At 46.5% G+C, this 243,571-nt stretch overlaps 1 protein-coding gene across 1 annotated transcript; it reads left to right on the top strand.

Moving 5' to 3' along the window:
- Positions 1-59,330: 59,330 nt before the first annotated feature.
- On the top strand, positions 59,331-234,831 carry SUMF2 (sulfatase modifying factor 2). Its single transcript, XM_086954575.1, has 9 exons — positions 59,331-59,420; positions 125,776-125,932; positions 143,753-143,867; positions 149,893-149,937; positions 177,888-178,038; positions 178,938-178,993; positions 180,370-180,454; positions 217,901-218,057; positions 234,263-234,831. The coding sequence occupies exons 1-9, from the start codon at positions 59,345-59,347 to the stop codon at positions 234,357-234,359; spliced, it is 939 nt and encodes a 312-aa protein (XP_086810701.1). The 5' UTR covers positions 59,331-59,344; the 3' UTR covers positions 234,360-234,831.
- Positions 234,832-243,571: the final 8,740 nt, after the last annotated feature.

The following is a 243,571-nucleotide window of genomic DNA, read 5'->3' as shown; positions in this document are numbered from 1 at the left end:
AAGGCAAACCTGTGTTTTTGCCCCCATCCTGTTATCATTGTACATCAATGGGGTGGTTGACTACCTAAATAGGGATGGGTGCAATGCCCCTAAAGTGGTGAGTCGGAGAGTACCAGCTTGTCTCTTTGATGATGACACTCTATTACTTACCAAGTCTCCTGTGGGATTACAACAGCTGTTGAATAATTTTAATGAATTATGTGTTGAGAGGGGACAAGAGCTAAATAGTTACAAGACCAAATGTACGCTGTTCCACTCCGCGTTCCCAAAGAAAACAGAGGAGTAGGATGTATGTGGGGTAAAACTATATCGTTCAGTTGTCATTCTTTGAATACTTCGGCATAAGATTTACGCCAAATCTAATTTGGGTTCCTCAAATTAAAAAACCCCATACATTATTAAACAACTACACAGCAAATATAGCCAAGTTGCACAGACGGGCAATCTCCAAGAGGGTGGGACCAGCTCTTGAGATATATAATGTAAAGGCCCTACTGACTGTGTTGTATGGTTTAGAAATCTGGGGTTATGCGATTGTTAAGACCTTGTCTTGCTGAAGATAAGTTTGTTAGATCCCTTTCCAGACTTCCAGCAAGCACGCTAATGATCCGAGTGTGTTTGGATTTGACTCCGGGAGGTAGTTTCCATTAAATAGAGTGTAGACATCTGAGCTTCTTGTTCCCCTCTGGACATCACCAGCCTTTGAATTGTACTGGGGAGGTCTTAGAGACTTAGGGCCTGATTTAGATATCTGCATAAAGGTTACTCCATTACAACGGTGACAGATATTCCGTCAACCAAAATATAAATCCTATTATATCCTATGGGATTTATGTTTCGGTAGACCGGATATCCTTCACCGCTGTGATAGAGTAACCCGTCCGTGTAGAGATCAAAATCAGGCTCTTTATGTTTCTGGCATGTGCAAGGAAGATCCAGTGGCCGATTTGTGTGAAAATATTGCTGGGGAAACTGGGTCTGGAGAAATGTTGGTCTTCCCCCACATATCTAAATCAGGTCTAAAAGGAATGTATTGGGAATATGTAGCTGTCCAAATGGTGACCCAGTGCAGAGGCACTCTTCCATTCGAATTCGTAGATGTAAAACCATGTCTGTACTGCGAGTCCACAATCGACGAAATTACTCCCGGTCTTGCACGCAAATTGTACATCCAGTTTAGATACAAGACTCTCCCAACTAAACAGTTTTGTAGTAAATGGTCATCCGATTCCTTTGGGGGGAAACTTTGCCCTGTTTGTGCAGAGATGCCCGAATCTGTTACACGCATCCTACACCTTTGGTGTATCGTACCCAAAGAGGAAAATTTATATTTTTGTTGTACAGGAACTTGGGTACCAGACGGCACATGAAGGCCCTTAGGATCCTCAATGTTGGCAACTCTAGAGTGGTGGTTTTCTCCATTGCCAAATTTCTGTATGGATAAGACGTTGCAAGTGTATACAAATCAGTGAGCAGTTGCCGCTTCCATGGCCTTAGCAAAGTGGGCTTAGGGTCTATTGATTGTTTAAAAAAAAAATGCATCCAGTGAACGCAGTGAACGCAATGTTAAGAGTTCATTGCTGAGTCGAGCTGTGGTCTCTTCATTTTTGTTTTAGCTTATGCGGCATCAATTAAACTTTTGTTGGCTTCTCTACTCTTCTTGTAACTGGTTTACAATTGTGCTGCACTTTATATTGCTCTTGCACTTTGGCACTCATTGCACGTTGGCACTTTTAAAGAAGGGAGAGAAGCTCGACTGACCCGCAAATTGCTACCCAGGCTGCTTCTGCAACATTGAGCCAACCTTTCATTGAAGGGGAGGTGGTAATGGAGGGGGAGCAACAAATACCCCTATCTGGGGTGGAGAACCATAACACAACATGCCCTAACACCAATCATCCAGCTCCAAGAACCAACTAAACTAATGAGATTTAAACAATATCTCTTTTTTGCTGCCTTTACTATTGATTGCATCGTAAATTACCACATGGGGTGGTTTGGTTTTGAGGCCCTAGATGGTTATTATTGTTACTGTTACCTTAAGAAACAGATTTATATCTAACAGCAGCATATTGTATCCTCACTTGTAATACTGAAATGTAATAGTCATTGGTGTAGCGATGTGAACTCGTCTTTGTATAAATGGATTACAAAACGAAAAATGCAATAAACAGAAAAAAGGAGATAAGTTGTTAAAACCCTATTGCTCCTAGAGCCAATGTATTACCTCGGATATTTTTAATACACCAAGATTTACATAGTGGGGTTCTTCTTGTCGTAACATTGGCTGTTTTAAATAACGCTTGTATTTTATTGACTGTTGCACTATCCAATCCAAGATTGTAGGCACACGGCGCAAATAAGTATTCGAGGCATGTGGGCTGCTGAATTCATATCTGTGCATAGATCGCCGCCTAGTGTTGGGTCCGGATGATTGCACATTGTTGTCCTGGAAGAGTCTTCAAAGTATCACGAGATAGGTGGCTCCTCCCCTGGACTACAGTGCGCATGGGCATCCTCAGATTGTTTTTTTCCGCCATTGGGTTTGGATGTTACTATCTTAGCTCAAGTTAGGAAAGCTTTCTACAAAGCCAAACGGCTTTCAACAGCGTCGGTATCGTTTCGTTCGGTATCGGTGCCTTTGTTTCGAGAGGACATCAAGGACTCAACAAGTTTTTCTTTCCACACTCGTACCGATCTTCGATCAAATGGAAAGAAGTCCATTCAAAAGGTGTCCCCTTTGCAATGCAAAATACCCGCACATCGATGTCCTTCCGGTGTGCAACAAGTGCCTGTCCCCAGACCACAACAAAGCCAACTGTATGGCCTGTGCCCAGTTCAGGTCGAAGAAAACTCTTCGGATTCGACGCGCGGCTCGATTGGAGTCAAAGAAGTCAGCACCTGTTCCCGTGAACATCTTTGGGACCGAAGACGAAGAAGTCGTTGATCTGGAGGATCAGGAATACCGCTCCGATCCGGCTTCGGGCCATGACTCAGAGTATGACGCCGAAGACGTAGAGGTGCAAGAGAAGTAGAAGATAGCTCAGGCGAAGAGCTAGGCCCAACCGGTTATATGGGGGCCGACGATGACGCACTCAATAAGGCCCAGGTCGAGGGATCGCCACTAGGCCTTACCCAAGATCTACAATCTCGTTCTACAGCCCGCATAAAGGCCCGGCTTCGAACATTACTAAGGAGCCTTCGGTTTCGAAATCGCCATTGGTCGATACAAAGAAATCGAAACCGACAGCATTATTTCAAAAACCGAAACAAAGTGCAAGTGACTCTGGTCGGCTCCAAGGCCTCAAACCCCTCGGATCCGAAGAAAAAAAAAATGGCCGTCGATGCCGGAAAGCTCAAAAAGGTCATCGAGCCGATGGTTGGGGCACCGAAGAACAAGGTCAATGCCGTCGAACCACCAAGGCCGACGCCGAAAGGAGTCGATTCTCACATAAGGCTCGAACCGAAGGACGGGATCGATCCTCGGTCGAAGCCTACAGACAAGTCGAAGACTGGCTCCAAGGACCCTGTCGAGGCGACGCGCCCCAGTCCATTCATGGACATGGAAGTGTCAGAGTCACTCCGACGCATCAAGGATAAGGCTACACTGGTCGGTCCAAAGAGGGCCCCAACGCCAAGGCTGGTCGGACAAGTTCAGACCGTGTCGACACCTATCAAATTCGGGTTGCCACCCTCGGTGCGTCCGAAGATGTTCGAGCCGAAGCAAGCTGTCGGCGTCACTAAACAAGTGTCGGCAGAAATAGAGGCTACAGAAGAGCCTGAAGACCAGGAGCCGAGGCCATTCATCGACTCAGAAACTGGTAGACTGTCCATATACAAAAGGAAAATATTACCAGAAACATCCATGGAATCATATAAGATTCCTTTGAAGAAAAAGAGAGTTTCAACAACATTTCCGGGCTCTTGTGGAACCCCTCCATCACTATGGACAGGAACCTCAAAAATTTTCCCCAACATACTCAGATGTGGATGCAGGGGATGATGAACATGAAGATGACCTCTATCATGTGGACACTGATCCCGATGATCAAGCCCAGCCATGGGCAGACCCAGCTGACTCAAGGGATCCGCAAACTGTCCCTGACACTCATGTGTACAGTGTGAAGACATCTCCTACTGAGGACACAACTGCCTTTAACGCCCTTATTGAAAGGGCAGCCAGTAATCATGACGTTGAGCTACATGCTGACCCTGTGGATGAAGACTTTCTGGTCGACACCTTTTCCACTGCAGAAAGGGCAGTCAAGACCCTGCCCATGCTCAAAAGGGTCCTGAAGCATGCTGGTGACATTTTTAAAGCCACCACTAGAGCCAGGGTGTTAAACCCAAGGATTGAGAAGAAATATAGACCGGCCCCTGCGGACCCCACTTATATACGGGGACAGTTGCCATTGGACTCATTGGTCGTTTCTAATGCACGTAAGAGAGCAAACTCCCAGACTACAGGTGATGCTCCTCCTCCTGACAAAGAGTCAAAAGTTATGGAAACTTCAGGAAAAAGAGTGGCTGCGCAGGCGGCTAACATCTGGCGCATTGCCAACACTCAGGCACTCTTAGCCAGATACGACAGGTCCCATTATGATACCCTTAAGACACTGTTGCAACACCTACCAGATCAGTACAAGGAGGGGGCAGAACTACTCATCCAGGAGGGGAAACTGATAACCAATGCTTCCATCAAGTGCGCGCTAGACGCAGCCAGGGCCATCAACACTAGCGTTATGTTAAGGAGACACGCCTGGTTGAGAATCTCAGGATTCAAACCTGAAATACAAACTTCTATCCTCAATTAGCCAGTTAACCCAGACTTCTTTTTCAGACCTGAGGTTGACACCACCCTTGAAAAAATTAAAAAAGACACAGAGACTGCAAAGTCTATGGGGGCTTTGCAGTCACAGCAGTTTCGGGGTGGCTCCTTTCGTCGCTCCAATACTAGGGGCCCATCAAGAGGCCAGTCAACACAACAGACACAATACAATAAGGTGCATAATCAACGGAATATCAATAAGGGAGGTACACAATCCACCTACAATAAGAACAACCTAGGTGGATATCGTGGAAACAACATCAAGGGCAGAGGCAGAGAAAACAACAGTTCCAGATCCTCTGCCAATACCAAACAGTGATGCCCTGTCACTGCCCCGACCATATAACACCTGTCGGGGGGAGACTACAACAGTTCCTGCCAGTCTGGAAGTCCATCACCACAGACAGGTGGGTGAGAGACATTGTACAGTAAGGGTATTGTCTGGAATTAACGTCCACTCCACCCAACATCCCACCAAGACACCGTCCTATGTCCGCAGAGCACTTACACTTATTGCAGCAAGAGGTCGTCAGCATGCTGCAAAAAGGGGCCATAGAGCTTGTGCCTGTAGAAGACCAAGGCTCAGGGGTGTACTCTCTGTACTTTTTAATACCCAAAAAGGACGGGTTTCTCAGACCTATAGTGGACCTCAGGCCTCTGAACAGTTACATTCTGTCAGAGCATTTTCATATGCTCACCTTACAGCAAGTTCTGCCGTTACTCAGTCAGGGAAACTTCCTCGCAACACTGGATCTAAAAGATGCGTATTTCCATATACCCATACACCCATCACACAGACAGTATGTTATGTTATGTTATGTTAAAATGGGACTTCTATAGCGCAACGGCTACTCCAAAGGAGTGTCCCGGCGCTTTGAGCTCCAGACCATGGAGAAGAGCAAGAAACATAACAATAACAGAAAGGGGCACAAAGGAGGGGAAAAATTATCCAGCAAACAACCAGGTTTTCAAGTCTTTCCTGAAGACAAGCAGATTTGAGGTGTTTCGCAGGGACAACGGTAACGAGTTCCATAGCTGAGGAGCGAGGAAGCTAAAAGACCGGCCGCCTAGCCGAGCCTTTTTAATGCGTGGTACCCGAGCCAAAGCCAAGGCTTCTGACCTGAGGGATCGTGCAGGTCGATAGAAGTCCAGCCTCCTCTGAAGATACTTGGCACCATTGCCATGTAAGGCCTTATGGGCAAGAGTCATGGCCTTAAACAGTATCCTCTTCCGCACCGGAAGCCAGTGGAGGGATACAAGAAGATTAGAGGCGCTAGTGCGACGATGAAGGCCAAAAATGGCACGCGCAGCAGCGTTCTGGGTGATCTGCAGACGTTGGAGGAGATATTCAGGCAAGCCCAGATATAGAACATTGGCATAGTCCAATCTGGACCCTATAAGGGCCTGAACAGTGATCCTCCGATGTTGCTCCGAAAGAAGGGGAAAAAACTTGCGCAGCATTCTGAGTATCCCAAAACAAGTTCCCGTAAGAGTAGAAACCTGGGATTTGAGCGAGAGCTCGTTGTCGATTTTAACTCCCAGGTTCTTGGCCCACTTAGAGGACTGTGTGGGAGGGAACATGTCGGCAGGCCACCATCCTCGCCAATCTGGTTCTGATGGGCATCCGAAGAATAGTATTTCGGACTTGTCCGAGTTGCACTTGAGGCTGTTTTGTGAAAACCAGCTGAAAACAGCCCCAAGGCACTCGCGGATCCCTTCACCATCGAACTCTTCACCCTTGCGACAGGTGAAGAGGAGCTGAGTGTCGTCAGCATAAGAGACGATCCGGGCCCCATAGGACTCCGCCAATGTCGCCAGAGGGGTCATCAGGATGTTAAAAAGAGTGGGGCTCAAAATAGAGCCCTGAGGCACTCCGACTCCCAATGGCGGCATCTCGGCGGATCCGGGTGGGACCCAGACCGTCTGGCGGCGGTTGGCCAGAAAGGAAGAAAACCAGTTGAGCACCGTCCCCCCTAGCCCGATGTCACGGAGCCTGGTGAGGAGATCCTCATGGGGGACGGTGTCAAACGCCGCCGACAGGTCTAGCATAACTAACAACACCCTGCCTCCCATGTCCAGCACCTCTTTTACGATCTCCGAGACTTCCAAGAGCGCCGTCTCGGTGCTTAAGTTGGAGCGGAATCCCGATTGGGATTCATGAAGTAAATCATTAGACTCCAGAAAGTTGGAAAGCACGCTGTGCACGTGTTTCTCCAAGATCTTGGTCAGTGCTGGAAGGAGCGAGATTGGCCTGTAGTTGGAGGGTGCCTCTGGGTCAAGATTGGGCTTCTTAATCAGAGGGATGACCATGGCTTGCTTCCAGGTCTGGGGCAGAAAGCCCTCGCTCAGGGATAGATTAAGAATGGGATTGGCTATAGGGTTTATGGCATCTGCCATTTTTGCCAGAAATTTTGCCGGGCAAGGATCTAATGGTGAGCCCGACTTGAGGTTCCTCATCAAGGCTAAAGATGTAGCAACCGAGAGAGGAGGAAAATCAAGCAGAGCTGGGCCTGAGGGAGACAGAGACGCTGCCTCAATCGGCATCGCAGACACATCATCTGGGTCTCTCTGCGGGAAGGAAACCTGGATTTGCCTAATTTTGGTGGTAAAAAAATTGGCAATAGTGTTAGCCCAGGTCTCTGCTGGAGCACCCTGAGTAGAGATGGACCGGGGGCTAGTGAATTCGCGCACGATTGAGAAGATCTCCTTACAGGAATTAGCAGCATCGTCAATCCTTTTGGCAAGATACCGTTTCTTGCTCTGAAGGACAAGTTCATGGTATGACTTCATCGTGGTTTTATACCGTTGTTTAGCCTCGGGCTCATACTGGACTCTCCAAGCCCGCTCCACCACTTTACATTGCCTACGGGCATGGGCTAGTTCCTCCGTGAACCAGGGGGCAGAAACCCGCCGAGCAGCGGACCTGGGTGACTGTAAGGGAGCGAACTCATTTAATCTGGCAAGAAGCCAGGATTGCAAGCTCTCCAGATCTTTCTCCAGGTCCCCAGTACAGGCCACAGGGTGATCAGTCAGAGCATGTGTGAGCATATCTGAGGTCACCCGATGAAGTGCCCTATAACTGCTACCCTGCTGTCTCGTGGCGCTAGCGGGGGAAGCCAAGGTAGAAGGTATTTCAAAATGGGCCAGGAAATGGTCAGACCAAACGATTGGTTCACTATCCAACATCAACACTATCAGTTCAAAGTCCTCCCTTTCGGAGTAACGACAGCACCCAAAGTGTTCACAAAGTGCTTGGCGACAGTAGCAAAAAACACAGTTGATGGACAGAAGGTAGAACAATGTCATACATTCACCCCAGTACAAGGATCTGGGCCTAAATCCATCGTTTTTTGCACTCCACACCACCCTGGGTTAGACACTGGCTATATGCAAATCAGCTCTGACCCTGTGCCTCATGGGAACAGTCCAGTCCGAACTACCAAGCCATGTCTTTCCCAGACCGGAATCAAGCATCCAAGGACCAGTTTCTGGCTATCAGCCTTCATCAGCCTGGATAGCTTGACTCCAGTGGTGTGGAGAGCCTGGGACTCACGTCTGAGTATACCCAGCACACTCGGGGTTAAAATTGCAAAAAACACAGTTGATGGACAGAATGTAGAACAATGTCATACATTCACCCCAGTACAAGGATCTAGGCCTAAATCCATCGTTTTTTTGCACTCCACACCACCCTGGGTTAGACACTGGCTATAAGCAAATCAGCTCTAACCCTGTGCCTCATGGGAACAGTCCAGTCCGAACTACCAAGCCATGTCTTTCCCAGACCGGAATCAAGCATCCAAGGACCGGTTTCTGGCTATCAGCCTTCATCAGCCTGGATAGCTTGACTCCAGTGGTGTGGAGAGCCTGGGACTCACGTCTGAGTATACCCAGCACACTCGGGGTGAAAATTGCAAAAAACACAGTTGATGGACAGAATGTAGAACAATGTCATACATTCACCCCAGTACAAGGATCTGGGCCTAAATCCATCGTTTTTTTGCACTCCACACCACCCTGGGTTAGACACTGGCTATATGCAAATCAGCTCTGACCCTGTGCCTCATGGGAACAGTCCAGTCCGAACTACCAAGCCATGTCTTTCCCAGACCGGAATCGACAGTAGCAGCGAGAATAAACAGCATGCAATTGCTGATACAAAAATTCAGACCTCAACACTCGCTTCCAACAAAAGTGTTCATGCAGTTGATAGGCATGATGGCCTCCTGCATCTTCATAGTCCCGCACGCGAGACTACACATGCGTCCGCTTCAGGAGTGCTTGGCACGTCAGTGGAATCAGGCTCAAGGACAGCTAAAAGACCTAGTGTTGGTGAGCGGTGGTGGAACCCACGAAACCTTTGCAAGGGCCGACCGTTCCAAGAGCCTGTGCCACAGATTGTACTGACGGCGGACGCGTCTCTCCAGGGATGGGGAGCTCATGTACTCCACTACACAGTGCAGGGACTATGGACAGCACAGCAAAAGAAGATGCACATCAACCTTCTGGAACTGATGGCAATCTTCATGGCAATGAAAGCTTTCAAGGTACACTTGTGCAACAAAGTCGTGTTGATCCGGACGGACAACATGACTGCCATGTACTACATACAAAAGCAGGGAGGAACACACTCTCCACAGTTGTCTCATCTGGCTCAGAGCATGTGGAAGTGGGCCATTCAGAGGAACATCTTCCTCATGGCGGAACACCTCCCAGGCAAGGACAACCAGATGGCGGATCTGCTCAGCAGACGCAGCTATCAGATGCACGAGTGGGAGATACATCCATCAGTACTCCAACCGTATTTCCAGCAGTGGGGGTCATCCACAGATATGTCGAAATTCGGCGGATGGCCGGGTTAGCGCTTAGCTTTGCTACACGTTATTTTCCCTTAACTTGGCCTTATTCGAAAACGCCATTTTGTATGGTATGGCGGCCATTTAAGGGAATGAGCGACCTCGTGGTCAGCATGCCCTATAGTCCTTTGTCCGTACCACTGACCACTCGAGTTTGCCCAGCAACAGGCTATTTTTAGTAACGGTCAAGCTGGTACATGCGCAGTTTCGGCTGACCAGTCACCCCTTAGGAATGTCCCGCCGAACTGACCAGTGGAGTTGTAACCCCTCCCATGAGTTGGCTGTGTTCCAAAAATGACCATATATGTACCTAAATTCTGTAATCATGTACCGCCTACCTTTTTATTACTGTAAATGTGTATAAAAGAAGGACTCGCACCGATGTTTGGTGTGATACTTCTTGCATTGCCGAAGGGTGCTGTAGGAATGTACCACCACCCCATGGAGTCTTAATAAACTTGTCTTTTGTACTTTTCAGTTTCCGTGCCAACAGTTCTTTTGGTGTAAGTGGGTATTCAGCGGAGCATGTAGGCCTTGGGAACCCATTACCACAAATTGGCGACCACGAAGGGACTCATCGGCGACTCGGATGCCCGAAGGAGAGGTCGTGACGAAGGATTGGAAACTCGCCATGGACGCGTACGCTGCCACTGAGTGACCCGAGTCTTGGCACCCCCGGTGTTTTCTTCCCTTCCTTCTGATCTGACCTTCCAGGTGGCGCCGGTCTCCGACTGAGATCCTGATCGTCTGCGTTGCTGTACATTGCCCGTTTGGCTGATTCTATTAAAGACCTTGGCAGTTGGAATCTGGATATTTGAGATTGGGTAAGATTTGCGATCGGTAAGGTAGTCTACGCTTACTGAAGTTCTATGAATTGTGACTATGATTTGAGTTAGCTAACATTTTGACTTTGTGAACTTTGATTATATGTGTAGTGCACTTCACATAGGCAGGCATGTAGAGATGTTTCTCTAACCTTGTTTGTACTCTGAGCGGCACATTTGTGTGAAGTACTGTAAGTGCCATTTTTTTTGGTATCACATATTCGTGGTACTTTTTGAACATGCCTGTTTTAAGCACACTCCGAGGGATGTGCTGTCTTGGAAATGGTACCACATATAGGTTAGCGGAATCTCAGCCGGCTCCCCAGAGGGAACACCAAATCGTGAGATGTATGTGAAATTCGGCCTTCCCCCTATACTGTACAGTAAATTATGGCATAAATACACTAGAACCGATCCCGAGTTGCAATGGCCACTACATGGGTCGTTTGATTTGCGAAAGGTTCAGTTTGTGGAGCAATGTTTGTTTCAGCGCAGGTCTAGACAGGACATGTTTGATTGTGTGCGAATGTGGGAGAAAGCAGTGCGTGAACGTATGAAGCGTGAGGTTGCCTTGGCGGACAAAGAGCAGCGTAAGGCTGCTCGAGATAAAGCTTTACAGCTTGAGGAGAAGGAGGCGCAGGAGAAGAAAGAGAGGGAGGCACGGGAACGTAATTTGCAAACGACCGGTCAATTTCCTATTCGTCGTCCGCTTTATATGTCCTTAATAATGAAGTTGATGATTTTTCGTTATTAGATCGATCTCCGCCTCCGTATGTTCAGCCTACGGCTCCGACTGAAGACTCTGGTGATGAAGAGCGGGATAAGTCGGATAAGACGGATAAGTCGAGTGTCAGGTTATCTGCGGGGAGAGCCGCGGATTTGTGTAGTTTTGCTAGAAAGCTAAATTTGAATCATATAACTGTGTCAGAAGTTGTAGCTGAAAAGAATAAGTGGACAGAACGAGAATTGATATGTTTTTTGAATACTTTTGCAGACGAAGTTATTACTCGATTTCGTAAACATTCCGAGACCCTAGAACCTAAGGCTATGTCAGTCCATCGTGAGAATTTGGATAAAGGTGTATTTGTTCTTGCAGATGCCGATGACCTTTTCACCCGATTGCTCCAACTACGGGATGAGGCGTCCAGATTGCGGGAAGAAGGGAAAAAAGCTAAGGAGTCCGTGCCGGGGTCGACGGAGCAGTCCAAAGAATGTTCTCTCCGGGGTTCAGATAAGAATTCTAAAGTGCATGTTATGCCTATGCGTGAAGCTGCACCTTTGTATGTTCCCCCTAAAGGGGACGGTACGATGAAGATAAAACATCGGCAAATGCAAAAGGGTATTTTATATATAATTGGGTGTATACGCCTTGGAATAGAGCAGATGTTATGGCATTGAAAAACGCTTTACCTGATCTTCGTAAGAATCCGGCCGCATTCTATGAAGGGGTGGAGGGGGCCATTTCCTCTTGTGTTATGACTCTTGTCGATATTGATCTTTTCTTTGGGTTAATTCTTCCGCCTGATATGTGGAGGTCGATTCGTAAGACTAATGATCAAGCGATGTTTGGGGCAACTTGGAAAGAGATAAGCTAGGCTGACTTAGACAGGGAACCTGCATGCAAACCATGCGAGTTAATTTTAGAACTCCCAGCGGCTATTTTGAACAAATTAAAAACGCTTGCTCCTCCTAAAAAGATCGATTGGACTATGCTAGCTTCATGCAAACAAAAGCCAGACGAATCGGTATCTGACTTCTTTACACGTTTCGAAGAAGCGTTTCATGATTACAGTGGTCAATCATTAACAGATGATACGGGTAGGCATTTGTTTGTTGATAAGTATGTGGCTAATCTCCTACCGGAGATTGCAAAGCGGTTAAAAACAAGTGAAAGTTCCTGGACCACGGCGACCCCTGCGTCTTTGCTAACAATGGCTCAGTATTACTAGCGGCAGGAATTGGAGGCTAAAGAAAGTGTAGATAAGAAAACGAAGGAATTGAAAACGAAGGTGATGTTGGCGCAGGTTCGTGGTGCGCAATCTAGAGGAAATGATAGAGGCAGGCGAGGAGGGGGTAATGCGTCGTACGGTCGTACTGACATTGCTGAGGACCAATGTGCATATTGTAAAGAGTTTGGGCATTGGGCTGAAGATTGTCCGGTACTTCGTGAGCAACGTAGCCAGCGTGGTCGAGGAGGTGGAAGGTCGAGGAATAGTTATTCAGGAGCGAGAAGTGGCGGAAGTGATCGTGGTAGGTTTGAAGCGAGGGGTCGTGGTCAGGATGAACGAAATACTTTTGATAGACGGAATCAATATCAGATATCGGAGGGTGAGAATGTGGAGTATCAGGATTATGTGCATGCATAGGACTGCGTAGGATGGGGTACGGAATCAGTTGAAGTGCCAGTAGATCAAAGAGGTCCATATGTATCAGCGGGCATTTTGGGTTCTACTGATCAGTTTTTAGTTGACACAGGAGCTACTCGTAGTGCTTTGTCTAAAAACTTGGTTCCAAGGGGTCCCCTGTCTGGCGAAACGATAACATGTATAGGGTTTGATGGCACACCCTCTCCTAGCCCATTATCACAACCTCTTGCACTTTGCATTGATAAATTTTTCAGTTTTTGTCCATTTTTGTTGTCACCTCATACTCCAGATAACATTTTAGGCATTGATTTGCTCAAATACTTTCGAGCAACGATACGCTGCGCTCCTGAAGGAGTGCAGGTTATTTTGAATGACAATTACCCACATTTAGGCTGATTTTGTACAATGCAGGAAATTGAAGCATTAGCCTCTCTCCCGCACACGTTATGGGCGACATCGGACACGGATGTGGGACAGATGCTTATTCCACCTATTCGAATTACTGTCAAGGAGGGAGCACTTTTGCCACGTGTACCACAGTACAAGATCTCTAGGGAAGGTGAAATTGCCCTGACACACATTGTTCAGGATTTGATTATTGCAGGAGTAGTGGAGGAAGTTCCTTACAATGTCTGTAACAGCCCTATTCTTCCGATCCTTAAGAAAGACACTGACGACAAAGTCTATCGATTTATTATTGATTTGAGCGAAATTAACAAAATTGTTATCCCTCAATACCCGGTGGTGTCTGATATCACGACATTGCTTACTTTGGTCCCTCCAACAGCGACGACCTTTTCTGTCATTGATCTTAAAAATGCATTCTTTTCCATTCCCATTCATCCCGACAGCAGATACTTATTTGGCTTTACGTTAAATAATAAATCATATAGATTTTGTCGTATTCCTCAAGGTTACACAGAGAGTCCTAGTATCTATAGTCAGGCTTTAAAAAGACAGCTCGATTCTTTTGAACTGCAATCCGGAGTAGCCCTTATACAGTATGTTGATGACCTCCTGTTGGCTGCAGACACTTATGCTCAATGTGAGGCGAGTACCCTTGCGTTGCTTTCCTTTTTGGCTCAGAACAACCATAAAGTTTCTAAGAAAAAGTTACAATACTGTAGACCCAAGGTGACCTACCTCGGTCATCTTTTGTCTAAGGAGGGGCGTGCATTAACATCAGATCGAATTCAGGCAATTTTAGATACACCAGTTCCCCGCACTCAGAGAGATGTACGCGCCTTCATAGGATTAACGTCTTTTTGTAGACAGTGGATCATGGGGTTTTCATACATTATCAAACCTTTGTTAGCGTTACTGTCCAAAACTACACCCATGCCCCTTGAATGGACAGATGAATGTCAGAATGCTTTTGAACAATTGAGACAGGCCCTTTGCTCTGCACCCGTGTTAGGTACACCAGACTACACAAAGATTTTCAAGTTGTACGTGCACGAGAAAGATGGGTGCGCGTTATCAGTGTTAGTGCAGGCACATGGGGATAAGCAGAGGCCATGTGCGTATTTCTCAGCCATCCTTGATCCCGTAGCGCGAGGGTTACCTGGATGTTTCCGAGAAGTTGCAGCAACAGCAGTAGCTATACGGCAAAGTGAGGGAATAGTTTTGTCGCACAAATTGTTGGTGCTAGTCCCACATGCAGTAGATGCCCTGTTGAATCAAACGAAGACGCAGTATCTCACGAGCGCACGTTTAACAGGATATGAGCTCACACTTCTGGCGCCACATATCACACTGAAAAGATGTGCTACCCTGAACCCTGCCACTTTATTGCCATATCCGTTTGAAGAGGGTCAGGAGGAAAAACATCATGATTGTGTTTTCCTGACTGAGGAACAAACAAAGGGTCGTGTCGACTTACAGGATATGCCACTTCCAGATGTGGATGGAGAACTGTGGGTTGATGGATCGTGTTTGAGGCTGCCAGATGGCACGACTTCTGCAGCATATGCGATCACGACACTTAAGACAGTGGTAGAAACAGCACGAATACCCCAGAAATCAGCCCAAGCAGCGGAGCTGATAGCTTTTACAAGAGCCTGCGAATTAAGTGCTGGCTTATGTGTGAATATCTACACAGACAGCTGGTACGCCTTTGGAGTAGCGCATGACTTTGGCCTACTCTGGAAAGAGCGTGGGTTTTTGACCTCGCATGGAGTACACATTATGCACGGAGAATTAGTGCGGGATCTCCTGAACGCGTTACTTTGTCCAAAGAAAGTGGCGATAATCAAATGCAGTGCACATAAAAAGGTCACTGACAAAGTGGGACAAGGTAATGCTTTTGCAGACAGTATAGCAAGACAAACAGCTATGTCACGAAATGACTCCCCCATGTATGTAACGAAGTCGCAGGCCGAGCGATGGCATGATGCTAGAGCAGAGATACTAGACATTCAAAAATCAGCGACTGAAGTAGAACTTGTAACATGGGCAGCAGAAGGGGTACTGGATGACGAGGGTTGTTGGAGGAGTAAGGACATGGAGAGATGGAAATTGCCTGCAGCTTACTTGCAGGCGATGGTCCAGATGACACATGGGTTGGCACATGTGGGAGCTCTTGCAATTACTCGATTGTTAACACGAGTTTGGGAGCATCCTGAGATTGCCAATACTGCTAAGAGAGTAGTGCAGACTTGTTTGATATGTTTACAGCACAATCCTGCAAAAGGGACGCATACTCCGAAAGGAGGGTTCGTTCCACCTTCTGCACCATTCGAGGTACTTCAAATGGATTACATCCAGCTTGAGCGTTGCAATAACCTTAAGTATGTCTTAGTGGTGGTGTGTGCTTTTAGCAAATGGGTCGAGGCCTTCCCCACGAAAGATAATACAGCTTTGACAACAGCTAAGGTTTTGCTCAAAGAGTACTTCCCTCGATTTGGAATTTGCAAATTTTTGTGGAGTGATAATGGTCCTCATTTTGTTGGGAAGATTGTGGAGTATGTGCTAAAGGGACTGGGGATCCAGCAGAAGTTTCATGCTGTGTTCCACCCTCAGTCAGCAGGTCTTGTTGAGCGTAACAATGCCACATTGAAATTGAAACTGGCTAAGATTGTGGCGTCCACGTCATTGAAGTGGCCGGATGCCTTGCCGCTAGCATTACTCTCTCTTAGATCAGTGCCCCGCTCTCGAACTGGCCTCACACCGTATGAAGTGGTGTTTGGAAGGCCTATGAACATATGGGGAGTTCCTAAGCCGCGATTGTTACATGATGTGCCTTGTATAATGATGAACGATTATTTGGCACGATTAACAACTGATTTGCTTTCTATTCATCAACAGGTTTGAGAAGCGCTCCCTGACAATTCCATTGGGGAGGCCCATAATCTCCGTCCTGGAGATTATGTCATGGTGAAGTCGTTTGAGAGAGCGAACAGCTTGGAACCGAGGTGGCGTGGCCCCGAGCAAGTCCTCTTGGCGACTCGAACGGCTGTGCGAGTGATCAATAGAAAGCGGTGGGTGCATTCAACTCACTGCCGTCGTGTTTCTCCGGATCTGGTGAATCCTACTGTGTTGCCCGACTACAAAGAGATCTTGGATAAAGAAAAGAGCCCAGCTGTGACGTCGGCCGAATCTGAGGGAGCCTTCCCGGACCACACTGTTTCTGGACGACAGCGCTACTATCTGCGGCCAAGATAGGAAGAAGATTTTTTTTTTTGTGCGAGACTGGTTGGTTACCGCTCTGGGGTTTGTGAAACGGAAGCCGGGAATCTCAAGGGGGGGGATCAGTTCTGCCAAGAGTAGCGACACCCGTCTTGACCCCGGAGAAGAAAACAACGGCTGCCTCGGAGCTCAGCACCAACGTTTTTTTTGTAGTTGTGTATTTAAGACATTGTGAACTTTTGAACTATGGCGTCCTCTGCATCACGAGACAAGAGAATTCTTGGTGCCATCTTGTTTGTACTGACAATTGTGGTGATAGCAGTGATAGCTTGGGTAGTCGAACTTGTGGTGCCTGTACGAGAACATTTGTTGTCGACTACCCCGGCTCCATCTGAGCATTTTCACTTCACCTTACCTTATCATGAAGAACGGCAGCGACAGACTTACTTGAACAACAGCTTCATTCAAATTTTGCATCATACTCACAATATGACGAACACTTCTAACTGTTGAGTGTGTGGGATGTTGCCTGGGCATCAGAAGAAAGGGGGCACCCCGCTCATCCCACTCCCGTTTTCTCATAATGGTTCCTGCAATGCCTGGTATACTCTTCTGTTCACTCTACGATGGCCAACGAAAGGGGGTGTGCTTTTCCGTTTAAATAAGATATGCTATCATGATCGGGACGGATATCCACAAGCTGAGGGTACTCGATTTGAATGGGAAGAGTACCGTCCTGACAACGTGTCTGCACCCCGAATCTACAGTAATCAACGGAATATCAATATGTCCAGCTCTCATGTTATAAATGTTATAGAAACAAAGGCTGATCTTTGCATACGAAATAAAGGTATAATCCCTGTTGGAAAAAGTGAATGCAACACCACACTTACATTTGACAGTCCGAATGGCATATCATTTGTGGCATCTCGAAATACATACTTCATCTGTGGCAATAAAGGTTATCATCGTCTCCCGTTAGGATGGTTAGGTACATGTTATATCTCTTTTGTATTGCCCCCTGTATTCATTGCCCCACCAATGCACCATAATGACTACATTCTGTACCATGACTTTGTGTTAAATAGAGTCAAACGTGCTGTAGTCTTGGAAGACATCGATCAGACCGATACTGCACTACAACAATATGTAGATTTCAATGTGGGATTGTTTTCCTTTGTGGGGGCTGCTCTGAATAGTCAGAAAATACGACGACTGACCCGTGTTGTTGAGGCTGTAGCTAATGATACCGCTTTTGCATTGGGAAATATAACAGAAGAGCTTCAAATATCCAGAATTGTTACGCTCCAGAACCGAATGGTTCTTGATGTGGTTCTAGCTGATCGAGGGGGGGCATGTAGAATTATCGGAAGTAGCTGCTGCGTTTACGTGCCTGATAACTCACCATCTGTATATGATGCCATATTGAAACTTCACAAAATCGCTGCTGAAATACACCCGGACAACGGTACATGGACCCTTTCGGGGTGGTTCTGGTCAATGCTTAGTACTTGGGGCTGGAAGCTACTGACGATTCTATGTATCATAGTTGGGATATTATTCTTATTGTGTATATGTATACAATGTGGCCCTACATTATGTTCTATGTGTTTATCAGTTTGTATTCCATCCAGACGAGCTCTTGCCCAAAATGAATTGATGCTTCATAAAGAAGTGGCTCAAATTATGTCAATTGATGTCGAAGATGAGTATCCCGACTATGTCCACTATGAGGTAGCTTCAGCTAAACGCTAAAAGGGTCGTCTGTCGTAATTCGGCGGATGGCCGGGTTAGCGCTTATCTTTGCTACACGTTATTTTCCCTTAACTTGGCCTTATTGGAAAACGCCATTTTGTATGGTATGGCTGCCATTTTAGGGAATGAGCGACCTCGTGGTCAGCATGCCCTATAGTCCTTTGTCCGTACCACTGACCACTCGAGTTTGCCCAGCAACAGGCTATTTTTAGTAACGGTCAAGCTGGTACATGCGCAGTTTCGGCTGACCAGTCACCCCTTAGGAATGTCCCGCCGAACTGACCAGTGGAGTTGTAACCCCTCCCATGAGTTGGCTGTGTCCAAAAATGACCATATATGTACCTAAATTCTGTAATCATGTACCGCCTACCTTTTTATTACTGTAAATGTGTATAAAAGAAGGACTCGCACCGATGTTTGGTGTGATACTTCTTGCATTGCCGAAGGGTGCTGTAGGAATGTACCACCACCCCATGGGGTCTTAATAAACTTGTCTTTTGTACTTTTCAGTTTCCGTGCCAACAGTTCTTTTGGTGTAAGTGGGTATTCAGCGGAGCATGTAGGCCTTGGGAACCCATTACCACAGATAGACCTGTTCGCCACAAGGGAAAACGCAAAATGCCAAAGCTTCGCAAGCAGGTTCCTGCATCCACAGTCGCAGGGCAATGTGATATGGATGAACTGGTCAGGCAAATTTGCGTACGCTTTTCCCCCAGCACCTTTAATACCGCTGGTGGCACGTAAACTACGACAACACTCGCTGACCCTCATCCTGGTTTCTCCAATGTGGGCACGCCAACCATGGTACACCACGTTTCTCGAACTATCCGTGGTACCGCATCAAAGGCTACACCTCACACCCAGGCTTTTGACGCAGAGCCATGGCGACATTCAGCATCCAGATCCGCAACAGCTCACCCTGGCGATCTGGCTCCTGAAGTCCTAGAATTTGGCTACCTCAACTTGCTGCCAGAATGTATGGATATCATCAAGGAGGCAAGATGGCCCACAACCAGAGCATGCTATGCGGCTAAATGGAAAAGGTTTGTCATATATTGTAGCAACAATGACATTAACCCACTGGATGCATCTATTCAAACCATTATCTGTTATTTGTTGCATTTATACAGATGTAATCTAGCGTACATTTCCATTCGTATACATGTATCCGCCATAGCAGCCTATCTTCAGAACAGGCAGCACCTCTCATTATTCAGAGTGCCTGCCATTAAGGCTTTTCTGGAAGGACTTAAAAGAGTGATCCCTCCCAGACACCCACCGTCACCAGTCTGGAACCTAAATGTGGTCCTCACCAGATTGATGGGTCCACCTTTTGAACCTCTACACTCTTGTGAGATTCAATTTCTGACCTGGAAAGTTGCTTTCCTAGTAGCCATTACCTCACTGAGGAGAGTTAGTGAACTCCAGGCACTAACCATTCAAGAGCCATTCATACAGGTCCACGCAAATAGAGTTGTATTACGCACCAACCCTACTTTTATGCCTAAGGTGATTTCGCAGTTCCACGTGAACCAGACCATAGAACTGCCAGTTTTCTTTCCTAATCCTGAAAATGTCGCGGAGAGATCCCTACACACATTGGATGTTAAAAGGGCTCTAATGTACTATATAGACAGAACAAAGGATTTCAGGAAAACAAAACAGCTTTTTGTTGCTGTAAAATAGAAATCCACAAGTTGAAGGTAATAAGTTCTGGTTTTATTCAGAAGAAAGATCCCATCCACAGGTGAACATCCAGCCAGCATCAAAGTAGGGTTATAACTGCCTGCTGAACAAAGCATAACATTCTAGGAGATGTGCAGGGGATTCCAGTGCTTCATGACATCAGCGCAGCTATGTCATGAAGCACAGATGCACACAGAACCACGATGCCACACATCTCCCTTCTAACAACAAGAACAAAATTATGAAGATAAACGAGTAATCATTAAAACATAAATCACACAGTCACGTAGTCTTACGAGTAATCATTAAAACATAAATCACACAGTCACGTAGTCTTTTAAATACTCAGGAGAATGAGAAACTCTAGCAGACTTGCGAGGAAGTGAGGAAGGTTCATCTCTAGTAGTTTGACAATCACGACTAGAAGAAGCCTCCACAAGATCATCTCTGACCACCACCACCACCCTGTTCAAATTCCAAACTCGATGGTCTGCAGTTTTGATGGCGTTCTTAAAAACTTTGATGACATGAATAGGCTTCTTAAAGGTAGCAGAAAGGGCCTTATTGTTTTTGCAGGGATTCTTAATAAGCACCCAATCGCCCACTTTGACAGGTGTGATTTTTACAGAATTCCTTGCATCAAAAATTATTTTTCTATTCTCAATTCCAGAAGATTCACGCAACATCCAATCATCACTCACATCAGGAGAACTTGGTTGCAGATCATTAACCCATGCAGGCACCACAAGGGTATTCGGAGTACGCGATCTAAAAAGTTCAAAGGGGGTCCTCCCAGTAACAGCATGGGGAGATATCCTATAAACTTTAACCTTCTTAAAAACATCTGTCCTCCAGTCTGTGCCAGCAGACTTAGCCATCCTGATAGTTTCTTTAAGGACACAGTTGAATCTCTCCACTATACCGTTGGTTTCTGGGTGGTACAAAGAAGATTTTTTGTGTTTAACACCTTGTTCTAACAGAAATTGTTCCATCTCTTTAGACACTAACTGAGGACCATTATCCGTGAGAATGGTGTTAGGAATGCCCTCCCTTGCAAAAAGTTTGGCCAAGAATGCCACCACATGCCTAGTCTCGATACCACGAGTAATGGCAATTTCTGGCCACCTGGAAAAGAAATCAACAAGGACAAGAACATACCATTCACAACCAGCTGACACAATAGGCCCCAAAATATCTAAACCAACCTCTTTCCAAGGTGCATTCGGTCTGTCCCTAACTACCATAGGCTGGACTTTAGGTTTTGCCACCCTCTCACTAAGAGCACAATCTATGCAATCCCTAACCTTACGCTCCACTTCCAAATCCATATTTGGCCACCAATATGACCTCCTCAAAATCTCCTTGGTTTTCGAGACTCCTAAATGTCCAATATGCGCTAAAGACATAAGCTCATCCCGAAGAGCTAGAGGTGGAACTAATCTAGTGCCCCTAAAAAGTAAACCATCTTGCTCTGAAAGTTGATCCTTAACATGCCAAAATTTCTCAAGCCCTTCGTTTGATTTAGGTTTAACCTTCCATCCTGTCATCAAGAGCTTAAGTACCTCCACAAGAATCAAATCTTCTTGTACCATCCTCAACCACCTCTCTTTATCAATGACAGCCTCCTCTACAACACAAACCATTTCATCATCTTCATCAAAATCTTCCTCACCACTAGTCTCAGAAACAGGAACAAGGCGAGATAAGGCATCTGCCACCTTGTTTTCCACTCCAGGTAGGTATTTTAAATCAAAATCGTAATCTTGCAACCCAACAACCCATTTCGTGATCCTACCAGACACTGCATCAATACCCTTTTTCTTCAAAATTTCACAAAGCGGCTTGTGATCCGTCCTAACCTCAAAGGTAGTTCCCCATAATAAGTTTTTAAGCTTCTTGACTGACCAGTAAACAGCAAGTGCTTCACGCTCAATCACCGAGTAGCGAGTTTCAGCTCCCTTTAAACTGCTTGACAAAAAAAGAATGACCTTCTCGGTGCCTTCAAATTTCTGTACAAGTACCGCACCCAAACCTTTCAAGCTTGCATCAGTAATCAAGATAGATTTTTCAGAAGGATCAAAACTGCTCAACTTCGGGGCAGAGGCTAGTTTCTCCTTGATGACTTCAAATTCGTGCTGACATTTTTCTCCCCAAATGAATTCCACTCCTTTCTTCAACAAATATCTCATGTTGGCACACAAAGAGGCAAAATCCCTCACAAACTTGCTATAATATTCAGCAAGGCCCAAAAAACTCATCAATTCTTCCTTGTTCTCTGGGGGAGACATCTTAGAAATGGTAGAGATCAAATTCTCTTTAGGTAAAATTGTTATTGTTATTGTTATTGCATTTCTTATATAGCGCCAGAATCGACCCCCGAAGGGGTATCTCCGCGCTTGCCTTGGGAACCCGTCCTGGTTTTTCCCTGTGAGATAGCCCCTACAGGGCATCCCCAAGGTGAAAGCCAGGCATCCCGCCGCGGGGGGCCGTTGTGGAGATTAAGCAAGCTTAATGCCCAGAGTTGCATAGTGTGAACCCATGATTAGGTCAGGCACCGAAGCGAGAATTATCGAGTCCGAGGACATTTGAGCTCAACACCCTGCCGCGTCGGGAATCGAACCCTGGTCCCGGGTCTGACCTCTGCTTCAGGGTCTGCCTGCTCTAACCAGTGAGCCACACTTCTCCACATCCAAATTCCTCCTTCAGTGATTGTGTGGCCTAAATAGTCTATGGAAGTCTTCCTAAACTTGCATTTCTCAATCTTGACAGTTAAACCTGCACCACATAGTCTTTCTAACACAGCAAAGAGCCTAAAATCATGCTGCGAATTATCCATGCCAAACACAAGAATATCGTCTTGATAGACTCTAACACCTTGTAAACCTTTTAAAACCTTTTCTACCGCCCTCTGAAAAACCGATGCGGCTGATACCAAGCCAAATGGTAGTCTCACGAACCTAAAAGTGCCATAAGGTGTCACAAAAGACGTCAAATCCTTCGAATCCTCCTCCAACCTAATCTGATGGTATGCGGACCTTAGATCAATGGTGCTGAAAATTTTAGCACCTTTAAGTAACATAAGCATGTCCGCAATCTTGGGTAAAGGATAATGATCTGTAACCACACACTTGTTGAGCTCTCTTAAATCAATACAGAGACGAAGAGAGTTGTCCGATTTTTTAGCTGCAACAATCGGAGCAACCCATTCCGTTCCCTCTACTGTTTCTATAATGCCCCCCTTGACAAGTTTGTCAAGTTCAGCTTTAACCTGTTCCCTGACAGCCACAGGTACATTTCGTACCTTGCAGCAAACAGGTACAGCATCCTTTTTTAAAATGATACGATGACAATAATCATTTAGACACCCCAAGTCTTCAGAAAAAACTTTAGGAAATTTCATTTTCAGCTCACTAGTGAAATCCTGAGAGACCAGTGAAACAGTTTGAGAAGTGCAGGGAAAAGGCTCTTTTAAAACAATAGGTGGTGTCGAGTTCGGATCAAGTATTACACCCAAATCCTTGAGAGCAAACCAGCTTATTATGCTATCTCCTTTTTGAGAAACATAAATCTTTGCTTTGGTCAATCTATTCTTATAATTGATTATCCCTTCAAAACCCCCAAGTAATTTAATGGGTTGTCCAGCATAACCAAAAGGCCTTATATCAGGGCGAGACAGTTCAAGCTTTTGTCCCAACTTATTCAAGAAAAATTATTTTGCTACAATGGTGATTTTTGCCCCAGAATCAAACAAAACTTTTGTGGGAAAACCTTTTACAAGAATTTCATCAGAAGGAGAATTCTTTGATTCTTCAGCACTTACAGTCTGTATACAGATTTGACCACAATCTACGTGCTCATCTGAATTATTTTAATTTCCAAAATCATAAAATATCTCATTCACTCTACCTTTGTAGTTTCCCCCTCTACAGCATGTCGTAAAGTGTCCTTTTCTTTTACATTTACCACAATACGCCTTCCAACCTGGACATTGTCTATCCGTAGCAAAATGCCCCATTTTACCACACCTGTAACATTTTACTTGGGAGAAATCAAAACTGTTTTCTTTTTTTTTATAGGGTATTTTGCTTGAAACATTTTCACTTTTAGACTCGTTCTGGTGATTGTCACCTACTCTAGGAGTAGATTTTACAACATTCACTATTTCTTTAGCAGTTTTGTTCTCACCATTCTTCTTTATGACTTCCACACACTTGATAGAATGTTCTATTCTCTTTGCAATAGTAAGCACTTCCTCTAAAGAGGGCTCGTCCTTTTGCCACAATTCCTCCCTTACTTTTTCAATATAACATCCAAGCATGAACTGATCCCTTATATGTTCATCAAGACTTGCACCAAATTTATATGAGGAAGCAAGCTTTCTTAAAGCTGTTATATAATTCTCAATTGTCTCTTCTTCCATTTGTGTTCTCTGACCAAAATGATACCTTTCTAAAATTGTGCTGACTCTAGGAAGAGAATGTTCATCCAGCTTGGCAATACATATCTCATACTCATTTAAACTACCATCATCAAGATCAGGCAAATGATCGAATACTTCTTGTCCTTCTGCCCCAAGACAATGTAAAAGTAAAGCTGTCTTTCTTTCGGCACTCAAGCTAGATCCACATACCCTTGCATACCTTTCAAACACTTTTCGCCATTTTTTCCATCTGATAGGTGGATCTCCAGGTGAGGACAAGAAGAAAGGGGGGCAGTTACATTTTGCATGTTGCTAATAAAACAGATGAACAAAACAACCAAAACACACAAAAAAAAAAACTTAAGTCAAGTGTGTGTGCGTCACAGTAAGTGCACACACAAGAACAGCTTCCAGTAAGAGTGCAGTGAGAGTTTAGTGTGTGTGTGTCACAGTAGCAGGACACACAAAAGCAGCTTCGAGTGAGTGTGTCACAGAAGATAAACAAATGGTTGAAATCTTGGAGAAGAAAACGAAAGTCAAAAAAGTACCTTTACATGTTTGTAGAATACGTGGCAATCATTGAATAGACAAAAGACTTCAGCGTAATTTCCAAAATGTTATCGATAGTCAGAGTCACGAAGCGCAATTAAAGCGTAAGACGTGTACTCCGAAGTAGAAAGCAGCAGAGTGACCAACACAAGATGGCGCCCACGTCAGCGTGACTCCCAAGGTACTTTGCGGCACGCTTACGTCCTTCCCAGCAAGCCTTGCACACAGACGTAGAGACGAAGGAAGCTGGTTTGTTTGTTTCCGAAGCTTCGAAATTCTCTGAAGGCTGCTTGGACGATATGGCGTTCTCTTTCAAGAAGGCAGCTCGCGAGGACGTTGGGCAGGTAGGACTTTTTTAAAAGATGCAGATCGAAGGCGCTGTGTTCAATCAACGCGAAAATGTAAAATTAGATGGTCGCGAAGGTCTCAAAAAAAAATGCTCACGCTGCTAAATATAGCCAAAAGTGAGAGTCAAAAATAAAGAAAAATATTAGACTCTGTTTTCTCTTACCATAAGAGAAAGACGAAATTGAAGTCTTCTTTTAAAGTTGGATGCCACTGAAATATTTGTCTTCTTCTTAAGTTGAATGCCACCGGAGTACCTCAAATTTTTCCAAGTAAAGTTTGTGGAAACGTTTTTTAAAAAAAAAAAATATTAGAGGTAGGTGTTGAGATCTTTTCTTCTTTCTTGTTCCAATAGATCCCATCCTGCATCGCCAAATGTAAAATAAAAATCCACAAGTTGAAGGTAATAAGTTCTGGTTTTATTCAGAAGAAAGATCCCATCCACAGGTGAACATCCAGCCAGCATCAAAGTAGGGTTATAACTGTCTGCTGAACAAAGCATAACATTCTAGGAGATGTGCAGGGGATTCCAGTGCTTCATGACATCAGCGCAGCTATGTCATAAAGCACAGATGCACACAGAACCACGATGCCACAGTTGCCTTCTCTCCACAACACAAAGGCAACCCCATTTCCAAAGCAGGGATAGCCCAGTGGATCGTTAAGTGTATACAGATTTGCTATGCTAAGGCTAAACGCACACTAACCATTCCACCACGAGCACACTCCACACGTAAGTTAGGAGCGTCCATGGCTTTCCTGGGGAATATTCCTTTAGAAGAGATATGTAAGACAGCCACTTGGTCCACCACACATACATTTACGAAACTCTACTGCGTAGATGTGCATTCTAAACAGCAGGCAGCTGTAGGACAGGCTGTTCTCAAAACTCTTTTTCAGACTGCTGCAGCTGGCACAGGCAGCCGCCGCTAACAGGAGGGACTGCTATGTAATCTATGCACAGATATGAATTCAGCAGCCCACATGCCTCGAACCGAATATGCTACTTACCAGTATGCATCTGTTCTTGGCATGTAGGGCTGCTGACATTCATATCGCCCACCCTCCTCCCCGGCGACTGTAGCAGCTGTAGCATTCAGAATTACTATGTAGCCTGGACATCACTCACTGTATTACACTCCATCTCTGCCACAATGGCGAAAAACAATCTGAGGATGGAGAGGATGCCCATGCGCACTGTAGTCCAGGGGAGGAGCCACCTATCTCGTGATACTTCGAAGACTCTTCCAGGACAACAATGTGCAATCATCCGGACCCAACACTAGGCGGCGATCTATGCAAAGATATGAATGTCAGTAGCCCTACATGCCAAGAACAGATGCATACTGGTAAGTAGCATATTCGATGTTTGCTCCTGCTTGGATTGACCACATGGCCCAACATTAAGAGATTCTACATAGAGTTAATGTCTTACCATGGCTGTTTTAAAAACGATTCTGTTTTTGCACTTTTTGTCACCTCTAAAAAAGGGAGTGGGCTTCCGATGAACCACTGTTTTGTTATTTACAAGGTAGCCTGCTCTTGTTAGTGCAGACCAAAGGCCTATTAATAGAAGCCTGGATACTAACTCGTGGGTCTACTTTGATTTAGGCCCTTGCCGTTCTCTGTTGTGTTGTGTTTTGTGTCTACCCAAAGCACATGCCTATAAAGAAAGTATAACTATCTGTAACTCCTATTCAACTAATCAATGTCAATTCTTTTTAAATATTTTTTAATTTTCTTAACTATGAGCTCATCCTTGGATTTCTTGCCCTGCATCAGGGTTTTTGTAACCGCTCTAGTGTACCAAGAAGCCTCTTTGCAGGGGGCTCTCTGGATCAAGACTTATACTGTTGTTTAGGATTTTTCTTCCATGCTGCATTGTAACCCATTATGCTGAATTTATGTATATTCAATTTTTAAGATATTGATGATCGAAATAAAGTTATTATGATGATACATATCCGCTTACTGGTGAATTGCGGGCAAATAAAGGAATACGGTGAACTGATAATGAGATGATCCCGGGGGTTAACAAAAGTGTAAATTTGCACTAACACTGTGACATGAAAACTGGTTATTTTACCATATTGAGGCATTAGAGACAGTGGATTTGTATCCTGCAATACACCATTATGGAAACTGGTGAAATAGGTATATTGGACATTTTATCCCTTTTATAAATTGTATCAGACCACAAACATTCTACGACTAACCAAATAAAAGGCCATTCCACACAATCAAATGCTATTTTGGCATCTAAGAGGACCAGAGTCAATCTATCTATAATATGGGAGAGCGAATATTTTTATTAACACTTTCAAGACCGAGCATATTAATATAGAAAGAGGGCAGTGCCCCCGTTGGCAACTGTTATATGCTTTATATATGTAACCAGTTAATTTTTAAAACTCTGTTTATTGACAGTTAAGTAAAACACAGGTACATAGCATATTGGTGCACTGACGTTGTAATAAAATATATAGGCGTCCCACTATACAGTGTTTCTCACAGGGCACCCTTACCCTCCGCCATATTAACCTACATTTGTGAAGCACCCTAGTGGACCGGATTGCTGTCCCAACAACCCAGGAGAAATGAAATCAGCACAAGCATTGCCCATGTAGGCGTTCCATGGCCCCCAGAGTTTGGTCCATATTCGGGGTAATATGAATCCATACGGTAACCCAAGATTCATAATTGCTTATGCAGAAGAAGTATTTGTCGCCACCTGCAAGCCAACAGGTGCAATAAGGGCCATATTAGAAGCAGCAACCAAGTTTAATATGGTATTGCAGTAAAGAGCAGCATGTGGGCTGACGCGGCTTGGCAGTCATCCACCGCCGTACATCTGACACATTTCCAGTGACAGAATCAATCATCAATCAATCAATCAATCATTGCATTTATATAGCGCGCTACTCACCCGGAGGGTCTCAAGGCGCTTCGGGAGGGGGGGGGGGGTCCGCTACTGCTCGAACAGCCAGGTCTTGAGCTGCTTCCTGAAGGCGAGGTGGTCTTGGGTCAGGCGGAGTTGAGTCGGGAGGGAGTTCCAAGTCTTGGCGGCCAGGTGGGAGAAGGATCTTCCTCCCGTGGTGGCTCTTCTGATGCGGGGGACGGCGGCGAGGGCTTGGCTGGTCGAACGGAGGTGGCGTGTGGGAGTGTAGAAGTTGAGGCGGCTGTTGAGGTAACTCGGGCCTTGGTCGTGTAGGGCTTTGTGTGCGTGGGTGAGGAGGCGGAAGGTGATTCTCTTGTTGACAGGGAGCCAGTGCAGGTCTCTCAGATGTCCGGAGATGTGGCTGCGTCGGGGGATGTCGAGGATGAGTCTGGCTGAGGCGTTCTGGATTCGCTGGAGTCTCTTCTGGAGCTTGGCGGTGGTTCCGGCGTAGAGGGCGTTGCCGTAGTCCAGGCGGCTGGTGACGAGGGCCTGGGTGACCGTCTTCCTGGTCTCGGTGGGGATCCACCGGAAGATCTTGCGTAGCATGCGCAGGATATTGAAGCAAGACGAGGAGACTGCGTTGACTTGTCTGGTCATGGAGAGGGAGGAGTCCAGGATGAAGCCCAGGTTGCGTGCGTGGTCTGTCGGTTTGGGTGCGGTGCCCAGGGCGGGGGGCCACCAGGAGTCGTCCCAGGTGGAGGGTGAGGGGCCCAGGATGAGGACTTCCGTCTTGTCTGCGTTCAGTTTCAGGCGGCTGGTCGTCATCCACTCGGCTACTTCTTTCATCCCTTCGTGCAGGTTGGTTCTGGCGGAGGCGGGGTCGTTGGTCAGGGAGAGGATCAGCTGTGTGTCGTCGGCGTAGGAGATGATGTTGAGGTTGTGTTGGCGTGCGATGGCCGCGAGGGGGCTCATGTAGACATTGAAGAGGGTGGGGCTGAGCGACGAGCCCTGAGGGACGCCGCAGATGACTTCGGAGGCTTCTGATCTGAACGGTGGTAGGCGGACTCTCTGTGTCCTTTCGGCGAGGAAGGAGACGATCCACTCCAGTGCCTTCTCCTGGATTCCGATGTTGCTGAGTCGCTGCACTAGGGTGCGGTGGCAGACGGTGTCGAATACCGCGGAGAGGTCCAGGAGGATGAGGGCCGCTGTTTCTCCGTTGTCGAGCAGGGCACGGATGTCATCGGTGGCAGCGATGAGGGCGGTCTCGGTGCTGTGGTTGGCCCTGAAGCCCGACTGTGATGGGTCGAGGGATCCGTTCGTCTCGAGGAAGGTGGCCAGCTGCTTGTTGACTGTCTTCTCGATGACTTTGGCTGGAAACGGGAGGAGCGAGATGGGGCGGTAGTTCTTGAGTTCGGGGCGGTCCGCTGTTGGTTTCTTTAGTAGGGCGCTGAGTTCGGCATGCTTCCAGCTCTCGGGGAAGGTGGCGAAGGAGGTGTTGATGATGTCTGTCAGGTGTGGTGCGATGACAGCGTCGGCCTTGTTGAAGACGTGGTGAGGGCAGGGGTCGGTGGGAGATCCGGAGTGGACGGAGTTCATCGTGCGGATGGTGTCTTCGGTGCTGATTGGGGTCCAGGCGCTGGTGGTGGGGGGCGTTGGTTCGGTCGTGGGGCGCGTTGGTTGTGTGCTGAAGCTGTTGTGTATGTCAGCGATCTTGTTGTGGAAGTAGGAGGCGAGGGAGTTGCAGAGGTCTTGCGATGGTGTGACGTCGTTGTTTGCGGCGTTGGGGTTGGAGAGCTCTTTCACGATGTTGAAGAGTTCCTTGCTGTTGTGTGCGTTGTTGTCCAGTCGTTCCTTGAATGCTGTTTTCTTGGTGGTGCGAATCAGTTGATGGTGCTTTCGGGTGGCGTACTTGAGGGTGGTCCTGTTGTCTGGTGTTGGGTCTCTTCTCCAGGCTTTCTCAAGATCTTCTTGGAGCTCTTGAGTTCGTCGGTAAACCATGGGGCCTTCTTGCTGCCGGGTCTGCTGGGCTGGGTCCTTAGAGGGACGAGGTAGTCTGCGCAGTTGCTGATCCACTTTGTGAGGTTGTCGGCAGCTTGGCTGGGGTTCGCAGAGCTGGCGGGAGGGTGCTGGTTCAGGGATGTGGTGAGCTGGTCGGCTGTGATCTTGTTCCAGCTTCTTTGTGCAACCTGTTGCTGGTGGTGGTGGATCGTGGTCCTACTGGAGCTGAAGTGAACGCAGCTGTGGTCCGTCCAGTGGAGTCCGGTGGCGTGGCTGAAGGCGATGTCTTTGCTGGATGAGAAGACGGCATCGAGTGTGTGTCCGGCGAGGTGGGTGGGGGTGGTCACCAGTTGCTTGAGTCCGAGAAAGGCGAGGTTGTCAAGCAGGGTGGTGGTGTTGCGGTCGTTGTTGTTCTCCAGGTGGAAGTTGAGGTCCCCGAGGAGGATGTAGTCGGCGGAGGGGAGGGCGTGCGGGCTGATGAAGTCGGCGATGTCTTCTCTGAATTGAGTGCGTGGTCCCGGGGGTCGGTAGATCAGGGTGCCTCTGAGGGTGGTCTTGGGGTCGGTGTGGATCTGGAAGTGCAGGTGTTCGGCGGTTGTCAGGGTGTCGTCGGTGTTGGTCGGTGTTGGTCGGTGTTGGTCGTGATGCGGATGGTGTTCCTGTGGATGATGGCGATGCCTCCTCCCGTCTGGTTGGCGCGGTCTCTCCGGGTGATCTTGTAGCCCTCTGGGATGGCGATGGAGATGTCGGGCGCTGAGGAGGCGTTCATCCAGGTTTCCGTGAGGAAGGCGACGTCTGGGGATGTGATGTCGAGGAGGTTCCAGAGTTGAACGGCGTGTCTGTGGACGGAGCGGGTGTTGAGCAGGATGCACTTCAGGTGGTTGCTGCTGGTGTTCGGCTAGGTGGATGCTGGTGCAGTGCAGGTCCGGATGCAGGTGAACTTGCAGGAGCGGCAGCTGAAGGGTCCGTGGGTGCGTCTCGGGGTGGCTCGGTAGCAGCCCGGGATTTGGCCGGTGTTGAGTGCGATGAGGGTGGCGGCGTCGTACGTCCGGCGGGTGGGCTGGGGTCCTCGGGGACAGGGGTTCGGGCGCTGGGCGCGGGCCAGGCGCGGACGGGCGCAGACGGGCTTACCTTTGACGCACCTTTGGCGCGCTTGGGGCGCGCCCGCTGCGCGTCAACGCTGCCATATGTGGAGAGTGGGGGGGGCGGAGCGAGGGAGGGTCAGCTGGGAGGCGGGAGCGGGGTGGCGAATGGGGAGGGCAAGGGAAGGGGGCGGGTCCACAGGGGGGCAGCGGCGGGGAGGTGGCGGGAAACGCGGTAGGGGCTGGGCATCCAATGAGGGGGAACAGCAACCGAGGGAAACACAGGGGGCTAGAGAAAAAACGTCGAAAAAGCGCTGCACACAACAGGGGAGAGCAAGCAGGTACAAGGAGGTAAAGCAGGTTACAGGAGCCAAAAAGCGGCGAAAGCAGGGGAGAGCAAGCTGGTAACAGGAGGCACAGGAGAACCGCAATCCAAGAGGTTCCGGCGGTCGGGGGCACAGCTGAGAGCAGAGGCGGCACTTGGGAACGGGCTCACTCACGGGGAGTGTGCATGGTGGGGTGACCTGCCCAGCGGGACAAAGGGACAGAATGCTCTTCCCTTCATGGTATATAAATTCTATAGGTTTAAAAGATCCCATTTAGGCAGGGAAATGTTTTTTTTCTTTGGCCAGCCCTAATTATTCCTTCTAATTTTGTTAAATGCATTAATGTCTTTCGACTCTCAGCTCATTGGAGGAAACAAAGATGCACTGGCACAAGCATTGGCAAAGCCAATAAATCAAGAATATGGAAGATCTATTTGCTTTGTCAATGATTTTAACCTTGTTGTACAGCAGCATGGCTGAAACTAAAAGAAAAAATCAGTATGACACATAAACTGCTGGCCGTGCCGTTGTTTTTGTTTTCTTTTACTTTGAACGATGCTGCTGTACAATATGGCAACAGAAACTGCCAAAGACTAGTATTTGGCTTTGTCTGTATTTGTATGCCATGTTGAACAGTAGCACAGCTCTTGTGCAGCATGGTTGGAAAAAAAAATATGGTGTGGCCAGCACTAAGTACGTCATAGGGCCTCTTTTACTTTCAGCCATGCTGCACAGCATGCTCAAAAAGTATTGACAAAGCCAAAAGCGCTATCATAGACAGACCTCTTGGCTTTGCCAATGATTGTTATCCACTCCTCGCGTGTACAGCTCCCTCCCTTACTCATTAAACACTGTCCTCTTCTCCGAACACTGTGCAGCGTCAGAAAAAACGAGGGCTCAATTGTCCCAGGTACCAAATTTTTCTCCCCACTATCCCTTTAGCAGTTAAGGTCTTGTGAGTGTTATTGTCACCAGTGGCGGCTCTTCCGCTAAAACAGAGGATTGTTGCCCCACTGCTCTGCAGGAGCAAAAGAAAGGAAAAACTAAAATGATAATAACGTAATGTTATTATTTTATTTTGTCTCCCTGCTGCGGCAGCTTTGTGTGAGGGGCGGGCCGGGGCTGCAGAGCGGGGGAGGAATGGTAGAACCCTCCTAAGTGTGCAATCTCTGTTTGGCCAGCCCTCTCGAGCCATCCAGAACAATCATGCGCACTTTCCCTGTTTTCCATGCAGGCTGCATTACAGCCTGCGTGGAGAACATATCCACCCCTCCAGCTCCTCACAGAGCGCCATGTGACGGCACTCAGACCAATGCAGCGTTGTGATTGGTCAGGGGAGCCTGGCATGTGCTTCCTGTTCCTCGATTCGGACAAAGGAGAGCAGAAGCAGAGACTTGGGACCCGGCAGCAAGGTAAGTGTTTATTTATTTATTTATTTTACATTTCATCCTGCACCCTCCCCTGCAATCGTGCACTACCCAGAAGCCACAAATTAATCAGTAAAGTCTTGAGGAGTGATCGTGCAAAATTTATTTTGTAACATCATTTGAAACCAAAAAACATTCACGACTGATAGAAATTAGACAGATTTAGAGCTGCTTTTCAGAGCTGGGCGTTGCTACTTCCGAAGGTATTTTGTCCCTCGCAAACCCACCCACCTCAACAGACCACCCCTGGAACCATGACATCATTCTAGACTCCTCCCTCACCATGACTCGCCAGATCACGCCGTCGCCTCCACCTGCTTCTACTCCCTCTGTATCCTCAACAAGACCTTCAAGTGGATCCCCCCGAAGCCAGAAAGACCATCGCCCACGCACTCATCACCAGCAGGCTGAACTACAGCAACGCCCTCTAGGCTGGAATCAAAAAGTTCCTGCTACACAAATTCCAGACCATCCAAACACTGCAGCCAAACTCATCCTCTGTACCCCACGACAATGAGCACATGCTCTTCGGCTGACCCAGAGCTGCACCCCCTATCTTCCCAGCACCTTGAGACCCTCACGGGTGAGGAGCGCGCTTCATAAGCCCCCTGATTGAGTGATTAGTGGCAGGCCTGCACTGGAGGTGCGTTTCATCTCTCTCCTTTAGCTCTTGGAACTCAGAATTACAGCCCCAGGTGGCTATATGAGCCCCAGGGAGGATTGAAAAGGCACCCAAGCCAGCAATGCCAGGATAAAGAAACACGTCCATGAAGTCAATGGGCTGTTAACCCAAGTAGATAAAAGTTAGGGGGAAGTAGGCGTGGGCGGAAAATCCGTTCCGCTCGCGGATTTTGCGGATTTTCGGGAAATCCGCAATCCGCGAGATTTGCGGATTTCCCGCAAAATCCGCAAATCCGCGAGCAGCGGATTTTGCTCGCACTGCTCGCACTGATCGCGTGAGTTCGCGCCCCGCGAATAAGTGCCAAATTGCAGAAATACGATCTTAGCAAAACTGAAAGTAACTACTTACCAGGTTCAAAAGTTCAGGCTCATCATTAGTAGCCATTTCCTGGAGTGCTTCCTGAGGGGCCCCTCCAGAGTTCAGTTGCCAGTTGAAACTATTATGTGACCCTGCTCTGAACCTCAGAATAGTTACACATATGCCACAAAGGTCCTGAATTACAGCTAAGGGAGACAAGCAGGAGCCAGGCTGGAAGTTAAAATCCATTAATCAGCCCCTAATTCATTATTGTCAGTTGGGGCAGGGCAGGTGTTGTAACTAATTTTGCAACAATGAAAGCGCTTAGCAAGTGCAAAAGATCACTAATCAGGGCGCACTAAGGAAGCAGGTGCCAGCTAAAAAAATATTCTGTGACACATGAATCAGCCCCAAATTAATTCAGGTCACTTGAGGCAGGGAAGGTGTGCTTTGCTTTGCCGAAAATAATGTACACTGGACAACCAGAGGGTGTGGTGATGAAACAGAGGGTGGCATGGGTGGGCCAGAGGGTGGCATGAGTAGTCAGAGAGTGGCAGTGGTGACAGAGAGTGGCAGTGATGAAGAAGAGTGTCCCAAACAGGCTGGACACGTAGAAACAACAAGTTCGCGAAACTTGCGACCCGACAGGTAAGTTCGCAATTTGCGAAAGTGTACAAAACCCTCGCGAACTGGCAGAAACACGGGCGAACACAAAAAAAAAACAAATCCGCAAATTCGCGGGAATTCGCGGATTTTGCGGATTGCGAATCCGCAAATCCGCAAAATTCGCGAATGCGAGATCCGCAAAATTCGCTCATGCTTACGCACTATGACACGGTCAGTTAGATGCGTCATAGGTCTTTCTGTTGTTTATTATGGAGGGAGAGGAGCAACTCTGGCAATGGAGGATGAGAGGGAGGACCTAGAGGCAAAGTTTGGGGTAAACACCCGCAAGGGTATGCATGGAGGGAGGGAATGGGGGTTAACTACATGGGAGCGGGAGGGGCACGGACGGGGGAAAGAAGTGAATGAGGGGACCTTCTGAAAAAGCTGCACTCAGGTAGAGTATTAAGTCTCTAAGTAAAAAGTAGTGCCTTCAAAATGGACCTTGGAAGGACACAAGTAATGTGGCAATGTTCCACGGGAGGTACAAACACACCAAGAGGAAGGGAGACTATGCCAGCTGACCTATAGGTAGCAGGTAAATGAGACTGAAAATAAAGACAACCAATAGTAAGTAGTGGGTGGTCTCCAGCCCATGGATAGAAAACAAAATGTCTCCAAGGGAAAGGACATTCGCTGTCTAGGTGAGACCTAAAAAAGAGAGATACCGGCTGGGTTGGTTTTGTGTGCGTGAAATACAAGTCTATTTGTCTAAATAGATCATTAATAAAACGTACGTTGCACAAAGCAAACAGTTGTTTTAGGCACTTTGGCCTTAATTACCATCCATAACAATAATATTTGTCTTATCACAATTAGGAGAAAAGAATATCCCCTTAAAGCCTGCAAGGTTTCAAACTAACTGCAGCTGTTTGCAGTGGGTGCCTACCCCATGAGCTATGCCATCAGGATTGGCACTTGAAAGTTACTCAGACAGCTCTGCAAGAAGCACCCTAAGCCACTGAGCTGTCTGGCTGGGTTACTGACCTGTTCCCCGAAAGTGGAGGAGGGTGTACAGTTGCCCCCTATACTATTACTAGAGAGAGGACTCTGTTCCTCTTAGCCGAATGAGGCTGAGAGGTATCCCCTTGAGTCCCAGCACTGCAGCAGGTGCTTGAGTTTGCAAACTCTAAGGGACTTATTTACAAGGCCCTTGCGCCACTTTTGCGTCATTTTTAACATGGGAAAAGTGACGCAAAAGTGGCGCAAGGGCCTTGTAAATCTGCCCCTGAATGTGTGGCCTGGCCTTGGTGTTTTAGACACTTCTTCTCGCTGGTAGCATCCACTTTGAGAGAGAGGCCCGGGAGGGGGTTGTCTTTGAACATCTTAAATTAGAAGCAACCTAGAACTTTACAACATTAGACCTTCTATTGCCTAAAGAACTGCAAATAACCAGTAATTTGGTGCTTTGAAGCTGGGCAGAAGAAACCCAACAGGGATAAAACATGCACGAACAGCAAGTTTGACTGTTTAACATATAGATCAAGCACGTTTTGTTTACTCTCTAAATGCAGAGTCAACGCACAAGCCCACGCTACACTTTCTTCGCCTCTGTGGGCGCCGATGGTGCAGTCCTGATTCAGACTTTGATGCTCCCCGAAGGACCCTCTCTCTTGATGGAAAAAATGTAGAAATGCCTTGTCATGCAAATACAATGGATTTCAAAGAGAGCAGAAACCGAGATCTCAGGTTTTAACAGGTACTTCAAAAATATTCACAGTACAAGGCACACTTACATATCAATCAAAAGGATATAAAGTGCAAGAGATAAACCCACAGAGTCCTAAACTCAGAGAAGTTCAGAACCAAAACATCTAAGAGTGAGAAATGGCTTTCTCTCAAAATCACTTTCTTAGATAGTATTTTAGACAAAAGGCTCATTCGTTCACAGCATTAGTACGCTGTTCTCATGCACACGAGCACGCCATATCAAGTAAAGAGAAACATTTGCAACTGAATGAATTTGAGGGTTTTCTCACTATTACACTACATGGGATTCTGCGTTCACATCAGCTAGGACATGAGGACACAATGGTTACACAGTATGTTATTCAGCCTGAGACATAGAAATTCAACCTAGGGAAATTACAATTTGTTCAGAACATTCAGTAACGTCTTTAGCTTGCTCTGTGGAGCTAAGTAAACACTTATTCTAGCAGAGAATGAACGGCGAGTGAATCACGTAGTGTAGTGCAAAGTCACACTAAAGATGGTCGACAGATGCTAAGTTAGCATGATTCCCATACAGCAACATTTCTACAGTTTTTGACATAGATTTAACATTTCGACTTAATCATATGTCAAAATGTAATCTCAAATTCCACACGTTTGTTTAAAAACATTGGGGCATATTTTTAAGGGGGTTTATCTCCACTTTTTTGGCTTTAAAAGCCAAGAAAGCGGAGATAAAAATTATCTCCCTATTACCTAGCTGTCGCTAACACCAGTTAGCGACAGCTAGTAGGAGATAGCGACCATCCTGGGCCCCACTTTGCATGTCAGTGATATTTATCACTAATGATATGCAAAGTGGGCGTGCCAAGATGTTAGCGACTGAAAACAGTCGCTAACATCGCTATCTCCTATTACCAACTTTTTGAGATATTCGCGCTAAGCGCGAATATCACCAAAAGCTAACACCTGCCCTGAACAGTTCTTATCCATGTTATCCAATGGGAGGTGGATAACATGGATAAGAGCATTAGCTCGGTAATGCATGAATATCGCTGACTTTTCAGCGATATTCATGCATTGCGGCGATTTTTATTGCATCTCCGATAAACCTTGATAATACCAAGGTTTATTTTCGGTAAAAATCGCCGCAGCTCAGCGGTAAATTTTTGTCTCTAACCAAGCAATAGCGATAATTATCGCTATTGCTTGGTAATATGCCCCAGTGTCCCTTTAAGCTTTATCTGAGCTCAATTCAATACTGAAATGTGGAAAATATACATCTCATTTATAAAAAGTAAAAAAAATATTGTTTTCACATTTTTGCATGAACTACATCAGCTTGATGTGTTGACATGCATGGGAATGTTACATGGGCATGATATTACTTACTGTGACTTGTGTAGAATCGTGGGCCCTAGGCCCACATAAGTGAGGAATAACGATATGGACACTTGATGTAGAGTTGCTAAACTGGCCCAGGGCACGTGTGTTTGGCCCCTTTTATTGGCAGGGTCACCTGAGTGGTGACGACTGTGAGGCATGGGTGTGGGGTGGGTGTTATGGCAGTCTCTGGGGAGTGGCGCTGCATGACGTGTCTTTCAGGAAACTACATTCCTCCCAAAATCCAAAATAAAAAATAACAAGTCCAACCTGTGGACACAAAACAACAATAAACTGGATACCACTTGGTCAATCAGTCTAGAGCCAATCAGAAGGACAGCAGTGGACATATGGGCTGATGACACGAGCTGCAACAGGACATCTCTGCTCACATTCATAATTTAACCTGCGTGGTTCAGGACACGAATGCTGGACGTCGGGATCCTTCTGGCTGCATGCAGCTATAAGTGTGTTCACTGGTATGGATTTGACCTGCTCTGCTGATGCTCCAGATGATTTGTGGTTAGCGTCAACAGTTCAAAAACAGGGTGTGACAGGAACGTTGTCGGAGTCCACCACGAAGCATCCATCATGCAGCATGCTTTGGTGATGTTGCTTGGCTTGTTGAACACGTCTACAACCTACCTGCTGAGGTCCCCTCTACAAGGCCATATCACCTCCTGGTATTCGATGGTGGGGCAGTCTCAAGTCCATCTCTCATACTTGTGGAGGCCCCTTGGGTGGGTTGCCATGGGACTGTGTGTGGTCTGCACAGGGCTGTGTATGTGCCACGTCTGGGGCACTGCAAGATCGCAGAGGAGCCACGGGCATCCTCAGAAGAAAATGGGTCTTGTTCAAGACTCGCTCTTGCCACTAGGATCAGGGTACGGGCAGGGTGAGCAAGTAGACTCTGATTGACTGACTCTTTCTTCCAAGTGTTACTGGTGCTTCTTGTCTGTAGTTCTGATAGCAGTGGTGGTCTCCACTCGAGGGGTTCGATGCTCCCGTGAAGAGAATGATGACGCACAAGATGGGCTAGCATGATGCGGTTTTCAGTCATGCGATGAACCTGTATGACAGGTGGCAGGTATTCCTTATTGGGTCATCGTCAACTTGAAGTGGTGGTGACCAGTAGCTTACATTTTTCCCCTGTGGAGGCACCTGTATCCTTCAGCCTGGATAATCTGTGTTGCTGAGCTGCCGGTTACAATGGCTGGACGGTTATGCGGAGAAGCGTGGAGCAGACTCAGTTAGCTCATGCTTGCGGCTTACTCTCTGGTCTCCCGCTGGGCTTGGGGCAAATACTTTGTTTGTACATGCTTGTGGCTTACTCCTGGTTCTCCCACTGTGCTGTCGGCAGGCCGTCCTTGTTACACCTCGGTGGCTTCTTCGTGTGGATAGATGCCTTCCATTTGTGGCTTGAGTCCTCTCATACGCGCCTTACAGGCCTGGCTACTCTTGATCTACCCTCCTTCTATGCTTGGTCGGTCATCAGGTTACCTTATTGTGAACCTCTTTCTGGTCGCCTACTTGGTGGCCCCAGTAACAGGGCCTATTGCCTACACAGGTGAAAAAGGTCATTAATCTAGGAATGGCCTTTGACAATAATCTGATCTTCGAAGTTTAGGTCAATGCCCTGGTCTCCTCTGTATTTTTTATTCTGAGGACTATCAGGAAGATTTGGCCTTTTATTCCACCTGAGTTTCAGAAAATTGTAGTTACTGCATTAGCCTTAACCAACTGGAATATGGTAATGCTCTTTTTCTGAATATTCAGAAAAGCTTTCTCCATAGATTGCAGATGCTTCAAAATCCGGCTGCCCGGCTTGTGTTGAGAATGCCAGAATACCTATCTGTCTCTCGGGATCTGGTTAAGTTGCGCTGGCTCCCGGTGAAACAGCATTGGCAGAGCCAATAGGTCTCTCTTTTGGGACCTTGCAAGTAAGTATAAGACTTCACGTTTACATTTACTTTGTATTTAGGATGCAGTAAATGTAAACGTGAAGACTTACACTTCAGTTTTTTCTTTTTACTTACAAGGTCCCAAAGGCGAGACCTTTTGGCTATGCCAATGCTTGTTTCATTAGTTTGGAGAGGTAGGAGGGAAGGGACTAATTATTAGGGGCGTTTGCTAGTGCTTTATACCTGGGCTGTGAGGAGCTTCTTGCGAACAGGAATTCAAAATATATTTGTAGTCTGTTGGAAGTTTTTATATAGCGCCCTTGGGGGAAGCTGTAAAGAATGAAAGTAGTCGTGTTACGTGGCCAGCATGAACCCACGTCATTTATTTTTTTGTTTGTTTAATTTTATGATTGAACTTTTTGCAAACTCAATGTAAAATGATCTACAAACATTTGGTCCGGCAGAAGCTCGGTACACGCAAGTAAAATTATTGGGTAAGAGGAAATGAGGAGACTGTCTGAATGAACGTGATGAGAGAACGGCCTAAAAGAAAAAAGTTAAGATCGAGGTGACATGGTTCGCGCACCCAGTTTGCCAGAAGGCGGTGACACCACTCACTCGAGCAGATGGGAGATTCCCACACTTACCAGGACTACTGGATACCTCGTGGAAAGCCATCTGCAACAGTGCTGATGAGCTGGGAAGACGCCATTTTGGAAACAAAACCTTTGCATTGTAATTGAGGGTGTGAAAAGAGCTGCGTTACACTCCGCCTACCTCCTCACATATGAATGAGCCAACGCTGCCTCTGCTCCTTGTGGCTAGACCGGAAAAAAGCGAGCCACGCAGAAAGAAATATCCATTCTCGCCATTGTAAATGTGTGCATGGCATGCTGAGAATAAAAATAAGCGCAGCATCCCCGGGGCTGTATATAACATACGCGGCCACCAATGCTGAAGCGCAGATGCTGGCTGCGTAAAAAAAATGATATTAAAAATCCAAAGGGGATGGTGGACGCCAAGCTAAAGCGCTGCTTTAAAGAGGCATGCCTTGTCAGGCTGGATATAAAAGCGGCCATAATTGCTATGCACTCAGACAGCATGCGCGAAAGTGAAAGGGAACACCCGTGACGGAGAAAAGACAGATGGCGGCTGCCTGCATGCACGCGCGCTGGTGGCTGGCAAAAGCCTGTGGGTAGCACTTTGAAAACCCAGTTACTAAATGTCTCACCAGAGCAGTGCATGCGCTGGCTCAGACGAGACCTAAAAAAAGAATAGATTCCAAAGCACTATGTATAGCCTTTGAGGCTTTACATAACAATGGGCCAGCCTATTTGCTGAACAGTTTCATTTGGTACTTCCCCCGAGAAAATTCAGATCATCCACTGCTAAACTTTTGGTGATACCCAAAATCAGACGGGACTGCTAAGCTTTTGGTGATACCCAAAATCAGAGGAGCCTCCTGAGGAGGAAGAAGTTTTGTCTTGGGAACTGCTAAGCAATGGAACTCTTTACCCATGAGTCTAAATGAAAGTCCAAATCTTTTGTTCTTTAAAACATGGCTTTTCAGCAATTAGTTTTGCTTTTACTTCCTAATTTCAGAAGCAGCACCAAGAAAACTTTGGGCATTGGAGTGATCTACAAAACGAAAAAATAAAAACCGGCAAGCCACACTTCCTTCTCTTTCTCCTGGGTGCCTTGCATGCACCTTCTTTCTTGGAGTTGAGACTTTTAGTTGCAAGTCTCTTCTCCTTTTTCTCAGTGCAGTGGAGTGCACCTATTTTGGAACTGGCCAACATGGTCTCACCTGTGGTCGACTATCTCTATAGTCCAGCCACTGGCCTCAAGACTTGAGCCTTGAAGAGTTGCTGTCATCAGGCTTGGTCGGTGGGGTGCGGAGCAGTGTGCCTTGAGGTTGCAGGACAATGTGGTCCCAGTGTCTGGATAACAGTTGCAGTATCCGGTGCTTCCATCCACCTTCTGGTCTGGATTCGCTTTCCTTGGGCTTCCTTCTGTCTGGTGTCATAACTATTTGCTTGGATTGAACAACCAATTTGTTGTCCCTGGAGTTTTCAGTCTCTTTAGTGGTTGGCACTCGATGGGTTGGACCTTGTGATCTGGCTTCCTTCATGGGATGCTTCCACTACTCTGTCACTCGGAAATAGAGTTGGAGCGCTTTCCTCCCTTACGCTGCTCCGGTCCACCAATCCCATCCTCAGCTTAGGGGCAATGGGCTTCTTACTGATTTGTGGCTGGGACGGTGGGGGCGTCTGGTGCTGTGGGGCCTCGATGGCATGCCATCCATGGCATTTAGACAGCCAATGGCTGTGCGCACCATGGCAGTGCTCTGTTTGTGGTGCAGTGCAGGGCCTCTCTTTCTGGAGCATCTGACCCTATTCTCCTTCTGGGGTGGCATACCCTATCTGGTAGTCTCTGGAGCCAGCCACTACTGCTCGTCCCTCGCTAGCTGGTGTCGCTGCTGCTTCACTGTGAGCTTCCTTTTGGTAAGGCGCTTCCTGGCCATTTAGTCATTTCTTGTCTCTTTTAGATCTCTGGTCAGAGGTGATATTCACTGGACTTCAGGTACTTCTCAGCTCAGCTGGGCTTGTTAGCAGGGCCCCTTGGTGCTCAGAAGGCACAGACTTTTTTCCCATTTATTTTTGTATTACCATTCCCATCTGGTGCCTACAAGTCTTTATTGCTGCTGTGTGTTTAGCATCCTTCTTGAGGTGGCAGCAGCTGACCACCAAGGGGTGTACAGTGCTCCTCTGCACCAGTCTCGAGTTCTCCTTCCCATTTGGATCCAGTACCATCACTGCTCGGAGAAGATGACCTGCCACTCTCCTTTCATCCTGCAAATCGCACCAGGTAGACGTTTCCTTCCTCCAGGGGAGCAGTGGCATTCTTATCCCCCCCTGGCATTAGCAGCAGCAACACAGGGCACCTCGCCAGGGAGTCGGGCTCCTTGATGTTTGTATAGTCTCTTCAAAGGAACCCTCTGCTGACGTGCAGCCATGTTGACGCAGGAAGCAAACTGCGAGAAAGCAGAAGGCCCCGGGGCCTACCAAACCAGCCATTCGCACTCCATGTAGGCTGCATGTATAGAGAAAATGGCCTCCCCATAGACACCTATGGGGTCGGTGTTCCAGCCAATCACAACGCTGCCATTGCAGCGTTGTGATTGGCTTAGGAGAGGAGAGGGAGGCTGCCTTCGTCCTGTCAGGACCAGAGGGAGAAGGAGACGTGATGTGGGACTGAAGGCGAAGGTACGTATTTAATTTTTTAAATTTATTTCTATTAAAACTCCCCGCCAGACCGTCACCACCCCATCCACCAGACCCCCACCACCCCATCCACCAGACCCCCACCACCCCATCCGCGAGTCATGCCGGCCACAACTGATCAGTCTTCTTTCCTCCCCGCGGCGGTGATGCCGGATGGCCACTAGGAGGCATACAGAGCTGCTTAACTCCGTGAAGGAGTTTGCTGATTCGGATCCTGGATCACTGTAGGAAGCTGGCTCAGTATATACTATGCCAAAGTAAGGTATAGTGTGCACAGAGTCAAGTGGATTCCCAAAGGTAGGTAGAGGCTAAAGTAGATAATACCTTACTCTCGATTTGTGGTAGTGTGGGAAAGCAGTAAGGCTTTATCAGAGGGTAGTGTTAAGCATTTATTTTACACACTCAGGCAAGAAATGATTTCACACACTCAAAGACTGAACTCTGACCAATTAGTATTTTATTTCTAGAACCAAGTTAGGCCTGGTGCAGGTAAGTGAAATAGTACTTTTGCAGGAATATGCAGTTGAATGCAGTTGCATATAATTGATTTGGATACAGATAGGTCAATTGTTTACTTTTCAGTTACTTTCCAGTTACTGTATGATTACTTATTAGGTTTCACAAGGTTAAGGGAGCAAAGCTCCTGGACTTAAACTCAGGGCAAAGGGGTGTTCAAGTTACCACACAAATTGTACCCAAAGCGGCACAGGGGCAGCCGGGTCCATGGTGCTTTTTTTGGCATCTGGTGCCCTTTGTTTTTAATGAGGATTCTCAGGTTGCAACAAACACTGCAGGCTCGGGAACAAAGATCTTCTGGAAGTGAACACATAAGTTGGGATGTTGAGGGATGTCAGGACACTTTTGGTTGGGCTACCCAATGCTGTGGGGCGTTGGGTGCACTGGGGGTGTATTTTGGTGTTGGGTTTTTCTTACCATCTCCGGTTGCGGTCAGGGTGATCCTTCAGAAAGGGGCTGTAGGCGTTGTCGCGAGACTAGAGACAGGTCAGGGATAACCAGATCCCAGGTCAGGATCGCCAGGGAGACCTCTTCGTGGTGTTGGGCCACTCGAACTCTAACTCGGACCGCGGACATCGTGTGCAGAGTAGTGCAGACTCACGGATTTGGCCAGAGTCTGTTGGTGAGCGAATCCGGTGCTCGCAGGAGACAAAGTCTGGTTGGAGAAGGCATGGCAGGTTCTCCGGGTTATGGGGGGCTGCTGGCTGCAGGACACACGGGGATTCTGCTGTTGCAGGTCGAGGCCCGGACAAGCCTGTAGGGCTGGGGCCAAGTCAGTTGGTGTCCTCCTCTTCTTCCTTCAGCACGGCTCTTTGTTCCTTCTTCTTCTTGTTTCTTCCTGTCTGAGGAGGCAAGGTTTGTGGTTGCCCCTAAATACTAGATTTAGAGGTGTTTCATGTAGGTACAGGTTTGAACCAATGGGTGCCTTCATTTGGGTGGGTATACCCTCTATTATGCCACCCTACAGGGGGGGCATAAGCCTCACTCTGCTTGACTGGATCCCCCCATCTTTAAGATGGAGGGGGACTTAGAGTTGTGCTTCACCTCGCCTCCCCTACTTGAGGGATGGGGTTGGCAAAGGTGGGAACACCTCTCCTGCTATCTTGGTTTTGCAGCTGATTCTCCAGTCCAAAGTGGGGTGCAGAACCGGTGTGGGCCAGTTGCTGGGAGCAGCAAATGGCTGTGGCACCTCACAAAGGCGGCAAGCCTTTGAATCTTCGCCTTCGTAGACACCACCCATCCTGGGCGAGGAGGCTCAGCACCTCTGTCCAGAATGTGCTTTGTTTGGGGGAAGCTCTCAAGCCAGGGGTCCAGAAACAAGCCAGTCAGCCAAGACACTAGAGTCAGGTCGTTTTTCAGGGGGCATTTACAAGATGCCCTCTGAGTGCATTTTTCATGAAATCCCACACGTGCATCAGGGTTCGTTTAATGTGTTGAAAAGTTTGATATCAAACTTCCCAGTTTTCAGTAAAGCCACTATGGCACTTTGGGGTTCGTAATGATAAACTCCCAGACCATATACTCTTTATAACTTTACTGCACTTACAATGTCTACAAATGGACTCAGACACTGTAGGGGTACAGGGCCCATGCACCTGTACCCTCACCAGTGGCATAGTGCACCCAGCTAGAGGGGTGGCTGACCTATGCAATAGGCAGTGGGTTGTAGGCAAACATGCAGCCTGGAATGGCAGTGTGTGTATGTGCGCCAGAGTACATGGCCTCTAAGGGTTCTACAATATGTGCTGCAGCCCTTTGAGGCCTTCTCTGGTCACAGTGCCCTTGGTACCCATGATACCTTTGACAAGGGACTTACATGTGGCCAGAGAGTTGCCAATTTGGGTGTACAACAGTATAGATTTAGGGGAGGAACATAGGCCCCGGGTACCTGGTTGGCAGGAACCCAGGTCACGTCCTGACTCGTGCAGATCCGGTTGCTCCCCTCTGTCCTCCTGGGTATCGTAGCGCCTCTCCTATGCTGCTTGTGATCTTGGCATTATTCCTGCAGTATTACCATAGCGCCGCATTGTGTATTAAACGTGCTCTGTCCTCAGCGCTGCTTTGCTGCTTTATTGATTGCACTGTGCTCAATTGCATAGCGCCGCTTGTTACTTTTAATGTGCTGTGTTCATAGCGCTACTTTGTCTCAGCCATTTCATTAGTAAAATATATGTTTTTGTAATAGCGCTCCACTGCTCACCCCAACCTCTCCCTGCGTTAAGTTTTTGTTATTGTTGCAGCCATTTGCTTCTTGTGACGTCCAAGCCCGTCCCTCCAATCACGCCCCCGCCTCCCAGCTGAGCCTGCCTCGCCCCTCCCCTTCCACTATCCACTTATGACAGTAGCATTTGCGCGCAGCGGACACTCGCAGCGGTCGCGCCCCAGTTGCGCCGAAGGTGCGCCAAAGGTAAGCCCGTCTACGCCCGTCCGCGCCTGGACCGCGCCCAGCGCCAGACCCCCTGGTTCCCGTAATGCCCTGGCTACTCGCATCACTTACGATGCCACCTCCCTACTAGCCCTTAACCCCGGCCGTTCCCCCAACTGCATCCAAGCCGCTCCTGGACACACCCATGGACCCTTCTCTTGCAACTCCTGCAAGTTCGACAGCACCAAAACCAACTCCTCATCCACCATCACCCATCAGAGACCTGACACCAACCACCTAAAATGCATCCTGCTCAACACCCGCTCGGTCCACAGACATGCCATCGACCTCTGGAATCTACTAGACACCATCTCACCGGACGTCGCCTTCCTAACAGAAACATGGATGAATGCCTCTTCAGCCCCAGACATCACCATTGCCATCCCGGAAGGATACAAGATCATCCGTAAGGACCGCATCAAGCAAACAGGAGGAGGCATCGCTATCGTCCATAAGAACTCCATCCGCATCTCAACCAGTTCAGACGTCAACCTTGCCAGCGCCGAACACCTTCACTTCCAGATCCACACCGACCCCAAGACCACACTCAGAGGCACCCTCCTCTACCGGCCTCCAGGACCCCGTGCACAATTCAGTGACGACATCACTGACTTTATCACCCCACACGCCCTCCCCTCCGAGGACTACATTCTATTGGGAGACCTCAATTTTCACCTGGAAAAAAGCAACGACAGCAGCGCCACCACCCTTCTGGACAATCTTACCAACCTCGGACTCAAACAACTTGTCACCACCCCCACCCACATTGCAGGTCACACACTCGACCCCATCTTCACCTCCAGCAAACATGTCTCATTCAGTCACACCACAGCTCTTCATTGGACGGACCACAGCTGCGTCCACTTTACCTACAATAAGACCACAATCCACAACCATCCTCAACCCACCCTGCGAAGAAGCTGGAACAAAATCACCATCGACCAGATCTCCTCATCGCTTCATCTAAACCCCCCTGCCCACTCATCGAACGCCAACCAAGCAGCCATTAACCTCACCCAATGTCTATCCAACAGCGCCGACATCCTAGCACCGTTGAAAAAACGTCAAAGCAAACTAGGCAGCAAAAACGCCTCCTGGTTCAACGATGATCTTAAGAAATCGAAGAAACTTTGTCGTTCATTCGAGAAGGCCTGGAAAAAAGACCCAAACTCCAGCACCAGGGACGCCTTCAAAAACGCCACCCGCATACACCACCAACTAATCCGATCTACCAAGAAAGCCGCATTCAAGGATCGACTAGATAACAACGCCCACAATAGCAAGGAATTATTCAACATCGTCAAAGAATTTACCAACCCATCAGCCAACTCCAACGACATCACCCCCTCCCAAGCCCTCTGCGACTCCCTAGCTTCCTTCTTCCACAACAAAATCGCAGACATCCACAACAGCTTCGACAACCGACCCGGAGACCAACCCACCCAACCTTCTGCAGGATCTCCACCCCCCTTGAACATCCTTAATGACTGGAACCCAATCTCCTCTGAGGACACCATCCGCCTGATGAACTCCATCCACTCAGGATCCCCAACTGACCCATGCCCTCACCACATCTTCAACAAAGCAGACTCCATCATAGCACCACACCTCCGAGACGTCATCAACTGCTCCCTCAAATCCGGCACCTTCCCAGAAAGCTGGAAACACGCCGAACTCAGCGCCCTTCTGAAAAAACCCACAGCGGACCCCACCAAACTCAAAAACTACCGCCCCATCTCGCTTCTTCCATTCCCGGCCAAAGTTATTGAGAAAGCTATCAACAACCAGCTCGCCACCTTCCTCGAAACCAACAAATCCCTCGACCCCTCACAGTCTGGCTTCCGAGCCAAACACAGCACTGAGACCGCACTTATCGCAGCAACAGACGACATTCGAACTCTACTGGACAATGGAGACACAGTCGCCCTCATCCTCCTCGCCCTCTCCGCTGCCTTCGACACAGTCTGTCATAGCACCCTTCTACAGCGCCTTAAAAACGTCGGAATCCAAGGAAAAGCACTGGAATGGATCACCTCGTTCCTCACCGGAACAACCCAGAGAGTCCGCCTCCCACCATTCAAGTCAGAGGCCTCTGAAGTCATTTGCGACGTGCCACAAGGATCGTCACTCAGCCCCACCCTCTTCAATGTATACATGAGCCCCCTTGCGGCCATCGCTCGCCAACATAATCTCAACATCATCTCCTACGCTGACGACACTCAACTGATCCTCTCACTCACCAAAGACCCTAACACCGCCAAAACCAACTTGCACGAAGGAATGAAAGAAGTAGCCGAGTGGATGAAGCACAGCCGTCTGAAACTGAACTCAGACAAAACAGAAGTCCTCATATTATGCACCTCCCCATCCGCCTGGGATGACTCTTGGTGGCCAGAAGCCCTTGGAAAAGCACCCATCCCGACGGACCACGCACGGAACCTGGGCGTCATACTGGACTCCTCACTCTCGATGACCAGACAAGTCAACGCCGTTTCTTCATCTTGCTTCAACATTCTTCGCATGCTCAAAAAAACATTTCGCTGGATCCCCACCGAAACTAGAAAAACGGTCACCCACGCACTGGTCACGAGCCGCCTGGACTACGGAAACACCTTATACGCCGGTACCACCGCAAAACTCCAGAAAAAACTCCAACGCATCCAGAACGCTTCAGCCAGGCTCATACTAGACATCCCGCGTAAAGAACACATCTCTGGTCACCTGAAAAACCTCCACTGGCTCCCCGTAAATAAGAGGATTACTTTCCGCCTCCTTACCCACGCACACAAAGCACTTTACGAACTTGGACCCGAATGCCTCAACACACGACTGTCCTTCTACACCCCCTCCCGTCAGCTACGATCCTCCAACCAAGCCCTGGCCACTATACCTCGCATCAACAAAACCACCATGGGAGGTAGATCCTTCTCCTACCTGGCAGCTAAAACCTGGAACTCACTTCCCACTCACCTTCGTCTTACTCAGAACCACCTATCATTCAGAAAGCAACTTAAAACTTGGATATTCGACAAGTAACTCCCCACCCTTCCTCAAGCGCCTTGAGACCCTATGGGTATGTAGCGCGCTATATAAATCCATTGACTTGACTTGACTTGACTAGAACATCAACATAAGGCAAAAAGTGGGGGGCAACCATGCAAAAAGGGGCACTTTCCTACAGTCCCTGTGAGTTTGGCAAGCTCTGCTCTCACCGGTTCCCCAGCCTTGTTCATGGCCAGTGGAGCCACCTGGTAGTTTGCTTTCCTATTTTTTTTTTGGGCTCTCTGTAATTGGTCCGATGCATGAGGAAAGAGAGTTCTCCCAGATATTTTGAGGCCCAGAGGGGGGAGACAAACCAAGCAAAAAGGAGACAGAACCTCTAGGGGGGCCTATATTTCTTTCAACATTGAACATATCATAAATGATTAGTCAAAAGATGCCAAAAAGAGATCTTTGAAATGTTATTCAAACATGAAATTTTTTTTTTTTTTTTTTATTAGACTATTTTGTCATTTTTTTTAAAAAATTTTTGAAAGACTCTTATATATAAAAAATATACATTGCATTATCATTGCGCAAATCAACATGTTGCATACATTTGGTGATAATCCTATCATTCAAAAATGCCCTCTAGTAGCAATTGATCCTATTGATCAAAAACACAGAGACACACATTCATCACACAATATCAATATACAATAATGGACATACCTAACATAAACAGCTAAGCAAAATTATACACGACATTAACTGACATAAGTGATAGCTCTAAGGTGTATTTGAGAGGGTACGTATAGGAACCTAGATGGAGTGGTTCTGTTGGTTATGATGTACTTGACCAAAACGTATCCAAGACAGGGGTGTTGGGCCGGCATTTTTGAATGATAGGATTATCACCAAATGTATGCAACATGTTGATTTGCGCAATGATAATGCAATGTATATTTTTTATATATAAGAGTCTTTCAAAATTTTTTTTAAAAAATGACAAAATAGTCTAATAAAAAAATAAAAAAAATAAATAAATAATAATTTCATGTTTGAATAACATTTCAAAGATCTCTTTTTGGCATCTTTTGACTAATCATTTATGATATATTCAATGTTGAAAGAAATATAGGCCCCCCTAGAGGTTCTGTCTCCTTTTTGATTGGTCCGATGCATGCCAAACTCTCCCTGGGAAACGGTAGTCAGTTTGAGTCCCTTTCATTGCCGCATTGGCAGGTGGCTATACGGAAGCATGCAGTGGTGGCAGGTGACCACCAGTGGGTGTGCAGCACTCTCTAGGTCCGTCTCAGCATTCCTTTAGAGCTGTGGTCTTCACTGCAGCACGAGAGGCAGGGATTTGTTCCTGCTCTGCCAGTACGTTTGTGCGTGGGAGTGTTATTACAGTTTGGATTTGGTTTTGTTTTATCCCAATTCTTCAGATGTCAGCTATTCTGGGAGGAGGCATGAGCCTTGAGCCTCCCAGACTGATCTCACTCACTCACTTAGCCATCACGGACTGTATGTGTGTGGGTGCAGTGGGCCCTCTCTCACTTTCTCTTTGTGTGGGTGCCGGCATACTGGCTCTCTAGCGGTTGCTGTGCCCGTATGTTCCTCCAACCTTGGAGGCCTCACTGGGGGTTTGCATACCTGGCTCACACTGTGTTGGGAGGGTGCTTCTCCTCTCTGTCATGCCGGGACAAATGCTGGTGAGAGTTTGCAGCAAATGTGCTCCTCACCCGACCTAGGCCCACATAAGTAAGTAATAACGACACAGACACTGGATGTATGTTTCATTATCATGGTCATCTGACTGGTGAAGCCTGTGAAGGATTGGTGTGAGTTGGATGTTAGGGCAGCCTCTGTGGAGGGGCTGCTGCATGATGCGTCTTTCAGGACACTACAACATCATTGAGATTTAGATATGCTAATTAGTCCCTCCTCTATTTTTAGGTTGCAGTCTACAAGACAGCTCAGCTGTCTTGTTTGCTAAAGACAACTTGAGGGCATTCAGAAGGTCGACTTAGGAATGCATCCCGCCTGTTCCTTACCATTGGCTTTGTGGTTTGTTACTCACATTTTCTTGCTTTCTGGCTTTCTATTTGCTGGCTTTATTTACTTTAGGCTGTCCAGCTCAAGTTCATCCCCCCGTTACCCAAACCTTGTTTACTGTATTCTTCCACAAACTCACTTTCTGTATACAGGCCTTTAAATCTTGTTCTTATCTTGTCACATTTGCTGTACTTTCAAAGACAGAGGTCAAATATGAGGCTGTCTCTTCCAGGAAGCTTGGTGTTTATCTTCTTTCTCTGACTTCAAAGTTAGAGGATTTCTGTGGCAATCATGCTGACTGGAGGGGGTTTCCTTGAAGAAGGCTCAACAGATGTTTTTTTTTCTAGCACACAAAAAAATTTAAATGTCTGTAAATGACCTGCGTGGACGATCAAATCAATACATTGGATGATGACATTTCCACTCATTATTGTTTGTACGCTCTATACTTTTATCAGTAAAACTGTACGTGAGCGCAAATGTAATTGTGATTTCAATTGAAAATGTGCTATCTGTAATGGCAGTACACTACCAAACCATGCATACTCCACATTATTCCACTCCACTCCACTCTGCATCACTCCACACAAGGCCACACCACTCCACAACACGTCACTGTACTCTTCTCTGCACCACTCCACTCTATGTCTCTCTACTCTATACCACTCCACTGTACTCTATGGAAATGCACTCTACCCCACACTACTCTACAATGCACCAGTGCACTCTTCGCCACTACACTCTTTGTCACTGCACTGTACACCAATGCACTCTACACCATTTAACTCACAACCAATGCACTCTACGCCAATCTACTCTGCACCACTATACTCTATGCAACTGCACTCTACACCACTCTATTCTACTCTGCATCTCTGCACTCTATGCCACTCTACTCTACTCTATACCACTGTACTCTATGCCATTGATCTCTACACCACTCTATTCTGTGCCACTGCACTCTACACCAGTGCACTCCACGCCACTCTATTATACACCACTGCAGTCTACAACACTATACTCTGCAACACTGCTCTCTCTGCCACTCTACTTTATGCCACTCTACGCCATTGACCTCTACACAACTGCGCTTTACACCACGGAACTCTACACGACTAAACTTCAATCAATGCTACTGTATTGCACTCTGCGCCACTCCACACCACACCACTGCACTCTACGCCACCACACTCTATGCCACTTTATTCAAAACCAATACACTCTATGCCACTATACTCTGTGCCAATCTACTCTGCACCAGTGCACTATGCTCTACGCAACTGCACTCTATAGCAATCTACTATGCACCATTGTATGCCACTGTACTTTATGCCACTCTACTGTGCACCACTGCACTTTACCCCACTCTACTCTGCAGCACTGCACTCTCTACCATTGAACTCTATGCCACTCTACTCTGCTCTGCACTTTACTCTGCCACTGCACTCTGCTCTACTCTTTTGCACTCTATGCCAATGAACTCTATGCCACTCTAATCTACTGTACACCACCGCACTCTACACCACTTCACTCTACCCCTCTCTACTCTACCCTGAACCACTCTACACCGGTGCACTCTTCCCCACTCTACTGTGCACCACTGTGCTCTATGCCACTACTGTATACCGCTGCACTCTACCTTGAAACAGTCTACTCTATGCCACTGCACTCTATGCCACTGCACTTTGCACCACTCTGCTCCACTCTTCGTCACTCCACTCTACACCACTCCACTATATGCCACTGCAGTCACTGCTGTGCCACACTAATAGATGCCACTCTACGACACTGCGATGCAGGACACTAATCTATGGAACTGCACTCTACCCTGGACCACTATAATCCACTCTGCACCACTCCACTCTACTCTAAAACAATCTACTCTACACTACTGCACTCTATGCCACTGCACTCTACGCTATGTCACTCTACATCACTTTACTCAAAACCAATACACCCTACACCATTGTATGCCAACTACTTTGCACCACTGCACTTTACGCTGCTATACTCTACAACATTTTACTTTAAGCCATTGCACTCTACGTCACTGCGTGCTACGTCACTCTTCAGCTTTACGGTCTATGCCAATGCACTCTACGCCACTCTTTTCTACTTTGCACCACTGTACTCTACGTCATTGCTCTCTGCACCACTCTACTCAGCAACACTCTACTCTGCACCACTCTATGACCCTGCACTCTAACACTCTACTCTGCATGACTGAACTCTGTCACTGCACTCTACACTGCACCACTCAACTGTATGACACTCTACTGCACTCTACACCACTGCACTGTACGCCACTGCACTCTACCCTGCGCCATTCCACTCTATGCCAATTCACTCTACGTCACACTGCACTACTGTACTCCACTCTGTGCCACTCTATTCCACTTTGCGCCACTCCACTCTACGCCTTTGCACTCAACGCCACTGCAGTTTACTCTGCAATGCTCTACACTATGCCACTGCACTCTACACTACTATGCTTCACTGCACTCTACACCACTTTACTCAAAATCAGTGCACACTGGATCTCCAGCTGCGCCGACATACTCACACCCCTCCGCCCCCCTGCCAAACACCACATAACTTCATGAAGCCAGATGCCTGAAAAAAGCCTGGCGTAACCTGAAAACCACTGAATCTCGGAACAACCGCAAGAGCGCCCTGAAGGAATACCACCAACGGATAAGAGACACTAAACGGACCTTCATAAGAGACAAAATCCAGACCAACGTGACCAACGCCAAGGAACTGTTCAACGTCAAACCCACCTGCAAAGCCACGGAAGTCACACCCTCCCAGGAACTCTGCGACAAGCTCAGCTCCTACATCCATATGAAGGTCAAGGCCCTCTACGACAACTTCAAACATCCAACGGCGAACACCACCACCCCCCTACCGACCACCGCCGATAAGCCTACCATCACATTCTGCGATCCCGCTACCGTCGAACTGATAGCTGCGACCATGAAGAAAACCCACTTAGGAGCCCCTATGGATCCCTGCTCACCGCACGTGTTCCACAGGGCCACCACCTTCATTGCCACCGAACTAGGAAGAACCATCAACGCCTCCCTTAGAACAGGCATCTGCCCGGACGACTGGAAATGGGCAGAGGTAAAACCCCTCCTTAAGAAACCTACAGCCGACCCCACGGACCTGAAAAACTACCGGCCCATCTCTCTCCTTCCTTCGCAGCCAGTAACAGAGAGAATCGTTAACACCCAGCTGACTACCTTCATAGTAGAGAACTCCATCCTGGACGCCTCATAATCTAGATTCCTCAGCAACCACAGCACCGAAACCGCCTTCCTCGCTGCCACCGACGACATCTGCATGCTACTAGATCAAGGACACACCGCGACCCTCATCCTTCTAAACCTCTCTGCAGCTTTCAACACTGTCTCACATCGCACGCTAGCAGCCAGACTACTCGGTGCGGGAATACAAGGAGCCACCCTTGACTGGATCAAATCCTTCCTGTCCGACAGAACCCTGAGGTTCCGACTCCCTCCCTTCCTCTGCAAACCCGCAGAAATCAGCTGCGGAGTACCCCACGGATCTTCACTCACCCCCTCTCTCTTCAACGTCTACATGGCCCCCCTCGCCGCCATCGTCAGACAGCATGGGCTAAACATCGTATCCTACGCGGACGACACCCAGCTCAACCTCTCGCTCATGAAGAATCCCGAAGTCACCAGACTCTGCTTCCAGGAAGGAAAGAAAAACGTTGCAGCATGGATGAAGGACAGCTGCCTGAAGCTCAACTCAGAGAAAACTGAGGTCCTCATCCTTGGACCCTGCACCATCGCCTGGGACAACACCTGGTGGCCCTCCGCCCTCGGGAGCCCACACACCTCTACAGACCACGCTCAAAACCTCGGCATCATCCTGGACTCCTCCCTCTCCATGAAACACCAGTTTCAACTGCCTTCGCATCCTTCGTAAGACCTTCAAGTGGATCCCCCCCCGACTGCAGAAAGACTGTCACCCATGCACTCATCACTAGCAGACTGGACTACAGCAATGCCCTCTACGCCGGAATCAACAAAACTCTTCTACACAAACTCCAAACCATCCAGAACGCTGCAGCCAGACTCGTCCTCGGGGTACCGCCGCACGAGCACATGCCTCAACACCTACGAGGCCTCCACTGGATCCACGTCGAAAAAAGGGTCACCTTCAAACTCCTCACGACGCCTACAAATCCCTCAACAACATCGAACCCAAATACCTCAACAAGAGACTACCCTTCCACGTACCCAGGAGGAACTTCCGCTCCGCCTACCTCCCCTGGCAGAGGTCCCCCGCATCCACAGAGACAGAACCGGCGGGAGGGCTTTTTCCTACATCGCAGCAAAAACCTGGAACGAGCTCCTTGTTAACATCAGACGCTCCCCGACTCTGCACATGGAAGAACATCAAGACCTGGCTCTTCGACTGACCAGAGCTGGAGCCACCACCCCTCCTCCCCCAGCGCCTTGAGACCCTCACGGGTGAGTAGGGCACTTTATAAACCCCTGATTGTGTGATTGATTGACTCTACACCACTGCACTCAACACCAATCTACTCTGCACCATTGTACTTTACACCACTTCACTCGAGGTCATTCAAACTCCACTTTTCTCAACTACACTCCACTCCACTCCACAGTACTCCACTCTTTGATGCTCGACTCCCTTAAACTCTGCTCCACTGACATTCTATGCCACTCCACTGTACAGCACTCTACTCCATTATATGCCATACCATGCCACTTTACTCCACTCTATTCTATGACACATTACTCGATTCCACTAAATGACAATCTACTCATCTGTACGCCACTGTAATTTACAACACTCTACTCCACTCTATTCAGCACTGTCTATACCACTCCACTGTGCTCTACACCACTCCACGACCCTATATGCCATGCCACTCTACACAACTCTGACACTGTGCTCCATTATACGCCACTCACCTATATGCCTTTCTACTCTACACGACACGCTATCCCCTCCACGACACTCAACAACACTGTACGCCAATCCATGACACTCCACTTCACTCCTCGCAGCTCAACTCTACTGTACGCAACTCCATAACACTCCATTCTACTCCACTTTACGCCACTCCATTCACCACCATTCTCCTTTACCCTGCTAACCTTTAGTCATGCTGAACAAAAGCAAATCTGGGGTAAAACATTGCTAAAATATATTGGCAAAGCCAATAGGTCTTGCATAGGCAGACCTATTGGCTTTGCCAATGCTTGTTCTTAGGAGTTGTGTCCTGCCGAAAAGCTATTTACAATGCTCTATCGCTAATTCTGTTTTTATTGAATTGTCTGGGAGCACTTACTTTGTGGTAAAATTGGTGATTGTGTCGGGCATTCTGCCTGTAATGGGGCAGTAAGGGTCTCTCCGGTCCACAGCGGTCTCTTACATGGCCGTTTGAGTAGAGACAGGTAACTCATTCGTAGTGGCACTGAAATCGGGTGCCATTTTGGTTGGTCAGTGCTCTAGTGCTCGGCCGCCTCAACGCATAAAAGCACCACTTCCACGGGCCCGTACTGGACGCGCGCAGCGGGCTTGCCTTTGGTGCGCCTTTGGCACGCCAAAGGCAAACCCGTCTGCGCCCGTCCGTGCCTGGACGCTGGCAGCTGGCAGGAATCTCTGCCTTTTTTAAGATATAACTATGCCGCCCCAGACCTACTCTAAGGAGGAGCTGCTGGAGGTAAGGACCATCACGCGCAGTCGGAGCTGCGAAGGCAGGACCTGTCTAGACAATGAAGATCTGCCTAGTTGCTGCCCTCACTGTAAATGGATAGCAGGTTAAACACAAACAATCTTAGGCTCCATCAGCAGCCCGTTCACTAGTCCACAATTAGTTCTGGAGCCTAAACTAGAAAGAGCCACCCAGATTATAAATGGCCTGGACACTATAGTCAACTGCTTATATATTAATGCGAGGTCCATATCTAAACATGCCACAGAAATCTGGGATTTTTTAGATGTCCACAAACCTGATATGTGTCTATTCACAGAGACCTGGCTCCAGACACATTCTACACCTTCTCTAGCAATTGCATTTTCCTCAGAATACACTGGCTCCTCCCCACATCATGTCTGATTTAGGGTTGGAACTGGTCAACCCAATTAAGGAAATCTGTAATTTGTCTTTAACAACTGCCTCTTTCCCTCTGAAATGGAAGAAGGCATTTATTAAACCTTTGCCTAAGAAATCCTCAGCAGATCGTGAGGACTTACAAAATTACAGTCCCATCTCTCTTCTTCCAGGGTGCTCAAAAATTATGGAGTCCCTGGTGAACCGTCAACTTTCAGATTATCTGGAACAGCATAACCTCCTTGACCCCTCGCGGTCAGGCTGATACGATCAGGTTACTGTTGGATGGAGGGTCCCCCACTATGCTGGTTCTTTTGGATTTATCAGCGGCCTTTGACACCATCTCTCACAAAATCCTATTAGATAAACTGCGAGAGATTAGTATCATGGGGAGGGCCTTGGATTTGATACAGAGCTTCCTCTCTGAAAGATCTTCATGTGTACAACTGGACACTTTTGTGTCAAGGGCTGCAACTATGGACAAGGGAGTGCCCCAGTGCTCTGTATTAAGTCCCACGCTGTTCAATATCTACGTGTCATCCCTGGCCTCTGTTATTAAATCGTGCGGGTTTCATACCATCTCTTATGCCGACGATACGCAGATTATCGCCCCCATAGAGTAGGATCCAGGAGTAACTAGAGACATATTCAAGCTATGTATGTAAAATTGCCGCGTGGATGAAAAAGAACTTCCTGCAATTTAACTCAAATAAAACTGAGATCCTACTGTTCGGGAAAGCTGAGCATTTATGGACTGAGGAATGGTGGCCGGTGTAACTCAGAGAAGTTCCCTACCCCAAAAAATGGGCTACAAATCTGGGTGTGCTAATCGACTGTAAATTATCCATGGAGGAGCATGTGAAAACTCTATCTGGAAAATGCTTCGGATTGATGTGCATGCTAAAGAAGATCTTCCCCTGAATCCCTCTCTCCGCCAGAAAGGTTCTGATACAGGCAGTTCTAGTTAGTAGACTTGACTACAGAAAGGCTCTGCTGGTGGGGATGAGGGAAGACTTATTCTCTAAGCTTCAAGTCGTGCAAAACACGGCGGCACGCCTAGCTCTGAATAAGCCTGCACGCACTCCCTCTTCTCCATTACTGAGTGAGTTGCATTGGCTTCCGATGAGGAAAAGAGCAGTCTTTAACCCCTTAAGTGCTGCGTCGGTGCGTTGGCCGACGGCAGCACTACCTCCCCAGTGCTGCGCACGTCCATTGGACGTTCATTCAGCACTAGTTCGAATGGACAGCGCAGCACTGGGGAGGGAATTGCGCCACAGCTAAGGTGTTAAACTCTTGTGTCTGGTCTTCAAAGCCCTGGTCGGTTTAGGACCAGCATATCTAATGAGAAAACCATGATGGTACACTCCAACCAGGCAGTTAAGATCCAGTGGCCATAAGTTCCTCCAAATCCCGAGAATTAAAAAGGCTATGATCGGTGGGCGTGCCTTTTCCTATTTGGCCCCCCAAATACTGGAATGCTCTACCAGAAGATTTGCGGGCTTGTCCCATGTTCATAATCTTTAAGAAAAAATTACAAATCTGGCTATTTTAGTTTGATGATTCTGCATGTTGCCGTCTGCACCCCGGGCGCCGAGAGATCCCTCTAGGGATGATTTACGTGCGCCATATAAATAATAATAATAATAATAATAATAATAATAATAATAAGGCTATTTCATGATGATTTAAAGATATGACCAGCAGATTACAATAAAGCTAGATAAGGCTAAGACGTTTTCACATTCTTTACAGTGTCTGATACCGTTTACAGAAAACAAATTCAAAACGCTTCCAACATTTCAAGAACTGAAGTGTATTCATGTGAAATCTGCCTTATTTTAAAAAGCAAAAGAAATTGCTCGGGTTCTCTAAAAATACCATGTTTTCGTGAGTTTCTGGCCATTCCAAGATGGCCATCAAATTAAGCCTGACCTCGATGTATGTACCAGAAAACATTTGTTGCTATTGAAACAGAAGAAGGAAGACTTCCCCTTACATTCACGTGTGTCTTCTCCAAGAGCGAAAATGTACCATCTAGTTTTGAGTGCAATCTCATTTGAGAAAGAGACCACAATACCAAACCGGCACACTGACTACTGAACACAGATGAATCCAATATTCTCAATTATCAAAATAAAAACAAAAATAGCTGCATACAATTGTAGATTTATTATTCAGTATAAACATTTTCGAATTCTTAAACTGGTAAAAATAATTCATTTTTGTTGTTTTAAAAAGATATTAACTCATTTATTTTAATGTTTTAATACAAGTAAATAGGCGAACTTGCTATGATACAATGGCCGACGTTTTGCAAGACCTTTCCTGTCGTTCACGCTGCTTTACGCTTCTACGCTTCCATTGGCAGATGCTCGAGCTCGACTCCTCCTCTTTGAGGCGATGGCTGCTCACAGTCAGCTGCTGCTGTTGTGCCTGGTGTGCCTATCGTGGATGTTAGGGAATGACGCTCAGCAAGGTCAGTGATGCTGCATTGTTAGGGTGGCTCACTGTCTTGCCTTTAGAAAGACAAGTCCCTCTTTTATGGAAATAAAGATCACATTGTTTTCTTTATTCTGCTAAGTAGCCAACACACCCCCTTGAAAGAGTTAGCGTTTTGAGTTATAGTATGCTTCGCATATTTTTCCTTAAATGTTTTTTAAAAAGTTGACTTCTCTAATAATTTTTCTAGTAATTATACTGTTATTTTTCTCCTAGTTATACAGCCTGTATTGAATTGAGGTAGCATGCCGTTTGCATCAGTACTTGGGTCATACTTCTTGTTAGCTCCTCCAGTATTTTGGGCTGCTGTACCTCAACTAGCAATTTTACATCTGGATTATGAATAGAAGTTTATCTCCGAGGTTCTCGTGACTTTTAATATATCAGTTTTGTTCACATTATGTTCACGTACGTCACGCTAATATCGGATTTCTTCCAAGCCAACAGTGGTGTTGTTAGTTCAAGTTTTAAAAAGTTGTTGATGTGTTCTTATTTTTAATTGTACTAACACGATGTGATTAACATACAGACAAATCAAGATATTCTGTTGAGAAACTATGTTTATTTTAATATCAGGCAACATAGGCCTCAATTTAAATATGCCTTTTCAGCAAGCAGTATTCCCTGGCCAGTCCTCGCCATGCACTCCGCGCACAATAACTATTTTGTAAATTAAGTTTTGAAACATGAAGTTTCTTTTCCATATACAACATAATGGCATCCTTACTTATGGATAATCTTCATTAACCCAACTCATCCCTGCCACAGTGATTACTGTTGAGCGTGTCTCCTGCCAACAGAACCTCCAAAGTCGAAAACACCAAACGTTCAAGCTTCCCATCCCTCCAAGATGGCAGACTTCCTGTTTCCAACCTACTGATATGAAAAGGAAGTAGACAGCTATCAATTTCCGTTCTACTGAACTCCAATTTAAGATTCAAGCAGTTACCTCCTGGGCTGGCAAACACCGGCTGTGGCGAGAAAGACTTGAACTCGATGTTATTAAACCATTACTTATCCTTTCAAATTCATTACTACCGAGTTCGTCCTCCTCATCCCAGTCCTCACTAAATGAGGGTTCTCCACCCACCACGGGAAGCACGTACTCCAGTCCCATTTCTTTTTCAGTGAACACTGGATTAAAACCTCCCCACCCTGTCCCGACAGTCTGTGAGTATTAAGTGTACTAAAAAGAAAAAAAGTGCAGATAGAATATTCACTGGGAGGTGCTCCGACTGGGGTGAGGGGGACCAACTCCGGATAGTAAGGTTTACCTGTAAGTAATGAACGTATGATGACTGGGGTGGCACCACTTGGCAGGGTAGACTCTCAGATAGTCCAGGTGACGGAGTTGTAAATATTTTATGTCCATGAGACTTCAGATCAGGAGGCCTGATAGCTAGCCCTTGTAGTCACTCTGGGATCAAGGGATGCAGGTCCAGTCCTTCTCACACAGCAGGAGGGCAGCGGGTCAGCACAGCAAAGCAAGAATCCAACAAAGCATCAGTTCAGCAGAGTGGCAGTCCTTCAGCAGCACAGTAGTCATTCTTCCTAGCAGAGTATACACAGGCTAAGAAGCGTACTTCAGTGGTGGTGGCTGAGGTCCCGTTCTTTTACCCAGTGGTGCCTTTAAAGTCAAGTCAAGTCAAGTCAGAATTTATATAGCGCACTACATACCCAGAGGGTCTCAAGGCGCTTGAGGAAGGGGGGGAAGTTGGTGGGACTTCAAAGACAGGTCTTTAAAGTGCACAGAGGGGTGTATCCAGCTCTTGGTATGGGGACAGGGCACAGCCTATTCAGGTATAAGTGAGACTGGGCCAAGCTCCTCCCTCCCATCCTACCAGGATGGCCCATCAAGTCACACCTAAGCTCCCAATGTGTGTGGCTGTTTAGGGGGAAAACACAAGCCCAGTTGTCCCACCCTCCCATCCCCGGCATGTGACCAGATACAGGCAACGGGTACTAAATGGCAAAAGTTCGAAAATGGCAACTTTCTAAAACATTTATTTTCAGAATTGCAATTTAAAATCCGAGTTCACCATAAGTTTAGATTTTAAATTGGGATTCCAGAGACCCCAAACTTGAAACAATCATATCTTCCCATTTGGAAATTACTCTTAAAATGTAATAAGGTAATCCCAATGTTATCCAATTGGAAATATAGGCCTTGCTCTAGTGAAAAATGAATTTAAGAGTTTTTCACCTCCAGGACATTTAAAATGTAAAAGTACATGGCCTGCCTTTTAGATAAATTGCACCCTGCCCTCTGGGTTGTCCAGGACCCACCTTAGGGGGGTGACTTATATGTATAAAAAGGGATGGTTTGTATTGCCAGGTTGGCGTGGAAGTGTAAACTGCACACCCATGCTCTGCAGTGGCAGGCCTTAGCCATATGTAAAAGGCTACCTAAGTGGGTGGCACAAGGAGTGCTGTGGGCCCACTTAGTAGCAATTTAATTTAGAGGCCATGGGCATATGTAGTGCACTTTACTAGGGCTTATAAGTAAATTAAATATGCCGCTTGGGTGTAAGCCAATGTTACAATTGTTTTAAGCAGAGAATACAGTCACTTTAGCACTGGTTAGCATTGGTAAAGTACTCAGAGTCCCAAGGCCAGCAAAAGTGGAGTAAGAATACGAAAAGATTGGGGATGAACCTATAGAAAGAGCCATTTCCAACACTATTCACAAACTCAAATGCTGCCATTTGTTGACACCCCCAGGATCAGGAGATATGTCAGTGGCCCCTGAGCGGCCTGCTCGCGGTGCACACCAGCAACTCCCAGTCCGAGCACAGATCGTGAACGGAGAACGCAGCTACAAGCAGTGCACCAAGATCTCAGTCCCAAAGGCAACACAGTAAGGATATAATAAAGTTGCTTGCGACCCTCCAAATGTTAAGGAAAAAGTGAAGCAGCGAGCGTAGAAACATAACAAGCTGCCTGAGGTGGCAATTTTGAATTAAGCCTCCCTGTGGTATGCACAAAGTGAACAAAGAAAAGTGCGACCGCAAGCATATGAAGGGGTATAAAAAAAAAATAAGCATTACGTTTCGGCAAAAATTAGACAGCACAGGCTGAAGGACCGGAAGAAGGAGGCTTTATTTCATGTGTTTGTGGAATAAGAAAGTGGACTTGGGTAGGTGCTTCCTGTGGTGGGCGAGGTGCCTCTTCAGTGAGGACTGGGACAAAGTGGATAGCAGGACTCATGATGAGACTGTACTGAGGTTCCCGGAAGCTGAGACCGGGACTTCTCTGAGTGAGGGACACTCTGGCCATGTCCTCTCCCTCAAAGTGCTGATTTGGGTATACCTGAGAAACTGAACTAAATGTCCTTGCTCCCAAAAACATTTCTCTAGGTTTTCTGGCTTGTGCAAACAGCTCTCTGTCTTCAGCAGACTTTTTCACTACCTCCTCAAGCTGTGAACCATAAACCTGGGACCTGAGAACTGATTCCTTTTTAGGTCAAGCCTACAGCAGCGCATGCGCTGTTGCTCAACATTTAGTAAGGGGCTTTTGGAAGCGCTACCCTGGCCTAAAGCTTGCGTGCATGTGGCCTAATGCTTGCGTGCATGTGTGCGTGAACGCGCACATTCTCAGCCGCCATCGCGTCTTGCAGCCCTTATTGTCACTTCGGCTTGCACTCACCCCTCCCTTCTCCCCTTTCGGCCGTTTGGATGTTTTTTTTCTCTTCCTCACATCGCTGGCCTTCCTCGCATCGCTGGCCTAATTACTTTCACTTTTGCGGCCATTGAAACATATGGGCTTTGATTTATTCTTGTGGTACAAATTCTTCAGACAACCACCGGAAGGCGCCCAAACATTTCCATTGTAATCCTTATCATTGGATAACGAAGACGAGCCTCGCCTGCGCGTGCTGACTTTACAGTCTGCCAAAACGACTCCATCTTTACCTTCGAGGAGCTCGTAAGCTCTCTGTGGTCGATTTACCACACCTTTTACAAGACATGAGTGCACATTTTTTTCTTTTGTTCTTACGTTCTCTTTATGCTCAGTATTGAGTCCTTTGACCTTATTGCAGCTTTCTGTGAGATCCTGTCATTATTGCTTTCGTTATCATAGTTCCTATATTACTGCCAACCCATGGTGGTTGTCTCCTTTCTCTCCTTCCCCTCTTTCTAGACCTGCTACCCCTCACATGCATTGCTCAACGCCCCTTCTCTCTGATTCTCGCCTTACTTCCCTTATATTTGTCCCTTGCTGTTTCTCCCCTAGTCCGTGCTTTCCCCTCTATCCTGGCTCACCCACACTTTCTTTCTCATGAACTGCCTGTGAATCCATTCCCTCCCCCCAGCCCACCCTTCCCGGGCCTTTATCTCTGGGCCTCTGTCCAGCACTGGTTCCTCGCTCTAATTCTGACAGAACATGCCCCGCCTTCTTTGTCACTGTTTCCTCTTTCTCTCATGAGCGTGCAGACACACTTTGTAACTCCCTCCACCTTGCTCGCTCTCCAATATGCCGTAGCTTCTCGTTCTCTCTTATCAAGGTGCAAAAAGGCCGCGCCTGGAGACGATTCAGTTCGCGACACGTATGTGAAGTGCCGCCATTCTTGCCATCTATACTGTTGAATGTCTGTCAGACCACAGGCATGTTCATCCCCTCTGAGCAATGTCTGCGTCTGTTGCTTCTCTGCCTGGCTGCTGCCCATACTGTCTGCTAATATGTTATGCTTTCGGAGCAATAATCCCCTGGCCCAAGGGTGGCCCTTTTCCGAACGCTTGCACTTTTTCTAATGCGGGCTCTCACAAATCCATGTCATTTAAAAGCGTTGAAACTATTTGCACATCCTATTTTCGTGCTTTTGTTAAGCCTCGCATTGCCAGATCTAACGTTATAACACCGTACAAAATGGAGGAATCCTCATTTTTGTTTTTTTGATTGAGTTGTGCACGTTTAGGTGCAGTCAAGTTCTTTTTCTGTTCCACGCTGGATCAGGTGCTACATCATACCTCATAACGGTCTGTTCTCAATTTCAGGTAGCGTTAGCTTTTCACATGAAAACAATATGGTGTTAGGTGCCCACATGGTCATCCCCAATGCTTTTGTAACATGGTGTGAAAACTAGAATCCTGCAGCAGTAAAGGGCTCGAGGTATGTGGCAATATTCACTAAATTATTCGCCATGGAAGGCCATGTTATGCGCCAGTGTGTCTGTCACTAATGTTTGGTGTTTTTTTGACATTTTAGCACACTTGTACGAAAATGATAGTATTATGAAATATGTAAAAGAAAGAGGACTAGGTGCCTTCTTCCCCCAGGCACACACACCACCAGCCGGAAGTGCACACTTCCACCAGGCACACACCACCAGCCATCAGTGCACAATTTCTACAGGCACACACACCACCATCCATCAGTGCACACATCAATTGTTAACGCATCTACAATTAACTATTGTAGCAATAGCAGTTTGGCACACGTTACTTTTAAACATATTCATCTAAAGCGCAGCATGCCACCATTCCTATAAAAATAAATACACATTTGTTTGGGCCTACAATTTATAGACTTTTGTTGCAATTGGTGTTGCAATATTTAGCAATGCCAATAGCTCAAACGTAATTAATGCGAGACCTATTGCATTGCAAATGCTTTTTAAAAGGGCTGTCTGTGAGGCATCCACCTTCCAGGATCAAAGCCACAACTACTGTCTTGCGTCTATAGCTGAACGAGCCATGGATGCCTCTGATTTCAAAGCGCAATAAGAAGTATCGGACAGCAACTGCACTTGCTGCTCCATGTGCGACACTGTCAGAGTTAGATTTGGTCCGTGGTTCATCAGACCTGCCAAGGATATCCTTTAAAAAAGACTGAATAGCATAGGATGGGTAAGTAGCTGTCTTTTTCACAAAGTTGGCAGCTGCATAGATGCTTTTCACAGCAGTCTTGACCCTCTTGTCCACTGGATCAGCTGGGCTTGCCTTCTCTGATTTAAAAAAAAATAATTTTAAGACGTTTATTAGCAGCAGTAAGCAATACACAATGCGGAGCCTACAACCCATGGGGCCGGCCGCAACACTTCAATTTATAAAAAGCAACAGAAAAGGAAGAAATAAGATAAAAGAAAAAATAATAAACTCCGAAAATATACATAGCTCTTATGACAATAACATCGGATCCATTGGCATAGAGAACGTTATATGTATCATGTACGCTCACAGTTCGCTTTTGCATACAAATGACGTCTTGCTTTTTCATTTTTTTAACTAACAAAATGAACTCTGTAACTTCAACAGTTGTTATCCGTTTTTCTCGGAACTTTCGTGTAACGTCGGGGTAATGTTCCAGTATACGCTATGCTGCTACTCAGTGATTGTTTGAATATCGGTATTGTTACAAAATGCAGCCATCAAGCCATTTGACAGTGCTTGAACAGTGGCTAGGCAACTCAACTGAGCATGGTTGCAAATTCATTCTCTTGAGTATGCATATTGCAAATGATACAGCAATCAAATCTGACATAGTAACGGATCCTGGCACTTAGTGTGGCAGTAGTTACATGCAAAGTCCATATTACAATGAATGACAGGTGCAACAGTGGTCGCTTGCCCACAGGGACTATAAACTGTTTCTGCATATCTTTTCTCGGGATTAGTATTGTGAAAGCGCTCATGACAACTTCCAGGTAAAAGCAAGGCTTCACGTATATATGCTTGATATTACACATATGCAAACCCACTCCTGAACTCAATAAAACAATGAGTATCAACATATAACAAACCATAAAGTCATAAGAAAAGTAGACTAGTTACCCACAAGCGAACAGTGGATATGTGTATATGCACCTCTCAAAAGATAGGCAGTCTGGGGCGAGGGAAGCAAGTGTATTCGATATGGGCTTGCCTTCTCTGATATTGTGGTATCATGTGAGGCCAGGCTTGCCATAAGTGTATCCACCTTTACCATATTTCGCCATGGACATTATATATAGGTTTCATCCGAAACAGAAATCCTGGAAATGAGTCCTTATCATTTCCCCTCCACTCTGTTTTCAGGACCTTCCTATCAATGAGTGCAGAGGAAGATTCTTTGGATCTTTCTTCTAATAGTGAAAAATTAAAATGTCCTTTTCTTCCATCTGAGAGGTTTTAGGGAAGCCCAGATACTGTCTCACTTGCTGCATGACCTCCTTTAACTTCAGACTTTGTACTGGTCTACCCTTAACCTTCACTTCTTCACCTTTTTGGTCCAAAACAATATCCAACCGAGACTTGTTGGGGCTACGCGTGTTTTCTCCTCCACTGCCAATTGTATTGTTTTCTGGATTGCTGCTGTATAGGGGAGGGGTCACCTGTACCCTCCTCCAGATTTTTCGTCTTCTCTAGCTTTGCTTGACTCCATTACTGCAGCTAAAGCAGCCCGTGAGAAGACAGGAAAGCTTTGCTAGAAGATGGGCAATGACGTGAGCACACTCGCGCACCATTCTTCCAGCAACTATAACAAATGCCAATAATCGCGGGCCCACTTTAAGGTGAGATGTTCAGAGCGTGCACCACGCTAGTACTGAGTTATACCAGGTCTGGCCCTCAGGACTTCAACTGACCAGACTAGCCCACTGAAGCAAGCTTCAAAGTTTATAGCGATTACTGCCAGACCGGTCTTCAGCCTGTGCACAAAGAAGCAGATGAAGTAGCAAGAAAGCACCCATAGCATTTACAAAGCCTATAGATCTGCATGGTATGTTCCTGAATCGCCATACAAACTTGCTGAATAAGTTTCTTTGTACTTTATACAGTGATCCGCTAAAGCATGATCTTTTTTTGTAAATGAGATGCACAAGTCCTCTAGAGCAGGAGCATAATTCCTTACATTATAAGCCGCTATGCAAAAATATACAAACATTGAAATAGAACTCTCCTGACTGTTTGGAGGCAATGCTCCCAGAAGATAAACGAGCATTGAAAATGCAATAGGTCTTGCCTTTAATTAAGTTAAAGCCATTTGCTTTGCTAATGGTATTGTATAGCAAAGCAAATGGCTTTAACTTAATAAAAGTCGAAACCTATTGCATTTTCAATGCTTGTTTTAGAATGTTAGGAGTGAACTGAAAGGTTGTATTTTTCTCAAGCAAGGTGAAGAAGTGAAGGAAGAGAGCGGGGGAAGATGGAAACAAGGCAGAGGGGGAGCGTGACACACGGGGGTGTCAAGCGTCGAGCGACAGGGTGAGGGGAGACAGAAACAAGGCAGAGGAAGAGAGTGAAACACGTGGGTCAGGCGTCGATGGAGGGGAAACGCAACCTAGAGGAGGGAGACGTACACACACATAGAAGTGGAGCGGAATAGAGAGTGAGATGGAAACCAGGGCAGCGGGATGGAGAGATAAACAAGAGGTCAGAAATGGAGCGAGATAGTGAGGGGAGAAGGAAACAAGGGCAGAGGGAGAGAGACACCCCACTTGTTTTAGAATACCATACGCATTAGCGCCCTTTGGGGGAGTATGAGCAAGGCAACTGAATTATGCAATTCTGTGACTGCTGTGTTTTCTGAATAATTCTGGATTTGCCGCATCCACACTTACCCTGTCATCTGCTGCATAATTTAATGATTTTAACCCAAAAAAAGGTGTTATATTTTGAACAGGTCAAAAGTTACCACAGACGTTCTGCCTCGCAGTGGAAGGCCTTCTGAAGGGTTGACTGGCCACCTTTCAGTTGCTTGTTCTGTTTTTGATGTTAAACTGCCACTAGTGGGGAGAACCCTTTGTTGAGACAGTTAACATGTCTAACCACAACAAACTAAATGTATCACAACATGTGCTTAAATATGCCACATAATGTGCATCTTGGTGCTATTTAATTTAGTTCAACCCTGCTAGATAATGTGGGCTTCCCCTGCTGCATAACTCCATTGGTCATGGGTGCGAGGTGCAATGAAAAGGCTACAGTAGCATACAAAACATCAGGAGCTACAGGGACCATATTGTAGCGGTGGGCAGAGAGCAGAAGCATGCATTGGCTCTTGTGAACTTTTACTCTTGTGTTAGCAGGTGCTTTAACAGAAGCAGGGGGCGTGATCTTCCAGAGCGCTTGAAGGCAGCTACATTTTCCAAAACATGTCTGACTGGTACTGCCAGATTTTTCTAATCACACTCTTTGGGGAGTGAGTGTATGGGGGAGGGGGCTCTCTTCGCGCCGCAAGGACTTGGCAGAACATTTGAAGAGCATGGGCCGCGGATGGCCCCAGTTCGGGTGTAAAGCGCTCACCCCGTCATGCAAAGCATGGGACTTTTTTGGTGCATTCTGTAACACGTTTCTGACCTTTAGAGCGGAAAAAAAAAATTACAGGGACCAAAAAACACACACTTTTAAACACTGTAAAGGGAAAGAAGAAAGTAGGGTAAAAGACAGTGTGCAAAAATAAATGCACAGCATGACTCAACGTGGGACCTGCTCGGGTCAGACTTGGAACACCTCATCTGTGATATGAAAATATTTATATGAATATGATAGTGTGCCAGCAGGGGCAGGCGGCCTAAGACTGATGGGTTGCAACAGAATATCCGTGATCTGCGAACTGTACACTTCCAGCTTCAAGGAGCTATATTACCACAACCTCCAAAAGCTTTGCAACCCCAGCAACTCTGCCCAACAGCCCCCCTGTCCACATTTCTGGTGTTTGCCTCCAGCCTCACGAGACACTGATGTATTGCTGCAACATTAGAAACTGCACAATACAACTTCTTTAGGTAGTCGCACCCGTCTGATAGGAGCGATACTCACCAGCTTCTAAGAGGGGTTCTGTGTGCTATATACGCCAGCTTTTGTGTGCTACATATGAGCACGGCACAATGGACCTGAAGCCTTGGAGTGCAGGGGCTTCTCCGGAGATCCTTCTTTTTGAACGTTTCACGCAAGTTCCGGGCCCCCCAGTCGAGTACGCCCTCACCCTGACCACCAGCGTGTTGTACGACCAGCGCCTTCAGAGCACGCCAGCGGTCCCCGAGGAGCTACCACATTCTTACTGCCTTGGAAGCTGGGCCTTTCGTCCCCCTCCAGCCGACCCTCTTGGCTACTATTTCTCTGTCACCACCTACTCGCCGGTTGGGTGTCGGGGGAGGAGGCTAGAGCTATACTGGACTTTCTGGGCCGGGGCGCTCTCCGGACTCTGAAGAGAACTGCCGGAGCGCCGAGACGTGGGCTTGGAGGATAGCCCTGATGTCCCCACGCATTGAGGTAAGTGAAATAACTTGAGTGCGCCTATCACTAATATAGTGCAGAGAAACCTCGATAGGCCCCATCTCGTCGCCAAGAAAAGACTGGCAGGAAAAAAACATATAGAATTTTTTTTTTTTTACTACAGCGTAGCCTTTTCTTTCGCCCGGGGTCCTGTAAATCAAATGTCATGCAGGTGCTTTAGACCACCATACCACCCTCTTTGTGAAAACACGGGTTGGGGAGAGGTTATTAGGTGATGTTTGAACCTCTAGTTATAATGTACATCTTAAACTCTAGTGCAGGGGAAATTCACCCTTTAAAGGTTCAGATTCATGTCTGATTTTTGAGGTGGCACAGAAGGTTAAGCAGCTGCGGCGGAGCACTTGGAGTAACATGGGGTAGTACCCCATGTTACTCCAAGCCTCATAATGGGATTCACACACCGGACTTGTGTGGTATCTGTAGATATAATTCCCCTCCTGTACTATCTTAATAGGCGGAGCGCCAGCACCTTTTTTGCTGGCGCTCCGCCTATTAAGATAGTACAGGAGGGGAATTATATCTACAGATACCACACAAGTCCGGTGTGTGAATCCCATTATGAGGTTTGTGCACCTGCTGCAGAGCTGTGCAACCTACAGGTCCCATGTTTCAATCTCAGTGAAATGGATGAGACCACTTCACATCCTGTAGACATTTGGATGCAACCTGCAGGCCACATGTGAGGTTCGGGAGGTTGATTCTGACTTGTATCCTCCTGAGTCGAAGAGACCGAGTGCTACTGGGTTAAACGCCTAAGCGAGGTATTAGGATGTAAGTGGTGACTGCATTTGCGTGGCACGCTGTATAAAAGCTGGCCGGTATTGCCATAAAATGATTGGACCTCTCCGCCCTGCAGGGCACCCTTCCCTCTCACGGCCTCCTTGAGTTCCCGACATCCCCTGTGATGGCGTGGGAGAACCGGTTTGTGGAGCCTCCAGGGTCAGCTCTGTTTTCCACATTGTTTTTGGTCACGAGGCTTGTGATAGGCCCACGCACTGTGTCGCGACCAGCACGGGCACACGCTGTACAGTTGCAGAGTCTACGTCTGCTCTAACAGAGGCTGGTGTGAAGTCCTTGTGCCTCATATTTATTGGCTGTTTGTCATCTAGCTGGCATTAGAGGCCTCTGTCATTACAGAGCTTTGATAAAACACTAACGTTTTGCCCTTGTGCTCGGAGATTCAACGCGCCTTTATACGAAGCACACTATAGCACCAATCAACTTTCCCCTGCAAAATTATATTTTTTTCCAAATGTTGTTGCGAGTTTAACTCCAAGTGACCTTTTATCGCAAAACAAGCGCTCCGAAGAAATCAAGCGCTCCGAAAGCGAAAGAGGATCACGCTGGAGCTTGTCTTTATGGCCCCAAAAAGATAAGAAAAAGTTTGCAAAGGGAGGAAAGAAGGCGAGGGAGTGCAAGTAGGCCGTCCCAAAAAGCCAGAGGAAGGCAAAAAAAGAAAGCTCTTTTCCAATGGCTGGCCACCGTTTAGCATAAACGGTGACGCCAGCCAATGGAAAAGAGGGGCGGGGCTTAAAGCCCTTTACGGAAACTCCTCAAAGACATTAAATCTCTCCAAGCGAGCTGCGCATGTGCGCAGCCACAGTAGCTGAGACCTAAAATGGAAGTGATCGGCATTGACTTCCTATTTATATCAGTAGGTTGAGCTCAGACTCAGAGCCATCATTTCCTGGAATGGCCAACATAGATGTTAATGGGGCAGGTACAGTGTGTTTTCCACAGACCCGTGGATATGGGCATGCTCATGCTCCCAAGGCCAGAGCAGTGGCAGAAAATCACTATATTCAAAAACTGGTAACATAATATTCTCCTCTGTCTACTGATAGCTATGGTGTTCAATTGTATTGCAGCATTTACATAGTGCTTACTACCTCTATGTGTGACGCTAAAGTGCTTACTACCTCTATGTGCGATGCTAAAGTGCTTGCCTACTTTAGTTACATGCTATACTGTGTAGGGTGTGTGGTTGGAAGAATAATATTTTTGCTTTGATCCTATGTGGGAAGTGTTTCCAAGGCATGCGTGATGACCACCGAGGTGTGGTTATTGTGTTATGGGATGCACCACTTTGCAGTGAGTTGAATGAGGAAGTGTGAGTGACAGGCGTGCAGTTTTAGTGTTTTCAGTATGCTTTCACATGGCATAGTCTGCTTATCTGGTTACTGTACTTGGCTGTCCAATCTGAGACTTTTGTATAGTTGTGGTCCTGAGCTGGCATGGTTGAAGGGAGAGAGAGCAGTGGAGAGATCTGTTGATATGGACATTTTTTATTATCATCCTATATTTGGGTGTCTTTGTGAGATGTAAAGAAGCGGCCAGATAGTATAGATATTTAGGCCTACAATTAATTGACTATATTAAAGTCCTCCAAATTGCAAGTGATGTGTGACAGATCTCTTCAGTTATTCCATGCCTGTTCATGTGGGGAAGATTTTTTTTTTGGCAGTGCAGTGTTGGTGATGGACATCCCTTATAGCAGATGTCTTATGTGAGTTTAAAAGGTATAGGTTACAACTTGCTGAAGACCGCTGCCTATTATGGGTTTAATATTGTTGTGGGGCATAACTGTTATATATAGAAGTACATAACTATATAATACCACGGGTAACCATCTATCAGCCTTTATTTGCTTACTTGCATAACGAAAGCAGTTTGGTGGTTGAGATCTTTGCAATTTGTGGGTTGTAAGATGAGTATTGCACTTGAGGATGTAACTGTTTTCTGGGCGTTGTTGCTGGGGTGTGTTGGTGCATTTATCTAGGAAATAGCATGTTTTCAACTGTCTTTGGAATTCTGTATGCTCCTGGGTGGTTCTGATGCTGGCTGGTAGTGAGTTCTAGTGCCTTGCAGCCTATACAGATAAAGCAGTGTCTCCTTCAGACTTCTTATTCTAAGATAGTAAGTGGTGCAAGCCTAGAGCACAGTGTTCTGTTTGGTTTGTATTGCTTCAATTTAATTTCTAGATATAGTGATCCTTTTCATTGCGAGGCACTGTAGACCGTGCAGAGTACCTTGAATTGTGCCCTTCTAGGTATAGGTAGAAAGTGAGGGGATTGCAGGCCTGGAGTCACGCGTTCTTTTGGGTAAAGGGGAGAAGAAGCTTTGCGACAGCATTTTGGATTCGTTTGGTACCTTGCGTATAATGAATGCGCGTTTGCCCAGGAATAGGCTGTTGTCTTAGTCAAGCTTGGAGATTAGGAGTATGTGAATGGCCTTCAGTTTGTTGGTATGCAAGGTATAGGAATATCCGACATAGTGTTTTCGGCGTTGTGTAGAAGGCCCTCTTTGTGATGTTGTTAGCATGCAGTATCAAGGATAGGTGTCAATCCATGATAGCTACTGGGTTTTTAACTTTCCTAGATGTTTTCGGAGGCGCTACAAGTTCATTGGGCAATATGGCAATAGGCTGGTAGGTTTGCCTTATTCCACATGTTATATTCTCTGTGCTTGCGGTATTGAGATTCAGATGGCTATTCATCATCCATGCGTTTGTGGCACGATGGCAGTCATTAAAATGTGAATTTTAGAAGCCTTCTGAGTTTTCCGTTTTAATAATGATTTGGGTGTCCCCTGCATAGTTGTAACAGGTGAGGGTGTTTTATTTATTCAGATTTGATAAGGGGGTTAAGCAGATGTTGAATAATAGAGGGGATATGAATGACCCCTGAGGGTCGCCACAGTGTTGTGTGTGAGGAGCTGACACTTGGCCTGTGAGATAAGAAGAAATCCATATTAAGGCATTTTCGTAGATTCCAATATTGTGAAGTCTTTTCAATAGCATGTGGTAGTGGTGGACAAATACAAAAAAGTGGAAAAGTGAAATACAGCTGATAAATCCAGAAGTAATATGCAGCTACTCCGTTTTTGTCCACTGAGTTTTAAATCATCCCATTTGGATATGATGGTTGACTCTGTCCCTCTGCCTGATCTGAAATTGAATAATTGGTCTGACAGTAAGCCATATTGTTCTGTAAAGTTAGCGAGTTAAGACAGCTTTTTCAACATTTTGTCCTAATATTGGTCCATTTAGTATGGGCCTGCAATTTGCTGAATCAGATGGGTCAAGGTTTTTATTTTTTAGGAGAGGACAGCTGTAAGAGGTTTTGAGCTCAGGTGGCAATCTAGTTCGAGGGACCAGGTAGGCTATCACTCTTGTACAGATTGAGCGAAGGATATCTTTATAGACCTTAGTGGTGCTTGGTCTGATGGTGATCCGGAAGGTCTGGTTGCAATGATAACAACAAGGACAACTTTTTGTGACAGAGCTTTAAAGGTAGTGCATTGAAGGATGATTATTGGTGTCTCTTTCTCTTACAGTTAGGTCATGTGTTGTTGTAGTGTTGTCCAAATTCCCCTTAAGTTAATTTTCAATCTTTGTAATTGTTTAGATCAATTCATAGGAGTTTTTGTTCAGAAAACTTGTGATTGTGGTGTTTCTGTGTTTAGGCACTCTCGATTGAAGAATTTAGTAAGAATTTTATGGAGTTGTTTTGCAGGGCACTCTGCTTCAGCTATGTGCATGTAGTTCTGTTAGCTCTTTTGTAGGCTCTATTATAGTGCTGTAGCATGCTCTTGTCTGTTTTATCTCCTTATTTTCTCCATTTGCGTCCTGTTGAGTTCTGTTTACATTCTTTTGATTTTGCCATTAACCCATGTGGGGTTTTTTGTGGTCCATTCAGGATGTGGTTTTTGTTGGTGACTGTTTGCCCAGTGGAAGACCCTCCTGTAGAAGATGTATGTCTCTTTCGGCCGCATGCTTGTTGGAGTTTTTTCAAGGTGGGTGTTAAGTTGCTGGATGTCTGGTTTTTTTCCATTGTCTGTATGAGTGTTTGTTGTTGTTAGTTTTTGTTGTCTTCGAAGTGTTGTTATTGATAGGTGTGTGGATCTTGAGATTGATGATGTTGTTATCGCTCCAGCTTACAGGCGAGTTGTCCAACTGGGGCTTGTCCTAAGGGTGCACTTCTAACGTGTTGTGCGCAGTGAGTTGGGCTACAACAATTTATTGCAATTTGAAGGCTTCAAGGTTGGTTAGCTGTTGTGGTTAGATTCATCTTATCAAACCATGTGTTCATGTCTATTAGAATGTAAAGGTTGGGGTGGTCCAGATGTGTGTTGGTCACTGTATTAAGTAGAGCATCTTTAAAGTGGGCATTGCTTAAGAAGAAGGAATAGGTAATAGCTGGAGTGGGGTCACCTCTTATCAACGATTCACACCATGATGAGATTTTCAATGATATTTCTAGTTTTTTATGGATGACGGCTAAGCCCAGGACTGGCTTTCACGGTGGTGGCGCCCTGTGTGACAAATGTGTTTTAGTGCCCTCCAATGACCTCCTGCTTTATGGATTCCTTCACTACCATTTTTGAACAGAGCCCCTCATCTCTCCATACCCCCTTCTCTCAAATGCATTTCAGTTGTTTTATAGCATTACTCACACCATTGTAAGGTGTCAGCACTTTACATCTCACACACATTATACTGAGGCAATGAATTATACATGTGTAAATCAGTCTATAGGAAATGTTACATAAGACAATGAGCATTTCATGGTGTAGGAATCTCATGTCATCCACAGTAGTAGGCAGTATATTTTAACGCTAGTTTTAAAATGTACCATAATGGTTGGGGTTGGCTTTACTAATAAACTCTTCTTATCTGCATTGGAAAATTAAAGACAGGGGGAAAAACATAACATTCTAACTTATACCATGCAGTTTTGCATTGCAGCTCTTTGATGACAGTTCATAGGTCACTGTGCTATATTAGGTATGTAACTTATGAACTACAAGTAACAAAAGGGTCTCTGCAAAAAAAGCAGTAACCCAGTGAGCTATCCACATGAAATACAGTTCTGTGATTTATGTAGTACACATTCTTTCCAGCAGGCATATTAACCCTCTACACTACTTTATGAGGAGCCACAACTGCCTAGACTAAACTCTGATCTCTCTATGGCAGAGACCTTATTCACCAGAATTATCTTAACATATTTATTGTTACCTGAAACGTGCTGGACACACAGGTAACTCTGCAGCAGGTACTTTTAAACCCATAAGTGATTTCTAAACACAGCGCACCCGGAGGTCAGTGCCTTGTGCGGTTGCAAAATTCGCACCGCCTTAAAGCTGGCCCCGGCAAGGCCTCCTTCAATTTTGCCAATTTGATTTTTGTCCATGGTGTGAAAATCAAAAGGGATAGCTTCATGGCATGTAGGTGCAGAGTGTTTCCTGAGCCATGTTTCTGTAACGAAGGTGAGGTCCGGTGTTGTTTCTGAGAGTAGGTCAAAGATGTTAACTCAGTTTTTGTTCATGGATCATGTGTTGAAGAGTAGGCATTTTATTTGTGTTTCTCTCTTCTTCATGTCCTGGAGTTAGGGTGGAGGTAGAGGGTATAGTAAGGTGGCTGGTCTGGGTGTGTATTGTGCTTGTGGCTTTTGGTGGAGGTGGAAGGGAGATTGCTTGGTTAGAGAAATCAGAATTTTGAGATATATCCATGTGTGTGTGGGTGTGTGGTCCTTTTGTGGTGGGTTATGATGTAACTCTTGTGTTGTCTGGTAATTTGTGTGGGAGGTTATTGTGGGAAGGTATGATTAGGGGACCTTGTGATCATACGTTCAAACCTTCCTTTGATTTTTAGTTCTCTTCTTACAAGTGACATGGTAGGCTTGATTCACAAAGGTACTACTTGCGTGTAGTAAAGTTACAAGTGCAGAGTCTCCGCACTCTGGATGGAATCTTTGCAGGGCATGCTGCATAGAGTGTGCCATGCAGAGATTCTACCATGAGTGCGAACACTCAGCGCTCATAACTTTACTACACATAAGTAAGTACCTTCGTGAACTGGGCCCTTTGTTTGTAGGTTATTTTGGTTGTCGTTATTGAATTGTTGTATTGGTTGTGTGGTATTATGGTTGTTTTACATTTGAAAAAGTTAGATGGTTGATGGGGAGAGCAGTACTATTACAGACCTTGGTAAGTGATTATTAGCATAGTCCTTATAGCAGGGTATCAAACATCGCTTTTGAAACTAAATAAGGTGCAAATGCTCTGTGTGTGCACCACACTGATATATCTACTAAGTGATATACTGATGCAGGAACACTTTAAAAGGAAAATTAATAAAAGCCAGGTAGACAGGAGCAGGGAGAAGTGGCTTAGTTCACACAACCAACGACAGGTGAGAGATGTTCACAGCAGCGTGTCCAGAGCCAGAATGCCCATGACAATCCATGAGGTAGTGGCATTCTGACATTCCACAACTCAGCTCGAGCTGGTTAATTACAACACATCCCCCTTTTAAAATCATAAGGAAGAATGAAAAAAAACAAGATGGCACAATACAATGAAATAAAGCATGGAAAATACAAAGAAACTAAAATACTAATACAGAGCATGTTATTAGCCTAAACAAGTGCAGAAGTAGTAGGAGAAAATGAAACATGGGCAAAAGAATAGGAACACATTTTAATGCAGAACATAATCCTTAAATTTCACAGGGAGGTGCCTGTGCCTGCTTGAACAACCAGTGTTCTTAACTTCTTCTTCGGAAGTAGGTCCACAGGTAACAGCAGTGTGGTGAGACGTCTTGGTGAAATTAACAAGCCTGGACATACTCCAAGTACAGCCATTGTCTAGCATTATGACATTTTTCTAATGGCGGTAATGGTAAACGGGCCTAGGAAATTAGACAAACCTTTGTGACCATCTTTAGCCCTTTTTACTAGGACACGGTCACCCAGATTCCACTTCTTCACTCTGACTGACATTTTATTATCATTCCACAGTTTGTACCTCTGCTGGTAGTCAGCCAACCTGATCTTTCTCAAATCCTCAGACACACCTTTCTCCCTCTGAATGGGAAGCCATACTGGATTAAGTTTATAGTTGGCTACGGTGCTTCTCAAGGCTTCAAAAGGAGATTTTTGAGAAATGGCATTGTAAACAGTGCGGTGCTCCCACCAGGTTTCCCTCAACACACTGCTGAGAGAAATATTGGAATCCAATGCCCGCTGGGTACAGCTTTTGACAACCCTATTCATCCTTTCTGTGAGACCGTTGGCCTGTGCGGATTTTAGGGCTGTCTTTTGATGAACATTTCCAAGATCTTTAAGGAAGGTATAGAACTCATGGGAGGTGAATTGCACCCCGTTGTCATTAACCAAGTATTTTGGAATCCCTTCCGACACAAACACATCTTTCAAGAATTTGATTACTGACCTAGAGTTAACAGCACTCATACATTTGGAGATCACCCATTTAGAGGTATAATCGACCAGGAGAATAACAGATCTCTCATGAGAGGGCATCAACTCAAATGGACCAATTATGTCTAACCCCAACTTGTTCCATACGACATCAGGGACCTCAATCGTGGACAGGGGAGTATGACTGGTGGTATGAGAGTTGTCATTAATGGCACACAGATGGCATTCCTTGACCACACTCTCTATCACTTTGTCCATTCCAGGCCACCAATATCGTTCTCTGACACGTGCCTTGGTAAGGCTCGTACCTAAATGCCCTTCATGAGCTACATTCACCACTTTCCCTTTCAGTTCATCAGGTGGAACCACTCTGTCGCCCCTCAATAGGTATCCTTGGCAAAAGGTAAGATCATCTTTCACAGCCAGGTAGACAGGAGCTGGGAGAAGTGGCTTTTATTTCCGCAACCACCGACAGGTTAGAGATGTTCACAGCAGCGTGTGCAGAGCCAGACTGCCCCACGACAATCCATGAGGTGATGGCATTCTGACATCCCACAACTCGGCTCGAGCTGGTTAATTACAACAAAAATATCTATTGGTCGAGAGTTATGTTAAGATGGACATAAAATAGGTAAAACAAAATTATCAGGCAAGTACGGAGTACAGTGAAGGAACATACATATTTTGTTTTAAACAAGTTTTACACGATTTTTCTTATTTACCATTAAATTCAGAAAACCTTTCATATCCACATAGCTTAATCATTGGGACGTTGTCTTGCCACACAGCAGTAAAGACATATTGACAAAGAGAAATTTGAGATTAGTGACATCAGTTTGTCACCAGTGAATTACATCGTTTCAATATGTGAATGCTTTGAAAATTCTAAGCGATGGCAAAATAGTGGTGGAAGCAAAAGATACTAAAACCACAGCAAGCCTGGTAGTAAAGTATGAGCAGAACAAATGTGGGCAAGTCACATGGCAGGGGGTGAGGGGTTAGAGATGTAATAATTGTTAGTCTATTCACCACATGTCAGAGGTGCTCTCCTAGGACCATGGTTGCGATATATGCTTCTCACCATGATGTTGAATACAGTATTGGTATGTCAGGGCACATGTGGTCTATCTATAGTGGTCTATTGTTGTCATCTTTGTTGCGGTACTTAAAGGATAAAATCAGCTCATCCCTTGAGGAAACGAGATGTTTATGAAGTCCACTTGCTTCCTTTCATCTTAGGGATATCAGTTCCACATTAGCCCAGGGAATTGCGATGGTGTGCCAGTGGTTTGCTCCAATCAGGGATGAGGCCTTCCGTTTCATTGTGATCGAGTACCTGGCTATGAGAAAGGCCAAGTCTCAGAGGCTAAGACACAAGTCTAAGAATCTACTTGCAACCCTGTTGGATTTTAGACGCATGCAAAGCCCTAATATGCAACAATCTAGGTGGCAGTGGTAGACACAGGCATAGTACCAACTGCATCCTAGAAGCGAGAGAACATACATGTGGCATCTTTTACCATCGGTATCACACCGGGGATCTTAAGGGATGGGCCCAACCAGACACGTACTAGTCCCTTAATTCGAAATTAATAACTTGCAAAGATGTCCGCCTGGCTTGTGCTACAATAGCAGAGGACAAGTGTAACAAATTATTGAAAAGTGACAGAACTACTAAAAAAGGAATCCCTTTTGAGGACGAGAACCCTCACTCACCAGAGGGTAACATGCTTCATCATTGGATTCCATCCTCACATCTGGACTGCAAGGTCCATGGTGTTGGCTACAACTTTCCGTCGGGAGAGGAGCCGAGATATTTTATGAGGAGTAATAGTATTTAGGTGAGTGAGGGACAGAGCGCAAAAATCATATAGTAGTGGTTGAAACTACCTCCAGGGTACCTAATACACTTTATTCTGTGGTCCACTTGGGATAGGATTAAAAAGAGGGCCAGGGTTATAAGAAAGATCTATGTAACCCTTTTTAGTGGTCAGAGGTCGACATGTTTCTACCTTAAATGGTCTCAAAAATGGGATCCTTGGCATTCATCAGGACCAAAATAGTTGTTATTCCGTAGTCACTCTGCGTATATGTGAAAAAAACTATGTAGTCCAATTAAAACATATACTGGCTAATCAGGATAGCCAGACAAGCGATGGCTCATGGGGTTCACCATCGTTCTATGACAGACCAACAAGAAAAATTGTCACATTTCATACACATTTCTTAATGATGATTTGTAGTGCATATATAATAGATCTTAGTAAACACGCAGGCAGTGGCACCATGTGTAATATCGCAAGGTTTCTATATTTCTTGTAACATCGTGTGTCTCACCTAATTAGGTGGGTGCTGTAGTCCACCTTCGTGCCAATGCATTCATCCAAACACGCCCAACTAAAAGGCAAAAATAAAGAGATCCCAAACACATAGTACCACTGTAAGAGTCTAATTACGATTCATGTCTGTGAATGGTCCTGTTCGCTGACCGTCTTGGTAAGACCAATTTTTAAAACAAAATACCATTGCTCATAATACTCACCATTGTAAAAGGTACATACATTAAACATGGCCTGGCCTATTTTGTCTAGATTCAAGCAAAATATGCAGTCTCATATAAAAGTTAAATGTTAAGTCAAAAGCAATATATGAGTCTAAGTGCGGTGAAGTTCAACTCGAAAAACCTCTGCAATGGAGCTCCGATTGATTAATATGCGCAGACTCTAATGTTAAAACCAGAGTGGAATCTACATAGTGGTATGGGGGCTGTGAGTTATTTATCTTTAGCCATCTCCATTGCTTTAGCCAATAATATGGATGTCATCTTGGGGATGCATTGATCCCCCTTATATACTCCTGCATTTCTGGGAATCTGTCATGTCACTCTGTGCCATCTGTGCTTTTTGAGAAATTACACTATGGGCCACTAGCTTTTTTGATTCTAAGGCTGCAGTTATTGCTGTCATAAGTATGGGCTATTAGTGCGGTTTCCTAATAAGCCTTAGTTGAGTCACAATGTCCAACTGCAGAGACACTTTGAAAATGATGTGCACTTTCTTTGCAGGCACCACCATCTGCACTTCCAAGCCCTCCTTTTCACACACTAAGCATTACGTTCTAGGGCATTATATTGTGTCTGGAGTGTTAACACCCTCTTCCTAAAACATTTATTTATCCCTTCATCTGTTTACTGAAGCCGCTACTACACATATGTACGGGACCGTGTAAGTCTGATATGTCACATTCCCCAGCTTCTCTCCTGAGGACCCCTCTGCCATGGTCTGCGACCCTAAGATGCAGGCTGATTTGCATTTCCAGGAAGTCTGTGTGAAGATTTTACCAAGACTCTTAGGACCAAGCTAAACGAACAAGGGTTCTGCAAAGGGGAAAACCTCTGCAGACCACTCTGAGTCTGAACACTCACTGAAAATATGATAAGATGAGTGGGTTTCTGCATCTCATCCCAACTTGTGCCATACCTGAAATTCCGTAATCTGTCTATGCCTTACGAGGTCTCTGGGAACCTGAATATGATCCTACAAATGTGTCCATAGCTAGCTTCCACTCCTTGACTGACTGACTGGAAGTGACCTCAGATGTTGATGGGCTTAGGTTGGGTGCACAGGGGAAGCCCCATACTTGATTTTCTTTCCACCCTAGCTAGCTCCATAGGACACCTAATCATTTATGTATGTTGTTCCTAATGAAGGAGAATGGTCCATTAGAAATTTTGCTTTGACTTGCAACTGTTAGTGTTTTTGGGTTTAGATTTTTGTGACAAAATTAATATTGATGAATCATGATTTGTATGACTTTAGTGTAAACATGATAACAGTTGAAACCAGTTTAATATAATGTCCAGAAGTGTGTTTATTAACATGTTATACGTAAGCCATATTTTGTCAAACTCCATTTTATTTATTTATTATTTAGAAGTTTTCTATAGCGCTAACAAGACCCGAAGGTAGCAGAGCGCTTTGCAATAGAAGGAATGAAAAGAGAACAACATGACACAAATCCAATAAAGCGATCAGCGATCGACAATTTGGAATGCGGAAAAGTTCGGACAGCAGGACTTCTTGGTAGCAGGATTCAATGTTACTGCATGGGTTCAGGGGACGCTTGCTTATCCAGGGTACCCGCAACCAAGGGAACGGATCAGGCACAAGGATTTGAGTTGGCTCTTGAATTCTCAATAGGACGGTATAGTTCTGATGTGCGGGGGGATGGCGTTCCATATTTTGGGAGCATTTCCTGAGAACGAGCAGTCCGCAGTTCTCTTCTTTCTGGTTTTTGGTAGAATGAGCAGCAGGGAGTTGGAGCTTCTCAAGCTTCTGGCTTGGCCTGCTTTTTTGAGCTTGTTTGCCGGTGTGGAGGGCCTTGTGGGTGAGGCAGGCCGTTCTGAAGGTGCTCCGCATTTCCGCAGGGAGCCATTCGAGTTCTTTGAGTGCCGGGGAGATGTGGTCAGATTTTTTGCAGCCTGTGATCATTCTCGCTGCTGCATGAAGTGTTGTTTTTAGAGGGGCCAGGTGCGATTTGGGGATGCCTGTTAGGATTGAGTTCCCATAGTCCAGTCTTGATAGAACTAGAGATTGCGTGGCTAGTTTGAGGTCCTTGTTGGGAATGTAAGGTTTGATTTTGTTCAGAAGTCTGAGGTTGAGAAATGCGCTTTTCGCCGAGTTCTTAATGTGGTTTGTCAGGGTTAGTGTGAGTGACAGGCGTGCAGTTTTAGTGTTTTCAGTATGCTTTCACATGGCATAGTCTGCTTATCTGGTTACTGTACTTGGCTGTCCAATCTGAGACTTTTGTATAGTTGTGGTCCTGAGCTGGCATGGTTGAAGGGAGAGAGAGCAGTGGAGAGATCTGTTGATATGGACATTTTTTATTATCATCCTATATTTGAGTGTCTTTGTGAGATGTAAAGAAGCGGCCAGATAGTATAGATATTTAGGCCTACAATTAATTGACTATATTAAAGTCCTCCAAATTGCAAGTGATGTGTGACAGATCTCTTCAGTTATTCCATGCCTGTTCATGTGGTGAAGATTTTTTTTTGGCAGTGCAGTGCAGTGTTGGTGATGGACATCCCTTATAGCAGATGTCTTATGCGAGTTTAAAAGGTATAGGTTACAACTTGCTGAAGACCGCTGCCTAATATGTGTTTAATATTGTTGTGGGGCATAACTGTTATATATAGAAGTACATAACTATATAATACCACGGGTAACCATCTATCAGCCTTTATTTGCTTACTTGCATAACGAAAGCAGTTTGGTGGTTCAGTTCTTTGCAATTTGTGGGTTAAAAGATGAGTATTGCACTTGAGGATGTAACTGTTTTCTGGGCGCTGTTGCTGGGGTGTGTTGGTGCATTTATCTAGGAAATAGCATGTTTTCAACTGTCTTTGGAAGTCTGTATGCTCCTGGGTGCTTCTGATGCTGGCTGGTAGTGAGTTCCAGTGCCTTGCAGCCTATACAGATAAAGCAGTGTCTCCTTCAGACTTCTTATTCTAAGATAGTAAGTGGTGCAAGCCTAGAGCACAGTGTTCTGTTTGGTTTGTATTGCTTCAATTTAATTTCTAGATATAGTGATCCTTTTCGTTGCGAGGCACTGTAGACAGTGCAGAGTACCTTGAATTGTGCCCTTCTAGGTATAGGTAGAAAGTGAGGGGATTGCAGGCCTGGAGTCACGCGTTCTTTTGGGTAAAGGGGAGAAGAAGCTTTGCGACAGCATTTTGGATTCGTTTGGTACCTTGCGTATAATGAATGCGCGTTTGCCCAGGAATAGGCTGTTGTCTTAGTCAAGCTTGGAGATTAGGAGTATGTGAATGGCCTTCAGTTTGTTGGTATGCAAGGTATAGGAATATCCGACATAGTGTTTTCGGCGTTGTGTAGAAGGCCCTCTTTGTGATGTTGTTAGCATGCAGTATCAAGGATAGGTGTCAATCCATGATAGCTACTGGGTTTTTAACTTTCCTAGATGTTTTCGGAGGCGCTACAAGTTCATTGGGCAATATGGCAATAGGCTGGTAGGTTTGCCTTATTCCACATGTTATATTCTCTGTGCTTGCGGTATTGAGATTCAGATGGCTATTCATCATCCATGCGTTTGTGGCACGATGGCAGTCATTAAAATGTGAATTTTAGAAGCCTTCTGAGTTTTCCGTTTTAATAATGATTTGGGTGTCCCCTGCATAGTTGTAACAGGTGAGGGTGTTTTATTTATTCAGATTTGATAAGGGGGTTAAGCAGATGTTGAATAATAGAGGGGATATGAATGACCCCTGAGGGTCGCCACAGTGTTGTGTGTGAGGAGCTGACACTTGGCCTGTGAGATAAGAAGAAATCCATATTAAGGCATTTTCGTAGATTCCAATATTGTGAAGTCTTTTCAATAGCATGTGGTAGTGGTGGACAAATACAAAAAAGTGGAAAAGTGAAATACAGCTGATAAATCCAGAAGTAATATGCAGCTACTCCGTTTTTGTCCACTGAGTTTTAAATCATCCCATTTGGATATGATGGTTGACTCTGTCCCTCTGCCTGATCTGAAATTGAATAATTGGTCTGACAGTAAGCCATATTGTTCTGTAAAGTTAGCGAGTTAAGACAGCTTTTTCAACATTTTGTCCTAATATTGGTCCATTTAGTATGGGCCTGCAATTTGCTGAATCAGATGGGTCAAGGTTTTTATTTTTTAGGAGAGGACAGCTGTAAGAGGTTTTGAGCTCAGGTGGCAATCTAGTTCGAGGGACTAGGTAGGCTATCACTCTTGTACAGATTGAGCGAAGGATATCTTTATAGACCTTAGTGGTGCTTGGTCTGATGGTGATCCTGAAGGTCTGGTTGCAATGATAACAACAAGGACAACTTTTTGTGACAGAGCTTTAAAGGTAATGCATTGAAGGATGATTATTGGTGTCTCTTTCTCTTACAGTTAGGTCATGTGTTGTTGTAGTGTTGTCCAAATTCCCCTTAAGTTAATTTTCAATCTTTGTAATTGTTTAGATCAATTCATAGGAGTTTTTGTTCAGAAAACTTGTGATTGTGGTGTTTCTGTGTTTAGGCACTCTCGATTGAAGAATTTAGTAAGAATTTTATGGAGTTGCTTTGCAGGGCACTCTGCTTCAGCTATGTGCATGTAGTTCTGTTAGCTCTTTTGTAGGCTCTATTATAGTGCTGTAGCATGCTCTTGTCTGTTTTATCTCCTTATTTTCTCCATTTGCGTCCTGTTGAGTTCTGTTTACATTCTTTTGATTTTGCCATTAACCCATGTGGGGTTTTTTGTGGTCCATTCAGGATGTGGTTTTTGTTGGTGACTGTTTGCCCAGTGGAAGACCCTCCTGTAGAAGATGTATGTCTCTTTCGGCCGCATGCTTGTTGGAGTTTTTTCAAGGTGGGTGTTAAGTTGCTGGATGTCTGTTTTTTTTCCATTGTCTGTATGAGTGTTTGTTGTTGTTTGTTTTTGTTGTCTTCGAAGTGTTGTTATTGATAGGTGTGTGGATCTTGAGATTGATGATGTTGTTATCGCTCCAGCTTACAGGCGAGTTGTCCAACTGGGGCTTGTCCTAAGGGTGCACTTCTAACGTGTTGTGCGCAGTGAGTTGGGCTACAACGATTTATTGCAATTTGAAGGCTTCAAGGTTGGTTAGCTGTTGTGGTTAGATTCATCTTATCAAACCATGTGTTTATGTCTATTAGAATGTAAAGGTTGGGGTGGTCCAGATGTGTGTTGGTCACTGTATTAAGTAGAGCATCTTTAAAGTGGGCATTGCTTAAGAAGAAGGAATAGGTAATAGCTGGAGTGGGGTCACCTCTTATCAACGATTCACACCATGATGAGATTTTCAATGATATTTCTAGTTTTTTATGGATGACGGCTAAGCCCAGGACTGGCTTTCACGGTGGTGGCGCCCTGTGTGACAAATGTGTTTTAGTGCCCTCCAATGACCTCCTGCTTTATGGATTCCTTCACTACCATTTTTGAACAGAGCCCCTCATCTCTCCATACCCCCTTCTCTCAAATGCATTTCAGTTGTTTTATAGCATTACTCACACCATTGTAAGGTGTCAGCACTTTACATCTCACACACATTATACTGAGGCAATGAATTATACATGTGTAAATCAGTCTATAGGAAATGTTACATAAGACAATGAGCATTTCATGGTGTAGGAATCTCATATCATCCACAGTAGTAGGCAGTATATTTTAACGCTAGTTTTAAAATGTACCATACTGGTTGGGGTTGGCTTTACTAATAAACTCTTCTTATCTGCATTGGAAAATTAAAGACAGGGGGAAAAACATAACATTCTAACTTATACCATGCAGTTTTGCATTGCAGCTCTTTGATGACAGTTCATAGGTCACTGTGCTATATTAGGTATGTAACTTATGAACTACAAGTAACTAAAGGGTCTCTGCAAAAAAAGCAGTAACCCAGTGAGCTATCCACATGAAATACAGTTCTGTGATTTATGTAGTACACATTCTTTCCAGCAGGCATATTAACCCTCTACACTACTTTATGAGGAGCCACAACTGCCTAGACTAAACTCTGATCTCTCTATGGCAGAGACCTTATTCACCAGAATTATCTTAACATATTTATTGTTACCTGAAACGTGCTGGACACACAGGTAACTCTGCAGCAGGTACTTTTAAACCCATAAGTGATTTCTAAACACAGCGCACCCGGAGGTCAGTGCCTTGTGCGGTTGCAAAATTCGCACCGCCTTAAAGCTGGCCCCGGCAAGGCCTCCTTCAATTTTGCCAATTTGATTTTTGTCCATGGTGTGAAAGTCAAAAGGGATAGCTTCATGGCATGTAGGTGCAGAGTGTTTCCTGAGCCATGTTTCTGTAACGAAGGTGAGGTCCGGTGCTGTTTCTGAGAGTAGGTCAAAGATGTTAACTCAGTTTTTGTTCATGGATCATGTGTTGAAGAGTAGGCATTTTATTTGTGTTTCTCTCTTCTTCATGTCCTGGAGTTAGGGTGGAGGTAGAGGGTATAGTAAGGTGGCTGGTCTGGGTGTGTATTGTGCTTGTGGCTTTTGGTGGAGGTGGAAGGGAGATTGCTTGGTTAGAGAAATCAGAATTTTGAGATATATCCATGTGTGTGTGGGTGTGTGGTCCTTTTGTGGTGGGTTATGATGTAACTCTTGTGTTGTCTGGTAATTTGTGTGGGAGGTTATTGTGGGAAGGTATGATTAGGGGACCTTGTGATCATACGTTCAAACCTTCCTTTGATTTTTAGGGCCCTTCCTACAAGTGACATGGTAGGCTTGATTCACAAAGGTACTACTTGCGTGTAGTAAAGTTACAAGTGCAGAGTCTCCGCACTCTGGATGGAATCTTTGCAGGGCATACTGCATAGAGTGTGCCATGCAGAGATTCTACCATGAGTGCGAACACTCAGCGCTCATAACTTTACTACACATAAGTAAGTACCTTTTGTGAATTGGGCCCTTTGTTTGTAGGTTATTTTGGTTGTGGTTATTGAATTGTTGTATTGGTTTTGTGGTATTCTGATGCAGGCACACTTTAAAAGAAAAATTAATAAAAGCCAGGTAGACAGGAGCAGGGAGAAGTGGCTTAATTCACACAACCACCGACAGGTGAGAGATGTTCACAGCAGCGTGTCCAGAGCCAGAATGCCCACGACAATCCATGAGGTAGTGGCATTCTGACATTCCACAACTCAGCTCGAGCTGGTTAATTACAACACATCCCCCTTTTAAAATCATAAGGAAGAATGAAAAAAAAAACAAGATGGCACAATACAATGAAATAAAGCATGGAAAATACAAAGAAACTAGAATACTAATACAGAACATGTTATTAGCCTAAACAAGTGCAGAAGTAGTAGGCGAAAATGACACATGGGCAAAAGAATAAGAACACATTTTAATGCAGCACATAATCCTTAAATTTCAAAGGGAGGTGCCTGTGCCTGCTTGAACAACCAGTGTTCTTAACTTCCTCTTCGGAAGTCGGTCCAGGGGTAACAGCAGTGTGGTGAGACGTCTTGGTGAAATTAACAAGCCTAGACATACTCCAAGTACAGCCATTGTCTAGGATTATGACATTTTCCAAATGGCAGTAATGGTAAACGGGCCTAGGACATTAGACAAACCTTTGTGACCATCTTTAGCCATTTTTACTAGGACACGGTCACCCAGATTCCACTTCTTCATTCCGACTGACATTTTATTATCATTCCGAAGTTTGTACCTCTGCTGGTAGTCAGCCAACCTGATCTTTCTCAAATCATCAGACACACCTTTCTCCCTCTGAATGGGAAGCCATACTGGATTAAGTTTATAGTTGGCTACGGTGCTTCTCAAGGCTTCAAAAGGAGATTTTTGAGAAATGGCATTGTAAACAGTGCGGTGCTCCCACCAGGTTTCCCTCAACACACTGCTGAGAGAAATATTGGAATCCAATGCCCGCTGGGTACAGCTTTTGACAACCCTATTCATCCTTTCTGTGAGACCGTTGGCCTGTGCGAAATTTAGGGCTGTCTTTTGATGAACATTTCCAAGATCTTTAAGGAAGGTATTGTAGCAGGGTTTCCGTTCTCCCACAGAACTATGCATAGAGATCTAGAACCTCAGTGAGTTAGGATGATCCAAAACTCATCTCAGTGTCAGAAATCCCCTTACCTAGCTAGCTACAGTGTCTCATGGCTCATTATGGAATGATCCATGTCTTAGACAAACCAGAACATGAACTTTAGAATACCTCAGGAATCGTGGAACACATGAACACTCTTTCGTTATATAATCATTTCAAACCAAAACTGAGAGTCAAAGAACACAAGTGCAAGTTTGAAATATTTATTATTCAATGCAAAGTTCTCAAACGCAGTATCTTGTATAATACCAAAATGCAGATTATAAAAATCAGAGTCAGCAGCATAGTCACTAATCCATAGTAAGCAAAAGGTGATAGCATGTTACAATGCAAAATCTATCGAAATCTATATCACCTATATTTCGCGCACCCTATTTAGCATATTATTTTATATCTAAGAAGGTCTCATTCGGGCTTTAGCAGGGCGAACCCATACCGCTAAATGTCAGTAGGAGTAGATCACATCAACAGCTACCAGCTCTCTTCATGCGCAGCACCAAGTGTCTACGTTCATTCCGTGTAACTCTATCTTAAACCCGCGTAGAGCCCAAAATGTTGGCATCAACATTATTTGTGTTATGTCTAATGTGGTGCGAGGATCAGGCCTCCCAGCAACCTTGTGTTAGGTTATTCTTAGAGTGTGCAGCTCTCAGTGTGCAGACAGTTGTACCAAGTGTACCAGGCAAAGCTGATAGCATAGAAATAACATATTATTCTCAAATAAATCATCTCACCGCTTCTAGGGTGAAAGCGACAACAACAAGTAGGTGTCGTGTGCAAAACTGAAGCCGAAGGAAAAACGGCTGTTTAAACATGTAATACACTCATGCTAACTTAACGCAATATATGTAACGAAGTATCCATATGACACCCCCCCATTGATCCGAGCACCGTCAATCATAAGGGAAAAGGCAATACTAAATCAGATACATAAAATGAAAGCAAAGTTCAATAATCTTGAGCTAAAATAAGCTAAAAAAATATGTATGAATGAACATGTATGAATGCCTACAGTGGCCTCAAATCTAAAAATAAAAACAAAACTTTCGAACCAAAAGTTATCCGCCAGGTCTCAAAAATATGCAATGTAGGACCAGGTCGCATTAATTCTAATGTCTGTAAGAGAAAAAACAAGGCACTTATCCGATATCCAAAGTCATGTGCCACATTGACGTTATTCTCAGCGACATCACATGATTGAACTCTCCATCATCTGAACACAGTCCATCCCTCCAATCCAGCAAGGGGAAAGTCATATTTCATAGCAATCCTCCCAGGCATCTCACGATTGGACAGTATATGCAAAGAAAGTTGCAACAGCCTCCAGTATGAAATCACTGCCATCATCCGAAAATAGTTCAGCAATCCAATTCAGCAATGGGAAAGAACATACGTGCTCCTCCTGCATCTGATCCTCCTGTAACGTCAGAGGACAACTCGGTGGGTTCACCAGATCGCTGTGTGTCAGAAAGGCATGCGCCGCTGCAGAGATCTCCCATTGGCCCAGTACTCCATTTATCGCTGCCAAGGCCATAACTCTTTCGCCAGAACAGATCAGCTCGTGAGCCACCACGGGACGCATTAGCTGATCAAAATCGACGTCAGGAGCAGTCCTCAAGCATAGGCACAAATCAATGGCCCAATCGAACTCGCAGCTCAGGCAGTGAAACACAGGCTGGACACACGTGAAGTCGGTGAACCGAAATGACAATCTATAAGCCGTGCTTAATGCTGCAAGCGGCAATGTTCCATAGTAATTGAGCATCCGATTACGGCACAGTGTCAGGAGGCGTTGAATGGCTTCTTGCGCAGGATGGGCATCCATGTTTTATGAAGAAAAACACCAACAAAATGCCAGCGGCTACAGCCAGTAACGCAGGTAGTCCACCAAACAAACTCGAAAAAATAGAGTGGAAAAACGTGGGAATGATACCAAAAACTTTTTCAAACGTAGTCACGAGGCCACTGCTAACCAATTTAAAAAAATGTGCAAGCCCAGATGTGGAAGATGCATTAAAGATCTGATGCACCAGCTCACAGAAATGAAACGGCAAATCAGTATTTAAAAGCGCCTGCACCTCTGTGCGTGTGTTAGCTATGTGAAGGACATAATTTTCCCGGGCCGAACTCAGGGTCACTTGTTTTTGAGACAAAAGGGCCCTTATTCTGCTTAAACCATTGAACTTCGCTTCCAAGGTTGGAATCAGTGGCCAGATGGACACATCTGAAGACCCATGCGTGGGTGGGTATAGAACATTCTTGCAACACACCACACGCTCTGATACAGTTACCACATAAGCCACACCAATTAATAACCCACAACATAACTCGTTGTTTAAAAGCAAATAACTACCATTAGTCAATAATGTAAACGTGGGAACTACTGCTGGAACTGGCGTGCCTTTTAAAACACATGCTAAATTTGGGCGGTCCTGATTACAAGAACCGTGTAACTGAATGTGTCTGCATATTAATGAATGGTCAGGTGACTGTGTGCATTCCTCACCATTAAGATTCACTTCTTTTCCATCCTTCAGACATCTGTATGTGTATGGTAATGACCATGCCTCATGTAGGAATGCATTGCCTAGTGGTTCATATCGTCCTATAGCAATATACCGCATACAATTAGTAAATTTGTATAAGGGAAATGGTAACGTAATTAATCCATGAATAAGCCATGTGGCAGTAGTGGTTTCAGCAACAGAGAAAGGTAAGGATTCTAGCTTTTCAATATGTAACATAGAAAATGACGCATCACGCATAGAAAGCATGCGTTGCTTTTCGGTCAGATTAAAAGGGGCGAAAAGGGACGAAACGTTCAACGAGTTCCAGGGAACTCGACCAGCCTTAAGTGTCTGTAGGGTCCATGCAAACTGCATTACAGAACGTAACTGATTTTGACCATGGTATAACGTGGACACTTCATCATGTACAATATCAACAACAGAAGAAACAATATTATCCAACGTGTAAATCCTGGAAGAAAGCATGTTAATACTGTTATCGACCACTGCAAGCACTTTTTCCAAATTTGCTTGATCAATAGCTCTCAGGCGTTTAGCAGCCTCAATCTGTGAAAATTTCCAAATTTCATTGTACACAGCATAAAGCCAGCGTTTAGATCTACCCCTAGCTGGGCCTTTTATAAAATCATTTAGCTCTATGTTTTCATTCAACTGGGACAGATGCAGTTTAACTGCAGCCAAAGTGGAATGTTGTAACCAGTTCTGACACAATTTGCCTACTGAATAAGTAGTAACAGTGTGATCTGTTTCAAACCTGGGATCTGGCCTGACGTGTGTAAAACCTTCAGACAAACCCAAAAAACGACGTTGGCAAGAATCAGAGCTTCTTTGCCACAAAAGCCACCCCTCTGGATCAAAACTGGAAATATTAAAGGAGGAATTGTGCAAAAGTGCTCGTATCCCACTGATGGACAATGTAGTGAAATTACTCCAACCTGAATATTCTTCCAAATCAGGGATAGTAGGTGTATTTAATTTTTTAGATGTAGCCAATCCAAAGCATGTTGTTTAGGAAATAGTAGAATTTAAAAACAACATGTGATTCGGGATGAGACATGCACGATGCAAAGCCTCAGTGCCTTGTACCTGCCAATCTTTGGTACCCCAAACCGATTTACGGTCAATAGCCTCCTTCCATAACTCATAGCCATCTATAGCTAACTTGTCTAGAAAGGACTTCGAATACAGCAATTTTGTATCGGTAAGTCTAACTTTGGACATGAAATTCTGTTTCACTTTAAAATAAAACGACTCAGGATTTGATTGATTAAAATCTGTAAAATAAGAGTATTTTCCCAGAAATGTACTTGAGCTCCCCTGTAAAGGAGCAGGACAATGTTCCCACTGTGTGTAGTTCACAGGAACCCTCCTGGAACTTGTTTTGTGTAAGAAGTGATTCCCATAATGTTGATAACAAAACAAATCACCATAATTGACAGAATCTAAGTACAACTCCTCAGCATCAAAGGCTGCATTATATTTCAAATCAGAGAACAATTCTTCTACGGCCTGAAGATCCCAATCATCAGAACGAATATCTTGCTTAATCACATCTCCCATGTTTACTCTAAGCACATTAGGAACATTAATAACTTCTGTGGGGCCATGTATCTGAAACCTAACCGCATCCCACACAATCCCATCAAGGACAGGCCAAGCAGTAATCTCTACTGTATTTAAGTCTCTCTTTAGTCTTTGTGCTGAATGTGAGGAGGAAAGAGGGGCCAATGTTCCATTAAGATACCGAATTCCTGTTCTTTCTTTCACATAATGGCCATCGATCAGGCGGAAAAAATAAAACACAAAACCAATTGACATAAAAAGATAAAATGAAAATAGTATCAGCCAAATGTATGTCCAAGGTGGAATTAGAAAATGTTTTTTAAACAACGTGGCATATTTTGCAATAGTCGATGGTTTCTTTGAAAGTTCCGAATCAGAGTCAAAAGAGAATCTGGACTGGTTAGCCAAACGGGCTTGTAAATCGGACATAGATAAATCAGCAGGATCTGCATAGGTCAATTCATCAAAGTTAGTAAATGTAAATGTAAATGTAAGGTGTTTTGTAGCGCGCTCAATTACTACCGGAGTATCCTGGCGCGAATGACCGCTGGGGAACCCGTCCTGGCTTTCCCTGTGAGATGGTCCCATGCTGGGTATCTCCAAGGTGAAGCCAGGCATCCCCGGCGTCTGTGGGGGGCCGTTGTAGAGATGAGGCAAGCTTAATGCCCAGAGTTACCGAGTGTGATCACTGCCCAAAGTGGGCACCGAGGCGAGAATTATCAGTCCGCTGACCCTGGTCCTCGACCCTGCCGCGTCTGGAATCGAACCCTGGTCCCGGGCCGTTCTCAGCCTCCGGGTCTGCCGCCTCTAACCAGTGAGCCACACCTCTCTACTCTAGTAACAGGAATAGTATTCAATAAAGGACTCGATATAGCAGGCATCTCGAGGGATACCTCCTGTTCTGCACCAGATGTAATAGCCAGCACAGAGTGCCTCACCATGGAAGGACAGGATACAGCCGGTGTCATGCTATGAAGAATCGGCCACCCTGTGTGTCTTGACATTGTCAATAGAAATAAATCTGTTTTCTTTACGACCTGGAAGTGGTGGTAAAATGACTGTTCTTGTGCCCTTCACTCCAAGAACTCGAACCGGTGCTCGATATGAGGGACCAAACTCTTTCTTGTTATCGATCTTCTCTCGAACCAGTTCTCCAACTTGGGGTAGCCAGCCAACTACCGGGATCTGCAACGCATCATCCGACGTGGAGGGCAAGTGTTCCTTAGCAAGACTGTCACCAGGTTGGTTTGGTTATCACGAGTCTGTAAGTAGTCAGAAGCGAGCAAATCAGCCTGCAAAGACTGCAGAATGGCTGAATGCTCAGGCAGCCAGCATGATTTGGAAAAAGATGGTTGTATCAGCGCATACAAAGGCTTGATACGCTGGGCATATTCCGGAATGTATGTTCTACCGAAATTCAAAAAACCCAGTAAAGACTGTAATTTTTTCAGCGTTGTCGGAGAGCGCAATTGTGCGCACTTCTCCAGGAAGTGAGGAGCCAACCCCTTTCCTTCGTGGTTAAGTTCATAACCCAGAAACAACACTGTGTACTCCGCAATGTGTGATTTTGCAAAGTTAAACTTGTAACCCATGTCTGCAAAGTTACAAATTATGCTGTTTACTCGACACAGATGCTCCCAAAGTTCGTCATCTGTGAGATATATGTCATCCACATACGAACAAGCAACTGGATCGAAGCTCTCCAAAAGAGAGACTATGCGGGCGGAAAACACTCCAGGACTATTCTTATATCCCATTGGGAGTCGTTTAAACATTTTTTGTACGCCGCCACACGTAAAACTGGTCCATTGGGAACTAAGACCATCTAATCTGTGTGCATAAAAACCATTGGAAATGTCAAGCGTGGTTTTGAACCGTTTACGCTCAAGACTATTCACTAGGGCAGAGCCGTGAGTATCCTGTACTGCACAGTTACGGCAATGCGAGTTCAAATGCCGGTAATCCAAAACCAGACGATATGAGCCGTCCAGCTTGTTAACAGTAAAAAGGGGATTATTCATAGGTGACACACACGTTTCAATTACACCTTGATATTTCAATTGTTCAAGGATAGCCGCGACTGAAGCTTTAGCTTCACGCCGTATGGGATACTGAGGTTGTGGCTGCGGCTGTGACCGTAAAGGAATCTCATGGCTAGGGGACAATTTATCCCAGCCACACTGATTTTGGTACACAGCCGGCGCAAGCGCCAGAGCCCACTCTTCTGCAAAATGCAGCGCTTCCACTCTCGATACAGTGTGCGCGAAACTGGGGAGGATCACCTCCTCCCCTCGCGGAGCTGCGAGAACAAAAGGTGGGGGCCAGTCAGCCTCCGAAAGCAAAATGTCATACGTAGACGAAAGATTTTCCCAAAATACCCCTTTTACAGTTCGCTGCATGTCACCTTCAATTAACAGGACAATTTCAAAAAGTCGTTCAGGGGGAGCAACATGTGTATCAGCCGTTTCAATCACAACATAAGTGTCAGTCGCTGTCACCTTCAACAGTGGACGGAGGGCCTCTCTCACTATGGTAATCTCCGCCGCGCTGTCCAGCAAGGTCAGAGCCCACGTCAGATTCCGAAGCCGCGTTCTCACTATCTGGGGCATATCGATGCGCCGTTAAGGCTGCGACCTTCTTCTTGGCAAACTGCGGTCTCTTTGGCGTAGAGTCGTCCCGCTGATCCCCTTCACTTCGCGTGCGGGGCTGGCGACGTCCTTGCTGGCCACCCCTGCCGCCCCCTCCACCACCGGTTGACGGAGCCGATGAGTCCTGAAAGGAACGAGGAGAGCATTGGTCAGAAGCCTGAAATCTTTCAGGAGATTTAATCGTCGCGCGATCGCGCAAATCATAAACTCGATCCGACTGCGCAGGTTGTGAAGGCGCCGGACTAGAAACCTGTGTCTGCTGTTGTTGTTGCTTACCCTGATTCTGCTTTTTAGGCCAATTTTGTTTTTTGGACTTGGGTTGTCCACCCGTTTCCGAAGACTGTCCCTGGGGCTGCTTCTTCTCTTTTTCAGAAAAAGCCTTTACACCCTTAGAAGTGCGGCCAACCATTTTATAAGCCGCCACAATAATTCTCGCTAGCTGACGGGGTTTCTCGGCATCGGGAATTAACGCCAGAGCATTGGCCACCTGAAAGTTCACTGCATCCCCCTTGACATTTGCAAGGATAAGACCGCAAACTGTCTCAAACGAGCCGCTCAGGCGCATACCCAATTCAACCGCCGACTCCGGTCCGTGATCATCCTGAACACGTTTAAGGACCGCAGAAAGGTTTGACACAGACGGGGTGCCACAGCACCTCGAGTAAACCGCTGCAAAAGTCTTACCCCATGTTTCACAGTCAGCAAGTTCAGGAGCTAAATCTTTCGGTAAACTAAGCGTAAGAATCCGGTGTTTTTCACCCGGAGTCGTATTAGGAAACACAGCCTCCAGCTGGTCGAATTTCTCGGCAAGCCAGTAAGGAAAATCATCCATATCCTGGGGCTTCTTGCCCATAACGGAATTCACCAAGACGGGACTGATTTTCAAACCAGCCTGTTCTGCTCGAAGCTGCGCATCTGCGGATACTGCGCCATGAACATTACGACCAATGTAATGAACAAGCGCCCTAATCACTCCAACCGCGACATCATGAAGACGCCGCAGGTCAGCTACACTACAAGTAGAGCGATTAGTGTGAGGAGTAAAGCCACCCAAAGCGGGCCAATTTGTGCCCGGAATGGACAAAGGACCTAACCTCGGAGCCGTTAAAGAATGGGGTAGGGCGCCACCAAACCAAACTCCGTGCTGCCAAGCACCGATAGGTACTTCCAGTGCCCTGTACGGAGCATAAGCCGCCGGTACAGCCGAGGGGGTGTATGAATGGAAGACACCCGAATTAGCGTCCACTTCCGGAAATGTCACCCAGGAATAAAACAATTCGTACGGGTACGCATGTTCCGCACTCACCACTAGAACCACAGCCAAGCCTTCCACAGGGACATTATATGCCCGCAAGTGGTCGCGAACCGCGACGCGGCTGAGCTGCGGTATGTCCACGGCCATGGTAGCACAGGAAGAGAAAAAAGACAAAGAACACTTTGTGGCACAACTGGGTAGTAATTCAAAGAAACCGTTTTTAAAAGAATTCAAGCTTGAAAAGACCTATTTAAAAAATAGGTAGGTTTTTCCGACACCACCGTTTACCGGAAACGGGAATGAAGGTGTCAAGGTTTGAATGATATACTACTCGAGTGTCATGATATAAGGCCAACAACGTTGGGCGCCATGTAGCAGGGTTTCCGTTCTCCCACAGAACTGTGCATAGAGATCTAGAACCTCAGTGAGTTAGGATGATCCAAAACTCATCTCAGTGTCTGAAATCCCCTTACCTAGCTAGCTACAGTGTCTCATGGCTCATTATGGAATGATCCATGTCTTAGACAAACCAGAACATGAACTTTAGAATACCTCAGGAATCGTGGAACACATGAACACTTTCGTTATATAATCATTTCAAACCAAAACTGAGAGTCAAAGAACACAAGTGCAAGTTTGAAATATTTATTATTCAATGCAAAGTTCTCAAACGCAGTATCTTGTATAATACCAAAATGCAGATTATAAAAATCAGAGTCAGCAGCATAGTCACTAATCCATAGTAAGCAAAAGGTGATAGCATGTTACAATGCAAAATCTATCGAAATCTATATCACCTATATTTCCCGCACCCTATTTAGCATATTATTGTATATCTAAGAAGGTCTCATTCGGGCTTTAGCAGGGCGAACCCATACCTCTAAATGTCAGTAGGAGTAGATCACATCAACAGCTACCAGCTCTCTTCATGCGCAGCACCAAGTGTCTACGTTCATTCCGTGTAACTCTATCTTAAACCCGCGTAGAGCCCAAAATGTTGGCATCAACATTATTTGTGTTATGTCTAATGTGGTGCGAGGATCAGGCCTCCCAGCAACCTTGTGTTAGGTTATTCTTAGAGTGTGCAGCTCTCAGTGTGCAGACAGTTGTACCAAGTGTACCAGGCAAAGCTGATAGCATAGAAATAACATATTATTCTCAAATAAATCACCTCACCGCTTCTAGGGTGAAAGCGACAACAACAAGTAGGTGTTGTGTGCAAAACTGAAGCTGAAGGAAAAACGGCTGTTTAAACATGTAATACACTCATGCTAACTTAACGCAATATATGTAACGAAGTATCCATATGACAGTATAGAACTCATGGGAGGTGAATTGCACCCCGTTGTCATTAACCAAGTATTTTGGAATCCCTTCCGACACAAACACATCTTTCAAGAATTTGATCACTGACCTAGAGTTAACAGCACTCATACATTTGGAGATCACCCATTTAGAGGTATAATCGACCAGGAGAATAACAGATCTCTCATGAGAGGGCATCAACTCAAATGGACCAATTATGTCTAACCCCAACTTGTTCCATACGACATCAGGGACCTCAATCGTGGACAGGGGAGTATGACTGGTGGTATGAGAGTTGTCATTAATGGCACACAAATGGCATTCCTTGACCACACTCTCTATCACTTTGTCCATTCCAGGCCACCAATATCGTTCTCTGACACGTGCCTTGGTAAGGCTCCTACCTAAATGCCCTTCATGAGCTACATTCACCACTTTCCCTTTCAGTTCATCAGGTGGAACCACTCTGTCGCCCCTCAATAGGTATCCTTGGCAAAAGGTAAGATCATCTTTCACAGCCAGGTAGACAGGAGCTGGGAGAAGTGGCTTTTATTTCCGCAACCACCGACCGGTTAGAGATGTTCACAGCAGCGTGTGCAGAGCCAGACTGCCCCACGACAATCCATGAGGTGATGGCATTCCGACCTCCCACAACTCGGCTCGGGCTGGTTAATTACAACAAAAATATCTATTGGTCGAGAGTTATGTTAAGATGGACATAAAATAGGTAAAACAAAATTATCAGGCAAGTACGGAGTACAGTGAAGGAACATACATATTTTGTTTTAAACAAGTTTTACACTATTTTTCTTATTTACCTTTAAATTCAGAAAACCTTTCATATCCACATAGCTTAATCATTGGGACGTTGTCTTGCCACACAGCAGTAAAGACATATTGACAAAGAGAAATTTGAGATTAGTGACATCAGTTTGTCACCAGTGAATTACATCGTTTCAATATGTGAATGCTTTGAAAATTCTAAGCGATGGCAAAATAGTGGCGGAAGCAAAAGATACTAAAACCACAGCAAGCCTGGTAGTAAAGTATGAGCAGAACAAATGTGGGCAAGTCACATGGCAGGGGGTGAGGGGTTAGAGATGTAATAATTGTTAGTCTATTCACCACATGTCAGAGGTGCTCTCCTAGGACCATGGTTGCGATATATGCTTCTCACCATGATGTTGAATACAGTATTGGTATGTCAGGGCACATGTGGTCAATCTATAGTGGTCTATTGTTGTCATCTTTGTTGCGGTACTTAAAGGATGAAATCAACTCATCCCTTGAGGAAACGAGATGTTTACGAAGTCCCCTTGCTTCCTTTCATCTTAGGGATATCAGTTCCACATCAGCCCAGGGAATTGCGATGATGTGCCAGTGGGTTGCTCCAATCAGGGATGAGGCCTTCCATGTCATTGTGATCGAGCACCTGGCTATGAGAAAGGCTAAGTCTCAGAGGCTAAGACACAAGTCTAAGAATCTACTTGCAACCTTGTTGGATTTTAGGCGCATGCAAAGCCCCAATATGCAACAATCTAGGTGGCAGTGGTAGACAAAGGCATAGTACAAACTGTATCATAGAAGCGAGAGAACATACATGTGGCAACTTTTGCCATCAGTATCACACCGGGGATCTTAAGGGATGGGCCCAACCAGACCCGTACCAGTCCCTTAATTCGAAATTAATAACTTGCAAAGATGTCTGCCTGGCTTGTGCTACAAAAGCAGAGGACAAGTGTAACAAAATATGGAAATGTGACAGAACTACTAAAAAAGGAATCCCTTTTTAGGACGAGAACCCTCACTCACCAGAGGGTAACATGCTTCATCATTGGGTTCCATCCTCACACCTGGACTGCAAGGTCCATGGTGTGTGCTACAACTCTCCGTCCGGAGAGGAGCGGAGATATTTTATGATGAGTAATAGTATTTAGGTGAGTGAGGGAGAGAGTGCAAAAATCATATAGTAGTGGTTAAAACTACCTCCAGGGTACCTAATAAACTTTAATCTGTGGTCCACTTGGGATAGGATTAAAAAGAGGGCCAGGGTTATAAGAAAGATCTATGTGACCCTTTTAAGTGGTCAGAGGTCGACCTGTTTCTACCTTAAATGGTCCCAAAACTGGAATCCTTGGCATTCATCAGGACCAAAACAGTTGTTATTCTGTAGTCACTCTGTGTATATGTGAAAAAACTATGTAGTACAATTAAATCATATACTGGACAATCAGGATAGCCAGACAACTGATGGCTCATGCAAATTCGGAGTTCGCCTTGGTTTTATGACAGACAAACAAGAAAAATGAATTGTCACATTTCATACACATTTCTGGATGATGATTTGTAGTGCATATATAATAGATCTTAGCAAACACGCAGGCAGTGGCACCATGTGTAACATCGCAAGGTTTCTATATTTCTTGTGACATCGTGTGTCTCACCTAATTAGGTGGGTGCTGTAGTCCACCTCCGTGCCAATGCATTCATCCAAACACGCCCAACTAAAAGGCAAAAACAATGAGACCAAACACATAGTACCACTGTAAGAGTCTAATTACGATTCATGTCCGTGAATGGTCCTGTTCGCTGACCTTCTTGGTAAGACCAATTTTTAAAACAAAATACCATTGCTCATAGTACTCACTATTCTAAAAGGAAAATAAATTAAACATGGCCTGGCCTATTTTGTCTAGATTCAAGCAAAACATGCAGTCTCAAATAAAAGTTAAATGTTAAGTCAAAAGAAATAGAAGTCTAAATGCGGAGAAGTTCAACTCGAAAAACCTCTGCAATGGAGCTCTGATTCATTAAAATGCGCAGACTCTAATGTTAAAACCAGAGTGGAATCTACATAGTGGTATGGGGGCTGTGAGTTATTTATCTTTTGCCATCCCCATTGCTTTAGCCAACAATATGGATGTCATCTTGGGGATGCATTGATCCCCCTTATATACTCCTGCATTTCTGGGAATCTGTCATGTCACTCTGTGCCATCCGTGCTTTTTGAGAAATTACACTATGGGCACTAGCTTTTTTGATTCTAAGGCTGCAGTTATGGCTGTCATAAGTATGGGCTATTAGTGTGTAGAAAAAGGTAGGGCTAGGACCTTTCTCAAGATTTGCCCGGCGCTAACCGCCCTTGTACCATTCAAGTTTACCAAGCGATGAGGCAGGCGCCGGAGACCAGAAGGCAGGAAACAGAAGTTTATTCCGACGGAGCAGAACACATCAGATCAGACAACAAGGTATCGTCTCGAGGTGCTCTAACAGCCACTCAGAGGCCTGGCCTCTTATACACTGGTTTATGGCATGTGACCTTCCTTTAATACAATCACAACTTTGTAAGGCATGGAAAAAGACATCCCCGTAATCCTCGTGTTAATCCCACCCCCATATACATTCACAATGGAGGTCCTCAACCTGCTGATAAGAGAGAGAGAGTCATCACGCAGCTGAGTGTTTCGTCAAGTCTTAGGATGTGTGCGCCTGATTATGTCACAGGGGGTGGGGAGCCCTGGATCAATAGAGGGTCCTTTGAAGGAGAGCGACCTCGTGCAATAAGGGGCAGTAAATGATATCTCCCGGCTTAAGCAGTGGCCTCGGACCTGTGGGGACAGTCGGACACGGGGTGAGGGGTCATCAATGGAGTGGTATTCATGCCGCATGAACAATCCAGCGCAGAGGGGAGGTTTATCAACAGAGGGGCATTCATGGGAGGAGGGGAGGTGTTGGTCAGGCGCTGGCGTGACTCCCAAGGACAGGGTCATGCAGAAGGGTCATGCTCATAAAGAGGAGGGAGGGGGAGCCAGGGTGCGCGGAGGATGCTTGCTGGGTCACAGGGGCGCGCTGGCGATCGATCGTGGGCAGGGAGACCATGATATCTAAAATGGTTGCCATGCACGTAGCGCATAGGTGACAAGCTGGCGCAGATGATGTTCAGATCGTACACTAAAATTCCACAGTCCTCCCTTTTAACATATCTCGCCAACTTGTCAGTTCGGATTTATCCCCATAAGACCACGTATCTCTACTTCATAGAGGGGGCTCATGTGCTCATTTCGGAAGTCCAAAGTCTTTGGGCACATACAGTGAGAAACAAGGCCGAACAAGGGTGGCAGACATTGGATACCTAAGCAACACCCACATAATATTACAATAGGTATCAGCACGAAGGAAAACAACTTCCAACCCCAATTTTTCAAAGTGTCCCAAAACCAGCTCCCAAGCGACCATCCTTCCTGTTCTTGGTGAACCTCTGAGGACAGTCTGTGGAGGTGTTCAATGGCTTTGTAGACTGAAGGCGAGTTGTCAGGCACGTAGGTGCAGCAGCTGGATCCGATGATGCGGCAGGCTCCTCCTCGGTCGGCCAGGACCACGTCTAAGACAAGACGATTTTGGAGGGTCACGAGGCGGACCGCCTGAAGCTCCGCAGTGTTGTTGGCGAGGATGCCAGCCGTGATGTTGATCGTTGTTTCTACTGCCTGGGTCAGGTGTCGGATAGCACGGCTGTTTGCCATTGGGCCCCACAGAGGAACAAGTCCCTTTGCTGCATCCAGGAACTGTGCTCCAGTGGAGTCGGCTTGCCCAAGGTCGTCTGCACGCCTCTGCCGGTGGTGGTTGGCAGGGGCTACATATGTGGGTGGAAGAACGAAGGCAATGTAACAGGAGCCCTTCCAGCCTTTCGGGAGCCAAGTGTAAGCCTTGGTGCCACACACAAAGTACATGTTCGGAGAAGCAACAAAGGAAGGGGGGTCAGCTGAGTCCAATGTTCTGGTGATTCGGCAGGCGCTGTGACCCACCAGCTGCGTTCCATGGCCTTCGAGACACACGAGACCTGTGACATTGATAACGGACAGGGCCACAGTCATAGTGGCAGTAGTTTGTTTTTGCAGATGGGTGAAGGTGGTTCTGGCTGGATTGTGGAGCACCTGTACTTCGACTCGTTCTTTGGCCGGAATGTCTTTGATGAAGGTGGCGCCTGCGAGCGCAGGGCATAGAGCAGCTGAAGTCGTTCCTGTTTTGTTCAGCCAGAACCCAGAGTAGAAGTGTGACACTGTCCGGCTGGAGGTGGCATTGTCCCTGTGGCTCTCTTGCATGAGGATCAACCAGGCGAGGCAAGAGCCGTGAACTGAGAAGGGTGAAGGGATGAAGGGGATGGAGTGTCCAGTGGCATGCGGGAGCAACCCACAGATCCAACAGTTCGTAGCATTTGCAGCAAGGTTATGTTGGTGCAACAGTTGCACGAAGGAATTGTTCCAGAATTCCCTGCGCCTTTCCCGGAGCTGAGGCGACAGAGAGATTAGGTGATGCTCTTTCAGAGGGGTTGGCTGTGCAGTAGGTAGCAATGTCTCATGAGCCGGTGTGCTCTCCTCCAGAATCCAGAAGGAGGTCATGAGGAGGAGGCAGAAGAGGAAGACAATAAAGAGTGCAATTGTCTTCGATTTGTGCAGGTTGTCAGTCTTTGGATTTCTATACTGGGTATTTCCCGTTGCTTCCATCATCTTCTTATCTGGCGCTTCCATCATCTTCTTATTTGGCGCTTCCATCACCTACAAGGGGCTCGGTAGTGGGCAGAACCACAGACCTTGTTTAGCCTCTCTCCCGGTAACCCTTGATTGTGTGTAGGTCACCGTTCTGAGATTTTAACTTAGTCCGTGGCCTACTTAGCCGAGACTCCCTCCTTTCGACGCAGGAAATACCCTTCTCTGGATGGCACAGTAGGATCAGAGAATTTTGCAAGTTCGAGTGCCCCAGTATCTGGATAACAGTCCAATATCGGTCGGTCTTTGTTCAGGAGCTCTTCTTGGGTGCTGACGTTTTCTGTCGTGGCCAGGTTTGCAGGGACCTTCCGACAATGATGCGCGTGCAGCCAGTGCTTCTTCCCCTCCACTCGGAGTGCCGTTCGGGTGGTGATCAGCACTTGCCAGGGGCCCGTCCACCGAGGTTCCAGACTCTTGGTTCGCTGGAAATTTCGTATCAATACGAAATTTCCCGGTTGGATGTCGTGACCGGGGCCCCTGGAAGCATCGGGGATGGCCTGCTGCACCTGTTGATGAATGACAGACAACGTTTTAGTCAACTTGCACAAATAATCAGATAGTAGGACGTCTGGGACGTCATGAATGGAGGTCGGTTTGGGAGCAGTCCAGAGATTCATTGGCCGCCCGAACACGACCTCGTAGGGGGTCAGATGGTGCTTGGTGGGAGTGGAGCGCATTGATAACAAAGCCAGTGGGAGGGCATCCGGCCAGTTAAGTCCAGTGGTGGCCACGATTTTTGACAATTTCAGCTTCAGTGTGGCATTATGGCGTTCCACTAGACCGGCGGATTGGGGGTGGAAGACCGCATGGAATCGTTGCTTCACCCCCAACCCCTTCAGGATTAGTTGGATAACCTCAGCTATGAAGTGGGGGCCATTGTCGCTCCATAAAATTCGGCAAAGGCCATAGCGAGGGAAGAATTCCTTCAGTAGTACTTTGGCAGTAGTCATGGCAGTGTTGTCACGGGTTGGATAGGCTTCTACCCATTTGCTGAAGGCACATACGATGACTAGTACATACTTCAGGTTTTGGCATCTCTCTAGTTGGATATAATCCATCTGAAGGACCTCAAAGGGGTGATTGGGGGTCCCAAACCCTCCCCGGGGCACTACAGTCCCTTTCCCGGGGTTGTGTTGCAGACAGATAAGGCACTGCTGAACTAGGCGTCTGGCTGAGTCAGGGATTTTGTCGTTATGCCAGACTTTGGAAATGAGTTCGATCATGGGTGCAGATCCTATGTGTGCGGGGGAGTGGGCCATGGTCAGTATGGGAATCAGATATGAGTCGGGCAGCATCCATTTGCTTGCATCCTTCGTTCGCCAACAGCCTTCCTCATCCTTCAAACCCACCCCTGCCCATTTAGTCAGCTCGTGAGGGGTGCTGGCCGATTGTATGTCTCTGATCATTGTCCTTGTGTCACTCCATGTTTCTGCTTGTGACCTGGTCACGTACATGCGTGTCACCGTCCTATTCTCGGCTGTGGTTCGTGCTGTAATGTCGGCCAATGCATTCCCTTGTCCAACTAAGTCTGTCACCCTCTTGTGTGCCTGACATTTTATCACCGCTAATCGTTTGGGAAGGAGAACTGCTTCAATCAGGGCGGAGACTAAATCTCCGTGGAGGATCGGGGTGCCGTGGGACGTCAGGAATCCCCTCTCCCTCCACAGGAGCCCAAAATGGTGGACCACTCCGAAGGCATACTGGCTGTCCGTATATACGTTCGTGGTGGTCCCTGCGGCTATGATGCAGGCTCGAGTGAGGGCTATCAGCTCTGCTGCTTGGGCAGATCGTTGTGTGATGCAGGCTGTCTCAACTACTGTTCGGGCTGTCGTTACTGCATAGGCTGCTGAAGTGGTGCCATCTGGGAGTTTGATGCAAGAGCCGTCTACCCATAGCTCTCCATCGGGGTCAGGGAAAGCAGTGTCTCGAAGGTCAATCCTACTCCTAGTTTGTTCGTCCGTGAGGGTCACACAGTCGTGGATGGGAGGAATGTCAGGGTCATTTTCAGGCAGGGGTAACAATGTGGCAGGATTCAAAGTCGTGCATCTTTTTAGGGTGATGTGGGGTGCAAGTAGCGTCAGTTCATACCCTGTTAGTCGTGCGCTAGTCAGGTGTTGGGTCTTTGTCTGATTCAAGAGGGTGTCGACTGCATGGGGTACTAGCACTGTGAGGGAGTTGGAAAGTACAATTCCCTCGCTCTGACGGATAGAGACAGCAGCGGCGGCTACTGCTCGAAGGCAGGCAGGCAAAGCTCTGGCTACAGGATCAAGAGTGGCGGAGAAGTAGGCACAAGGGCGCTGCTTAGGACCAATTGATTGAGTTAGGACAGACAATGCGCATCCCTCCCTTTCGTGGGTGAAGAGGGAGAAGGGTTTGGAGTAGTCCGGCGTTCCGAGGACGGGCGCTGAGCAGAGTGCATCCCGTAGTTCCTTAAAGGAGGCTTGACACTCAGCGGTCCAAGGAAACGAGGAGGGGGCATCCTTGGTCAGTAGGGCAAGTAATGGTTTCACAATGAGGCTGTAATTAGGCAACCACTGTCTGCAAAAAGATGTCAGGCCAACCAAAGAGCGGACCTGCTTTTGTGTTTTCGGGATGGGGGTATCTAGGATGGTTTGGATTCGGTCGGGTGTAAGTTTTCTCCCTTCTTTGGACAGAAGATGGCCTAGGTAAGTCACCTGTGGCTGGCAGAACTGTAACTTCTTTTTGGAGACTTTATGGCCATTTTCTGCAAGAAAGTGTAGGAGTTGAACGGTGGCTGTCGTTGCAAGCGGGGTGGTGTCAGCCGCCAAAAGGATATCATCGACATATTGGATCAACACCACTCCCTCTGGTAGCTGGAAGGCATCCAGCTGTCTTTTGAGGGCCTGGCTGTAAATGCTGGGACTTTCAGTGTACCCCTGGGGAGCTCTACAGAATCGATACGAACGGGATTTTAAAGTGAAGCCGAAGAGATAACGGCTGTCTGGATGGATGGGGATAGAGAAAAACGCGTTCTTAAGGTCGATAACAGTGAAGGTGGTGGCAGTGGACGGGATGAGGGTCAGAATGGTGGTGATATCAGAGACCACAGGATATTGGGGTACAACCACTTTGTTAATCTCTCGCAAGTCGATGATGAAGCGGTACGCTTTCTCATCTCCTTCACCTTGCTTCTTAACAATAGGTAGGATTGGGCTGTTGCAGACGTTGCTAACCACTTCTTCAACCACTCCTGCGTCTACCAGAGACTGAATGATCGCTACCAGTGCCTTCTCACCCTCTGGCGATATCCGATACTGCGGGAGTTTCGGGAGCATAGCGTCCTGTCGTACAGTTATGTGAATAGGGTCAATCATCATTCGCCCCACATCAGAGTCATTTTTGGCCCACAGGTACGAAGGTAGGGTGTCAAGCAGGGATAGGTCAGCGTCAGTTATAGAGCACATGTGTCGTGGGGGACGGGATCTGGGCATGTCTGGGTTGTCGTACAGGATGACTCGTATTCCATCTGGGGAACACCTAATGGTAGCTCGAAAATGCTTCAGTAAGTCAATGCCCATAATGGCGTCAGGGGAGTTGGAGGAGAGGAGAAATGTCGCGTCAGTAGTGTTGTTTTCTAGGTCAAAGGTAATAGGTACGGACAGGGGGTTAGTGGAGGGCGTCCCATCGAAACCTATCGACGTTATGTGTGAGCCAGACAAGGGTGCCCTTGGAATCAGTCGTTTTGATAACACACTACGTGTCGCCCCAGTGTCTACCAAGAATGGAGACTCTGTACCCAAGACCTTAGCGGTGACATAAGGACCTTGCTGGTCAACACAGAGCTCGACTGGATCCCTCCCTTGCCCCTGGCAGTCCTATGCAAAGTCGGGGGCATGTTCACCTTCGGATAGCTGATATTGGTTCTGTCGGGGACGGTCAAATGTGTTCAGTCTTCCTGATCTGTCATTACTGGTGTCGTTGGGGCTCCCTCGTCCCTGTATTCTATTCCTCGGTCCACCCGCCACATCCCTGGAATCCCTATTTCTATTCATCTCTAGCAGAACCGGACACTGGGATTTCCAATGGCCGAGCCCTTTGCAGAAGGCGCATTGGTCATTGCTAATGTCTCTCCGTCCAGTGTGGGATGTTGGGGTGTGATCTTTAGGAGGTAGATCTCTGGGGGTGGTTGATTGGTAGTTCCCCCTTTGGTGTTCCCGTCCTAGCGCTATACCCTGTATCTGGGCTATCATTACCCTTTCCTTCAAATCTTTCTTCTTTTTCTCGGACGCCCTATCATTCTCATTCTTTTGGTGCTCGTAATACTGAGCCATCTGAAGGATGGCTGCGGGTTTGGAGGCTCCCCAACTACTCTCACTCGTCTGCAGTTTTTGGGAGACTTCTTGCGTTAGTCCCTTTACATAATTTTGCACAAACAGGTGTTGTCCGGTTGCGGTGGTCATGTCTTGGCCACTGTAGTCGGAGAACACTGTCTCGAATCGGGAGAAGTATTCTGACACATCCTCCTGGGGTTTCTGTCGACAGGCCGTGACTATCGACCAGTCTACTTTTCTTTCCGGGACCAGGGTTTTTAACTTCTGGACCAGTTTGTCTGGGAGTTCCAGTATGTCCTTCACTGGTTTACTCCCCGGCTCTCGCTGTCTATCTAGTTTACCGAGTTGGTCCCAGGTATGTCCAAACAGATCCGTGTGGTCGACTTTCCGGATTTGCTTCCACACATCAGCTGGCAGGCATAACCCAAAGAACAAGTCAATATCTGCTAAAGTCATTATTGTCGAACCCAAGGCTGTGCCTAATTCAGTATAAAATGCCGTCGGGTTCTTTCTTAAGTCGGGCAAGGTTTGCTTGAAGGTTAGGATGTCTTGTCGGTCCCATGGTTGGTAAACCCAATTGTACACAACCCTTCCCTTTGCATGTTCATTATTAATATCATCGCTCGTTCCCTGGCCCCGTGGCGGGATCCAGTAAGGAGCCGCTTCTCTGATAGGCATCATAGTATTGGCTACCTCTGCCGAGGTTGCTTCAGGGGCCGTAACCTTGGTTTCTGGTTTCTGTTCTGCGAGGTGGCGGAAGACCTCAAGCATTTGCATGAAGAGCTCCGTCGCCTCACGTTCAGTCCCATCTCCGACATCAATCTTCCTATACAATGTTGTTAGGTTAGCGGGACCCTTACTCTGATATCTATCTTCATACGCGTTCAGGGTGTGGAAGCTGAATCGCAAAATGAAATGCCGTCTGTGGCTGTCGGCATGTGAATTATACACGCTCATTGTGTATTCTTCGCTCTCCCTTCGTTCTACCAATGTCTTTGCTATTTTGTCGATCCCATCCCGCTCATCTTTGCTTAACCTATTTAGCCTGGCTGATGATTGTTTGCTAGCCTCGGGGTCGCCTAACGAAGTTGTTAATGCGGCTGGTGCGGAGGCCGTGAGGGCCGGTGCACTAGCACTAGGGTCACTTTCACTCACACTCGGGGCTTGCAGGTTTTGTTGGCTGGGAGCATATGGAGGGGGCATGTAGATGATTGGGGGACCTAGCAATAACTCATCGTTTGCCCGTTGTTTGGAGGGTAGTTCAGGGTAGAGCGCAGAGGGGGTCCTAACAGGACATTGGCCTGTTGACCCCGGTTCTTGGTTTTGTGTAGCTTCGTTTCTTTCTTTTATTTCCTCTTCTAGTTGCTTTGCGGCTAGGTGGGCTGCCTTTCGTAATTCTTTCCCTACTTTTGCTTCTTCTCTTTTCTTTCGTTGTTCCGTTTCTTTGCGCCACATGCCGATACTGTCGAGCATGGTGGGCGTGGTCTTATTTTTCTGGAGCGCTATTTCTAATGTTTTTATTTTATTTTCACTAAAGGAACCTATCAGTGGCCACTGACTTTCAGGGTTCTTTTTCGTGTATTTATGCCATAGTCTAGTGTAAGCTATAGCGACTAGTCCATACTTAGTGAACATGTCCTTATTAGGGGTTCCCTCCAGTGGAGCTGGATGGTTCATCTCTAATAAGCGGTCCGGGCTAAACAGGCTACCAACCAGTGGGGAGAAGATAGGCATGACGGTTTACACCGGGGACAAAAATCTGCACTACCTATCTTATCACAGCGGGCAAAGACTAGGCAGAATATTTCTATTCTCCGTTGTTTGGCGGCGGTGAATACCTCAAACGAACCAATACCGAGCAATCGGCCAATCAAACAATTCAGTGGGGAGAATAAGTGGGCACGAAAAGTTATCGCTACCCACTCTTTCTCTACCTGCAAAGAGAGACCTTGTTCTTCCCTGTTTGCAGACAAAGAATCTCCAGACAATAATCCACGAACGACAGTTCGGGAAACAGTGGGGGAGGAAGATAGGCACGACGTATTACAATGGGGACAAAAGTCTGCGTTACCTATCCTTCACTGTTTGCAAAGAGAGAGCCTGTTTGTTTTTCCCCGTTTGCAGACAGCGAATCTCCAGAGGTTTCAACAAAGCGTAATACTAGTATTATCCAAACAAAAACAATTTTCCTCAATTCGTCGTGTTTACACGACCTTACCCGGACCGCATGGACGGTTTCCTGTCCTCTGGATCCAGCGCCCGATCGTCCTCTCTCCTTCGTGATGTTCGCGGCACTCCTGATGGTTCCCAGTCAGGACCGTAGATCACTCGAGAGAGGTCTGTTCAGAACTAGTGAAGGTCGGATGATCGGCTGTCAGACGAGGGTCTATCGGACATGAGCTCTTCCCGATCGTTGCAGTCGTTCACTCTGTCATCGGGACCTCTCCCACTGGATCCACGTGTCGCTGATGGGCCCCACGCTTTGGGACGCCAATTTGTAGAAAAAGGTAGGGCTAGGACCTTTCTCAAGATTTGCCCGGCGCTAACCGCCCTTGTACCATTCAAGTTTACCAAGCGATGAGGCAGGCGCCGGAGACCAGAAGGCAGGAAACAGAAGTTTATTCCGACGGAGCAGAACACATCAGATCAGACAACAAGGTATCGTCTCGAGGTGCTCTAACAGCCACTCAGAGGCCTGGCCTCTTATACACTGGTTTATGGCATGTGACCTTCCTTTAATACAATCACAACTTTGTAAGGCATGGAAAAAGACATCCCCGTAATCCTCGTGTTAATCCCACCCCCATATACATTCACAATGGAGGTCCTCAACCTGCTGATAAGAGAGAGAGAGTCATCACGCAGCTGAGTGTTTCGTCAAGTCTTAGGATGTGTGCGCCTGATTATGTCACAGGGGGTGGGGAGCCCTGGATCAATAGAGGGTCCTTTGAAGGAGAGCGACCTCGTGCAATAAGGGGCAGTAAATGATATCTCCCGGCTTAAGCAGTGGCCTCGGACCTGTGGGGACAGTCGGACACGGGGTGAGGGGTCATCAATGGAGTGGTATTCATGCCGCATGAACAATCCAGCGCAGAGGGGAGGTTTATCAACAGAGGGGCATTCATGGGAGGAGGGGAGGTGTTGGTCAGGCGCTGGCGTGACTCCCAAGGACAGGGTCATGCAGAAGGGTCATGCTCATAAAGAGGAGGGAGGGGGAGCCAGGGTGCGCGGAGGATGCTTGCTGGGTCACAGGGGCGCGCTGGCGATCGATCGTGGGCAGGGAGACCATGATATCTAAAATGGTTGCCATGCACGTAGCGCATAGGTGACAAGCTGGCGCAGATGATGTTCAGATCGTACACTAAAATTCCACAAGTGCTGTTTCCTAATAAGTCTTAGTTGCCTCGCGATATCAAACTGCACAGACACTTTGAAAATGATGTGCATTTTCTTTGCACGCACCACCATCTGCACTTCCAAGCCCTCCTTTTCACACATTAAGCACTAGGGCATTATATTGTGTCTGGAGTGTTAACACCCTCTTCTTTAAACATTTATTTATCCCTTCATCTGTTTACTGAAGCTGCTACTACACATATGTACAGGACCGTGTAAGTCTGATATGTCACACTCCTCAGCTACTCTCCTGAGGACCCCTCTGCCGTGATCTGCGACCCTAAGATGCAGGCTGATTTGCATGTCCAGGAAGTCTGTGTGAAGATGTTACCAAGACTCTTAGGACCACCCCAAACGAACAAGGGTTCTACAAAGAGGAAAACCTCTGCAGACCACTCTGAGTCTGAATACTCACTGAAAATATGATAAAATGAGTGGGTTTCTGCATTTCATCCCAACTTGTGCCATACCTGAAATTCCATAATCTGTCTATGCCTTACGAGGTCTCTGGGAATGTAATTTAATGTAATGTAAATGTAATTTATATTTCTATAGCGCATTATCACCATTGGTCTCTAAGCGCTTGCTTTGGGAACCCGTCCTGGTTTTTCCCTGTGAGATAACCCGTACTGGGCACCCCCAAGGTGAAAGCCAGGCATCCCGCCGCGGGGGGCCATAGTGGAGATTAAGCAAGCTATTGCCCGGAGTTGCAGAGTGTGAACCTGTGATTCGAGCAGGCACCGAAGCAAGAATTATCGAGTCCGTGGACATTTTTGGGCTCAAGACCCTGCAGCGTCGGGAATTGAACCCTGGTCTGACCTCTGCTTCATGGTCTGCCTCTTCTAACTATTGAGCCACACTTCTCCACCTCAATATGATCCCACAAATGTGTCCATAGCTTCCATGCCTTGACTGACTGACTGGAAGTGACCTCAGATGTTGATGGGCGTAGGTTGGGTGCACAGGGGAAGCCCCATACTTGATTTTCTTTCCACCCTAGCTAGCTCCATAGCACACTTAAACATTTATGTATTTTGTTCCTAATGAAGGAGAATGGTCCATTAGAAGTTCTGCTTTGGCTTGCAACTGTTAGTGTTTTTGGGTTTAGATTTTTGTGACAAAATTAATATTGATGAATTATGATTTGTATGAGTTTAGTGTATACATGATAACAGTTGAAACCAGTTTAATATAATGTCCAGAAGTGTGTTTATTAACATGTTATACATAAGCCATACTCAATTTTATTTAGTATGGATGCTGTCTAGCGCTCACTCCTATCTTTTTCCTCCTTCGCCCATCACGCTCTTCTGCACATCTTCAATCCCCACAGGTTCCGCAGAAGCCGAGACAAGCGATGTAATGGGGGTTTCCTTTGTATGCACGTATTGTGAATTCATTTCAGCATGTCCTAATGTTTCAGATCCTGAAGGTTCTGCCACTGTAGTTCCGTTGCTATTCTTAGTGTTCTTCCACTGGTATAGAACCTATTGTTTAGAAGTGTCTCAGATTAGTTTAACTTCCCATGTCAGCAAATGCTCGATGCTTCCTTAAAAGTGGGATAGTGTTATGGACTTATGATGTGAAGTGTTATACTTTAATTTGCTTAATATTTGCTACTTTTGATAATGCCACGATGAAATTGCAGATTTCTCTCATTTGTTATGCGAACATGGTGATTTTGCTTTTTAGAATGAGCCAGAAGAATTCCTCATTCCTCTAGAGATTCTTTCTGATTTCTTTGTAATTCCAATAGCTTAATTTAGAGATTTTCCTGAACTACTTAGAGCTAGGGACGGTGCACGATTGCTGATGATTTTGCTGTTTAATCAGTCTTAGAACAATTCTGATTTCTGATTATGTATTTGGCATTTTGAGCCTTTAAGGCATCAACTGTTTATTCTGTACCACTTATTTTTTTTAGATTAAACTTTCTCTGATCAAGAACTCTGCTGTTGAGTGTTCCCAGTTATCTATTTTCTTCTCTGCCAAGCTAATGTTGGAACTGTTAATGGGGAGAGCGCCTATTATAGCAAAATGACCCCCCCCCTCCCCCTCCCGCCGAGTGGAATCTGCAGAGCCAAAATTTGGGTGTTTTAAATGTTGGGGTCTTATCAATTTTGGGGTACTAGGTCCGCTCCCACAACACCCACATATTTCTCCTTAAGTTTCTTCTTCGTTGTGACTGTCAGAAGACTACTACTGTACCTTTCAACTACCCAGTCCCTTAAGTGTGTGAGCGTAATCCACAGGGATGAAGATAGTGTGTGAAGTTCGCCAACCCTCTCCCGCCGCTATCCACGTGCATGGTGGGGCCATTCCACAGTACAAACAAGCATTTACAATGCAACGGTTTCGCCTTTGCAAAAGTTAGAGCTATTGGCATTTTAAATGACAACATTTTCATTTATGTGTTGGTTTTGAAAACAGATAAATAAATGGCATTGTCATTTACAATGCCAATAGCTTAATCTCTCGCAAATGCCACACCCACACACCCACAGAGAGCCCCCCCACACACACCCACAGAGCCCCCCACACACCCACTCAGAGCCCCCCACACACCCACACAAAGCCCCCCCACACACAGCCCCCCCCCACACACCCACACAGAGCCCCCCACACACTGCGAGCCCCCCCCCCACACACCCACACAGAGCCCCCCCCCAACATTGGGTGCTCACCAGCATACATGTGTAGTATAGTACAATACAAAAAGTACAATATCACCCTCTAAATAGGCTACTTTAGAACAATTGACGTGATCCGTTATGTAATGGCAACATAATGTTTCAAGCCATGCGCCCCCCCCCCCATATCTTAGATCAATGAGACACACAATCCCAGTTTTGGGTTTCCCATTATCCGGCAATGTATCATAGCGCTTCGAAACATTTTATGGTCCGAGTACAACGCTTCATTAAATAGCCTCTTAACAATATGCTGGGATGTCAGCACTGTCACCCTGTGCTGGCTTGTCGCAATGCCTTCCCGACTCTGACAAAGCAATGTGCGTCCTGCTAGTTAAGACAGCAGAGTGGGTTAATGCTCCTGGCACGCAATTCAGCGGGCAACCTGCCAGTTACTGACTGAAGCGTACGTTACCCTACTCAAGGTACTTATTTTATCGACCACTGAAGGGTGAAAGGCTGAGTCAGTGACGACACGATTGAAGTAGCGCCTAGATTTCCACTGCATGTGCATTAACCCTTCATGTATCGTGACTTCTTAGAGGGGGGGTTGAGGATTAAGTTGAGGGGGTGCATGTCAGTGGAATAGCCTGGTTTGTTCTGAGATGCAGTCTATAGCGGCATGAAGCCCCGTTGACACCCTGTGAACAGATCCGACAGTTGGCCAGTTGTCTAACCCAGACTCTCTGGGGCGCATGAGCTGTACTCGTCCGGATGAACCAAGGTGCAAAATGCACCAAGCTCTCCCTTCTCTAGGAGGACGATGTCTGGTAGTCACTTGAATGTTCTCCCCACTTGGAGCGTGTTTTACCCCACAAAAAACTTCCGAATTTCAGGAAATTAGCATTATATTGACTCAGAAGGAGTTCATCATATCAACACTGAACAACCATCAGAAAATGTCCATTTTAATATCGGTGCTACGTTATACGTTTTCCACCAGTCCAAACATATTCTTGGAGTAAAGTATGCAATTTGGTAGCGCTCGCCATACCTTGCGCACCATGGTTGCGGGGCTCTTCCCACCGAGAGGAGGCTATCCAGACGTCGCAGAGCGGACTCTCACGGTGCCAGCCGCCAGGACCCAACACGAGGCCTCTACAGACACATGGAGGGTGTAGTGGAACTTCCGGTTTGCGATTATAGGATCGTGAGATGTACTTCCGGTACGCACCAAGATGGCCGCTGCTGAGTCAGTTTGACCCGTTTCAAGATGACTGCGGCTTTAAGCGCGATCTTCTTCAACATGGCGCTTCCAAATGGCCTCTCAAAAGTAATAAAGCACCAAGATTTCGATCCTAGGGGAAAGGAAACCCCGGGCTGTCACAGGCCTACAGTTGAAGTCTCCGGGCAATATAAAACAAGGAAAGGCACGGACAGCGGGAGGGGGGGGGAGGGCAGGAAAGGCACGGACAGCGGGAGGGGGGCGGGAAAGGCACGGACAGCGGGAGGGGGGGGCGAGATCGGCATACAGCAAGAAAGGCAAGAAAAAGCACTTACCTGTACTTCTTCCGGCGGCGGTCGGCCTGCAATGACCAAAACAAACCTTCCCCCCCACAAAAAAATAGGAACCGCCCACCGCCGCAATGACGGCAACAAAGGGGCTGGAGGAGAAAAAATCTCAGGAATGCCCACGAGACGCCTTGCAGAATGACGGATGCCTCTCTTCCAATGGCTAGCCTCCATTTATGGAGCTAGCCAATGGAACAGAGAGGCGGGAATAAGCCACATACTGGTAAACAAAAGTTTTCGCCAGGCGAAACCTAAAGAGGGGGTGTTTGTGCCCTCACTGCAGACTTACCAATGAGCACATATCAGGAAATAAACACATGTGACCCTGTGAAAAGAACCCCACTTAAATATTAATAATTAACCCGTAAACCTTTAAAATGGTGGCAAAATACTTTGACCTTGCTGATTGTTCACTTGTGTAAACTACACACGTAACAAGTGAAGGCATTAAGGGTTTATATATAACTGAAATGTAGAGCTGTCTGCTCCCATGTACTTTTCATTGCAAACTATTTTTACCCAAAAAATGACTGTGAATTGAACGAAAATAGCGGCCAGATCACGTTTAGTGCAGATTTCCCCGAAGTAACGCGAGCAAAATATTTTCTATGGTATTTAAATCGATGACGTTTGTACTTGTAGTATATTTGGTGTCCCATTTCAATGTAATGTATAAAGAAGAAATTGCATAGGCCCCATAAAATCTTTGTGTGTGCTCAATAAGAATTATGTTTGATTTGAGAGAAAAAATGATGTAATTATTGTATTTTATCTCTGTTTTCCACAATGAATTCATGTTAATTAATGACATAAATACAACAATATGGGCAGTCAGGGTGATAAAAGTTTCTTTAACGGGTACTCAAATAATGTTTGATTGGAATCGTGGTCTACCAATTTGATAATGATTGTCAAATGCTGCCCTCTGGTGGTTGGTAACAGACTAGACAATATCTTAATTTGCTTTTCTGCTCATTGTATATTTTACCTAAACCACTTCTACACTGACCATGCATCGGTGTTTAACTCTTTCTGTTCATACCTGAAAAAATGTAATCTAAACCAGTAAAAAGAAGACATGATTTACAAAGACTATGGCCTAATGGTTTCTTTAGTTCCAAATTCAGTATGGTAATTGAGTGCGTTTGTCATTATTATTTCTCAATGTTTCTTCCGCTGGATGTTGTATTTTTTCCCAAACTTGAATAGTCGTAACATGTCAGGTCGAATTATGAATGTGAAATGCAGGTCATCTGATATTCTTAGCTTGCCCTTTAATTTGCCAAGTTACATTACATACATGTAATGTAAACATTAAGCAGAACTATCAATTCTGACAAAAACGTTTGAGGATGAACAATCTGTGCAAAATTTCAGTTCAGAATTCTTCATTGACCCACTCGTTGTGTCACATACATAGTATTCCTTTGCTTTGACTTGTAACTCACAATGGGTCACACAGTGCAAGAACGATATTTAAACTCCCTTCTGGTTAACAAGACGTGATGCGTTCTTCTTCACCACGTTCAGCAGTCTTCAATACTAATGACCTTTTTAAAATGTCTTTATCTACTCTTAGTGCATCATGGCCTTATATCACATTTTCACCTGTTGCACATGGTTGTTGCATTGGGAATTAATCCGTTTTTTCATCTTTTTTCCCTGGATTTTCAACTCTATATATTACATCTTAAACAGCAGGTCTTTTACTATCGAATGAAGTCGAGACCTAAAAAGGTCATGTTCAAAAGGTGAAAGTAAAATTAGGGCTAGTTAAGTGTCTATAATATGGTTTAAAGGGCCTGGAAAACGGGATTGGTTCCACAGATATAAATGCGTCCGAGACAGCCCATTACCCTTATTTTATTCTTTCTGCAAGATTTGTCTGCCTCTATCCCAATACTATTAAAAAAAGCACAAATGCAAGCTGCCAACACGTTTACGGCTATTGCTTGGTTATATAAAAATTCTCCCAACTACGACTCACCACGGGTTCAGCACCTGAATCCCGCTATTGCAATTAATAAGTGTCCTGTGCAATCCACCTCCGAGATCCGCCGCAATTAGGTCTCACTGGAATCCAGACAGATAGATTGAAGATCATGGAGGGAGCACCAAGAATAAAGTCACACTCTGTTAGGTAAAGTCTTTTCAATATTTTTTATTCTTCTTTAGTAATACAGATGATAGGACAACAGCCAACGCGTTTTGTTCCTTTCAAATGAACTTCATCAGGGCTAAATATTATAGGTGAAAGGATCCGTAGTATCGAACTTTAAAAAGATCCGAATATATAAACAATAGAAGAGCCCACAATAGGGGTGAAGTTGTAGTAAACTCCAGCCAAAGTAATCAGAAAGTCTTGTTTGAAGCAGGTGCTCTATTATTCTCTAACCACAAACAAGACTTTCTGATTACTTTGGCTGGAGTCTACTACTACTCACCCCTATTGTGGGGTCTTCTATTGTTTATACATTCAGATCTTTCGATGCTTTGGATCCTTTCACCTACAATATTTAGCACTGATGAAGTTCCTTTGCAAGAAACGAAATGCGTTGGCTGTTGTCCTATCACCTGTTTTACTACAGAAGAATAAAAGATATTGAAAAGATTTTACCTTACAGAGTGCGACTTCATTCTTGGTGCTCCCTCCATGATCTTCAAGATATTGCTTGGTTATATGTATAGGGCTGGTATTTAAAAACAGATGAAGATTTCTTTTTGATATTATCTTTGATCACAGGTTTTTTGATGAATTGGTTGTGGCGGAGGCTCCTTGTCTCGAGGAAACGTTTCACCATCGGACTCCGTTCTGTCTTACCTCTGTAACTGAGTTCCACAACTCTGCAAGCAGTCTACTTTTTTTATGTTGAGCCAAATTGGGGCTTCATTAGTGTATGTGAGAAGGAATGAGAGGCAACTCTCTTCAGGTGTACAGAGCAAGAGCATGGAACAGTCTTCCCCGGGACCTACATAAGATCCCATATTTGAAAATATAAACGAGAGCAACTTTATGGACATTCAAAATACCTTCATCCTGTTGTAACCGTGTTTTTATTTCCTTTCCCATATTGCTGGTTGTGTGGGTAATATTTGCCCTGTTTTTTTATTTTCATTCATCCATAGCCTGACAATCATTTTGTTGGCTTTGTATGGTTAAAGATTGTTGATTTAACAGCTGCTGATTACACATCCTTAGCTGAGTCATTCTGCAAATAAATAGTGTCTGTCTTTACCACCAGCTTTAGGCGTGTAACCCATTCCCACCCAACTCCCAAAGTGTGAGGAATGTATTGGCTTTGTGCTTTGTAACTCACATTTGCTTGCTTTATTTTTGCTGGCTTTGTTTTAGGCGTCTCACGTTGTCCCTCCTGTGGAGCATAACCTGTTCACCACCTCTCTGGCTGGCTCCTTGTATTCTTCCACAAGTGCTCACTTTCTGGGAACTAATTCTTTCTTTTTCGTGAGGCTCTCCACGAGAGTACATGTGTTCAGTGGTCTCCCTTGTATGCTAGTTCACAGCAGCAAATGTGCCGTATCTCTTGTCTCATTTCTTCTGCTTGACTAAGTCTACTTATCTCGACCACTAACAATTCATCAATATAGTATGCCGTGAGGACAGTGTTTTGCTTACGAGCTTGTTTATTGTGGTCTGTGCTTTTTTTTTACCAAAAGCATAACTTAAATAATCTCTTACTCATATTCATGCCCATGCCATAGGCACTGTAAGTAGGGGATCGGGGGAACCGAAGAACCCCCATAATAAGCATGCTGGAGTTCAGAAGTCTAATGAGCAATAAAAGGCCTTTAGATTTTGTTTTTATCTTGTATCATTTGGTTTGCATTCAGAGACAGAGGTCAAATGTCAGGCTCTGCTTTGACAAATTGCGGTTTATTCCTTTGATAGGGAAGTTGGTGTTTTTACTTCTTTCTCTGACTGCAGAGTGAAAGGATTTATGTGACAATCTTGCGGGGTACTAGGAGTGTGAAAAGGCTGTAGAATCGTGTTTTTCCTAGCATACAACAAACATGAATTGCCTGTAAAAAAAACTGTCTAATGATTCCAGCACCACTGGCGCATAATTGTAAACTCCTGCATGAGCCTTTCTGGTACACGTCTTTTCAACTATCCTGTTTCTCACAGGCTTTGGAGGAAGCGGCATACTGTAATCTAAATAGCATGTGTTCAAATACATGGCGAGCAATTTATCAGCTTTTACTGCAGCACTGAGTGTTAACACACACTTGCTAAAGACTAGAAATGAAGCATCTATATTGTGTTATTTGTAATTCACATCTTAGCAAAATGTTGATATATTTTATTAGGATCAGCTTAAAACAGCACAATGATACATTCAGAGGACCTTTCACAAGTATAATCAGGAGCAATAACGGAAGTATGTGCACAGACATTGCAAACAACTATTAGAAGAACCACCCAATATGCTTCTTTTATCAGTAGCACTTACAGGTGCAAGTTTTGGCAAAGCGTGAGGGTTTTTGTCAGAGTTTTTATAGCACTTGCTACCTTAGCAGAGCCTGTTTATAAGCATTCCTAATTTCCTAATATTTACAGATGAGAGACCAAGGGAATAAGGAGATTGTGAAGCCTTAAAAATGACTATCTTTGCACACTTAGCTCGCTAAAGGTAGTGCTAGCAACCACAGAAGGCTTGTGGTAGAGCGACATCAACTCAGATACAGCATAGCAGAGTATTCTTATCCCTTTTAGAGAATAGGCTCATAATTTAAAGAGCAACATGTAATGAAACCCTTAAATAACTCCACGACTCTCACTTTCCACATCATGTACGTCATTCACTCCACCTACTTTACATCCACCTGTCCCTTAACCCTCCTCTGCTGGCACCAATGATGCCCTTGGCTGCACCACAGACCACACTTTTGCTAGTAACCATAGTATACAGCATTATTAAAAACCAGTGGCAAAGCCATTAGTTCCCAAAGGCAAGACGTACTGATTTTGCCAATGCTTGCTGTCATTGAGATCCGAGACTAGTTGGACCCTGTGAATGACATCAACAATGACATCCATAAATGCACCAATTCACATTGATGAATTTCTGTGCACAATTTAGTGCTGCGCTCTTCTTAGGCAGTCTCTCTTAAGCCCAAGTTTGAGAACATTGGTACATTTGCCTTCATGAAATAGGTGTTTGAAGAGGCTCCTTAAACAGGACATTGATTGCTTTTAACTGAGACATCAGATTACTGCCTACACTGCCAGTTGTGTGATGCACTGCCCCTGTTGAGTTTGTCTCACCAGCATGGATGGTAGCTTTGAGGCTTGAAGACACAGTCTTGGGTTGCATTCAAAATTAAAAGATTTAGGGATTTTTCTTTTTACGGGTAACTTAAACCTATAATTGACAAAACTAAAAGAGATTTTCAGCAATGGACACTTTTAAACTTATCCTGATGGGTGAGGATACAAATTATATAAATGATTCCACTTTCCAATTCAAGATCTATCTTTACCTTAATAACTTTCATGGTTTCCGATTGTGTATGCGGCGGTGCCAGACTTCATGTAAAAGGTTCTAAGTTACATACCTCATCATTTGGAATTCTTTTGGATTGGCATGCTACCCACTCACAGGAATACACTGTTATGGGTTACAATGGAAGGGTCCATCCTAAAATCTGATTTGGATTGAGCAATTTATTGTACGAAAAGATTGAAATTCACACATTTCACTAATCCTATTATTTATTCTTCACAATTAGCATGGTAGAAACCACGTAGCCTTATGAACATTCATCTTCGTCTCCATTACGAAGCTCCACTATGGGATAATGCTGACATTCTACATAAGGATACTGAACTCATTTGGCCTCTCTGGATTAATCATAAAATATATAGAATATCGGATGTATTTCTGTCGTCTCTTTCTATCCAATCATAAATCTGTTTACACCAGGAATTCGAATTGCCTTCATCATACTTTACAAATATATATATTTTTATTTGAAAGATGACAGACAAATTCGCTGTTACTCATACAATTCACATTTTGCATCACATTAGGTATCAAGTTCAGTTAGACTCACATATTACACATTTTGCTTCACATCTCTGTTCCTTCGCACCTCCAATTCCACCACAGGCGATACACAGATGTCTCTCCTATACAAGTTCCATTTGGACCATTTCCTCTCCCACTACTTCCGGCACCCCCTTGCAATAAACACTTCTTTCTCAGCTATCATGCACCTATCTAGCTCCCTCTGCCAAACCGCCACTGCAGGTGGTCGTACTCCACCCCATCTCCTAGCAATTTCCCTCTTAAATAGTGTGAAACCTAACATTACAAACTGCTGTTCTACCTCCGTATGATCAGTCGCCTCCCATATGTTGAGCAGGCCCAGTCGTGGCATCAAAGTAAGCTGCTTCCCCAGCGTGGAGTGCATATGTGTCGTAATTCTGTCCCAACGGCTCTGCACCATCGGGCATTCCCATATCGTGGTAAAATGTGGCTGACTGCTGGCAGCCCCTTAGACAAAGATCGTCTGGCCTAGACCCAATCCTCGCAAGAGTGACCCCATTCAGATATGAACGGTGGAAAATACGAAGTTGAATAAGGCGGAATCTAAGCGTGATGGCAGCCTCTCTGGGAGACATTAACGCCTGCCTCCAATCCTCTTCCTCAATTGTCCCTACGTCCCCCTCCCACTTCTCCTTAAGCTTCCCGAAGGAGTCAGACACATTATTACTAAGTTTCCTATAAGTGAGGGAGGTCGCCTTGGTGTGCAGCTGCCCGTCCAGCAGACGGTCCTCCAGACGGGACGACTCTGGTATATCCACACATCTAGGGAACGCCGTCATCAAAGCATGTCGTATTTGTAGATAGCGAAATACCTCACTGGGCGCCAATTGGAATGCCTTCTGGAGCTCCTCGAACCTAAGGATTTTACCTTTCTTGATCAAGTCGAGATACCGATCACATCCCATTTATCGAATCCCGGGTATTGGCAAAGCATACCTAGCTTCTGGGAATACCACAGCGATGTCATTTTGGTTAGCCTGCCCGTCCAACCCAGAAGAGAATTAGCTAATTTCCATGCCTGCAGCGTGTGTTGAGTGGGACCTACAAAATGCGTCTTCGTATTACTATAGTAAAGTGCCCCAAGGTATCCAGATCTATCTATCTGATCTCTATCCAAAGCACATGCTGGATCATCTGGCTGGGCATAGAGCCACCTATTCAAGTCACCAGTTGCAAGGCTCAGTATTACAGCCGTATGTCGGGTAACGCAATGCCCTCATCATACCATCCCTTCATCAATTTCCGAAGCGCCATCCTCGGGTCCTTCCCATCCCATAGTAGCTTACGCACCTCACCTTCCACTGCCGTAAAATAGGCATCTAGAACTCTATACGGACAATTTTGCAGAATATAGAAAAACCGCGGAAGGGCGAGCATCTTCAAAAGAGCAGCACGGCCAACCAATGACAATGATCTCCATTGTTGGACGTCAGCACGCAACCGTGCCAACAAGGACGCTAAAGTGCGACTATGGAAGAGGGCCGGATGCGGCGTGATAAAAATTCCCAGGTATCTAAAACCGTCATCGGAGACCATTAAAGCGCAGTCTTTTGTAAGACGTGGGGTCTGTCCACGGAGCACATACAACACTGATTTGCCCTTATTAATCGCTTACCCAGAATCTTTCCCAAAGTTTGTGAAAATATTAGGGACCATATGAATGGACCTATATGGGTTTGCAAGATACAACAATATATCATCTGCATATAGTGATATTCTATCTTTGCAATCGTGGGACCATCTCAGACCCTTTATCATAACATCATGCCGTATCCAGGCTGCCAAGGGCTCCAGCATAAGCGAGAACAGCAATGGCGACAAAGGGCAACCCTGCCTGGTGCCTCTTTGGAGGGAGAACTGTCTGACCTGCCCAAGAATGTCCATATAAAGTAGCCGTATCCACCGTATGAATTTAGGGCCTAGTCTTGCTCTTTTCAGAACTTCAAACATGTATGGCCATTCAATCGAGTCAAACGTCATGGAGGCATCAAGGGACAGTATGACTGCATCCTCTTCTATATATCTCTGACGCGCCAGAACGTTATGAAGCCGACGGATATTTAGTGCCGAATTTCTCCCCGGCATAAATCCAGACTGGTCCGGGTGCACAAGGGAGGATATCACTGTTCCCAACCGCGCGGCGAGCACATTCGCCAATACCTTTGCCTCTACGTTAATCAGTGAGATCGGTCTGTAAGACCGACAGTCATCCACCGGTTTACCAGTTTTATGTATCACCAAAATGCTTGCCAGCTGCTGATCTGGTGGTAAGGCTCCCCTTTCCCAGCTTTCCTGATACATTCCTCACAGGTGCGGGACCACCTGGGAAGCCACTGCCTTAAGAAATTCTACTGGGGTACCATTGGGCCCCATCGCCTTCCCAGATTTAATTTGACCAATGGCCTTTTGAATCTCCTCGTCGGAAAGGTCCTCCCCCAGTAGCTCCCTATCCACTTCTTAAAGAGTCGGCACGTCGCATTCTGCCAGCAATTGACGTGAGTATCCGCGGTGCATACGGCTGAGGGCGCGTATACTGTTTCGAAATAAGTAGCAATGCATCTGCTATTTCACCTGGGCGGTAAAGAACTTCCCCACACTGCAGCGTCAATCGGAGCACCCATCTAGCACCTTGCTCCTTCCTTTGCAACCAAGCCAGCGTCTTTCCTGCCCTATCTCCAAGCTCATATAGCCTGTGGTGGGTAGCCTCCTGTTTTACCAACATATGTTCACCAGCCTTTAATTTGTATTCCTCCTTCTTGAGCATCAGGCTATGGAGTGCCCCGTCTGAAGGATGTATCGCATATTCCGCCTCAAGCTGTTTAAGCGCATCCTCAAGCTGTTCTAAAATCTCACGCCGTTTCGCAACATATTTCACCTTCAGCGACCGGGCATATCCCTTCAGAACTACCTTGTAGGCCTCCCAGATCGTCTGTGCCAACTCTACTGAGCCCACATTTTCTTCCATAAAGTATCCGGTCTGCACGCCGAGCTCCTCCCTGATATCTGGTATTTTGAGCAACCATGGGTTGATAACTATAGTTCTACTCTGCTGCCTTTCCCCATGAGTAAAGTCTATCCCTACTGGGGAGTGGTCTGATAGGCCACTGGGATATGTCCTAGGCCGTCTGAAGTTACCAACTGAGGCCATGTAACGTTAGAAAGTAGTCAATCCGGGGAAGGCTGCCATGCACATTAGAGAAATAGGTAAAGTCTATAGGAACACCTTGTAACTCCCGTCCCCCATCTGAGAGATCCAGTGCCGTGGTAAAGTCTGCCATAAGCTCATTGGTCCTCATGCCCCGCCGTCTTGCCTTCATGATACTTTAACAGTTATCTTCAACTTACCTCAGCCCTTGCTCTTAGTAGGACGAAAAGTCCTGACATAACTTCTCACTCTCCTATTGAATGTTATATTCATACTTGGTAGCATTTTAAAGGCACAGTCTCTAGTATATATTCCTTTCTGATTGATTCCTCATTCTCTACTGAAACTTCCAGTAATTTAAAATCATGGTGGTCCACACGCCTGAAGATAGATTTTGAAGAAGAGGAGTAGAATACTAACCTAGACAGTTGTAACAAAGGACTTGGGGACTCTCCCATAAATTTCACCTACTTAAAAATACTACATCGTTGGCTCTGGTCCCCGTCTAAATTGCACTTCGCTAAACTGAGCCCTGACTCTTTGTTGGCAATGTAAGAATCCAGAATGTTTTGTTCATATTTTGTGGGAATGTCCCAACAGTCATACATTTTAATTTCAGTTTGAAAATTATTTGAAAACACATTCCTTTATTACAATCTCTTTCACAATGTTTGTCACTTTAACATGATATTTCAGAGTTATCTACCATGTCTGGTCATGCCTTTAAATGGCTTGCTAACACTCTTAGTTAGGCAGAGATTAACATTCTGCATTTTTGGAAGTCCAATGTTGTTCCGAATTTTCATTCTTGACTTAAATGTAAATATTACTTTATTTTGTGTTTTGTTTGAATACGCATGTTTATCTTTTGTTGTATTCATTGTTTGTCAAGGCTTGAAACAGTGATGATGGTATTGAACCTTATCTTTTGTTCTTTGGTGTGTTTTTTTTCTTCTTCTTTTCTTTCTTTTCACCGTCTTTTATTTCATTCTCTTCTGTTTCTCTTATCACTATTGCATATTTTTTGTATGCCAACATGCCTCACTGTTTTAGGACTGATATATGCGAGTTATTCAATGTTTTTATACTTTTGAGAAGAAACTTTTTAATAAAGATTGGAAAAAACGAAGACACAATCTTAACTTCTCATTTCTTTTCATTGCCAGGTTTTTCACTTTAAATACTAGACTATCACATTCTTGTATGTATTCAGACTTTGAAATGGCATTGTCACTGCCCCTAATACAAATGTATTTCCCGTTTGCACATATATAAACGCTCTTACGCAATAAGTAATTTCAAAACTTTTCTTATAGCATCTGATAATGATGACCTCACGGTGCAGCTGCCAGGAGGAAAATTTAAAATGGGAACCGACTCCCCGGACAGCAAAGATGGTGAAGGGCCCATCAGGGAAGTGAAAGTCAAGCCATTTTCCATTGACAAATATCCTGTAACCAACAAGGATTTCAGGTTAGTACTTGAATCATAGTATTTTCTGACATAAACATCACCAACAATGTTAAAAAGACGTTCTCACGTTGTAAGACTGATTGTAATGCCCCCACACAAGCCAGGGCTGATTTTGATGCCATACATGTCTGAAATCCCCACAAAGCCACCACTATTTGCCTTTCAGTTACTTACACACAGGTCTAAAATAGGAGTGAAGGTCTCTAATTTTTGATTTTTGAAAATGTCTTTATTTTAATATTCTTTTTTTCTTGAGCAAAGCAGACAATTTAGCATATTCTTAGGAACAGATATTTGTGCATGAAATGTGTGTCCATTGTATGTAGGCATTGCAAATGTTCCTTATTTTTAAGCAGCTGCTTAGAATATTAAAAATCACATCAGAGTCTTATTGTAACAGTGTGCAGGCATCTTTAGAGATTTTACTGTACGGCCAAGACGCACATAGGAATGATTGAACTTTAAAAATTCTATAGCTTAACCTCTTCTTCAAAGTTTAATACATAGATAGATGGCAGTAAAATGCCACTTGACTTTGAATATTTTCCATTCTCCGTCTTAAACCTTGTCAAGCTCAACTCTCTGCTCTCTTGGGTGGAAATATATTGAAACCGTAATTTGACTGCCCGTTACTATAAACATCTTTGTATAAAATGGACCTTCTCTACATACACACCCCGGTATGGTGAAATGATCAAACAGGTTGGTGAAGCTATCTCACATCAAGCATTAACTGTGTGTATTAATCTTGCACTAATGTAAGGTGTGTTTTTACTAACCTGTTACATTGTGGGATTACAAATAAATTGGAACATAAAGTTGATTTCCCTTGTGTGCTAGAACTAACATACAACCCTTGCAGCACCTCCCCTCCCTTTTGAGCTGACCTGAGAACTGTTATTGGATTATTGGTTATTGGAGCCATGGAAGCAGAGCACACTCTGAGAATATTCTCACTGCATGAATACAGATGTAGCTACTTTTTGAAGTGAGCCAGCATAATAATAATAATAATAATAATAAAACGTTTATAAAGCGCCTGGCTGCACAAAACTGTGTGTCCCCGCGCTAACTGCTAAACAAACCAGATCCAGAGGATTAGTGTCATGGAGCTCATCAGACGACTTGCTAACTAGGGAACAAATGAGTTTTTACTTTCGCCCTAAATCTCATTTCAGACGGTTCCATCCGCAGGTGGAGTGGAAGGGCATTCCAATATTTTGTGGCCAGATAACGGAATGATTTACCTCCCATTTTAGCTTTTGTAATTTGGGGAAGTTTAAGTAACATCATGCCTGATGATCTTAAGTCTCTGGTCGGACGGTGGATGGTAAGAAGACTTTTCAGGAAGTTGTGGCCCTTGTTATGAGCTATACGGTGAGCATAGCAAAGGGTCTTGAATCTAATTCTCTCCTTAATGGGGAGCCAATGAAGTTTGGATAAGGCTGTTTTGGCAGAAGATTTTCTTGAGAGACCGAGCACCAGTCGGGCTGCTGAGTTTTGTACACATTGAAGCTGGTGAAGGCCCTTTTGGCTGAGACCTATTAGGATGGCATTCCCATAGTCTAAGTGAGGTGTTATCAGGGCATGGACTATGGTTTTTCTAGCTTCGATGGGAAGAAGATCAAGTATCTTTCGGAGGACTTTTAATATCCCAAAGCACTTTCCTGTTATTTTATTAACTTGGGTCTTGCCGGAGAGGTTTGGAGTCCAGCATGACACCTAGGTTTCTAACTGTTTTTACAGGACTAGGCAGCTTTCCCAGTTCGCTGGGCCACCATGCGTGAGACCATACGGAGACTTCTTTCCCCACCACCAGTACTTCGGTCTTGTCTCCATTTAAACGGAGACAGTTGTCATCCATCCAGGTGGCTACTGCCGACATACAGTTTGAAAAATTGGTGGCATGTTCTCTCCTATCCGGGGTCAGCTTAAACATCAACTGTGTATCGTCAGCGTAGCTGACAATGCCCACCCCAAAATCCTCTACAATGTGTGCCAGGGGTTCCATATAGATGTTAAATAACGTAGGGCTCAAACTAGAGCCCTGTGGAACCCCATGGCTCACCCTGCGAGGCGATGATCTGAAGGGTGGACAATTTAGCTGGAACGATCTGTTGGTTAGGAAAGATTGAAGTCAGGCAAGTGCTGGGCCCCTTACTCCCATGTTCGAGAGACGAGACAACCGCGTTGAGTGCAGCACGGTGTCAAATGCTGCACTAAGGTCCAATAGGACCAACGCTGCTGTCTCGCCCTCGTCCACTATCCTCCGAATACATTCAGTGGAATATAGGACTGCTGCTTCGGTAGAATGTCCTGGTCTAAATCCCGATTGGGAGGGGTGAAGGAGGGCTTCTTTCTCCAGAAACTCCATTAGTTGTTTATTTACTACTTTTTCTATAATTTTGGCACAAAACGGAAGAAGTGAAATTGGCCTTAAATTTTGAAGTTGTGAAATGGGAATGTTGGGTTTCTTTTTTAAAGGCATCACTTGAGCAGTTTTCCAAGCTTCTGGAACGTAACATGGAAGGATAGGGTGATCATGTAGCTGATTTGATCAATTAGAGTGTTTTCCATAACTTCCTTACTTTTTTCTGGGGAGCACACATCGATGGGGGAGCCTGAATGTATTCCCTTAATAATATTCAATAGTTCCTGTTTATCTGGCGTAGTGAACGTGGTGAGTAAAGATTTATGCGTTAGGGAGGCTTTATTATCTACATTGCTGTTTACAGGAGTTGTGGAGTTTGTAAAAGTGGCATGAATTTTTTCCACTTTTTCTACAAAAAAGTCAGCGATTTGTTCACATATCTCAGTAGAATATGTATCTTGAGTGTCTAATCGTGTTGGGGTTGTGAGTTCTTTATAAACGCAAAACAATTCCTTCATAGGATTGCCTGCTTCCTCAATTCTGTTTTTGAAATGATGACTTTTCTCTACTCTGACCATTTTCTGATATTTTTTTAGTTCAGTTCTGTAGCTTTCCTTGAGTTCAGGTGCATAATTTTTCCTCCATTTACGCTCTATTGATTTGCATTGGGCTTTTGCTATTCTAAGTTTCTCTGAGAACCATGGGGCAGTTTTGGATTGTATAGCTGGAGGTTTGGTGGTCCAAGGAGCGATTTTATCTAGTGCTGTTCTTATCCGTAGTTCGTAATTGTCCCATACCTCTTGCAAGGAGTGATCTATGGTTGGGGGTTGCTCTGCTAGCATACTTTTGAAGAGTTCCGGGGTGAATTTTTTCCAGTTGCGGCGTTTATGAAAAGGGAGTTTTGTGGATATGGTTTTTGTAGGTTCTTGTATTATCTCAAAAGGCACCATGCTATGGTCCGACCAAATTAAAGGAATTGGGGGAAAGGTCTTAATTCCCTCCCAATTTGCAAAAATCGGGTCTAAGAGATGTCCTTGTTGATGAGTAGGACTAGTAGAGAGAAGTTTTATATCTACAGATTTAAGAGCGGTCGCTAAAAGTTGTGCTTCTCTGGAATTCGTATCTTCAAAATGAAGATTCAGGTCGCCTAAGATAATAAGCTTTTATATCTGATTGCCAAATGGGTGGCTGATTCAATAAGTTGACTACAGAAAGGAACCGCAGTTCCTGGAGGCCGATAAATAAGTAGACCTGTGATTGTAGTAGTGGGTCCTGATTTTATATTAAATATACCGCACTCACTATTAGTTATGGTAGATTTTGTAAAAGTGCATTCTAACTCTGCTTTACAGATGAGTGCAAGTCCACCTCCACGCTGTTTTTGTCTATCGATTCTCAGAAGACTATAATTGGGTGGTATAGCTTCTAGAATGTCAGGGGAGGATGATTCTTCTAGCCATGTCTCGGTTAAAAACATGGCGTCTAGATCTTCCTTTTGTAATAGGTCATGGATTTCCATTTTGTGTTTTGTCATGGATATACAATTAAGCAATAACATCTTCAGTTTTTCTATCTTTCCTGAAGTTTTAGTTATCGTGGGAAGTGGCTGGTTACATAGATTGCAATGCGAGGGTATCAAATCGGGGTCTATAGTATGAGAGCAGGGTTGGGTTGAGTTCTTACCAAGTGTGAGGAGGTCTGTTTTTCGAGTAGTGAATTCGGTGGATTTTGCTTCCTAGGGCTGCGGTGTTTGTTTGATGGAAGGGGACATAGAGTTCTGTCCCGCGCCCGATCGTTCGCGGACGGGCGCAGACGGGCAGGACTCTGGCTCTGGCATAACAAACAACTTTCATTTTCTCCAAAGTAGTGGTTGGTAGAAAACAAAATGACAGTTTTTCAACTAAAGAGATGACTTCCATAGAGCACTGTGAAGGAAGGTAGGACCAATGCGCAACGAAAACATCAGAAAAGTTGTTGTGCCTTCTTTTGTTGCTCTGTTACCTGCACTTACATTCTTTGTGGCCCACAAAAATGAAGGCATCTTGTGCTTGCCGAGGCTATTGCAAAGATGTGTGGAATAAGTTTGAGTGCTGACGCGTGGTGATTGCGTCGCCATCATCATGACGTGCGGAAACCCTTATCAGAGGAGTTTTCAAGGGGCGTGGCCTGGGAATCTGACGGTAAGAGCTAGCTGAAGTTTATTTACAGCACAAAAGATATGGTGATCGGGGAGTGCACTCCAGCATACACGTCTGCACATGCTACACGCATTTCACATTTATAACTAACTTATAACGAATTCCAAAATCAAGCTTCTGCTGTTCAACGCAAATTACACATATTTCTGTAATGTCATATTTCGCGAGTCACGTGGGGCTCACAGATGTGGGTTAGTGAGTCAGGGATGGCAAAATATTTAGTTCTTTCAAGTTTTCACGTACTCTTATTCAGATATAGATCTGTGGGTTTTAAGCACATTTGCCCTGATTTACTCTTTCAATTGAGGTTAGTTTATCTTACAACCTCTACGATGTATGCATCTGCACGTAAGAGAACATATGTACTGAAGAATGCCGCGCCTTAGGCCTCCCATGCTCATCTCAGAGCAGCCGTTTAAGACACACCGTAAGTGGGTAGCCCAGCTACCAACACGTGACTCACTTCTGCAGGTGTCCTGTGTAATAAATAGCCCGGAGTGACTCCATACCAGACTCTATACCATCAGTTTGCTGTTTCCAAAGGTAAACTTTAGCAACAGCCTATCATGATTGCGCATCTGTGGTGGATTATCGTTCGGTTTTTTAGGTGTGTTTAAAAACATGGATAATGCTCCATGATGGCAGCAGAGCTCAGAACACGACCTTTACTTACGCTGGCTTTTAGGAACTAAGTAGGTTAGTTACATTAGTTTTAACATCCACGCCACGAAGCACCTTGTATACCGTATTTTCCGGCGTATAAGACGACTTTTTAACCCCTTAAAATGTTCTGGAAAGTCGGGGGTCGTCTTATATGCCGGGTATCAAAATTGACGGTATGTTTTACATAGCGCGGACTTCACCCGAAGGTGTCAGACCGCTTCTCAATTGAAAATGGTGCCGCTTGGGGAACTCAAGCACAAGAACGAAGAACGTAGGCGATGGTGGCACTGTGCAACAACACAATATCAGCCCCTCACCAGGCACTGTGGAAGTGCGTATCAAAAGTAAACCCACTGAAAGCGTCTTGAAAATAAATTACAGTTACGGTACCGCAGGCTGCTAATGAGCAGAGCAGAAGTACGGTACGGTAATTTGATCAGAACTGATGGCAGTCAACTACAGTCAACTACGGTAGCACAAGAACGAACGTTACGTAGGCGATGGTGGCACTGTGCAACACGATACCAGCCCCTCGCCAGCCAGAGGCAACTCAAACACTGCGCAAGTATCAAAAGCAAACAAATGGCGCTGTGAGCCCTACCTAGACTGCAGACGGCAGCTGCACACGCGCCTCCAACCGCTTGCACATCCCCAGGCAGACGAGGCGCTCCTCCACATGTGCTGATCTCTCTCTCCTTCCATAATTCTTACGCTCATCGGAAGGAGAGGAGCGTCAGTACCACATGATCTCCTCAGTCCATGGACATAGAAAGGGGACTGTAGGATGTTAGGAAGTGGGGGTAGTCTTATAGCACGAAACCTACATTTTATCAAGAAAAGTAGGGGGTCGTCTTATACGCCGGGTCGTCTTGTACGCCGGCAAATACGGTAGTCACAATTTTAAATAAATTCGCTAAAAGCCGTGAAGTCTTCTACAGTGGCTGTTATGGCACACCCTCATGCAACCCATGACAGCCCAATGAAGTGCACTGATGCCATAGATGTTGGTGTTATTCAGTGGGCCGCTCCCGCTTTGCCCTTTTTCATGATCTTGGCCTCTTCCAGGTCTCCTGCTGCACAAGCTGCCAGGAATTCGGCGGCTCCATTGAACCGCAAACGGCTCGTGAAGAAAGTAAACACGGACAACAGGATAGGGGTGGGCACAAAGTTAACGCTGACAACGGGAGGTATATTGGAGGTAAGTGAATATGGAGAAAGGGAGGGAAGTGGGAAGAAATTGAACATGGACAATGGCAGGGGCAGGGATTAAAGGCAACCCCAAATACGGTCATAGGGGGGTGGGAGCAAAGTCAACTCAGATGGCCTCCATGATAGCAGCAGAGCTCGGAACAGGAAAGCTGAGGCAAAAGAAAAAGTAGCACACGGACACAAAAAATTACCTCAAGATATAGGTAATTTGTAGTATCCATGTAGAAGGCCCTGTCGCCAGGGCAGGAACAAAATAGCCACTCGGTGTAACAAATTTACTCTACTTACCAATGAAAACTATGAAATGTAAAACGGCCGCCAAGTAACAAATGAAAAGCTGAGGGCGTTTGATGGGTGTGTTCAAACTCCATAGAGGGATTACCGCATGCCGCGCATGTGTGCTGCTACTAGGCATGACCTAAAAAAGGGCAATATCAGACCATGTCTTTAGTTTGAAGTGAATTATGTCAAACAGAGGTTTTTCATGGGTCAAAGAGAGATTGATGCATTTCAAACCTGCGCAAAAGTCTGAAATGACATCATCTCTAACCTGATATGCTCAAAGGTAATGTGAGTTATTGTAATTGGATTTTAACCAGTAAGAAACCCTGATGTGTGTGCACCCTTAATTAGAGTGGCGCAGTGTCCTATAGCCCCCTTTGACATCTTCAGATCTGACACTGTATGGAATGCTGTTGGACTGGTGCCAAAAAAACACAGCTAGACAGTAGCCTCCAGTCTGCACTTCCATATTCTAATATGTCTAGATGCCCATTATCTGGGCCAGGAAATTCAGCAGCACTTCTGAGGAGATTGATGCTAGCTCTCTTATGGGATTTTAAAGTCTGGAATGAGAGAGATCTGTGACACATACCTTCTTTCCCTACTACAATTACTAATTTATGTATACATATGTATGTGTCTTTTAGTCCTCTGGCCTTGGTGTAATAGAATTACTACAGGAGGTTAGAGTAGAGTCTAGTTTTTTTGGATTTTATTGTTTTGGGATAAAACCAGCTATTGAAATTATTTGAATCTAAAATGTCTTTATTTTTACTCTTATTATTCGCTGGATTTTAGCTGGTGTTTTTATTGTATTTCCTTTCATTCTAATTCATCAAATGATGTTACAAATAGTACCTAAAATTCAGATTAGAAATTGGTAATAAACCTTTCTTGTTGTGTGCACTAATTTCCAGATACACTGTATCTGAAGTTCCTCGCATCTTCATCTGAGTTTTTGCTAGCTATTTAAAATGTCTTATTCAAATGGAGCAACTCCAATATGAGTGGAAGCGAGAACGGATACCCACCTATGTTTTCTTATTGTTATAGTAGATGTCATATGGCCTGGTAATCTCATTGACTGGTTGATGTCATATGACCCGGTAATTTCATTGGCTAAGAAATCTAGCCATGGAGTGTCTTTTCCTCTAACAGGTTCACTGAATAAAAAGGTCATGACACAAGATCTAGAAGGGTATAGCCACATCTATCAATAACAAACCCCCCCTTCTTCAAGTTAGAAAAGAGTGGAAGTCACCCCTCTTTCAAGAACAGCCACCTCTGTTCTCAGGATGGAGAAGCTCAGGCATCTGACTGTAGCTATCTGTGCAGTGCTCGCCTGTGTTTCGGCTAAGTTAGCCTCGTAGAAGTGCTACGTTTAGACACACATACGAAGTTGCTGTCAGAGGGGCGTGGTCTCGCTGCAGATGAGGTGAGACACACGCATTGAGGGCTCCGACCAGCCGCCGCCTTACTTAGCCACTAGAGTGGTGTGGGGGCCACAGCGACGAACCTGTCTCGCCTACCTGGTCAGTGGAGCAGACGGGGCACCTCCTGGTGAGGGAGCATCTTGCTGGGTTGCTCCGTTGAGGTGCGACACCGACCTTCACTTGCCGCGGTGATCGAGCTCTGGCGGCCGCCATCTTGTCCACATCAGGCCCTGGACTATCTCTGTCACTGGTGGCTGTCGGGGCCCTGTTCATCGTCTGGGCCTGCTGGACGTCGCCTTCAGACCCCAACCTGCGGAGCGGACGTTTGGGACACCTGGGGTGCATCCGTCATCTTGGGCCTTCCGGCCTCTGCCAACAGCAATGGAGCGGCCGGTAATTCTTGCGACCTCTGCACCTTGTCAGCGGCGCCAAGTCCCTTGGAGGATGGAGGGGGACCTGAGCGATCTTTGACATCCCTCGTAGGCGATCTGAGGCAATTTTCGCCTGAGAAGACTGACTGCTAATCGACAGTGCTGCGACCTGGGCCTGGGGACGTCGAGGAGGCTCCACCTGTCTCACTGCAGGCTCTGTTGGTGGATCGGAGGGCCCTCGGGGGGGGGCCCGACCCTCGCTGGACTGTGCCAACACCTGTACCTGACTGTCCGCCGAACCCGCTGAGTTTGCCGCCCCAGCCTGATACACTTGAACGTTCCCTGTTGACTGGACGGGCTCACTGAGGGCCTGGGCCCCAGCACGCTGCAAACCTAGCGGTGGTACCCTGCCCTGTCCTTGGGGGTGTGGTGTGGCGGCAACTCCCGCTTGCGGGGGGGCACGTTCCTTGCTGGCATTGTTGTCAGCGACCATTGTTACCTGCCTCTTCTCTCGCCGGACGTTATCCTCTAGGCGCCAACGCTCCTCTGCCCCCGACCCTGTAGAAGATCAGAGCCGTTTACTGGCACCAGTGGCCTGACCCTCTGGGCAGCACTGCGGGCGGCGCTTGCCTCACAACTCTGCACCCTCTGCGTGGGGGGGTCCTGTGCCTCAACTGGACCCTTGGTCTCCCGTCTACCTGTTGCGACGCTGAGCCCGACCTTTCCCGGCCTCCTAGTCTGGCCTTTGACGGTGGCCATTTCAAAAGTACCGCCTCCCATGGCTCTCTCACCGGGTGAGCGCTGCCTTCCTGCACCGGGAGTTCTGAGGCCGGCGGTCCCCCCTGCGGAAGAGAATAGCCTACCCAGTCCTCCCGCTCTGCCTAGTAGGGGGACGCCATTCTTTGCTCTGTGGCCTTTTGGCGCCTTCACCTGGAGGGGGGGTGCTGCTTGGCAGGGACAGCCTGTGAGAGCTGCGGTGCCAGGCGAAGCGGCCTATCGAGGTTACTACCTGTGTTCCTTCATCCTCGCCTTCCCTCCCCATCTCCCCTCAGGACACTGGATATCCTCCTCTGTGAGAATGCACCACAACACCTTTGCCTCATACGAGCGACCTGCAAAGCTTCTTGACGCTATCTACTCACCCCTTTGGCTGCTTGCCTTGCATCTTGCGGCTCGGGACCCAGTAAAGCCATGACTCGCACCAAGTCAGTGAAAGACACAGCTGTTCCTCCAAAGGATAATCCTGTTGCTGCGCTTTGGAACACGCCTGCTTCTACTGGTCCTGGCGACATGTCATTATTGGCAGGGTGTCCTCCGAACCCATCACTCAATCTTTTATGGCAGGTTTCATGCAGGAACTGAAGACCGAAATTGTCTCACTCCGCTCTGAAGTCCACTCTTGTGTCCGGGAACTTAGGAAGCAGGTTGCAGTGATTGGCAAAAGGATGGATGACCTTGAGAAAAAAATGGATGCCCTCACAGAGGATCAAGAAAAGCTGTAAAAACACTTGTCCACCCTAGAGGAGAAGCATATTGAACTCCAACTCAAACAAGAGGATTTGGAAAATCGGAGGCGTCGCAACAACTTACACCTCCGCGGAGTCCCCATTGGAGCCGAAGAAACTGACGTTATGACCTTTGTCGCTGACCTACTCCAAGACATACGAGGTGATGAAGAGATGGAGAAGCTCGATCAGGAACAACCGCGGGTTATTCATAAACGACATCTAGCAATGCTTAGGGGTCATCTTCGTGCACACCGCACCAACAAGGCAGAACGAGCTCTCCTGCCCTGAAGCAGCGTTACTTTGAAGGAGGGGACAATGTGGGGACTGTTCTCGCCTGGTGACTGCGGGCGCAAGCTGCCAGAGCTCACATAGCCAACATTAAATGCACTGATGGTACCCGTGCCGCTCCTGGAGATAGCCAAACTCAAAGCTTCCATACATACTATTCACTCCTCTACGCTAAACAGATGCCCCCTCTGATCGGATCCAGGCGGTCCTAGACAACTGCACCTGATCCCAGATAAACCAGTATCATACGCAGCTGCTTGAAGAACCGCTGTCTCAGGATGAGCTCGATTGCGCTCCTAAAGATCTTCCTATTGGGAGGTCCCCGGTACCTGACGGGCTGCCTCTCTCTTTTTATCGCATCTTTCTCCCGCAGCTCCAGCCCTTCTTCTCTGGCTTTTTAATTCCTTTATGGACGAGGTAGGCCCATCCTCCTCCATGAGTTTGGTCGAAATCGCTCTAATTCCCAAACCCGGCAAAGACCCTACACTGTGCTCCTCCTTCCGCCCCATTGCACTTCTTAACACAGACTTTACAATCTGCACAAAAATTCTAGCCAAACGTCTTGACCCGTATCTCCCAGGCCTTATAGACCCCGACCAGGTGGGCTTTATTCGTAATCGAAAGGGGGCGGACAATGTGAGGCAAATTGCTTTTTTTGTTGGGAAGGCCCATCACTGGAATATACCCGCTTGCCTACTGTCATTGGACGCGGAGAAATCGTTTCATCGGTTGGATTGGACCTGTCTCCAGGCTGTCTTACGCAAAATAGGGCCGGGCCCCCTGATGATAACCCGTATTATGGCACCCTACCTTTCTCCAACAACCCATGTCCGGGATCATGGCCAATTTACAAGCCCCATTGCGATATACAGAGGCACGCGTCAGGGATGTCCCCTATCCCCCCTCCTCGTTGCCCTCATGGTGGAACCACTTGCCATTATGATTCGTTAAGCATCCGACATCCATGGCATCCCCCTTGGAGGCCAGCAACATAAAGTATCCCTGTTCGCCGACGATGTTCTCCTTACTTTGACTCGTCCACGCATGTCCCTGCCCTCCCTCTTCAATCTCCTGCGTATATGCGAACAGGCATCGGGCCTTAAGATCAATCATGACAAATCTCGGACTTTGAATCTCACTATTCCGGTAGAGGAACTCCCAGCGCTACAGACGCTTGTCCCATATAAATGGTCGGTAAAGTAAAGTTATTTTTCCCTTGGCGTAAACTCACAACAAAGATACCATCATACATCCAGTTCATACATCACGATCATAAAAGTGCATCAACAATGGGGAACTCAGGATAAATTATAAACAAACAATATACTACCTAATATAAAAATATTGCACAAATATAAATGGGCCCCTCATTCCATTAGATACCTTGGGCTTCTCTTAACCCCTACCCTTGCCACTTGGTCACAAACTAACTGGTAGGAATGTAAATGGAATGTGTTAGAGGAATTAAGGACCTGGAAGCATCTGTCACGTTCGCGGTTGGGCCACCTGAATGCAATTAAAATGTCCATGCTGCCAACATTTTTTTATTTATTCAAATCGCTACCCACTCCTATTCCACAACATCAGATTCAAAACCTGCAACGAGAGATCATCAAGTTTATTAAAATTCTAATACTGCCCCGGGACTAAGATGGTCTGGCCTGCCCCAACTTGGTAGAATATTACTGGGCCTCGCATCTCCGCTTCATCTCGGAATGGACGGCACGGGAAAGTGAGAAGGTGTGGTTCTACATGGACAGGGCTATATATGGGATCTACAATGGCAGGCCTGGAACCCGCAATCCCACAGCGCGTATATAGCTTTCCCCACCAAGACTGTCTTTGACATCTGGGATGAGGTAGCTGTACTCAAAGGCCTTACCTCCTTTCCATCCCCCCACACTCCCATTACCGACAATTCCCACTTTCCACCTGCACTGCGCTATCCTGCATTCTCTAAATGGCTAGATGATGGGTGTCGAACAATAAGGGATCTCTTCATGAGAGTCGTTTTCAAATCTTTTGAACACTGAAAACAGGAGTTCCGCCTTTCGGAGCGGGCTCAGTTACAATACCTGCAACTCCGGTATTGGATACACTCTGTCACAAGCGGCCACACGTGCTTTCACTCCCTTCGAGCGGCTGGTTCGCTCTTTTGATAACTCCAAGGGCCTCATATCTCGTATGTACCACGTTCTTCAGCACCCCCGCGGATTGTTGCACACCCCTATCGAACCAGATGGCAGTCCGACTTGTCTGTAGACATTACACCTGCGCAGTGGGATCTCCTCTTGCGCGATATCCCGAAAGTCTATCGATGCATTTTCCAGCGGGAAACCGTATACGAGGTAATAACACCAATGGTACTACATCCCTCACAGATTGCATAAAATGTTTCTGCTTCTTCTTCCTGGATTTGTCACGCGGCCGGCCCGTCAAAGAGTTGTAAGCGACTTGCTGTGTACATGAGGAGTCTTCTTCTTCTTGATAATAATAAAAAAGATTTCAACCATAGTTGCTGTCAAAAGGAAAAGCTTTGTGCTTTGTTTGAGCATTTCATGTACTGCCTTTGAAAGCAGCTCAAGCTGACCAGACCCACTACTGTCTACAGTACTGCCTTCAGGACCATTAAAGTCTGTCCAGTTCTGAAAAATAACCTTAGATCCTCAGTGAAACAGGTGAACGCGTCTATCTAATACTCATTGAGGACTTGTCCGTACCGTAACACTGTAGGTTCATTCTTAATTAAGCAACAACATATTGGAGCAGTTGATATTTGTGACAACCATTTTCCCCACAACAGTGAATTTCTCAGTGAAAAACAATTGAATCTTTTGGCGATGCATTTCGAAAATATATAAACAGTTTCTATATTAGTGCAGCATAAGGATATTCTGCCTAATTCCTGTAGAGTTCTCACTCCATAATCAGTTAGAGACGCGGCAGACTGTAGTAGTGCGGTTTACTGCTCCAGACCTATTCATGACCTCTCTGTTCCACCGCAGCGAGCAGGTCGCAGGAAGCAGTGGTGTTATAAAGGAACCCCTGAGGCCATTGTACATAAGACTCTTGGAATATTTCAGTTACAACATGATAATAAACAAGTCTGTGCCACATAGGTACCCGGATCAGCAGCTTCTCACCTTCGAAAGGCGCATGGTAGACCCAACAAATCTACATACCAAACCAGCATACACAAACATCTCCTACAAATTATGACTTCTTTTAAATTCCTGAAATTACACAAATACATCTTCTACATGTCCTTTCCCTAGGTAAGTTTACAGTTCCTACTCCACCCCATGCTTATTTGGGGGCAAGTGATTAAGAGTGGTTTTAAGTGCACGTTGACATTTTTGCTGGGAGGCGTTCATCGCAGGTAGATCGTTTGACAGTACGTATTTTTGACACTACATTTATGTAGTCACTGTTTTTCCAGCCATGTTTTCAAAGTACATCCACAACACAAACATAACCGGATAGAAGCAAACCTACTGTTTACCATGAGATAGGTAACATCATCGCAGTGCCTCAGTCTACTGGGTCACCTCTGCTTAGATGTCATGAAGTGCAGTCGAGTATTCTTACTTGTGCCTGGCGTCTTGTGAACCTTGTTATTAACAGATTCCTGGACCATTTATAATGTGTACTAGGAATAGACTGAACAGTCCCACAAAGAGACATTGGATTATTCAGTTCACAAGGTTGTTGTGCATCAAGGGACCCCCAAAGTATCAGAGGTGGAAACATGTCTTTCCTGAAAACAAACTAAAGAGAGGCAGTCACTCATATCCTGGCACTGGCTGTGCTCGGTCAGGGTACTGACCTTCATCGCCAGCCAGAGCTAGCATCAGTCCCACAAAGGCTCAGGAGCATGGAAAGTGTCCCAAAGTATTTCACTTCTGTTTCTTGATGAGGCAATGAGGACTGTTCGTTTGGATGAGCCATGAAGACCAGCGTCTCTATGGTGATACTAAGCCTTGTATATTATACAAGCCACTCAATTAATCTCCTTGATCATGTCAGTGGCTTAAATAATAAATATATAAGGCATGGTATCACTGTTGAAAGAAAAGTCAATATTTGGACCTTGATACACCTTGTCTAAAGACAACCACTAGTAGGATGAGACCAACTCAATGTTTTTGTTTCTGGAAGCAGAGCTTGTGTGTTCCTTGTAGATTTTGCAAAATTCTTCGTTGTTGTTTGGATATTGGGGCTAGGCAGTCCACATCTGGTCAACCCACACGGAGTAGACTGTACGGTGTACCTGTTTCTAGCCTCCATTCCATGGTCTCATTAAATTTTGTATTATGCCAACAAATGTCACTCTAATTCTTCTACTTTTGAATCCGATCTGATGACTACATCTGAAGTAACTTCAGCGTAGCATTGCAAGTTTGTTTTTTCTGTCTCTGCTCTCCAGGACTCCTTGCTTTGTATCTGTTCCTCCTTTGACTTAATAGGTTGCGGAGAGTAGATTCCTTGTATCCCTATCCACTCATTCTTCCTTTTTCGGTTCCTTTTAGAAAAATGAGGTACCCTCTTGGTATTATCTGGGCTTCCTTCCCCCATCCTTGGCATTGCATGTTTCTTCAGCACCCTTCCCATCTCTGTATGCCCTGTCCAAATCACCTCTTTTTTCATTTGTGACAATCTTCCCCAATTTCTCATATTCCTCTCATTATCACCTATATTTTACATCCCATCTTTGCCCGCTTTTTATTTTTTTGTTCTTGCTTCTTATCCTATTTTATTTATGTTCTGTCCTCTTCTCCTCCTCCTCTCTTTCTCCTTCCTGTATTGCTCATGCTAGATGTAAGGAAGAGACAACGGAAATCTGTTTTTTGTTAAGCCAAAACACTTGTAGGCTTAACAAAGTTAGTAGTAGGTTTGATCGTGCGATATGTTGAACTCTATTAGTTGATGTGCATACTTAATGCTTACAGCAACATTATGAGAACAGCTAAATAGGCAGCATATATTGTCTCATTAACATATGTTCAGCACTTTGATTTCACACCATCTGCTGCTGGCTGCAAGGATTCATATTCCTTTCTCAGTTTGTCAGGGCGGGATGTTCTTCTGATACCTTGGCTTCATGCCTAGAGCACACCCTTGATTGGTGCATCGCTGGCTGCTTCTGCTCTCTGTCATCGTAGACTACTAGGAATGTTTTAAGGGACATCAGAAGGTATTACCAAGTACCTCTGAAGACTGCACCTACCCACTCAGCAGTTAGGGCAGAATGACTAAGAGCACAAGAGACAGCCTAGCTTGCCTAATGTCAAAGAGAGTAAGCATGTTGTCGGGTGGGTGTGACATTGTCCTTCTACCGGACAGATCTCGAGATGAACTAAGTTTCCACTCCAGAGAACAGAACATTTATATGAGCAATCTGTGCTGGGCTTGGTTCTGGTGCAGGAAACCGTGCCCAAGTGACAAACATATCTCAGATGATATAATTTGTTATTATATTTGTGCATAGGGTAGCAAGTTCATAGATCACTAATATTAGATATAATTGCTCTTGGTAGTAACGGGAAATGTAGTTAAAAGTCTAGAGAAGACTTGCTATTCTTAATTACTCACTTACTGTGGGTTTGGCTATTTGTAAACTTCTTATGAGGTTACCAAATAAACATCGTATTTTATTAGATTTTTGTGGATGGTTTAACAGATGAACTGCTTACTATTGTTAGTTCTTTTTTATTGTAAACAATTTTACCTTTATTTCCTTGTGACCCTGTAATAGAGAACTTTACGCAACAGGTACCTGAAATGTTAATAAACTGATCAAGTAATGCAAAGCCTAAATATGTACTAAAATTTAAGATAATGTACAAATGATGAAGTTTTATCTATGTCCATTCAAATAAATAAACAGAATGCTGTACTCCTCACCTAATTGGAATGCACAGCAAAATCCTGGAACTGGCTGAGGGACACTTCAGGTTGTGTATACCCCTGGTAAGAGGGACATTCACGCAGATGAACTGTTCCAGTAAGTATTTTCAAATGAAGGACAAAGCGGTATAAAGAAAAACCACACACGTTTCTAGTATGGATGCCAGCAAAGGGCATATTGTGCAGAACCTAGTACTTCCTGTTCATACTTGAAAGACTCAGGTCTGCTTATCCTCTGTAAGCAGCAAGAGAGGGGTGGGGGGTGGTTCCCCTCTCCTGATTATTGTAGAAAGGTAACAGTGCCATATATCTATTAAAGGTGAAAGTGCTTCATGGCTTTTAAAGTAAAGGTAAATACAGAACTGCGTTCCGCTACATTAGCACGCTCTTACTAAATATTTGTGTCCTCCTTCAGACAAAGGTGTGACTTACCCAGTGGCGACTCCTCCGTTATGGCAGAGGAGCGTCGCCCTCCCCCACCACCATGGATGCAAAACTTGTAAAATATTATAACACAAGATTATAATCACTTTATTTTACTTCATTGGGATAAGTCTAGGGGGCGGGGCAATAGTGATGACAGCATAGGAGGAGTGGTGGGTACTGCAGCTCAGTGCGCATGTAGGTCTGGCCAGCCGTCCTAGGACGGCCAAGCCAACATGCTCTCTGAGATGTCTCCAACCAAAACTGCGCTGCTAGGTTGTAGACAGAAAGCACTGTCTCCCATTCCTCATGAATCGCAAATCCAGGGTGCTAAGGAAAATCCCGGAGCTTCTCTCATGCTTCCAGCAGCATGAGAGCTGCGACTGGATTGGCCTTAGGGATGTCTGGGAGCCTCCGCCTGTGCTGCAGAGAAGCAGAAGAGCAGCAATGTGGTAAGTAAGTTCTTTTCTTTCCTTTCATGTGGTGTTGTAGTCGTCCGTCACTCTTCCTCCTCCCCCGCGCTGCCCCGCCTGCCACTTTTCCATGACACCAACCGCTCCTGGACTTTCCCCTCTGTTTTCAGCTATATTACCCAGGCTCATTGTTTTTCTGCATCTTCACATATATTAATGAAGCCATATCTGCCAATTGGCTCTGTCATTTATAACATCTTAAGCTACTCTTGGTTTTTTTAGTCAACCGTACTTCACTTTGCATGCTGGGACATTTACGCCCATACTCCCTGCACTGAAAGTACAAGTGTCAGAGTGAAACAGCCGACTTATAAGTCAGGACTAGCTGAAAGTGTCATTTATGACATTAGGCTACTTGGCAGCTACCTAGAGATGTGGCACAGAATGACCTGCTTGCCACCATAAGATGAGCCATGCTCATGCTGGCACATGGGTAATCATTTTGTAAATTGGATGTGCCCTCATCATCCAGAAAGCAGGAATTGCTCTATCTGTCCACCACATTCCTTTATAAAAGAATAAAGTTCAGAATTTTTCAATGAAAAGGTAATTCTCTGAGGATTGTATTGAATTGGTTAGTAAAATGTGGAAGTTACTCAGCATAGCCGATTGCCTCAAAGTGTGTGACCACTTTTGTTTTTTTTACATTTTGTTGTTTATATGTTCAAAGTATATATGTTTCTTTGTTTATTAGGGAGTTGGTTCGGGCAAAGAAATATAAAACTGAAGCCGAGGTATTCGGATGGAGTTTCGTGTTTGAGGATTTTGTATCAGAAGAGCTGAAAAAGAAAGTAACACAGAAACTGGAGGTGAGGGCAGGTATTGTGGTATTATTGTTAATTAGCTTCAGAACCGTGCTCATGTGTTTTTACTAGAGATGGGAAGGGGCCACATCATCATACTCTACTCTGTAAGAGTTCTAAATAGAGGTGACATATAGTTTGTGGTCAGAGGACAATTTAACTCACCCTTAGGGTTAATATACCTTGTCCTTAATTCTGACCTGGGATTGGTCATTTGTATCAAAATGACATGATCCTCCTGCAGGCATCCGTGATCTATGAACAACGAGTTTGTTGCTAATGACCCACTTGTCTAACTGTAGGAGACCGCAATATAGTGTCAAAACTGATGCCTACTCTTGTGACGTCAGCCGGCAAGGTAGGTAATGCATGGGCGTGATGACAGATCATGGGAGAATGACTTTCTGCTACATCCTCTCACAAATAGCAGCTGCACACCCCACACCTCCATTACCTAACCTATTCCACGTCTCTAGATCCGGTGGAGGGGACTTAGAACACTCTGCCTCATTCACTTAAAAATGCTTAAGCTGTCGCCTCATCAGCACCCGACTGCAACCCTCAACCACCCAAACTCGCTCACTTTGCAACAGGGAACTCTGACTAGTGCATTCCTACCTCATTCGTAGCAATCCATTTGACAATGCCCTCAGTCACCCTCTAGAAATCCCTCAGTCACCCTCTAGAAATCTACGTCACTCACAGCGGTAGGTGTGAGGAGGCATCACTCCCCCTTTGTAATTCTAACAAATTCACAATGGTGGGTGTGAGATGGTATCAGTCACTCTTCGGAACCCCTCCTCATTCACAGCTGGTGGGTGCGAGGGATGCCTCGGTCACCACCAGGAAATCTACATCATTAACGTGGGGGGTGTGAGAAGGACCTCTGGCTCCTACAGCAACCCTACCCCCTTCACATTGGCGGGTATGGGTTCCTTGGTCATCCACCGGAACCATGCATCAGTTGTGGTGGCAGGAGTGGTTAGGATGGCTCTTGGCGCTTCCAGATTGCTCCCTCAGACCCAGCGGTGGATGAATTGAGGCTCTTGGTCAGACATTGGAACCTTGCCTCATTAACAATTGGTATTGAAAGGTTGAACAGTTCCATGTAATGGTTATTTCAATAGAAAATGTGTTGTTTGTAATGGCTGTGCTCTACCACACCATGCATACCCCCACTGTGCAACTCCACTTTACAACACTCTACTCCACGGTATGCCTCTCCAGTCTACACCACTCTATGTACTGTTCAAACCATTCTAAGACACACAACTCCACTCTATTCTACTCCACTCTATTCCACTCCAAATCCACACCACTCCACTCCACTCCACGCCACGCCACGCCACTCCACTCCACTCCATGCCACTCCACGCCACTCAACTCTACACCACTCCACTCTGCGACACGCCACTCCACTCCACTCCACTCCACGCCACGCCACTCCACTCCACGCCACTCCACTCCACTCCACGCCACTCCACTCCACTCCATGCCACTCCACTCCACTCCACTCAACTCTACTCCACTCAACTCTACACCACTCCACTCTGCGACACGCCACTCTGCCCAACTCCATTCTGGCCGTCTCCACTCTACGACAGTCTACTCAATTCTATGACCCTCCACTCTATGCCATTCCACTTTACTCCACACTGTTCTACAATGCTAGATTCCATGACCCTCTACTCAACTTCACTCTACACCACTCCACTTTACTGCACGCCACTCTACGCCACGTCACTGTACACCACTCTACGAAACTCCGTTCTGTGCCCCTTACTCTACAACACTCAACTCCCTCTATGAATCTCTACTCCACTCTATGCAGCGACACTCTGACACTCTGTGCCACTCCACTTTACGACAATCTATTCCACTCTACAACACTGTACGTTACTCCCTCTATGCAACTCCACACCACTTTACTCCTACCTATGCCACTCCACAGCCCTCTTCTCTACAACACTCAACGATTTTCTATTTGACTCAACTCCTCTCAACTCTATGCCTCTTTGTGGCACTCTACTCCACTGTGCTCCACTCTGTGCCACTCTACAACACTCCTCTTTATGCCCCTCCACTCCGCGATACTGTACTCCATGCCACACCGCTCTCCTCTACTCTACTAACTTTTAGCCATGCTGAACAGCAGCCATACTGGTGTCCAAAATGGCTAAGACACATTGGCAAAGCCAACAGTTCTTGCATAGGCGAGACCTATGGGCTTTGCCAGTCGCAGTGATTTTATTTGGTTAACATCTGCAGATTATGCAGTTCATGATGGATACTATTTCAGATGTGGCTAATCAATAATTATGCAGAACACACCGCAACACAAAATTGTTGTAAAAACTCTGACCCCAGTCCGAGGCCTGCAGCTCCGCTCTGCTCCGCCGCTGAGCTTCGGAGCCCCACCTGTTAGGGTTCGAGACCACCCTGTGCCTTGCGCCCTCTGTGCTACCATCGGTAACTGCACCCCCCCCCCCCCCTTGTGCTAATCGTCTTATTTGTATAATGTTGTATTCGCCATCGCCCCATTGTTGGATTGGTTTTAGGAGCCCCGTAGCTCCGCTGTACTCGTGGTTGTACTTGTCATTCCCCCCCCCCCTTAATTGCGTCTTCACTGTAGCACTGTTGTTCCTATTCCACTATTGTTGTGTCCAGTTTGCCGCACTGTAATCTGTATTCATTGTATCTGAAAGAGACACGTTAGTGATAGATTCCTTACTTTAGAATATCCCCAGGCGTCCGACTGGATCCGGAAATTTTTGCGTAGCAATACCCCTGCGCGTCGGTAGGCGTCGTCCGCGGCTCCACGTCCGTCGTCGGCGTCGTTAGCACCGGAATGACGTCGTCGGAGTACTTAGACGCCGCCCATGCGCACTGACGTCAGTTCTTCTTTTTTCCGCGCCAGCTAGCGCAGATCCAGAGAAGCTCTACCCCATAGTCATTTTTTGACTAAACGTTTTGATCTTTTTGATAATTTCTTTCCTCGAGTCTTCGACTCTATCGGTGCCGGGAGGGATGCCCGGGTTCAAACCCTGCTCGAAGTGCGACCGACTAATGTCGGTCACGGACCCCCATCGCCGGTGCCTGAAGTGTTTAGGCCTCGACCACGACAACCGCACCTGCTCCGACTGCCGGGCCCTGACGTCTAAAGCTAGGCGGGAGCGGTCCGGCAAGCGACTCGAGCTCTGGCAGTCGGCCCGCGCCGTTCCAGGTCCCGGTCCCGGTCCCATGGGAGGTCGAGGGACCGGTCGCGGGGTGGGAGTCATTGCAGCTCCGGGAGTGGACATCGGTCGTCAGGATCCAAGTCCTCAGGTAAGAGGCATGAGAGGTCGGAGAGACATTATCGTTCCTCCGACCCACCCCGACGCTCGCACGATGCGGCCAGGGGTTCGGGTGACACCACCCACACGGCTCCGAGGGAGTCGCAAGAGTCGCCGCCTGCCCCACACCTTCGAGTGCCTGGGCACGGCGTGACGCCAGAAGAGATCGAGCGGTAACTCATGGCCATGAGGTCCATCCCTCACAGTCGGGTTCCGTGGTGCCTCCGGGCCCAACGGTCCCGGCTGGATGCCCTAGCGGGTCGGGTGCTATGGCCCCGACGCCGTCGGGTGCTTCGGCCCGACGCAGCTGGGGACTTCGGTCCCGGCGCCGGAGGACCTCACCGGATCCGCTTCCGGGTCGTCGCCGGTTGACCTCACGACCTCACCGGCGCCGGCCCCATGGGTGTCTCCCCCGGCGCCCACTGTGGACGCCGTCCCCAATGTTTCCTTCGGTCCGACTCTGGCGCCGGAACGGCGCCGCTGGGCGCCGCTTCCAGCGGCCTTTGGAGATTTTTATTTCCATGAGGAGGCCCCGTCTGTTGGTCCTGTTTTACAGGAGACGGGTGACGAGGGAGACTGGGAGGGGTCTGAGGACCCTCTGGCACTGGAGTGCCAGTCTCAAGAGGACTGGACATATGAGCTTGGGGAGGCCAGTGGTATTGACACTTCGCCAGACACTGGATTTGTCTCCCCTCCAACCGTGGCTTCGGAGGAGGGGTCTACTTACAGTGTAGTGTTGACGAGGGCGGCCAAGGCCTTAAACCTTGAGCTCCCCGTCGCGGCCTATGAGGACTAACCTCCTCACTGAGGTCCTCAAACCGCAGACAAGCTCCAGTGAGCCTCTGCTGCCGTTTAATGAGGCCTTGTGTGACGTTCTTGTGGGCACTTGGTCCAAGCCCGCCACAGGTCTGCCTGTGGATAGGAACGTGGCCAGAAGCTACCGCCCGGCCCCGGGCGACCCTTGCTTTTTGTCCACCCATCCCACCGCTGAGAGCCTGGTTATCCAGCTCTCCACTTTCCAGACCGCATTCCTGACGGCTCCGCCCGATCGGGAATCCAAGAAATATGAACAATTCGGGAAGAAAGTGTTCTCGTCCCTAAGTTTGGGGCTGCGGTCTGTTAATACCGCCTGTCTCTTGGGCCACTACACCCACACACTGTGGGACGCGGTGGCGGGCGTGCTGCCACAATGCCCGGAGGAGGTCCGGGCTAAACTCGCCCAAACCCTTGTGGAGGGCCGATATGCAGTGCGATATTCCATCCGGTGTGGGCTGGATACCATGGACTCACTGGGCAGGGCGAGGGCAACGACAGTGGCGGTTCGACGCCACGCCTGGTTGAGGTCCGCCAACTTTTCGGCCGATGTCCAGGCCACACTTCTGGACATGCCGTTCGATGGCCATCGCCTCTTTGGCTACAAGGCAGACAATGCGCTTGAGCGTTTTAAGGACTCCAGGGCACGGCCAAGTCCTTGGGCCTCTCGGCCACACACCAGCAATCGGGTGCCTTTCGCTCCTTTCGCTCCTTTCGTGGCCAAGGAAGGGGCGCCCCCACACGTGCTGCCAGCCACGCGCCGCAGAATGTTCAACAGCGCGGTGGCGGTCGAGGCCAGTCCACACCTCCCTCCGCAGCACCTACCTCGGAACCTTCCTAGTCCGAGTTTTCAGGCCCATGTGACGCCAGTGGGAGGCAGGGTTCGCCATCACCTCTCCCACTGGCGCACTGTCACGTCGGACAGGTGGGTGCTGCAGATCGTCCGAAGGGGCTACTCCCTCCCCTTCGAGGCGACCCCTCCAGCCATGCCACTGCTATTCCACCGCGTGTCGGGGGATCACTTGCAACTTCTGCAAGAGGAAGTCACGGCCCTCTTGGCCAAGGGGGCCATCGAGTGCGTTCCCGGGCCAGAAGTAGGGTGTGGATGTTACTCCCACTACTTTCTGGTACCCAAGAAGGGCAAAGGGGGTCTACGCCCTATCTTGGACCTAAGGAACGTCAACGGCTTTCTCCGGAAGGAGAAGTTCAAGATGCTGACTTTGGCTCAGGTCTTAGCTGCCCTGGACCCTGGAGACTGGCTGGTCGCGTTGGCCTTGCAGGACGCTATGATTGGAGTGTTTAATAACTTATAGCTGCTTTAGGTGACACAGTAATTTGTAGTATCAGTCTCGCAAGGAGTTACTGAAACTGTATCAGCAGTTTTAAAATATGCAAACACTTGTGCAACATTGTAAAAACGGTATGTGATGAATGTTAACATGTTGTAAACTAAAAAAATGTTTACATTAAAAATTAAAATAATAAATCTAACTTAAATTTCTTTTTTTAATAATACCAGAATCGCCTGTATGTACCTATTCATCCAATAGTGGACCTGGCCAAATGATCTGATTGTAGCTGATAAACAGAGCCTTCTTACCTGGCATTTAACGTTTTCCTTCGAGGTCTTCGGAGGGGATGGAACATCTTACTGCTATGAGTAGTGCTGTTTGCTACTTTCAACCACTGTCTGTTATTCAGAATGAGCTGCTGTATGTGAAATGCTGAAAATAAGTTTGCGGCTGTTAGTCGAACAGACAGCAAAGAGAAGAGTACTGATATGTATTTAGTATTAATAATTGTGTACCAATGTTTTATTTAAAATGGCTTTATAAATGGCAATGTATTAATTTTCTTACATCCTAATCTTCTGTTTTTCATTGTAGTCTGCTCCGTGGTGGCTTCCCATTGAGAAAGCATTTTGGCGTCAGGTGAGCCCTGCAATGGATTAAGGAGGTTTGCATGTCTTATTTACGTACACTGCAGGAAGTACATCCCAGTACAAAGCTGAATGGATGTCATGTGAACCATACTTGTGTACAGCGAATACCCGAAGCGTAAAGAGTCTAGGCACATTCGTACTGATGCTACACTTGGCATGATGTTGGGTTTTTGCCAGTGCTTTCTACCCTTATACCGGAGAGTCCTGTTTCGATCATTTCTCCAAGTGATGCGACAACTATCTTGCTATCTTTTACACATAGCTGTCTTGTATCCAATAATCAAAGTTGTTGTTTATTTTGAACCAATCAAAAGCCGGTTATGGCCAAAACAAAACTTGAAAAGGAATTAAAAAAACTAACAATCTTTCTCAAAGCAAATAGGTAGGGGTATTTTATATGTATTGCATTTATCAAATTCAGAGTGTCACACTCACCGATGCCCACACTGCCCTTTCTCTTACATATACACAAACTGATGGTACCAAGGTTGTTGGTGTTAGTGCTGAGGGTAGTGGCTGCATTGCTGGTGATTAAGCATGGGCGAATTTTGCGAATCTCGCGTTCGCGAATTTTGCGGATTTGCGAACTCGCAATCCGCAAAATCCGCGAATTCTCGCGAATTTGCGGATTTTTTTTTGTGTGTTTGCGCGGGTTTCTGCCAGTTCGCGAGGATTTTGTACAATGTCGCAAATTGCGAACTTACCTGTCGGGTCGCAAGTTTCGCGAACTTGTTGTTTCTACGTGTCCAGCCTGTTTGGGACACTCTTCTTCATCACTGCCACTCTCTGTCACCACTGCCACTCTCTGACTACTCATGCCACCCTCTGGCCCACCCATGCCACCCTCTGTTTCATCACAGCACCCTCTGGTTGTCCAGTCAGTGTACATTATTGTGGCAACGCAAGCACACCTTCCCTGCCTCAAGTGACCTGAATTAATTTGGGGCTGATTAATGTGTCACAGAATATTTTTTTAGCTGGCACCTGCTTCCTTAGTGCTTCCTGATTAGTGATCTTTTGCACTTGCTAAGTGCTTTCATTGTTGCAAAATTAGTTACAACACCTGCCCTGCCCCAACTGACAATAATGAATTAGGGGCTGATTAATGGATTTGAACTTCCAGCCTGGCTCCTGCTTGTCTCCCTTAGCTGTAATTCAGGACCTTTGTGGCATATGTGTAACTATTCTGAGGTTCAGAGCAGGGTCACATCATAGTTTCAACTGGCAACTGAACTCTGGAGGGGCCCCTCAGGAAGCACTACAGGAAATGGCTACTAATGATGAGCCTGAACTTTTGAACCTGGTAAGTAGTTTCAGTTTTGCTAAGATCGTATTTCTGCAATTTTGCACTTATTCGCGGGGCGCGAACTCACGCGAACAGTGCGAACAGTGCGAGCAAAATCCGCTGCTCGCGGATTTGCGGATTTTGCGGGAGATTCGCAAATCTCGCGGATTGCGAATTTACCGAAAATCCGCAAAATCCGCGAGCGAAACGGATTTTCCGCCCATGCTTACTGGTGATGTGATAGTTGTGGTAGTGGTGGTTATGGCAGTGACAGAGTTGGTTGTTATGGTCCTAGTGGCAAGGGTGGTATAATCTCTAGTGCCGATGAAGATCTCAAAAGGTTATTAGTTGGCAATATAACTTTCTGATAAACATTTACATGTCTGACCGGCATTCAGTAGTAAATGATCAACCATGCAGCCCTGGTGAGGCAGAGGAGAAGCCGAGGCCCCTGTGAACCAGGGTAACAAGGTGATCAGAGTCCTGAATCACTGAGCAGCAGTCAAGCACCCTCAAGGAGAGCAGTGCAGCCAGGGCAGGAGCTGGGATCACTGTGAGAAGAAGGCAACCAGCACTCACAAGGCAGCGCAAAAGTTCACCGGTTGACACAAACTATTTTGCCCGTCACTGGGTTCCATTTTGGATGTGTAAGCAAGTAAACGGTAAGAAAGATTAATGCCATCCCTCTCACTATCTAACAAGCCAAATACCAAATTGCTGTCATGTGGGCTGATTGACATTACCTTTAAATGAATAGTCAAAGGGGGCCAAATTTGAGTGTAAATTACTACTGCCAAAAAGAAACAGTAGTAAGTAATTTTTTCAATGTGTAGTAAAGAAAAAAAAACTTGAGGGAAATTATTTTTTATTCCAAACTCAAGAAAAAAATTTTTTATTTGATATATTTAAATTCATTAAAGATTTCATTGAAACTCAAGATTATTGTGCTGTAACATTTTTGTCTTTTGTTCTACATGTAAAATAAATATATAACAATTTGCAATAATATTTACTATAAACATGTTTTTGCTAATTTATCTTAAAGTTTACCTAACTTTTTTTTTTTATTTTCTTTGCCTTAGTACGATCTCCACCCTGAGTGTGGAGTCTCCCAATGGTAAAACAAAGGGAAAAGTACAAAAGTTTATTTAACTGTAAACAAAAGTTTTAAATACTTTTTGTTAAATATTAATATAAATTACATTTTAATATTTATTTGAAATTTAGAACCAAATTAAAAATGCTTCAGCAGTTTAAATTAAAATATAAATTCAATCATAAATTAAAACATTTTCACTAAGCATTAATAATTATTAAAGGGAATAGAGTTAATTTAATTATATTTTAATAAACATTTGTTATATTAATTTCTCAATAAAAAATTTAATATTTTCATTTATTTTTGCATTTTGTTAACATCAAATTATATTAATAAGTGTTTAAAATATTGACATTTAATTAAACATTATTTCATATCCGGTTTTATTTTAAATTTCTACCTCCAATATTTTCTGTTGGTTGATGCTGCATTACCAGTGGTTGACCATGTGTGGTGCAGGACTTTATCTCTGAGCTGGAGTTATTTACAACTGTTTTCGGTCCCTTTTTGGCTGTAATAACTTTAGAAATGTAGTTTGTGCCTCACAATGGGCTAACTCTTTTGTGGGTGGTGAATATCCTTCCCCAAAACCCTTCTTAATCCTTTCTAAACCCCTCACATTTAATGGTAAGCATGTCCCTTTTTCAAACCACTTCCCCTAGTCCCTCCCACATGTATTACTAAGTATTAAACTAGAAAAGATAGGAGAGGTGGAGGTGAGATTTACTTCCGTAGGTTTCTTGATACCATTTTGTAGTAGTACTTTAGTAGTACTTTTGTAGTGCTACCAGTGGCGGCTGGTGAGATTTGAAAGTGGTGAGGCATAAAAAAAATCAAGTCCTGCAGTCAAATTGCCTCGCTAGACCTTATTTTTATTTCCCTGGTGTTGTGGATTTGCATGTGTTTCCTTTTTACAGCAGACATATATCTGAGAGAATATTTTTTTAAAATACATGTTCCGAGGATATTTCTACTTTTCATTATGCAATGCATTCATTTTTAACACGTTTGGATCAATATGAATGAGAAGGTGAAAACAAAATATATAACGTAAACATATAAAACGCTTTCTGATTGCTCGCAACATTCCGGCCCACTCCCTCCACTGTGAATGGCATTTCCTAGTCTCATCAGGATTAAAGTACATTAACAGATAATACCCTTCACAGCTTAGAAATAGATTTTCCTTTTTCCAATGCTGCCAGCTACATATCTGTCTCACCAGCAGAAAAAAAACAGTCACTAGTAGTTTTTACGGCACGCACCATACTTCATCAAAAACCTGTGCCAGAAAATGAAAACCTCATCTGCCGGAAATAAAATCCGAAGCAGGTGCTTGGAATGTCAGAACGTATGTAACACAGACTTGCAGAGGAACGCCGCGCTATCAGTAAAACGCCAAACGCTGCTATTCATCGCGTTTATACTTGCAGAAGATTTTATGCAATCATGTAGCAGTATTCATTATGCCTGCCAATGGTTATTTTGCAAATTGCCAAATTAAATGACACAGATATGCAGTTCGGCGCTGAACTAGAAAGAGCCCTCAAGGCTAATCTTGATGAGCATTCTGCCTCGCTAGTGTTTTTTGCAGACGACGTGCGCCGCGCTGCACAACATGCATGGATTTTGTGCTCATGCACACGTCATACTATTAGACAAAATCACAACATATGCCACGGTGTTCACCAGTTTTGCGGCGTCGTGTGGGCCTCCCTCGGCACTGAGGCATGCGGCAAACACAAAATGGATCCCGTAACCGCCATTCTACACTGAGGTATAAGCCTTGCATGACAGACGTCCTAGACTCCCAGATCGTTGTCCTCGCCTCTTCACTGCTGTAACACACGGGTCACCCTTTGACCACCACCCCCTCACCTTCAACAGCCTCTTTTCTTCTACCCATCTCGCTCCATCTACCCCCTTACTCCATCTCTTGGCCTTCCTACCTTATATGCGCTCACCTCTTGCACCAGTCCAACCCTCGTCTGTGACAGAAACCCATATTAAACCTCTGTCCTGCTTTTCCACCACAGAGTGCCTCGTATACCCCTTTCCTAGCGCCACTTCTATGCAAATTCTGTCGGTAAGTTTCATGCATCATTCTCTTTACCTTGTCCCCGCAGTTCCCCTATCAATGTGCCCAAAACTTACTTTGCTGACAACGGCAACTCTGTCCTGCATCTTTGTTTGTTGTGTCTAAATTGCACCGTTGCACTGACTCTGTCTGGGACAGCTGGGGGCTCAATTGTACCCGCGTCAGACATACCGGGGGCCGACTTAGGGCCACACTCGGATTTAGAGAGGCTTCCAGAGGGCGACGAGTTTGGCCGCCATTGCTGGGGAAAAGCACGGTCAGCACTCTAGCGGTCGGGCGAATCACGGCCCGGGCGCTACATAATGAAGTCTGTCTTCCGTCCGCGCAGCGGGCGCGCCGATGGCTCGCCAGAGGCAATTCCATCTGGGCCCGTCCGGGCCAGACCGGGCCTAGGGCCAGTCACTATGCCCGTGGCCCCTCTGGGATCTACGAGTCTCTCGAGGGAGGAACTTTTGGCGTTGCGGCATCTTGGCGACCTGGGATGTCATCATCGGGACTGGACCAATCCTCCATTCTGCCGTTGCCAAGCCTGCCCTGACCCTATCCCCGGGAAGACAAATGGTAAGAAGGCTGGTCGAGTACTAGAGATGGCGCTTCTTAATTGTAGATCTCTGCCTAAGCACGCGGTTGAGATTAACCTGTTGATAAAAGAAGGTAATATTGACCTGCTCTTCCTTACGGAGACATGGCTATCCTCCCATACAGATTTTGACATTATCTCTGCGCTTCCTAGTGGCTTCAATATTCAGTGTCAGAATAGGGAGAAAGGCAAGGGCGGGGGGCTTGCTATAATCCATAAGGAGTCCCTGACCTGTAGACTTGAGGAGGGCGGAATTTTATTTCACAAAATTTTTATTGAGAGAGCTTGGTAGTGATATGAACAGAACAAATAATAGCAGATAAAGTTCATGGTACAAGTACATAATAAATCGAGAAGCGGTGAAGTAACATAATATGGAGTAACATAACATGCGGGGGGAAAAAGTAAACAGGTAAATAAAGAAAATGACAATTAAGCATCAAGTCCGTACAACACGAAGGCATATGTCAGCAGGCAGATAGATCGGTTATATAGCACAGCAGGGTGAAGCACAACCATCAAATATCATATTGAGAAATTGCTTGCCACAACAAGGTTTTAGGTGTCTCACGGAGGTTTGAAGAGATCAAAGTGAGCGTCAAGTGAGGCCCATATTTTACTGTGTTGTGGGCGCCAGGGGTGAGAGGCAAGTGCAATGGTATCGGCACCCCTGAGATTAGAAACCCAGTTGAGCCAATGGGGGAAGGAGGCTTTGGCTGTATTTTTCCAGTTGGACGTTATGACTTTAACCACCGCTGTCAGTAAAAGATCAAGTAGGGCTTTGTCATTTTCATCTAAAGTGAGAGCTTTGGAAGAACCCATAACTAGAGTAGCAAATTCTCTCGGGAGAGAAACGTGCAGGGCTTTGTTAACAAAGTCAAATAGCCTGTCCCAGTATGTGGCAACCCGGGGGCATTTAAATATTAGAAGTTCAAGGTCTCCTCCTGCTTCTAAACAGTTCCAGCAGGAGTCATTGTCTTTGATGTTGTGCAGAAAAAGTCTCCTGGGGGTCCAAAAGGCTTTGTGTAGGAGCCAGAATTTAGTTTGGGATAGAGTTGGGCTAATTTTGTGTCTTGTGGTCGATTCCCAAATTCTGGCCCACTCGTTATCAGATGTGGGAGTGGAAGAATATGATTCCCAATAGGATTGTAATGCAGAGACCAGGTTAGATTTCTGTGGTTTGATCATTTTGTACATTCTGGATACCTGGTGGCCAAGTCTATTAAGGGTGGATAGAAGGCCAGGGAGTGAGGGGGATGTGTTGCCCAAGTTTGCTTTGGTTAGGGCCACCTTAACTTGTAGAAAATAGTAGAAGTCAATGTTCTCGAGTTGGAATCTATCTTGTAATTCCTTGAATGTGAGTGGTGTTTGGCCCTCGTAGAGGTGGTGAGGGAAGTGTATTCCCTTCCTGATCCAAGAAGGATTATACAGCGGTTTACCTTTGTATGTTGTAGTGTTATTCCGCCATAGAGATTCCCATTTTGAATTGCGAAATTGATGGGGTAGAGATTTACTTATATGGAGGAGGGAGTTCTTAGTGTTTTTAAATATGATATTAGTCAATATCGGGACGCACTTTGATGGTAAGGAGGGAGGAGGGGTCAAGGCCTTCCACTAGGGATTTTTCGATGTGTAACCACACTGGTGTGTAATCAGGCTGTGGTGTGAGCCAGATCGCACCTTGCCTGGCCAGGAAGGCTGTCTGGTAGAGTCTAAAGTCGGCCAGATTGACACCACCCAAGGATTTATCTAGTCGTAGCTTTTTCATGCTGATCCTGGCTTTTTTCCCCTGCCAGAGGAAGGAGGTAATTACCTTATCCAGTTTTGAGTGGAAATCGTTAGAGAGCGTTAGGGGAAGCATCGAGCTCAGGTAATTGACCAATGGGGAGATCATCATTTTTATCGTCTCTATCCGACCCCACCATGTAATGAATCGCGGCGACCAACCATCCAAGATTCTTTTAATTTTCGCTATTGTGGTCGATTCATTGTGCTTGAGTGTACTTAGTATGTTGTCAGTGAATTCTATTCCTAGATACTTAATGACATCCGGTTGCCAGGCTAGACCTGAATTTCCAAGGACCTCTTTGGTAGTATGTACATTAAGGGGTTTAACTTCGGATTTGTCCTTGTTTAACTTCTAGCCGGACAATGCCGAGTATTTACTGATGGAGGACATAAGCCCCTTAATTGATAGGGTTGGGTGTTCTGTGGCTATTAAGATGTCATCGGCATATGCCGCTAGTTTTATCTGAGTGTTTCCGAAGGTGACACCTGTGATGTCCTCATTTTTCTTGATGTCGGTGAGTAGTGGCTCAAGAGCCAGCAGAAATAGAGCCGGAGAAAGTGGGCAACCCTGTCTAGTTCCTTGGAATAGGCGGAACGGGTCAGAGAGTGTTCCATTAATAGATATACGGGCAGAGGGGGCAGAGTATAAGGCCATCACCATTTTAATGAAAGAGTTACCCAGATTGAATGCGCCCATACATTGTTGAAGAAATGGCCATGAGACTTTGTCGAATGCTTTCTCAGCATTTGGGTTATTGCAACCATCGCCATTTTGCAGTTTTTCGCTTTTTCAAGTATGTGGCATAGGAGTCTGGTGTTGTCATTCGACATCCTGTGTTTCAAAAATCCTACTTGTGACGGACTTATCAATTTGGGCAGCACGGCGTTTAATCTAGTTGCTAAGATCTTGGCATAGATCTTGCAGTCAATATTTATAAGTGAAATGGGGCGGTAATTTTTAGTCTGGAGGGGATCTTTCCCTTCCTTGGGTATAACAATTATTGTGGCTTCACTCATCGAGGGAGAGATACTCCCACTGGAGGCGGTGGAGTTGAACACGGTTTGGAGTGTCGGGGAGAGTTGGCTGTCAAAGGCTTTGTAGAAAGAGGCAGAGAAGCCATCAGGGCTCGGGGCTTTGTTGCTTTTGAGTGTTTTTATGGCCGTCGAGATTTCTGTGATACTGATGGGGGACCCTAGATTTAATTTGTCTACCTCGGAGAGTCTGGGGAGGTCAAGGGCCTTTAGGTATTCTATACATGCCTTTGGGTCCAGGGGCTTATCATTCCTGTATAATTCTTTGTAAAACTGCTTAAAGGTATCAAGAATCTTGGACTGGTTGGTGTGCGTATTATTAGCAGGATCTTTTATAGAGGATATGGTTGTTAGTTTCTGCTTGTGTTTAAGGTAGGAGGCCAGCAGCTTCCCGGCTCTGTTTCCCTCACACAGCTTCAAGGCTTTGAAGCGGTTGATCCACACGCCTGCTCTCTTGCTCACGATGGAATTATGCTTGTATTTCTTTTTTATGAGTTGGTTAAGGGGTTTGGAGTCTTGAGGATTGGTTTTGTGTAAGGATTCTAGTGATCTGATCTCCTGCTCCAGTTGCTCCAGTTCTTTATCGCTTATCGCTTTGTTGGCTCTGGCTCTTATATTAATAATAACTCCACGGATCGTGGCTTTGAGCGCGTCCCAGAGGATGTTTGGATCTGTGTCAGGGACATTATTTAAGAGTAAGTATTCTTCAATGGCTTTAGTAATCTGTAGTTTGTCATCAGGGTTGGTTAGCGTTTCATCGTTGAAGCGCCATCTTCTGGGCGGTCTGATTGAGCGGGAGCCTGCAAGTTTGGTGTGGATACATGCATGATCGGAGATCAGTTTAGGGGCGATGTCGGTTTCCTCGATTAGGTGTGCAAATGTAGAGGATATTAGGATAAAGTCAATACGCGAGTAGGAGTTGTGGGGAGTGGAGTAACAGGTGAAGTCTCTCCCATCAGGGTTTTGGAGACGCCATGAGTCTTTACAGTACCTTTCGCATAGCCGCAGGAGTGCCTCATGTGAGCGTGATGGGTGAAAAGCGCATTTGGACTGCCTGTCTAGTAAGGGGTCTAGAGGAAGATTAAAATCGCCTCCCACAATGAGAAGGTCGTCCTGAGGGATATGCTCCATCGAGCGGGAAACGGAGTCCCAAAACCCGGGGTCGTCTGAGTTGGGGCCGTAAATGTTCACTACGTGTATTGGGTCATCTTCTCTGCGTAGGTGGGCCACCAGAACCCTTCCCTCCGTGTCATGAGTGTGTGAAACCAGTGTTATGTTTGACTTCTTTGATATCAGGGTAATTAGACCTCCTTTCTTGTGCGGTGCAGGGGATGACAGTATATGGGAAGACCAATGGATGTTTAAGAAACGTGTGTCCTCTTCCGATAGTTTAGTTTCCTGTAGGAGGATAATATCCCCCTTAGATTTGACGATGTAGTCTTAACACTTTCCTCCTTTTTACAGGGTGGTTAAGACCCTTAACATTTAACGAAACTATGTTGAGGACATCTGCTATTGACTTAGTGTTAGACATTAGCGGGCAAGGTTATCGCTAAGTGGTGATCTGGTGGGGGGCAGAACAATGAGACAAACATCCCCGTGGGAGCCTGTGTGCTAATGCAATAACAAGTGGACAGAGCTAGCGATATGGCTAGGGATAGAACTAGCGTCCTTGTGTTGTAGCTGAATGAAACAGACAGAAAAAGGGACAAAAAAGAACACAAAAAGATATACAATGCTATAAAGTACCAACAATTATTATCTGCTGAAAACTCTCTCTTTTTCCCAATCCCCATGCAAGCCCTCCCAATCCCCCCTCCCCCCCCCCCCCCCAATACGTACATAGGGAGTACGACGACAGTACCTAGCTAGGCAAAACAGGAGTTATTAAACATTAGCAAACTATATTCATTAGTTCCAATGTTAAAACGTAAGAGGATTTAGATGTCCAGACTAAGTGTGGCAGCGGTTAATATTTACTGCAGCAATAATACGTGCGTAATGATAGTGTTTGTGTGCAATAATATGCTGTATTAAACCAGGAGTGACTGTCTGCAACGTGCAGACGAAAACAGTAAGAAGGTTAGAACCAGCTAAATGTTGTGTCAAGAAAACTTGAATTCTTATATTGGATAGAGCTCCTTGTAGTAAGGGCAGTATATGTGCACAGAAACATATAATAGCAATAATGACAAACTAGTAGCGACTATTTGCGTCGTGCAATAGAGTCTAAGTGTGAGAGTAGAACCTGCTCGACATTATGCAAGCAGTCACCAATACTGTTGCAGACCAAAGGAGATCATAAATCGTCACTTATCTAACAGCATTGACAGTATGCGTGGAAGCGATAGTTCGATAGTGGGAAAATAGGATATGTGCTCGGTAACAGCGAGTGGGCGGACTAGCAAACAACTAGAGAAGGCAACTATCCCAAAACTACAAGTACACAATGGTGCGACCTGGAAAGGATAGAGATCCGATAGACCTGTTCTTTGTCAGGATAGTCACGTGGTCTTCCTTTTGTTAGAAAGGCCATTCGATTGGTCCATTTCCTGAGGTGGGCCATTTTGCAGGTAGTTTTCCAGATCTTTCGGGTCCGTGAAGAATTTTGGGCGGCCGTTTATTGTAATTTTGAACTTGGCTGGACCTGCAAAGGAGTAGGGTATGCTCTTGGATCTGAGCTTGGCGCGGAGGTCCAGGAACCCCTTGCGAACCTCCACTGTGTCCTTGGAGTAGTCCTGTGTAAAAATGATCCTCTGACCTTCCCACACGATGGAGTGCTGCTTCCTTGCGTATTGTAGGATCAATTCGACATGCTGATATCTGAGTGGTTTGCATATCATTGGTCTGGGACCCTTCTCGCGGTTAGTAGTGAATGTGGGGATTCTATGCGCACGATCTAGCTCCAGACCATGCGGGAAAGCAATGCCGGTGATCATGGGGATCCATGCTTCCAGGAAAGTCACGCAAGAGTCCGCATCTTTTTCTGCGTTTTTCGGGTATGCCAAAAATTCTAATTGTTCCCTCGCCTGTTGCGGCTTTCCAACTCAGCATGTTGGCGTCTGAGGGTGTCAGTGGTGTTTTCAAGCCGCTGTATTCTAGCAGCTGATTGACGTGAGAGGTCCTCCATGTCGCTGATGCGCTGTTCCGCTGTGTTCAGCCCGGATTTTAGGTCATTCATATCAGCTCTGATGGCCGTTAGCTCAAGCTGCATAGCGTCAGTATTCGCCTTAGTGGATTTGGAGATAACAGTGAGGTCTCCTAACTTTTTCAAAATCATTTCCATCGTGGCCGCCATGTCTGGTTTGCTCTTAATAGGGGAGTCAGAAATTTGCGGCTCAGGTTTCACCTTCTTAGAATTTGTCTTTTCATCTCTGCCCGCCATTTTGGACGTGAGGTTTGAAAAGAGATGTGATTACCAGTTAGCTTGTCAGGAACACCTGTCTGGGGATGACGACGGTGGGATCAGACAGGGAGTTGACAAACAGGCTAGGGCTGTTGAGACGCTCAAGGTTGGCTCCACGCGGTGATTCTCCCAGCGCCAGGCGAGCCTAGTGCTGGCTAGCTGATTGACGCTGTTAGTGTAGGTGTGCTATTTCCTGTGCTGTCTCCTGATCCAAGGCTTCCCTGTGTAGCTGATAATATTAGGAGATTAGATGAGCCAGCTTATAGGAGAAGCAAAGTTAGGTGCTGGTAGTGAGGTGTTGGGTAGGGGCACGATGCCAAGATAACTTAGAAATGTGACCCCCCAAGGATCGAGGAAAGCCTCATAGAAACCAGACAGGTGGTCTTCTGCATGAAGGTAGAGGAGAACTGCTTCTCTTTACAGGCGCTTTCATGCTGAATTGCAGTTATTTGGAGCAAGTAGGAATCGGAGCGTTTTTCCGATGGCGGCCGCCATCTTGAGGTCAGGCGAGAAGGGCAGAGAGTGGCAGCACAGCGCTGTGAAAGCGTGTTAGCTCTCGCTTCTTACCGGCATGAGTGGAAAACCGGGGAGCAGCTGACATCCCCTGCTGTGGTGATCTCGTCCAGGTGTTGCTGGGTGCAAGAGACCGGAGAGGTCGTCAGGCATCACCGACGTGACGGAGCGGCGCCATTTTGTGAAGAATCGGCGCTGGCGCGCGATCGCCCCAAAAGATTGCAAAACTCCTCGTCAGAAGCCTCGAGAGGAGAGATCAGGGCACCGGAGGGCTCAGCAAGGTGTGAGGCATCAGGATCACCGCTTTTGCTGCTGGATAGGACAGCGGGTCAGCAGGAAACTGATGGAGTCGTTCTCCCGAGTTGCGGAGCTCGAGGTTAGGCGGCCATTCGCACTGCCGTAGAAAGCGCAAGCTTTAGTATTCAGCTTTCACCTACTCATTCACTTTCAGGTTTCCTTATCTATAGGCCACCGGGAAGCCTAAAACACTTTTCTGACTCCCTACTAGAAACTACCTTAGCAGCAGCCGCCCAGGCCTCCAATTTTCTGGTCCTGGGAGACCTGAATCTGCACTTTGACGACTCCAAGGACAACTTAGCTGTCGATTTGGTTGCAAACCTTAACTCCTTTGACCTTGAGCTTGCAAGCAAGGAAGCTACCCATAACAAAGGCCACCTGTTGGACCCTATCTTTTCGAACATCTCCCAGCTTGTAGCCAAACCCCCTCTGCCCCTTCCATGGTCAGATCATTCTGTAGTGTCATTCTCTTGGGAATTCTACTCTGAAACGACCAAGGCATCTTGTCCCCGTATACTTCAAAGACCTTGGCCGAGGCTATTGGTAGAAAACCTGAAAACTGCCCTCGAACAATCGGTACCCCCTGCAGAATCTGACGTCCTTCAAGCAGATATAAACTTCCACGATTGGCTCACTAAGTCCTTGGACACGGTTCTGCCCCTTAAACTTACCACAAAAAAGAGCAATACCTTTAAATCCCCTTGGTTTACGCCCGAATTAAGAGAGCTCAGAAAAGCCTGTAAAAGAGCTGAGAGCATGTGGCGGAAAGACTGGGCACTCAATAGTAAAACCGCCTATAAAGCTGCCTTAAGACTCTATAAATCCGCACGGCAGAAATCCAAGGCAGTCTTTTTCGAGGAGAAAATTAGACAATCAGCCAATTCCGCCAGAGAAACGTTTAAAATTGTTAATCTGCTCCTCAAAATTCCAGCTCCAACATTGGTTCACAATGACCCCGAACTAAAATGCAACCAGCTAGCAGAATTCTTTGATGCAAAAATACGGAAAATCCTTGATAGCCTCCCTCAATCTTCTGTCATACTACCCATTGAAGCTCCTTTCTCAGTCCCTACCTGCCTCCATTTTGAGGCGTTCAGCTGTATTACCAGGGAAGACTTCTGCAACACCTTATCTAATATAAAAAGTGGTTCTCCCTCCGACCCAGTCCCGATGCATATTCTGAAACAAATTATGAGCACCATTGCTCCTTTAGCCACAGAGCTACTTAACGCGCCACTTTCCACGGGCACAGTGCCCCCGAGTTGGAAGCAGGCTAAAGTCAAAACGCTTTTAAAGAAACCGGGACTATACACTTCCGATTTGGCCAATTTTCGCCCTATCTCCCTTCTACCTGGACTGAGCAAAGTGGCCGAAAAGGTAGTGAATAGGCAGATCTCAGAGTTCCTGGAGTCTAACGACCTCCTCAGCGACTCCCAAACGGGCTTTTGCCCAGGTCAGGGCACAGACACCGCCCTCATAGCTGTGACTGAAGAGGCAAGATGCATCTTGGATTCAGGGGGATCAGTGGCCCTGATCCTCCTGGATCTAAGCGCTGCAGTCGATACCGTTGACCATGTAATTTTGGTTCAACGCCTTGCCAAGCTGGGCATTACAGCGTCAGCCCTCAGATGGCTGCAGTCTTTCCTGGACAATCGATCCTTCAGGATATGGGAAAATGGCTCTATGTCCAAATCCACTCCTCTACAGTGTGGGGTGCCGCAGGGCTCCTCCCTCAGCCCCACACTGTTTAATGTCTATATGGCCCCGTTAGAGAAGGTAGTAGCCCCCTTTGGGATCAAATCCATTAGCTACGCAGACGACACTCAACTTGTCGTCTCGCTGTCACAATAAGGGGGCTGCCCGGATGACCTCCCGAAATGCCTTACTGCCATTTCCTCCTGGATGTCTAGCTCAAAGCTCAAACTGAATGGAACTAAGACCGAGATCATGTTTCTGGGCAATCAATTTACCTCCCTGCCCCCTGAGCTGTGGCCCCCTTGCATGGGGGACTTACCCCCCCCCCCCCAAGGAGAAAATTAAAAGCCTCGGGATCTGGTTTGAACCCCAATTAACCTTTAAGACCCATGCGCAGAAGGTCGCAGGAGGCTGCTTCGGCCTGTTACGGGCAGCCCGGAAGGTTCTCCCCCTCCTTCCTTTTCAATAGAAAAAAGCTATTAATCCAGGGCCTAATTCTGCCCAGACTGGATTATGGCAATGCTCTCCTCCTGGCTGCACCTCTTGCCACTATTAATACCCTCCAGCGAGCACAGAACGCTGCAGCCAGGTTGCTCATGGGGGCGCCTAGACGGGCATCAGCCAAACCATTGTTAAAAGCCCTTCACTGGCTCCCAATCCAGGAGTGAATCACTTTTAAGTCACTCTGTATCGCTCATAAAACGCTGCAGGGTAAAGGCCCCTCGGCCTTGAGAGGTCTGATTCGCCCCTACAAGTCGGCCAGAGCCCTTCGCTCCGACAGAGAAAACCTGGCCATCATACCGAGAGTAAGGAAAGCACGTACCGGAGGCCGCCGGTTCTCGTTGAATGCAGCAAATAAGTGGAACGCACTTCCTAGAGATCTCCGGATGGAACCCGCCTACCTTAAATTCAGAAAAGCACTTAAAACCCTTCTCTTCCCTATCACTCCCTAAATACGTCCCTTCTTGAGTTTTTTGTGTTCAGTTCAGCCTTCAGCCCTGGGACGCTCCAGGGCAGCCATGCGCTCTATAAATCCAATTTCATTTCATTTCATTTCATTTCATTCCTACCTGTGTCCCTTGTGCTGCTTCTTTCCCTCACACCATTCTCTGGCCCCCTGCCTGTCACTATGGCCCTAGCTTCGTTTCCATCAACTTCCTCCCACCACTCCACTGTTTCTTCCGTTACCCCAAGCTCTGCTCTCCTGTCAACCCCATTCCTGCGACCCCGCGCATCTCCTCTGCCTCCTACCTGTCACGGGCTGACCTCACTGTTGCGGCCGGTGGAACATGGCAGTCGCAGGTAGGAGTCGGAGGGGGAGGTTATATTAAACAAGCATTGGAAATGCAATCGGGCTCGGATTTATTTGAGTTTGAGCTAATGGCATTGTAAATGGCAATGTCTTTTCGCCATGTGTTATGGAGTGTGTGCATGTGGTGTGTAGTCGAATTATGTGGGTTAGATTGGAATTGTAGCAATGGTGGCATGCTGTGCTTTACATGAATATGTTTAAAAGTAAAGTGTACCATACTGAGATTGCTACAATAGTTAATTGTGGATGCGTTAACAATTGATGCGTGCACTGATGGCTGGTGGTGTGTGTGCTTGGTGAAAGAGTGCACTGCCGGCTGGAGGTGTGTGTGCCTGGTGGAAGGGTGCACTGACGGCTGGTGGGTGTGTGGTTGGTAAAAGCGTGCACAGTTGGCTGATGGTGTGTGTGTTTGGTGAAAGCGTGCACTGACGGTTGCTGGTGAGTGCGCCTTGTAAAAGCATGCACTGACGGCTGGTGTTGTACGCCTGGTGGTGCTTGTGGTTCGTGAAAGCATGCATTGATGGCTGGTGGCGTTTGGCCCTGGTGAAAGCGTGCACTGACGGCTGGTGGTGTGTTGTTGTGTGTGTGTAGTGGTGAGTCTGTGGGGGTGAGTCTGTGGGGGTGAGTGTGTGGTAGTGAGTGTGTTACACCAATGTGGCGCACTGGTGCCACTGCACCTGCTGCAGCAATGGTAGCTACGCCACACTGGTGCCACTGTCCCTGCTGCAACAATGATAGCTACACCACACTGGTGCCACAGCACCTGCTGCAGCAATGGTACCTAAGCCACACTGGTGCCACTGCACCTACTGCAGCAAAGGTACCTATACCACACTGGTGCCACTGCACCTGCTGAACAATGGTACCTACACCGCACTGGTGCCACTGCACCTGCTGCACTAATGATAGCTATACCACACTGGTGCCACTGCACCTGCTCCACTAATGATAACTATACCACACTAGTGCCACTGCACCTGCTGCACAATGGTAGCTATGCTACACTGGTGCCACTGCACCTGCTCCACCAAAGATACTTACACCACACTGGTGCCACTGCACCTGCTGCACAATGGTAGCTACGCCACACTGGTGCCACTGTACCTGCTGCAACAATGATAGCTACACCACACTGGTGCCACTGCACCTGCTGCAGCAATGGTACCTACGCCACACTGGTGCCACTGCACCTACTGCAGCAATGGTACCTATACCACACTGGTGCCACTGCACCTGCTGAACAATGGTACCTACACCGCACTGTTGCCCCTGCACCTGCTACGTCACACTGGTGCCACTGCACCTGCTGCACTAATGATAGCTATACCACACTGGTGCCACTGCACCTGCTCCACTAATGATAACTGTACCACACTAGTGCCACTGCACCTGCTGCACAATGGTAGCTATGCTACACTGGTGCCACTGCACCTGCTCCACCAAAGATACTTACACCACACTGGTGCCACTGCACCTGCTGCACAATGGTAGCTATGCCACACTGGTGCAACAGCACCTGCTGCACAATTGTAGCTATGCCACACTGGTGCCACTGCACCTGCTGCACAATGGTAGCTACACCACACTGGTGGTACTACACCTGCTGCGCAATCATAGCGAAGTAACACTGATAACACCTCACCTGCTCCACGAATGGTAACTACGCCACACACTGGTGCCACTGCACCTGCTGCACAATCATAGCTAAGCAACACTACCACTGCACCTGCTCCACCAATGGTAGCTACCACTCACCGGTACAACTGCACATGCTGCACCAATGATAGCTACGCCACACTGGTGCCACTGCACCTGCTGCACGAACATAGCTAAGTAACACTGATAACACTGCACCTGCTACACAACAGCATCTATCACACACTGGTGCCACTGCACCTGCTGCACAATCATAGCTAAGCAACACTACCACTGCAACTGCTCCACCTATGGTAGCTACCAGACACCGGTACCACTGCACCTGCTGCACTAAACTGGTACCACAGCACCTGCTCCACCAATGGTAGCTACGCCTACGCCACACTGGTACCACTGCACCTGCTCCACCAAATATACTTACACCACACTGGTGCCACTGCACCTGCTGCACAATGGTAGCTATGCCACAGTGGTGCCACTGCACCTCCTGCACAAGGGTAGCTATGCCACACTGGTGCAACTGCACCTGCTGCACAATCATAGCTAAGTAACACTGATAACACTGCACCTGCTACACAACGGCAGCTACCACACACTGGTGCCACTGCACCTGCTGCACAATCATAGCTTAGCAACACTACCACTGCACCTGCTCCACCAATGGTAGCTACCGCACACTGGTACCACTGCACCTGCTGCACTAAACTGGTACCACAGCACCTGCTCCACCAATGGTAGCTACGCCTACGCCACACTGGTAACACTGCACCTGCTCCACCAAAGATACTTACACCACACTGGTGCCACTGCACCTGCTGCACAATGGTAGCTATGCCACAGTGGTGCCACTGCACCTCCTGCACAAGGGTAGCTATGCCACACTAGTGCAACTGCACCTGCTGCACAAGTGTAGCTTTGCCACACTGGTGCCACTGCACCTGCTCCACCAAAGATACTTACACCACACTGGTGCCACTGCACCTGCTGCACAATGGTAGCTATGCCACAGTGGTGCCACTGCACCTCCTGCACAAGGGTAGCTATGCCACACTAGTGCAACTGCACCTGCTGCACAAGTGTAGCTTTGCCACACTGGTGCCACTGCACCTGCTCCACCAAAGATACTTACACCACACTGGTGCCACTGCACCTGCTGCACAATGGTAGCTATGCCACAGTGGTGCCACTGCACCTCCTGCACAAGGGTAGCTATGCCACACTGGTGCAACTGCACCTGCTGCACAAGTGTAGCTATGCCACACTGGTGCCACTGCACCTGCTGCACAAGTGTAGCTATGCCACACTTGTGCCACTGCACCTACTGCACAATCGTAGCTACGCCACACTGGTGGTACTACACCTGCTGCGCAATCATAGCTAAGTAACACTGATAACACTGCACCTGCTCCACGAATTGTAACTACGCCACACACTGGTGCCACTGCACCTGCTACACAATCATAGCTAAGCAACACTACCACTGCACCTGCTCCACCAATGGTAGCTACCACACACCGGTACCACTGCACATGCTGCACCAATGATAGCTACCCCACTCTGGTGCCACTGCACCTGCTGCACAATCATAGCTAAGTAACACTGATAACACTGCACCTGCTACACAACGGCAGCTACCACACACTGATGCCACTGCACCTGCTGCACAATCATAGCTAAGCAACACTAAAACTGCACCTGCTCCACCAATGCTAGCTACCACACACTGGTACCACTGCACCTGCTGCACTAATAATAGCTACACCACACTGGTGCCACTGCCCCTGCTCCACTAATGATAGCTACGCCACACTGGTGCCACTGCACCTGCTGCACAATGGTAGCTACCACACACTGGTACCACTGCACCTGCTGCACTAATAATAGCTACACCACACTGGTGCCACTGCCCCTGCTCCACTAATGATAGCTACACCACACTGGTGCCACTGCACCTGCTGCACAACTGAAGCCACTGTCTATATAAACACAGCTGTAGTCAGTAAAGAAAACCAGATCTGCATGAAAAGAGGAAACGCGAATAATGTCTTTGGTAGAAGGAGAACACAGAACAAGCACGAACGCGCGCCACTCACTGCAGACTGGTGAACGCGCCCAGAACATCTGGATTCCATTACCCCTGACAGCTGTAATTGATAATTACTTGCGCTCCCCTGCGCGTAACCGCACACAATATGCAGGAAGTCTAGATTGAGAAATTCCTACGGCCTATGGCGTGCTACCTTACTATAACACAGCCTTGCCAGGACCTATTGCAAAGCATATGCCACAAAAACACCATGAAAATTCTCGCGCATAATGGAATGTCTGGCATTTTTCAACTGCTTTTCTGCAAACCCTTACAAGAGGGCTTCAAAACTCCGCCAACTTCTGACGAAGTGGCGCAGGCCTCGCCCTAAAAATGTGAGAAAACCTTACTTTAAGTTACAGGGTCGTGAGTCCTGCGCCGCTTCAGCTCCTGGCAGTGGCGGGGTCCCAAGAGGAAGCAGCCACGCAGCCTCCATCTCCTCCCCTAAGCCAATCACAACTCTGCAATGGCAGTGTTGTGATTTGTAAGGCGCAGCAGAGCGCGCCCCAGGCGGGCCATTTTCTCTATTTAGGCTGCGTGCAGAAGCTTACATAGAGAAAACCAGCATTTACAATGCAATGGTTTCGCCTTTGCAAAAGTTAGAGCTATTGGCATTGCTCATGACATTATTTTTATTTTTGTTTTTTTTAAACATAAATAAATGGCATTGTCATTTACAATGCCAATAGCAGGGCAGGAGAGCAAGCACAAGCAACGACGGGGCAGGACAGCAAGCACAAGCAATGAGGAGGGAGGGGGACAGCAAGCACGAGCAACGGGGGGGCAGGGGAGCAAGCACAGCCAGGGGGCAGGGAAGCAAGCACAGCCAGGGTCAGGGACGCAAGCACAGCCAGGGGGCAGGGAAGCAAGCACAGCCAGGGGGCAGGGAAGCAAGCACAGCCAGGGGGCAGGGAAGCAAGCACAGCCAGGGGGCAGGGAAGCAAGCACAGCCAGGGGGCAGGGAAGCAAGCACAGCTAGGAGGCAGTGAAGCAAGCACAGGACGGGCTGCAACTCTGCCTGGGCTGCCGCCATTCTCACTGCCTGCATCTGTTGGTACACCTGAGTGAGGCCATACTTAATACATGCCTCCACTGACACACTTGAGTGAGACAACCCTGAATGCATGAATCCACTGTCATATCAAATCTTTGAGTAAATCAGCTATAGACGGATCCTAACTTGAACAGACCCCTGGGGTAGCCAGATGCTGTGATTGACATGTGGAAGCAAGAAGATATGGCAGATTTAGTGAGAGTGGCAGCCTGCATTGTACCTGCAATCGTCCTTGCATGCTGCACACACAGGTTCCCTGAAGCCAGGGTTCATTCCTCCAGTCTGTGGTATACATCAACAGAAATGTACATTGAATTTGAATTTAAAAACATTTGTTGAGCGCTCTTATACCAAGCGGTTTCATGGCGCTTTGAGGATTACTACCAGCGGACAGCAACAGGAGAGGGCATACTAGGTGGCAAAGGCGCTAGAAAAAAGAAAAGTTTTCAGATTTTTCCGGAACTCTAAATAGGAGGATGAAGTACGGAGCGCCAAGGGGAGGGAGTTCCAGAACACTGGTGCAAGGGCCGCAAATTTCGCCCCGCCGGCTTTCTTTTTCTTGAAGCGGGGTATGGTCAAAAGTGCCATGTGGGTTGAACGGAGTTCTCTGCCCGGTAAGTAAGGACTGATGGCTGAGCTGATGAACTCGGGGGCCGTGCCCATCCTGGCCTGGTAAGTGAGGCAGCCTAGTTTGAATAGGGATCGTTCTCTCATGGGCAGCCAGTGCAGTGCCTTCAGCAATGGAGTGGCTCGATGGTATTTGGGCAATCCATGAATCAGGCGGGCAGCCTGATTCTGCACTAACTGCAGGCGATGTATGGCGTAGGCCGGCGTGCCGTTGTAGATTATGTTTCCATAATCAAGGCGCGAAAGCACCATAGCCATTACGATGACCTTTAACGCCGGGAGGGAGAAAAAGCGAGAAATTTTCCTAATTATCCTGAGGGAAAAGAAGCAGGAGGATACCACCGAACTAATTTGGGAGTGCACAGAGAGTTGTGAGTTGAGCAGAATCCCAAGGGTCTTGACTTTAGAGACCGGGAGTGGGGGAACACCAAGTGATGGGGGCCAAAATGACGGGGACCATGGACTGAAACCACCTCCAGTCAAGACTAACTCAGTCTTGTCTGGATTGAGCTTGAGGTGGTTGCAGTTCATCCAGTCCTGAATGAATAGCATAACAGTTTGAACATTCTGAACGGACGAAGGGGAATGGGAAAGATTGAAGATTAGCTGGAGGTCGTCGGCGTAGTTGAACACCGTGACCTCCAGCTGCTGCAACATAAAAATGAGGGGGTAGATGTATAAATTAAACAAAAGGGGGGAAAGTGATGAGCCCTGGGGGACGCCACACTCCACCTTACGGGAGGCGGCAGTGAAGCCAGCAAGGTGGACCGCTTGAGCCCTGTCGCATAGGGAGGACTCAAGCCATGAGAGGGCTGAGCCCTCTATGCCCGCCGCCTTGACACGGGTGAGAAGGGTGGAGTGGTCCACCGTGTCAAAGGCGGCGGACAGGTCCAGGAGAGAGAGATTGGTGTCAATGCCCTCGCGAAGTCCATCCATTACTGAAGTCACTACCTTCTCCGTGGAGTGTAGAGGTCGGAAGCCCGCCTGGCGGGGGGAGAGACAGTGATTTGCTTCCCCGTGAGCGCTCAGGGTGGTGGTGACATGGGTTTCCAAAACCTTCACCCAAATAGGGCAACAGGGAAATGGGGCGGTAATTGGAAGGGGATGAGGGGTCGACACCAGGTTTTTTCAGGATTGGAATAACGACCGCTGCTTTGTGAAAGTTGGGGACAACACCGTTGCTGAGCGAGTCGTTGAGGAGAGTGAGGGGGGGGACAGGATAAGTTAAGTAGATCTCTCTAAGGACGTGAGCAGGGCCAAAGTCCAGAGGAGAGCCGGATTTTACCCGTTGGAGCAACGGGGGAAGAGATTCCAAGGTCAGTGGAGGGATGATGGTCAGTTTAGAGGCAGGGGGAGAGGGTTTGACGAATGTTGGTGAGGGGGGGGTATGTTGATTTTAATTTTTGCAACCTTCTCAAGGAAGAAATCATTGAGCGAGTTGCGTAGATGTTGGGAAGGGGGGATCGTAGCCGTGGCTCTGTCGGATGAAGCTAATTCGTGTACCGTGGCAAAGATTTCTTTGGACTGGGACTCAGCCGCTAATATCTTATTAGAATAAAAAACTGTCTTGGCCTCGAGAATGGCTTTTTTATAGGTCTGGAGGACGGAGAGGTATGCAATTTTCAGTGTAGGGCAATAAGCTCTCCTCCAAGCTCGCTCAGCCCTCCGCGCAGCTAGCTTTTTTGCCTTGAGGTCTGAGTTGAACCATCTATTAGCTGCGTGAGCCCTTTTAACCGTAATCCGTCTCAGGGGAGCGAATTCATTGCGACAGTCGCGACAACCTGTCTCATTCACTGTTCAAAAAGATTAATTGTCACTTGAAGCAACTGTGGAGTGGGAGGCAACATAACGGTGTAGCATTTCACATTACTGGCAAATAAGCCTGTAAACCATGTGAAACATACTAAATGAACACCAACTGCATCAAAAGCGGTGCCTGCTTCCAGGAGTCAGTGGTTTGGCATCAAGACACCACCTGGTACCAATCATTTTATGCAAATACCCTTTCGACGCATCCGAATAAACTTCGACCATTATAAAGCAAGGATTATAAAGCAAGGAGAGAGTGCTTCACAGCTCACACATCATAGCACATACAAAAAAAAGAGTCCAGATAGATAGAGACACAGCGTAAAGGCAGATTGAGAGATAAGACTAGAAGGTAGGACAAGCATGCAGGCAGATGGGTAAACAGGTTTTTGGACATAAGAAACAGAGAGACAGGCAGATATAAAGGCACACAATTGACATGCTGGCATATAGGTAGGTAGGGAAATAAGGAGGGACAAGGGCAGTCAGAAATAGTCAGACAGGGAAAGAAGTAGGCCATAGGAAGACAGACAGACAGACAGATGGAGACAGAGGGACATGGAGACGGGAACGAAGACAGACACAAGGAGAGGGGGACTGACAGGTAAACATGCAGCTATATATACAGGTAAGGAGACAAGCAGGTATGTAGGCTAGCACTTCAGTTAAATATACCGACAGACAGCCAAGTACGATGCATCTAGATAGACATGCAGACAGACAAGCAGACTTAAAGGCAACTAGACAGGAAAAACATATTGGCATATATGTAGGTAATGCAGCGGGCAGGTAGAAAGACACGTAGCCCTTAGTCAGCCAGGCAGTGAGTTAGACAGACAAACTCAATCTACAGAGTAAGCTATGGGCAGACAGGTACACAGAATACCGACAGATTGCACCCTGCGCCCAGCTCCCCGTGTACGTGCCTTATAAACACTGAAGCCCGAGCGATGACGTTGTGACAGGCCAGAGCTGCACTTGGACCCTGCGATGTACACATCTCAGCCACCACTCGCACACACTGGAAACAGGGCGGGGCCACTTAGTTAACAATGATTTCCCATCTGTTCGTCATTTACACCACAGGCTAAGCGCAAGACTCCCAACCAAATTCGATTAGTTGTGTGAGGCAGAAAATACTCGATAGACTACCCCCCACTGTGACCAGAAGCAGCAGCAGACGAGGAGCACAGCCGGCGACTGCACAATACTATCCTCCGTGCATAAACCGACCCCCAACCTGGCCCACCCGGAGGACACATCCCCTGTCCAGAAAACAGTGACCAAACACAGCCCCGGGGCAGAATCATCACGACTGGAACCCATGGTGCACTATGACCCCTCCCCCCCTCAAAACAACACACAGGCCATGCCCCCCCCCCACCATTCCTGAATACAATGTGTGTTATTGAACCTCAGTGCACACCCTTTCCCTCAGTGCTTCCTGAGTGCTCACGGCCGACCTTCCCTCAGAACACATTTCTGCCCTGGGCACCTACTGTAAACGCCTTTGTGTAAATAGGAAAATGGTCCTCGCGGCACACGCCCTGAGTGCACAATGCACCCGTCAGGTGAGGGACATCAAAGCAATGAGGCATCTAGATTTCCACCCTCCACTCTATGAGCTCTTGGCGCACGCTCTGGTCTTCAATGCGCACTCGGGCCAGAGCTGCCCTCAGTATACGCTCTGCCTCCGGCCTAAGCTCGGACGGGAGCCAGGCCTGAAGAACCCAGCACGAGGGCAGGTGGGTGCAGCAGTACAGTGGGAAGGAAACAAGTGCACGGGGGAGAGAAGAGGAGGGGAAAACACTGCACGAAACCTGCAGCGAGAGAGAAAAGCAAGAGAGATGGACCAGAAGGGAAAACAATACCCAACAAGCATTTACAAGTGGGACACGGACAGCGGGAGGGGGGTGGGAACGGGCACAAGGACAGGGGGAGAGGGGGCGGGAAGGCAAGAAAAACGAAGCACTCACCTGTACTTCTTCCGGCGGCCGTGGTCGGCATGGAATGACGAAAACAAACACATAAAAAAAAGAAACTCCGCCCACCGCCGCGATGACAATTTGAAAAGGGAGGGGAGGGAAGAAATCGCGGGAACGCCCACGAATCTGGTCCGGCCATGACGGACAGATCTCTGTTCCAATGGCTAGCCTCCATTTATGGAGCTAGCCAATGGAACAGAGGGGCGGATTCCCAAGCCACACTGTTCTAACATTAGATTTCGCCTGCACCGAAAAGCTGCGCACTGCGCAGCTCTCGACGAGGCAAAACCTAAAGAGGCCTGGGGCTGACCAAACGGTCAGTACCCACAACAGTGGGCAAATCCACTCCCCGCCCCCCCTGCCCTCGAGCAGGACCGCCCGCCACCAACCAGACACTCAAGGCACTTCTGCTTTCTCGCACAAATCAGCAAGTTGGTCTCACTCTACGTGTTTTGACTTACTGTGTTGTAAACAAAAATAAAAATTAGTACATGTTGTATCAGATTCCCCTCCCTCAGTCTATGGTGTTCATGCCATTTAGTATCAATGCAGTCCTCTTTCCTGAAGGCGATATTGCATTTAATTTCTTTCTGGATGGCGATTAAACGCAACTCCATTACTACTGCATTACATATAAGGTGGTCACTACTTCTGTGACATCTACATTGCAGATTGCTGTTCGTTTTTGGAAATGCATATTCTACATTTTTACTATGCACAATTTAACCAGTCTAAAATGTGTGCCAATGCCTTTTTTCTAGCTGCTCCTCATTTCTGTAACTTGATTCTTCCATAGAAATTACCAAGCAACTGTTTATGCAGAAGGCATTCCATATAATTGTTTTCTTCAATGAAAAAGGTGGCTAATCTCTAACCCTTTGGTCTTTTTTATTTTCAGGGTACTTTTTAATGTGTGCCATTATTTTGCTCCAACTTTGAATATTATATCTTAGAATTCGTTTTTGATATCTAAAAGATCCACCAGGCTGGTTCAATATGTTTTTTCGTATCCGTCAATTTTTCTTTAAAACATTTTTTAACCTATACTTTTATGATACTCATTTAGAGTGGTGACAGATTGATAAAGACAGTATAATGCATGAATCATTACTACAAGTGCATACACATCAACTTAATATCACATTGCAAATCACTCAGTTGCGACACCATCATATCTGTTAATTAGTTCTATATGCACTTAAACATTTCTAAATATAAACTAGTAATCCAGTTGACCTTATGATTTAGTGAGTTAATCACTCGCTGCTTACAATTGTGTGTATGTGTTTGTGCGCCGGTGTGCATGCATACACATGTGTGCATATAGGAGTCAGATGCGTGAGTAAGGAGACACCTCCAGTTCAAGGGTTTGGATCCATGTAGGACCACCTTCTCCCTTGATCTTTTTTGAGATTTACAAACTACCCAGCAGATTCGGTTCTGATGACATTGATATCAAGTTTGACCATTTTAAATTGCACCAAACTCCATGTGTGGTGTCATTTTAGACCTGGTTGTTTTCAGAACTTGGGGATGATTATTTTTATTTAATTAATGCATTTTGACAAGAGCAACTTTACAGAGCACATTATACACAAAGGTGCAAAAAATATCCATAAGGCGATTGTATTACCAGGTTATAATGAACTGACAGGACATATGTATGAGTCTGCCGTGTGAGAAGCCGGCCTAAATATTTTGTCGGCGACAATGTTCATTCTCTAATATGTTTTCTTCTAATATATTATATGTAAAACGCTAATACCTCTTTACTAGCTATTATACTTTAGTGCTCCACTGTGCTAGATCTACGGTTTTGAAACATAAATACTTCTAATGATAAATAACAGTAAAAGGCATTCCTTCCCCATGTCAGCAAGGCAGCATAATCAATTGTGGAGGTGTTAAGAGATGAAAAGTCGTGAATCAGGACTCATTGTCGGAAAGATATCTAGTATTTCGACAAAACAACGAGCATAGGTTTGTTTGTGGATGTAGATGTTGATGGACTGAGCGAGTTGAGAAGATGCAAAGCCGTTGATTGTTTGGAATACAAGAGTGTGTAGCTGATGAAGAGCTGTATTAGCACCAGGAGCCAGTGTGCATGCTGTAAGAGGATGTAGGGAAGTCTCTAAAGAGTTTGAATAGAGTTCATGGTGAGAATTTTCTTTAGTAGTAGGAAGAAGTTTTTTAGAAAACCTCTGTGGAACCTGCTACATTAGTCAAGACACATTTTCTTTATGTAGAGAAACTTAAGAGCATGTTGGCTGAAAATTAATTGAGCAGGGATCCTGCTGATGCTGAGAAAGAGAAATGTGCATCAATGGTAGTGGACGTTATGAAGGCAGAGGGGGACTGCTGCAATTGTAGTTCTCATCGAGGCTGTGAATGGAAGGCGAGATTATATAAGAAATCACAAATCGTTAAGCTGACTTAAATCTTTGAATGTGTCTCTTGCTGTAAGGATAGAAACACACTATTGCTCTTTTGTTTTTGTTATAATGGAAAAATGTAATATGCTCCAGGGTAAGTAACTGGTTCATATAGAAGTACAAATTAACTACAAAATAAAGCTATACACTCCCTCTAAGAAGTAAGATGATATAAATCTATAATAAGGAAAAATGTAATTTCAACTAAAGGGGTGCAGGTGCACCTACAACTAGATGGGAACGTTGTGGGTGCAGTTGATTTCTGTTCATAAGAGTTTTAATTTCATTAGGAGACCCCACTCACTTAAAGTTCAATACAGGAAAAAGATGTTTTAATTTTGGGCAATTAGAAAAAAAAACATGGTCCCTAAATGTTATGTTCACCATGATCACACTTTTCCTGTACTTGACATATCCACACAGGGCGTCACTACCTTCATACACTTAGGTCTAGACTGCACCCAGGACACCTATTTGTCATCATGGGTGCTCAACTCATGAATAGATTTCAGCATGGCCACATTAAGTCTCCAGAGATCAAATTTGGAGAGCACATCTCATCTGCTCCTAAAAGTTGTATTGGCTGGCAGTCATGGAAAACAAGCTGTAGAAATGTTTTAAAAATGAATTTTTATGTTTTTTTAAAAAAAAGAAATTCTTTTCCATTAAATGTTTTCATTGAAATGTGTTTTCTTTGAAAACCGTGACATAAATCAGCATTTCCATGTGTATTATCCTACTACACTTTCTAATATTTTGTTCAGAAAAGTGGTTGAATAACACCTAGTCGCTGCTTGGTGTTTGTTTTTAGTTCAGCAGGCGGATGTGGGCGGGAGATAGTGAATATTAACTGTTTTAGAAGCTCTTACTGCACCGTGGAGTAGGCTACCTTGAGTCTACCTGTCCGGCCTGGAGATAATTAAAGGATTTGCTGTGACAATCTGAAGTGTAGTGTGTACCCATACTTTCTGCGCATGAGCCTATGGCATTCCTAAATTCTTTTTTATATGTGTCCCTTTTAATTTAATAGCACTCTATATCGCCCGGGGTGTCCTCCTGTTAACTATTGTTTTACAATAATGATAACAACCCATGGTAGTATCTCTTTGCTTTCTGGATACATTGTGTTAATCCAACCCATTGGAAGTGTGTTTACAAGACAGCTGTTGTTGTCCTCCCCTTTAGCCCACTGGCCCTGGATCCAGCATTAAAGAGAGGTTAGAATATCCCGTACTCCAGGTAAGCTGGAACGACGCACGGGCATACTGCGAATGGAAAGGGAAGAGGCTGCCCAGCGAAGAAGAGTGGGAATTTGCAGCTAGAGGAGGTCTCAATGGTATGCTCGGTTTTCACTTTTGACACTCTAGTCCAGATGTGTCTTATGTAACTGGTTTGTGATTTAAGTGATCATTAGTAGAATTACTGTGCTTTTCAAGTATGATGGTTGTTAGAGAAATTACACTGTACATTATATAGATTGATGATTAGAACAACTGCTATGTGTTGAAATGTTTTTCTTTATAATGCATTTTTATAAAATACAACTCAACCGGAGCGTTGTCCATGTACAACATGGAGATCCACACAGGTAAATATCACATAGGTCTACAGTTCACTGTAATGGATAACAGTCAATTTACAACCTTGTCTAAGAACAAGGAGTAAATGACATGCTAAGAAAAGGTTAAGAGCAGCATGGTGGAATAATGAATGCCATATAGAGGAAGAGAATCATAGTCGGAGAGCTGTGGTCACAAAATTAGCAAGTTAACAAAGGTAAAGGGTGAAAGGGAAAATTGTTCTGGAGGAAGAAAAGATGCAAATAGTTGAGTGATGGGAAAGAGAGATGAATTATAGTGGCAAGTGAACGAGGGAAGTATGTATTCACAAGGGCAAGGGAAGCAAAGAATGTAAGAGTGAAATCGGACACAAAGTGGAAAGCTAGCATAGAAGAGATGGATGGAAGAAGGATAGAGCCAGGTAATGGAGATTTACATTTATATAATCCTTCATACTCCTGGCAAGGCACTGAATTGCATTTGTGAAGGTTCATGGTCTATCTGCTGTTATATACATCTTAAATTCTGCTGCTTTGACCTGCCAATATGTAATTAAGGGTGAGGTATTTAAAGCACCTGGTAGTTACAGGCTGTTTTTAATACCACCCAACTCAGAATTCAGATCCCTGCGCAGGCATCATAACTTACCCATTTTAATCCCCTCCTCTCTTTACAGGTAAAATCTATCCCTGGGGAAACAAGTTTCAAGCGAACCGCACAAATCTCTGGCAGGTAATGCTTTCCCAATCACACCAGTCTTCCATATAAAGAGTGGGTATCTCTTATTAGAATTGAAATATGTTGATGTATTTCTCTGTGTGAGGATGCCTTTCATAAAAATTTCCCAAGAAGGTGTCAAAGCGATATACTTCTACTTCTACCTTTTACTCCATGTGCTAAAGCTTAGCGTGCCGCCAGTTACGGTCTGGGTTAATATGCTAGAATACTGGGATCGGCAATGTGCCTATTCATTCTGGTGGTATGAGGTAGATGTTGAGCGGAGTGAGAGGGTAAGTTAGTACAGGTAGGAGGTGTGGTTCAAGCCATATGTTGTGGCTGCAAAGACCAGCCTAATCCGACCTGGGCTGTTGATGGATTGTAGATGGACAGATCCTTTTTCCCTGTTAGTCTTTTGTTTTAGGGTTTTCTGTCAATATACGAGTTACCATATATTTTAAGATGTCAGATTTGGGTACATTCTAGGGTTGCCAGCTGATCCAGTTCTAGTAAATAAACAGTTGAAGTAGGAATATTTTCCTGTCTGTTCTTCAGGGCTACATTTGCTACTTAGTAAAAACTTTGGATTAACTCTGATCCAGAGCCATCATACTTCATTGTATTATCCACGTAAGGTTCTTCATCCAAGGCTGCATGGCGACAAGAACTGGAGAGGTGGGCAGACTGTGAGGGAAGAGTACTGATCAGAGAGACCAAACGAGGGAGGGATAGGGTTATTAAACAGAAGCAGGGCCTGGGAAGTATTAGTGGATACTTTGAAACACCCAGAAGATGCCACAGGGACAAATACACCTGAGGTATCGTCAGCACTGGGCACCACAAGATCATCCTAGAGACTACTAGAATAAGAAATAGTAACATAGATTCTTGAGACCTGTACACTGTAAAGGGAGACTTGGCTGAACAGCATATGAACTGGAGAATATACAATTAATGACAAATACCACTGGTGGAGGGCATCCCACCCTACTGAACCACTACATTGAATACACTGGAACGAATTCTGACACCCTGGCGTCCATGATTCACAGGAAAGGAAGGGGTGAGGTGATTCACAGTGTAAGAACTTGAGGGCCAAGATAACGGATGCCTATGCGGCTATGAGCGTTGCGGGAGTAAGGACAAGGTAAGTGGTAAAATGTTATCTGCCTACGCTGTGATGTGTAATATGCTAAGAGAACCAATAAATCTGTTTAAAAAAAAAAAAGGCTCTACCCCCAGGAGTTTCCTGAAACTCAGGTGGATGCTGTCATTGGCATTGGAGCAGAGTTCACTGAAAATGAATAGCTTGTTAAAAGCTCAAGCTGTTATGTCCTAATAAAAGATGTTGAATATCGTGTTTTCCCAATAATATCATTTGTTTGACGCAGGGAAAGTTCCCACAGCTGGATAAAGTTGAAGATGGCTATCATGGAGTTTCTCCTGTGACCGCCTTCCCTTCACAGAACAACTACGGTACAGAATATTGTCTCATGCTTTAATCTTTTCTTTTTTATTGTCCCTACATAGTCCTGCTGTCCGCAACAGTCGAGGCACTGTGCAAGCATTCTAGGTACTAATGGCAGATCTGTGTCGGTAGTCCACAATGGCACCATATCTCATTTTAGTCATGTGTGTTAGCCCAGAGTTTGGTGGACAGGTTACTCATTTGTGAAGGAGAATCCATATTCTATATTACAAGTGCATTATATCCTATGGCACTTATAAAAAGGCCAACCGAGTAACTTTTTGTCAAAACTAGGTTAGGCCCCTAGTCTAATTGTTTTAGTAAGCCTGTTGAGGAGAGCAAGTACCAAATTGTATTGAATTGGTAAATTGAAATCTATGCTTGGCAATAAGACGTCCTTCCAATATGGAGCAATTTGACAACACTACAACTAGGCCTCGCAGCTATGGAGATTTTTGCCAATCAAAATTAGGACAATTTTGATGTTTTTGGCTCATGCTCTGTATAGGAGCACGAATTGACAAGTGATATGCTTTGATAGGGTTGCATTATCCTATGCTCTTTAATGGTTCATTTTAAGGGAATGCTAAAGCAGCGGTAAATATGAGCATGGTGGTATAGGACAGTGGAAACTAACTGCGTTGTTAATGGGGAAACATATTTGTTCGAGGCATGTGGGCTGCTGAATTCATATCTGTGCATAGATCGCTGCCTAGTGTTGGGTCCGGATGATTGCACATTGTTGTCCTGGAAGAGTCTTCGAAGTATCACAAGACAGGTGGCTCCTCCCCATGACTACAGTGCGCATGGGCATCCTCTCTATCCTCAGATTGTTTTTTCCCGCCATTGGGTTCGGATGTAATTTCCAACTCGGAGTTCGGAATCGATAAAAAACTTTTCTAAAAGGCCAAAAGGCCTTCGGGGTCGTCGGTATTGTTATTCGATCGGTGCCGACAACTTTATTTCTGTTGTTTTTCTACTCAGAACGTCGAATCGGGCCGCGTGGCATCTTCGACACCAAGGGACCGATCGTCGATGGAACGAAGTCGATTCAAAAGATGCCCCAACTGTAACTCGAAATTTCCACACATAAACACCCTGTGTGTAACAAGTGTTTATCTCCAGAACACAATGAAGACGACTGCTGAGCTTGTGCGCAGTTTCGATCAAAGAAGACACTTCGGATTCGAAGAGCAGCGAGGCAGACAAGGCAGAAGCCAGTGCCTGACCCGGAAAATATCTTTGAAGACGACGAAGAGATCGTCGAAGCAGAAGACTCAGACCAGCAGTCGGAGCAGGGGTCCGAACATGACTCCAGCTACTACGTCGACGAAGAAGACGACATCGTCGGGGTAGGGGACGACGATCCAGGCATCGGAGCCGTCGAGGACGCCTCCGGCAAGGACACGGGCCAACCGTGAGTACGGAGCCCAGTACATTTACTGATACACTTCCAGAGGCTCAGGTCGAGGCATCGCCGGAAGGCCTTAGCCAAGATCATAACATCGATTCTATAGCCCCGCAATTCAGCCCGGCTAAGAATATAAGACAAGAGGCATCGGTGCAACATTACCATTCCTTGGTAATATCGAAACCAAAAGTTAAGGAAGCAAAACAGAAACCGAAACTGATAGACTTTACAGTCTTCGGACCGAGAGGTGTGGATCCATCGGAGCCGACCAAACACAACATGGTCGTCGACCCGGCTAGGTCGTATATAAGGGTTGTCGAGCCGAGAGCCAGTACACCCAGGGACACGCCTAAGCTAAAGGCAGTCGAACTGACAAGATCGATGTCGACACCACGCAACACAAACAAAGGACTCCAGCAGAAGATGGTTGTCGAACCGAAACAGAAAGTCGACAAGCCAAAGACGGTGCAAACAAAGACACTCAAGCCGAAGGCAAGGATCGAAACGAAGGGGTCGGTAGAGCCGAGGCAGTAAAACATTGCTCCGAAGCAGCAAGCTCCGAAGACGACACAAGGCCAAAAAGTGGTTATCGAACAAACGAGAACAGTCGGGTCGATAACAATTACGGCACCGAAGAAGTTCATACAGCCTAAAAAGATTGTTGATACACAAAAGTCCCTCGGATCGATAAAATTTGGACTTCCAACGCACATGAGGCCAAAAGCGGTCGAACCAACAATGGAAATCGTACCGACACAAACAAGAAAGGCGATGAGAAGAGCTCCAGCACCTGAAGAGCAAGATCCCTCGACAGAAGAACAGTCAAAACTGTGTGTCGACCCCGATACTGGCAGAGTTACCCTATTAAAAAGGAATATCAGACCAGACACTTATGCTGAGGCCTATAAAATACCACTAAAAAAGAAAAGAGACTCTTCTACATCTCCAACTCTCTTTGAGCCTATCAGACCACATGTGCAAGAGGCTTATACATATTCTCCCACACACACAGATGAGGATGTGGAATATGAGGATAATTAACTGTACAATTATCTTGTGGACAATGACCAGGACAACCAAAATCAACCATGGTCTGACCCTGTAGATCCTGCAGACTCTCAGCCCATTCAAGACAATACTGCATACCCTGTTAAAACTTCACCAACAGAGGACACAGCAGCTTTCAATGCATTGATAGAAAGAGCAGCATACAATCACCACGTGGAAATGCATGCAGACCCCATTGAGGAAGTCTTCCTCTTCGACACTTCCAACACTTCTGAAAGATCAGTCAAAACATTGCCAATGTTAAAGGGGGAGCTTAAATACGCAGGGGACATATTTATGGAAACAACCAGGGCATGAGTCATGAACCCCAGAATAGAGAAGAAATATAGACCAGCACCAGTGGACCCTATATACATTAAGGGACAGCTGCCTTTAGACTCTTTGGTAGTATCCAATGCACGTAAACGTGCTAATTCTCAGACTACTGGCGAGGCTCCACCTCCTGACAAGGAGTCTAAAATTCTGGAGGCTTCAGGCAAAAGGGTAGCTGCTCAAGCAGCTAACATATGGAGAATTTCAAACTCACAAGCCCTATTAGCCAGGTACGACAGGGCACACTACGACACACTAGAGCAAATTCTCCAGAATCTACCTGACCTTTATAAGGAACAGGCAGAGTTCCTAATACAGGAGGGAAAGCTAATATCTAACGCCTCCATCAAATGTGCGCTAGATGCGGCCGACACAGCAGCCAGGGCTATCAATACCAGTGTCATACTTAGAAGACATGCGTGGCTCCGCATCTCTGGGTTTAAAAATGAGGTTCAGAGTACTTTACTCAATCAACCTGTAAACCGTGATTATTTGTTTGGGCCAAATGTGGACACAATATTAGACAAGATGAAAAAGGATACCGAGACAGCCAAGTCTATGGGAGCCTTACAGTCACAACAATACAGAGGCGGCTCTTTTCGTTGCGCCGGCAACACAGGAGCTGCAAGAGGAGGCTCAACTCAGCAAACCTCATACAACAAAGGGAACACGCAAAACACCTACAACAAAAACAGTAGAGGTGGATACTGTGGCAATAACAGCAAAGGTAGAGGACGAGGGAATAACACCACCAGGTCCTCTACCAATACCAAACAGTGACTTCTTGTCCCGCCCCGCTCCCATCCCGCCCGATCTATTACTGAAGGGGATCAGGGCAGTACCTCGGTTACCTCGCTGTCCCGTATGTCAATGGATTGGAGTGGTGTGAGTGGTACGTGTTTAACATCACATTACTGTACTGATACCCAGGGAGCCATATTAAGTGGGGATTATCCCGCCCAGTCTCTCTCCCTTCTTGCCCCGATTATGAATTGCTGCCGGGAGAATGTTTTACGCTCTATCTGGGGCCGCCATTGCAGCTGTGAAGTGCACCACCATTCACATTTACCCTACATGTCTAGGTTACCAGCTACCAATTTTTACATCCTATAGGTGCATCCAACCTTATAACGCTGGCCTCACGGGAGCATGCTGCGGGGCCCATTCTTAATCCCTTTAGGGTAAGAACATGACTAATGCTGCACGCCTGTTGTTGTTTCCTAGGGACGGGTTGTTATCTTGAAAGCTTCGGCTATATACCACAGTTTTTTCTTTAACACACAATGGAAACTCTCCAATTGTGATATTTGGGTGGTGTATGACATAGAAGGGACGTTGCACCCAAATTCCTGGTTCAATTGCTTTTCCCTTCCACACTACCCCCTTCACTTCTCACAGTGTGGAGCTTGTGTCACAAGAGTCACGCTGCACGATTTGAGCATTGAGTCACTATGTTGTATTTGACTTGATTTGTTCTTTCTGTTTTTATATTTTGTTCCCCTACCTCTAGGTCGCCTAAATAGAGCAGGACCCCTTGGCCCTCTTGTCCTCCGACCCAGCGAGGTTGTATTTGCTTTCTTCATAGAGATTGAGCATTGAGCCCACATTTGTTTTTGTGTAGTACTTTTTTTGAGGTCCTGACGAATCGCCTTTTGGCGAGAAACATGTTGACCACACTAGGGGGTAGAGTTATTGTTCTGTATACCTTTACGGTCTCTAAACTCCCCTCCCACCCCTTTTAACTAAGGAATCAGCCACGTTATTAAAGTTGGAAGTGGACTGATTACCTTTTTTATTACTTTCACTCACTATTGCACTGACTACACCTTTCTTCATCCTCACCCACACCCACCATCGGCAAGGAACAAAAGAACCCCGTCAAAAGAGTACCTTTGGGGACTCCGTCAGACATTGCAGCGCCGGTCTGACGAGGGGCAGTGAGCCGATGATGACACCGGACACCCTCTAGTAAGGGTGTGTTTCACGCCTATTACTTTGGGTGTGTGAGGCTCTCTAAGTTCCGACTAGGGAACCCTTCCTTCGCAGCCACGGTATTTACAATACCAACTCCTTGCTCCACACTGTTACACGCTCCCTGGGGAACTTTGTACTCTGCTGTTAGCTCTACTTTAGGACATGTACAATGGACCCCATTAAATATCGTCCTCTTCTGTTCCCCCGTTGCTAAAAATCTTTGCGTGGGCCAACCCACGGAACTATTTAGGTTACCTCCAGCGACAGATTGCTGTGAGGCCCATTGGGTACCTCGAATTACTGGTTGCATTTGAGCGTATCCCACATACCCCTTGCCTTACCCATCACTTCCAACGACTCTATCCCTCGGGTGACCGTCCCACCATGGAGGACGTCCCGGGTCTTAGTTTCGATGAGGAAACTATAGCCGAAGCCTTGAGAGGTACACCCTCACTCCTGGGAACGTCAGAGGCTGCCGCCACTGGCTCCTCTACTGACGACTGGACAACACTCACCACCTTGAAAAAGGAGTGGTTACGTATCACCATAAATGGACTTATGATGGCTGAATACCTGAGGGCTAATATCGCCCCCCAGGGACTCATAGTCAACCTCTTCCCTAGGATCTTCCTAGAAGACAACCAGTTCAAAGGGGACTGGTGCCAGGTCTCCTGGAAATGTACGAAAGATCTACTTTTCTTGATTGTCAAAACAGCCAAAAGACTGGCAGACGCTCTGCTGGACAAAATTACAGCTATAGAAACAACGATGAAGACAGCCGTTAATAAAAATTCTAAAACGGCCTTCTCAGCTAAACTCGCAGAAATTAATCAGGAGATTGCCGATAATCAAGAATATCTCCTTAAACAGAAATTGTCCAAACTTGAAAAAGATGTAGCAAGGTTTGAGAAAGTAAAAGTCTACCCTTACCTCAAGGAAGGATACACCAATAAGAAAACCGGGTACTCCTCCGATGAGAATTCTGGCATTGAAAGTCGAAGGGGGTCCTCAAGCAGTGACTCCAGTACTAGCACCACCCCTAACAACAACAACCGCCAGCAACGGCGCCCAAACTGGAACCGGGGCTTCCATCAAGGACCCATGTTCCATGGACCCCCACAAATGCTGCCTCCATGGCAATACCCCTTTTACCCGCAAGGCCCCCCACAATTCTACCCCCAGAACCCTTTTCACGACAGAGGTTGGGGCAGAGGAAAAGGGCGCAAACGGAGCGGCACAAGAGGGGTGCAGTGGCAAGACCAGCCATCGACATCCGCCCCGATGGAAACTAGGAGTACAGCTAGGGGGAGAAGAGTTTAGTGGTCAACCTCTCAAACAGAGTTCTCACTCCTATAGAAACGACTACTCTTGAAAAGGGCTTAGGGTTTGTTCCCACGCCCATCCCGGACAGTTTTACAGAAATATGCGAGATTAAACAATTTTTCCGCAAAGTGCGCCTTAGGGCCTACTTCCAGGATCAGCCATCCAGTGAAAAAACTGATACGGGTCTGCATAACCCCTCCACCTTTACCCCAACGGATGGGATGGTCCCTCCGGAGGTATTGACCTTTGAGAAGGCTGTACTCAAGTCCTTGGAGAATAAACCAAACTCCAGTAGTTACAATAATCTGAGCAAAGCTGAAAGACAAGCAGTCCTATCCCTTGGCAATGACACCGCCATCGTTATAAAACAAGCTGACAAAGGGGGAGCAACTGTCATACAAGACGCCATCGATTACGACACGGAGTGTAAGCGCCAACTGGCCAACACTACCCACTACAGACCCCTCCCAGCAGATCCAACCAACAGACTAATTACAGACATCTCCAGTCTGATCATTGAAGGTGAAGCCAATGGCTGGATCTCAAAACAAGAGGCAGAGTTTCTTCTGACGAAGCACCCTGTGGTCCCGTATTTCTATACTCTGCCCAAAATTCATAAAGGGACCAGTCCAGTCCCAGGGAGACCCATTGTCTCTGGTATTGGCTCATTACTAGAACCTTTATCAAAGTTTTGTGATGTATTTCTTCAACCCATTGTAAAGGAAATACCCTCCTACCTACAAGACACAAGAGATGTCTTACGTCTCATTGAGTCAATCGAAGGGAGAGAAGATGTGGATCTACTTCTCACGCTTGGATGTAGAAGCGTTATATACTAACATTCCCCAAGCAGCCACACTAGAAGCCGTGGAATCCGCCCTTTTGCAGCAGGAATGGTCCTCGCCTACCCCTACATCTTTCATCATGGCCTGTGCAAGTATCGCGTTGACGGAAAACTTCTTCCAATATGGTTCACAGCTGTACCACCAGATCAGAGGTACCTCTATGGGTTCGACTTTTGCCCCTAGCATTGCTTGCATTTACATGGCGGCTTTTGAGAACCAGATCATCTATCCCGACTCTAACCCCTTCCGACAACATCTTACACTATGGTGTCGGTACATCGACGACATTCTGATACTATGGAAGGGTGACCGAGAGAGCTGTAATCAGTTTTGCACCTGGATTAACTTACAGAATCCCTACCTGAAATTCACTGGGACCATGTCAGAGACAGCTTTGCCCTTTCTTGACCTCACGATACGGCTGGGACCAGCCGGTCTGAGCACCACTCTGTTCCGTAAAGAGACGGACAGAAACAGCCTCCTTCTGTTTAACAGCCATCACCCCAGAGCACTACGTGAAAATCTTCCCTTCGGTCAATTCTTGAGGATACGTAGGAATTGCTCCTCAAGGGATGACTACAGACAGGAAGCTAATACCCTACAATGTAAGCTCCTTGACAGAGGGTACCCCACCAAATTGATACGAGACTCTAGTAAGAGAGCCCTCAACAACCATAGGGAGGCCCTCCTGGAAGTACACCAAAAAGAACGCGACAACCTTATAACATGTGTCACTAGTTTCACCAGGAATTCTAACTTCATTAAGAAAACAGTGAATAAACACTGGGGCATCCTCAACTCAGGGGGTACTGATTTACCCAAGCCTAGGTTTGCATTTAAACGGACAACGAACCTAAAAGACTCCCTGATACACACACGTCCTAAGAAATCACCTGGTGCTGGACAACGTACATTATGGGATCTCCCACCCGTTGTCGGACACTACCCCTGTGGAGGCTGTGCCGTCTGTCCCCAATCTATACAGTGCAAAGAAATTACGTTAACAGACTCTTTCACTTGGAAACTGAATAGACATACCAACTGTAATAGCTCTAAGTGTGTCTATCTCCTCATCTGCCCTTGTGGCAAATTCTATGCCGGGATGACCATGAGACAGGTCAAATTGAGAATAACGGAGCATAAAAGCAACATACGATGCTCCAAGACTCACACGAGACTTTATGAACACTACCAACAATATAATCACCCTGCCGACAGCATCCAATGGCTAGTGCTTGAGTCCCAACCAGCCATGACCAGACAAGCTCTGTTCAGGCTTGAACAAAGATGGGTGCATCGTCTCCAGCTAGACACAATAGGGCTAAATGACGCTATTCCCTGGGCGAGTGTCTCGAGATAAATACCCTCTACTTTATCACCTGTGTACCCCTCTCGCCCTGGTAACACATCCAGGGTACACCTCTCCTGCCATATACCCCTGACTAGCGGTGCAGCACAACCTACAACCCAACCTCTTACTGTCACTATCATCCCGTTCCACCTTGATTCCTCTTAACAGAGGACCGCCAGTACAATACTCCACGGACCGACTGGGTTTAGTCGCGTAGTCCCGGCAGCACACAGTCAATGCAGGCACAGACTGACATAATGTGTAGACTATTACGCAATATGCGCGAACATCCGCACCACAACACACCTTATGGCCATCTTATGAGTAATTATTCACGCACTTCTTGTTGAGTCTCCTGCTCGGGTCTAATCACACCCGACTTTCTGAGATATTGCGCTCGAAGCAAATCTCCAACTGTTTACATTTTTGCCACTCCCAATATGGCCCCCTTACTGAGCCACTCGATTACCTAGCTCTGCCCAGTGGACCAGACAGGGTGCTGCGCATGCGCATGACGCATTACAGATGCGCCATCACCGGACCGGCACCTACGTCAGAGGCCCACTTCCTTCAAAACGGCGGACACCAGCGGAAACCTCTACCAGCTGCTCCGCACCCTGACCAGGTGCCGCGAGCGTGAGGGGTAGGTGTTCCGCCGTTCCAGTGTCTCCGTTAAGGTAAGCTCCCTTCGAGACTACCTAAGCCCCGGGTTTCTATGTCAGGAGCGTGGATGACGGGACAATATCGGGCCAAGTTGTTTGATTACCTCATGTGTCCAGCAAAGATCACCTTGCTGATCGGAAGCCTTCCCGGAGGCCCCGCCATTCATATTCTATATGAGAAATTATGCCCCGCCTGGCCACTCACTCAACCCGCTCCCAGCTCGCCCGGTCTTTAACTGCATAGAAACAGGGCAGCTTTTTGTTACACATAAGCCTCCCTGGGGCTCCGCTGATCGTATTTTAAGCATAATATTATGGCCCACTTGACCATTTACCCGCCCCGCTCCCATCCCGCCCGATCTATTACTGAAGGGGATCAGGGCAGTACCTCGGTTACCTCGCTGTCCCGTATGTCAATGGATTGGAGTGGTGTGAGTGGTACGTGTTTAACATCACATTACTGTACTGATACCCAGGGAGCCATATTAAGTGGGGATTATCCCGCCCAGTCTCTCTCCCTTCTTGCCCCGATTATGAATTGCTGCCGGGAGAATGTTTTACGCTCTATCTGGGGCCGCCATTGCAGCTGTGAAGTGCACCACCATTCACATTTACCCTACATGTCTAGGTTACCAGCTACCAATTTTTACATCCTATAGGTGCATCCAACCTTATAACGCTGGCCTCACGGGAGCATGCTGCGGGGCCCATTCTTAATCCCTTTAGGGTAAGAACATGACTAATGCTGCACGCCTGTTGTTGTTTCCTAGGGACGGGTTGTTATCTTGAAAGCTTCGGCTATATACCACAGTTTTTTCTTTAACACACAATGGAAACTCTCCAATTGTGATATTTGGGTGGTGTATGACATAGAAGGGACGTTGCACCCAAATTCCTGGTTCAATTGCTTTTCCCTTCCACACTACCCCCTTCACTTCTCACAGTGTGGAGCTTGTGTCACAAGAGTCACGCTGCACGATTTGAGCATTGAGTCACTATGTTGTATTTGACTTGATTTGTTCTTTCTGTTTTTATATTTTGTTCCCCTACCTCTAGGTCGCCTAAATAGAGCAGGACCCCTTGGCCCTCTTGTCCTCCGACCCAGCGAGGTTGTATTTGCTTTCTTCATAGAGATTGAGCATTGAGCCCACATTTGTTTTTGTGTAGTACTTTTTTTGAGGTCCTGATGAATCGCCTTTTGGCGAGAAACATGTTGACCACACTAGGGGGTAGAGTTATTGTTCTGTATACCTTTACGGTCTCTAAACTCCCCTCCCACCCCTTTTAACTAAGGAATCAGCCACGTTATTAAAGTTGGAAGTGGACTGATTACCTTTTTTATTACTTTCACTCACTATTGCACTGACTACACCTTTCTTCATCCTCACCCACACCCACCATCGGCAAGGAACAAAAGAACCCCGTCAAAAGAGTACCTTTGGGGACTCCGTCAGACATTGCAGCGCCGGTCTGACGAGGGGCAGTGAGCCGATGATGACACCGGACACCCTCTAGTAAGGGTGTGTTTCACGCCTATTACTTTGGGTGTGTGAGGCTCTCTAAGTTCCGACTAGGGAACCCTTCCTTCGCAGCCACGGTATTTACAATACCAACTCCTTGCTCCACACTGTTACACGCTCCCTGGGGAACTTTGTACTCTGCTGTTAGTTCTTGTCACTACCCCCAGACCATGTAACACCGGTCGGGGGAAGATTACAGCAGTTCCTGCCAGTCTGGGAAAATATAACTACAGACAGGTGGGTGAGGCAAATTATCCAGCATGGCTATTGCCTAGAATTAACCTCCACACCAACCAACATACCACCAAGACACCGTCCTATGTCCGCAGAACACCTACACTTATTGCAGCAAGAAGTCATCAGCATGCTACAAAAAGGGGCCATAGAACTAGTACCCTTAGAACACCAGGGTACAGGGTTGTACTCACTGTACTTCCTAATCCCCAAGGACGACGGGTCTCTCAGACCAATTTTGGACCTCCGACCCCCTCAGACCCCTAAACCAATACATTTTATCAGAGCATTTACACATGCTCACTCTACAGCAGGTATTACCACTGTTGCGTCAAGGAGACTTCCTCGCAACACTAGACCTCAAGGACCCGTATTTCCATATACCGATACACCCAGCACACAGGAAATATCTCCGGTTTACAATACAAAATCAGCACTACCAATTCAAAGTCCTTCCTTTTGGGGTGACAACATCCCCGAGAGTATTCACAAAGTGCCTAGCGACAGTAGCCGCACATCTGAGAAGACAGCATATTCATGTCTATCCATATCTGGACGACTGGCTAATACAAGCTCAGTCAGCCCAGCAATGTGCCAGCCACATGTCACGCACTATTCACCTCCTGCACAGTTTAGGTTTCTCGCGGAACTACCCAAAGTCTCATCTTCAGCCTGCCCACGTACAACAGTACCTGGGAGCGACTATAGACACTCTGGCAGCGAAAGCACAGCCAAATTCTGCCAGAATAAACAGCATTCTGACGCTAATCCAAAGGTTCAGGCCCCAACACTCGCTCCCAGCCCGAGTGTTTATGCAACTAATAGGCATGATGGCCTCATGCATTTTCATGGTCCCTCACGCGAGACTACACATGCGTCCGCTGCAGGAGTGCCTAGCACGTCAGTGGAACCAGGCTCAAGGACAATTAAACGACCTAATGTTGGTGACCAGTCGTGCATACAACTCTCTGCATTGGTGAAATCCACAAAACCTTTGCAAGGGACGACTGTTCCAAGAGCCTGTACCACAAATAGTCTTGACGACGGACGCATCCCTGAAAGGGTGGGGAGCCTATGTCCTCCACCACACAATGCAGGGCTTATGGATCAAGCAACAGAAGAAAATGCACATCAACCCACTGGAGCTGATGGCAATTTTTATGGCAATGAAAGCGTTCAAAGTACATCTGTGCAACAAGACCGTGTTGATCCGGACGGACAACATGACTGAAATGTACTACATACAGAAACACGGAGGAACACACTCTCCACAGCTGTCACATCTAGCTCAAAGCATGTGGAAGTGGGCCATTCAAAGAAACATTTTTCTCATGGTGGAACACCTCCCAGGCAAGGACAATCAAATAGCGGATCTGCTCAGCAGACACAGCCAATAGGTGCACGAGTGGGAGATTCATCCCACAGTGCTTCAACCATACTTCCAACAGTGGGGACAACCAGAGATAGACCTGTTCACCACAAAATGCAAGTACTTCGCCGCAAGGTTCCCACACCCGCAGTCTCAGGGCAATGCGATATGGATGAACTGGTCAGGCAAATTTGCCTACGCTTTTCCACCAGCACCGTTGATACCGCTAGTGGCACGCAAACTGTGCCAGCACTCCATGACGCTAATCCTGGTTGCTCCAACATGGGCGAGGCAACCGTGGTACACCACGTTCCTAGAACTTTCCATAGTGCCTCATCAAAGACTAAAACTAACACCCAGTCTCTTAACGCAGAGCCATGGAGACATTCAGCACCCAGATCCGCAGCAGCTGAACCTTGCAATCTGGCTCCTGAAGTCATAGAGTTTGGCTACCTAAACTTACCTCCTGACTGCATGAACATTATCAAAGAAGCAAGAAGACCTGCCACAAGAGCATGCTATGCGGCAAAGTGGAAACGCTTTGTCATTTATTGTAACAACAATGACATAAACCCACTAGATGCATCAACTCAAAATATCATATGCTATCTTTTGCACCTACACCGCTGCAATCTAGCCTATACATCCATAAGGATACACTTAGCTGCCATAGCAGCTTACCTTCAGAACAGGCAGCACCTTCGCTATTCAGAGTGCCTGCAATTAAAGCATTCATGGAGGGGCTCAAACGAGTGATCCCCCCCCAAGACACCCACCTTCACCTGTCTGGAACCTAAACGTTGTTTTAACCAGACTAATGGGACCACCTTTTGAACCTTTACACTCGTGTGAAATACAATTTTTAACATGGAAAGTGGCTTTTCTCGTAGCGATTACTTCGCTTAGAAGAGTTAGCGAGCTGCAAGCCCTAACTACTCAAGAGCCATTCTTCCAGATTCACGCAAATATGGTTGTGCTTAGGACAAACCCTAAATTTATGCCAAAAGTGGTATCCCACTTCCACATCAATCAAACAATAGAACTACCAGTGTTCTTCCCAAATCCACAGTCAGTACCTGAAAGGGCTCTACACACACTAGATGTTAAGAGGGCTCTCCTATATTACATAGACAGGACAAAAGATTTCAGGAAGACAAAACAGTTGTTTGTTGCCTTTTCACCACAACACAAAGGCAACCCCATTTCTAAATCTGGGTTAGCCAGATGGATAGTTAAGTGCATTCAAATATGTTATCTTAAGGCAAAATGCACTTTAACAGTTCCCCCAAGAGCGCATTCTACACGCAAACTGGGGGCATCCATGGCTTTCCTAGGAAACATTCCTCTAGAGGAAATTTGTAAAGCAGCCACATGGACTACCATACATACTTTCACAAAACACTATTGTGTAGATGTACATTCCAAACAGCAAGCTGCCGTAGGACAGGCTGTTCTAAAAACGCTGTTTCAGACTGCTGCAGCTGGCACAGGTAGCCAACGCTAAGGGAGAACATGCTATACATTTTATGCACAGATATGAATTCAGCAGCCCACATGCCTTGAACGGAATATGCTACTTACCAGTATGCATCTGTTCTTGGCATGTAGGGCTGCTGACATTCGTAACGCCCACCCTCCTCCACGGTGCCTGTCGCAGCTGTAGCATTCATTCTAACTCACTTTCTTGCATGGACATCTCTTACTGTACAACACTCCATCTCTGCCACAATGGAAAAAAACAATCTGAGGATGGAGAGGATGCCCATGCGCACTGTAGTCTAAGGGAGGAGCCACCTATCTCGTGATACTTCGAAGACTCTTCTAGGACAACAATGTGCAATCAGCCGGACCCAACACTAGGCGGCGATCTATGCACAGATATGAATGTCAGCAGCCCTACATGCCAAGAACAGATGCATACTGGTAAGTAGCGTATTCCTTCCCAATTCTCACAGTTATCAGAGTTCTCAAAATTCCACACGTAGATATGAAAAACGCCACATATAGATGTGAAAGCCAAAATCACAATTTGCTGATTGGTTCATTAGAAGTACACTGCTGCTTTGAAATTAATGGGAAGGCATTCCTTAACTCCTTCCATGCTCATGACGAGCCCAGCTCATCATGAGGCACAGTGGAGCTGTGCTAATGACGAGCTGGGCTTGTCATAACGGCTGCGGCCCGCCCACCTGCGATTGATTCCCCGCCTGTGTGGTGAATCAATCAGTGGGCGGGGTTGTGACGAGCCCAGCTCGTCATCAGCACATATCCACTGTGACTCATGACGCGCTGGGCTCGTCACGCGCACCAGGGTGCCGCGGCCTCCCGCGCCGTGGGGAAATTACCCCCACAGCCAAGGGGTTAATAGTGACTCGCAATTTACGAGTCGCCATTAAGGAATGTCTGGGAATCGCTAATTTTATAGTAATTCTTACATGCATAGGCTTTTGCAATTCCTATATTGCGATTCCTTAATAATCGCAATTAAGGAATCGCAAAATCCTACATTGATGCATGTACCTGTATGCACCTGGAACACAACCTCCTGGACCTCTCTCAATTCAGACTCCAAGCCAACCGCAGCACCGAGACAGCCCTGATCGCACCCACTGACGACATCACTGTCCTCCTGGACCACAGCCAAACAGCAGCCCTCATCCTCCTGGACCTGTCAGCCGCCTTCAACATTGTCTTCCATCACATTTTGATCAACAGACTCCACCACATCGAAATCCAGAGAGACGCCCTCAAATGGTTCGCCACATTCCTCACTGGAAGAACCCAGAAAATTTGTCTCCCACAGTTTACCTTGGAGCCCAAGAAGATAGTCTGCAGTGTTCCCCAGGGATCATCCCTCAGCCCCACCCTCTTCAACATGTACATGACCCCCTGGACGACAACATCCAATCGTATTGACTCCACATCATCTCCTAAGCCGACTACACCCAGCTCATCCTCTCGCTGTTTGAAGACCGCTCCATCTACAGAGCCAACTTCCACAGATGTATGATGAACGTCGCTGACTGGATGAAGGAAAACTGTCTCCAGCTCAACACGGCAAGATTGTAGTCCTCAATTTGATTTTGAGCAAATATACAGTGGCTGAAAGAGATTTATTCAGCTGGCCTTCATGAATTTAACTTCGGCCTGGGGGGCGTGGCTTGCTGAACCGCAGAATGGCCGCTCTGTAAGCAAGCTCAGTCGACACTATTCGGCATTGATCCAAACATATTGAGGGGACCGAACGCTGCACCCTACATCACCCAATGACTACTATAACAGCGGTCATCACCGGGGGATATCCTGGCCCTCTAAATTACCTACCTGCCGAGTTAACTGCTCTGTCGACCTGGGACCGGACACTGACGCAGCGCTGTGGAGCTCCGGTGCAGCTGCCCCCTTCCACTTGAGGCTGGTGCTGCGTTTGAGGCCTAGGGGCACGGCCTGCATTGTTGGCGGCGCCTGCCTGTGGTGTTCTGTGGCGCTGGGGAGCTGAGGTAGTTCTTGCTCACGGAGGGTGACCCTGACGCCTGCTTGCTATCCCGGCTTCATCGAGGTGCTGGCGGTGTGTTGGAGGCCAGGACAGGTTGGACGGGCGATGCTGCAGCGCACATGTCGGCCCGTACCTGGGGGGCGTCCCCGACACAGAGGCCTGTAGCGTTTGCTGTGCTGAGAGGTGAGGTGAGGAGGCCGCGATAGGGAGGCCTCGTTTCTGGACTGGCCCCGCAAACGATTTTCGGGTGCCTTGTGGAGGGCACTGTGCGCCCCGGTTCATCGGCCGCCATTTTGCAGGGGGTGGTGCCCACATTAAAAATCCTATGCCGCCTCGCCCTAAACTGCTATCAGCCCGCCTGTCAATGTGTAGGCTGGGTGCCCGGATGGCGGTGTGATGCAGGGGGGGGGGGGGCGCGAAGAATTGTGCGGGCCGCTGGTGCAACATTGCCTGTCATCTGCTTCTGCCCAGCCGCCATCTTAGGCAAATTGATGTACCTGTGTAGCACCCTGCGGATTGGAAGCCTAGCTGACCCTGGGGAAGCCGAGCTGTGCCTGTCTACTGATTTGCCCATCCACGCTATCTTGGCTCCTGTTGGGACAGTGCTGTGCTGAGAACTTTGGCTGGAGGATTGTTAGTGACCAGCGTTGGCCCCCCACTTCCCCAGCATCCCTGTGGTGGGATCTCTGCTGGTTCCCCCCTGGCATCCGTCGCCTCAGTTGAAGTGGAACCCTGGCAGGAGATCAGCTTGTGCAACGGTTTGTGGCCCATCAAAGCTCACACCGGCCACGTGGCAGTTGAGTTTGGCGTGAACACATCCACTGCGCACTTGAGGAGGCCTGCAACTGTTCGCTTTTCGGAGTGATGACACTGTCAGGCCCTCGTGTGTGCCTGTGGGTGTAACAGCAGTGCTGTCTAGCCATGGGCAAGCCGGACGCCAAGAAGCCTAAGATCAGCTTTGAGCAGCGCCGGTCCACCAGGCATATGGAATCTGAATCGTCCACGGGAGGTGCAACTGGGGAGCATCAAGGAGATCAAGGTGAGGACATATGTACGCTTATGTTGGAAATGCGGTCCAGTCTGCGTACCAGAGACGCTAAGTTGGATACCTTGACGTCCCAGATGGAATCAGTGAAAACTCAAGTGGGAGTCCACGAACATCGGCTGGATGTCCTTGAAAATAAGCAGTCCGATCTCCATGACTTCCAGGTGGAAACTAAAGACCAGATATCGCAAATGGATCATCTCTTATCCATGATTAGAGCCAAAAACGAGGATTTGGAAGCCAGATCGCGTCGAAACAACCTATGCATCACTGGAATCCCGAAAACTACGGCGATCACGAATATGGAGGTGTTCGTGACGGATTTATTGCGGGATCTTTTTGCTACACACCTCTCGCCGGTATTTGCGGTGGAGAGGGCCCATCAAAGTTTGGGAGCCAAGCCGCCTATCGGACCCCCTCCGCTGCCAATATTGGCCAGACTATTGAACTACCAGGACCGACATGTGATAATACGCCAGGCTCGTACTATGGGGCAAATAACACACCAAAGAAATCAGATCGCCTTCTATCCGGCTTCACACCTACGGTCCAAGCAGCCAGACGTGAATTTTTACCGGCGCAGATCTCATATTCCCTCCTCTACCCTGCCACACTTAAAGTGTCATATGATGGCTCCGCTCACTTCTTCACGATGCCAAGTCTGCCCTGAAGTTTGCTAAACATGTGAGCGGCAGAAGAGGAAAATCCAGTTCCAGATTCGACGTTGGCACCTCACAACAGATAAGTGATAATGACTGATGATGTAGCACTCTGTTGCTTTGTAATGTCACGCCGTTTTTTTTTTCTAAACAAGCACTGTCGATTATATCTGTTCGCAGTTTGGGTAATGTCTGACCTCCTATGTTCATACAAGTTTTGTATTGCATGGCTTGCTATGTTGTTGCAAGCTTCAGCTGTATGGACTTCATTCTCCTGGCCAGCACGTACTGCTGTGGACTGCCAACGTACGTTTACAGTTGCACTTGTTTTCATTATTGGGGCATTTGCCATATTATGTTGCTACTGAGGGGGACCCGGCGGAGGTGGAAAGTGTGAGAAGTTGGCCTGATACACAGTGATCACTAGAATAGTGAGCACTATATATCATTCCAAACGACCCTTATTGATGATTGGTTGTAAGTCAACCTTATAGACCAGCTATCCTAGTAGCATGGACACGAGCAGGCTTTAGGCTAAACTCTAGAGCTGTTTTACCATCACATGTACCCCTTGAACACCAAGTGAAAGGACACCACACAAGTTGTTATGAAAATAAAGTATATTTATTAATTACAAGTCTACCCTGAACTCTTTATGAGTCGGGGAGCTAAGCACAATACAAAACTCTTAAGAAAACACTGCAAGTTGCACAAATAACACAAATGCCCGAGGGGCACGAAAAACCATATACTCTAAAAGTGGAATGCTAAATACTAGCAGGTAAGTAACACGATCCAGAGGCTTCAGGACCGCTGGGACTACCTTACTGAACCCTAAGGTTAGGAGCAGGAGGCCTAGGGAACTCGGGTGCAGAGTGTGAACTCTTACGCGGGATGCGGGACAAAGTCTATGGATTCTAAAGTTACTGTTTCCGGACGAATCCGACTAGGTAGACTAAAAACGAAAAAGGATCTGGACACTTGGATAGTGAACCTGCGTTGGAGCACCGAAATGCTCGGGTTACCTAGCCCAGGGGCTGCGGTATTTCCATATACCGATACACCCAGCACACAGGAAATATCTCCGGTTTACAATACAAAATCAGCACTACCAATTCAAAGTCCTTCCTTTTGGGGTGACAACATCCCCGAGAGTATTCACAAAGTGCCTAGCGACAGTAGCCGCACATCTGAGAAGACAGCATATTCATGTCTATCCATATCTGGACGACTGGCTAATACAAGCTCAGTCAGCCCAGCAATGTGCCAGCCACATGTCACGCACTATTCACCTCCTGCACAGTTTAGGTTTCTCGCTGAACTACCCAAAATCTCATCTTCAGCCTGCCCACGTACAACAGTACCTGGGAGCGACTATAGACACTCTGGCAGCGAAAGCACAGCCAAATTCTGCCAGAATAAACAGCATTCTGACGCTAATCCAAAGGTTCAGGCCCCAACACTCGCTCCCAGCCCGAGTGTTTATGCAACTAATAGGCATGATGGCCTCATGCATTTTCATAGTCCCTCACGCGAGACTACACATGCGTCCGCTGCAGGAGTGCCTAGCACGTCAGTGGAACCAGGCTCAAGGACAATTAAACGACCTAATGTTGGTGACCAGTCGTGCATACAACTCTCTGCATTGGTGGAATCCACAAAACCTTTGCAAGGGACGACTGTTCCAAGAGCCTGTACCACAAATAGTCTTGACGACGGACGCATCCCTGAAAGGGTGGGGAGCCTATGTCCTCCACCACACAATGCAGGGCTTATGGATCAAGCAACAGAAGAAAATGCACATCAACCCACTGGAGCTGATGGCAATTTTTATGGCAATGAAAGCGTTCAAAGTACATCTGTGCAACAAGACCGTGTTGATCCGGACGGACAACATGACTGAAATGTACTACATACAGAAACACGGAGGAACACACTCTCCACAGCTGTCACATCTAGCTCAAAGCATGTGGAAGTGGGCCATTCAAAGAAACATTTTTCTCATGGTGGAACACCTCCCAGGCAAGGACAATCAAATAGCGGATCTGCTCAGCAGACACAGCCAATAGGTGCACGAGTGGGAGATTCATCCCACAGTGCTTCAACCATACTTCCAACAGTGGGGACAACCAGAGATAGACCTGTTCACCACAAAATGCAAGTACTTCGCCGCAAGGTCCCACACCCGCAGTCTCAGGGCAATGCGATATGGATGAACTGGTCAGGCAAATTTGCCTACGCTTTTCCACCAGCACCGTTGATACCGCTAGTGGCACACAAACTGTGCCAGCACTCCATGAAGCTAATCCTGGTTGCTCCAACATGGGCGAGGCAACCGTGGTACACCACGTTCCTAGAACTTTCCATAGTGCCTCATCAAAGACTAAAACTAACACCCAGTCTCTTAACGCAGAGCCATGGAGACATTCAGCACCCAGATCCGCAGCAGCTTAACCTTGCAATCTGGCTCCTGAAGTCATAGAGTTTGGCTACCTAAACTTACCTCCTGACTGCATGAACATTATCAAAGAGGCAAGAAGACCTACCACAAGAGCATGCTATGCGGCAAAGTGGAAACGCTTTGTCATTTATTGTAACAACAATGACATAAACCCACTAGATGCATCAACTCAAAATATCATATGCTATCTTTTGCACCTACACCGCTGCAATCTAGCCTATACATCCATAAGGATACACTTAGCTGCCATAGCAGCTTACCTTCAGAACAGGCAGCACCTTCGCTATTCAGAGTGCCTGCAATTAAAGCATTCATGGAGGGGCTCAAACGAGTGATCCCCCCCAAGACACCCACCTTCACCTGTCTGGAACCTAAACGTTGTTTTAACCAGACTAATGGGACCACCTTTTGAACCTTTACACTCGTGTGAAATACAATTTTTAACATGGAAAGTGGCTTTTCTCGTAGCGATTACTTCGCTTAGAAGAGTTAGCGAGCTGCAAGCCCCAACTACTCAAGAGCCATTCTTCCAGATTCACGCAAATATGGTTGTGCTTAGGACAAACCCTAAATTTATGCCAAAAGTGGTATCCCACTTCCACATCAATCAAACAATAGAACTACCAGTGTTCTTCCCAAATCCACAGTCAGTACCTGAAAGGGCTCTACACACACTAGATGTTAAGAGGGCTCTCCTATATTACATAGACAGGACAAAAGATTTCAGGAAGACAAAACAGTTGTTTGTTGCCTTTTCACCACAACACAAAGGCAACCCCATTTCTAAATCTGGGTTAGCCAGATGGATAGTTAAGTGCATTCAAATATGTTATCTTAAGGCAAAATGCACTTTAACAGTTCCCCCAAGAGCGCATTCTACACGCAAACTGGGGGCATCCATGGCTTTCCTAGGAAACATTCCTCTAGAGGAAATTTGTAAAGCAGCCACATGGACTACCATACATACTTTCACAAAACACTATTGTGTAGATGTACATTCCAAACAGCAAGCTGCCGTAGGACAGGCTGTTCTAAAAACGCTGTTTCAGACTGCTGCAGCTGGCACAGGTAGCCAACGCTAAGGGAGAACATGCTATACATTTTATGCACAGATATGAATTCAGCAGCCCACATGCCTTGAACGGAATATGCTACTTACCAGTATGCATCTGTTCTTGGCATGTAGGGCTGCTGACATTCGTAACGCCCACCCTCCTCCACGGTGCCTGTCGCAGCTGTAGCATTCATTCTAACTCACTTTCTTGCATGGACATCTCTTACTGTACAACACTCCATCTCTGCCACAATGGAAAAAAATAATCTGAGGATGGAGAGGATGCCCATGCGCACTGTAGTCTAAGGGAGGAGCCACCTATCTCGTGATACTTCGAAGACTCTTCTAGGACAACAATGTGCAATCAGCCGGACCCAACACTAGGCGGCGATCTATGCACAGATATGAATGTCAGCAGCCCTACATGCCAAGAACAGATGCATACTGGTAAGTAGCGTATTCCTTCCCAATTCTCACAGTTATCAGAGTTCTCAAAATTCCACACGTAGATATGAAAAACGCCACATATAGATGTGAAAGCCAAAATCACAATTTGCTGATTGGTTCATTAGAAGTACACTGCTGCTTTGAAATTAATGGGAAGGCATTCCTTCACTCCTTCCATGCTCATGACGAGCCCAGCTCATCATGAGGCACAGTGGAGCTGAGCTAATGACGAGCTGGGCTTGTCATAACGGCTGCGGCCCGCCCACCTGCGATTGATTCCCCGCCTGTGTGGTGAATCAATCAGTGGGCGGGGTTGTGACGAGCCCAGCTCGTCATCAGCACATATCCACTGTGACTCATGACGCGCTGGGCTCGTCACGCGCACCAGGGTGCCGCGGCCTCCCGCGCCGTGGGGAAATTACCCCCACAGCCAAGGGGTTAATAGTGACTCGCAATTTGCGAGTCGCCATTAAGGAATGTCTGGGAATCGCTAATTTTATAGTAATTCTTACATGCATAGGCTTTTGCAATTCCTATATTGCGATTCCTTAATAATCGCAATTAAGGAATCGCAAAATCCTACATTGATGCATGTACCTGTATGCACCTGGAACACAACCTCCTGGACCTCTCTCAATTCAGACTCCAAGCCAACCGCAGCACCGAGACAGCCCTGATCGCACCCACTGACGACATCACTGTCCTCCTGGACCACAGCCAAACAGCAGCCCTCATCCTCCTGGACCTGTCAGCCGCCTTCAACATTGTCTTCCATCACATTTTGATCAACAGACTCCACCACATCGAAATCCAGAGAGACGCCCTCAAATGGTTCGCCACATTCCTCACTGGAAGAACCCAGAAAATTTGTCTCCCACAGTTTACCTTGGAGCCCAAGAAGATAGTCTGCAGTGTTCCCCAGGGATCATCCCTCAGCCCCACCCTCTTCAACATGTACATGACCCCCTGGACGACAACATCCAATCGTATTGACTCCACATCATCTCCTAAGCCGACTACACCCAGCTCATCCTCTCGCTGTTTGAAGACCGCTCCATCTACAGAGCCAACTTCCACAGATGTATGATGAACGTCGCTGACTGGATGAAGGAAAACTGTCTCCAGCTCAACACGGCAAGATTGTAGTCCTCAATTTGATTTTGAGCAAATATACAGTGGCTGAAAGAGATTTATTCAGCTGGCCTTCATGAATTTAACTTCGGCCTGGGGGGCGTGGCTTGCTGAACCGCAGAATGGCCGCTCTGTAAGCAAGCTCAGTCGACACTATTCGGCATTGATCCAAACATATTGAGGGGACCGAACGCTGCACCCTACATCACCCAATGACTACTATAACAGCGGTCATCACCGGGGGATATCCTGGCCCTCTAAATTACCTACCTGCCGAGTTAACTGCTCTGTCGACCTGGGACCGGACACTGACGCAGTGCTGTGGAGCTCCGGTGCAGCTGCCCCCTTCCACTTGAGGCTGGTGCTGCGTTTGAGGCCTAGGGGCACGGCCTGCATTGTTGGCGGCGCCTGCCTGTGGTGTTCTGTGGCGCTGGGGAGCTGAGGTAGTTCTTGCTCACGGAGGGTGACCCTGACGCCTGCTTGCTATCCCGGCTTCATCGAGGTGCTGGCGGTGTGTTGGAGGCCAGGACAGGTTGGACGGGCGATGCTGCAGCGCACATGTCGGCCCGTACCTGGGGGGCGTCCCCGACACAGAGGCCTGTAGCGTTTGCTGTGCTGAGAGGTGAGGTGCGGAGGCCGCGATAGGGAGGCCTAGTTTCTGGACTGGCCCCGCAAACGATTTTCGGGCGCCTTGTGGAGGGCACTGTGCGCCCCGGTTCATCGGCCGCCATTTTGCAGGGGGTGGTGCCCACATTAAAAATCCTATGCCGCCTCGCCCTAAACTGCTATCAGCCCGCCTGTCAATGTGTAGGCTGGGTGCCCGGATGGCGGTGTGATGCAGGGGGGGGGGGCGCGAAGAATTGTGCGGGCCGCTGGTGCAACATTGCCTGTCATCTGCTTCTGCCCAGCCGCCATCTTAGGCAAATTGATGTACCTGTGTAGCACCCTGCGGATTGGAAGCCTAGCTGACCCTGGGGAAGCCGAGCTGTGCCTGTCTACTGATTTGCCCATCCACGCTATCTTGGCTCCTGTTGGGACAGTGCTGTGCTGAGAACTTTGGCTGGAGGATTGTTAGTGACCAGCGTTGGCCCCCCACTTCCCCAGCATCCCTGTGGTGGGATCTCTGCTGGTTCCCCCCTGGCATCCGTCGCCTCAGTTGAAGTGGAACCCTGGCAGGAGATCAGCTTGTGCGACGGTTTGTGGCCCATCAAAGCTCACACCGGCCACGTGGCAGTTGAGTTTGGCGTGAACACATCCACTGCGCACTTGAGGAGGCCTGCAACTGTTCGCTTTTCGGAGTGATGACACTGTCAGGCCCTCGTGTGTGCCTGTGGGTGTAACAGCAGTGCTGTCTAGCCATGGGCAAGCCGGACGCCAAGAAGCCTAAGATCAGCTTTGAGCAGCGCCGGTCCACCAGGCATATGGAATCTGAATCGTCCACGGGAGGTGCAACTGGGGAGCATCAAGGAGATCAAGGTGAGGACATATGTACGCTTATGTTGGAAATGCGGTCCAGTCTGCGTACCAGAGACGCTAAGTTGGATACCTTGACGTCCCAGATGGAATCAGTGAAAACTCAAGTGGGAGTCCACGAACATCGGCTGGATGTCCTTGAAAATAAGCAGTCCGATCTCCATGACTTCCAGGTGGAAACTAAAGACCAGATATCGCAAATGGATCATCTCTTATCCATGATTAGAGCCAAAAACGAGGATTTGGAAGCCAGATCGCGTCGAAACAACCTATGCATCACTGGAATCCCGAAAACTACGGCGATCACGAATATGGAGGTGTTCGTGACGGATTTATTGCGGGATCTTTTTGCTACACACCTCTCGCCGGTATTTGCGGTGGAGAGGGCCCATCAAAGTTTGGGAGCCAAGCCGCCTATCGGACCCCCTCCGCTGCCAATATTGGCCAGACTATTGAACTACCAGGACCGACATGTGATAATACGCCAGGCTCGTACTATGGGGCAAATAACACACCAAAGAAATCAGATCGCCTTCTATCCGGCTTCACACCTGCGGTCCAAGCAGCCAGACGTGAATTTTTACCGGCGCAGATCTCATATTCCCTCCTCTACCCTGCCACACTTAAAGTGTCATATGATGGCTCCGCTCACTTCTTCACGATGCCAAGTCTGCCCTGAAGTTTGCTAAACATGTGAGCGGCAGAAGAGGAAAATCCAGTTCCAGATTCGACGTTGGCACCTCACAACAGATAAGTGATAATGACTGATGATGTAGCACTCTGTTGCTTTGTAATGTCACGCCGTTTTTTTTTTCTAAACAAGCACTGTCGATTATATCTGTTCGCAGTTTGGGTAATGTCTGACCTCCTATGTTCATACAAGTTTTGTATTGCATGGCTTGCTATGTTGTTGCAAGCTTCAGCTGTATGGACTTCATTCTCCTGGCCAGCACGTACTGCTGTGGACTGCCAACGTACGTTTACAGTTGCACTTGTTTTCATTATTGGGGCATTTGCCATATTATGTTGCTACTGAGGGGGACCCGGCGGAGGTGGAAAGTGTGAGAAGTTGGCCTGATATATAGTGCTCACTATTCTAGTGATCACTGTGTATCATTCCAAACGACCCTTATTGATGATTGGTTGTAAGTCAACCTTATAGACCAGCTATCCTAGTAGCATGGACACGAGCAGGCTTTAGGCTAAACTCTAGAGCTGTTTTACCATCACATGTACCCCTTGAACACCAAGTGAAAGGACACCACACAAGTTGTTATGAAAATAAAGTATATTTATTAATTACAAGTCTACCCTGAACTCTTTATGAGTCGGGGAGCTAAGCACAATACAAAACTCTTAAGAAAACACTGCAAGTTGCACAAATAACACAAATGCCCGAGGGGCACGAAAAACCATATACTCTAAAAGTGGAATGCTAAATACTAGCAGGTAAGTAACACGATCCAGAGGCTTCAGGACCGCTGGGACTACCTTACTGAACCCTAAGGTTAGGAGCAGGAGGCCTAGGGAACTCGGGTGCAGAGTGTGAACTCTTACGCTGGATGCGGGACAAAGTCTATGGATTCTAAAGTTACTGTTTCCGGACGAATCCGACTAGGTAGACTAAAAACGAAAAAGGATCTGGACACTTGGATAGTGAACCTGCGTTGGAGCACCGAAATGCTCGGGTTACCTAGCCCAGGGGCTGCGGCTGCATAGGGTTCAAATGACGTCGGGAATCCTCGTTGTAGTCTATGGAGCATGAAAGAAGATGTTGCTGGCAGGCGACCTGTGAAGATGTTCCGTGTGATCCAAGGCTGGATCAGTGATGGAGACGACCTGAAAGCAGAGGGAACTCTGTTCTTAATCACTAGCCAGTGATTGTGTGGGCACCAGGATGGCACCGGATGAGGTCACCGCGATCAGGTGAGTGGGCGACGCTGGACTCTGCAGCCACACGGGCCAGGAGGCGTTGTCAGCGACCAGGCTGGAGGTGCGAGCTGTCCCACGAGGCTGTCGGCTGTCGGCGATGCTGGATCCAAGATTGGAGCAACAAACCTTGGCAAAGGCAAGCCCACGCGGTGGAGTCAAAATGGCGTCTGGAGTGGACCAGGAGGATCCAGGGTACTTCTTGTTGGACAAGGAGCAAGGGCCAGTCTAGGTGACCTAGACCAGTGGTGAAACGTCGTGGTACGTTGTCAGAAGGGTCACTAGCCAACGGGCAAGTGACCGGACAACGTGGCAAGCAGCAAAGAAGCAGAAGGGCCCCCCGCAGATCTCGTGGATGCTGGGGGGCTGGACTTCAGTGCTGGAGCTGCTCGGGGTTGGGGCTTCTCAAACCCCAGTGCACTCACTCGAGGATCCCTCGGCGATCGTGCTGGTTGGGCGTCGTGCAGGTTTTGAAGATGGCCGGTCCCTCGGGTCTCGTCACACCCACGAATCTCAGCTGGGCTGATGATGCAGGTAGAGGTCAGAGATGGCAGGGAATCCGGGTCTCGTCGAGCTGGTCAGTCTTGATCCGGAGGATGGACGTGCAGCAAACCGCAACCGCTTAGGTGGTGCCTGCTGGTGCAGGGTGGCTACTCCTTAGCCACAAGGGAGAGTCTTCAGAGAATGTCAAGAGTTCCTTTCGTGGAAAGTAGTTCAAGATTCAAGATTATCTAATCTGGGAAGGGGGCCCGCTCCTACCTTTATCCTAAGAAAAGGGGCTGGCACGCGACTAGGTCCTACCCATGGGTGGGACCAGGAGGGGGGTGGTTACACCCCTCTCCTTTGTCCGGTCTCTCCCCAGCTCAGGGGCTGGGGTGCCCCTGGAACTGGTTTGAGCCGGCATATGCACAGTGAGCACCGGGGTGCCACTTGCAGTCACCTTCCTCTCAGCCCTGCCTACCTGGGATACACAAAATCCTGTCTGGGATGGTACTAGCACCGCCCCTGACAGGAAACCCTTTGTCCGAGCCCTCCTCGCTGGAAGGACTCCCAGCAGCAGGAGGTCAGACTTGTGTCTGTGGTGGCAGCATACATTTTGTGATGCTGAGGCTCGAGTTAACTTTAACCGGGGTTCACAGTTACATACATGTCGTGTCCCTCTAGAAGGGTGGAACCTTATTTTAAAACTTGCTCTCCCCTGAGGCGGAAGCCGGGGGTTCTCTTTCCTATCCCTGTTGCACTTATTTTAATAGCGCACTTTCAATTGTTGTGGTTACTGTCTGCTCATTGGGCGATAACTTTACACATGTATTTTTAAATACATGATTGGTGGCTAAATTATTCACATTACCTTCTGGACATTTACAGCGCGCTGCATTGCGCGTTTGCAGCTTATTCTCATCAGCGCTGCCCTTTCGGTCGCGATCACGTGACCACCCGTGACACCCGCCATCTTGAGCAGGGAAGGGCTGCGCTCCAGTCGATCGAGCGCTCCCGCCCCCTGTATGTATTTAAGGAGCGTCCTTCCTTAACCTCGGTAAACCTTATTTTAAAACTTGCTCTCCCCTGAGGCGGAAGCCGGGGGTTCTCTTTCCTATCCCTGTTGCACTTATTTTAATAGCGCACTTTCAATTGTTGTGGTTACTGTCTGCTCATTGGGCGATAACTTTACACATGTATTTTTAAATACATGATTGGTGGCTAAATTATTCACATTACCTTCTGGACATTTACAGCGCGCTGCATTGCGCGTTTGCAGCTTATTCTCATCAGCGCTGCCCTTTCGGTCGCGATCACGTGACCACTCGTGACACCCGCCATCTTGAGCAGGGAAGGGCTGCGCTCCAGTCGATCGAACGCTCCCTCCCTTCCCGCCCCTTTCATGTATAAAAAGAAAGGCACTTCCCGTCCGCGCAGCGGGCGGGCGCAGCGGGCGCGCCGGCGGCGCGCCGGAGGCGCGCCAGAGGCAAGCCCGTCTGCGCCCGTCCGCGCCGGGACCGGGCCCAGGGCCATAAATCCTGCCAAAAATTTATCGGCAAGTATCATAACTTACTCCAGACATGATCTAATCGCCTCATGTCCTCGTGACACGTCCAAATGTCTAAAAAGGAACCTCTCTGATACTCACAAAGACACGACTATAGCCTGTCCTCACTGTCTCTACTCCATTCCCCTGCTTCCTCCCCATCAAACTACGGGCATTCCAATCAACTATGATGCAGGTGATACTACTTCTATAGCTCTTATCAATGCCCGTTCTCTTGGCAAACATAGGCAGGAAATATTTGATCTTATTACTGACTATTCTCTTGATATATTGTTCATCACGGAAACATGGACAGATGAATCCTCACAGCCAGATCTGGTCATCGCTGTGCCACCAGGATTTAAGGCCTACTGTCAGGATAGGCCCAAACAAAGAGGGGGTGGGCTGGCCATAATCGCCAGAGACACATACCCTGTTAAAACAACCGTCATCCCTTCCACCGCCTGTGAGGCCATGCAATTTTCTATTAACATCTCCCCCTCATTCAACTTTAAGGGAATGTTAATATATCGGCCCCCGGGATCAAAAACCACTTTTCTGTCCAGCTTAAACTCCATAATGGAATCTGTAGCTACAGAAACCAGTTTCACTGTTCTCGGTGACCTGAATTTTCATTTAGATCTTGATCACCTAGCGGATTCCGCCACCCTCACCTCTGACCTAGGTAATCTAGGATTAAAACAGCTTGTCAGGTCCCCCACTCACCAAGCGGGCCACATTCTGGACCCTATTTTCTCCAATTTAGAAGGACTCCAAATCACCAACATTCTGCCCATGCAGTGGACAGATCACTTTGCAATTTTTGCGAACTTTGCTACTCACAAGGATTATAATAACAATTCCCAATCGGTTCCTAAACTACCGTTTAAAGATTGGAAAAATATAAATCTAGAAAATTTCAAGTCTACACTTATACAATCTTGTCCAGAGTTCGCTGCCGACCCCAATACAGCTCTCCAGCAATTATATGACTGGATTGGTCAGGCATCCCACCAATCAGCCCCGTCCAAGGAACACTCCAGCAACCGATCTAAACCCTCCGCTCCTTGGTACAATGACATACTAAGGACACAAAAACAGATAAACCGCAGTAAGGAGAGAACCTGGAGGAAAGACTATGATGCTGTCAGTAAGTCTGCCTATAGGGAAGCTGTTACCCTATATAAAAATATGATAGCGCAAGCTAAAAGAGAATATTATACTGACCAAATCGAGCAGGCCAAGAACTCTAGTAAACAACTATTCTCTATTACCAAATCTTTATCAGGAAACTCCCCTGACCTCACGCCTCCCCCGTCACAATCTCTGTGTGATGCTCTTGCATCTTTTTTCTACACCAAAGTAGACGTCATCTACCAAGCTTTTTCTTCCAAATTACCTCCGGTCGCCACATCTTCCGTTACCCCCTCTTTAGCTAATGTCTTTCCGTGCTTTCAACCAGTTACCCAGGAGCAAATAAAAAACACACTACTGACCATTAAATCAGGTTCTCCCCTCGACCCTTGCCCCCTATCGGTCCTCAGACCAGCTTTAGAAGTCATCATACCAGCTCTCACACAGGTCTGCAACCTGATACTGCAGTCAGGCCAATACCCTAATTCGCTCAAAAACACGCTACTAAAGCCTTTGCTAAAAAAACCTTCGCTCGATAAAAATGAGCTGAAAAACTACCGACCAATTGCCAGCTTACCGTTCATTGCTAAGACCATTGAAAAGATCATGAACACCCAGATCTCTGAGTTCATCGAGGTTCACCAGCTCCTGGACGATACGCAGTTTGGGTTCCGAAAATTTCACGGGACCGAGTCCGCCTTGATTAAAGCCGCGGATGACATCCGGGAGATTAGGGACCAAGGTGGCACTGCCATATTGGTGCTGTTAGATCTATCAGCGGCTTTTGACACGGTCGACCACAACATCTTGGTCGACCGTGTCCAAGGATTTGGCATCTGTCACTCGGCCAAAAACTTAATAGCCTCCTTCCTTGCCAATAGAACGCAGGCGGTCATCCTAGGACCATTTCAATCAGCACAACTCTCCGCCCCCTGTGGTGTCCCTCAAGGCTCATCCCTTAGTCCGACACTTTTTAACATCTATGTGTCGGACCTAGCTAAGACCATCAAAGCTCATGGGATGAGCCTTACCTCGTACGCCGACGACACCCAACTAGTGTTGGCGATCAAGGGTGACGGAGAGCAAGTAGCTGAAAAATTTAAGAAAGGGCTCCTAGACATAGGAGACTGGATGGAAACCAACTGTTTAAAGCTAAACTCAGAGAAAACTGAGGTGCTTATCTTCGGTCCATTATCCCCAGCCTGGTCCACCAGCTGGTGGCCAGAAACCTTTGGTACCCCTCCTACACCGACCTCGAAGGTCAGGAATCTGGGGATTATCTTCGATGATGGACTGAATTTCATGGATCATGCCAATAAGACAGCATCCACAGCGCACCTAAAACTAAAAATGATTCGCAAAATTCGTCCTTTTTTACCCGATTCTGCGATAAAGACCCTGGTCTCGGCTCTTGTCCTATCATCACTGGATTATTGTAACGGCTTATTTCTCAATGCGCAATCTCGAGTCACCACAAAACTTCAAACTATACAGAATGCAGCAGCCCGTCTCATTACCGGCAAAACAAAGTTCGAACCTATTGCCCAAAACATAAAGGACCTTCACTGGCTGACTGTACAAAAAAGGATCCACTTCAAGGCTCTTTGTATAGTTTTTAAATCAGTTAATAATCGAGGACCACATTTTTTGAGAGACAAACTCCAACTTTACAAACCGACTAGAGCGTTACGCTCAGCCACTCTTAATCAACTGTCTGTCCCACGCACCAAAACAGTGTCCTGGGGAGACCGTCGCTTTCTGGTGGCGGCCCCCAGACTTTGGAACACCTTGCCTCTCAACATCAGACGAAGTACCACGCTGTTTCAGTTTCGCAAACTCTTGAAAACCTGGTTGTTCTCTCATTAACCATGTTTATCTGTCATTCTGTTTACTCTGCTATCCCACTTTTTCAATAATGGTTTTCAGCGCCTTGACGCCTAAGGGTATAAGTAGCGCTTTACAAGTGTCAAAAATAAATAAATAAATAAATGCTAACCCCGTTACCAGAATTGGCGAGGGGTTAATATTCCAATTCGTATGACACCTTACTCGACATGTTTTGATAATGCGATACCAAAGTTAGCAAATAACCGCGAGGAATATAATGCACTTAAGAGTATATGGTACGCGTTATCATGGAACAGCTATTAGGACTTGGTTCCGCAAGCTGCAAACGGGCTCAGCTCATGCCAGAGCACCATCTCACATAATTCCAAGCACTCTGCCTTCAGGATTGATAAGGCCTGCCATAGGAGTGACTGATAGGACTATATGTGTCCATTTTAGGGTTAGATATAGGAATACTATATCTACAGCAAAGGGTGATTACACCACCTTGCCCAGCTGTCGTGCAGCCAGTTGTGTCAGATTTGGATGGCCAGCCAGGGGTGGCATAATACATGCTGCAGCCCCTGGTAGGCCCTGGTTGCACCTATGCCCTGGGTACCTAAGGTACACGATACAGGGGCTGATAAGGTGACTCAGTATCCAATTAGATATGTACCTAAGGTACATGGAATCCATTTTACAGAGAGAGCAGTGGGCCTGGGGTCCTGAATAGCAGGGCCCCAGGTCAACTAAGTCGAAAAACCAGCAAAACACCAGGCAAAAAGTTGGGGGCAACCATAGTCAGATATCCACCTTCCTACAGAAAGGGTGGTACGAAGTCTGATTGTAACTGCAGGCCAAATGATGCTACTCATGTCCCTTGTTTGTATGCCGCTCCATCCTCCAACTTTACCATGTTGTAGGTCTTGCCCCTTGCAGTATCTTGGCCACCCTGCTACGGTAGGGAAGTCGGCTGGCTCTCTCTCGTCCCCATCGGAAATTTCCCTTTCGAATGCTATGTTATGTACTATGGGGGTGGCTATGCTTCAACCTGATTGAGGGGTTGATGTGGGTGGGGAGCGGGTAGGGGGAAATGTTTTTTGTTTCTTTTGTGCATTGCCAAGAACGAAAGTGCCAATCGCGCTTGCGCCAGAGCCACACACACGCTGGACCAGATGTAGCATTGCTTTACATGCAGTTGTACAGTTACTCACGAGACACAAGTGAACTGCTTGACATGGAACATACGCTGTCTGTCTGAATGACAGTAGAAAAGCTAGGCTTGTGCATGCATATCTCACTAGACACAATATCGATCTCTGCGTCTTACAGGAAACACACCTTCGATTCCAGTCTTCCGCTAAACTCCGCCACAGACGCTGGGGTGCAACGTATGCATCTGCCTATTCAGATTACTCTAGAGGGGTGGCGGTGCTGGTAAAGAGAGGTTTAGACTGGAGGGAAAGGGAACTTCACATTGCTCCAGACAGTCGTTACATTATCCTGTTGGGTCAGCTGGGGGGTATCTTGCTGACCATTGTTGTGGTGTACGGGCCAAACACTGACTCTCCCGACTTTTTTCAGAGGCTCTGGGCCAAGGTTAGGGCCACTGGTTGCACCATGGTTTGGTGGGGGGGGGGGGATGGGGGGGGCGACTTTATTGCCTTCCTGGACGACGACTTGGATAGACAGGGCTTGGCGAGAACACATCACCCTTCGTCCAGCAAGGTGTTGAACACTTTCCTCACTGACGGGGACATGGTTGACATCTGGCACCTCCGCAACCCACTGCTCAGAGAGGACACATGCTTCTCTGGCCAACATCGTTCCTGGTCCCGTCTTGATTACTGGTTAATGTCTTGAGATGTGGCTAGCTGGGTTGTGGACTCTAGACACTTGTCGAGGACCATTTCTGACCATGCCTTCTGACTTTGTCCCTCCCTGGCACCACACGAGGACAATTCTCCTGGAAACTCCCTCAACATGCGCTTCTCGATGAAGCGTTTGAGGAGATACGCTCTGACATAGCAGATTACTTCGCGCTTAACACAGGCTCTGTTGACACTGAGGCCTCGCTGTGGGAGGCGTTTAAGGTGGTCATTAGGGGGCAGTGCATATCCAGGCAAGCGGGAGTACTCAAAGATGTTAGGAACACTCTTTCCAACCTGGAGGCACTGATTAAGGAACTAGAGGGGAGGATTACTATTGACGATGACTCAGCCCTCCTGGCAGACCTGAAAGTTAAATTGCTAGAATATGAAGAGTAAGCTCAGAGAGAAGTGAAAATCTAGGGGAAGTATGCAGAGTCTCTTCGGTATGGTGAGGGTGACGGACCCGGTCGCACTCTCTCCGGCATGCTTCGTGCCCCGCGCTCTATGGCATATGTCCCTGAACTAGTGGGAGAGGATGGACAAAAGATTAGGGGATCCCTAGCTATTCTACAGGAATTATCTTCCTTATATGCTCATTTATACACAGCAACACAGTCTGAATGCCCTGAAGGCATGCAAAAGCTTTTAGACTCCTTGGCCCTCGTATGGTTTAATGATTGCCATAGAGAGTATATGCACTTACCCTTCACGGTAGTGGATGTCACTGATGTTATTAATAGCCTACCTCTTGACAAGGCTCATGGGTCCGATGGCCTAACTACCGCCTTCTATAAAACATATGTTGAAGAACTAGCCCCCAGACTCCTTGCAGTATTTGAGGAAGAGTATGATACTGGTATTCTACCAAACTCTATGCACGAAGCAATAATTGTCACCTTGCTAAAACCTGATAAGCTGGAAACCGATCTGAACTCTTATAGGGCTTTATCACTCATCAGCGTAGAAGTCAAGATTCTGGCTAAGTTGATAGCGAACAGGCTGCAGCCTTTACTTCCCATCATCGCCTTGCCGAATCAATCTGGATTCATTCCTGGGAGATCTACCTCGCTTAATCTCAGAACTGTGTTTTCCGCCCTGCATTACCTTCATCCCTATGTTCAGCCGGCGGTGGTGTTCCTGGATGCGACAAAGGCTTTCGATTCGCTCGAGTGGCCGTTCTTATTCAAAATCTTGGAGCAGATGGGTTTCGGCCCCATGTTTCTCCAGTGGATTAAATCACTCTATACTGAACCGATGGCCAGGGTGCAGGTGAACAATATTGTATCTGACCCCTTCCAGATAACGCGTGGCACGAGGCAGGGCTTCTCACTTCTGCCCTTGTTGTTTGCCATCGCGATGGAGCAGTTAGCTGCACGCATCTGGCAACACCATACTGATAAGGGGATTGGTTTCAGCCTGCGTAGTCTCTTGACTTCGCTCTATGCGGACGACATAACATTATATATTATCAACCCTGAGCGTAATCTTGACATTGTCTTGCGTGAGTTCATTAAATTTGGCGGGCAATCTGGAGTGAACACAAATTGGGCAAAATCAGTGATATTCCCCTTAACCGACAACACCAAGGCGGTGACTTCGGAATTCCCGTTAAAATGGGAACAGGACCAAGTGAAGTACTTGGGTGTCTGGATTAGACGAGACCTACAAATTTTGGGAGGGCTGTGTCCTGGCTGGAGGACAAGGTCATTTTATGGTCTAAACTCCCACTGTCGCTTGCAGGTAAAATTGCACAAGTCAAAATGATTATCTTGCCTACATTTTTGTATCTTTTCGTAAACTTTGCACTGATACTCACTAGCCCCTTTTTCAAGTTCTTGCAATCCCAATTGATCTCTCTGGTCTGGGCGAATGGCCAGGCTTGGGTGTCCTGGGCCCTTTTGTCGCAACGAACTGCTCAAGGCGGGCGGGGCTCGCCTGATATGAAATTGTATGCATTATCTGCCCTGGCACAATTCCTGCATTATGGGGTACATCCGACGCTGTTCCAACCTCACGTGGCGGTGGAGGCGGACGCGGTGGCACCTGTTCCTCTTTGGGTCGCTATATAGCAATCCTAAAAGAGGCCTAGGGAGGGCATTGACACATCTGAGACCCTGCAGTGGGCTTGGGATGGCCTGCGGAGAAGGACGGGAGCGAAGGTTCTATATGCCCTCTCTATTCCTCTTGCACAAAATCCTATGTACCCAATGTTACAGATGAGCTTGGTGGTAGGATGGCACAGACGTTGTCTTTACATACCTTTGCTGACGTGTATCCTGAGGGGCAGTTCCGAGACCCCCCCCAGTTGCAGAAGAAGGCCAAACGGTGCCCTTTGGTGAGGCATTTTTATATCACAAACTTCGGGCTGCCCCTCCCAGCCAACCCCGCTAAGTGCTTTGGAGAACCTCTTGCGGACACCATCTTCACGTAGGCTCATTATTATTAAATGAATTTGTAATGCGAGCAGCTACCCTAGACAGGGTTTCCCGGCGCAGGCATGTCTGCTACTGCATACCAAATGGACGGCAAGCTAATTACTGAGAAAAAAGCCAGGTCTTAAGATCTCGCCTAAACTTGGGGTAGATAGATTCATGTTTCATTAGACTAGGGAGAGAATTCCATAATCTAGGACCGAGAAATGAAAAGGAGCGAACTCCCATTCTAGTAAGTCTACAACTAGGGGTGACAAGATTGCCTAGAGTGGCTGAGCGTAGAGGCCATGAAGGGGCATATGGATGGATAAGCTCCTGAAGATAGTCTGGGGTGGTTCCTTGCTTAATTTTAAAAACAAGACACAAGGTCTTGAATTTAATACGGCTGTCGATGCGGAGCCAATGTAAGTCCCGAAGGAAAGGAGAGATGGATGATTTCCTTGGGACATGACAAAGAAGACGAGCTGCGGAGTTCTGCATCACTTGGTTTCCTCAACACCTTCTGACTTCCGCCTAGATACAGTAGTCCAGGCAAGAAGTGACCAATGCCTGGACTACCGTTCTTTTGGTGGAGTCTGGAACTTCCAGGCTCATCACCAGACTGTACACGTCCATGCAGAAAGATGCCTCTGTGACTACTTCTAACGCTCGTCATAAATGGTCTGCCGAGCTGCCTTCCCTCTTGACTGACGACCAGTGGTCGTACTGCTATGCTCAGATGACCGAACTGTCACCCAACTATAAACTCAGATTAATTCATTTCAAATTTTTGAACTGCTACTACAGGACACCCATTGGTTACATAGAATGGGATTGAGAGAGGATGACTGTTGCTGGCGCTGCGGTGCAGCTGGCGCTGCGGTGCAGCTGGCGCTGCGGTGCAGCTGGCGCTGCGGTGCAGCTGCCGCCACTTTCTTTACACATGGCGTGGGACTGGCCTCTCATCACTGAATATTGGTCTGCGATATTGGAGGTCATAAACCAGGTCTAGGAGTTGACACTGTCCCCATCCCTGCTACCGGCTGTGGGGTAGGAGGAGAAAGTCTACGATCACGAATTGGATCAGAGAGGTCACCTATGGCCATACACAATTTGCCACGTTCTGGGCCTCTAGGGCTAAGGAAATATGGGGGCCATTTATTGACTGGGCTCGGGAACGGTTGGGTGGACCTGGTGGGGATACTGATACTGTTAACGATGCTGGTTCAAACTGAAGGTGCCACATTTGCGGGAATCAATGTCATTGATGTTGTGCTATTTACTGATATGTTGTAAGCAATATGTGTTAGCTATTATCTGTAGCAGGTTCCTTGGGGTGAAGGCCTTGTTTCTACTTGTCAATGCATGTATTCATCTTCTACAGTGATTTACAATGCTGTTTTTGTGGGATTATCGTTGCCTCCTGCGGGTGCGTTTTCTTTTGTACCATTGGCGAAATGGACAATGCAATGTTCTCTTTTCTTTTTATGTTTTCATTTTGGTATTTCTATTTGATCTGTATTATTTTAAAAATCAATAAAGAAAGTGAAAAAAAAAACTTCTGCCTTTTACTGTGTAAACTGTGGAGGATTATCTTGTATATGGGGGTTGACCGAGACATAGTTTATATTTTGAGGGATCTCCATGCTCATACCGCGGCATCGGTTAGATATACTTCTGATTCCCATTGTACAAGTAGCTTTAAAACCGGTTGTGGTGTCAGGGAGGAATGTACCTTGGCGCCTTTTCTGTTCACCTTTTTTATAAACAAACTAGTACATGTTCTCGTTGATGTGAGTACAGGTTGTCCACAAGCAGGTCGGCCCCTGCTAGTCCTTCTTTTTGTTGATGACGCCCCACTTATGGCTAAAACTACTCGGTGTTTGCAAACCCTCATAAATGATTTTGTGGGCTTTATGGAAGAGCTAGACCTGAGTATTAACATTAGCAAGTCCAATTTATTGGTAATCTGCCTTATAAACACGTAGACTCTGAATTTAAAGATAAGAACACAGTCTCTTGCGAGGGTTAAAGCCTTCCCGTATTTGGGATTCCTGTTTGATGCAGATCTTCGCTGGAGCCCTTTGCTAACTGGAAAGATATCCGATTTTGGATTGATTGTGGTCTTGCACAACTGTATCACATATTGATTAGTTGTGTGTTTTGAATGATATTACCAGCTAGCTTGATTGTCTGTATTTGCTGTTATATTCATCTTCAATAAATGTTTGTTCTGTGTAAATGTCCATCACATTTTGATATATGACTACCCGAAACATGATCAACGTTTTCACGATGAGAAGACGACTCCTATCTTTTATATTTCTCCTGTAGCTGCATAGAATACCAACAGACACACCTTTGTAGATGTTTTTTTGATGACATGCGAGTTCCGTTGTTCTAAAGTACAATTATATATCACAGGTCTCTTTGACATGCTGGGCAATGCCTGGGAGTGGACGGCCTCAGAATATGTATCCCCGGTACGTGACCGAAAGCAAAATATGTACGTACTCCGGGGAGCATCTTGGATTGACACAGTGGATGGATCCGCCAATCATAAGGCGCGGGTAACAACAAGGTGAGTGGCTGACAAAGTTGCAATGTTAACTGATAAACGCACACCACTACATTTTTCTGTGTATTTGGCGTTGACTGGAGTACTGGATAAAAATTAATCTAATCTGCTAGTGAAAAATGGTGACTATTTCCTAGAAATTTGAACATTTACATTTAACATATTTATATAGGCAGAAACAACCAGATCCCTCAAGAAAGAGCACTTTTGTCCAGGGTTATTTCAAAATTGGAGTGAGGCAGGGATAATATATTTGTCACCTTTTTGTGTATGGTGTCACCAGTTGTATCTGTTGGCCATCCTCCTAAAACCAACAAACAATACATACATAAATAAGTAACAGTAATATTGCAAACAGGGGCTTTCGGTCAGCCCCTTCAGCCATTGCTTTGTTTAAATATCATTCACATTATAAATCAGCCCGCTTTTTTAGCAGACACTCCCGACATGTTCTTAGTAAGCCCACAATATGTCTTTCGCAACCAGACCACGTGTGCTGTGTGTTGGGCTCAACCTCCCCAGGATCTCCTCTCTTCCTGCGCCCCCTCTCCTGCTCTTCTGTTTTGCCAAGCATTGCAAATTCTGCTTGGCAAACAAAACATTGGGAGCTGATAATTACATCACCTGACCCTTAGAAACAAAAGCATACGTTTCTCGGCAATCTGTCATTCTACAGAGCACATGCAGTGCTTACTTCTGCTGCTGCTGTCGGCACATCTGCTGCATTGCAGACCCACTAGCAGCACTAAGCTGACTGCTCACTATTGCCTATCGGCTGCTTGAATACTGGCTCCACCTAACCTAGCATTGCTCTCCCTTGCCTTGGGAGGATGATTGCGAAGGCATAGCAAGCTTATAACCCCATGCATGCAATATAGTAACCTCTTCTGCATAAAAGGATGCCACAAGTTTATTGATTATATGGGTGACGTTAGCTTAGCTTGTAAGCATGGAGTTCGCGGCACAGCTGACACCCGCCCAAAGACAGCTAGAGCTGTCCGGTAGGTGGCATCAACACCAATACCACTGCAATTCCTTATAGCTTATTAACTTAGAGTAGGTTGCCACCACCCTTTTCTTTTTCTTTTTAGCAGTATGCTCCTGACAAGCGAGAGCTCTCAGAACTCGAACTGTCTCTTGCAGCGTTAAGGAACACCATCACATCATCTCCGACCCCACCGTAATGACTCCCAGTCAACTGTGGAGCTACGATTTTGGCTCTCAGTTCCACGGTCTAGCAGCTTTTGTAGTTGAATACATCTTTGGGATCGCCCTGTAACTCCACCAAGCATCGGAGATCGCTCTTGGTGATACCCAAGTACCCCTCTCCCCGAGATGAGTAACCATTTCAAGCCCCTTACATTCACCATCCTGTCTGAAGAACAAGGCAAGCATTTAAAACATATTACACGTAGGTAACAAGTGTTTTAACTTACCCTCTTATAGTTGCATCTTTTTTTATACTCCACCGATTAGAACTATTTTAGGATTTGTCAGACTGTTGACCTTGAGTATTTAACTATCAGTCTCTTGCTCTGATGACCAATGCTTTGGCCCATGTATCACCAAAGCTCAGCAGATAGTGCTCTAACAGTTATACATTGTTCGTTGGGAATTTAGCAGAAGAAACAAATATACTTTATATGTTCATTTCACAATGAAACCATTACCAGTTGAAATTAGGTGTGTATGCATTTTAGAAAGGCATATAGGTGAACTGAAAGAATGACACTCTTGCCAGGATATATCTTTCCTTTTAGTGAATTCTATTGTGTCGACAGTGTGTCATAATTTACACTGTGGATATGTGTGCCCAGTCTGTAGACGAATTCTTCCCTATTCAGCAGTTGTTTTTCTTCATAGTTGGGCATCCTATCACAAGTAATTTGTCTATAACTACTCATTGTAAATCTTGGTCCAAATGGTGACACATCATGGATATAACTGAATTGATATTCTTGCAAGGATAATCCAATCAATGTGTTGTGTCTGTTAGCATTGAATTGCAATATTAATAAGCCATGCAGTTTAAAACTGGAGTGCAGTGTTGTCTCGCACCGTTTGCAGTGCAACACAGTGTTGATTTATCACGATTGGGATTTTTTGATCATGAATATGCATTCCAAACGGATTACATTCATTGTGTTTGTTGTTCAAACTTTCTATGTTCTTTCTCCATCAGGAAACGCCTATGATTTTCTTCTCAAACAAGCAAGTGTGTGTGTTTTTATGAATGTTATGTCTTCACATTTATAAGTTCACACCAATCTGATACAGACTTCTACCCGCAGATTACTTACCTTAGAATTATCCCCAGGCTGGATCCAGAAATATTTTCATGAGCAGTAACTGCGCTCCAGTAGGAGGCGTCATTTGGCTCTGCGTAGCATTGTATGTGCCAGAAGTGACATGATTGGTGCCTATATAGACGCCACTCGGTCTGCTGTCAGTTCTTTTTCTTCCCATGCCAGTCAGCGCATATCCGGAAAAAACTACCCCAGTCATTTTTGACTGACTTTATTTTCTTTTACTTTTGGCAAACTTTAAAAAAAAAAGAGATATCTCCTGGTGTGGGAGGAATGTCCATGAGGATGGCTGGATTCAAGCCCTGCAGAACCTGTCGCTGACAAATGTCGGTGATAGACCCACACATCATTAGGCTCTGATGCCTTGAGCGCGACCACGATGCCAAGACTTGCATCGATTGTCACGCCATGCACCCCAAAGGGATCTATCTGTTAAGCTCCTTGTTGCTTAACTTGCAACGCTGCGGAGGTCTCGATCCTGGTCGAGAGGAAGGTCCTGAGATGGGTCGTGGAGCCATCGATCTTAGTCGCTGTTGAAGTTGTCCCACTCTGGTAAGTCTGACAAGAAGAGTAAGAAGTTGAGGAGGTCTGCGACTTCACCCCGTCTGTCAAAGTCATCCAACGAGGCAAGAGAGCATTGTCACTCGAGGCCTGGCTCTGCGATTGCCTATGTTTGGGCCAACCATGTGCCTCCCCAATTTTCGACAGGCCGTAGTGACCGCCACCCAGCTCCAAGAGTTTTATGAGGCAATGCACCTCATTTCTGGCTGACCCTTCTCTGCGTAAACACCTCCTGCTCCCAGCACCAGTCAGGCCTTTGGATCCACAGATGAATCCGGACCAGCGCCCGTCGTACCACCTCGGCCTTCCCCGAAGGCAGTCCCAGTGTGGATGTTCCCAGTGGTACCGTCCGCATTCTCATCCCCAACTCTGATACCATACACTCCGGAACGGAGCGTGAACCCTATACCTATGGGCTAGGACTTGGGGAAGATTGGGAGGGCTACTGGACACTGAAGAATACCAGCCTCTAGACCTCAGCACAGACTGGTATGTGAAATTGTCGGACACCAGTGGACTGGACACCTCACCAGATACTGGCTTGGTCTCTCTTTCCTACCGTGGCTATGGGGGGAGGAAGCCTCTTTTGCTACGGTGGTGAGAAGTGCGGCTGAGGTCCTGTCCCTTAGCCTATCCTCAGTGGCAATCAAGACTAACCTCTTGGCAGAGGTGCTTCAACCAGGAGTTACCTCCCTAAACAACCACCAAATCAAACAAGGTAGCAACAAGGCCCTCTGGTTCAACGATGACCTTAAGAACTCCAAGAAACTATGCCGTACTCTCGAAAAAACATGGAGAAAAAACCCAACCACTGACAACCTGACCACCTTCAAGGCAGCCACCAGCAAACACCACCAATTGATCCGATCCACCAAGAAATCAGCATTCAAGGATCGACTCGACAACAACGCCCACAACAGCAAGGAACTATTCAACATCGTCAAAGAATTTAATAACCCCACTGCCGGCACGAACGACATCACTCCCTCCCAAGACCTCTGCGACTCCTTATCCTCTTTCTTCTACAACAAAATCGCTGACATACATAACAGCTTTATGAACATTTCGAAAGGACAGCCCACCACTCCCAAACCCGAACCGCCCTCTAACAACCTTAGCACATGGAACCCAATCACCACTGAAGACACCATCCGCCTAATGAACTCCACCCATTCAGGTTCGCCAACCGACCCAAGTCCCCACCACATCTTCAACAAAGCAGACTCCATCATCGCACCCCATCTCCGTGATGTTATCAACTACTCCTTCAACTCCGCTACCTTCCCAGAAAGCTGGAAACACGCCGAACTCAGTGCCCTCTTGAAGAGACCCACAGCTGACCCCTCTGAACTTAAGAACTACCGCCTCATTTCCCTCCTCCCATTCCCTGCCAAAGTCATTGAGAAAGCCATTAATAGCCAGCTCGCCGCCTTCCTGGAATCAAACAACTCCCTCGACCCCTCACAGTCCGGCTTTAGAGCCAAACACAGCACCGAAACCGCCCTCATTGCAGCAACAGATGACATCTGAACGCTTCTGGACAACGGAGAAACAGTTGCCCTCATCCTACTCGACCTCTCCGCCGCCTTCAACACAGTCTGTCATAGCACCCTCATTCAACGCCTCAGCAACGTCGGAATACAAGGAAAAGCCTTGGACTGGATCATCTCGTTCCTCGCCGGGAGAACCCAGAGAGTCCGACTCCCCCCAATCAATTCGGAGGCCACCAAAGTCATCTGCGGAGTCCCACAAGGATCATCACTCAGTCCCACCCTCTTCAACGTTTACATGAGTCCCCTCGCATCCATCGCGCGACAACACAACCTCAACATCATCTCCTACGCTGACGACACCCAGCTGATCCTTTCCCTCACCAAAGACCCTAACACCGCCAAAACCAATCTTCATGAAGGCATGAAAGAAGTAGCCGGATGGATGAAAAACAGCCGCCCAAAACTTAACTCAGACAAAACGGAAGTTCTCATCCTAGGATCCTCACCCTCTGCCTGGGACGACTCTTGGTGGCCATCGGCCCTGGGCACAGCACCCACACCTACAGACCACGCACGCAACCTAGGCTTCATCCTAGACTTCTGCCTCTCGATGACCAGACAAGTTAACGCCGTCTCATCCTCTTGCTTCAACGTATTCCGTATGCTCAAAAAAATCTTCTGTTGGATCCCCACCGAAACAAGAAAGACAGTCACCCACGCACTGGTCACCAGCCGTCTGGACTATGGTAACACCCTCAACGCCGGAACCACAGCCAAAGTACAGAAAAAACTCCAACGCATCCAAAATGCATCTGCCAGACTAATATTGGACATCCCTCGCCAAGCTCACATTACCGGCCACCTGAAAGACCTCCACTGGCTTCCCGTCAACAAGAGAATAACGTTCCGTCTCCTCACCCACTCCCACAAGGCCCTCCACAAACTAGGACCCGAATGCCTCAACACACGACTGTCCTTCTAAACACCCACCCGCCAACCACGATCCTCCAACCAAGCGCTTGCCGCAGTTCCGCGCATCCACAGATCCACTATGGGAGGAAGATCCTTCTCCTACCTGGCGGCCAAGACTTGGAACTCTCTCCCCACTCACCTCCGCCTCACACAGAACCACATTTCCTTCAGAAAGGAACTTAAAACCTGGCTATTCGATAAATAATTCACCCCCTCTCACAAGCGCCTTGAGACCCTATGGGTGAGTAGTGCGCTATACAAATTTCTGAACTTGAACTTGAATCTCCTCAGAACTGCTTTTCCCATTTAATGTACCCTTATGGACGTCCTGCTCAGGGCCTGGTCCAAGCCCTGCACAGAGGCTCCTGTGAACAGAACTATTGCCCACCGCAATCGCACAGGGGGCCCTAGTTTCCTCACACAACACCCTACCCCAGAGAGCTTGGTGGTCCAAGCCTCCACTTCCTGTATAAATCCAGCCACATTCCCTACCACCCCACAGATAGGGACTCCAAGAGGCTGGACAACTTGGGCAAAACCATTTTTTCTTCCGCCAGCCTGGCACTTTGGGGCCGTTACTCCCATGCACTCCCAACCTGTGGCTGACTGGAGAGAAGCAGATAAGTTCCCGATCCGATTAGGGCTGGACGCAACCGACTCGCTAGGCAGAGTGGTTTATTTGTCGGTGGCCTTACAGCTGGTTGAGGACAACTGGCTTTTCAGAAGTTGTCCAAGCTTCGCTTATGGACATGCCCTCTTATGGCTCTCATCTCTTTGGAGATAAGGTGGACTCAGTGCTGGAGCGCTTTAAGGATAGCAGAGCTACAGCCAGGTCCTTCGGCCTTTCCATGGCCCTGGCCAACTCTAGTCTGGCTTTCACCCCTTTTTTGGCCACTGAAGGGGCTTCCAGCTGCGTCTTTGTCCACCCAGTCACCACGGCATGAAAGCTCTCCAGCTTCTGCGAGGCCTAGGATGTGATACCCCTGAGACACTATGGGTCAGGCAGCAAGAGGCTGGATTATTCTGCTACTTTCTGGTGCTCAAAAAGGAAGGAGGCCTTCATCCTATCCTAGACCTGAGCCCTCAAATTTTTCCCTGAAAAAGAAGAAATTAAAGGTGCTCACCCTCGCTCAAGTTCTGTCTGTCCTCAACCTGGGAGACAGGTTGGTAATGTTGGACTTACATACTTGCACATTTCTCTTTTGCTTGCCCACAGGCGTTGTCTGTGGTTCACCGTGGGACACGAGCACTTTCAATTTGCCTTGCTCCCCTTTGGCTTTACCAGTGCGGTGATGGCAGTTGCAGCTCATCTGCTTAGGTCAGGGGTACCAAACGTCCCCCTAACTCGACGACTGACTGTTGCCAGCGGGCTCGCCCCAGGCAATTGTTTCCCACCCAAAACTATGGCTGTCCTCCTGCAGTCACTGGGGTTCACTGTAAACGTGCCAGGAACTTTAGACATGGCTACAGCCCGAACTGCTGAACGGAATTACATGAAATTTGGATGGAAGGTAGCTGTTGGTTCCGGGAAGTGTCATTTTGTGAATTGGTGTAAGTAGTTGCAGAGTTGTTTAAAGGTTTTTCAGATATACAATTGGGAACGCAGAGGTCCCCGACCCCACACAGAGCTCCTGCTGAGATCTGTTTGGCTGCCAACACTTCAAACCAGGAGGTGTTGGCAGCCATCATGTGCAGTTGTATTGGATGTAGAACTTAATGCTTCTTCTTTGACTGAAGCCAGTTTATGGGCTGGACAGTGATTTAGTGATCGTTATTGTACACATTGATTTCCGAATCTCTATCACTCATCACCTCCCGGGGTTAGCCTTGGATTGCTTGGGCTAGCTACTGTGATCATGAAGTGTTCAAGAAATTTACTTAGTGCTTACGTTTGGGTCAAGTAGTAAGCAGGCTCCAGGACGACCGTGGAAAAACACTCAACTGACAATTGGAGCCAAGAAACCTTGGTATGTTAACACGAATACTAAGCAGGAACATATAATTTTGCAAACAATTCATTGCTTCAAAGATTAAATCCATGGACTTTATGCAGAATAAAAGGTGTTTATATTCTTTTTTGACGATTGTGAATAAACATCTTGTGGAAATGTAGCTTCTAGACAAAGAATTGTGGGTATAAGATCGAGCAGGCTCTCCATCTCAGTTGAAAGTAGTAAGTAAGCATAACATTTTTATTTTCCCTGCCAAACAAATAAATGGCGTACTATGTACACAGTGTATTGAAGACGTGGTTATTTTTTGTGTTGCTTTTATTTATTTATTTTATTTATTTTATTTTAAAAGTTTTATATAGCGCAAACAAGATCTTTGCAGATATCAGAGCGCTTTACATAGAGGGATACATGATGGGGCGTACTCATACCAATAAATCACTAAAACAAAACAGTACAAATAGGTTACATAGAGGGGTACATGATGGGGCGTAATCATACAAATAAATCAATAAATCAAAACAGTACAAATAGGTTACATAGAGGGGTATATGAGGGGGCATAGTCAGATAGATACATCAATAAATCAAACAGTACAACTAGGTTACATACGGGGTATGTGAAGGAGGCTACTCATACAAGTAGGCAAAGGGGTCAGGCAGGTAGAAGCATGTAGTACAGTGTTAACAGAGTTCTAGATACTAGTTCAAGTGTATTTAGCCATGAGGATAGCTTTTACTTCTTTTTTAAAGAGTGTAGTGGATGGGATAAGCCTGGTTTCTGAAGGGAGAGAGTTCCAGATCCTAGGTGCCATTCCAGAGAAGGAGCGCTTATATGTTTTTTCCTTCCGGAATCTTCGCGGTTTCAGCAGAAGATTGTTTGTGCCTCTAGTGTTTCTGGTTCCGCCAGATATTGTCAATTTCTGGGCGAGGTAACCGGGTGATTTAAGGTGGACCGCCTTGTGTGTCATGCAGGCGATTTTCAGGTGTATTCTGGCTTCAAATGGCAGCCAATTCAGGGCTCTCAGGTCAGGGGTAATGTGGGAGTGCTTTTTAGACCCAGTGATGAGTCTCGCTGCAGCGTTTAGGGAGGCTCTTAGTGGTGCGGTTGTGGTTAGGGGGAGTCCGACTAGTGCTGTGCTGCCGTATTCAATTCGGGGGATGACTATAGCTTGTACTGCGGTTTGGAAGTCTTTGGCTGGGAGGAAGGGTTTAAGTTTTCTCAGAGTATTGATCTGGAAGTTCGCTCCCTTAGTTGCCTTGCTGATGTGTTGCTGCATGTTGAGATTGGTGTCAAGTGTAATGCCTAAAGATTTTGCTGAGTCCACGATGGTGGGTTGGACATTGAGTGCAGTTAGGTGTTTAAGCCAGGTTTGAGCAGTGGAGCTCTTAGCTGGAGGTGAGATCAGAAGGAACTCTGTTTTCAGGGCATTGAGTTTGAGGTGATTATCGGCAAGCCAGGATTGGGTGCATCTGATTGTTGCGTTCAGGAGCAGGATGTCATTGGGAGATTGTAATTTGAGATAAAGTTGGGTGTCATCGGCGTACATGTGAAAGTGTACATTGGATGCTTGTAGCAAGGTGGTGAGTGGTTCCATGACTAGGTTGAACAGGGTTGGGGATAAAGAGGAGCCCTGGGGGACTCCTAGCGTTACAGGTATTGGCGAGGACATCAGGTTGTTGCTCTTGAATTTCTGCGTCCTGTTGTGAAGAAAGGAAGTGAACCACTTGAGAACAGTTCCAGATAAACCCATTCTTGTGTTTAGGAGTTCTAGCAGATTCTCATGTTTAACGGTGTCGAATGCTGAAGAGAGATCAAGAAGGATGAGGAGGCAAGTGTCGTTTTGGTCTAGCATTTGAAGTGCGTCGTCAATTATGTGCGTCATGGCCGTTTCAGTACTGTGTCCCGCTCGGAAGCCTGACTGGTGCGGGTTGAGGAGATGAAATTGCTCAATGTGCTTAGTCAATTGTAGTTGAGCGCATTTTTCTAGTAGTTTGGCGAGGGTGGGAATATTGGTGATGGGTCGGTAGTTGTTGAGGTCAGAGGGGTCGGCTGTGGGCTTTTTTAGTAGAGGTGTGACTTGACCAACTTTGAGGGAGTCAGGGATGCTTCCTTGTTGGAGAGAGCTGTTGACAATTTTAGTCCAGAGAGGGAGAAGCAAAGGGGTAAAGTCTTTTACTGCGGAAGCAGGCAAGGGGTCCGTGAGGTGATTGGATGGTTTCAGGGTGTTGAGCAGTTTACCAATTTCTTCTTCCGAGTATGTGCCAAAGGTTGACCATGTAGCATTGTTTTTTGGTTCAGCGGTTGCTGGGCACTGGGGTTTGGAATGGAGGCTTGCATCAATAAGGAGATCGCTTTTTATGTTGTCAGTTTTTTGGATAAAGAAAGCATTGAAGTCTTCACAGGAGGGTGCTTTACTCGCAGTGTTAAGTGGTTGGGGTTGTTCATTGAATTGTGATCTGATAAGCTCAAATAGTTTTCTCGGTCTGTTTTTTGCCTGGTCGAGCTGGAGGCTGAAGAAGTCTGATTTTGTACGTTTTATTTTCCTGAAGTAGGCGTTTCTCTTTTTCTTCAAGTCTTTTAGGTGCATTGCAGAGGGAGCTGCTCTCCAGATACGTTCAGCCATTCGCATGTCTCGTCTATCCTCATTGAGACTCCCGTCGTACCATGGGTTGGAGATTTTAGTAGTGACTCTTTTCAGCTGCATAGGTGCAGCCACTTTAATTATTGTGGTCATAGCATTGAGATAGTGGTCAGTCAGGGTTTGAACGTCCGTATCGTCTGTCGGTGGAAGTAGGAGATTGCGCCTGTTGGGGGGCAAAGAGCCTGGGTTGAGTTTTTTCATGTCTCTTTTCCAAACTTTCGGTTTGGGGAATTGAGTCGGGTTGACTTTAACTTTTTCATTGATGAAGAATGTGATAATATGGTGATCTGACCAGTCACAGGGTTGGATGGACTCGAGTAGGATAGAGTCCTCTTTGGAGATGATCAGGTCAAGGATAGAGCCTTTCTCGTGGGTCGGGCTGTTGCATATTTGGGTGAGGTTAAGGGCGTCGAGGAAATTTTTAAGACTATTTACCATCGCGTCATTACGATCGTTCCAGTGGAGGTTAAAGTCCCCAAGGTATATTTGGGTGAGCTGCCGCCCGGAATTGGTTGAGATCATATCCATGATTTGTTGGGAAAAGGTGAAGTTGTCCCTGGGAGGAGGGTATATGCTGTGAAGAGAGCATATCGGTTTGCCCTCACTGATAATGTCGAGGCAGATGTATTCACAGGAAGTTGGAGATGGTAGTGAGGCGGAGTTGGCTCTCCGAACAGAGATGTTGTTCCTGTAAATGCATGCGATTCCACCCCCCAGTTGGCCTGATCTGTCGAGCCTGATAATGTGGTAGTTGGGGGGAACTAGAATGTCCATTAAAGGTGTAGAAGATTCAGTTAGCCAGGTTTCAGTCAGTATGATTATGTCGAGGTCCCGCGATAAGAGGAGCTCTGCAATGGCGGCGGCATGTTTCGAGGCCGATCTATAATTGAGGAGGGTGCATTTGAGACGGGGTGTGCTGGGGGTGGTGGGTGGTTCAAGAGCGAGGGGGACTCTTCTGAGGTTATTGGGGATGGAGGATCTGCTGTTTAGTGTGGGGGGGTCTAAGGGGATTTGCGTGTATCGAGGGAATGGTGAGGTGTGGGGTGGTTGTGTCATTTTGGGATGCTGGGTCATAGGAGCGGAGAAGGGTGAGTGTGTCGAGATCAGAAGTAGGGTTGTGGGTACGACGAGGACGGTTGTTGCGATTGCGAGCTGGCATTGAGGTCCGGTTGGGGGAGAGTTGAGTGGGAGAGTTAATTGGGAGGGCGGAGGACAAGATGGGTTGGGAGGTGAAGTTGTGTGCGGGGTTGCAGGGACGGCGAGGGGGCCGAGGGCAGAAGTTGCGACTATGAACAGGTATTGACGCCCGGTGTAGGGTGTGGGTGTCGGCCGTAGGGGAAGTGGCCAATTTGGGCGGGTGTGTGAGGGTGTCTGCTGGGGGGGGAGTGGCCAGTTTGGGGGGGGCGTGGGGGTGGGTAAGGGGTGTATGGGGTGTATGGAGAGTAGTTCTTTGATGATGTGTATGTCTTCTTTGATCTGGAAGAGAGTGGCCATGATGTTGTCCATCGTGGGGTAGGTGGAGGGGGTGTTGTCCCTCGTGAGGTAGGTGGAGGGGGAGGGGGTGGGGTTGGGGGTGGTAGTCAAAGGTGAATGACTGACCAGGGAATTCGCGTGCTGATGGGAGGGTGGGCTGGTGTTCGAACGGGGTTGCGTTGTGTTAGTGTACCGGGTGATGTTAGGGGGGAGAGAAGTTTTGGGCGGGAGAGGAGTGGATGAGGTAGGTAGGAGGTTGGCGGTCTGGGTGAGGGCATTGATGGTAGGCGGGCGGATCAAGGTGTAGTCTGGGAGACTGATAGTGGTGGTGGGGGTACCGGTCGGGTAGTGGGGGCTGAGAGTAGGAGGGGAGATGAGATTGGAGGTGGCCCTGTTGTGGAGAGGGGGAGTTAGATTGAGAGAGGATGTGTGTTCTGCGTGGTTAGTTCGAGGGTAATGGGGGCTGAGTATAGGGGGGGTAATGAGGGGGATTTATAAATAGGGGTGTTGTTCTGGTGTTGAACTAGGTTAGGTGTGTTGTGGGAGGGAGCTGTGCTGTCTGGGGTGAGCGGGGTGTTAAAGCCATCACTCCAAGATGGCTGCTACTTTTATCAGACAATACCATTTGCGTCTTGGTCTCTGCAACCATAGACTGGGCTGAGGAAATAGATTAGCTTTTTTAGCAGTAGAAGCAGTGAGTGTTTTTTGGTGTACACCTGCATCTTTCAAGAACCAATATGCTAAGGAGATGGAAGACTTCTTGGAAGTCGGCTTCCAACATTAAAGCAAAACAAGTAGGAGTAAGAAACAAATGCTTACTTCAGCTATGTAAATATACTTTATTAGTTAGCAGGTCTAATTTGTGAATGCAAATATTTGTTTTGTATTTTTATGTTGCAATTCTTTTGCAAAAAAAAAAGACCTTTCAAGTGTTGCATTTGCACACTTTAGATGAAACTTCAAGTAAGCATTTATCTCCTAAAATGTTTTGCCTTCAGATCGGGACGCAGAGCCTTCTGTGTTCACCAAAGAAACCCTCCCAAGTATATGGAATAAATACACTTATCAGCATACCTGTGAGACAGAAACTGCTCTGAGCTGATCTAAGATTGGAGTGACACAGTGTCAGGTGGGCGGGGGGTGGGAGGGGGGAAAGGGCGAATGCTGGCCTAAAGCCCACTCTATGGTTTCTTTTTCCAGTTGATCTTCTTAAAGTTTTAATAGTGCCATTAACTTCTACCCTTTATTGATGCTCCTCCGTCATTGAGGACGACGTACTTAATGGAAGTATGTCCTTAACAAATTGATTCACAATGACACACAAAACATGTTTTTGGTCTGATTTCAACTTTTGATATGTAACTCCTAAAGGAACAAAAAATATGAGGTTGGGAGTTGTGACAAGATGTTCCTGTTTAGTCTTTTATGTTTAAAAAAAATAACTTTGTGTATATTTTTATTTGTTCTAAAATACAAAGTAACGGAGGGTTGTTGGGTTTGTATAGACGTTTTGCGGACATTTTTTGTATGTGCGCATCTCAATACACAACAGGGGCTCAATTGTATGACAATGTAGTTAGGTTTTTTCCCTGCCCATAATTTATTTTATTTTATTTTGCGTGTTTATAGAGCGCTTGAATAGACTCCCAGGGGAGTATCTCCGCGCTTTATGACTGCCACAACCTACCGGAGAACAAGTTATATGACTGTAAACCATTCTAAGACTTGTAAAGCTAGACCCGAAACAGAAACGTCTTCAGCCTTTTCCTGAAGGCCAGATGATTTTCAAGCTGCCTAAGCTGTAGGGGGAGGCCATTCCAGATCTTCGGTCCCCTTACCGACAGAGCCTTACCCCCTTGCCTTGCCCGCTTGATCCTAGGAATCATAAGAAGCAATTGATCACTGGACCGTAGAGCACGGGAAGGGACATACGGCACAAACTTGTCTGCAAGATAAGAGGGACCCAAACCATGGAGACCTTTATGTACCGTACAACAGATCTTAAAGGTGACTCTCTGCCGGATGGAGAGCCAATGAAGCCTGGCAAGAAGAGGTTTTGATGGTGTTCTGGGAGGAGCGTTTACCACCAGCCTAGCTGCAGTGTTCTGCACAACCTGCAGCCTGTCCAGATCCTCCTCGTTAGCTGACAACAAGAGGCCATTACAGTAGTCGAGACGACTGATAACCAGCGCCTGGACCAGGGTCTTTCTAATAGTGTCTGGAAGCAGCGGAAAAACTCGGCGTAGTAGTCCTATAGTTCGAAAACAGGACCCCACAATGTTGGTAACATGCTGCTTCAGGCTGAGTTCTTGTTCCAGACGGACCCCTAGGTTCTTAACTATCTGCTTAGGCTCAGGGACTGGGCCTAGGTCTATAGGCCACCAATCAGGAGCCCAGCAGATTTTAGCCTCACCAAAGAGCATAACCTCTGTCTTTGAAACGTTGCACTGCAACTTGTTCAAAGACATCCATTGGGAAACTGCTCTCATCCCCTCAGAGAAAGAATGTAATACCTCTGGAGTTAGATGGTCAAAGGGAAAGAGCAGCTGAGTATCGTCAGCATATGACACTGGACGAAAGCCAAAGGCTCTCAGGATGTTCGCCAGGGGGGCCACATAGATGTTGAATAATGTAGGGCTCAAACAAGAGCCCTGTGGCACCCCCTTAGTACTCCTGGTCTCCTTGGATCGAAAGTCTCCCATGGTGACACATTGGGTTCGATCCAGAAGAAAGCTCTTTAGCCAAGCCAGTGCCATGCCCCCTAGTCCAGTCTCAGTCAGGCGCTCAACCAAAATTTCATGAGAGATGGTATCAAAAGCTGCCGATAGATCTAGCAGCACCAGGACAGCTGATGTTCCTTTGTCCTGGAGCATGCGTAGATCATCGGTAATTGACAGCAATGCTGTTTCCGTGCTGTATTTTGGTCTAAAGCCCGACTGAGATGAATCTAGAGCACCAGTGTGTTCCAGGTGATTTGACAAGTGCTTATTGACATGCTTTTCTATGAGCTTTCCCAAGAATGGTAAGAGGGAAATGGGTCTCAAATTGGTCATGTCAGCCCACGCAATGGCGGTATTCTTGCGGATGGGTCGCACTTGGGCTCTCTTCCACTCTAAAGGGACACAGCCTGTGTCCAAAGAGAGGTTGACCAAACTTTGGATTTCTGGTGCCAGTATGCTCCTCACTGAGATCATCACTCTCGGTGGAAGCTGATCCATGGGACTCCCACTTTTTATAGTTGTAATGAGTCCCTCCACTTCATCCACAGTGATGTTAGGAAAGTTAGTGAAGGTGGGGGCGAGGACCTTTTTACTCGCTGGGACCACAGTGGGAAAAATAACATGTCCAATGGATGCTATGGAGACATGAATCTTTCCATAGATGGTATCGATCTTATTCGTGAGGAAGCTGGCAGTATCGTCACAAAGTTGTTGGGATGAAGTGTCAACACTCTCACAGGCTGCCGGCTTCAAGAAGGAGTTCAGTATCTGGTAAAGTGTCCTTGGCGCATTTCCTGCCGCCTCTAATTGTGAGGAGATATGTTGTTTACGGGCAGTTCGGATAGCTTTATGATATGATTTTAGCGCCGTCTGATACTCCCCTTTATCCGACTCCAAATGGGATGTACGCCAGATTTTCTCTAGTTTCCTAGTCCTCCGTTTAATGGACCTTAAATCCTCTGAGAACCACACCTCTTGATTTTTCGTAGGGCGGGTCTTAAAGGTTTTCATTGGAGCTATATGCTCAATGGCGATGGTTACTGTCTTTTCATAATTTTCTAGCGCCACATCGATATCATTTGTTGTGACATGATCTTGAATAGAGAAGGCATCCCTCAGAGATTCGTTAGTTATCTTGTGCCATTGTCTCCGTTTAATAGGAATCTGAGTGGATTTTTTAGGAATAGGTCCTATCACAGGAATAGAGAATTCTAACGTAAAATGGTCAGTCCATACATTTACGATAGGAGCAGAACACTCAATTCCAGGAAACCTGGACAAGATGAGGTCCAGAGTATGTCCGGCCCTATGGGTAGGTCCTATATTACGGAGCAGGAATCCCAAAGAAAAAAGAGCATTTAAAAAATCCTGGGTTTCTTTTTCCTCCTTTAACTCTGCGTGAATATTAAAATCACCCAGTAGTAAGAAGTCTTTGTCTCCATTAACATGGGGGGCCAATAATTCCAATAACATATTGGAAAAATTGTTCATGGGTCCGGGAGGGCGATAGATCAGAGCACCCTCCACAAAGCATTTTGGCGAGGTACAGATTTTAAAAACCAACATCTCAATCTCTGCAGAGCAATATTGCTCGAGAATGGAAACCATAATGCTATCCTTGTGCACAATGGCTAAGCCACCTCCCTTTTTTATGGGTCTATCCTGGCAGATAATTTTATATCCCTCCGGAATTCCCAAAGTAATGGCAGGTGCAGTGTGGGGCTTTAGCCAAGTTTCGGTGAAGAAACATAAGTCAGGTTGTGCCTCTGAGATAAGATCCCAGATCTGACCAGTATTAACGAAACGGGGATTGAGTGGACAATGCACACTGACAAATAATTGCACCCTTTCCATAATTATAAATACCCCGTGTGTTTTAAAGGCACTGTTCTGGCATAGTGTATAGTCATGTGCAGTTCCCCCAATTGGGCACTTCACTAATGTATGTCGCACGTGTCTACAGTGATGGTTATAGGGCATAGAGTCTTTCTGATTCTCACAGGAAGGCAAATGGCCTATCTGATGTCCGTCTATGCTTTCATTCGGTTGGACTTGCAACTTTATTAGTATTTTTCTTTTTGTTTCAGAATGGGAAACACGCCAGATTCAGCATCTGATAACTTGAGTTTTCGTTGTGCTGTCAGTACCAGCAAGCCGAAGACTGGATCAAAAACTGATCTATGAGAGAAACTTGTGATCAACTTTTTTGATTAACTACATTAGCTATCTTGCTCATCTTTGTTTCTCCTGTGGAGATAGGTAATTGAATGGGAATTATTTTATTTTGTTACTCGTGTCATAAATTTAGTAAAGTCGCTTGCATTGTTAAGAAAGATGCGTGGAATTTTTCAATGCCACACACTCATTATTCTTCAATGTCTGCTTTACTTTATTCTAATGTAATCTGATTGATTGAACGTTTTATAAGAATTCCACATTTTGCATTTCCTATTTGACTTTTTGAAACTACAAAGCAAGCAACATTTACTGTCAGACCAAATAACTGATCAAATCACAACTATTCATAAAAATAAAATGATTGAATATGCGGATAAAATGTTATCAAAACAAAGCTATTACAGAAATAAAATATTTTTCATTTCCATTACTGTTTAACCCAATGCATAATTTTCCTATTAAAATGTCTTTGCATCGATCCCGTTTTCACTGGTCCTATTACAAACTATTTAGTACGCATTTTTGGTACTTGGATTGTTCTTCACTTTGGAATTGTTTTCAAACCTTAACACAAAGAAGTGACGTCATAGGAGCACACGAGTGCAATCTGTAGTGTAGATCAATGACAGCAGTGGAGGTGCACAGTGAAAAGTAGCATTTTTTTATTGGTGAAACATAATAGATGATGTTAACCTTAGTTTTAATTTAGAAGAGAGGATGTGGCATAATGGCCGACTTCGAAGCTGGGGAACCGGGTTCAAGTCTCGGCAGGGACACTCCACGTCCTGTGAGTCTGGCAAATCACTTAACTTCCCGGTGCCTAACAAAAGGAATGTGTCCGTCTGTAACACAACTGGTGCACACGTAAAGCGCTCTGATACCTTCCCCTATCTAAAACTCCCAAAAAACGTATTTTAAGACGGGGACGAACACATTGACCCCTGTCTTCTTCTGATGCAATTTCCTGTTTGAAAATTAGAAATAATTTTTCCAGATAGAGGAATTGTGTGAGGGAATAAAACCCTCGAGCGATACATAAGGTACACAAGTAAGAATGGGAAGCGTCTTTGGTAAGTGTGGCAGAACAGAATCACCTACAATGTTCACCGGGCTCTGCAAAACGGAGGCCCCAAGTTTCTTAATAAGATTTTCCTGACATTAGCAGATGTGCCCTCGATCGGCTTACTCTGTACTGTTTTGTAAAAACTTCTTCTAATATATCTTTTGAAATTAAAAAAAACAAAAAAAAATGTTGCCCTCCCACAATCTGTTCGCCAGTCAACCAAATTAAAATAAAAGGCTAGGGCAGAGATAACCCCATTGCCCTGGAGTCACAATCCCGTCCGACGCAGTTTAAAAGAGAAGTAGGATTTGGTTAATAATTCCGAGGTTGGACTAAGACAGTAGAGAGGAGGGTGAGAAAAATGCAGTGTATGTCAGTGACAAACCGGGACAGACGTCATCTGATGAGGTGGTGCAGGTTGGCTGATGTGGCCGTGTGAGGGTGTTCGGGACTTGCTTCTACCTTTGAAGGCCGATTGTGCTCAGGGAGTTTTTCTACTTTTAAAAGTGAGTCCAGTACTAGTAGATTGCGACCTTCAGGGCTGAGAAATGGTGGGAGCCGCCTGGATTACACTTCACCTATATTGTGGCTGCAAAAAACGAGGTCTAGAGATCTAATAGCTTTTGCCATCGAATACCAAAAGATACAGAGAGAGAGAGGCCGGCCATGGTGATCAACCAAGTGACACTGGGTATAATCTGGGCACTTACGATGTACTTCCAATAGTGGTGGGCAGACTTTGGACTCACACATGAAGCAACAGGATAATGTGTCTACCGTATTGGGCATGCCAACATTCACACAATCTTTGTATGTGTCTCTACTCTTCCCACATGTAAGGCATTGAAATGTGTGTAAAGACTGCACGGTGGGAACAATAAACAGTCAAACTGTGCAGGGCTTTGGTGAGGGGTGGTGTAAGTTCAAATTCATCGAATATTGAAGAGTGACCGCCTCTACTTTCACGGCTACTGGCTGTACACCTGTTCCTGACCCACACCAAATATGTTGACCTTCAAATTGAGAATCCTGTTGTGCTTATGCCCTGTAGTTGTGTTCCCTGACATTCTTCAATAAACAACGAAGAGTTTGCTCCTAATCAGTTAGGCTGAGCACTTAAACATAATAGACCAAAAAATATGCCAGAACTGATGTATGAATTCAACATTATATTTTGCTCATAAGTTAGAAAAACTCATTCCAACCTAAGATATTGCTAATAAATAGCGGTTTATTCAGTCAATTCAAAGAAAGTTGTTTCAAAGGAATTAATACATTTTATACAATACTACACCATTATATTATACAACACTCATTCAACTAGTCATCCATATCACACACATACAAAATCAGACATCCATATGTACACAGAATTAAAGAGTTATCACAAGGGAAAAGAAAAAGAACGAAATTCAGAGAGAAAGAAACAAAGGCTGCTCAAACAATACTCATCTGTAATATACCATCTATCTATACATATATATACAACAAGAGAATAATCATGAACAACTTAAATGATGTCACACATTGTATATACACAGGTTAGAGCATTCAAGTTCGCACTTGTTTGAATTTTTCACTTTAGAGAGAGCAGCACTTTGCAGGGGGCCTACGCGTTTCGAGTCCTATACAATGAGGGGACTCTCATCAGGGCCGAAGGAATTATCTGGAAAGAAAAATATATATCTCCATGTCAGGTTTATGCTCGAGACCCTTTAAGAAGCCTTTCAGCATAGGGACCAATTCTCTCACACAGCTTACCCTACTGGTCTGCTAGGCCACTTGACAGGTGTAGAACGCAGGGGTGCGGTCGGCAGCGCTCACTATAGGGGATGGCGTTGTCACACTGAGGAGTGAAGGGCAGCAATTAGCCTCCAGTGTTAAGACTAAGCAGGGACACATTAAAATGTGCTGAGGAGGACAGGTTCTTACCTCGCTTAATCAAAGTGGACCGGGGACGGAGTGATTCTCCACTGACTTGATCAAAAGGTGGATGCGGACGAGGTCAGGGGTGCCTTAAGGGAACAGACAAGTGGCGGAGTGTAAGAATCTGAAAACCACCCTGGTGAACTGATACCCCCATTCGAGAAACACAGGGTCAAAGAGGAACTAGTACCTGTACAAAGTAGGCTTTTGGACTCAAAAAGGCAGACGTCCCACACGAGTTTTGACGAATGCTGGGTAATAATCTTTTGACTCCTGCAATAGAGCCACAAAGTATAAGTCACCACGGAGCCCTCAAAACGAAATGACACAATGCATTCAAATACTCCGCGTTTGAGGCACAATAACAACGCACCTAAAGAAAGGAGTCTGACATGGAGATATATATTTTTCTTTCCAGATAATTCCTTCGGCCCTGATGAGAGTCCCCTCATTGTATAGGACTCGAAACGCGTCGGCCCCCTGCAAAGTGCTGCTCTCTCTAAAGTGAAAAATTCAAACAAGTGCGAACTTGAATGCTCTAACCTGTGTATATACAATGTGTGACATCATTTAAGTTGTTCATGATTATTCTCTTGTTGTATATATATGTATAGATAGATGGTATATTACAGATGAGTATTGTTTGAGCAGCCTTTGTTTCTTTCTCTCTGAATTTCGTTCTTTTTCTTTTCCCTTGTGATAACTCTTTAATTCTGTGTACATATGGATGTCTGATTTTGTATGTGTGTGATATGGATGACTAGTTGAATGAGTGTTGTATAATATAATGGTGTAGTATTGTATAAAATGTATTAATTCCTTTGAAACAACTTTCTTTGAATTGACTGAATAAACCGCTATTTATTAGCAATATCTTAGGTTGGAATGAGTTTTTCTAACTTATGAGCAAAATATAATGTTGAACCCTGACATTCTTCAACACAAGTTTGGGTTTGCCATCTGCTGAATGATTAGTGTATACACATGGCCTATACTACTGGCCATTCCACTTAATTAAGAGCAACACACATTTTAGTCTTAATTGTCAAAATTGTAAGGATGTATTTTTTCTTTAAAGGAAAAAGCAGATGGTAAAGCAGTTACTGCAGACACCACATGTCTTTGCTGCCTTAAACTGGTAATAACCCGGTGAAATGGTAAATATCTTTGTAGCATTTACACAAGAGCCTTCTGCTGCTACGACTATACATCTCTGGAACGAATTTACCATTAACGCTGATATGACTGCTGTTCTTTTAATGCATGGGACAGCCATTATTCCTAATCTGAGCTCGGGCCTGAAAGATAAAACCTCGGGAAAATACGCTTCCTGGGTGCATATGGAAAACTTCCGAGGCGTGAGCCATCCATGCCATTTTCTGCAGGTAAGGGTGAGTGTGGGGGCGTGGAGGTGGTTTGTTGTTAAGTGGGCACAGGCAAGTATATCCATGGGAGCATTATGTGGCTGGGCTGTGTGTCACCAGAAACGCACACAAACTCAAACCTCCAGAGGCCCGATTCACAAAGAGCTTTCGCTGAGTAGCTGTGACTAGCCCTTTCGCTGAGTAGCTGTGACTAACCCTTTCGGTAAGCAGCTGTGACTAGCCCTTTTTGTTAAAACATATATAAAAAAATATTTGTCACTAGTTTTTTCAAACTGGATAGCAATATCCAAGATCAGGTACCTCTCACAGTGAGTTACCAAGTGTGCAGCTGGCCTCTTATTTGTTAACAAAAAAAGCTTCTAATGTTACAAATCCTCAGGCACGAATCCTGTCTTTTGACTGATTTAACAGTATATGCTCAGGACAGGCCCGAGAGAACAGCCACAGAGGAGTTATGTTGTAATGATAGCTCGATCCACATATGTTACTTTATAAATTTTATAGAGCACACAGCTGCCCCAGCAACATGGCGTCCCAGCGCTAAAATGCAACTGTCATAGGCAGACTGGGTGGCACACAAAGAGATCAGTTATGCACGAAAGAGATACGTTTTAATGGCTTTGCGGAAATGTGAATGATTTTAGATGCTTCTGATATTCAGAGGGAAGGAGTTTCAAAGCTTTGGAGTGAGAATGCAGGAGGAGCGCCCTCCAGCCCGTACTCTCTTAACCTGAGGAACAACCGCCAGATGCTGGTCCATGTAGCGCAGCTGGCGGGTAGGCATGTAGGGCAAAAGGAGACTAGCCAGATTAACAGGTGATTGGAGATTCATGACATAGGCTCTTTAGACTCCGTTTAAGCAACGCACAAGTTACTTATCTTCCGTAACGATATATCTGTAAGAAACATTAGTAGTGATAGATTCCTTACCTTAGAATAACCCCTAGGCGCCAGACTGGATCCGGAAAGTTTTTGTCAGCAGTACCCCTGTGAGTCGGAAGGTGGCGTTGTGCGGCTCCGCGTCAGTCGTTGGCGTCGTGGTTGCCAAAATGACATCGCAGCAGCTACTTAGACGCTGCCCTTGCGTGCTGACAACAGTTCTGTACACAACTTTCCGTGCCAGGAACACAGAGCCATGCAAGATACTGACCACTGGTGTCTTGAAACTAGGGCCCTCAAAGGGAGATACCTTAACCCTAGAAATCAGTACACAGAACAGGGAGGATGGGTGGGGCGGGGAGGAATCTTTCATTACTAATGTTTCTTACAGATATATCGTTACCAAGGTAAGTAACTTGTGTATCTGAAAGAATCTTGTAGTAATAGATTCCTTACCTTAGAGTAGATACCCCAGCAATAGCAACCCCTGTGGTGGGTCTGCGAACCAAGATTACACCGGAAAGTCCTGGAGAACAGAATGGCCAAAGAAGCTGTCTCTCCGGACTTGGCTGTCCAGGCAGTAATGCGTGGTAAATGTGTGCAGTGAGGCCCACGTAGCTGCCTGACAGATGTCATGCAAGGGAACGCCCAGTCCCAAAGAGTAGTGGCTGCCATCGCCCTGGTAGAATGGGAGCGTAGCCCCACCGGAGGCTCCTTTTTAGCCAAAGAATAACAAGCCTTTTTGCACACAACGACCTACCGAGAGATGGTCAGCTTGTGCACAGCCTGACCTTTCTTGGCGCCCACGTAGCCATCAAAATGCAGGTCATCCACCGGGAACTTATGAGTGCAGTTCAGGTAGAATGAGAGCGCACGTTTTGGGTCCAGACGGTGGAGCCTCTCTTCCTCTTTCGAGGGATGCGGAGCCGGAAAGAAAGTGGGTAAAGTGATGGTCTATCCGATGTGAAAGGCAGTGACAACCTTTGGCAGAAAAGATGGACGAGTCCTTAGAACAACTTTGTCTGGATGGACGTATAGAAAAAGAGGTTTAGAAGAAAGAGCCTCGAGCTCACTCACTCTTCTGGCAGAGGTGATGACAACCAGGAAAGCAGTCTATAAAGTGAGAAGACGAAGAGGACAGTTGTGAAGTGGCTCAAAGGGAGCACACATCAGATATGTCAGAACCAGTTTCAAGTCCACTGAGGCATTATGAAAGGAACAGGAGGGAAAAGATGAGTAATGTCTTTTAAGAATCTACTTATAACAGGGGACTTGAAAAGGGAAGCCTGATCTGGAAGCCGTAAAAAGGCTGAAATGGCCGAGAGATAGCCCTTGATAGAGCCCAGCAGAGCCCTTCTGGGCCAAAGAAAGTAAGAATAGAAGGACCTCTGAAAGAGGGGCAGAAAGGGAATACACAGCCTTTGTTGTGCACCATGCCACAAACGTATTCCACCTGCATGCGTATACCGTCTTAGTGGAGAGCCGCCTGGCCGACAAGATTACATTACAAACTTCGGAAGGCAGCTCAAAAGATGTCAACTGCCGCCGCTCAATTTCCACGCAAGGAGGTGGAGGCTGGACAGGTTTGGGTGAAGGACCGTCCCCTAGTGCTGTGACAGAAGATCCTCCTGAAGAGGCAGTCGAATCGGGGGATCGATGGCCATGCTGAGTAGCTCGGGATACCATACTCTTCGAGCCCAGTCTGGAGCCACAAGAATGACTTGGGCCCGGTCGCGCTTGATCTTATTTAGCACTCTGGGTAGAAGTGGTATAGGCGGAAAGGCATATTGTAGACCACAACTCCACACGCGACGAAAAGCGTCGCCTAGAGAGTGCCGTTTTGGAAATTCCAATGCTCAGAACTGATGACATTGCGCGTTCTCTTCGGTGGCGAATAGATCTAACCAAGACTCTCCCCACTGCTGAAAGAGACCTTGCGCCACTTCTGAGTTAAGACGTCATTCGTGATCCACCCTTCACCGGTGGCTGAGTTTGTCTGCCCTGGCGTTCAGAGAACCTGACAGGTGTTGAACCACCAGGGTGGTGTTCCAGCCAAGTCCAGAGGCGCAGAGCCACCTGACAGAGTGTCCACGACCCCACCCCGCCCTGTTTGTTGCAGTACCACATGGTGGTGGTGTTGTACGTGAACACCTGCACCACCATTGCCCGGACAGAGGGAAGGAATACCTTCAGTGCAAGCCCTGTTCGCCTGAAGCTCCAGAAGGTTGGTGTGGATCCCGGACTCCGCCGGAGACCAAAGGCCTCTGATCTCCGCCTCTCCCATGTGCATGTAGCAGGGTTTCCGTTCTCCCACAGAACTGTGCACGGAGATCTAGAACCTGGGTGAGTTAGGGTGACCCAAAACTCACCTTAGTTTCAGAAATCCCCTTACCAAGCTAGCTACAGTGTCTCAACGGTAGTAATAACTTACCAATGACTTAGACAATCCAGAACATGAACTTAGGGTACCTCGGGTATCGTGGAACACATGAACACTCTTTCGTTATATAATCATTACAAACCGAAACTGGGAGGCAAAGAACACACGTGCAAGTTTGAAATGTTTATTTTTCAATGCAAAGTTCTCAAACGCAGTATCTTATATAATATCAACATACATATTATAAAAACCAGAGTTAGCAGCATAGTCACTAGTCCATAATAAGCGAACGGTGATAGCATATTGCAAAATCTATAGAAATCTGTATCACCTATATTTCGCGCACCCTATTTAGCATATTATATTATATCTAAGAAGGTCTCATTTGGGTTCTAGCAGGGCGGGCCCATACCTCTAATTCTCAGTAGTAGGAGATCACATCAACAGCTACCAGCTCTCTGCATGCGAAGCATCAAGTGTGTTGATTCATTCCCTGTAACTCTATCTTAAACCCGCGTAGAGCCCAATGTTGGCAGCAACATTATTTGTGTTCTGTCTAATGTAGTGCGAGGATCAGGCTTTCAGCAACCTTGTGTTAGGTTATTCTTAGAGGGTGCAGTTCTCAGTGTGCAGACAGTTGTACCAGGCACGACTGATATCAGAGCAATAACATATTATTCTCAAATAAATCACATCTTTCGTCTAGGTTGAAAGCTACAATAACAATTAGGTGTCGTGTGCAAACTGAAGCCGAAGGAAAATATGTCGTTTAAACATTTAATAAACTCATGCTAACTTAACACAATATATAGAAACGCAGTAACCATATGACACCCCCCCAATGATCCGAGGACGGTTAAAAAAGGAAGAAAATATAAGCCAAAACTATATGAGAGGCCAAACATGAAAGCAGAGTTCAACAATATTGAGCCAAGCTAAATGTATGTAAATGTATATATGTTTTCAATAATAAAAAATATATGAATGCCTATAGTGGCCACACAAAATATAAAAATTCGAACTTAAGGCCAACTACAAGTACATAGGCCTAGAACAACTGAAAGTCGAATGTTCGTAATAAAAAAGGCACCATTCAGAATTACTAAAAAGTCACGTGCCATAATAATGAAAGTCTTCAAAGTCACTCATGGGTTGAATGAATATGCAAAATAGGTAGCTACAGCTTCCAACATGAAATCACTGTCATCATCCGAAAACAGTTCAGCCATCCAATTAAGCAATGGGAAAGAACATACGTGCTCCTCCAGCACTGAATCCTCTAGCAACATCAGAGGACAACTCAGTGGGTTCTCGAGAATGCTATGCGCCAGAAAGTCCTGCGCTGCTGCGGATATGTCCCACTGACCCATTAGTCCATGCATCGCTGCCACGGCCATAACCCTTTCGCCAGAACAAACCAACTCGTGAGCAACTAAGGGGCTCATTAGCTGATCAAAATCGACGTCAGGAGAAGTCGGTAAGCAGAGACACAAATCAATGGCCCAGTCGAAATCACAGCTCAGGCAATGAAACACAGGCTGGACACATGTGAAATAGGAAAATCGGAACGATAATCCAAAAGCCG

The sequence above is a fragment of the Lissotriton vulgaris genome, chromosome 2_1 (assembly GCF_964263255.1).
Source record: "Lissotriton vulgaris chromosome 2_1, aLisVul1.2, whole genome shotgun sequence".
NCBI lineage: Eukaryota > Metazoa > Chordata > Amphibia > Caudata > Salamandridae > Lissotriton > Lissotriton vulgaris.
The sequence above is the reverse complement of the archived record's forward strand: the minus strand, read 5'-3'. Positions and strand labels throughout refer to the sequence as shown.

What these genes read in the sequence shown, in the direction of transcription:
- SUMF2 (XM_086954575.1), top strand. Translation starts at nt 59,345, where the DNA reads ATGGCTGCTCACAGTCAGCTGCTGCTGTTGTGCCTGGTGTGCCTATCG. An exon ending in AGAAAGCATTTTGGCGTCAG is followed by an intron (nt 149,938 to 177,887) that starts GTGAGCCCTGCA and finishes CCTCCCCTTTAG; the next exon opens with CCCACTGGCCCTGGATCCAG. An exon ending in AGCTAGAGGAGGTCTCAATG is followed by an intron (nt 178,039 to 178,937) that starts GTATGCTCGGTT and finishes CTCTCTTTACAG; the next exon opens with GTAAAATCTATCCCTGGGGA.